Source organism: Odocoileus virginianus, chromosome 20, assembly GCF_023699985.2.
Source record: "Odocoileus virginianus isolate 20LAN1187 ecotype Illinois chromosome 20, Ovbor_1.2, whole genome shotgun sequence".
Classification (NCBI taxonomy): Eukaryota; Metazoa; Chordata; class Mammalia; order Artiodactyla; family Cervidae; genus Odocoileus; species Odocoileus virginianus.
The window spans coordinates 870,502-1,113,073 of NC_069693.1; the positions used below are offsets into that span (position 1 = coordinate 870,502).

The following is a 242,572-nucleotide window of genomic DNA, read 5'->3' on the forward strand; positions in this document are numbered from 1 at the left end:
CTCTTATGGATAAGTGTGGTATCATCTGCATATCTGAGGTTATTGGTATTTCTCCTGGCAATCTTGATTCCAGCTTGTGCTTCTTCCAGCCCGGCATTTCGCATGATGTACTCTGCGTTTAAGTTAAATGAGCAGGATGACAATATACAGCCTTGATGTACTCCTTTGCCTATTTGGAACCAGTCTGTTGTCCTGTGTCCAGTTCTAACTGTAGCTTCTTGACCTGCATACAGACTTCTCAGGAGGCAGGTCAGGTGGCCTGGTATTCCCATCTCCTTCAGAATTTTCCAGTTTGTTGTGATCCACACAGTCAAAGGCTTTGGCATAGTCAATAAAGCAGAAGTAAATGTTTTTCTGGAACTCTCTCGCTTTCTCGATGATCCCACAGATTTTGGCGATTTGATCTGTGATTCCTCTGCCTTTTCTAAATCCAGCTTGAACATTTCATGTACTGTTCATGTACACGGTTCACATACTGCTGAAGCCTGGCTTGGAGAATTTTCGGCACTAATTTACCAGCATGTGAGGTGAGTGTGATTGTGTGGTAGTTTGAGCATTCTTTGGCATTGCCTTTCTTTGGCATTGGAATGAAAACTGACCTTTTCAAATTCTGTGGCCACTGCTCAGTTTTCCATATTTGCTGGCATATTGAGTGTAGCACTTCTACAACATCTTCTTTTAGGATTTGAAATAGCTCAACTGGAATTCCATCACCTCCACTAGCTTTGTTCATAGTGCTGCTTCCTAAGGCCCACTTGACTTCCCATTCCAGGATGTCTGGCTCTAGGTGAGTGATCACACCATTGGGGTTATATGGGTCATGAAGGTCTTTTTTGCACAGTTCTTCTGTGTATTCTTGCCACCTCTTAATATCTTCTACTTCTGTTAGGTCCATACCATTTCTATCCTTTATTGTGCCCATTTTGCCATGAAATGTTCCCTTGGTATCTCTAATTTTCTTAACTCTCTAGTCTTTCCCATTCTATTGTTTTCCTCTATTTTTGCATTGATCACTGAGGAAGGCGTTCTTCCTTCCTTTCTTCCTTCCAGCACAAGCTGGAGTCAAGATTGCTGGGGAAAATACTAGTAACCTCAGATATGCAGATGACACCACCCTTATGGCAGAAAGTGAAGAAAAACTAAAGAGCTTCTTGATGAAAGTGAAAGAGGAGAGTGAAAAAGTTGGCTTAAAGCTCAACGTTCAGAAAACTAAGATCATGGCATCCGGTCCCATCACTTCATGGAGAATAGATGGGGAAACAGTGGAAACAATGAGAGACTTTATTGGGGGGGGGGGAGTTCTAAAATCACTGCAGATGGTGACTGAGCCATGAAATTAAAAGACTCTTGTTCCTTGGAAGAAAAGCTATGACCGAGCTAGACAGCATATTAAAAAAGCAGAGACATTGCTTTGCCAACAAAGGTCCATCTAGTCAAAGCTATGGTTTTCCCAGTAGTCATGTATGGATGTGAGAGTTGGACTATAAAGAAAGCTGAATGCCAAAGAATCGATGCTTTTGAATTGTGGTGTTGGCAAAGACTCTTGAGAGTCCCTTGGACCGCAAGGAGATCCATCCAGTCCGTCCTAAAGGAAATCAGTCCTGAATATTAATTGGAAGGACTGCTGCTGAAGCTGAACCTCCAATACTTTGGGCACCTTATGCGAAGAACGGACTCATTGGAAGAGACCCTGATTCTGGGAAGAATTGAAGGTGGGAGAAGGGGATGACAGAGGATGAGATGGTTGATGGCATGATGCAGTCCTTGGGGTTGCAAAGAGTCAGACACGACTGAGCAACTGAACTGATTGACTCATGGATCCTGCATTGGCAGGCATGTTCTTTACCACTAGCGCCACCTGGGAAGCAGTGGTTTAGAATCCGCCTTGCAGTGCAAGAGCCTTGCTCTGCATCAAGAAGCCACCGCAATGAGAAGCCCACGCACAACAAAGTGTAGCCCCCGCTCACCGCAACTAGAGAAAGCCCGCATGCAGCAATGAAGAACCAACACAGCCAAAACATAAAATAAAATATTTTTTCCTTTAAATCCAGCAGAGGTCCACTGTCCTCTCACGGCCCATAAGTACCTGAAAGCAGAGAGCACGGACTGTGCGAAGCCAGCCACGCCCAAGGCCCAGTGTACCCCACCCCACCATTCCCCAAGTGAAGAGTGCATTTCAGAAGGGCTAAACAAGGCTATAATGGAAGTAGGGGTCACACCCATGTCTGTTTGGCTCCAGAGTTCACATGCATGGCTGAGTTGGCTCCACTGGCTGGGAAGAACAATCCACTGGCTGCTGTTCTAAAAGGGTGGATTTCTGCATATGTATGATTTTATTGGTATGAAATGCCCAGAATAGTAAATCCATAGAGACAAACAGTAGACATGGTTGCCAGGGATTAAGGGGAAGGAGGAATGGGACATGACTTGAATCAGGATGGGGCTTCTTTAAAATGTTCTGGAATTAGATAGTGGTTGCATAACTGTATGATCATATTAACAACGAAATGAATTGTAGACTCTGGGCAAATTGTATGAATGTGTTTAGATTACATTTCAAAAAACCTATTATTAAAAATAAAAACGAGCAAATTTCTGGAAGATTCCTTGGAAAAGTCCCATATCCAATGTGAGTTTTTCATGGCCACTAGAGTGGAAATACCCATGCCCAGTGAGCGGCATGCAGCTCTCAGGTCCCTCCTGGCTCCTCTGCCCCAGCCTCTGCAGAGACTGAGAGGGCAGAGAAAGTCACAGCTTAGGAGGACCACCCCAGCTGCCCTGCCAAGGCGTGCCCCTAGGGTAGACGCTCCCCATCCGAGCCTGCTTTCCCCTTGGGACGGAGGGTCGCAGCACTTCCCAGGTCGGCCAGGAGTTAGGGCTAGGGAGAGCCCATCTGAGTTACGTTCTTCCTTTGTAATCTAATCTACCTGTGTTCGCATTAGTCTGAGCACTAGCTAAGCACCAAGGACAGCAAGGGCGGGGACGTGTCTGTTCAGAGCGCTGAGCCTTGTGCTCAGCAGAAGCGCCACCGGTGCGATAACAAACCGGATCACTGCCTCTTCCCGCGGCCCCGCGGCCGGGTTGTCGAAAGTGCTCTAGAGGTAGTCACGACAGCTTCGCTTCAAGTTCCCGCCCCTGACTAACTGGGCACAGCCGCCTCCCGCAGGCTCTCCCTCTAGACCGCGGCCTGACCGCTGTGCGCGCGCAGCGCTACCGCGCGAGGGGCCGCATGCGGGCAAAATCGCCACAGGGACGGCCGCCGCGGGCGCTCCTCCGACTGTCATTGCGGGAGCGTCTCTGTCCCTCCCCCCGGCGCGGGGAGGGTGTGACGCACGCCCAGTCCCAGGGAACTGCGGCCAAGGTGGGCCAAGTTGCCAGGGCAACTACGGTCACGCCCCCAGCCCGGAATGCGGCCTCTGATTGGTCCGCGTTGCTGACACCCTCTTAGCTTTCCCCGCCTCGAACACCGCTGAGGTTCAGTTCGGTTCAGTCGCTCAGTCGTAGCCTACTCTTTGCGACCCCAAGCAATGCAGCATGCCAGGCTTCCCTGTCCATCACCAACTCCCAGAGATTACTCAAACTCAGGTCCATCGAGTCAGTGATGCCATCCAACCATCTCATCTTCTGTCGTCCCCTTTTCCTACTGCCTTCAGTCTTTCCCAGCATCAGGGTCTTTTCCAATGAGTCCATTCTTCGCATCAGGTGGCTAAAGTATTGGAGGCTCAGCTTCAGCATAAGTCCTTCCAATGAATATTCGGTGTTGATCTCCTTTAGGACGGACTGGTTGGACCTCCTTGCAGTCCAGTGGGCTCTCAAGAGTCTTCTCCAGCACTACAGTTAAAGAGCATGAATTCTTTGGCCCTCAGCTTTCTTTATAGTCCAACTCTCACATCCATACATGACTACTGGAAAAGCCATAGCTTTGACTAGATGGACCTTTGTTGGCAAAACAGTGTCTCTGCTTTTTAATACGCTGTCATGGGTGATCATGGTGGCTCAACTGGTGAAGAATCCGCCTGCAATGAGGGAGACCTGGCTTCCATCCCTGGGTTGTGAAGATCCTCTGGAAAAGGGAACAGCTCCCCACTCCAGTATTCTGGCCTGGAGAATTCCATGGACTATATAGCCCATGGGGTCGAAAAGCTTTGGACACAACTGAGCGACTTTCACTTTCACTAGGTTGGTCATAGCTTTTCTTCCAAGGATCAAGCATCCTTTAATTTCATAGCTGCACTTACCATCTGCAGTGATTTTGAAGCCCAAGAAAATAAAGTCTGTCACTGTTTTCATTGTGTCCCCATCTATTTGCCATGAAGTGATGCGATCGAATGCCATGATCTTCATTTTCTGAATGTTGAGCTTTAAGCCAACTTTTTCATTCTCCTCTTTCACTTTAGTTCTTCTTTGCTTTCTGCCATAAGGGTGGTGTCATCTGCATATCTGAGGTTATTGACATTTCTCCTGGCAATCTTGATTCCAGCTTGTGCTTGTGCTTCATCCAGCCTGGCATTTCTTTTTTTTTTTTTTCAGCCTGGCAATTCTCATGATGTACTCTCCATATAAGTTAAATAAGCAGGGTGACAACATACAGCCTTGAAGTACTCCTTTCCATAGTTTGAAACAGTCTGTTCCATGTCTAACTGTTGATTCTTGACCTACATACAGATTTCTCAGGAGGCAGGTCAGGTGGTCTGGTATTCCCATCTCTTTAAGAATTCTCCACAGTCTGTTGTGATCCACACAGTCAAAGGCTTTCATGTAGTCAATGAAGCAGAAGTAGATGTTTTTCTGGAACTCTCTTCCTTTTTCGATGATCCATCGGATGTTCGCAATTTGATCTCTGGTTCCTCTGCCTTTTCTAAATCCAGTTTGAACATCTGGAAGTTCTCAGTTCATGTACTGTTGAAGCCTGGCTTGGAGAATTTTAAGCATTACTTTGCTAGCATGTGAGATGAGTGCAACTGTGCAGTAGTTTGGGTATTCTTTGGTATTGCCCTTCTTTGGGATTGGAATGAAAACTGACCTTTTCCAGTCCTGTGGCCACTTAGGTTTGTGAGCGGGAAGGATAAAGAGGTTGGGAAATTGGTGTATGGAGGAGAGAGTTGTGGCTGCTGGACCCCAGGAGGAAGGAAGAGGGAGGCTATTCCTGGCCGGGGCCAAGGAGTGGACTTGAAAGGAGTTGTTCTGCAGAAGGCTCTCTGGTCCCTGCTCGAGTCCATGCCCTGTCCTGCCCTCAGCCTGATTTCCCATCTCTAAGCTGGACACTTCTGCTCTCAGCGTCCAGCGAGGGCCCTCCATGGTCCTGTGCCCTCAACCTCAAGATGAGAGGCTAACCCACAGCCGGACATGAGTGTAGTGTGGCCACAGGCCTCCCTGGCCCTCATGAAGAGAGGCCGGCTGGATCCTGGTGGCATGGAGCGTCCCGCGCACCTTGTTTGCAAGAGGAGACCTGGGGAGGGCCTGGGAAAGGTTTGGGGAGTGGAGGGCCCCATGAGCATGCAGGAAGAGGTCGTGTGCCCAAGATGATGGCCCCCTGGACATCAACTGCCCTGCCAAGTCCCTCGTCCCCACCGCACCTCTAGTGTGCCCAAAGTACAGAGCAGGTGCTCAATAAATACTTGTGGAGGAACGACAAATTCTTCCTGCAGGTTTATCATACCCCGTTTTACAGAATATAGAATAAAGTCTGACGGGTTAAGGTCTCCCTGGCACCATGCCAGGCACTGAGACGCCCACCCCCCACCACCAGCCATCACCCTCCACCCTGCGTTCACAGGCATTGGGACCATTAAGAAGAGGAGCAATACTGGGGCAGCTGTGGAGTGTGCACCCAGCGGGGATGGAGTGAGCCCAGGCAGGCCTGGAGAGCACAGCACCAGGTGGCCACAGAGGCTGAGGTGCCCAGCAATCCTGGCCCAGGTGGTGGCTGCAGGCAGTCCCGTTGCTCAGGAGCAGCGGGCAGGCGCACATCGAGGTAGTAATCAGCTAACAGGGCTGCTCAGTGACCCTGAGCTCAGTCATCAGCTGCATTTTACAGGAAGAGAGAACGAGGTTTCAGGCTCCCATCTGGGAGGGTAGAGAAGAAACCACTCCCCACAGTTTGGAGGGGGAAGCAGGTTAGGACACGTGTTACCAAAATGTATGCTTGGGGGGTGTCTGGCTGCTCGCCACTCCAAAGCCAATAAGCTAGCCAGGTTGGAGGAAAGGAAAATTTGCTTTATTTCAGATGCTGGCAACTGGCGGGGAGGGTGGCAGCCGTCTGTCCAAAGGCCAACTCCCCCCTCTGAGAAGCAGGCAGTGAGAGCTTTCACAGACAAAGTTGGGGGGGACTACATGCAGAAACAGCACCGTCATCCCTAACAGTCCGCTTCAAGTTGGTCATCAGTGGTCTGACCAGCATCATCTTGGTTGTTTTAGGTGTAGTTTTTCAGTCCTGGGTGCCCTTGTTCCCAATTCTTTGTGATCAATTCTCAGAATTGTGGCAGCTCAAGTCCTGGGTACAGTTTGGTCATCACGTACCTGGTGACCAACTTCTCCAGCTGGTGTTTTGGTATCTATAAGGCAGCTCACAGGATATGGCTCCAAATGTTATCTATAGCCCATGAGAAAGAATTGGAGGTCCTTGAATACACTTACTGACTACATTATTATTATTTAGTCTCCTTAGACTGTTTTCCTTTGTTTCTCACTTCTCTGATTAAACTTCTTCTTGGACTAGAGTTATCCACAGGCAAAGGACAGGCAGAGAACAAGGTCTGGGAGCAAGGTCCTGCCCCGCTTCACAAGGAGGAGCCAGCCCTGCCAGCTGCCCTCAATCACCAGCTCCCTCCCTCAGGTCCCCCTGACTCAGTGCATTCTCGAAGGTACTATTCCTCCAGGCAGCCTTCCTTGAGCCCCTTCAGGCAGAAAGCATTGTCTCTTCCTCTTCTGTGCACCTGACAGCCAAGGGCTCCTTTCTGAGCACCCCTGCTGCTGGGCCCATCTCTGCCCATTCTATGCCCCACCTCAACTCTTCCCAGCCTGTAGTGGAAGAGGCGAGGGATGAGGAGGTAGATATTTGAGACCCTGTGAAAGCTGAATAATGCCCCCCCCCCCAATACCTAGAAAGTGAATCTGTTACTTAACAGTAAAGATGGACTTTACAGAGGTGATGAAGTTAAGGATATGGAGTTGGAGATGTCCTCGATTATCTGGGTGAGCTCAGTGCAATCCTGGTGTCCTTTGCAGAAAGAGTGCAGCAGGAAAGTGAGGAAGAGAATGAGGAAGATAAGTGCCATGTGCTGTTCTAAGGAACTGAGTCAGTGGTGATTTGTTGTAGCAGCTGGGCAAACCTATACAGACCATCAGTCAGCCCTGCTCCTGCCCAACCAGTCTCCTCCCTGTGGGGCAGACGTAGCGCCCCGGTCCAGGCCCCTGCGGGCATCATTGGCCCAGATGTTGGACAGGAACTAGTCCAGGGAGACACTCCCTCAGACGAAGCAGCAGATCCCGGCAGAAGCAGCTCTGCTGACGCGCCTGGGCGAGGATGCCGGGAGCCGGGTGAACCAAGGTGCCCGCAGCAGTCCCTGCAGGGCCGTCCCTTCCTACAGAGCTATTCGGCACCCGTTGTGTGCCAGGTCCTGAGGACACACATGTGAACAATCAACCAGGTGCCCCCAGCCCCAAAGAAGTGACATTTCTCCCTGGAAAACGCTGGATGCCGCCCTGCCACACAGCGCGCCTGCAAGCGGGGGAGACAGAAGGCCCTTGTCCAGTTTGTGTGGTGAGGAGCTGCCATCTGCCCCACTGTGATAATTCAGGAAGGCTTCCAGGAGGAGGACCTCCTCCCTGCAAGCTGCTGTCCACAGGGAGGGCGGAGGCCCCCTCGCCCTCAGTGCTGACAAGGTGCTGAAGGAGGGCAGAGACTGACGCTGAGCATTCGGCGGGTGGAGATGCGGGTGATGGGGGCTCGTGGTGGGCAGAGGGCCCAGGACCCCCGGGGCAGGCCAGGAATGTGGGGAGCGATCCCCACCGACACAGCCTGACCTGCAGGCAACCTTGGCCGCTCTGAGCCAGACCACGGCTGCCCTCACAAGAGGAGGCTTCTAGAGAACTCCAGAAGCCACCCCCAACAGCAGGAGTGAGGGCCAACTGCAAGCTGCTGTTCCGGGCCCAAGCGGAAGTCCGCCTGGGAGGCCCGGGCCGTCTGTCCCTCCGCAGGCCTGGCCAGGCCCCTTCCCGGCAGGCCCCAGCCCCAGCCCCAGCTGGGTGCGCAAGGCCACCACGCAGGCCTTGCATGGGGACGGCTGGATCCCACCCAGGCCCAGCCTGCAGGCAGTACCCAGTCTGGGAAGGAGCAGGGTGGTTGGTCCCGGCCACTCGCAGACGTGGCCAGGGACCCAGCAAAAGCCCAAAGGATGAGTCAAATCAGAGTGCCAGCCAGGGCTGAAAGTTCTCCTGGGGCAATGATGACTTGGGGGACACTTCTGAGGCTCAGGATCGGGGGGTGCCCCTAGCAGGGCCCCGCGGGATGCTGCCCCAGGGACTGGAGTCCCAGGAGAGATGCGGACCAAGGGCACCCCTGGCTCGTTGATGAGTGCCTCCCCGCGGGGCCTCGACACCCACGGGACTCCTCCAGCGGTGGACCACGGGTTAGGCACTGCAGTCGGGGCTGCTCCTCGAGAGGGTCCCTGCCTCCTGAGGACGCCCGGAATGAGCCGCCGGGCCTCGCTGGAGCAGGGCGCCCTTTCCCCGCACCCGCCGATGTCTCCGGAGGGATCACGGGGAGCCTCAGGACGACCCCCGGGCCCCCGCGCCCCGTGCCTGCGGGGTCCGGTCAGGGCCAGCGTCCGCCCCGCCCCCCGCGCGCTCCGAGGGCCCAACAGATGTCTCTGTGTCCTTCGGGAGCCCCTCGGGCTCCAAAGCCCCGGGTGGGATGGCGTCCGGGTCGGGACCCGAGTCCGGGCTGGGGCTCCAGTCCGGGTCGGGGCTCGCGGGGCGCGGCGTCCTGCCGGGGGTCCGGAGCGCTGGGGCGGTGGGCCGAGGCGGGAACCAGGAGAGGCCGGGAGCCGGGGCAAGGGCCACGAGCTGGGGCCGCGCAGGGTGGGCGGTGGTGGCGCGCGGGATGAGGAAGAAGATGTAGACGCCCGAGACCACGAGCCCCGCGGCCACCAGCACGGCCAGGACGACGGCCGCGTGGAAGAGCCAGGCCGAGCGCGCCAGCGACAGGCGGCGCGACAGCGGGCGGCCGAGGCGCAACGGCGGCGGCGGTGGCGGCGCGCGGGCCTTGCGCAGCCCGGGTCCGGGCGGCGGCGGCCGCAGATAGAGCAGGCCGCGCCGGCGGTCGAAGCGCACGGAGCCCGGGGGCGCCGGCGGGACGCGCGCGGGGCCAGGCAGCAGGCCGAGCTGCGTGGGCAGCGCGGGGAGCCCGCGGCGCGGGGCCAGGCGCGTGGGCGCGCGGCACACCGGGCAGGCCACCGCCGCGCCGCCGCCCGCCGTGGCCAGAGACAGGCGGGCCAGGCACTCGAGGCAGAAGACGTGGCCGCAGTCCAGGCTCTTGGGCAGCTTGAACACGCCGTCGAAAGGCGACACGCAAATGAGGCACTCCACCGGGGAGGCGGGGGCCAGCATGGGGGCCGGGCTGCCGTCGGCCTCCTCTTCGCCGCCCTCTTCCTCGTCCTCTCCCCTATCGGGGCAGTGCGGGGTGCACGCGGAGCCCGGGGTGCTGGGGCCCGAGCCCCGGGGGGCCCGCGGGCGGCGGAGCCAGGGTGGCCGAGGGCAGGGCATCCGGGCCGGCCTGCGGGGAGAGGCAGTCAGCGGCCGTGCTCTGGAGGGACCAACACCGGGAAGGGTTGCCGGAGGAGCAGAGAGCATGGAGGAGGCAGGAGGGTGCGGGGAGTGGGAGGAAGTGGACCCGAAGCCGCCGGCGGGCGAGTGGGGTCTAGGGGCTCTGAGCACTGCGGACTCAGAGCCAGACGTGGGGACCCCCAGGCAGATCTGACTTCAGAAAAGACCCGACGGGCTCCCAGGAGATCTGGGCAGACAGACCTGGGAGGAGACCCCAGACTCAAGGGAGAGGCAGGGGAAGGAGAGGCCCCAAACCTCAGGACGTCGGGCCGGCAGCCCACCAGGCCAGGTTCCCCAAGCACAGACCCCAGCAGCCTCTTCCTACCTGGTGGCGCCTCCACCCTCGGGCTGGCACTTCAGCGCGGTTCTAAACCCATCCCTAGACCTGTGCGCAGGTGGACACTGCGGGCCCCTCCCCGTGGGCGGGGCCGGCGCCCTCCAGGTTCTCACAGGACCTGTCTGACCGCCCCCAGAAGGTCCCGACAGGATGGAGCACACAAGCCTGACCTCAGCGGGGTGTCGGGGGAGGCCGGAAGCACAGGTTGACAAGGCCATGACAGTCCAGGGCCTGGAAGGGGGGCCCCCCCCACCTCCAGCCTTCCGGAGGTCATGAACCTTCCACCCAGAACCACTGTAGGATGAGAGCTATCCAGGGTACCAGTGTGTCCATGGGGGGAGACCTAGGCCGGGGACAGGGTGCCCGAAGCCGCCTTCTGGGGTCCTGGGGGTTGAAGGCGGGCAGACCCCACAGTGCATTGAACTAGGTCAACGCCGTGCAGCCAGCAGACAGGAGGAAGAGACTGTTTAGCCCAGGCCCTGACTCCGGCTGCTTCCTGGCAACTCTCAGGGTGGGCTGGACCTCCCAAGTGCCTGCCCAGTGCCATCTCTGCCAGGGCAACCCCACCCCTCTCATTTCTGATACCGGCCGGGTCGGTCCGGGCAGCCAGGCCTGCAGCCCAGGGTGCCACGGTTTCTGAGTCAGCGATGCTTCCCGAGCTGAGTCCTCCCTGGTGAATCCAGGTCCCCACAGGGCGAAGACACGCCAGGAATGAATGCGGCCAACTCCTCAGACACCAGGCTCAGCCGGCCCCTCACCCCCGGCTCCCACACCAGCCCCAGCCCCAGCCCAGGACAGACAGGAGAAGGGGCTGCCCCACAGGGCAAACAGGTTTATTGCAGCTGCAGCCAGGGATCAGCGGTTAGACTTGGCCACGCGCTCCAGCTCGTCCTTCTTCTTGATGGCGTAGGAGTTGGAGGAGCCCTGCAGGAAGACACTCAGCTCAATGCGGACCCCCTTCCCCTGAGACCCCCGCCTCCCTGTAGCGTCCTCACCCACCTTGGCTGCATTGATGAGCTCATCCGCCAGGCACTCGGCAATAGTCTTGATGTTCCGGAAGGCGGCCTCCCGGGCACCGGTGCACAGCAGCCAAATGGCCTAGGGGCAGGGGGTCAGCTGAGCAGGTGCCCCCACCCCAGGAGGGCCCACAGTTCTCTGGTACCAGGCCCCTAACACACCCTGGCTACCACGCTGCCACCCGCAGGCCTACCAAGCACAGCAGTGGGAGCCCAGAGTGCTGCCCAGAGCAGGCCACTAGGGCTGGGATCAGACTGAGGGCCATGGAAAAGGGTGTCCAAGGCTGAGGCCTGGGCCCCTGATGGCAGCAGATTTAAACCAGCTGAGATGGGGAAAGCAATGTGTGCTCCTGGCCCAAAAGCCTTGACTGAAAACAACCAACCATAAAGGGTATGCTGGGGACAGCGCCACAAATTGGACCGGTGTTGCAACGTGGACGACAGATTGCTGTTAAATTCCTTGCGGGTGACAGTGGGGACAGACTAGACTGTCTAGGAGACACCCACTGAAGTGTTAACAGAAAAATGGTCAGAACACCTGCTATGGGTTCTCACATGATCCAAGAAAATAAAAACAATGTGAAAACATACACCCTGGAACTGGCCCTTCAGCCAAATGATGCCAAGAGAGGGCCAGAGCAAGGATGTGCTCTGTGGGGTGGGAACCCTGGAAGGCTTCCTGGAGGAAATGACACTCAGGTAAAACATGCAGACAGAGGTGAACATCCCCAGTTGCTATCCTCTGCCCCAGGCAGCATTCTGACCCAGCCTGGTGGCTGTTCCTGGGTGGCCACATGTGCCCAAAGGCCCCAAGCCCACCTGATTCACACGGCGCAGTGGGGACACGTCCACAGCCTGCCGCCTCACTGTTCCAGCTCGCCCAATGCGGGTGGAGTCCTCCCGGGGGCCGCTGTTGATGATGGCGTTCACCAGGACCTGCAGGGGGTTCTGGGGGGCGCGGGGGGATGCCCATGAGCCAGACGCCCAGCCCGCGTCCCTCCCCGTCCCTGGAGGACCCCGGCATGCGTATGGTGGGGGTGCTGTTGGCTTCGGGTGCCTGAGGGCACTCTCCCCACTGGCCCCGGGCCCTACCTCGCCAGTGAGCAGGTGGATGATCTCGAAGGCATGCTTGACGATGCGCACGGTCATGAGCTTCTTGCCATTGTTGCGGCCGTGCATCATCATGGAGTTGGTGAGGCGTTCCACGATGGGGCACTGTGCCTTGCGGAAGCGCTTGGCCGCATAGCGGCCCGCGCTGTGGGGCAGGTACTTGGCGTACTTCTCCTTGACAGCAATGTAATCCTGGAGCAGTGGAAGAAGCTCACTCAAGAGCAGGATGGACATCCGAGGGTACCAGGGGGACCCAACACCTGCTTATGGGAGCCCCCACCCACCTGTGGGGCTTTGGATGTGAGCCCCTGCCTGCTACAAAGAATAAAATCTAAGCAAGTGATCCTTGGAAAGAAAGCTATGACAACCTAGACAGAGTATTAAAAATAAGAGACGTCACTTTGCCAACTAAGGTCTGCCTAGTTAAAGCTATGGTTTTTCCAGTAGTCATGTACAGATGTGACAGTTGGACCATAAAGAAAGCTGAGCGCTGAAGAACTGATGCTTTTGAACTGTGGTATTGGAGAAGACTCTTGAGAGAGTCCCTTGGACTGCAAGGAGATCCAACCAATCTATCCTAAAGGAAATCAACCATGAATATTCACTGGAAGGACTGATGCTGAAGCTCCAATACTTTGGCCACCCGATGCAAAGAACAGACTCACCGGAAAAGACCCTCATGCTGGGAAAGACCGAAGGCGGGAGGAGAAGGGGGCGACAGAGGATGAGATGGTTGGATGGCATCACCGACTCAATGGACATGAATCTGAACAAATTCCAGGGGACAGTGAAAAAGAGGGAAGCCTGGCGTGCTGCAGTCCAAAGGTTTGCAAAGAGTCGGACGCGACTGAACTGAGTGATATGAGTTAGCAACTGAACAACAAAGTGACTTTACCAGCTCACTAAAAAGAGTACTTTCTTAACAATGGGAGGAAAGATGTGGAGAACTAAGGAGATGATGGCCCATAACCCCAGTTTTCTTTTAAAAGTGTTCTTCACTCTTCACTGACCCAAACACTGCCGAGTGTTCCCTAAAGGGCTGATGGGGGAACCATCCCAGAGAACCACTGTTTTAAAAGAATCATTCAACAATCTTGCCTATGAATACATACATGTCCCAAGACAATATCTAGTAAACACTATATCGTTGGGGGAGGGGCTGAGTCAGAGGAACTCTATGTACCTAAAAAGGATTACTTCTGACCTGTTTCCACGATGAACCCTACATAAAAGTCACTCTACCACAAACAAGAACATTTACAAACAATGAGTTTCTACAAAACCAAGGATTGACAGGAAAGAATACAGGATTCTGACATAGGCATGATAGACTGGAGTCTCCTCTGGAGAGAACCATTTGCACAAACAGAAGTATACAGATGGGTGTACATGCAGGGACTCCCACTGTGCAAGAAAAAACTGTGAATACCAAACACCCCAGCAAGCATTTGGTTATGTTGCTGGGCCCCATGGTAGAGTCCAGTACACCTTTGATAGTGAGAATTTTGATACCATGCTGACTTCTGCTCCCCCAGCCTCTTGAACACCAGGGAAAAGTGAAAAATTGTTTTTACATTATTAAAGTTTTGTACCAAAAAAAAGCAAGAAGGGGAAAAAAAACACAAAGAGGCAAACACACATGTGACAGACCATCATGTGACCCGCCAAGACTAAAACACTTAGTATCTGGCCGTTTTAAGCTTGCAAACCTCCTCCAACAAACCTATGAAGGAAAACAGCTCTAGAAGACACTCAAAGTGAAAACAAGATTTGAATTCTCTGTTGGGCTCAGTGCCTAGTTATTGTGATTTACATGAAAAGTCAAAGTTGCTCAGTTGTGTCCAACTCTTTGCGACCCCATGAACAACTATACAGTCCATGGAATTCTCCAGGCCAGAATACTGGAGTGGGTAACCTATCCCTTCTCCAGCCGATCTTCCCAGTGCAGAAATCAAACCCGGGTTCCCTGCGTTACACAGAAATAACAAATAGTAATGCTGGTTGGATGGCAACACAACGGACGTTGAGTTTGAGGAAACTCCGAGAAAGAGTGAAGAACAGGGAAGCCTGATGTACTGCAGTTCATGGGGTCACAGTCAGACATAACTTAGCGCCTGAACAATACCAATGCAGTCACAAAACATAAATTTCTTTTTATAAAGGCCCCACAAATGTCCTAATGAGCCCAAGTGTAAAACAGTGTGGGGGCAACACTGCAGTGGAGAACTCCCATTTATCAATTTCAAAACTTATTACAAAGCTATAGTAATCAAGACTGTGATACTGGCACCAAAAAAAGGGGGGGGGGGGGGCACAGAGACCAATGAAATAAGAGTTCAGAATCCAGAAATAAACCCTTACATCTTTGCTGAATTGATATTCAACAACAGTGCCAAGACTATTCAATGGGATAAACAGTCCCTTCAACAAATGGTGCCGGGATACATACATATACCATATAAATGAGATTTAAATAACATTTTATGGCCTAAATTTGTTAAGATGCACAGAACTCCAAAAGACAAAAATCACATGTGCTGAGACAATTGGATTTCCTCACACAAAATAATAATTTGGGGCTCGTACACTTCAAATACCTGTGCACCTGGAGGGACGTGAGTACCTGAGGGTTTTGGTAAACTTGGGGCTCCTGGAACCAACATACCCTCAGACACTGAGGGACAACTGGAAAGTGTTTAGATTTTCAGGCATTTGAATCTTTGTAATTTGACTCTTCTCTCCAGGGCAAAACTTCTGGACTTGATGAATACTGCCCATTTTTATCTAATTCTAAAACATATAATTCAAATTAAATAGTATTGCCTTTGCTATTTCCGATACTTGAGTAAAATAAGAAACACATTTAAAAAACAAAATGTATAAAACTAAAAAATAAATTTTCTGTATATTTCACTACAACACAAAAAACTAAACCACCTGTGGGATGGGATAATTACTGTGGAAGGAACCATCTCCTGAGAAAAACTGTAGCAACCTCTAACAGGATACAAAGAAAAACAGATATGGTGGGTGTGGTGGTCCAGGAATCCCTCCTTTACCTGTGCCACCTTCAACTCTACTTGGCAGGAAGGAAGGCTACAAGTTTCAAGTGACCCCGCCCCCAGCCAGGGAGCACAATCTTACACCCTCCTTACCTGCAGAGAAATGTCATTGATCTGCACGTCGTCGGTGCTCCACTTCCCAAAGAGCTTGATGTCGGGGGTCTCTGCTACTGCAGGCGCAGCTGTTTCCCACTCCGTCATCCTAGGGATAAAAATCGTCAAAGCCCAGGCATATGTATCACTAACTCTGAGGTCAGTTTAGAGCACAATCTGAGAACTGGGAAATTTCTAGCAACCAAAGAACGCTGGGAATATCTGGGTCCACCGTGTTGAATCTTAGAAAAAACACTCTGTCAGAAAGCAACACCTGTCTCTCACCCAGGAACCCTGAGGCCCAGAGCGGACAGGCACCCCCTCAACAGTTGCAGGCCGGCCCAGGGATGGGCAAATGCCCTGAGTCCAAATGCCCTTACGCTGCATCCGCTAGAATTCAACCCCCAACCATGTTCTTCCAGAGTTCTGCGATCCTACAGATCTAAAACTCTCCTTTGGGCTCAGCTCCCTCATCAGTATAGCGTTTAAGAGTTCTGTTTTACAAATACAAAAGTTGAAGTTGGTGTCCGACCCCGAGGAGATCATTAGGGGCTGTTATTTAGGAGGAAGCATCTATTTAAGGAATTTTCTTACGTAAATAAAGTACAGCTGCAAAGACCAAGGTAACCGCGAGCAACGTCCCCAGTACGCCGCGAAGCAAGGCTACAGCGGCGGCGAAGCTGAAGCGAGAAAGCAAGAGAAACTTTCCTCGCGCCTCCGTCAGGTCACCCGCACGAGGAAAGGCCCCGGGCGCGGGACGCACCCACAGCTTCCGGGAGACCCAGGATCGCCCCTCGGACCCCCTACTCCGCGGCAACCTCACCTGAAGGCACGGCCGAGTCGTCTCGATCGTTCCGCGTTGACCACGCGCCGACCAGGCACAGACAGGAAGAGGCCGCGCACCGCGGGCTGAGGCCTTTAACTGAGGCGAGAACTTCCGGGTCAGCGAAGGTGGCGCGTGCGCATACAGATTCGGCCTAGTAACGGGCCAATCCGGAACGAGCATGTAAACGCGCCCTCAGGGCCTGACGGAACACGTATACATTCAGCGCGTGCGTTCTCGCAGAAGTGGGCCCAAAAGGCAGTCTGGCGGAAGTCCAACTTCCAGCACTTGAAAGCTCGTTGGGGAGGCACTTGCACAGGCGCAAAGGTCTCTTTGAGGCCAACGCCGCCATGTCTAATGTGGTCAGAAGTCTGGCGCGCAGTGATCGCTACTCCGACACGCACGTGTCGCAGGCCGGGTGGGCTCAGTGGTGCCGGGACGTCGCGACTGCGCTCCGCTGTGGTCCCGGCCCCGCGTGTGTGGCCGGGCTCCACTCGAGGGTCTGCCTCCCCCACGCTCGCGCGCCCGGGGCTGTTTGGGGCCTGAGCCTCCGAGAGGGGTCCCGTCGCTTCATGCCATGCCGGGATCCCCTTCCCACTGTCTCTCCTTGGTGCCCGCGTTTCCTGCCCCATTTCCACTTGCGGGAGGGGGTCGGGGAGGGGTCCTGGGGGACAGCTCCCTCCCTTTCTGATTCAGCTAGGGCCTGTGCTGCTGAGGTCTCTGGTCGAGTGCAGGGGCCGCACCGTGATGGGTGCCCTGTCCACTCTGCAGCTGCACTCAGTGACCCCGGCGATTGGCGTGGAGAGCACGTAGCAAGAGTCACACCCCCAGCCTAGACCCTGGAGCCGAGCTGGGACGTGGACGCCTCCTCGGCGGGCTTCGCAGGCGCAGCGACCACTAGCTGCACACCCGTGCTGGCTGCAGATGGCAGGAAGCGTCATCTGGGGGAGCTGAGTCCCCTGAGCCTTCTCATCTCCAAGTGCCCATGTCAACCTTCGCGGCTGGGAGCTCGCCTTCTGACTCAGGCGGTCCTTCATTTGTCTCCAACACCCCCACTAGTCCACCGTCATATGCATTGCGGGTGCTCAGCAGCTTTGGTGTTTGTTGACTGACTATAAAGACTTGTTCCTACCCCATCTCAATTCCTAGAGCTTTCCATAAACTCTGGAGTGTCTCAGTCACAGCTCATGTCTTTGTCCAGGGGGGACACAGGCCTAGAAGCTGGTCTGGGCAGGGGATCAGGCGTCAGGTTCTGGGGGGTGGAAGTCTGGGAGCTGCACCCAGAGGCCAAGCTCCCCCACCACCATCCTGTGGCCTTCCCCTGGCCTCTGCCCTGCTCTGTGCAGAGCAGCAGTTGGGCTCTCCACCGTGGTCTGTGGGGATGGGGACGGGCTGAGTAGGCTCTGTCTGTTTCTCCAGGACACAGCTGGGGAAATGCTTCCCAGGGAAAACAGGAAGCGAGTAGTAGGCACTGGGCACCCTCACTCAGCAGGATCCAGAGGGCCCCCCAACCCTGCCTCTTTCTCCTCAAAAGCTGACAAGGGCCCACCCCTCTGAACCTGTTTCCCCTGTCTGTGAAAATGAGAACTAAATCAAACAAGGTGAGTCTGGAGTCTGTGGCCTGGCCGTCAGCGATCACTTGATAATGGACATCTTTATAGACCTGACAAGAGTGACCCACCCTACAGTGGAGAGCAGGTGGGAGGACCTGTGGTAAAGCCCTCTGTGGTGGGGGGTCGGGGGTCACCTTGCTTAGGTGAAGATCACACACTATTTGCCAGGGCTCCCCATGTCCCCAGACACAGGCACAAAGTTCGGAGTCTGATCCTGTAAGCCTCAGGATGCTGGTACTGTGTTCTCCAGGCTGGAGGGGGCCAGGCTCTGCAAACCCACCCCCAACCCCCGCCTCAATTCCTGGTGCAGCATGTTCGCTCTGGGCTAAGGAGCCCTGGCCGTCCTCTGTGCCCTAGTTTTCCAACTGCTCCGTGAGGGTGGAATGTCAGGCTTGTTCTCTGTGTATCCCCAGCTGGAAGTACAGTGTCTGCTCACAGTAACTGCTGGATAAACAATGGATGGAAGGATGGATGCGGTAGTTCTCTGGTGTCTTGCTGCTCCCACTGTGGGCTTCAGACAGACACTGAGTCACTAAGCCTCCCTCCTTCATGAGACACCAATTTCAGACCCATAGTTCTTTTGTCCCCTGTTCAGAACACCTCCTCACCTGGTTCTGTCCCTCTTCCTGGCCACCTCTTTAAAAAAAAAGAAATTATTTTTATTTTTATTTGGCTACCCGGTTTAGTTGCAGCACATAGGATCTAGTTCCTTGACCAGGGATCCAAACCTGGTCCCCTGCCTTGGGAGCACAGAGTCTTAGCCCCTGGACCACCAGGGAAGTCCTGGCCACCTCTTAATTGAGGTCAGCCTTGGGAAACCCCTTTCTAATCCCAGGTAGGCATTAGGAAGCTAGGAATCAGACTATTTGCTCTTCAGAACAACTTGATTAGGTACTCATGGAGGCCCGGAGAGGTGCAGTAACTTACCCAGGGTCACACAGCAAAAGGGGGCCAAGCTGGAATTCTAAGCTGGTTGCCCCAGAACCTGACCTCTCCTACTTCAGCTGGTCTCTCTACTTCTCTGCATCATGTCTCCCCCAGTGCCAGGGAGCTCAGCATGTACAAAGTGCCCAGTAAATGTGTTCAATGAACAAATGAGTCCAGTCAACTCTAGGCCTTTCCACTGGATCTGGCATGATTCAGAGAAGGGCTCTTTCTGCTCGCTAAGCTCCTCCCTTATTAAAGAAAAGGTTCATGAACAAGTAACCATGTAATTACCAAGGAAGGATGGTCTCTTTGATTTCAAACCTGCTCAAACGAACAAATGAATGTGAACAAACAAGCATATTTGTTGTTCCTCTAACTCCTGCAGGACTGTTAGTCTTCCGCCCCCACCCCCACACACACACAACACAGGCATCCATCTCCTTGGCAGACAGCAAGTTGATCTTTCCCACTGCTCTGGCCACCTGCTCTGGCCACTGAGCATCAGTCTGGGCTCACAGGGATGGATGGCTTGTCTGGGCCAGGATGCTTATTATAGGCCTAGAGCGCAAGGCAAGGGAGGTGCCTGGGCCAGCTCACCTGCTAGGTGGGCTAGTCAAAGCCCACTCCCCATCCTCAATTTGCTTAGCTCTAAATCAGGACCACATGTTCATGGTGGCTCTTCGGAACGAGGGCCAGAGGGGGCAACAGGACAGAACGTGCAGATGCCGGAGCAGCTGCAGACCTGTCTCCTCACTTGGCAGCACTTCGGGTGGAGAATAGAGGTGAGGAAGAACTTAGGACAGGGTATTAATAGGGGCTCTCAGAGGCTTGGATTAAGAGTAAGTCCAGAAACACATTTCGAACATCCAAATATCCAGAATTAGTGGGTACAGGATTTCAAATTTTGGAGGCCAGATGTATGAATTCAGAAGTCTCGCAGATACAGATATTAGCGGCTGCGATCTGGAGATGCAAGGCACAAATTCGGAGGGAAAGGGGGACTGGGACTTGAGGAGGGCGAATCCAACGCCTCAGCTGGGTGAGAAACGGGTATGTGGATTTGGGAGGGTGGGACCCAAAGGCAGGAACTGGGGTAGAACCTGGCATCCATACCTGTCTGAACTAGAGGCGGGAACTTAAGTTAGTCCGGAGCGTGGGGTCTAAAGACACAGTTCAAACGTTCGGGGGAACGCTCCGACCCCGCTCTGGCCCGCAAGTGGAACCGACTGACAGCCGGGAGTCACACGGAAAGCCTCGCCCTTCCCTGGGCACGACCAATCACTAGCGTGGAAGTGATTGCCAGCTGGGTGACGCCTTGTGTCTCTAAGGCGATGGCGAATCGCAGGGAGGCTCCAGTTTTTTCCAGAGGCAGGAGTACCTACAGCCGCCTGCAGAGAGGTGCTAGGGCGCAGAAAGTGTGGTGGTCGCCGAAAGTGTGGTGGTCGCCATGGTAACCGGGAGGTCTGGCCAAGCCCAGAGAAGATCGCTGGCTCCTCTTCCGCCGGGTGCTCAGCGGGAGCGCCTGGATGCTGCCCTGGGGTGGGGTGGGGGGCGCGCCCTTCCGCCCCTCGGGATGGGGCTGGGGTGAGAGATCGGGGCAGATCAGCCCTGGGTCGTGGGCCGTGGCTGCGCATCTGGCTGCATGGGTCCAGCCCAGGATGCGTGTCTTTCCTGTGTGGGCCTCAGTTTTCCCATCTGTGAAGTGGGAATGTAACTGGTGATGGAAGTAAAGTCCAATGCTGCAAAGAACAATATTGCATAAGAACCTGGAATATTAGGTCCATGAATCAAGGCAAGTTGGAAGTGGTCAAACGGGAGATGGTAAGAGTGAACATCGACATTTTAGGAATCAGTGAACTAAAATGGACTGGAATCGGTGACTTTAACATAGATGACCAACCATTATATCTACTATTGTGGGCAATAATCCCTTAGAAGAAATGGAGTAGCCATCCTCGTCAACAATAGAGTCTGAAATGCAGTACTTGTGTACAATCTCAAAAAAGACAGAATGACCTCAGTTCATTTCTGAGGCAAACCATTCAATATCGCAGTAATCCAAGTCTGTTCCCCAACCAGTAATGCTGAAGAAGCTGAAGTTGAGCGGTTCTATGAAGACCTACAAAACCTTCTAAAACTAACACCCAAAAAAGATGTCCTTTCCGTGAAAGGGGACTGGAATGCAAAAGTAGGAAGTCAGGAGATATGTGGAGTAACAGGCAAATTTGGCCTTGGAGTACAGAATGAAACAGGGCAAAGGCTAACAGTTTTGCCAAGAGAATGCACTGACATCCTCTTCCAAAAACACAAGAGAAGGCTCTGCACATGGGCATCACCAGACGGTCAATGCTGAAATCAGATTGATTATATTCTTTGCAGCCAAAGATGGAGAAGCTCTACACATTCAGCAAAAACAAGACCGGGAGCTGACTGTGGCTCAGATCATGAACTCCTTATTGCCAAATTCAGACTTAAGCTGAAGAAAGTAGGGAATACCAATAGACCATTCAGGTATGACCTAAATCATATCCCTTACAATTATACAGTGGAAGTGACAAATAGATTCAAGGGATTAGATCTGATAGACAGAGTGCCTGACAAACTATGGATGGAGGTTCATGACATTGTACAGGAGGCAGTGATCAAAACCAACCCCAAGAAAAAGAAATGGAAAAAGGCAAAATGGTTCTCTGAGGAGGACTTACAAGTAGCTGAGAAAAGAAGAGAAGCTAAAGGCAAAGGAGAAAAGCAAAGATATAACCGTTTGAATGCACAGTTCCAAAGAATAGCAAGGAGAGATAAGAACGCCTTCCTCAGTGATCAATGCAAAGAAACAGAGGGAAACAACAGAATGTAAAAGACTAGATATCTCTTCAAGAAAATTAATGATACCAGGGGAAGATTTCATGCAGATAGGCAAAATAAAGGACAGAAATGGTATGGACCTAACAGAAGCAGAAGATATTAAAAGGGGGTGGCAAGAATACACAGAAGAACTATATAAAAAAGATCTTCACGGCCCAGATAATCACGATGGTGTGATCACTCACCTAGAGCCAGACATCCTGGAATGGAAGTCAAGTGGGCCTTAGGAAGCATCACTATGAACAAAGCTAGTGGAGGTGATGGAATTCCAGTTGAGCTATTTCATATCCTAAAAGATGATGCTGTGAAAGTGCTGCACTCAATATGCCAGCAAATTTGGAAAACTCAGCAGTGGCCACAGGCCTAGAAAAGGTCAGTTTTCATTCCAACCCCAAAGAAAGGCAATGCCAAAGAATGTCCAAACTACTGCACAATTTCACGCATCTCATATGCTAGCAAAGTAATGCTCAAAACTCTCCAAGCAAGGCTTCAACAGTATGTGAACCATGAACTTCCAGATGTTCAAGCTGGATTTAGAAAAGGCAGAGGAACCAGAAATCAAATTGCCAACATCTGTTGGATCATCGAAAAAGCAAGAGAGTTTCAGAAAAACATCTACTTCTGCTTTATTGACCATGCCAAAGCCTTTGACTGTGTGGATCTCAATACATTGTGGAAAATTCTTAAACAGATGGGAATACCAGACCACCTGACCTGCCTCTTGAGAAATCTGTATGCAGGTCAGGAAGCAACAGTTAGAACTGAACATGGAACAACAGACTGGTTTCAAATAGGGCTAGGAGTACATCAAGGTTGTATATTGTCACCCTGCTTATTTAACTTATATGTGTGCTTCCTCTGTCACTTAGCTCACTGCAAAACAAATGGGGAATGAAGTTTTCCCTTTTTAACTTTTCTTAAAAGTGAAAATTCTCTTCAAAGATTTCCTTCATTTAGCAAAAATAGATTCTAATGTAGATCTTTCTTCACAGCAAAGTGGCATAAAGCAAACTTTTGAAGAGTAGGGGATACATATGTTGAGGTGATTTGTTACTCAATGGTAGATAACTGCCCAGGTGTTAGGACAAGGGGGCCACTGAAATGTTGTAAAAGCAAAACCGGGATGCCTTCCAATTTCCTAATACCTACTTATTGGAGAAGAGAGGGGAAAGGTATGAGCACAGAGGTACAAAGAGATGGCCCACAGCCCCAGACCCACCCAGAGGCAGCTACAGGGAGTTGAGTGTCAGAAATACTTTCCCTGTGAGCTCTTTTTTGCATCTTTTGTTTCCACTGGGTAACTTCCATGTGGCGTTTCAGGTCCCTCAGGTCTGCGCGGAGCTGAATGGGGAGGGAAAGGCCAGAGGTCCCTGCTCATTCCTGCAGCCTCATCACTCTGACCTGTTTCTGTCATGACACCTCCTCTGCCAACCAGCCTCCATCCTCCCTCTTATATGGAGCAGGGTCACCACATTTAGGGCCCGCCTGGATGATTCAGGACACTCTCCCTATCTCCTGATCGCTTATCAGATCTGCAAAGTCCTCTTTGCCATATGAGGCGGCACACTCACAGGCTCTGGGGATTGGGATGTGGCCCTAGTTGGGATCCGTTATTCTGCTGACCACACGTACACGTTGTACTTTCCACCCTGGTCAGCAGCAGTTTCATCCTGGGGCTGGCACAGCCACCAAATGACAAGCACTGGGGGTGGCTTGTCAAATGGGCAGTCTGGGAGGATGTTCAGGGCAGCTGGTGAAGAGGGTGGGTCTGAGGAAGGCAGAGGTCAGCATGGGGCGAGGCGTCACAGAGGTGAGAGAGGATGCCGGGGGGTGGGTGGGGGAGCCTGGAGAGGCCAGGAGTTGCCTCCTGACCACTTACTTCAGTCCAGTGAACCGGCTGCCTTCAGCTCCTGCTTTTTTTGTTTTGCTAATCCGAGCAACTTGTGGATCTTAGTTCCCCAACCAGGGATTGAACCCATGCCTGCTGCAAAGGAAGTACGGAGTCCTAACCACTGGACTGCCAGGGAAGGCCCTGAAACTCCTTTCTTTATGTCTCTCCCCTTTTTACCACTTTTAAGACTCAAGGAAATCTGGCCAAGTCATCCAGGATCCCTCAGTCACTGAAGTTTGCTTTTCCCCTCTTGGGAACGGCCAGCCTCTCCATTTCTCGGCTCTTCCAAGTCCTGCAACAAGGACTTCTGAGTTGGAGGCTGGCCCCAGAATGGACGCTCCAACCCAGTACCCTGAGCAGGCTGATGCCCCATGAGCTGTCCTGGGACCTCAGGTGAGGGCGAGGTGGAGCCTAGGCCCCCAGCAGACAGAGCTGAGAGGCCCTCTCCCACGTGGGGGGGGGGGGGTGTGGGTGGCAGGACAGCTGCCCCAGGGCACAGGCTGCCAGGGCTGGGAACCGGTATGAGCCTTGGTCCCGGAGCCTGACATTTCCAGGGATCTCTTGCGGGAGCCCCACTCCCTCTTCAGTGTCCTGAGTGACCAGGGGTCTTGCCCCTAAAATCTCCCTGTGGCCCACCAGGGCACTCAAGTACTTTTTGGGTGCTGCCCCCAGCATAAGCCCTGGGAGGCAGGGGGCGGGACAGGAGGTCATCTTAGGTAACCAGCTTCTGTAAAGCAGACCCTGCAGCCAACTCCAGCCAAACAAGTCCCTCACACAGGTGCTCACGTCCACCCTCCACGACTGCCCAACAGCAGCAGGGCCTTTGGGAGGCAGGCCTGAGGCAGCAGGCAATTCACTCCAGGGAGTGGCCCTTTTCCGTGCACCCAGAGCAGGAGGTCCTTTTGCAAGAAGGAGAAGCTCCTTCAGCCGCAATGCACCCACAGGCCTGGGAGGTGCCAATTCTGCAAGCCTGTTGAGCCCTGGGAGACCCAGCAGGGAGAAGCCCCAGGGAGTGCACAAGAGTCTTCAGCTAGTGGTGGGGCCTGCCCACACCGCGGGGGCCCCCACGCACCTTCCCTCCTCTGCAGCCACCCTGGCAAGGCCTTCCTGTTCCCCCAGGGTGGGCACACGGTCAAGCGGCCTTCCGCGAGCCCATCGGCCACCGCTCCAACCTCACTGAGCGTGGTGGACCCACCAACAGCTTCAAGCAAGCCCTGACACTGCCGCTGGGCAGGGAGACAGGCCTCACTAAAGCAGGGCATTCGATGCCTAGACACCCATAAGGATGGAGAAGGGGACGCACAGTGGGAGCGGACCGTCGGGGCCGCTGAGTGCCAGCTGGGGGGCCACATCGGCCGGCATCATCACGTGTGTCGGTGTGGTTGCGGTACAGGAGTCCCAGGAAGGACGGGCACCGACGCGGGCAGCATAGCGGGCGGGGAGGCCTGACCGGCACATCCCGCCCCGCAGAGCGAGCAGGCTCAGCGTCACCAGTGGGGCCCCGGGGGTCGCGGCTCTGGAACGCGGCTGCACATGCTAGAATCTGCCCCGGAGCTCTGACACCCAAATGCTCGAGCCCCGCTCTGAGATTCTGATTTCACCTCTGGCGAGCGTCCCCTCACCCGGACGTTTTAGAGCAGCCTGGGTGTTCCCCACCCGCGACCCTTCCACGCCTTTCCCAGTCCGTATGTCCCAGAAGTCATAGGAGACAAGGACTATTAAGCATCGTCCTGGACAATTACCAGCTTCTCCTGGGTCAGGTGCGCCGGAGTGCCGGGTCTCAGACGCCATCTCCTTGGCGACGACGCAGGCTCCGGGGCCCCCGTTACCACGGCAACCGGAGTCCTGGGGCGAACGGAGAGCCGGGCTCAGCGGGACTACACTTCCCAGCAGCCCCCGGGAGCGGGGCGTCCCAGAAGGCTCAGTGGGTCAAGAATCGCCCTGCAGGGTCGGAGACTAAGGAGACGCGGGTTCGATCCCTGGGTCGGAAAGATCCCCTGGAGGGCATGGCTTCCCGCTTCAGTGTTCTTGCCTGGCAGATCCCATGGACAGAGGAGCCTGCGGGCTGCGGTCCATGGGTCCGCAAAGAGTCAGACACCACTGAAGGGACTGAGCGCGCACCCGCGGGGGCGGGGATCCCGCCAGTCCTCGCAGCCGCGCCTCACTTAACAGCCGCGGCCCGGAGCAGAAGGGTGGAAAGCTCCACGCTGCGAGTTGGCGGGGACCCGGGGACCCGCGCCGGCCACCCCCGGCGAGTAACTGGCATCTCGCGCGTTCCCGCGACCCCAGCCTGAGAGCGGGGCGCCCACGGCCGCCACCCCGTCTCCCACCCCAGAGCCACACGCGGGGTCCCGGCGGGGGCGGACCGGCGCACTTCCGGTCCGCGGGCTCTGGCCCGGTCGGGCACCGCTGTCGGCCGTTCAGTTCCAGGCGGGCCTGTCTGTGTTTCTGGCTCCAGCTCCCGCGTGCCGGTGGTGGAGGCCGAGGCCTGGGCGGCGGCACCACCGGGAGGACGCGCGTGGGAGGGAGTTTGGCCGCGCGCAGGCTGCACTCCCGCCCTGCTGTGCGTCCTTCTCCCTCCCTCCCGCCGGGTGCAGGGACAGACGCTAGGGTCCTCCGGGGCCCTTGGTGGGGGTGCAGTTTGCCTAAGATAAGAGGTGGTGGAGCCGCCCCCGGCTTGCCCTCTGTTGATTTCCAGGAAAATCTTATCAGCCTCAGGGGTCGTGTCCAGGTGCTCAGGACGCTGAGCCTCGCTCATCTCCTTCCCACGGAAGCTGGTATGCGGTTCTGCAGGCCGCGGCACGGGAGACATTGGCCCCCCAGCCTCCCTGCGGGCTCGAAGGTCCTCGAGCCCTAATCTCATTCACCGGCAGCCAGTTAGGCTGGGCCAGCCCGCAGCGTGAAGGTCACGGTCCACGGGAGGTTACTGTCAGACACCTGGAACAACTGCAGTTCCGGGTCAGGGACAGGCTCCCGGCTGCCCTCGCTGAGCGCAGCTCCAGGTCCTGGGTCCGTGGCTGGCAGGTGGGCGTACGGAGAGGTGGCTCGATTGTGCAGGCTCGGAGCAGGGCAGGAGAGGCAGAGACACAGCCACGCTCTGCAGCTTCCATCTGCCGGGTCTGGTGCTGGGAGGCCGGTTTCTGGCCCAGCAGATGCGCAGAGGAGCCACCTGTCGGGGTAGGGTGTCTGGAGGCACCCTCAGCCCTGCCTCCTGTGAGTACACGGCCCCTTCCTGCAAGACGGGGGCTGAGGCTTCCAGGAACCACCCCGTCTCCCCTCTGTCTGGCACTGAGCAGTCATCTGAGGGCATCACTGGGGGTCAGGAAAGGCCGCCTCCCCATGCAACCCACCCATCCTGTCGAGGGTGCTGGGCCGGTCTCTGCACAAGTGGCTACAACTGACTGGGCAACTTAAAACAACAGAACTTGATTCTCTCAGTTCTACAGGCCAGGCATCTGAAATCAAGGTGTTGGCAGGGCCACGGCCTCCAAAGGCTCGGCTCTCCTGTGGGGTTCCCTTCTCTGTGAGGGGCCAGGTTCACACTTGGGTTGCACTTGTACAAACAGAAGGGGTGGCAGGGTCCCCATGTCAGCATTCATGGCTCCCTTGTGCATGGGGACCCCAGATCCTCATCTGCTGGCCCCTGGGCTGGCCCCATTAGTAGAGGGTCCTGGCAGCCACCCCAGCAGCTCTGCAGTTGGTCCCCTGCAGAGTCAGACTGGCTTCTTGGAGGCAGACCAAAGTAATCTGTCAAACCTGCAGAGGCAGAGACTCAAGCAAGCCTGGGGAGGTAGCAGCCGAGGCCTGCCCTGAGACCCCCGCCAGAGAGTAAGGCCCACCCCTGTGAGAGGCAGATGCTGAATGAGGTGGTCAGTGGTGGGAGCCAGCGCCCCTGGGTGTGGAGCCAGGGCTCCGAGGTCAGACAAACCGAGCTCCACGTCCTGCTGGAGTCAGGCCTCTCGGAGTCACAGCTCCTTGTCTGTGGTGACTGAAGTGCCCTGGGCTTAGTCTCCACAGGGCATTGCCCTGCGCCCCAGCACGCTGCCCATTATTCCCGGCAGGTGTCTCCGTCTTCCCACAGAGCGTTTTCTTCTTGAAGCAAGTGGATTAAGAGACATCCTGTTGAAGGGAAGTCTGTGCCCTGGGGAGAATGCTGTCAACCCCACATTAAGCTTCTGATGTAAAAACTGCTTGGTGTGCAGTCAGCTTTACCATGGACAAGAAGCTGATGTTTTATTTTACCTAATGATTTCCAAGACCTTGTTTTTCTTATTATAAAAGTATTGTTTAAACATATATGCACTCACGTTCTGTCAATACAGTATTGTCCCTGTGGCCGGGGCTCAGATGACTTCTGGATGTTGGTGGGTGGGCTGGCCCAGGCCACATCAAGTGGACATCCCAGCACGCCGAAGGCAGGAACACGTTATGCCCTGAGTGCCTTCTGTTTTTGAGATGTAATTCACAGAACATAATTGAACCATTTCAAAGTGTACAGTTGGGTTTTGTTTTCATTGTATTTTTTAGTTCACGTACTTTCTGTGCTGTGCGATAGTCATCACCACTAACTCCAGTGCATTTCCACACCCCAAAATGAAACTCTGCTTATTAAGCTCTTACTCCCCATTGTTCCTCCCCTCAGCCCCTAGCAACCACTAATTCGCTCTTTGGATCTGCTTGTTCTAGATTTTTCACATAAGTGGAATCATACAATATGTGGCCTTTTGGTGTCTGGCTTCTTTCCCTGACCATGATATTTTCTGCGGTCTGACCATGTACCAGTACTTCATTCCTTTTTACTGCTGAGTAATATTCCACCCTATCGGTAGACCACAATTCGTTTAGCCCTTCATCAGTTGATGGACATTTGGGTTGCTTCCACCTTTTGGCAGTTAGGGAAAATTCTGCAGTGAACATTAGTGTACAAGTGTTTGCTTGAACGCCTGTTTTCATTTCTCTCAGGTGGACACGTAGGAGTGGACAAGTGGTGTGCTGTTTGACCACTGGGGGCATGTCCAGGCGGCCATCCACAGTGGCTGGCTGCACTGTTTTCCATTCCCAGCTGCCACGTGAGGGTGCATTCTGTGCTTGCCTCCCCCTGGCCAGCTCTTCCCACCCATCTGTCCTCAGCAGGGCAGACTCTGCGTGGGCCGGGTGCTGGATGCGCCTGAGCACTTAAGCCACAGGGGGTGACACATGACAGGGCCTGCCGGCCGCTGCTCTGCCCATCCTGGTGTATAGGTGACACCTTTTGGAACCTGCAGCTGGTATACTTAACTTGCACAACAGGCTTCAAATTCTAGAGAAGCACCTCCCTTGACCTCTCCCAGGAGTCACGGCCACTGACCCTAGCTCCGTCGGCCTGGGCTGGCGTCCACTGTGGGTCAGGTTGTCCCCACCGGCTGCTGGGATGGTGAGCGGGGGGGCCTCCAGCTGCCTGCCCCCAGCACACCCAGGTCCCCCCAACCCCGTTATCCGGGAGCCGCACGGTTGGTGTCTCAGGTGGATGGATGGCATGGCGGCCGGCCCACCTCCCGCCTGGGACGAGCATCCTCGGACTCTAGCCTGTGAGCTCTGGGAAAGCAGAGCTTCTCTGTCACATCCTCCACGTGGTGACAGGTGACTGTCAGGGCCCCGGGGACAGTTTGGCACGGGGCGTGGCATGCCAGTGTTCACCATCACCCCGATATCCTCACACCTGCTTGGAGAAGGGGCTCCCAGCACCCATCCTTCGGTCTGGGGCTCTAGCTGACTAATTTGTCAGGTGGAGAAACCGAGGGACAGCGTGGCAAGTTGCCACAAGGTGGGGGAGGCACTGGATTTCCAAGGAATTACCTGATCAATGCCACCAGTGGGGGGAGAGGCCTTCAGCTGCCTGAGTTGAAGGCCAGGTCCACACAGGCCCGGAGGGGATGGGAGGTTGTGCAACGGTCACGTGTGTGTGTGTGTGATGAGTGTGTGTGATGTGTGACCTGTGTGAGAACCTCAGGTCCTGCCTGCCTGTATGACCTCCTTGTTTCTCTCGGGAATGCCTCAGACCAGTTACTTGCTGAATGTAGGACCAGATGGGACGCTCTGAACTTGGGGCCTTCAGCTTCGGGATTTGGACAAGCAGCCCCTGACGAGCGGAGCAGTCGCAGCTCCTGTGGCCCCCTGGCCATCTGCGGGCCGCGCCTTCCTCTGCAGTCTCACCTTTAACCATTTCAGCGTGGCTGACTTCCACTCGGAAACCTTTTCCCCAGAGCTCTGACCGCTGCTTCATCTCTGCTGCTGTAGCTGAGATTTTTTTGTTTAGTCGCTAAGTCATGTTGGCTCTCTGGGACCCCATGGACTACAGCCCTCCAGGCTCCTCTGTCGGTGGAATTTCCCACGTGGGAATTCTGGAATGGGTTACCATTCCCTTTTTCAGGGGAGCTTCCTGACTCAGGGATTAAACCCGGCTCCTGTTTGGCAGGCGGGTGTTTTGTGGTTGGGATATCCAAGGGAAAAATAACCCGCCCGCGAGGGCTGCCAGCGGGATCCTGAAAAGCAGCTGTGTCCAGTCCTTCTGACGTTTCCGGGGCCAAAACGTGCATCCTGACTGCAGCTAGTCCCCAGGCAACTGCGTGTGAGAGATTTGCAAAACTGACCGGAAGTCAGCAAACCTATTCAGCACGGTTATTGACTGTTGCTGTGGCTGAGCCTCCAGGGGTCAAGGTTCGCCCTTTGCCCCTGGAGCCCAGCTTTCCGGGAAGGACGCGGGGGTGAGCCCCACCACCCCGGCTGCTCCTTATAACCCGACAGACAGCCCCGAGGCTGCAGGAAGTGGACCATGTTTGCTGGGGCAGCCCTCCTGCTGCTTTGGGGTGAGGCTGGGCCCCGGGGTGGCCAGGGGCGGGGTGGACGGCAGTGAGGCCTAACAGCTGGGTCTCTGCAGGTCTGGCCCTGAGTCCGGTGACTGAGCAGGCGACGTGTGAGTGGGCTTGCCTGGGCGCGGGGGGCGCTGCGGGGTGAGCCCCCAGTTGGGCACCCGGCTCTGACTGCCTCCCCCACGCAGTCTTCGACCCCAGGCCATCCCTGTGGGCTGAGGCCGGCTCACCGCTGGCACCCTGGGCCAACGTGACGCTGACCTGCCAGAGCCCGCTGCCGACCCAGAAGTTCCAGCTCCTCAAGGATGGTGTGGGCCAGGAACCGGTGCACCTGGAGTCCCCTGCCCATGAGCACAGGTTCCCACTGGGACCAGTGACCAGCGCCACCCGGGGCCTGTACCGCTGCAGCTACAAGGGCGACAATGACTGGATCAGCCCGAGCAACCTGGTGGAGGTGACGGGAGCAGGTGAGTGTGGTCCCCGGCCTGGAGGCAGGAGGCGGGCTACTGGGGAGGCTCCTCTGCCCACGCCTCACCCTCCCTGCGCTCTTCCTGCTGCTCTGGAGCAGCCAGTGGCCTCAGGCAGTTCAGGTGCTGTCTCTGAGCCCAGTGTCCCCATCTGTAAAATAAGGGTGACTGGGCTTCCCTGGTGGCTGAGTAGTAAAGAATCCACCTGCCAGTGCAGGAGAGGCCAGTTCAATCCCTGGGTCGGGAAGACCCCCTGGAGGAGGGCATGGCAACCCGTTGCAGTATCCTTGCTTGGGGAATCCCACGGTCAGAGGAGCCTGGCGGGCTACAGTCCGTGGGGTGCCAAACAATTGGACAGACTTAGTGACTGAACAAAAAGAGGGTGGTGTTTTCACTGACCCTAGAAGGCTGTGAGGAATAAATGATTGAATCCCCAGGAAGCTGCGGGCAGGCTGGCCCCATGCCTTCCGCTTGTATTCCTGGCTTACGCCGCCATCGAGACGTCCGTCTCCTGGCTCCCTCACACTGTCAGGAGCGCGGAGGTCCAGCTCGGGCTGAGACCATGTGTCTCCCGGCTCAGGCAGAGCCGCCCGAGCCCCCTGCCCCGCCGTGACCCCTGCCCCATCCGCAGAGCCCCTGCCCCCACCCTCACTCTCAACCAGCCCTGTGTCCTGGATCACACCCGGCCTGAACACCACGCTGCTGTGCTTCACGGGGCTTCGAGGTGTGACCTTCCTGCTGAGGCGGGAAGGTGAGGACCAGTTTCTGGAGGTGGCTGAGGCCCCGGAGGCCACGCAAGCCACCTTCCCAGTCCACCGGGCTGGGAACTACAGCTGCAGCTACCGGACCCACGCAGCAGGCACCCCCTCGGAGCCCAGTGCCATGGTGACCATAGAGGAGCTGGGTGAGTGGGTGGGCCGTCCCAGAGGGCTTCCTGGGGGAGGAGGCTCCTGGAGGACGAGAAGCTACCCTGGACCCTGAGCAGCCCCACCGAGGACGGCTGTGGGAAGCAGCACCCTGCCTGGGGAGCGGTGTCGGAACCGCCACAGGCAGGCTGTTCCCGGGACAGAGGTCTGGAGGCTGGGCCCCGCAGCGGCCGCCCCAGTGACACCCCCCTCCCTGCAGCCCCGCCGCCGGCCCCCACATTGACGGTGGACAGGGAGTCGGCCCGGGTCCTGAGGCCCGGCTCGCCCGCCTCGCTCACCTGCGTGGCACCCCTGAGCGGCGTGGATTTCCAGCTGCGGCGGGGCGCGGAGGAGCAGCTGGTACCCCAGGCCAGCAGCAGTCCGGACCGCGTTTTCTTCAAGCTGAGCGCACTGGCCGCGGGCGACGGCGGCGGCTACACCTGCCGCTACCGGCTGCGCGGCGAGCTGGCAGCCTGGTCCCGAGACAGTGCGCCGGCCGAGCTGGTGCTGAGCGACGGTGAGCCTGCGGGACGAGATCGCGGAGCTGCGAGGGCGGAGAGAGCCGGGACGGAGCCCAGACGCGGCCCTGCCTGTGCCTGGGGCGCGCTCTCCCCCGCGAGCCGAGGGCGAGGAGCGCAGGGCCGGCCCCGGTGGGCCCTGAGGCCGCTGTAGAGGGGGCCGGGGGTGCTGCAGGACCCCTAAGGACTCGGACCAGGGGCGTAAAGCTCAGGAGAGGAAGCGGCCGTCGGGGGCTCTCCTTCCACAAAACGCACCCGCACCCTGTTTTCCTGCGCTCACGGACTAGTGCGGAGAGCGTAGGAGTGTCCGCGTCCTGCGAGGACCGGGCCGGGTCCGACTCGGGGGTGGTCCCCCGCCGGCCTCCTGGGAGGGAGCGGGGCGGATCTTCCCGGGGGAGGATCCGGTTTGGGCTCCAGCCTCCCGCGCTCTTCCCGCAGGGACGCTCCCCGCGCCGGAGCTGTCTGCCGAGCCCGCGACCCTGAACCCCGCGCCGGGCGCTCTGGTGCAGCTGCGGTGCCGGGCACCCCGCGCCGGTGTGCGCTTCGCCCTGCTGCGCAAGGACGCGGACAGGCTCTGGGTGCAGCGCGTCCTGAGCCCCGCGGGCCCCGAGGCCCAATTCGAGCTGCGCGGCGTCTCGGCGGTGGACTCGGGCAACTACAGCTGCGTCTACACGGACACGTCGCCGCCCTTCGCAGGCTCCAAGCCCAGCGCGACCCTGGAGCTGCGCGTGGACGGTGAGCTGCGGGCACGGCGGCCCGGAGCCCCCCTTCTACCCGGGCGCCTGTCCCGGGATCCGACGGGAGGCGCCCAGGGCCTGAGGGGGTAGGGGGAAGGGTAGGCCGCCAGTGCCCCGGGGCGCCCCGCCTAGTGGCCTGTCTGCCACCGCCCTGAGCGCCGGGCAGGTGGGGCGCTTTGGTGGAAATCGTGGAGGGCGGATCTAGTTTTTAGGGTTCAGACTCCTAACCGTTCTGCACCGGCTCGTGCCTTGGTTTCCCTGCGCCACGCGCCTGTCGGTGGTCGTCAGATTAGGATCCCGGCCCTCCTGGAGCCCAGGTGCCCACGCGGAGGGTCGAGGTGTAATTCCCGCCGAGCCCCCCCCCCACCACCACCACCCAGCCCTGGCTCTGTGTGCTCCTCGGATTTCCTCGTCCGGGCCTCTTGGGGGCACAAGTCCCACCTCTGGGCCGCTGCCCCGGCTGTGCCCTCCGCGGGAACCCCTCTCCCCTGGGAGGGTGGCGTTTTCCTCCTCCTCACCTATCCTGGGCGCTGCGTGCCCGTGATGGGGACCCCTGGGGGTCTCAGCTCTCATAGCAGGTCTGGGGGCTCAGTGCCTAGGGTCGGACGGGGGCGAGGGGCCTCACTTGACCTCCCGCCGCTCGCCCAGGACCGCTGCCCAGGCCGCAGCTCCGGGCCCTGTGGACTGGGGCCGTGACTCCGGGCCGCGATGCCGTCCTGCGCTGCGAGGCCCAGGTGCCCGACGTCTCCTTCCTGCTGCTGCGCGCGGGCGAAGAGGAGCCCTCGGCGGTGACCTGGTCCACCCACCGCTCCGCGGACCTGGTGCTGACCTACGTGGGGCCCCAGCACGCCGGCACGTACAGCTGCCGCTACCGCACCGACGGGCCCCGCTCCTTGCTGTCGGAGCTCAGCGACCCGGTGGAGCTCCGGGTGGCAGGTGAATTGAAGACCCAGGAGTAAGGGGTTGCGGTCCAGGCCTTTGCCCCGATGGTACCCTCCTCCAGGGATGCGCTTTCATGCGCCCCTCCAGCTCTGACACTGGCTGGTGGGCCTAGACTACTGGGGGTGGGGTGGGGTGTGTGTGTGTGTGTACGCGCGCACACACCTAGACTGCTGGGGGGGTGTGTGTCGGGGGACTGCAAGGCAGGGCGGGGCGTGGTCACGAGCAACTATAGGGGCGGTGGGGGCGTGTTTCCTCGCGGGCAGCTTACCAGTCCCCGCCCTGACTCACCCGAGAGGACGCAGGGAGCCTCCCTCCCCACCAGCTCTCTTGTCCACTTGGTCCAGGAAGCTGACCCAGTGGCGGACCCGGGTGCTGATGGTATCCTCGGGAAGTCCTTTCTCCAGCCTGCCTCCGGTGCCTTGTGCTGCAGCGGGAAACTGGAGTTTTCCCTGGGGGGCAGGGGGAGTGTTCGCCTCTCCCTGATCCATCCCAGGAACTAATAAATGTGCAGACAGCCCTTAAGACGCGTCTCTGGCCCATGGTGGTCCAGGTGCGGGAGGCGGGAGCCCCCGTGCTGGGATCCTGAGTCCTGAAGGTGGGTGGGCTCTGGGCTGGATCCTGAGGGTGGAGGCCCCTTCTCCTGCCTTCTCCCATGAAGCTTCCTCCTGCTCCCCAGTCCCCTCCGCCCAGCCCCCGCAGGTGTGGGAGGCAGCGGAGGCTCCGGACCTCCTTGAGTGGATTGGGGGGCGGTTCAGAGGCTGCATTTTGCAGTTGTCTTCCCGGCTCAGAGGCCACCAGGTGGCGCTGCGGGGCTATGTCCCGCTCCGGAGGCCTGGCCGCCCACCCCGCAGCCCGAGGCCGCGGGAGGGGAGGAGTCTTCTCTGCTCTTCCCCACGGTTCCCGAACCGGACCCCTCCTGGACCACTGACCCGCCCCAGCCTGGCCCTCCAGGCGCTGACATACAGCAGTTGTGAGTAAGGCTAGCACTGTCAACTCATGCTTGGTAAACTGTTTTTGCAAGAAATTTGCCTACTTCTTGAACGGGGAGGTCTGATTGGCTGGCACAGAGTTGCTCATAGCACTGCTGTAGTCGTCTCACGCCTGCAGAGTCGGCAGTAATGCCAGCTCTTTATGGCTGATGCTTGTGTCCCTTCTCCCTGTCAGTCTAGCTACAGGTTTATCAATTGTATTTATCTTTTATATTTATCTTTATCAAAGAACAGATTACCTTTTGAGAGTGCTCATTTTGGTACTCTTTTCTATTTTGTGAACCTCTACTTGTATCATTTCCTTCCTTCTACTTAATTCTGAATTAATTTCTTCCTTTTCATTTTCTTCAGGTGGAAACTTAGACCATTCACTTTTGGGGGTAAACATTAGTAACAGCTTAATATCAGACTTTAAAAGTTTTATCTTAGCTTAAATCAGGGGAAATTACTTATTTCTGGATAAACAAAGTTTGACCTTTTGCAACTTCATTACATCCAGTTGGTTGATGACATTGGTCAGTTCTTTTGTATCCTTACTGGTTTTGTTTTGTTTTGTTGATTCTAGTGAGAGGGGTGTTGAAGTCTCCAATTATAATTGTGAATTTGTCTATTATTTTCTTTCAGCTCTATCACTTTTTATTTCCTGTTATTTTAAGGCTTTGTTGTTAAATGCATACATTATTTGGAACTGTTAGGTCTTTGGTGAATTGTCTCTTTATGGCTATGCAACTTGTTTAGTCCTAGTAATTTTCCTTGTTCTTAAGTCTTCTTGGTTTGATATTAATGTAGTCATTGCAGCATTTTTTTGATGAAGATTTCATAATATATCTTTCCCTACTCTTTTACTTTAAGCTTACCCATATAATTACATTTATTTTTAAACTATTTACTAGGCTGCACGGGGTCTTAGCTGAGGCCTGAGGGTCTTCATTGCGTCATGCAGGATCTTTCACTGGGACACATGAACTCTCTGGCTGTGGCTCCGAGGCTTCGGAGCACAGGGGCTCAGTAGCTGTGGTGCTCAGCTTCTACGGAGCACGTGGGATCTAGTTCCCTGACCAGGGATTGAATCCGTCCCTGGATTGCAAGGTGGATTCTTAACCACTGGACCACCAGGGAAGTCCCTATATCATCATATTGAAAGTTAAGTTTATTTTCTTTTTAAAAAAAAAATCATTCTGGCAAATTCTTTTAATATGTATGTTTAGATCATTTATATGTAACAACATATAAGCTTACGGTTTGGTATGCCTTTTTCTTTCCTGTTTGTTCCTTTTGTTATCTGTCAGTTTCCCCTTTCCTGCTTTCTTTTGGGTTGTTTCTCAGCTTCCTTTTTAACTCATCTGAGTTTTTGATCATCTCTGTTTCAGTTAAGTTCAGTCGCTCAGTCGTGTCCAACTCTTTGCGACCCCATGGACTGCAACATGCCGGGCTTCCGTGTCCGTCACCAACTCCCAGAGCTTGCTCAAATTCACGTCCATCGAGTCGGTGATGCCATCCAACCCTCTCATCCTCTGTCGTCCCCTTCTCCTGCTTTCAATCTTTCCCAGCATCAGGGTCTTTTCCAATGAGTCAGTTTGCATCAGGTGGCCAAAGTATTGGAGCTTTAGCATTAGTCATTCCAATGAATTCTCTTTGTATAGTCTTTTTTAAAGATTTCTCTTGGGATTACAGGATACATACTTAACTCTTTGCAGTCTACTCAGAATTAATATTTTACCATTTAAATGGGATGTAAGACCTTAATAAAGATTCCTTTCTTCCCCTGACCTCCTTCTTTACATAAACATAAGTAGATATATGTCTCATGACAAAGTGGGTGTTATAGGTGCTATGAGTGCTGAGGTGGGGAGGAGATACAGTTCCTCGGTGAGAGAGAGCGGGAGGGTGGGGCAGAAAGGGGGAGTCAGGTGCCCGCAGTCAGGGCCAGTGCCCAGAGCCTGCATCAGGTGCTGCACAAGGCGGGTCTCATCAGCCCCTCTCCTGACCGAGCCAGTCACTGAGGCTCAGGGAAGGCATTTACCCGGGGCCCAAGGCCTGGTGTTGGGTTCACGTCTCTTCCGTTCCCTGCAGCCTGCTGCGGGCCTGAGGGCAGGGTGACACGTTTCTCTCGCCTCCCAGTCTCCCTTCACGTCCTGTCAGTTCCTCAGCGTCTGAGCCTCGGCCATGCCGTGTCTAGGTACACCTGGGACTCTCCGAGATGCTGACAAGATCTCCGTCTCCCTGGGTCTCAGCCTTCCTGCTCTGAACCTCGCTCGCCAGAGGTCTTTGTTTACTCATAACACAGAAGGCATGAGTTTGAGACAGAGGGAGAAACACAGGGAGAGATGGTGTTGATGACCAGTACACAATACACAACTGTGTGGTGGGGGGTCAGGTTCACATGCCGTAGTCATCAGAAAAACAGAGGGAAGAAGGCTGGTGCCTTGACAGGAACAGAGGAGCAGAGTCTGCCACGTCTGTTACAGACATGGAGCCTGCAAGCGCGACGGGGGCACAGAGCTGAGAGGGAAGGCAGAGAGCTCACGGCCAGCTGCGGCAGTCACGGAGCTGTGGGGCCACGGACAGGGCAGGCTCGGCACACCTTATGGAGGCCGCGGATGCCGGCTTGTCTGGGCACTGGGGCCCTGAAGGAATCGGTGGTTTGTCCTGGAGGGCCCACAGCTGGGGGAGACAGCCACGTAAACGTCTATGAGGACGGCTCAGGGTGGGGCATGGTGACCGCCCGTGGAAAGGCATCAGCCAAGCGTTCAGCAGCCTTCGCTCAGCTCCTCTGGCCCATGTGCTGTGGACACTGAGCGAGACACCGCTCTGCTCCTGAATGCTCAGCGTCCTTGGGGAAGACAGACTCCAAGCTCTGTGAGAAGTAACTATGAGGAACTATGAGGAGGCTCAGGAGGAGTCACCGGGAGGCACTCGGGGAGCAGAGAGCGCGAGTGGGGACACGGGGAAACGTCCTGGAGGAGAGAGAGGAGGGTTCCGGGCGCAGAGGCAAAGGCACATCCGTGGGAGAAAGGACGGCTCCTCCAGGAAGCATGTGTTCTGCAAGGCCGGCGTGTGGGAGGCAGGGCCACAGGAGAGGAGACTGAGGGCCAGGCACCGACAACCGTGACTGGCAGCTGATGGAGTCTCAGGTTCATCTCACTGGACAGTGATCTGAATTCATGTTCACTCCACTGCACACACAGCAAAATGAGTGCTCATAAACACATAGGTAACTGGAGAGACAGTCTGATTCCTAAAGCCACGTATGTCTCGGCAAACTTGTAACCCATTCAGGAAGCTTTGCTGTGGAAGGTGATGCAGTGGAGAGCTTCCCACGACTGCAGAGACACAATCAGATTCGGTTTGTGGAAGGAGCCTGCTGGAGGCCCGTGTGGAGAAGGAAACAACCGTGTGTGTGTATGTGGGGATGTGTATGTAAGTGGCATGTGTGTGTGGTGTGTGTGTTGGTTTGTGTGTGGTGTACATGGTGTGGGGTAAATGTGTATGTATACAGTGTGCGTATGTGCTGTGTGTATGTATGTGGGGTGTGTATGTATGTGGGGTGTGTCTCTAGTTTGTGTGGTGTGTGTATGTGGTATATGTGTAGGTGGATGTGTATGTATGTGGTTTGTGTATGTGGTGTGTGTGTCTGAGTGTGTGCACCTGTGTGATGTGAGTGTGTATGTGGTTTGTGGTTTGTGTGTGGTGTGTGTAGGGGGACTGTGTATGTATGTGGTGTGCGTGTGTGGTAAATGTATGTGGTGTGTGTAATGAAGGCAGAAAGGCGTCAGGAAGGAGACCCCCTGCTGGAATCCCAGGGACAGGGGATGTGGGCCCGCAGAAGGTAATGATGGTGAAGATGGAGTAGAGGAGGTTGTAACTAAAACCAACAGGCTGACGACTGGTGGGCCGTGCACAGAGCGGGCAGGGAGAAATGGATGCTGTGCAGCGACAAGAGTGCCCTCAGGACAGGGCAAATGCCAGAGAGGCTGAGGGATGGAGAGGGCCTCGTGGAAAAGGCAGCTCCCAGGCTGGCCTTGGAGTCAGACTCGGGCAGGCGGAGGGAACGGTGTGTGTGAAGGCACAGGTGGGTGCGGGCAGGCCCCCGATTACACAAGAGAGGGGCGGGCAGGAAGGGCAGCCACGTGGGCGTGTGAAGATGAGCCTCCCGCCCGAGCATCTGGGGGCCCCCGAGTCCTGAGAGCAGCGCGACATGGACTGTCCCGGCTTCAAGAACCAACGCTCCCCCTGGATTCAGCTGTCCTGAGACGGCCCTGAGTGGGGAACGGAGGGCAGCTGGGGTCTTCTGGAAGCTTCGCTGGCTGGCCCGAAGAGCTTCCCTCTGCGTCCCTGAATGAAGCGCTGTCCCCCAGCAGCCCCGGATTCTGCCTGTAAGCACCTTGTCGTTTCGGGGACTCACCAGTCCCCAGTCCAGCTGTCCTGGTTGGTCTGGAATTCGGATTCCTCGCCAGCGCTGCGCCGTGGCGGGACGTGCGCTGTCACTGCAGGACGCTGTCGTGGAGGCGCAGGTGAACCATGAGGACGGAGCTGCAGCTGAAGGCCTTCCCGTAGTCACCGCACCGGTAGGGCTTCTCGCCCGTGTGCACGCGCTTGTGCTCGAGGAGGGAGGAGCTCTGCGTGAAGGCCTTGGGGCACGCCCGGCACTGGTAGGGCTTCTCTCTGGAGTGCACCTGTGCGAGTAGTGACTGGAGGCGCGGCCGCAGGCGCTGCACTCGTAGGGCTTCTCACCGGTATGCACGCGCCGGTGCTGGGTCAGATGTGTGCTCTGGCTAAAGGCCTTGCCGCACGCGTCACGCGTAGGGCCGCTCGCCCGAGTGCGTCCGCCGGTGCTGACTGAGGTGGGAGCTGCGGCGGAAGGTCTTGCCGCACTTGGCGCAGGCATAGGGCTTCTCGCCGGTGTGCACCCTCCGGGCTGGCTCAGGTGGGTGAGCCGGCCGAAGGCCTTGCCGCACTCCGTGCACGCGTGGGGCTTGGCCCCCGTGTGCACCACCCGGTGCTGGGCCAGGTGCGCGCTCCGACCGAAGGCTTTCCCGCACTCGCTGCAGGTGTAGGGTGTCTTGCCGGCGCGGGTCTTCTGGTGGGCCACCGAGGGGCTCCGGAGGGTCTTCCCCCACTCTCCACACATGGGGGGCTTCCTTCCAGAGCACATGCCTGGAGGCTCTGTCCCACAGCCATCCGGTGGATCCCATCTCTCCTCGGAAGGAGTCTTCTCTCAGGAGGTGAGGTCTGGCCGCACGTGGGGGCTGTCCCCCAAGGCACCAGCTTCACAGCTGGGCTGGGCTGGGGGAGCGTCCTTGTGAGGCCCTGAAGTTTTCCTGAAATCCATCTGGTGGGCGGCAGACTGGGCCCACATTTCCCCTGAGAGTCTGGCCTGCCTCTCTGGGCCGCCCTTGGGTTCACCGTCATCACCAAAGGCGGGTCCTGGGGGAGTACCTCCTCCCAGGGTTTCAGTGGCCCTATCCCAGGGCCCGGACTCCTCCGAACCGCTCTGCTTACAGCTGGTGTCTGTGAGCTCAGATCACAGCGCCCAGCCTGCAACAGTTCCAACCACAGTCACTGCTTTTCCATACCAGGCCTCCCCCACTCTGCCGAGCCCTGGCCACACTCTGAAAGGGAAGGTGTGGGCCACTCCTGACATGTGGTCCTGTTTCCAAAGAAAAGTTTCTCACTTGGTGTCTTGGATGACAAAAGGGCACAGGGCTGTTCTCCGACACCATCAACCACCTGCGTCACACAAACAGACGGCGAGTGGGCTTGTGAAAAGGTGCTCATCATCACTAATTACGAGAGAAATGCAAATCAGAAGTGAGATACCACTTCATGCTGCTCAGAATGGCCATCATCAAAAAAGTCTACAAATAATAAATGTTGGAGAGGGTGTGTAGCGGGAATGTAGATTGACTCGGCCACTATGGAGAACAGTACCGCAGTTCCTCAAAACACTAAAAAATAGTGTTGCCATATGACCCAGCAATCCCACTCTTAAGCATATATCCAGACAAAACTCTAATTTGAGAAGGCACCCCTGTGTTCACATTGTATTTACAATAGCCAAGACATGGAAGCTACCTAAATGTCCACTGGCAGATGAATGGATAAAGAAGATATGGTATATATACACAATGGAATATTACTCAGCCATGAAAAGAATGAAATAATGCCATCTGGAGCAACATGGATGGGACTAGAGATTATCATACAAAGTGAAGTAAGTCAGAAAGAGAAAAATAAGTATCACATGGTATCACTTATATGTTGAATCTAAAATATGACATAGGGACTTCCCTGGTGGTCCAGGGGTTAAGACTCCCTGGTCCCACTGCAGGGGGCATGGGTTCAATCCCTGGTCAGGGCACTGAGATCCTGCATGGCACATGTCACAGCCAAAAAGAACCTGACAGAAATGAACTTATTTATGAGACAGAAACAGACTCACAGACATAGAGAAGAGACTTGTGGTGGCCACGGGGGCGGAGGGGTAGGGATGGATTGAGTTCGGGGTTAGCAGATGCCAACTAGTGTATATGGGATGGATAAACAACGAGGTCCTGCTGTACAGCACAGGGAAGTATATTCAAGAGCCTTGAATAAAACATCACGGAAAAGAAAATGAAAAAGAATGTATATGTGTGTATATCTGAATCGTTTTGCTATACAGCAGAAATTAACACAGCATTGTAAACCAATATATTAAAAAACCCTGTGTCGCAGGTTTCTAGTCATCCCTCACTCACTACCTCTCAAACCCTCCATTCTTTAAGGCTCCTGATTTTGTCTCAAATATCAGAAGGAAATCCCCGGGGTGGAACTGATCTGAGAGAGCCAGGCACCTGAGGACAGGCTTCCGGGGCCAGCTCGAGCTCCATCCCACCGCCTGATTCCCTGCCGCTTGGACCTGGATGAGTCTGCAGAGGCTCAGTAAATACCGGTTGGACGAGGGAATCAATCCAGGCTGCAGGAGACTTGCCCTTGAAGCCCAGGCAGACACCTGGGGCTGTGGGTGGTGGGCAATGCCCACCTGGCCTCCCTGAGCCACCTGGGCACCCAAGGCCCGCTCTTCATAATCTGCTGGGAAGGCAGCGCACACCTAAGGGGCAGCTGCAAGCTGGCCTGTGTACGGGGTAGGAGCGTGCCTGAACTGCCCTGCTCTTGACGCGTGCGTATGGCACCCGAGGATGCTTGACTGGGCCTTGTTTACTGAACAGATTCCAGGACGGGGGTGGCTGGAATAAGTGTCGGTTAGGTCCACAGTAGGGTTCTAGCTCTGCCACTGGCCAGCTCCAAGGGTTGGGCAGTCTTGCCCTCATTTGGGCCTCAGTTTCCTCATCTGGAAGACGGGATACAGCTTGCCTCCCAGGGCTGCTGGCTGTCATCAGGCTCTTGTTCCACGCTAGGCTGCAACTACGGTGGGTACCTTCCATTGCCTCGTGTAAGCTTCATTCTGCTCTCAGAAAGAGGCTCTTTGACCACTGTGTTCCAGAAAGGAAACGCACGCCCAGCTGAGGGGAGGTCTTGAGTAACTGGTACAAGACCACATGATTAACTCATAGAGGTTGAGTAACTTTTATAAGATCACATAGCTAGCTAGTGGCCAAGTTGGGATTTCAGCTCTAGAATCTTCTTTCCTCCTCTAAGCCCACTATACGTGCGTGCTAAGTCGCTTCACTCCTGTACAACTGTTTTGCAACCCTATGGACTGTAGCCCATCAGGTTCCTCTGTCCATGGGATTATTCCAGGCAAGAATACTGGAGTGGCTAGCCATGCCATCCTCCTGGGGATCTTCCCAACTCAGGGACAGAACCCGTGTCTCTTACTTTTCCTGCTTTGGCAGGTGAGTTCTTTACCACTGGTGCCACCTGGGAAATCCCTAAGCCCACTGGTGTTCTACTAATTCCCCCAACCCCTCCAGCCTTACCCTTTTTTCCCTCTATTCCAGAAACACTGCACCACCTGCTCTTCCTAGAATGCAACAGTCCATATCGTACCACAGGGTCTCTGCCTCCCACCAGCCCTCTGCCTGGACTGCGGTTCTCTTCTGCTGTTTCAGAGCCATTTTGAGACTCTCCTGACCCTACAGGAGGATGTGGCCTCACACAGCCAGGAGGCAGCAGAGCAGGGGTTGGATGTACCAAGCCTCGAGGATTCTCTGAGTTCAAACTCCATGCTCTCCCTGCCCACGGCCCCTGCCCTGGTTCCTGGCATGCCCACCCCACCAAATGCTACCATCAAGCGGGGCCAGGCCCTTCTGGGACAGAGTTTTCACTCCCTGCCCTGGACTGTCTCAGGACTGGGTCCTCCTGGCGTCCCATGAGACCTCCCTGGGCTGCAACATCTGAGTGGGTCTCTGAGCGGCGGGGTCCCCCCTCTGACCTGGGGCAGGTCTGTCTCACCTAGACCCTGGAGGTCAGCACAGGGAGCACTCCAAAGCAGAGCAGCCGGACACATGGCATTTCTGCCCCCTCCTCCAGCCCAGGGGTCCAGCCCCCTCGTCTGGTAGCAGCCTCATGGTCCCTCTCTGGGGAACTGCGCTTGCTTACATCAGTCCCTGGGGCTTTGGTCAGCCAAACACAAGCACAAACCCCAACCACTTTAGTGAGGCTCAGCTTGGGGATCCCTCACTGTTGTACCTATGTGGTTTCCATATGGATAAGACACAAGCATGAGACTGCTGGACCAACTATGTCTTAGGTAGCTTAAGAAGCTACTTAAGAATGAAGCTAACATAGGAAAACTCAACCGAGAAAGAAAAGTCCTGAGGATATCACCTGAGCTCCTCATACACAGCCATGAAACCTCCCTCCTTGGCTTCTGTCAGTTGGGGCTTGGCTTTTGGTCATTGGCAATCAAAACAGAACTGCTTACCGAAGCATGTGAGGGTTTCGATGAGAGACCCCAAGTCCAGATCTGCACCCTCACATTCCAGCCCAGGCTCCGCCCCCAGTGCGCTGTGAGCACCTGCAGTCGCCCCCTTACCTCTCTTGTCCAGTGCCCGAGTCAGATCCTCCACCAGCACAGCGGCCTCCTCGCCACTCTTGGGGCACTGAGCGCCCACCCAAGATTGGACCTCGGGGGGCAGCACACTCAGGAACTGCTCCAGCACCAGCAGCTCCAGCAGCTCCTTCTTGGAGTGTGCCTCGGGCTGCAGCCACTGGCGGCAGAGCTCCCGGAGCTGGGCCAGCACCTCTCGAGGGCTGGACGCCTCCTTAAAGCAGAAGTGCCGGAAGCGCAGATGTGCAGCCTCGGGGTGGATGGTGTGGCCAAAGCTAGATTCCTGGACCTGGAAGAGGCTGGCCTCCTCCTCTTCCATCTTCACCCGGAGAAAGCCATCCTGTTCCCAGGGCACTGGGCTCAGGCAGCTCTTGGGCATGGCCATTGGGTAGCAGACCTTCAGTGAGACACAGGATGGCTGGAGCCTTGGAACTGGGTCTGCAGGAAGATCAAAATTTGGTCATCCCATGACCTTGGGTGCTGCCTCAACACAGATGATCAAAATATTCAGGACAATGCCCACTGGGTGCTGAGAACTTTTCTAAATGCTTGCAGAGAGTAATTTGTTCAAAACTCACAACAAACTCAGGAGGTGGAAGCTTTCTTTCCATTTTATGGGTATGAAAATAGACAGAAAAGAAAGATCCACCCAAAGTTTCCCAGACAGTGAAAGGGAGGGCAGTTGCTGAGCTGCAAACTCCTGCAGCCTGACCCCTCAGACAGTCTGCTTAAGGCATACGCTCCTTTCATATGTGGAAGGTCTGTCTCCTACCTCACACAACCCCAGTCCCCAGGGAGCCACAGGAGCATTCCCTTACTTTATTTGCTAATTATTTTTCAGCTTCTGAGATTAATACTTAGATAACTGACATTCAGTCTTTCTTTGCTAGTATATGTATTTCAAGCTATAAAGTTCCCTATAAACATAGCTTTAGCTGTACACTCATAAGTTTGGTTTTGCATCTTCATTATCATTTAGTTAAAAATACTTTCTAATTTTTTCTTGTGGTTTCTTCCTGAGCCATGGGCAGCTTAGAACTCTGCTGCTTCATTTCCAAACAATCCAGAGTTTTCTAAGTGTCTTTTTATTACTAATTTCCAGATTAACTCTGGTGTGCTCAGAAAATGTGTTTGGTCAATTTTCATCCTTTGATATGTGCTGAGACTTGGTTTGTGACCAGGTGTGTGGTTAATTGTGGTCAATGCTCCACATACACTTAAAAATAATGCAAAGCCATGTTAGGTAAGTGACAAAAGAGAAAACAGATAAACTGGATTTCATCAAAATTAAAAACCTTTGCTATATGAAAGACATCAAGAAAGTGAAAAGGGGAATTCCCTGGCGGTCCAGGACTCGGTGCCTTCACTGCCCGGGCAGGGGTTCAATCCATGGTCGGGGAACTAAGATCCTACAAGCCATGCAGCAGGGCAAAAAAAAGAAAACGAAAAGGCAACCCCAGAATGGGAGAAAATATCTGCAAATCATATATCTTGATTAGGGACCTGTACCTAGAACAACTCCGTAATAAAAAGATAAATAGTCCAAAATTAAAGAATGGGCAAGTGATTTGACCAGACATTTCTCCAAAGACATACAAGTGGTTAAGAAGCACATGCTGCTGCTGCTGCTTAGTCGCTTCAGTCATGTCCAACTCTGTGTGACCCCCATAGACGGCAGCCCACCAGGCTCCCCCATCCCTGGAATTCTCCAGGCAAGAACACTGGGGTGGGTTGCCATTTCCTTCTCCAATGCATGAAAGTGAAAAGTGAAAGTGAAGTCACTCAGTCATGTCTGACTCTTAGTGACCCCATGGACTACAGCCTACCAGGCTCCTCCATCTATGGGAGTTTCCAGGCAAGAGTACTGGAGTGGGTTGCCAGTTCCTTCTCCAAAAAAAGCACATGAAAAGAAGCTCAACATTATCAGCTACCAGAAAAGTACAAATCAAAACCAAAATGAGATACCATTTTACACCTGCTAGGATCTAATACTCAAAATGACAGATAACAACTGTTGACACTTAAGAAATGACCGTGGGCACAGGGAGAATTAGACATTAATAAAACAGGACCTCAATCCTGACACTTTTCAGTGGCAGCTGGTGATTTCTGGCAAAGCTATGCTTAGCCCTAACTCCACTTGTTCTAAAGTCCCCCTTAGTCCTCCAGGACCCACTTTAGCTGTTGTCTTCTCCAAGAGCCAGGCCAGCACCTGGGAGCAGGCTAAGTAGTCCCCTGTGTGCCCGGGGCTCTGTGCTCTAACCATGCTTCCCCAGAGAGACTGAGCATACTGGAGACACAGTGCCCACAGCAAGTGCACAGGTAACAGGTGCTGAAAATGGAGGGACCAGGAAAGGTGGAATCTGATACAGGGAATCATTGCTGGGCGGGGGAGCGGTTGGTGCGCAGAGCAGGCAGGATTAACAATACATGCAGTGACAATTTCCAACCTCCCTTTTGTATCCCTGAAACCACTTTAGGAAAATCCCTGATGACAGTATGAGATATATCGACACAGATCATGCTTAATCCACCTCCAACTTCCTGACCTCACATACGGTTGAGAGCCTCTGTCCACAACTGCTTAACCAACTTAGGGGAGCAGTTTTTTCACTTCTTGTAATTAGGTTATTAGTACTTATTAGCACCTGGCCTGACAACAGGCCTGGCACACAGCAGACACACAGTAGATGCACAATCTGATGACTCCATAGCCATCTGCTGGATTTAAATCCATTGAAGGTGCTAGGAGATCATCCCAGCTGGGTGACTGCAAGTCACAGAATTTCAGCTGCAGATATGGCCAAGTGCAAACTCTGTCACATGCCTGGTAAATTCCCAAGCAAATCATCCAAGCATAGTCCCCCTAACAAAATCCCAGTCAACCCCATAGTTATATGCATATGCCCTACCTCTGGCAGAGTCCCTCAGTCGTACCCCAAAATATGCCCGGGGACCCAAACATTCCTAGTCAATCACAGTCAAATAAACACACGCCCTCACACCATCATTCCCACAGTTAGTCATAATCAACCTGCTTCAGCCAGTCAGATACACACTCTCAGTCACGCCTAAATTTATACAGTCAGACACACCCTCTCACTCACAGCAGCACACAACCCAAAGACAAATTCTCAAGCAACTTCTTGGTCAGTTGCACACTTGATCGGGTCAGTCAGACATCCTATCAGCTATCCATGTGCTCCTAGTTTGTCAGTCAGAAACACTAGTCAAGACGAGTCAGACACGAACAACTGGTCAATCAGCCTTCATCGCAGTCAGCTGGCCCCGCACTTGACCATTGAGTTCCACACTGCGTCTTTCCGTCCGTCGGTCCACGCGCGGCTCGGGGTCAGCCTCTCGCTCCCCATTCGCGCATGCCGGTCCCCTACATCTCGTTCAGTCCACCGCAGGCGTTCGCGACTTCAGGACCTCCGGTAGTTCCCCTCCAGCCGCAACCAGGGCGGGACCCCAACCCGACCCACCTCACCCGCCAGCGGGCGCACGCTTCCGGGAGGCGACGGGGAGGCACTGCAGTGAGGAGCTCAAGCGTTCGAGCCGGGACCACAGCTCCTGGACTACAATTCCCAGAAGGCGCTACGTCGCCCGCCCCAGCAGCCCGGGGAACGCCGGGAGTTGTAGTCCAACTGGGTTCGTGATCCGAGGGAACAGCGGACGTGACTCTGTGGGGCAGTGGTGGCGGTGTGTGCATGGTCCGGCCCAAGAGTGTGCGGAAGGCGGAAAAGTGCATGGTGTGAGAGGTGTGTGTGAGGAGGTGAGGGGTGGGTGAGAAGATGACCGGTGTGAGGGCCGGGGTGTGGATGCAGGGCGGAGGGTATGTATCTTGTATGTAGTGCCTGTGGTCCTCTGTGACCATGTGGTCACAGTGCCTCTATACTTGGTTCGCTTTCCGTTTTCTTTCCCCTTTGAGATGTTTTAACGTTTTTTGGAGCTGTAATTCACGTCCCTTTGGTTCACCCTTCTACGTACAATTCAGTGGTTTTTAGTTTTTTTTACAAGCCTGTGGAACGATCACCACTTTTATCATCCCCCAAAGAATCCCCATACCTATTAGCAGTCACTCTCTATTCCCGCTGCCCCAGCCCTGGACACCCACTCATCTGCCTCTGTAGATGTGTGTTCTGTATATTTTGTGTAAATGGTCCCTTTGCATTTCCTGACCACTGGTAGGCACACCAGGGACACTGTAATCCAAGGCATCCTTCACTTGACCCAACCAAGACCCACATCACCTATCAAGTGCTGGGCTTTGGCCTGTGGGTGGCACTGGTGGCCTTCACATATCTGGGTCTACTTGGCCTTCCTGTGGTCTTCTGTCCCACCTCTGTTTGCAAAGGCACAGCCCCAATAATCATAACAATAAACCATGTCCGCACTGAGCTCCATTTGCACACCAGGCACTTACTGACCGTGGTCAGTTCATCCAGATTGCCAACTCCGCCCGTGACCTTCTCCCTTTTTGCACCAACAGGAGGCTTTCTCTTTGGCAGCTCCTGCTTCCCACCCTTCAGCCCTGCCCTCTCCACCAAGTCCAACTTCACACCACTGATGTCTCATGGTACTTCCCTTTTTACCTCCCTGCCTCCAAGCTAAACTTGCCTCTCACCAGTAAAAGGAACCCGATTTTCCTGGTTCCTGTTTTACCACTTCTATGAACCGTCATGCCCTTTTTCCTATTTCACACTTGGGTGGAGTTAGCTGTTACCTTCGTCTGGCTCCTGTCTAGAGAGGCTCTATTTGTTTCCTATTGCTACTGTAATCACAGCATGCAGTGGCTCATAACAACAAAATCTATTACATTTCTGGAGGTCAGAAGCCCCAGATGGGTCTCACTGGGCTAAAACCACCATGTTGGCAGGGCTGGTTTCCTCTAGAGGCCATAAGGAAGAAATCCATTTCATTGTCTCCTCCACCTTCCAGAGGCTACCTGCATTTCTTGTTCTGTGTCCCTGTCTTTGCTTCATCACATCTTCTCTGACTCTAGCCTATTTCCTGCATCTCTTCTTCACTTATGCAGACCCATGTGATTACACTGGACTCACCTGTAATCCAGGATACTCTCCCCTTCTATGAATCTGCCTTCAGTGCAGTAGATGCAGGAGACATGGGTTTGATCCTTGAGGCAAGAAGATCCCCTGGAGGAAGAAATGGCAACCTGCTCCAGTGTTCTTGCCAGGAAAATCCCATGGACGGAGGAGCCTGGCGGGCTATATGTCCATGGGGTTGCAAAGAGTCGGACATGGCTCAGCACGTACCCACACACTCATCCCTCTATTCAGCTGATCGTGATGAGCTTTGCATCTCCATGTCCTCGTGTGTGTTGTGCTTAGTCATTTCAGTCGTGTCTGACTCTTTGCAACCTCATGGACTATAGCCCGCTAGGCTCCTCTGTCCATGGGATTCTCCAGGTGAGAGTACTGGAGTGGGTTGCCATTTCCTCCTCCAGGGGATCTTCCCGACCCAGTGATCAAACCAGCGTCTCTTGCATCTCCAGGCGTTTTTTTGTTTTTTTTTTTTACGACTGCCACCTGGGAAGCTCCATGTCTAGTGAGTGGGAAGAAAAGTTGTGTCCACTTAGATATAGACAAACACTTAAGCTCACAGAGACATAGAGACCTACATAAAGACACACAGACACACAAATACACAACTAGCATCCAGGATATATAAAGAACTCTTACAATGGCAACAACAACAAAGCCCCTAAATAACCCAGTTTAAAAGTGGGGAAGGAATCCCCTAGCAGGCCAGTGGTTAGCACTTTGAGTTTCCACTGCTGGGGTGGAGGCAGGGAGCAGGGTTAGAACCCTGGTTGGGAAACTAAGATCTTGCAAGCCACCCAATGCAGCCAAATAAATATAATACAAATGGGTAAAGAAAACATGCAAAATGATGCTCAACACCCTTTGTATTCAGGGAAATGCAAATCAAAGCCACAATGTGATGCCACTTCACATCCACGAGGATGGCTGCCAACAGAAAGAAGTGTTGGTGAGGATGTGGAGAGACAGGAAAACTCATACGTGGCTGGTGGAGATGTAAAATGATGCAGCCCTATGGAAAACAGGTTAGCAGTTCCATAAAAAGTTAAACATAGTTATCTCATGACCCAGAAAACAGGTTAGCAGTTCCACAAAAAGTTAAACATAGTTATCTCATGACCCAGAAATTCCGGGGCTTCACAGGTGGCACAGTGGTACAGTGGTAAAGAACCCACCTGCCAATGCAGGAGATGCAAGAGATGAGTTCAATACCTGATCAATAAGTTCGCCTGGAGTAGCAAATGACAACTTGCCCCAATATTCTTGACTGGAAAATTCCACGGACAGAGAAGCCTGGTGGGCTACAGTCCATGGGGTCACAAAGAGTCAGACATGACTGAGTGACTGAGTACATACACACCACCAATTCCAAGAGAAATGAAAGCACAAAATATTATACAGAAATATTCACAGTAACACTGTTCATGCTTTTTCCGTGTATGATTCAGGAGTCTGGACTCGCTGAAATTATTCCTTAGTTAGGTATCTGAAGTATCCAGGGCTAGTATCCAAAGCACAGAGTGCTTCCTGTTTTTCTCCATCCAGAATTCCCTTCAGGGCACACCACCTGGAAGCAGCTGTACTGACTAGAGCTGATGCTGTGGACAGGAAACCAGAACAAGCTGGGCTGACCGAGGAGCAGGAAGGAGACAGGCTCCCCATGGAATGATGAGACATGAGCCGGGAAAGGCGGGCCACAGCGGGGAGAGCAGGGGCTTCGAGGTTGGCTTGAGGTCAGAACATAGCTTGGTGGCCACAGGGAAGCCCCGAGGAAAGCTGTGCAGGAGTGAAGGGCGCATGCTTATGACGGAAACACGTGTGGCTCTCAGTAGGCATTTCATCAACATCCGGATGGAACAAGGGCCGCCCGTTCCCACACTGCCTTTGCCTCCAGTTTGTCAAATGGCTCAACTGCTTCTTCAGGTGGGACCCAGGCCTCGTGTCATCTCCCAGTTCTCAGGGCGGTTTATATTCCAGCACCACAGGGAATGCATCTGGCTGTCTGCTTAGTTGCTCTGCGGCCTTTGGGATCTTCCCAGATCAGGGATCAAACTCGTGTCTGCTGCACTGACAGGCGGGTTCTTTACCACTGAGCCACCAGGGAATCCCAGAAAATATTTTCATTGAGAAAAGCCATGCACACAAAAAAAGCACATATTGTATGGCCCCATTTACAGGAAAGGTACAGAACAGAAAGTAGATAAACATTTCCCAGGGGCTGCGGGATAAATGAGCAGGGAGTGAGGGCTATGGGGTTCAGGGCATAGACCCACCCGCCCGAGGGCACACCTGCATCCACAGGTGGTGTCACGCAAGCAGGGTCGCACCTGCCAGCACAGCACAGCTGGCTTCCCCGGCCCCTGGCACGCCCAATGCCCCCTTCTCTCTCCCCAGTCCCACAGCCTTGCCACCGAGCCTCCTTGGGCGCCACCGAGTGCACACACAGGCCTCCCGTTTCTCACACTGGCACCGTCGCCCCGCTGGGACCACAGACTCAGGAGGGTTGTTGGGCGCCTCCACTGCCTGGAGTGGACTCACCAAGGGCACTTCCGGCCAGCGCCCGGGGGTCGAGGCACTCCGTCTCCCAACGGGCCTCACGCGTGTGCTGGGTGCTTGGAACTGGGGGTACACAGGGCGAATGGCCTTCTGGGAATGAAGTCCAAGGGGATCACCCAGCAAAGAGCATGGGAACTTGTCAGTCGCTCTGCAGGAAGTTGGAGGACCTGACATACATAGCTTTTTGTGTCCTTTTATTTATTTTTGTCCTCTGAGGCATTTTATTTGTATGTATTACATCCCTAGAAAAGGAATACAAGGATTTTCCCCTCCTGTGTGTTTTCGTCTTGCTTCTTCATGGTCTATGATGCCAGCTGAGGCTGTCAGTACAATGAAACCAATGCACATCAAACCTGGGGCTGATCACTCCACACTTATTTATTCAGCCTGCCGGTGAAGTTCACAACAATTTTGCCAGCCCTGTGATGACCAATGATTTCAAGTTCACCAATGTAATCATGCTTCATTATCACAATTAGAAACCTGATGACGACTTTGGAGCACAGTCTAATTAGCAATGGGCATTTACCTCTTTTCCGCATTGTTGATACTTTTGAGAGTATCAGCCAGGACATTCATGTGCACCATTCTGGCAGCACAGAAAGATGGCAGAAGGGTGGGAAGGGCAAGCGTGTGGCATTGTGTCCTTTTAGCTATGCTGCCTGTATACACTTTTCCTCTTCCTCTTGGCACATATACAAGTATTAATGAAAGGAATGTTCATGTATTGAGGTATGGGGAAGTCATTCTGGCTTTTAATGATTTATCTTGATTTTTATGCTAACTAAAACAGCCCATTTACAGCCTGTTATACACACACTGTCTGCTTTAATCACTAAAGAAAAGAAAAGGTGCACTGACCAGAACTAATGTCCATGTTAAAAATAAAGATTAGGAGAAGGAAATGGCAACCCACTCCAGTATTCTTGCCTGGAAAAGTCTACAGAGGAGCCTGGTGGGCTGTAGTCCATGGGGTTACATGACTGAGCAAGTGTGCATGAGGGTGGAGCGAGATGGGTTGGTATCAATAATCTGGTAGAACTAAAAAAAAAAGATTAAATGCCTTCCTTCTTGGGACACCAATGCTGATCCTCCTTCAACAATAAGGCTCCCTTCCCAGGTGCCAAGGCCATACTGACTCACTGTTCATCTGGTGGTTGTTTGTTTTGAAACCTTGAAGGAATGTATCCTTGAGTTGTGTGATGTTTTTTGTTCTGACAAGACACAAACCCAGAATGAAACCATGCTTCAATGGAACAGTTCCTCAGAGTTATGAGAGATGCTCTCTCCCAGGCTATAGTCCTCAGTTTGGCTCAAATAAAATTTTTTTTCTATTCCTACTGTAGATTGGTTTATTGATTGGAAATGTGTGTGCTACAACTAGCTGGCGGGAAACTTCATGGGGCCTAGGATATCTTACACTCAATTGGTCCTGTTAGCTCAACACACACATGTACAAGCTCAGTCATGTTTGACTCCTTGTGACCTCTTGGGCTGCAGCCTGCCAGGCTCCTCTGTCCATGGGATTATCCCGGCAAGAATACCGCAGTGGGCTGCCATGCCCTCCTCCAGGGGATCTTCCTAATCCAGGGATCAAACCCACATCTCTTCTATATGACACAGGTGGATTCTTTACCACTGTGTCATATATAAGAGATGTGGCCAAGACACACAGTCATGTGGACATTTAAGAAGGGGGAGACAGTGAACAATGAAACAAACTCAAACTTAGTTTAATTTGAAAGAATTATTTTTTTTTACATGTAATATTTTTACATGTTTCAAAATTCCAAAAATATCAAAAGATATAGAGTGAAAATTATTCCTCATGTTCCCCCTCCCTCCAAGAGCAAGTAGTATATCTGGTAACCTTGTACCCTTCAGATTCAGTGTGTTTGTGTATGTGTAAGCAAGGGCTTCCTCTTTACACAAATGGAAACATATCTTACAAACTGTTTTATACCTCTTCATAGACAATGTATCTTGGCGCTCTTTTCCACATAAAGAGTTCATAAAGACAATCCCCATTTCAAGGGCTGTGTAAAAGCCAGCCAGTCCACCAGAAATCACTTAGCCAGTCCATGTGGTGGACACCAAAGTTGATTCTAAATTTTCACTTTCTGAAATCAATACCATAGTAAAAACTACACAAGAACAGTTTGTGGGGGTACAAATACATCTGTAGGATTCATTTCCAGCAAATGTCTTGCTGGGACAAAGAGTTTGCTGTAATTTGGATAGCAACCAACAAAGTGACGTTCACAGAGGCTGTATCAATTCATACTCCCTCAGAAATGTGTATGAATCCCTTTGCCCCCTTTTAGATAAAAGCAAAAGCTTAGGTAAGATGGCGGGTGGAGGTCACACTGCTACAACCCTCCTGAATGTTAATTTAAAAATCCATATTCACAGGAAAATGTTCAAAATATAGTAAGAAGCACATTACAAGACAGCTTTCTAAACAAAAGATAACTACACATATTTTTGCTGTGTATAGGATTTAATGTTCACTCTATGTATATACACATGTATATTTCAAGAAAAAGTTACTAAGTAAATTAACAAAATCTTAAGGTAATGAGCATCCCTGGATGGTGGAAGCATGAGGAATTAAATTCTAAACAAGGCTTCATACTTTTGTGTATTTTACTTTTGTGCATTTTCCAGGTTTTGCTACAAAGGTTTTGCATTACTCTGATAAACTGATAAAACCATATACTTTCTCTAGTTTACAGCAATTTCCCCTGAGGAGTTTCTTATCTGACTTGGTTTCAAAGTATCTGTAAGGAAATTAGTAGGAATATGATGCCTAGAAAAGGTGACCTGAAATGAGAAATGGAAAATTCCAAGAGCTGCACTGCTGGAGAGGGCAGCAAACGCTGATGGTGACAGGCTTGTTCCCAGCTTAACCGACGAGGTGCCTGGCGCCTCAGCCCGCCCGGTGCCCACTCTAAGAACTGTGGAGACACAACCCTTCTGCAGCTGCCACTGTGCGGGCCACGGCGGAGGGGACGGGGCAGGCGCAGGCCTGGCTTCTGAGCTGTCCAGTTACCACGGGGTCTCCCCGAGCCAGAGCATGCTAGGGTGGGAGCATTCCGAGTCTGCACCCCCACACCAACGATGGGGCTGTCACAAGTGGAGGGCACTAGTGGCCAGGTGTCTCCCGGTCATCCTGCGTCAGTGGTGGCAGTGGGAAGGAAATGGAACGAAGATAGCCAAGCTGTTCACGCAGTAAAATCAACAGGATGTCTATTAGTATCTTCTGGTTTGAGGGATGGGATGGCAGGTGGCAACAATCCTCAAGAAAGGGAGCAGAGCAGGAGGCACAGGTTTGGGATGGAGAGTGGCACTTCTCTCTTGGTAGGCGGCTTCCGGAGTCTGCTGGGCATCCAGGGGGAGCTTCTGGCAGCACGCAGCTGCTGTTCCAGCCCGAAGCTCGGAGACCAGAACTGGGAGTGAGCAGCACACAGCCACGGTGTGGACCGGGACATCTCAGGAGTGTATGGAGCCCAAGATGCGCCTCTGGGACAGTGGCCCAAGGGCCCCAGGAATTGAGGAGGGTAGGGCAAGAGGCCCCTTGAGAGGCAGAAGGGATCTGGGAGAGCACAGCGCTCCAGCATGCTGGGGGACCGAGGACTGTGGGGGCCTGGTTGGCAAGCAGGACAACCCAGGCGATGAAGAGCCAGTGGTGCCTGACCCGAAGGGGGAGCGCTGCAGATTCCTCCAGAAAGAGACTGGCGAGAAAGGCGGCAGGCGCTGGCAGCTGCCCACCATTAACCCCTTCAGAGGCTTTTTCTTGGGTACAGTCTCAGCCAGGGAGGTTAGAGAAGCTAAGTGATTTCAGTCTTGGCCAGAGAGACATGGATGTATTAGGTGGAAGCTTCTGGGAGTCTTTTCTTTGAAACCTCACCGGCGATGAGTACTGGCCTGCCTTTCCCCCTCCTCCAGTCCTGATGACGGTGGGTGCATCGCCTAAGGTTGCAGTGGTCTCCCTGCGACCAGGAGGGACAGGCTGGGAGAGAAGACACTGCCTCTGATGGCGCAGAGCCACTGAAGACACAGCCTTCAAGCAAAGCCTGATCTGTTTAAGCCACTGTCAATGGGGTGCTAACTTCAAATTCTGCCTCCAACTCCTAGCTGTGCAACCTTGGGAAGGTTATGTTTGTCCCGGGCCAGATTTTCCTTATACATAAAACAGCGCCAACCTCACAGAGGTGTGAGTCACTGCCTGTCTGAAAACACACCTCTTCTGAGCCACGTAAATAGATTATTTGCTAGGAATGAAATGCAAGATGGTGCAAGCCAAGGCATGACAACAGAGGCGCTGTGATAATGAGAGCTGACGGAGAAGCCCACGAGACAAGCCTAGAGAGTGACGGGGTGGCAGAGACAAACCCAGGGCTTCAAGGCATCCTGTGGAAGCTCTGGAGATGAGCTGCAAGCCTGGCTCTGCTACCGTGGAAACCCTACTGGCTGTGACACCCAACCATCCAAACAGAATTGGACAAAGGAAAGTTCTGACAGGTCCCAACATTCACCCATCACATCTCAGGAGTGAGTTCTGATGGTGCGTCACTCTGACACTGTGCTTAGAATAGCCGCTGTGCCCTTCCAGAATACTTCTTCCATTCAACTCGATGCTCTGACAATCCAATATTCCTTCTGGGGGATATTTTTCTGGAATGATTTCTACAAGCTGACCTGTGCCGTGGCCAATTTTTGTTCCTTCCAATTGTTGATGTTTATGTTTTGTATTTAACTTCGCTAGGATGCAACCTAGCATGCAACCTATCATGCAACCTAGGATGCAACAGTGGGAACAGCAAACAAACAAAAGAGGCAATTGTGCTGTGTAACTGGAGCACACAACACAGCATCCCAGAGGGATGGGCATTTCACTCTTTCATTCTAGGTTAGAAAGCAGGCAGATTAAATCCTTAGTTTTTGCATCCTTTGTGCTGAGATACCAAGGATCACACCTTTGAACACAATGTTCTTCTTTACAACAAGAACAATATAGTCAGAGATCAGAAGGCTTTGATTTCCTCAGGAGTAAAGTTGGAAGAGAGCAAGGTGATGAGCCAGGCAACGTTTCCAATTGTGGATATGAAAATGGTCATATTACAATGTACTGCATCATATATAAATAAGCCATTTTCTCAGATATCTTGCTTTCCCGGACATTGACTGCTGAAAGAAAGGTCTTCTGAGGGTCAGCAGAGACCCCAGCAAGATGCTAAGCTGTGCTTGAGATGGGGCAGATAAACTCTGAGAACAAAACAGAGTCACACCATTCATAAAGGGCCCTCAGCATAGTCCAGTGGGTCTGATGGGCAGGCTTGGGATAGGGACAAAATTTAGGTTATCCTGTTGTTTGTTTCCCCCAACATATAAAAGACTAAAAAAGAAAAAGAGGGGATACCTATAGATTAAAAGAGACCTAAGTCAAGCAAATGCACTGTGTGATTTTTCTTTAGATCATGATTAGAACAAACCAAACAGAAAACAAAACTTGTAAGGAAACCAGGAATATCCACTAGATATTTGATGACACAGTAATTACTGTTATTTCTGCTTAGATGGTAATATAGCTTTACTCAAGATTTAATGAAATTAATAATTTTTCCTGCTCCATCACAGACATTCTTAAGTGAAACCATCCTTCCTGCCCCAGCCCCCCGGCTTTACTGCAATGCCAGGGAAGGAAAAATATGAACAGTGACCTCGGGGCCACTTCCTTGATTCTGAGACTCTGGCAGTGTTACCCAGTGTTGGTTTTGCACTATCAGTGCAAACATCAGTGTAAATATCAACTTAGTGAAAAAGGCAAATGATAGCTCAGATCCTCATGGGCCAACATGATTTCATATATATATATATAAAACAAGATTTCTGGTGCTGATGTAAAAATAATCCTGTGGCAACAGGGGTGCCAGTGAAAATGTATCAACACATGGAATGTCCAAAATAAAATGCTAAAATTACTCAGAAAAATAAAGTGGATTCTCTTCCTTCACACCAACTACGAATGTTGCAAAACAGGGGAAAAGAATTACTAAAAGAAAATGTGTACATGCTCAAGATAGTATTTGTTAAAATCAAATGTACAGGACTGTTAACACAGCCCTGATTAATCAATTTTCAGAGTCAGGAAAGCCGGCTCTTATGCTGGGCGTGGGTTCTCCACCTCAAAGCCAGGTGGCTCTTTGGTGATGAGGTTTTGCAGGATGCTCAGCAGCATCCCCGGCCTCCCCTACAGGATGCCACCGCTCCCCTCTGCCAGTCATGACAACCAAAATGCATCCAGACCTCACCAAGTATCTCCTGGGGAACAAAGTCACTCTGAGTGAGACCCTCCACCACAGGGAACACTGCAATCTAAGGCCATGGTTTCTAACAGGAGCCGTGACACCCCCATGGAAAGCTGTGGAATTTCACAGGGGAATCCTTTGTCACTTGATTTGGGCATGAGTGTGGCTGCCATGCCTGCTCTAATGACTCTAAAGTGCAGAAATGGATCCCAGCAGGCATGGATGTATGTCTGAAACTCCTTTCTATAAGAATACGAACTGAGACTTGGGTTAACTCCACATATAAATTAATTCCTACATGTTTAGGATTTAAACAAAACCTTCCAGAAACGCACCTGCATTTGTTTTGTTCAAACCTTTTCCAAGCCTTAGTCACCACTTTGGGAAACCACATCCACACAGGCCTCTCCTCACGTTTCTGTGGGTACCACCACACCCCATGCACCAGATGGCAAGCAACAGGCAACGCCCCAAGTCTCCAGGCACGATGGTCTCCACCACAGGGAGAGAGAGCAGCAACTCAGCAGACGTTACCTACTGACAGTTTCTTTTGCTTTAATTACCCTTTATAAAACGGGGACACGAATAGGTTTTTCAACATCACACACGTGTGTAGGTTCCGTTACCTCTGAATTCATTTCCGAGTACTGGGCTTGAGACACTGGAGAGCCAGTGACTTCAGGTGTTTGCAAGCACCACTGCCTTAGGAAATCTGAGAGTGTTTCTACCCTCAGCCCCCTTCCAGAAATACAGCTTGTGGACTTACCCCATTTCTGTACCTCTGGTCCAGCAGTCATCCGCTGCGTTCCTTCCCTACGTGGACTCCCTGATGTCGAACAGCATGGAAGCGCCCATGGTGGGCTCTTCCACCCCAATAACGCGCACGGGGTTCTTCTCCTGCATGATCTCATGGAGGTCAAACAGCGCCAGCGCCCTGCCGGAGGGCGGCCCCGCCTTCGTCCCGCCCCCGGGGCTCTCCTCCGGGGGCCCGAGCGGGCGCCGCCCGAGGTGCGGGCCGCGGCTGCGAGCCTGCGGGCGCCGGCAGCCCCGGCCCCGCCCCCGGGGCTGCTCCCGGGTGTGCGTGATCTGGTGGCGGATGAGGTGCGAGCTCTGCGTGAAACCCTTGCCGCACTGGCTGCACCGGAAGGGCCTGTCGCTGCGCGGCGGGCCCTCGCCCGGGCTCGGGGGCTCGGGCCAGGCGGGCGCAGGCGCGAAAAGCAGCCTCTGGCGGCAGTCGTAGGGCCCGTCGCCCGCGTGCTTGCGCTGGTGCTGCGCCAGCGACGAGCTGTGCCGGAAGCCCTTGCCACAGCGGCTGCACTCGTAGGGCCGCTCGGCCGTGTGCGTCCGCAGGTGCAGAAACAGGCAGGTGGTCCGCGAGAAGGCCTTGCCGCACACGCTGCAGGTGAACGGCTTCTCGCCCGTGTGCGTGCGCCGGTGGCGGCCCAGCGACGAGTTCTGGTTGAAGGCGCGGCCGCAGTCCTGGCAGGCGTAGGGCTTCTCGCCCGTGTGGATGCGCCGGTGCACCGTGAGGTGCGTGCTGTGGCAGAAGGACTTGCCGCACTCGGCGCACTTGTAGGGCTTGTGGCCCGTGTGGATGCGCTCGTGCTGCACCAGCGACGAGTTCTGGCTGAAGGCCTTGCCGCACTCCTTGCAGGCGTAGGGCCGCTCGCCCGTGTGGATGCGCCGGTGCACCGTGAGGTGCGCGTTGTGGTTGAAAGACTTCCCGCAGTCTGCGCACTTGTAGGGCTTGTCGGGCGCCGGGCCGCGCACCGGCTCCGCGTCCGGAACAGGACTCGCCGCAGCGGAAGCCTCGCCGCGGTCGTGCCGGTCGCGCGGCTGTGGTCCAGGGGAGCCCGTTTCCTCACGGGCCACGCCAGCGCTCCGCTCCGAGCTCGGAACCCGAGATTCCGGCACACACACACGCTCCACCCTAGAGACCTCCGGGAGCAGACCGAGGCTCTCCCCAAGCCTGAGACTTCCGTCCTGAACCGGGGCTTCCTTGAGTTGCCGCCAATGACCCTGGTCCTGCTCGGGCCCCTTGACCTGGCCCACCGGTTCACACTCTTCCCCCAGCGTGGCAGGACATGGCGCCTCCCCCAGGAAGCCTTCCCACCCCTTCTCCTCAGGAAGGCCCTGCTCCCGGGCTGGCGGTCGACCCTCTGGTCCAGTTTCCTGGCCTGAAAGAAAACCAGAGCTGTGAGGGGCCGATGGTCAAACCCTGGGTCTGTGCCCTGCCTCCCAATTCTGCTCACGTTGACCCCAGTGCTCTGTCTGCAAACAAAGCTTCCTTCACTTATTCTTTCAACAAAATTTTTTCGATCACCCACCATGGGCCAGATGCTGGCCTATATCAGGAGCTGACCAAAGATAACCCCCAAGCTAACCGCGCTAACGGGCGGGACTCTGAAGCTGTCAGGTGTCTCTGTCAGTTGTGGAGGTTCTGCTGGCAGGGAATTTTGCGGGTGACACATAGTCCTCTCGTCAGCTGACTTGAAAAACCTCAGCACAGGGAGATGATGCTGGGTTAGCTGGGTGGGTCAGGAGCAATCCCCTCAAGCTTTAGAAACAGGAGGAGGTAGAAGGAAGAGGCTGGCTGGGCAGGGGGCCTGAGCCAGGGAAGCTGAGCCAGCTGTCAGCTGACAGCCTGCAAGGACACAGGGACTTGTGTCCGATGACCACGTGGAACTGGATTCTGCCAACAACCTGCCTGCATCCAGAGGCACAGCCCTCCTGAGCCTCCCAGTAAGTCTGCCCCCTCCACTCCTGGCCTGATACCTTGCCTCTGGCCTTGTGGGGGCTGCAGCAATAAACCATTTGGGTCTGACAGAACAGGGAGATAATACTTTGCCTTAAACCTCTGTGTCTGTGGTAATTTGCTACAGCAATGACAGAAAACAAATAGAGAGACTGAACATTGTCCACAAAGCCTAAAATACTTATTGTCTGGCCTGAGGTGCTGGGGATAAAACAGTGACTCCGAAGGACAGAAAGCCGTGCTGGGAGGCAGACACAACAAAGCAGAGAAGGAGCAGGCTCGGGGGGACGAGGAGCTGTTTCAAACCCGGGTGTGACAGGTCAGATCCCAAGTGGAGGTGCCCGCTCACCTGTGGGACCCCTTGCGAGGAGCAGCGCCTGGTCCTGGATCCTCCAGAGGCCGATCGCCCCTCAAGCAGGCAAGGCGCTCCCTCCTCCCAGCACAGTGACGTGCCACTCTACCCACTGACCTCACGCTCAGCCCCCGCACACACCTATTCCCGGGAAGGCAGGGCGGCTTCCGGAGGCTGCAGGGGTGGGTTTCCCGGCAGCTCCAGCCTCCAGAGGCACCCGCGGGCCTCGGCCCTTCCCCTCACCTCGAGCCAGCAGCGGAGCGTCGGACAATCCCCCTGACATCTCCCGTCCTCATCCTGCTCCCCTCACAAGAGGGCCGCTGTGAGGTCACAGGCTGGCCCAGCGATCCAATGGATAGGCTCTGGGATTAGGACATGGACATCTTCGGGGTCAGTGGGCCTGCTCACCCGCAGCTCGAACCTCCTGACCTGCTGCAATTCTGGCCACGGCACTCTGTGTTCATGCACTCAGGGCCCACCTCGTCACATCAGAATGTCCACAGCCTGCTCTCAGAGCTGACAGGGAGCAGGTTCTCAAACCTGCCTCAGACGCGAGGCAGTGCTGGAGCACTGGCTGGGGAGAGGGGCTGGAGGGGCTCAGGCTGGCCAGGCAGCCGGCGCATCTCCTCACCTCCAGACCCCAGACGGGGCTCCACACACAGAACCCAGAGCGGGTCTTCTAAAACACCAGTCAGCCCTCACAAAAGCTTGTACAGGAATGTTCACAGTAGCACTATCCAATAGAACCAAGAAGTAGAAACAACCCAATGTGGTCCACCAACCAAATGTGGTCCATCCACACGATGGAATGTGATTCAGCGATGGAAAAGAATGAAGTACTGAAACAAAGTACAGCATGACTGAACCTTGAAAACAAGATGCTCCTTGAAAGAAGCTAGACACACGCAAACTATTACGTACTAAGTTACGAGGATATTTTGTACAGCAGAGGGTATTTACACAATATTTTATAATTTTAAGAGTACAGCTTTTAAAAATTGTGAATCACTATATTGTACACCTGTATTTATATAAGATGTTGTACATCAACTACATGTCAAGAAAAAATAAAAGCTAGACACCAAAGGCCATGTTACAAGATTCCACTTAAATGAAATATCCAGAATATGCAAATTACCAGACAGAAAGTGGATTAGTGACTGCCAGGGGCTGGGTGGGATGAGGTGATGAGCGACTACTGTCATTGAATGAGAAACATGTATGTGGTCTTCATCCCTCGGCCCCGGCACACAGCTCCTAACACCCTTGGAATTTCCTTAGTGAGGGGGTTAGGACTGTCTTTTGTTAATTGTAATAAATTCCGCTCAACCATGAGTTTATGCTGAGAAGCAACTCTTGACGGGCCCTCAACAACTTCAGGATGGGATGCTTCAGCCCCTCTCCCCTGACACCTGCCTGTTCATTTATATCCTTTATACTATCATTTATAAAACACAGTAAATGTAAGCAGTGACTTCCTGAGTTCTGTGAGCTGTTACAGCACACTACTGAACCTAAGCGGGGGGCCATGAGAACCCCTGATTTACAGCCAGTCAGTCCGAAGGATGGGAGGCCGACTTGTGACCCACGTCTGAAGAGAAGCCAGTCTTATAGGACTGAGTTCCTAAGCTGTGGGATCTGCACCAACTCCAGGGAGGCGGGTCAGAATTGTACTGAATTGCTGGGACACCCATCTAGTGTCAGAAGAGGTGGAGAATCGGTTGTTGACATGGAAAAAACCCACACATTTGGCATCAAGAGTGTTCTATGGGTAGAAACAAACCAGAGTACCACTAGTGGATGATTTCTGGGGAGCTGCAATGTTCTGGAACTAGATAGTGGTGATGGATGTACAATCTGTGAACATGCTCAAAACCAGAGAACTGTGCATTTTACGTGGGTCAATTTTATGGCAAGCTTGGGACCGGGCAGCTAGAAGGGAGCTGGCCAGATGGATGAGTTGCCTCAGAGCCTGGGGGAAGGAAGGCTACTGTCTGGGGCTGAAGATGTCAGACAGGCTCCACGCCCAGAGGAGACAGCGTACGTGGCAATCCCGTCACGGGTGGGGGGGCCCCACCATGTGTGGAGGGACCATAGACTCCCTGCAGATGCTGTCAGAGGCTTTCAGAAGGGGAGTGGACTGCGGATAGGGCTGCTTATGTTTCCCGTGGCCAGAGCCCACTTCCTTCAGGGTACCTAGTCAGGGTACCAGCACACCGGCCCAGGGACTGATGACAATTTAACCCTACCCTAAGCCGTGGAGCAGCTGGGGTGTTCCCCTCCTCAATGACAACATCTGGAGCTGGAGAAGGCGGACAAATGGGACTGGCGCCACTCTTCCCAGCTTCCTCAGCCCTAGCATGGAGCATGGACATGGCGTCCAAAGCTGCTGCAGCCGTGCCCAGCCTGGGGAAAGGCCAGGAGAATCAGGACCACCAGCCCCCGCGGTGCGGGAATGCCGAGCCAGCACCAGCAATGGTCTCGCCGGCTCTGCTCTGTGAGAAGCCTGCGCTCCCATGTTGACGCTCTAGGCCAGCTGTCAGGTATTCACGGCTCCCAGGAGAACAGAAGAAGCACGTAGGGAGCAAGTGCACAGACTGTGGACGTGCAAGAATGAAACAGAGAAGGTGAAGGGCAGGTTCACACTCAGAAATTATTCTGTGGGTAGGGCACGCCGCACGCTGCCGGGAAAGGAGGCAGCAGTGGAGTCTGGCCGCTCGAGCAGAGCCGGTGTCTCTGAGCTCAGAGAAAGCGGGGCACAGGTGAGGGGACCCTGGAGCACCCGGAGCACTGCAGGCGGGGGGCGAAGGACAGGGGCCCAAGCCCCTGTGGGGAAAGGGCTGCAGGGCAGCCCAAGGCAGCTGTCCCAGGAGGACCAGCTCTCAAGGCCAGCCTCTAGCTTGGTCGGGGAACTTGGATTTGGGGGCACTGCCCCAAACCAAACTGGGAAGACACACTCACTGTGGCTTAGGGCGAACACCTGCTTTTTCCTGGGAGCCTGGGTCATGGTCTGTGCCAGGTGGAGGATGCCCACATGACCAGCCCCCAGTCAACCCCTGGCACAGAGCCTACAGCAAGCCTGCCTACTAGCCAACGCCTCTCACGAACTGTCACAGCGCACTGCCGGGGGACTGAGGTGGTCCAGGGTGGGATCTGGCCCCCCTGACTGGCCTCTTCCCTTTGCTGACTTTCCTCTGGGGACCCCGACACATCACCCCTTCCAAGCGGCATAGCCGCTGCCATCAAGGCTCCCATTCGGCAGGCTCTCACCTGGACGGCAGCCCTGGGCGAGTCCTCCCTCCACCACCCACAGCTCAGCCCCTTGCTCCAGTTGCGAGATGACGTCTGGTTTGGGAAGCTCAGGCCCTGGAAACAGAGAAAGACAAAGGCAGTGTATGGGTCTGCTCTGGAGAAGACGAGAACCAGTCCAAGCTCCAGACCGAGACTCCTGACCATTAGGGGCCCATGCATCTCATAAGGTTCTGCATCAGGACACACAAGGGCAGAGTCTCCAACCCACGTGTCCCATAGGAGTGAGAATTCAAGCTCTGTGACCTCCAGCCCGAGGTCAAGTCGTCACACAAGAGGCCCGGTGACCCACAACTCATGAAGAGTAAGTCAGCGCAGGAATCTGGTCAGCAGCAGGGGAAGTGGCCTCACCCACAGAGAGCAGGTGCCCGAAGGTCTCCAGCATCACGTCTCGGTACAGGGTCCTCTGGGCCGGGCCCAGCTGCCCCCACTCCTCCTGGGTGAAGTCCACGGCCACGTCCCGGAAAGTCACTGGCTCCTGAAACATCACACACACTCCATCACCCGGACTGTCCCCATCAGTGTCCTCAGGATTAGGAGGAGGGGCGGGGAAGGCCAAGGCAAGCAGGCCAGTGTCCAGGGAGTGCGTCCTGAGCAATGCGAGCCATCTCTCCCGGGCCCTGCTGGGCTCCCGCCTGGGGTGGGCTGTACGGCCAGGATGCGAGAAGGCATCCGGGCAAGAGCAAAGCCAACCAGTCCACAACCAACCCTGGACAGGCGCAGGTGCTGACAGAGACCAGTCTAAACTGTGACTTGCAGACTTGTGGGCTAAAGAAAGTGACTGTTGAGTCTAAGCCACTACATTTTGGGATAGTCTGTTATGCAACAACGGCTAACTGACACACCTCAGAGTCAAAGCAAGGCTTACCCTCCTCCCTGAAAAGAGGGGTGTGTAGTTGGGAGTCGGAAATTCACTGGCCTTCAGGGACTGGGCAGGCTCACAAGTGACTGAAGTGGGTTCATGGAAGAGCCTGTGAGGGTACTTAACCTATGAGGGGTGGCACGGGAAGTGACGGTAACATGCGCCGTCTGAAGGGGCAGCTCGGACTCAGAACCAATCTACTGTGGCGAAATATATGCCCCACGTGGTCAGAATGCCCAGTCTCTGGTGAGAAACTGAAAATTAGGCCACATTTTGAGGGGAAAACTTTTAGTCCCATGTAAAAGAATAAAGTTAAGTCTCCTATCTCATGCCATATATAAAATTTAACTCAAAAAAAAAAAAAAAAAAAAAAGAAAATTTAACTCAAATGGATCAAAGGCATAAATATAAAACTATTAACCTCTTAACATATGGCTAAGTTTTTATAACTGTATTTGACAAAGGATTCTTAGATATAATAGCAAAAGAACAAGCAATAAAGTAAAAAAAATAAGCAAACTGGACTTCATCAAAATTAAAACCTTTTTTGTTTCTAAGGGACATAACAAGAAAGTGAAAAGACACTCGTATGATGGGAGGTGATGACTGCAGATCATCTCTCTCATAAGTGACTTGTATCCCGAAGATACAGAGAACTCGTAAGACTCAATAATGAAGACAATCCAATAAATGAGCAAAGACTCTAAATAGGTATTTCTTCAAGAAGATATAAAAGAAAACATACAAACAGCTAATAAGCACCTGAAAAGATGCTCAAGGTCATTCGCCACCAGGGAAATGCAAGTCAAAATCACATACAAAAGACTTCAATTTTCAGGTGCTATTTCCTTTAAGAAAAACACATTTAGATTTTTAAATATTTAAGAAATTATAGTACAGGTGGCATGTGGTTTGAACAAAAATTATGCAGCAAATCTACAGAACCCTTTGGTTGGGACCAAGGTCTCTGCTCCTGTCCCCTCATCCTCACTGCCCACTCTGACGGTCCTCCAGCCCTGAAAACACGCTCCCTGTGCCTCCAGCCTCCATTACCTGCTCTGCACGCAGCGCCAGTGACACTGCCGGGCCCGCTGCGGTCTGCTCTGTTTAGGCCACAGACCTCTCAGCGGCATCACATGAGTCCCATGTGTCTCCTCCTGGAATCCCAGCAGAAGCCCAGTCCTCGCTGTCTTGGAGCCTCCCCGCTGCTCCACTGCAGACCCCTGCAGCCCTCCTCCTGGTCTCCTGCTCTGCACTGCGGGGCCCGGCTGGATCGGCTCTGTCAGACCTGCTCCTTCCGTACATCCTCCCCCAGCTAAGCAGGCCACCCTGGCATCGGCCAGCACCCAGTCACTGGACCCCACCCTGGGCGTTAGCTAGCTCTCAGTGTCTCTTACTCCCACCCGGTAATGCCTGAATGTATTTTTCAAACCCATGCCATTCCTGCTTAGAGCAGTCAAATAGCTCCTTCCTTTAGATAAAGGATGACCCCCTTTAGCCTGGCTATGGGTAGCTAAAAAATGACCCCCATTCAGGTCCTAGTTCTTGGAACCTGTGAATATTATCATAAATGGCAAAAAGGACTCTGTGGATGTGATTAAGGGTTTTAAAAATAGGGAAATTATCCTGGAATATCCAGGTGGTCCTTAAATTCAATCACAGATGTCCTTCTGAAGGGAAGGTATTGGGAGATTGAACTACAGGAGGCAGACGATAATGTGACCACTAAAGCAAAATGAAGGTGGACAAAGGGCCATGAGCCAAGAAATGCAAGGTCTATGGCTTGAATAGCTGAAAAAGGCAACTCGAGACCAGCAGAGAGCCCTGACAGGAATGGTGCATCTGCCCACACCTGATCGCAGTCCAGGGAAAGTGATTTCAGACTCTTGACCTCCAGAACCCTAAGAATCGACATATTAATATATATTTCAAACCATCACATTTGTAATAATCTGTTATGGCAGCCAAAGGATGCTAACACACTAGACCTCAAAGCCCTCTGCTTCCAGCCCTCGCCTCCTGTGGTGGCTGGCCTCCAAGATGGCCCCCAGGGATCCCCCGCCCTCTCGGAGCTTCCTCCTATACTGAGCAGATCTGACTTATGTAACTGATACGATAATTCAGAGAGTGAATTCTGAGCCCAGGTCACAAGACACTGTGGCTTCCACCAAGCCCTCTCTTGGATCACTCCCTTTGTGGGAAGCTAGGCGTCATGTTGTGGGAATGCCCAGACAGCTCCAGAGAGAGTCCCACATCAGAAGGAACAGCGGCCTCCTGCCAAGTGTGATGAATGAGCCATCCTGTAGGTGATCCGCCAGCCCCAGTCAAGTCTCAGGTGACAGCAGTCCAGGTTGACATCTTGACTATCATGAACCCAGGCCAGAACCACCAGCTAAGTCATTCCAGAATTCCTATCGCCAGAAACTGAGGTAATATTTATTGTTGCTTTAGGCCACTATGTTTTTTCATTATTTGTTACACAGCAACAGATAACAAACACACTCTCTCTTAAGCTTCTCACTGCTGACAGATTCTCTCCTTGACTGAACTTGAGTCTGGTTCACAATCCTCTTCTCAAATAAGCTTTGACCTTTGGGCTTCTGTGTCCATTTCTGCATCATTCAGTTTTATCAAAAATCCGGTCCCATCGGTTTCTTGGGTCCCACTGGTCCCAAGAATCCTACCCTCCATATCTGAGCACTCTCGATATCTTTTCAAAGTCCTCATCTCCCACAATCCTCCAAGTAACATCCCATCATTTGGCCTGCTTCAGCAAGAACACTGTTTTAGGTCAGTTTAGCAAGATATGCAGATGACACCACTCTAATGACAGAAAGTAAAGAGGAGCTAAGGAGTCTCTTGATAAGGGTGAAAGAGGAGAGTGAAAAAGCTGGCTTAAAACTCAACATTCAGAAAACTAAGATCATGGCATCTGGTCCCATCACTTCATGGCAAATAGATGAGGAAACAATGGAACGGTGACAGACTTTATTTTCTTGGGCTCCAAAATCACTGCAGAGGGTGACTGCAACCTTGAAATTTTTAAAAGACGCTTGCTCCCTCAAAGGAAAGCTATGACAAACTTAGACAGCATATTAAAAAGCAGAGACATCACTCTGCCAACAAAGGTACATATAGTCAAGTGAAAGTATTAGTCACTCAGCCATGTCCGATTCTTTATGACCCCATGGACTGTAGCCTGCCAGGCTCCTGTGTCCGGAATTCTCTTGAATTCTCTCAAGAATTCTCCAGGCAAGAATACTGGAGTGGGTTGCCATTTCCTTCTCCAGGGGATCTTCCCCACTTGGGGATGGAACCTGGATCTCCTGCATTGTGAAGAGACTCTTTACCAGTAGTCATGTATGGATGAACAGTTGGACCATAAAGAAGGCTGAGTGCCAAAGAATTGATGCTTTTGAACTGTGGTGCTGGAGAAGACTCTTGAGAGTCCCATGGACTGCAAGGAGACCAAACCAGTCAATCCTAAAGGAAACCAACCCTGAATATTCATTGGAAGAACTGATACTGAAGCTCCCAATACTTTGGCCACCTGATGCAAAGAGCCAACTCATTGGAAAAGACCCTGATGCTGGGAAGGATTGAAGGCAAGAGGAGAAGGGGATGACAGAGGATGAGATGGTTGGATGGCATCACCAACTCAACAGACATGAGTTTGAGCAACCTCTGGGAGATAGTGAAGGACAGGGAAGCCTGGGGTGCTACAGTCCATGGGGTCGCAAACAGTCAAGATAACAACCAAAAATTACCTCTGCCCCCAGTATAAAAATACCCACGTTTGCTTGTATTCACAGTTGAGCCCAGTTCTATACTGAAGTCTCTTTTCCCCTATTGCAACTGTCCCCAAAGAAAACCTGTTTTTACTGCTTTAACTATGGCCCAGCTCTGATACTCTTTGACACTGCTCACTCCCTGCCCCTTCTCCGGATCCACAGCAAAAGCAAACAAAAACGTGGCTGCATCTTTCATACATTTACAACAGTCTCTGAACATGTGCACACCTAGGATTATCAAGAGTCTCACTTTGCACACCAAATCTGAAATAAATGCAAAAGTCGGTAGGCAAGAACAGAAGGAAACAAAGTCTGGAACTTAAGGAATTGTACATTTCTTTTGGTTCCTGCCACGTGGAGTCAGCACTGTATGGAGACACGGGCAGCAGCCACTTTGTCTAGAAGGGCCGGAGCTTTCAAACAGGCGCCTTCCCAGATGCCCTTGGAGACTGCTCTGAACTGAGTCCCCGGCAGCCCGGCAGGGGTCAGACCCTGATAGTCGCTCCGGCCCCAGTAACGCGGTGTGTCCTCACCCAGGAGAGGAGGTGCCAGGGGTTTCGGGGAGCGGGACTATGGGTGGGTGTCGGTTGACTCCGCGTGTTGAAGCATCTCTATTCCAGTTTCTAAGACCCATCCTCACGGTGGACGGCTTTCGGGGCAGAGGGCAGGGTATCGGTGGGGGGCCAGCCTGAGTGCTCGGGAACTAACCCAAGTCCTCTCCCTGAACGCAAAGGCCGGAGGACTCGAGGAGCACACGCACTCAGGGACGGGAAAGCCCGGGTTCGAATCCAGACGCCACCCCTCACCAGCTGGACATGTCAGCGCACCCCAACCTGGTCTTCAGTCTCCCCGTCTGTCCAGGGGATAAGGCCCGACCCTGCCCACCGTGCGCTGTGAGGGCTAATGGGGCAGTACCCTGGCCGAGGCCCGCTGCCATCGTTGTTATTGTTACTATTATTGTTCCGCCGTACCTGGAGCCGTTCTGCCGCCGGCCCCGTAGCCATTGCCAGTGCCGCCGCTTCCTCCTCGGGGTCCATCCTAGGCTGACAGGTAGAGGACTGGTGCCCGAGGCGACCCTGACCACGACAGCAGACCCCGCCACAAGAACAAGACTCACCGCCCGCTGGACAATGGCGGCCGCGCAGGGGAAGCCGCAACTACAGCTCCCAGAAGGCCATGCGGCACGCCGCAGCCCCGGCCAATTAAAGTTTTCGTTCGTCGAGCCTTCAACCAATGGGAGCCCGCTGGCTTCGGGCCAACGGGCGCTTCCTCCTCTCTTGCCCTGCGGCCAATAGGAGCCTCCTTCCTTCGGCCTCCAGGCACTGCAGGCGCTCACCTCGCGGAGCCGCGGGCATTAGCGGGCGGGGTTCCTCTGCCCGTCGTTGCTGTGCTGCTGGTCTTCGTCGTGGGGAAGTCCTTTTCCAAGTCCAGCCGTTACGCAGCCTTCGCCCTCGCAGCCCTGCCTCCAAATGCCAATCTGCGCCCCGCGGCCCCTCTTCCAAATGCCACTCGGCACCTGGATTGCCACAGCCCTTGAAATCCGGGGTCTGCTCGTCCTAGCTGCAAACACAGAGGAGGAGGCCCGGGGCTTTCCTATTTTCTTTCTGGATTGTATACTATCGTTGTGCTTAAAATATTTCTGTGCTTCAGAATAACACGAACGTTTAAACGTTTGTTAGTGGAAACGTTTTGAGGAGCCGTTGCCCAGAGCGGGCACCGCTCGTGATCTGAAAGCTGATCTTGTTCTGTTTCTCGATTGGGGGTGTTTCCCTTGCCATGGGTCATATCCGTGAGTTTGTTAGAGCCTGTTACTAGAAAAGAAGGAAAAAGCAGATGTTCACTGGGATGCAATTAAAATAAGAATATTTACTTGACCATTTACTGTATGCTAGGAACCACGCATAGCAAGCAGAGAACAGAGGTACTTGCCTGCCCTCACAGTGGTGCTGGTGTAGTGGGGAGAGACAGACAAGAAAGCACAAACATGACAAAGGGGTGAACAGCCACGGTCACTGTGGGGATGGGGCAGCCGGCCTCCAAGAAGCCTGAGGTTTCTGCAGTCTCTCCGGCTCCTCTCTTTTCTGCCCTTGAATCTCCACCCGTCCAGTGACCCCTCTGCTCTACGTTAGGCATCCCCCCTGCAACCCCATCTGGGGCCCAACCCCGCCAGTAAGGTCTGTGGTACCAGGAGGGACATGTGGTCAAGCATCTTCATTCACCACAGCAGGTGGCTGTGGAAACGACAAATCAAGCAGCCTCCAAGGAGACCAAATCTGGCCTCCATCGGGAACCCAGCAAAATTTCCTGGCAGTATCCCTTTCTCTACAGTCAAGAACTGATGAGATGGTTAGATAGCATCACCGACTCAAAGGACATGAATTTGAGCAAACACTAGGAGATAGTGGAGGATGGAGGCGACTGGCGTGCTGCAATCTATGGGGTCGCAGAGCATGACTGGGTGACTGAATAGTCACTGACTTTTCTCCTGGTCCTGTTGAATCTTGGATGCATGATGTTTTCCTATTACTTTAACTGTTTCTTTTCTATGACTTGTAGTTTTGTTTTCTCCTTGATTATAAGTGTTAGTCTCTCAGTCGTGTCCAACTCTTTGCCCCATAGACGGCAGCCTGCCAGGCTCCTCTGTCCATGGAATTCTCCAGACAAGTATACTGGAGTGAGCAGCCATTCATTTCCAGGGGATCTTCCTGACCCAGGGATCAAACCCAGGCCTCCTGCATTACAGGCAGATTCTTTACCATCTGAGCCACTAGGGAAGCCCTGATTATAATATAGGGTTGTGTCTATTGAAGTAGCTCTCAAAGTGTGGACTAGAGACAACCTGGGAGATTCCTGAGATCCTTTCTATGAGTCAATGAGTTCCAAACTAAGTTCATAATACTTCCCCCATTCCCATTTCTCACAAATGTATGGAGGGTTTTTTTTTAAGCTTCTGAATGAGCAATATAGGGACTGATTGACGATGTCAAAGCTGGATATTGGTTAACTTGGTGAAAACGATTTTATTCAGTAACTGCTGACAAGAGGCAATAAATGAGCTCCATTTGAATGTGTACAGACGTGATTGGGTTTTTTTAAAAAAAATTTTAATTAATTTATTTGTTTATGGCTGTGCTGAGTCTCCCTTGCCGTGAGGGCTTTTCTCTAGTTGCGGTAGGGGCTGCTCTTCATTGGGTGAGCACATTCAATGCTCTCATTGCCGTAGCTTCTCTTCTTCCAGAGCACAGGCTACAGGCATGAAGGCTTCAGTAGTTGCGGCTTCTGGGCTCTAGACTGCAGGTTCAGTAGTTGTGATGGGGGCTTAGTTACTCCATAGTATAGAGGATCTTCCCAGGCTAGGGACTGAACACGTGTTTCCTTCTTTGGCAGGACGATTCTTTACCACTGAGCTACTAGGGAAGCCTGAGACTGGGCAATTGAAAGGGAGAATGAGGAAATAAAAGGGGGAGTGTGGGGGCTCACGTGAAAAATTACAAAGAGTTGTTCAGTGTAAACGTGATTAGGTCAGCTGCATCTGCTGAGGGACATTCTTGAAGTTAGGATTCCATCCTCTTGGAGACTGGAGACAGGCCCCATCCTTCCTGATGGTTGCATTTCTAAGGAGTGACCTTCAGGTCATTGCGAAAGACATTTCTGAGTTAAAGGAGATACAAATGCATCTCAAAGGGGCAGAGAAAGGTTCAAAACTGCAAGTCCTTTTTCATCAGTGTTCTAAGGTGGCTCAGTGGTAAAGAATCTGCCTGCCAGTGCAGGAGACACAGGTTTGACCCTTGGGTCAGGAAGATGCCCTGGAATAGGAAATGGGAAACCACTCCAGTATTCTTGTCTGGGAAATCCCATGGACAGAGGAGACAGGTGGGCTATGGTCCAAAGGGTCACAGAGTCGGACACGACTGAGCACACAGGCATGCTAAGAAAGGGAAGTTGGGAGACTATTCTCAGGTAATGGCTGGAAAAAAACTGTAAATTCTTTTAGCAGAATTTCTCAAGAAGACATTATAATGAGAGGTTGGGATCTTCCTAGTGACATAGCCTTATGCTGTTAGAAGTCATGGTAGACTGTGGTTGTCTCTTAATACAAGCATTTGGACTGAGTTCTCTCTCCCAGCGCCTCTTGGCACTGCGAGGCTTGTGGGACTTTTTGTTCCCCATTAGAGATCAAACCTGGGTCCTTGGCAGCGAGAGCATGCAATTCTACCACTGGACTGCCAGGGAATTACCTAGACTGAGTTCTTATTTGCTGAGAGTTCTGCAATTCTCAAAGGCATAAGTAGTTATGGAAATTCAGATGCCTTCAGTCAGGCCAAACAGTAAAGAGATTTGCAAAAATAAAAAGCAGTTTCCTACCTTGCTAGCTGGGTGACCTTGAGCAGGTTTTTACCTCTCTGAGCCTCAGATACCTCAACTGTAATGTTAGCTACCTGAGAGGATTGTGATGAGGGTTAAATAAATTAATGATACATGCGAAGTGCTTAACACAAGCCTAGCACAAAGTCAGTGCTTGATATATACTTTCTCCTGGTACAGAGCAGTTGATATATAGTATTCCTGCTATGAGGTATATGTGTGATACGTGAGATGTATGTGTGTAATACGTGATTTGTGGTGGTGACTGGGATCCCCCATGCTGCCAGGGAAAGGCTCCTGCCAAGAGGTGGCCAGACGGAGAATCCTCCAGGGTGGATGGAGGAAGAGGCCACTTTCCAATGGGAATGACTGGATGGGGGGCCGCAGTGTGTGGTGAGCACAAGGTGGTCCCTCCTCGCTGACTCTGAGCCCAGCATTATGCGGAGGGTTTCCACGTGTGCAGGAGACACAGTAACCACCCTTGAGTTATCTACATCTCCCCCACCTCCAGCTAGAGGGCTTTTCCTGCCCGCATATCTCATGTCTGAGAAGAGCGAGGCATGGCTCGGTGATATGAGAGAAGCCTCGTTTCTCCTCCAGAGATGAAGGGGAAATATGATGCAGCATGAGTTCTGCTGATAACTCGACCTGGACAGCATTCAGAATGCTTAGTATTAACACATACATTTGCATTTTATATTCAGGGTGTCTAAGAAGGAGAAAACGCAGCATCATTGGCAACTAGGCTCGGAGCAGCACAAATGGGATTTATGTCTACATGATAGAGTCACTGCTGAAGAACGTCAGGGCTGGGGTCCGATCTGTTTCTGGAAACCAATCTCAAGCGGGAATTGTATGAATCACATGCGACATCCACGTGTGTAGACAGAGCTGCAGTTTATTTATTTTGGTTGCACTGGGTCTTCAATGCTGTTCGCAAGTTTTTCTCTAGTTGAGGCAAGTGAGGCATACTGTCTAGTTGTGGTCCAGGGAGTTCTCACTGCAGTGGTTTCTCTTGTTGAGGAGCATGGCTCTAGGGTGCATGGGCTTAGCTGCCCCGCAGCATGTGGGATCCTCCTGGGTCAGGGATCAAATAGGTGTCTCCTGCATTGCAAGGCGGATTCTTAGCTGGACCACCAGGGAAGCCCCCAGAGCTGCAGTTTAAACAGTTTAATGGAACAGATACTGTAAATATCACTTAACTGTATTCATGTTTAGATAAGAAAGCTTAAGCAAAATGGATTGACACAGCAGGCCTGAGGCTGCAAGCCTGTGTGCAAGCCTGAACTTCCCAGGTAGTGCCAGTGATAAAGAACCCGCTGGCCAAGGCAGGAGATGTAAGAGATGTGGGTTTAATCCCTGGGTTGGGAAGATCCCTTGGAGGAGGGCATGGCAACCCACTCCAGTGTTCTTGCCTGGAGAATCCCATGGACAGAGGAGCCTGGCAGGCTACAGTCCATGGGGTCGCAAAGTCGCACGTGGTTGAGTGACTCAGCACACACGCAGCACTTGTGCAAGCCTGATCTCTGGCTGGCACCTGGGAACTTGGCCTTTAGTGTTGTCTGTACTGCGCCTAGACTGTGGAGACAATGTCGTTCACACTGAGCATCTGCTGGCCTCCTGGGGGTCTGGATCATGGTACCTGCTGGGCAGGTGTCTGTTTGCCTGGTGCCTGCTGTGCTTTGTATGACCCCTCAAGGGAAGCATAGAGAGCAGTTGAGAGCTGCACATGGATTCACCCAGACTTCGCCTGCCTTTTCCCTTATGATCCAACTTCGTGTGCATCCCTGTAACACCACTGCCCTAAATCTCAGCCATGAGTGCAACTATATGCTGACTCTCATGAATTCCTCTAGAAAATCTCCTGATGTGGGAATGGCCTTGTGGACCCACAACAGTTCCACTGCTGGTTTTACCAAAAATATATTCAGCAAAATTTTGATATCTCTGTGTTTAAAAGCAGGAAGAATGGACTTCTGTTAGGAGCCCCTGGGTCATATGTAACATAGGTATGGCGTTTTGTGTTTGTGTTAGTTTCTCTGTCGTGTCTGACTCTTTGCGACCCCATGGATTATAGTCTGCCAGGCTCCTCTGTCCATGGAACTCTCCAGGCAAGAAGATTGAAGTGGGCTGCCATTCCCTTCTTGAGGGGATCCTCCAACCAAAGGATTGAACCTGGGTCTCCTGTGTTTGTGTGCTCAGTCACTAAGTCACATCCAACTCCTTGCAACCCATGGACTGAGGCCCACCAGGCTGACTCTGTCCATGGGATTTCCTAGGCAAGAATACCGGAGTGGGTTGCCATTTCCTCTTATATTTAGGGGATTTTTAAAAAGCCACAAATCTAAGAGAAACCAACGAAAACAAAATAGATATATGGATATACAATTGTGAGATTACTCTTTACAATATATTGATTCCAGGGACCTCTCTGATGGTACAGTGCTCCCAATGCAAAGGCCTGGGTCGAGGAACTATATCCCATATGCTGCAATTAAAATTTTGCATGCTGCACCTTAGAAAAAATAAAGACCCCACATGTCGAAATGAATACCAAATATCTCACCTAATGCAACAAAAATATAGTGCAGCCAAATAACTAGTTAATTTAAAAGACTGGCCCAGCAAGCTGTAATTCTAACACTTCCTTTCATGTGTGTCTTATGCATGTTCCAATTTGGAACCACTGGCCTCTGGGTATGAGAACCATTTGAGAAGACAGGTCTCAGATTCCTATGTCACATGAGCCCGCTTTTTGGCCCCTGAAGAGTGTCTGGTTTGACTTATGAAAGGGTGAAACCCTTCCCAGAACAGGACCTGAAGCACTCATGTGTACACAGCAGCTGCTGTCCTTCCATTCCTCCCCGCCCCCAGCAGGCATCCTTGTGTGATTCCCAGGGGGGCAGGACAGAGGAGCCTGGGGTGCTGCAGTCCATGGGGTTGCAAAGAGTTGCGACTAAATAACAACAATGAGAAAAGGCAAAGAAAAGCTCCCCAGATGGGGTGGGGCTGGTTAACGGCACACTTTGCTTTGGGATGGAAAAGGGAAGAACTAAGTGATGATGAAGGTCCTTGGAATGGCAAAATAAGGAAGCCCTTGTTCTGAAGCACAATAGAGCAGATTCCCTAGTCCCTCAGAATTTTTTTCCCCTTTGTCAGAACATAACTCATTCTCTATTTTTTTTTTTTTTTTTTTTTGCTGGCCCACAGCCAGATACTTAAGAGGAGAAAATCTGGAGTTTCACAGACAGTCCTTCAATGAACCCTACTTTCCTGCTACACTCTGCCAGGGCGGCTGTGACCTCTACTGATGCAGCCCCTCTTTACAAGTTCCTGACTTCAAACTTTCCCACTCCGCACCCCCAGGTGCTGTCACCTCACTCAAACCTGCAATTAAGAGCCTCTCCTACTTGCTTCACCATTATGGATTTACATTTCAGCCTTTTTTATGGAGGGCTTCCCAGGTGGCTCAGTGGTTATAAAAAACAAACAAACAAATCTGCCTGCCAATGTAGCAGCCATGGGTTTGATCCCTAGGTCAGGCCCCTGCAGAAGCAAATGGCAACTCACTCCAGTAGTCTTGCCTGGAAAATCCCATGGACAGAGGAGCTTGATGGGTTACAATCCACAGGGTTGCAAAGAGTCAGACGCAACTAAGCACACACATACTTTTTTTTTAATGTGCTGCTGAACTGACCTTAATCAACCATCTGTGTACAAATTTTTATGTGCTGTAACATTTTGTATACATACTGTTTTTGGTCCTGTTTTCACTTCATTTGACATTTTTCATATTGCTATGGACTCACTTCTGATTAGTCAACCTAACTGAGCAAGAAAGTTAGAGCACAATGGAGTGCCCAAAAAACTGAGTCTACTTTTAACTCCAATAAAAACCATTTTATAAAACTTCCCATCCTTAGTATTCCTTCAATTTGTGTTTTTTATTGCTGGTTTACACTGAACTTGGCTGGCCCCAAATTTCATCTCTAACACCATCTTCCTCATGTAATGGTTTCTTCTTAGGTGGAATGTTTGGAGCTCTGTGTCAAGAATATTTTTCAGTTCACTATCATTTCCAGGAATGTGTTACTGGGACAATGTCTGACTGAGATTGGGTGGTTGTTTGGACTATAAAAGATTATCTGGTGGGTACAGCTCCAGTCTGTGTTTTCTAATTCCTGCTGAGAGCTCTGACAATGTTTTTTATCAGTAGTCATATTCATAGCTTCTCACCTAACTGCAGAAGTAAATATATTTTAGTGTACAAACAAGTCCTTCATGCTGCTTTTGAAAACTGTGGGCTCCTGAGTTTTACTGCTAGAGATTCTGATTTAGTAAGCTGAGGGTAAGCTTGGTAATGTGCAGTTTCAACACATACACTCCAAACAATTCTGATGCCTGCAGTCATTAGACTACAGTGACAGTCATATCTTGTCTAGTAAAGGAAGTCTGGCAGTGAGGGTTTTCATCTTGACTATTCACAGGGTTTCTTCCCTATGAGTCTTCTCATGTTGAATAAAGGATGTATTATAACTGAAAGCTTTCCCACACATATTACATTCATAGGATCTCTCCAGTATGGTTTCTCTGATGCCTAGTAAGTTGACACCGCTGGCTGAAGGCCTTTTCACAATGTTTACATTCAGAGGGTTTTTCCCCAGTGCGTGTTCTCTCGTGTTTTGTAAGGGTTGATCGATCATTGAAGGTCTTCCCACAGTCAATGCACTCATAGGGCTTTTCTCCAGTATGTGTTCTCTGATGTTCAATAAGGTGTGACCTCTGACTAAAGGTTTTAACACACGTTACACTGACAGGGCTTCTCTCCAATGTGCATTCTCTGATGCACAGAGTGGAGCCCTTTGGCTGAGAGCTTTTCCACAGTGACTGCATTCATAAGGTTTCTCTCCAGCACGTGTTTGCTGATGCACAAGCTGAGTTCACTGCCGAAAAGCCTTCCCACTGTCGTTACACTCATATGGTTTCTCTCCAGAATGAACTCTCTAATGTGAAATAAAGCGAGAGCTCCCAGTGAAGCCTCTCTCACATGGATGATATTCAAATGGTTTCTCTCCAGTATGAGTTCTCTGATGCTCAGTAAGGTGAGAGATTCCAGTGTAGGCTTTATCACACTGATTGCATTTATATGGCTTCTCTCCAGTGTGAATTCACAGATGCCTAATAAGTTGAGTGCTTCAAATGAAGGATTTACCACACTATACTCATATTCATAGGGTTATAGTCATAGGATTTCTCTCCATTGTAAGTCCTTTTACATGTGACAAAGTCAGAGCTCTGACTGAAGGACTTTCCACAATGAGTGTACTCCTAAGTTTTAAGGCAGTGTGAATTATTTGATATACAATAAGGTTAGAGTTCCACCTGAAAGATTTTCCACATTTCCACATGACATTTATATGGTTTTTCTCCAGTGTGAGTTCATTGATGCCTAACGAGTTTGGAACTCTGGGTGAAGGATTTCCCACACTGATTACATTTGTTGGGTTTTTCTCCCATGTGAGTTTTCTGGTGTACAACAAGGTCATAGCTCTGGCTGAAAGACCTTCCACATCGAGCACATTCATAGGGCTTTTCTCCAGTGTGTTCTCTGGTGTACAAGCTTAGAGCGACAGCTGAAAGATCTTGCACACGGATTACATTCATATGGCTTCTTTCCAGTCTAAATGATGTCACAGTAAGTAAAAGATGAGGCCATGTGGGAGGCATCACAGTCCTCCTCATATCTGAGGAGTGCCTCTCCAGGATGACTTATTTCAGTCTGTACAAGGAATCCATCACATTCGAACTGACTCTCCAAATGCATGGGCTGTGTTCATTAAGAGACATGCTATGATTAATGTTTCCATAGTTCTTACCATCTTTGCTGTTCTCTGCTGAAAAAATTCTATTAAGAAAACAAAAGGCAGTACCATAGTTGAAACAGTCACTACTGACAGTATAATCATAAGGCTTTTTATTTCCTGTTTCAAAATCTGCAAGTTTATTCAAATAAATAATCTGCCAGAAGGCTCCAGCACTTTGATGATCTTCACAGGGCTTCAGATCAGCCCAGTCTTTCTAATGATTAATGAAAACTGAGTTCTGTTTCAACTTTTTACCCTGTGAGTTCTTGTAGGTAATGTCAGAGGTAGAAGGCTTAAACTCAGATAATTTTCCTAAGCTCAGGCTAACAACTCTCACCTTGAGCAAAACGTCTCTCTGAGGTGAGTACTGTTTGATTCAGAGTCCTACTGGTTCTTCCCCAGCTGGTCCTGCCAAAGGTGCATTTCTCCTAATGACACCAACCTGGGGCCCTCCTCCTGAACGTGGAGTTTCATTTCCACGTGATAAGATGGCCCTTCCACAGCAATATCCTCTTCAGACACTGACTCTTTCTAGTCTTTCAGTCTGAAAGAAATCCAAATGGCCTGAATTACTGGAGAAGCATTAGAAGGGGAGCGTGGGATAAAACAGATCATCAAGTATGAGAGATATATCTCTGGGTCTGTTTCTAATCCATGAACTGTAATTTCATGCAAGATGTGAAATGGAGGGATGGCTCAGTAAATAGGAAATCAGTGTGTGCGTGAGTCCCTTAGTCGTGTCTGACTCTTTGTGACCCCATGGACTGTGGCCCGCCAGGCTCCTCTGTCTATGGATTCTCCAGACAAGAATACTGGAGTGGGTAGCCATTCCCTTCCCCCTGGGATCTTCCCAAGCCAGGGACTGAACGCAGGTCTCCTGCACTGCAAGCAGATTCTTTACAATCTGAGCCACCAGGGATGCCCAGGGATTATCTGGGTGGGCCCCAAATGTTATCACAACTGTCCTTATAAGAGGGAGGCAGAATGAGACTTGATACACACAAAGAAGACAATCTGAACACAGAGCAGAGACTTAAAGGTGCTGGCCTGAAAGATTGAAGTGATGTGGCCACTGACCAAGGAATCCCTCCAGCCACTAGAACCTGGAAGAAAAAAAGGAACAGCTTTTCTAATGAAGCCTCCAGAGGGACAATGGCCTGTGTGCACTGATTTCAGCCCAATGATGCTGATTGTGACTTATAGCCTCCAGAGCTGTGGGAAGATCAATCTGTGTTGTTTTAAGTTACCCAGCTGGTAGTCTGTTAGAGAAGTCAGGAAACAAGATCCTAACATGTGCCTCAACCTTATGACTTACACTCAGTCTATTTCCTGGTGGTGAATATTAAAATGAGACCCCAAATACCAACGATGATTTAATATTCTTAATGGACCATTTCTACCATTGTTTCAGGCTGCCCACGGAGAGAGAAAAAAAAGGGTCTCTTTAACCATGCCAGAATTAATGCCACAGACTCCCCAGAAAATTACCGGGGTCCTTGAAGCAGTGTGCTTGGCCAGTGGACTCCACCAACTGACAACTTCTGAGGTTCCATTTTCTTGGTGCTAAGCCAGGAATAAGAATGCTAAGCTAGCAAGGGTTACTTTGAGGCCAAAGTGAATCCGCTTGTGAGCCTCCTGCGGTGTTTGGTGCATAGGGGACCATGCTGTACATGGTTCTGCTGATGTCACCACCCTCGTCACTGTCACGAGAGGGGTTCCTTCGTCTGTTGAAGATACCGTGCTCAGCTGCTCAGTCAGGCCTGACTCTTTGAGACCCCATGGATTGCAGCCCGTCAGGCTGTTCTGTCCACGGTATTTTCTAGGCAAGAACACTGGAGGGGATCCTCCTCCAGGGGATCTTCCCAACCCAGGGATCAAATTGGAGTTTCCTGCATTGCAGGTAGATTCTTTACTGCTGAGCCATCGGTAGTAGGCCTCTAACAAAGAGTGTGATGGGCTCCCAGCTCAGGACACTCAAGTGAGTCCTCCAAGATTCCCCTTTCACTTATCACTCTGCCCACACAATTGCCCTTTTTAAGTGGGTAGCCACCCACATCCAATAATATTAAGGCCTCTGTCCAGGTTCCCATCCCTTTGTCCCATGCCTGTCAAGGAGACAAGCATCCTCCATCTGGCAAAGTATGACTTCCAGGAGGATGTTTTCCTTGTGCCAAACACAGACCTTCCTTCCCTCTTGGGGAAAGCCCTAATCTCTGCCCAATACTCCCACAACCAACACTGTCCTCCTTCCCAAGACCCTGCTGTGTTCCTTTAGGGTTCTGCCTTGGCATCTCTGATGAGAAGAAATTTTCAAATGAAACAACAGCCTCATGAAGGGGAGTAAAAGAGTATCTGGGGATGAAGGGGAGAAAAGGAATCTTTGCATGGCTAAGCTATGTCTAAGATATGCCTGGCTGTTGAAAAAATGGGCAGAGGAGGCTAAAATTCTACAGCAGCATCTGCATCAGAATCTTGAAATAAGGAACACAAACTGTGTGGGTCAGCCAGAAAGTAATGTCTAGGGTAGAAGAGAAGAAAAGATACTGCTAGTAAACTGAATTCAGAACGATGTCATTTGAGTGCCAAGGGTAAGTAAAAGTAGGTAAGACTTCCAAGTAAGAAACAAGAGAGGCTGCAGACATGACAGTTACAGGGTAAGAAGGAGCAGGAACACATGGGATAAATCAAACACCTCTAGGCTGGCAGAAGGTGCTGTGATGGACATATATGCTGCTTACTGTTAAGTGAAAGCAGCCTCTCAGAAAGGACCGTGTACTGCATGATTTCAACCATAGGACATTCTAGAAAAGTAAACTTATAGAGACAGTAAATTAATCAGTGGTTTCCAGGAGTTAGGGTGGAGGGAGGGACGAACACGTGAAGCACAGAGGATTCTTAGGGCAGTGGAACTACTCTGTACACTACACCAGTAGATATGTAACATCACATATTTGTCCAAACCCACAAAATGTACAACACCAGAGTGCACCTAATGTAAACTACTGACCTCTGATGGAAATAATTAATTGATGTAAGTTCATCAATTGTAACAAATGTACCACTGAATGCAAGATATTAATAATAGGGGAAACTGCATGGGGAGGGTTGGCATAAAGAAACTCTGAACTTTCTGTAAGGATGAAACTGGCTCTAAAAAATAAAGTTTATCAGTTAAAACAAAATCAGTTAAAAAAAATCAGAAGCAGCCCAATTAGTCGGGGAGATGACCATGTTCTAAAATAGACTGGTGGTGATAAATACACAAGCTGCAACTATATTAAGAAACTTTGCAAGCTTTATACAGATGAACTGTATGGTATGAGAATTGTTTTAATATTTCCATATAGCTCTAAGAGGAAAAAAAAATTCCAATTAGGCTGACAAGCAGGGTAGGTGGTGGGCCTATGGGATGAGGGGAGGTGGGAAAGCAGGTCCAGGAATGGTGATTTAGTAGGAATCCTTCTGGAAGGCATGGATTCTTGCCACACCTTGGGATCATTTCAAAGTCATGAAAATGTCCAACATTGGAACATGGACACGGTCCAACATGGAACACGGGTGGGCATCCAAATGGCAGAACAAAGACCAGCAGGAAGGGGAGGCCTGAGGAGCTGCCACCCTGGATGGAAGTTACGATGAGGGGTTGGAGGAAAACAGGAGGCATGAGGATCTGGGAATGAGACACGGTAGCAGAGGAGTCAAGACCAAAGGGAGACGCGGACAGAAGTGAACTCACGTGTGAGACACATGTTGACACCAGCAACGAGTGTGCTCTGTGGGTGGGCTGGGCAGAGACAGTCTGACAAGGATGAGAACGTGGCTACCATGTTGGACATGAGGTGGCAGCAGAGAACACCTGAGCAAACTCCCTGCAAGCGGCCTCTCTGCTCCCTGGACTTGAACTGTTGAGCCACTGGCTTGTTCTCACCTTGGGGAGGTCCCTGCTCCACTCTCCAGTGGTCCTCCCCTTGCTCCAGCTGGGAGATCACATTTAGTTTCAAGAGCAAAAGTCCTGGTCAACGGAGGAAAAACAGAGGGCTTGGTCTTCTGCTGGGAGATAGGTCCAGCTCTCACCCCTGGGGTCAGAGGTGGATGGACTAGGAGGGGCCCCCATCCTCCTGAGTAGACTCCCCACACCCTGAACCACAAGCCACAGACTTGCCCTGGAGGAGGGATAAGCAGCAATACCCAGACCTGCATCTCAAAGGGACTCACTTCCAGCACCTTCTGAGCCAGTCCAGGCACGCCTGAAATGAGCCGCGCCCTGGGTCCCGCGATGGGCAGTGACTGCCTTAACCAGGGAGACCAGGTGACTACAGGTCTCAAGAGCCACCTCACGGTACACCATCCTCTGGGCCAGGTCCAAATGTCCCCACTCCTCCCATGTGAAGGTCACAGTCATGTCCCTGAAGCTCACAGTTGGCTGAAACATCACTGGTGTTACCACGGAGCCCTGCTTTCTTGACGAGGAAGTTGGGGATAGGACAGCACAGGAGAGGGAGAACTCCTCGCTCAGATCAGACTCGGACCCAGGTCCAAGGTGTTTTCATTTTTCTCTGGGTATCTAATCTACTGCTAGTTGCATCGCTGATCTCAATTTTCTGCTTTGGGAACAACGGGGACCCCTCTTGGGACATCTTCACCCCCAGCTCTGTACAATATCAGATTGGAAACCAGGCAAAGAGGATGCTCTAAATCAGGGGTCAGCGCAGCCATGACACAAATCAGGGCTGTGGTGTGTTTCTAGGAAGCTAATGCCATGAGCTCAATTGCTTCCTCGTGAATCCACATGTGAGCCACCTAAGGGTGACTTTGGTGCTTTACGGGCACACTCTCAGCTGCCCTCCTGAGTGGTCTCGGTGAGGGTCAATGGGTCAGAGTGGCTGCTTGTTTCTGGAGGCTCAGCTCTATTCGCCCTCAAGGGTCCACTGAGCAAACACCATGAAGAAGTCTGAAGAGACTTGGCCCAGAGCCCCAGGTTTGGGGAATGCCTAGCTCATTCATGTGGGAGCCCGTGCACTTCACCCCAAGGCACAGGGCAGCATTACAAGAACTCTGATGTGCACTGACCTGAGGAGGTGGGTGTTATTCCTGGATGCATTCTACAGCCACGGAGACTAAGGCAATGAGAGTAAAGGTCTTCAACTCACCTAGGATGGGATCTGCTGAAAATATGCTTCCATTTCCTCCACATACCTGGAGATGCTGTTGTGAAGAAGGCAGAGGTCCTCAGAAAGCAGGGCTGGGGTTGGGGGAACAATTAGGGATTTAGTCTCTACCTCAGTGCCTCCACACTCCCAAGTCCACCCCCATAACCAAAGGCGAGAGCAACCAGTGTCGGCTGAGGACTATCCCCTGGGGAGCGAAGGGCAGGGCTCTGACCACGTGGTCTTCCTGTTCAAGGCTCTGAGGTCAGCCAAGGTGGCTGAGCTCTCTCACTGAAGAGGGCCAGTCTGCCTAGCTCTGGGCCTGGGCTGTCACAGGCTCAAGGTAAATATCTTGAGGCATGTGCTGGGGTGTCTGAACCATGAACCCAAAGACACACAGCAGCACCTCAACACTCAAATAAAGGAGGAGCCAGTTTTTCCTGTCATCTCAAGATACTAAATAGAGACAAATGGAGGTAGTGTCAAAACAATTGATTGTACAATTAAAAAAAAAAATCTCAGTGAATCATCAGCCGGTTTCTAAAAATGGAGGTGGGGGAAGGGGACAAGGAGCATATGAAAATCCCCAGGAGGACAACTAAGGGCACTCTGTGAGGGGGTACCCAACTGCTGGACCTGCTGGGATGCTGCCCAACTAGCCAGAAGTCATACCTATTATCCCCTGCTTCCCTTAATGCTGCCATTGCTTCCCAAACTCTGCTCATCTAGTGTCCTGGCTGTAGTCACGTGACAGTCCCACTGAGACAGCCAGGCAGAAATCCTCCAGATATTATCCCAAACCCTCCCCCATGTCTGACTCTCTCTCACTCTGTACCAAAAGCACAACCATGCTGCGCGCCTGCAGGTGTGCACACACAAACACACACACGTACACCACACCTAAGAAGACCGCTCAAGGCTCTATGTGAAGCTATCTTGTTCTGCCATTCCTGTCCATCCATGGGCAATCTCCTACTACGGGTGTTCATTTTCACCCTCTGGTCCTCTCCTTCCTTGTTGGAGACATCCCAGGGCGAGGGCTGGGAACGCCTTCCCTCCACAGCCAGACTGCCTGCTTTCAAAGTCATACCTCCACCAGTTGCCTCTGGAGGACCCTGAACAGGCCTCCCCAGCCTCTCGGGGCCTCATCTGCAGAAATCTGGGAGAGCAGGCCTGCTTTGTGGTGCTGCTGTGATGATTACAAGAGCTGCATTTACAGAGTTTAAAACTTGTGCTGACACACAGCAGGGGCCCCAGCAGACTTAATTCTACTGGTTACACCGGACATAAAACTTCTTTCCCTCATGCTGGACCGCTTTCTAGAGGCCTCTCTTTCTCCTCTTTCTAGTTCCTTTTATCCCTGCCTGTGAGGGGGTGGGGTTTCAAGTACTGCGCCAGGCCTTATGTCCAGCCCAGACCTCCCTCCCAGGGTCCCTCCCATTGCCATTCTCTCCTCCATATCCAGCCATGCCTCTAAAGACTTGATGAAATAAAAATTGTATTTCATGGCAAGACAAAAACAAGACAAAAAAATTAAACATAAACTTTTTCGTTGCTCATCTGGGCCTCCTCCCTCCCATTTAGTGTGCACGGTGCATCCACATTAACCATATCTGCTTAGGGGACAAACTTCCTTCTTTCTAAGGAGTCACAATGACCCGCTACTTGCTTTGTACTGCAGGGCTGGATTATATCAACTGTCAGTTCCTCATCTGACACATGGCCCTTTGTCTCAAAAAGTATGTAACTGCGCTTTGACCTGTAGGGTGGAAAAATCCTCTGAGCTTTCTGAAAAGCTACTTCCTGAGTTATAATCCTCAGGCTTGAATAAAATGTCCCATTTCCTTCTTAGAGCAATTACTGATTAATTTCTTCGTCCACAGACTGAAAACAGCTGATAGCGTCCAGGGTTCCTTCAAACTTTGCACTGCGGCCTTCATCTTGGCTCCTCACTAGAACCGGAAACTCAAGAGCCCTCCTCACACTTTCTACTGACTCGGCACTGCCCCTCCACTGAGCCATCCACCGCCGGATGCTACTATTTACTGAGGCTCTGAAACCCAAACCCCAGCCCTCGCGCACCCGGCAATTCTCCGGGTGTGGCCCGCTCTCCACACCTCCAGTCATGTTTACCGCTCCAGCCCCTTCTCACACCGATCTTCCCGGCTGGGGCAGCATCACCAAACACAACCAACACGGGCCCCAACACCCAGGTCCGGAGTTTGGCAGTGCCTTTTGCTCTGCCAAGACTGCTCGTAATTCTCTGTCCAGCAGGACAACGTATACTTTCTGTTCAAGCTGAGTACGAAACCCACGTACCAGTGGAAGAACTGTGTCCACGCACTGGGCTCGAGAGGCCTCTGGGGCACAAGGGAGCCTCCGCGCGGGTTCCCGGGCCAGGTTCACCTGCGCCCGCGAGTATTGGCGGCACTTCCGGTAGGTGGCGGAAGTGCGCCCGCTCGGCGCGAGGAACTACAAGTCCCAGAAAGTCGTGCGCCGGTGGTTGTTTTTCTCGCTCTGGTGGCAGTTTCTCCAGTTGCCGCAGCAGACGTTACTTCTCGCGGCGGCGGCATTGTGGCCTTTGGCGTCTGGGCCTGGAAGTTGAGGGAGACCACTTGCTGAGGAGCACGGAAGACGTTTTCGCAGAGCTCGCTAGAGCAGAGGAGTCTGCTACAGCGGGTGTTTGGAAAGGCTCAAAGGCCGGCCAAGGAGAGGGTAGGGCCTGGGGTGTGTTCTGAGTGTGGAGTATGAAAGTTGGAGGCCGGCTAACTAGCAGTGCGTCATCCTGTGTGGTTGCTTAGGGAAGCTTGTTTGGCTTTCTCCAGTTGGTCTTGAGTGGGACAGGGGCAGAAAATAGGGAAGCTGGGAGTTAGTGAGCAAGTCCTGACTTGTTTTGGACCTGTTGCTACAGAGATGGTGGGTCAGAGAGTTTTGTTTCTGTGGTCTGACCATTGTGTGCATATTCAGCCTCACTGCTTTGTGGGACTGAGACCGCAGACCTGCTATCCCGCCCTGGCTCTTCAAGGTGGGAGAGACCACAGAAAACCTTCCAAGGCCGGCCTTCTGGCGGGAACCACTCTGGCTCTTAATGAAAGAGGTTATCTGTGATAAGCTCTTCACTGAATACTTTCAGTATTTAGACATCACTTAAAACTTAATTTATAATTATGCAAAGTATTTTCATGGTTCCAACATGAAAACTACAGACACAAAAGTGTACTAAGAGAAGTCTAGCCTCTTTGGCTGCTCATCCCTACATCCCTGTCCTCTCCCATTGGTAATTATAAGTTTTGGATTATCCTTCCGTTTAAAAAGTATAAGCAATGCATTCTGTAAGTGTATCCCACACTCTTCCTTGGGTAGAAGCTTCACTACTATGCACAGTGTTGGCACACTTCATTGTTTTCCACCTAACCGTTTGGTGGGAGACTGTTCTCAGAGCATCACTGTGTCAGGACTGCAGTTCCTTCCACCAGCCCGCTACTGATGACATACGAGCTCTACTGAGTGTTTCACAGACAGTGCTGCAGTGGATATTCCTGTGCCTACATCATTTTGCATTTTTGCCAGTGTAAATTTGGAATAGATCTCTAGAAGTGGGATATTGGGTCAAAGGTAAGTGTGTTTTTAATTTTGCCTAATTCTTGTCCTTTGGGGTTACACCTGTTTGCATCCCACCAAATCACTGCAGATGGTGACTGCAGCCGTGAAATTAAAAGGCACTTGCTCCTTGGGAGAAAAGTTATGACCAACCTAGACAGCAGATTAAAAAGCAGAGATATTACTTTGCCAACAAACGTCCATCTAGTCAAAGCTTTGGTTTTTCCAGTAGTCATGTATGGATGTGAGAGTTGGACTATAAAGAAAGCTGAGTGCAGAAGAATTGATGCTTTTGAACTGTGGTGTTGGAGAAGACTCTTGAGAGTCCCTTGGACTACAAGGAGATCCAACCAGTCCATCCTAAAGGAAATCAGTTTGGATATTCATTGGAAGGACTGATGCTGAAGCTGAAACTCCAATACTTTGGCCACCTGATTCAAAGAACTGACTCATTGGAAAAGACCCTGATGCCAGGAAAGATTGAAAGCGGGAGGAGAAGGGGGCGACAGAGGATGAGATGGTTGGATGACATCACCGACTCAATGGACATGAGTTTGAGTAAGCTCTGGGAGTTGGTGATGGACAGGGAAGCCCAGCATACTGCAGTCCATGAGGTCGCAGAGTCGGACACAACTGAACAGCTGAACTGAACTGAACAGTGTTTGGTAGGGCCTGTTCCTCACAGTCTCATCAGCTGGTTATGGCATCATAGTTTTTAATCTATACCAATCTGATAGGTAAAAAGTGTTATTTCAAAATAGTTCTAATTTGCATTCCTCTAATAAATGAGAATTTCTCTAGTTATGAGCATTTTTAATATATTTAAGAAGCATTTTTTTGTTTTGTGAACTGTTCATATTGTAGCCATTTTCAGTAGGCTTGTTGATCTTTTACTTTAGCTTTGAAAGTTCCTTACTGATAATAATAACTTTGCAAATTGCAATTTTTGACAGTTTGTAATCTGTTCATGTTAACAGTGTTGTGGGGTTTTTCTTACCCAACAACAATTGGTTTTCTTCCCCAATAAATAGAAACATTTATTTTTACACTATCAAATTTATCAGTATTTTCCTTTACTGCTTTTGGATTTTGATTCATGGGTAGTAAATATTCTCAAGTTTTGGGGAAATTCACCCATGTTTCTCCTAGTGCTTGTATGTCATATTTTACATTTAAATCTTTAATCCACTCAGAATTCATCCTAGTATGAAGTGTGAGGAATGGATTTCATTTTCTCTTTTGCAGGTATACTAAGTATACCTGTATATGGTATACTAAGTAGTTTAGCTAAAGTCTACTTTTTCCTCATTGAGGTGCCCCTTTTATCACTTAACACATGCAATTGAATCTATTTCTTAGTTTTCTTTCTTTCTTTTTTTAAGATTGTATTACTTGATTTTATTTTACACTAGGTGGTGGACACAAAAGCAATCCTCCTTAATAAAACTGACAATTAGCTTCACTCAGGACATTTTTAATAATGCACATTTAAAAAAAGTATTCATCTTACAAATTGTTCTGCAATCCAAAAATACAACAGCTTGGAAAACAATGTTTAGAAAACAAAAGCCAATGTAAAAAGACAGATTAAAACAACTAGAACGGTACAGGTTTTATATGGCTCTGATTTTACAGTTTTCTTACTGCATCATCAATGTCAGAAATCTGTTCCTTCAGCTGGCTCCATTGTTCGGGATTTAAAGATATACCTTTTCTTCCTGGTTTCATTTCACCTTCTGGATCCATCCAATATTCTCTAATATCAATTAAGACTTTCCCTTTAAAGTCCGGAACACTAACATACCTCATTTTCCCAATCTGAAACATGTTACCATCTCTGCTGCTGCTGCTCTGCTTGGAGGATGACAGTGCTCTGGAAGTTTCACCAGTTTTTTGCTTCTTTACTGGTTTTTCTGGAGCAACTTGCTTTTTCCTCTTTAGCTTTTTGTCAACTTCACTGTCAGAATCGCTACCAGAAGAGCTTGAAGAAACAAGTTCCTTTGACTTAGGCATTCCACCAGGGACCGGGCTGCTGCAGCTATTTCTGAATTTTCTTTTCTGTTGAATTGGTCTGTCTACTCACATGCCAGTACCACAACTTTAAGATTATAGATGCTTCATAATATGGTTTACTAGCTAGTAGAGTTGGCACTCCCACATTACCTTTCATCTTCAGGGTGTTTCTGGCTTTTCTCTCTTGTTTATTATTTAGCCCTTATAAACTGACAGGTGTTGAAAGAGGAGCTAGTAATAATAGTAATAAGAATAGTAATAGCTTAAGAGTTTGCTGACTACCAGCCTGGTAAAGCACACGTGTATTGATTCAGTACTCCTCTTAGCAACCCTATATTAACTTCCACTTGGAACAGATAGGAAAACCGAGGCACAAAGAGGTTAAGTAATTAACTTGAGTGGCAAAGCTGATAAGAAGCAAAGCCCAAGATTTTGAACCCAGGTCATCTTGCTGCAGAGCTTCCCCCCCTCCCCGCCCCCAAATATATGCCAGTTCTAGATCAGACTGACTTGGAAACCCGAGATTCCCTCCACTCCTGGTTTGGTCTTGGCCATGTCTCCTCTCCTCTGGAAGATCAATTTTCTTGTTGCCAGGGGAGCCCTCAAAGTTGGGGTGTAAAAGCTGAGTGTTGGCAGGAACCACTCTGCCTCACATGGATGAGTGGAGCTTGTAGGCAGAAACCCAGCACCCCACCCAGGAACAGATGGAACACTGCTGAACAGCTCTCCTACCAACCGGACCTTGCAGGCTTGGGTGTGCTCGTAATTCCAGGAACAATCATTGCTCTGTTGGGCAGCGCCTCATGCAACTCCAGGGGGTGCCCCTCCCATGCAGAACACTGCTCTCATCTCTTTCCCATTTTGTCAGGTTTTAGCTTTTCTTTCTCTTGGTGTCATGAAAGGAACTCCTGCCTTTGGCTGTTCCCACTGAAAAGGCAGCAGGGATATTCTCTGCCACTTGATAACCTGCTTTATCAGAGGATCACCTCTCAGAGGTAAGGAGACTTGTCAGCCACCTATTGCTGCATCTTGTGTGAGTAAATGTTAATTAACCTCTAAGTACAATCTCTAATTCTGTCTCATCACCAATGTGGCCCTTACACTTCTGTTAAGATGTGGGGCTGCCTGTGAGAATGCCCATGCTGAGACCTAGCCCTGTATTCCTGGAAACAGCAGCAGTGAAAGAAGCCTCTACTCTTGTGCTCCTGGAAATAACTTCTTTGCTAGGTGTCCTATTTAAACAGTTTGAAAGTGGGCACCTCATGCCAACTTAACACCTAAGATGCACCTTGGAGTAGTGCCAAGTGAACCTGGCAGAGGGCTTCTTGTTCCTGAGGGCTTGATTTCAGCAAACAGTAGGATCCAATAGGGAAGGAGCTTTTGGACCCACTGCAGAGGTGGGGACAAATGCCATTCTCTTTAAGAAGTTACCTTGCTGGTGTCAGAAGCATGGTCGAGCAAACGCTCCCGTCTCTGAGAGCTCTGGTTAATGTCTAGTACAGATGCACACTGCACGTTCGGGAGGGAGAGGAGGTGCGAACAATTTTCGGTTTAACTTTTTCTTGCTCCTCCCTAAAACACAGATTTTCTTTCATTAAGTGAAAACAGCGAACACTGACCACCAGGAAAACCATAGCCAGCTCGTGGAATGGATCCCAAGCTTGTTTCATGTCAGACACTCAGGTGAGATACACTCAGGAGATGGGCAAGGGTTGAAGCTGTTCCCTCCTGAGACAGGCTGGGACCTGAACCCTGGGATCCTTTGCTGCAGTGCCTGCACCTGGACAAGTGGTCTCCTCCAGCAACAAAAAACTAAGAAGCTAAAAGGGACTAAAACTAGCTGTGTGCCTACACAGTTGGGGCACAGTATCAATGATGAGGTACAAAAAGACCAAAAACTGAGCAGAAGCAGGGTATTGGCATGCACCCTGTACAGAGCACCACCCAGGGGGTGGGCAGACCACCTAAGTGACCCCTCCAGCCCGACTCCTGGATACACCCCTGCTCTCGCCACAGCTGTCTCCTCCGCAGGAAGCCAGCAAAGGAAGCTGTTAATTGTTTTCCCTCGCCTGAGCTGCAGCACAAATCCCAATAAAGCCTTGCCTGAATTTCTTGTCTGGTCTCTTATCTGGAACTTTCACTTCTGTGATGAGATTCTTCAATGGATTTCAAGTCCCCTCCAGAGGAACTACTGGGTACTCTTAATGGTAAATCCCTGGAACCTAAGAATGATAGGTGTGGCTGTCACACACTTTTTACTTCCCAGAAGCCAGGTACACTTAGCCTCTCAGTTCTTTATCCTGCTTCTTCCTGATATCCTCAGACAAAGAAGGAGATAGTCCACACGATTCTGTTTTTGTTCTGATTTTTCAAAATTTGTTAAGTATCATAGGAGCATTTAAATATTTTTAAATGGGACCAATAAACTATTTACCCATTCCACTTTTATTCTCGTCCATGTGCAAACTTTTTTTTAAACATTATGACAGATAGCTTACGAGACGGACGAGGACGCGACAGAATCCTGCTTATCTATGAAAGGCAGTTAACACATCAGCTGGACCTATTTCCTGAATACAGGGTGACACTTCTGTTATTTAAAGATGTAAAAAATGCTGCGGGCTTGAGAAAAAAGGCCATGGAAGGTGACATTGATGGTTCATTAATAAACCCTACAGTGATTGTTGATCCATTTCAGACAACTGTGGTCGCAAACAAAGCAGTTCACCTCTACAAACTGGGGAAAATGAAGACAAGAACTCTATCTACTGAAGTTATTTTCAATCTTCCCCCAAATAACAATATTTCAGAGGCCTTGAAAAAATTTGGTATCTCAGCAAATGATACTTGAGTTTTGATTGCTTATATTGAAGAGGGTAAAAAAATCAAGAATACCTAATATCTCAGGTAGAAGGTCATCAGGTTCCTCTGAAAAATCTCCCTGAAATAACAAATATTACAGAAGGAAAAAAGGTATATAAACTATCTTCACAAGAAGAAAGTATTGGAACATTATTGGATGGCATAATTTGTAGAATGTCAACAAAAGATGTTTTGTGAAATGACAGAAATATTAAAAAATGTTCAGCTTTTATAAAAAAAAACATGACAGCATGATCATGTACATAATGTATTTTTCACTTCATATAATTACAGAATCTGCATAAACATTAGAAACTACAGAATCCACATAAAACAGATTAGATATCCCCAAATGGTAAAATATCTAAGTAAAAAAGAACATTGATACTATAAGTAAAAAACACTGATACTACATTTTCATCAACTGTTTGAATCTTTAATCATCTGAGGAAACATTTCCCCACATCAGTGCCTATTTTATTGTCCTTGTTCCTTCTCAAATCTAGGCCTCAGTGCTATTAAGAACACTGTCTAGTTGATCACCTTTAGTAGGATTGTCTTTTAAGGAGTCCTACAAAAGCAGAGGTGCAGAGATTGACCATATGTCATTACACTAAAAACTGTTAATAGTTTTCTTCAAGGATGAGTTCTCTGATATGCAACAAGGGAAGAGCACCACGTGAAAGCATTTCTTCACTGACTGTATGCATAAAGTTTTTTTCACTATGAATTCTTTGGTGTTCCATAAGTCAGATGGTCTGCTGAAGGCTTTTTCACATTACATTCATGTGGTTTTTCCACCCATATATGAATTTTCTGATTCACAATAAGATAAAAATCTCCATCTAAAGATTTCCCACATTGGTTACATTTACAGAGATTCTCTCCAATATGGATTCTTTGATGTCCAATAAGGTGAGAGTTCCATTGGAAATACTTTTCCCATGACATTTATGAAGTTTTTCTCCAATGTGAGTTCTCTGAAGTGACATTTCAAAGTGAGAACTCCAACTGAAGCATTTCCCAACTGATTACACTTTCACATTGAAGAGAAAGGCTTCTCTTCAGTGTGAGTTCTTTGATGTGAAATTATATCAGAGCTCTGAAGGAAAGATTTCTTATATTAACTGTACTCATTAAGACTTCTCTCCAGGCTGATTCATGTCAATGTATGACAAAAACCACTACAATATTGTGAAGTAATTAGCCTCCAACTAATAATAAATAAATAAATAAATAAAAAGAAGGAACAGAAAAGGTATAGAAAAAAAAGACTTCTCTCCATTATTTGATAGACATTAAAATAAAGGAAATAAAGGAAATGACTGAAAGACTTCCCACATTGATTGCAACAGAACAGTTTTTCTTCAGTATGAGTTTTCTGATGCCTAATTAGTTGAGAACTCCAGCAGAAAGCCTCCCACATTCATGGCATTCATGGAGCCTCTCTGTAGTACAAATTATGTAATGTCAACAGGTGGGAGCACCAGGTGAAAGACTTCCCACCATCGATCACATTATGCAGTTTTTCTTAGGTATGAGTTCTTTAATATGCAACCAGATGAGACCTCCACTTAATAGATTTACCACACTAATCTTGTCATACTCTCCAATGAGTTAAGTCCTATCATTCTAATTCTAGACATAAACACATACCTCCAATTTTTAAAGTGTCCCTTGAGGGATTGTTTCAAACTTGACACTAACCTCCAGTAGGTATTGACATACACAAATATCATGAACAATGCTGCAAGTGGCAATTGTGAATGAAGAGCTAGGAAAAGAAGGAAGACCATATAATTTGGTGGATGAAGATCCTGAGGAATTGGTCATCCATTAGCTCATTCCCTACTCTGAAAAAGCTCCACTCTCATACGGCAAAGTCCTTATTTGACCTTTATTAGAGCCCTGAGAAATTGCTTTAATCCTTTATGTTTCAGCTTTACCTTTTCCTATTTTCCATTGGCCATATTTTTCCAATTACAATCTAAGCCCCTAGGGGCTGGAAGATGATTCTCACGTGGCCTTTGAATTCTTTTCTGTAGGCATTCAAGGCCTGCTTGTTGAGCAAATAATTGGCTCTGCTGCTAACAGTTTCTGTCCCCACAAATAGTTAGAAGACTGCCAACCTGGAAGATTGTGCACACCAAGAAGATACTGAAGCCACATGGGAGCCCTCTTGGTTGTCCAGATGGTTGGCATTCATTAAATTCCAGCTCCAAAAGAACAGCTGTAATGGTGATTGTTTCTATGTTCTGTGATCTGTGGATATGAGGCAGAAGCCAGATCTTAGCTTGTGACTGCCTTCAGCTGACACAATGTAATAAATCCTGCATCACTTTATCCTATGTTAAGTGTGAACTCTTACATTCACACCAGAGATGAGGTGTCTCGGGCCTTCTGAAGCAGTCAACTTATGACATGAAGTTACCCACAGCCTGAAATCTTTCCTAACTAAACCTTTATTACTTTCATGTTTCCTTTAGCGACAGAGTGGTGAGTACAGAGGCTCCTGCCATGAGACTAAGGCACTGCTGGCCCTCCTGGTGGCATCATCCACCATTCCCTTGGTTGATCATCCTCTAGTTCACCATCCAGGCTGCTCATATAATCGTGACAGATGTTCATTCATCTGAAAGAGGTTAGTGCAACACCCGCCCTCCTACCTGCTGATCATGCTCCCAGAGCATTTCCTTCACCTGCCTCCCCACACACTCCCCTTAAGCACTCCGGGACCATCCCGGGACAAATTCCCGCGTCCACCCAGGGCCCATCCTTTTGTTTCAACATTGCTTCTTTTAACTAAGTCATTAGTGAAAAGATGGTTAATTAAATAGGTGGAAAAAAACACACAGAGACCCTACTACAGAAATATAAAGTTTATTTATCTATGTTCTCTTTCAACCCTTGTCCATATGCATAAATACTTTACCACAAATATCAGTGCAGACTTCTTGGTATCTTTTTTTTAAACTTACATTATAAGCACTTTCAGGTTTCACTAATATCACTTTTAACAACCAATGAACAAACAAATTAGAACAGCAAATCAACTGAGCAAACACCTAGGAGCGAGTGATGTATTCATTAGCATTAACTCCCCACTGCTTTTATTAAGTGCAGGGCGGTGTCCCTGGTCGTCCTTTGGTCTTGAGAATTTCATCACCAGAGACTTTTTATTCATATCCGAATCCCAACCAGGTTTCCTCAGGTGACACTACTGCAAAGGTGACGCCACCTCAAATGGCTTGAGGGCTAGGAGGCAGGCTATTACTTCTTGCATTTCACCCTGCTGTGAGTTTTCTGGTGCCCTATCAGGTGCGAGCTCTGCGTGAAGGCCTTGCCGCACTTGCTACAAGTGTAGGGGCGCTCGCCGGTGTGAGTCCTCTGATGCCGGATGAGATGGGAGCTCTGGCGGAAGGCTTTGCCGCAGTCCGGGCACGGGTAGGGCTTGGCCCCGGTGTGGGTCCGCAGGTGCTGGGAGATGGCCGAGCGGTCGTTGAAAGTCCTCCCGCACTCGTGACACGCGAAGGGTCTCTCCCCGGTGTGAACCCTCTGGTGCTGCCGGAGGGAGGAGCTCTGCACGAACGCCTTCCCGCAGTCCCGACACACATAGGGCTTCTCTCCCGTGTGGATCTTCTTGTGCACCGAAAAGTACCTGGGATTCCGGAACGTCTTCCCGCATTCGCTGCACCGGCACACCTGGCTCCCTTTGTGAATTCGCGTGAAGGTGATCTGCGGGGCGTTCCGGGCACAAGGCCTCCTGCCCCCGTCGCCGCCGCTCTTCACAACCTTCCCAGCGCCGCCGCGCTTTGGAGGAAGCTTTACGCATGCGCCGCGTGTCCCCTTCTTAAGCCGGGGGTCGCGCTTGCGCAAGCGCTTTCTAGGAACAGCCCTCTGAAGGGAAACGCGGCCGCGGTCGGGGCCTGTGCTTGCCTGGGGTTGGGAGCTGTCCCCGGACGGCTGCGGGGGTAGGGTTTTTTCCGAAGTGAGTGTCACCGGTTTCAGCGCTGTGTCCCAAACCCCCGGGGCCCCGGCCTGCAGAGCCTCTCCGGAGGTGGAGGGCCGGGCGTCGTCCGCCGAGGACCACTCCTCCTCCTTCAGGGGGCAGGCGGGCCCCTCCTCAGGAGGGCCGGGCTGTGGTGGTAACTGCTTGCTGTCCAGGGTCGTCTCCCACCCTGAAAGAAACCCAGACTTGTGGAGCGCGTGGAGAGAAAATGCTGAAACGGGTTGACAGTAGGACATAATCAGATATCCAGAAGCTCCCTCCCGCCCCAAGTGCAGCCACGCAGGCTGGGGAGGGAGACCGAAGCACTGAAGCAGCAGAGCTCAGCAGCAGGCTGAGCGTCTGGGTTCTCTCATTCTCCTGGGGTCTGGACAGCAAATCAGTCCTTCACTGGACCCGAAGCTGCCTCTGTTCACACCTTGCCTGCCCCTCTAGGTCTACAGCGTCAGCTAAAGGCCTGGAGGCTGCAAGGGACCCTTGAGGGCACATGTAGGCCTTGCGCTGGGCACAGAGGAGGTATAAGTCTGGACTTAGAGCCTCTGGGACATCCCAGTCCTGGGACTGTGGCGGGGCCTTACCCACAGACACCAGGTGTCCAAAGGTCTCCAGCATCACGTCATGGTACTCAGTCCGCTGCGTCGGGTCCAGCAGCCCCCACTCCTCCGTGCTGAAGTCCACGGCCACGTCCAGGAAGGTCACCGGATCCTGCAACGTCACACATGTGTCTCAGCAGGAAGGTCAGAGTCCTTGGTAGGTACAGAAGAGAGACTTGGGAGGGACATTCCAACAGAGCTCACTGTGCTGGTGTCCCCCAGCTTTGGAGGTTTACTGGGAAACACTGCCTGGGGCCCTAAGAGGTCCAATGAGTGTGTTCTGACAAAACCAGAGTCTGGGGCCCAGGCTGGAGTTCCTTCACAAGGAATACAAGTGCCACAAACTGCTTTCTCTTTCCCCAAGACCTCCCACAGGGAACTACCCCTCGGGTTGCCTCGAGGTGGGGCGGCAGACCAGCTGCAGTATGATCAGTCCTTTCAAGATGCCGACCAGGACTCTGGGAGTAAGAGGTCATCCACTGCCCTATGTGTGGGAAGCACTCTGCCCACAAGGGGCAGAACCTGCTTGAGAAGCAAGAGGCTGGAGCACCTGAATACAGCCATGCCTGAAGCCTGCCTCAGACCACTCATTACACGAGACCACTTCTGTGCTCAAGCCAGGTGTCAGCCCTGACCAAGGCCATACAAACACCATCACTGGCCACTTTCTGAGTCTCAACAGTCAGTAAGACAGGACCAGTCCTGTTTTGTCTACACCCTGGCTCTGGTTATTTTGAAGCAAATACCAGGCTTTGTTTTAGTCACAAACACCCAAGTCTGTGTTTCTAGAAAATGAAGGCTCTTTTAACTCAGATCCAGCTGTCATCTGCATGCCAGGGCTCAAGGCTCCCTGCCTCTCACTTGGCCCTTCTTCCTCTTCTGTCCAGATTTTCTGACTCCGGGTCACTGTGCCCCATCATGGTCTCCAGTGACATTATGGACACTGGATGGCAGGCCTGCCGGGGAAGTCAGGACCAGAGAAGCAAAGTGTGACACTCCCCACTCACCTCAGGCAGTGCCTTTGCGGGCCAGGTGGCCATGTCATTCTCCTGCTGAGCCGCGGGAAGGAGAGTGCCGGGGGGGCCCTGGGTGGGCAGCGCTGGGAAGAGACATCAGGAGAGGGTTAGCAGGGCAAGGGCAGCCCACCTCTGGCTCTGGGATGCCTGGGGCCGGCACACACCCACAGCTCATCCCATCAGTGCCCCCTCTGACCTGTGCCTGAACCCCACGTATGTGACCACAGCACCGGCGTCCCTCCTGCTGGCCCCTCTCCCTGCCTCTCCAAGGACTGTTCTGGAGCCAGGCCTCCACTGAGGCAGCCGTGTCACCGCCACACCACCTCAGCAGCTGGTTTCACACCTTCTCCTCAAACACAGAGACCCACTGCTGGCCTCTGAGTCCTCTCTCCCTCCCCTCCTCCCTCCCTTCCTCCACCCTCCCCATGGAGGGTGGGACTTCCTCTGGCTGCCAGGACCAGACTCATTCCCTCAAACACATCTTGATGCAAATTTTACCAAGTTTCTTCCACCTTAGAAAACAGCTCTGCCCAACTTTGTGATGCTTTGATGTGACTGTCCCCATGTGTCCCCACACGGTCCTTGGGCTTCTATAATGATGTGCTCCCCTCCCCCCACCGCCCCCGCCACTATCAAGGGGACACACAATATGACCCAGGCTGTCGCTTCCTCCTGGCCAAAATGACTGGATCAGGGACAAACCCCGGCCCCCCACCTAGCCGATGAGAGCCAACGAGGCAACTGCTGGAACATATAGGAAAGAGAAATCCCATGCTGGGAGCCCCTACATGAAAACAGTGTGCATTTGAGTGAAGCTACCAGAGGTATGATATAGCAGAGGACAAGCCCTGAAGACATTTGGAACCGCTGGGTCTAGCCATGCCTGAACCTCAATCACTCTGGACATTTTCAATAAATTGTATTTCTCCCTTGGACCACTCTGTGCAAGGGTTCATAGTGGCCAGAGCCAAGAAGTTCAACAGATATGCTGACCAAAAATACAGGGTTCCTTGGAAAGCCTATTCCATCATCTTCTGTAATACTAATTGGTTTCGTTCACCCCCCGTGGTGTGACATGGACTCACTGACTTTCATCTCATGAGCTTGACAACCGTCTTCCTGGCACCTATATTAGTTCCCTGGTGTAACAAGCTGCCATGACAGTGGCTCAAAATAACACGAATTTGCTGTGTTACAGCTATGGAGATCAGAAGTTTGACACAAACTCAAGGGGCTAAAATCAAAGTGCTCCCAGGGTTGTATTTCTTCTGGAGGCTTAGGGAGAATGTATTCCTTGCTCCTTCCAGTTCCCGGAGACTCACTGCTCATGACACTTCCCTTATAGCACCGCTGCTTCAGCTGTCACATCTCCTACTCTGACTGTGACCCTCCTGCCTGTCTTCATAAGGATCCTCGCAATGACCTTGGGTCCTTCCAAATAATCCAGGTTAACCTGTCCATCTCTAGATCCTTAACTTTATCACACATGTGAAGTCCCTCGTCCCTTTCGCCATGTGAGGTTCAAGGGGTTCCAATGTGGGTACCTTTGGGACCCTCAGCCTGCTGACCACAGCACCCCAGACTCGGTGCACATGAAGAGACCACTCCGGCGGCTGCCAGCCCCGCTCTCTGCCCATATCTGCTTCTCCAGGAAGCTCTGTTCTCTGGATGCCACTCTCCAGGCTCAGATTCCCTCCCTCCTCCTCAAGCATCAGAGTCAATCAGTCAATCATTCATTCACTCAAGAAGCATCTTTCGAGTACCCATCATGGACATAGAAAGTGGAGGTGAGCAAACAGGTGTCCGTGTGCTCCAGAGAACTCAGCCTAATGAAGATCAAGTCTCATCAAGACTGGATCCCCAATACATCCCAAACATGTACCATCTCCCTGGCCCACCACTACTGTCACCCACTCTACCCCATTGCTGTCAGATGCATGTTCATGTGTCTGACTCCCATCTTTCTTGCTAGGTTGGAGGCTTGTTGAGCTCACGAGTCCATGAGTCCTGTCTGTCTCAGTCTTCATCTTATCCACAGCCCCCAATGAGTGTGTGGTGTTAGAAGCCACGCCAGAAATACATATACATACACTTCTGTGACTGAGATGGATGCAGCAGGGATCCCAGAAGGATAAAAATGAAGCACATTATATGCTGGCTTCCATCAGAAATGTGTGGAGGGCTCATTAAAGAACACAGTGCCAGGGTGGGAGGGAGGTTCTAGAGGGAGGGGACACATGTATATTTATGGCTGATTTACATTGTTGTACAGCAGAAACTAACATAACACTGTAAAGCAATTATCTTCCAATTAAAAAAAAGGGACGCAGTGCCAGGCCCAGCCAAAAGTTTCAGCAGCTTTGAGGTGGGGCCTGAGACCTTCCATTTCCACAAACAGGTCTAGGGATGAGCCTGTTCTCAAAGTCTTTTGACCTAGTGGTAGTGACAGCTATGTCAGCAAGGAAACATCTAAAGCAGGGGTCCCCAGTCCCTGGGTCACACACAGGTACCAGCCCAAGGCCTGTTAGGAACCAGGCCACACAGCAGGAGGTGAGTGGTGGGTAAGAGAGCAAAGCTCCATCGTTGATCCCCATGGTTTCCATTATAGCCCGAACTACACCGTCCATGCCTGTCTGTGGAAAAACTGTCTTTTACAACATTCCTTGGTGCCAAAAAGGTTGGGGACTGATGATCTAAAACTCTGATTCCCCAAATGGGGTCGGGGAAGGGGAGGAAGCAGATGCCCTTGGCCTGGATGGAGTGGGCACCACCCTTCTGCCACCCGTCAGGAAGCCTGGCTTCCTTCGCTCCCACCCTCAAGACGCCCTCCCAGGAGCAGCCATCTTCCCACCCTTCCATGGAACTCACTTTCCTCCTCAGAGATCCAGGTCACGTCCTCTACCAGGGCCACTGCCTGCCGGCAGTCCACTGGGTGCTGCGACTCCACCCACAGCCGCAGCTTCTCGGGCAGCGCGCCCAGGAACTGCTCCAGCACCAGCAGCTCCAGCATCTGCTCCTTGGAGTGCGCCTCGGGCAGCAACCACTGGTGGCAGAGCTCCCGGAGCCGGGCCAGCGCCTCGCGGGGACCAGCCACCTCCTCAAAGTGGAACCCCCGGAACCTCTGCCGAGCCGTCTCAGGGTCAGCCGTAGCCTTATCCAGAGGCTGAGGGGGCTCCCTGAGAACCTCTGGGCTCAGGCCCTCATCTTCAGCATACAGGGCCCGGATCTGGGCATTCCGGGGAACAGCCATCTCCTGGTTCAGGGTGAGGACTTCAACCACCTCGATCTTCATCAGGCGATTCCCAGTAGGAAAAGGATCCAACTGAGGTTCCAACTGAGCCTCAGGATACTCTGCAAGTTGAAAACAGAGCAAGACAGATGGGCAAAAAAACGCATGAAAAGTTTTGCAACGTTGTTAGCCACCAGGAAAATACAAATCAAAAACCACTGTGAAATACCACTTCCCAGTCTCTAGAATGGCTATTATCAAGGATGGGTGGTAACAGCTGTTGGTGAGGTTGTGGAAAACCTAGAACTCTTGCACACTGGTAGCAGGAATACAGAATGCTACACTACTTAGCAAAACAGTCTGGTAGCTTCTCAACAAGTTACACATAGCTTTATATAATGATACACGAGTTTCAATCCAAAAGAATTAAAAACACATGTCAACACAAAAACCTGTAAAAGAATGTTCACAGCAGCATTATTCATAATTGCCAAAAAAGGAAAACAACTTAAATGTCCGTAAAATGATAAATGAATAAACAAAATAAGATCTATCCATACATACATTTGTCTTTGGTAATAACAAGGAATGAAGTTTTGATACATACCACAGCATGAATGAACCTTGACAACCTTATGCTAAGTGAAAGAAACCAGACACAAAAGGTCACATATGTATCATTCTATTTATATGAAATGTCCAAAATTACCAAATATAGAGAGACAGAGAGTAGATGAGTGGTTTCCAGGAGATGGGAGAGTTGAGGGGATTGGGGGGTGACAACTTCTTTAGGATATAGAAATTGTTTTGAAATGAGATCATACTGATGGTTGTACAACCTTGTGAATATAATAAAAACCACTGAACTGTTACTTTCAAAGGGTGAACTTCATGATATATAAATTATATCTCAACAGAGAATAACAAAAACAACAAAAACCCCAAGAGACAACAAGAATCGTGTTGCTATATATGCCTGCAGCCATGAAGTGAATTGAACCGGATCCCACCTCCATGGGGGCCAAGAATGAAAATATCTGGGAAAGGCAGGGATGCTGGGTCTTCGCATAGAGTCCAGAGAGCATTTGCTAAATGGAACTCCGGGATGGCCCTGAAATGCTAAGGAACGTGCACAAAATAACAGGAAACAAGGAAGTTCTCTACAACTCCAAGAAGAAATGCTAATTCTGAATGACTTAAAGATTTAAAAAATAAATTTAAAAAGGTAAATAAACAAATTATGATTTACTTTCAATTAGACTTGTTTTATAAAGACAGAAATGGCATGGCTGATATCAAGAACAAACCTGCACTTTCATCCTTGCTATTGTAAGTATAAGTGGTTAACCACAGCTCTACTTGGAGAGGAATTTATAGCATGAACTCAAAACCTAACAATGGATGCCTGACTAATCTACTTTTATCAGGAAGCCATCCATAGATGAAGACATGACTTCTGTGATACCCAGAGAATGAACACACAGACAAAGGCCAGCCAAAATGAAAGTGAAAGTGAAGTCACTCAGTCGTGTTCTATTCTTTGGGACCCCATGGACTGTAGCCTGCCAGGCTCCTCAATCCACAGATTTTCCAGGCAAGAATACTGGAGTGGGTTGTCATTTCCTTCTCCAGGGGATCTTCCAGACCCAGTAATCAAAACTTGGTCTCTACCAAAAGCCACCAGGCTCAGTGGTAAAGAGTCCAAGTCCACCTGCCAATGCAGGAGGCATGGGTTCCATCCCTGATCTGGGAAGATCCCACAGGCTGTGGAGCAACTAAGCCTCTGTGTCACAAATAGTTAGACTGTGCTCTAGAGCTGAGGAGCCACAACTACTGAGCCCACGTCCTAGAGCCCCAGCTCTGCAATGAGAAGCCCAAGCACTGCAACAGAGAGTAGACCCCACTCTCCGCCCCTAGAGAAAGGCCAGCGCAGCAACAGCAAAATAAAAGTAAATATATTAAAGTAAAAAAAAAGCTGGCTGAGGGGCCCAGTGGACAAAGCATTTACCTCAATCGGACTCATCAGCGCAGCCGTCCCAGCCGAGTCAGTAGGCAGAGGGGCCTCCGCAGGGAGGCTCCTGTTCCAACCGGGAGACATTCTGGCCGAATGGAGCCCACGCTGAGCCTCTGATCTGCCTCAGAACAGCTGTACCAGCGCCTATCCCACTTGCTATTCCTCAGCACAGCCCATGGTTCCCAAGATCCCCACCAGGGAACTGATCTGAGTACACAAAGAGTTCACAATGGACGCCTAGGAACTTTACCATACTAATCTACTTATGAGCAGGGAGCCAGCCAGAGATGAAGACATGACTTCTGTGATACCCAGAGAATGAATACACAGATAAAGGAAAGCCAGGATAAGACAACAGAACTCCGAACTACAACTTCTGGCAATAAGCCCAGCTCTCAGGACTTGGTTGATAACTTCCAGTTTTTCTTTCTGACCCCCAAGCCAAAAATCTCCAAATAGAATCTTCTCTTTTTTCACCATGATCTCCCCCTTCCAATTTGCTTTACTCTCAGCTCAGTTAGTAAAGAATCTGCCAGCAATGCAGGAGACCCCGGTTCCATTCCTGGGTCAGGAATATCCCCTGAAGAAGGGATAGGCTACCCACTCCAGTATTCTTGGGCTTCCCTTGTGGCTCAGCTGGTAAAGAATCCACCTGCAATGTAGGAGACCTGGGTTTGATCCCTGGGTTGGGAAGATTCCCCTGGACAAGGGAAAGGCTACCCACTCCAGTATTCTGGCCTTGAGATTTCCATGGACTGTGCAGTCCATGGGGTCGCAAAGAGTCAGACATGACTGAGCGACTTTCACTTCTCTTCACTTCAAACACAAAGGACAGTGGTTGACCTCCCCTGCTAGATTCGACTCTTGAGTAATAGCCTCTGCATGTCCTCTTTTGACTGGGCTTTATTTCCACAACACTCACTTCCTGAGCAATGTGGTAAATGATGGAGTAAAACTGGAACACACAGGTAGTATTGAAACACAGGTCAAGAAAGTTGTGAAAGATCCCCGTGTAAGCATTATAAAATTAGTACATTGATTTTAGGGAACACTGGACACTGACAACACTGGAATGTTCCTGTCATATTCCTGTAAAAAGCAGAACAGGAAATTACTGTTGAAAACGAGTCCCCCCAAAAACAACTTCCCTGCCGAGTTTACGCTTAACCTCTCATCCAAAACTGTATCCCCTTTCTTGTACCCTCTGACTTCAATTCCGCGTTAACTGAACATCAATCAGTGTCAGACGACCAAAACTGCTGTGATGGATAGCATCGTACTTTAATACAAACTGAAGCTGTCTGTCCAGGGCAAGATGAGCTAACAGATCCTGGAACCACGGATCACCTGGCCAGAGAAGTCTTGATAAGTCATCTCCAACTGTACGACGCTATGGAGCCTACGAGGCTCCTCTGTCCATGCGGATTCTCCAGGCAAGAATACTGGAGTGGGTTGCCAAAAAACAGGATTAAGAAATGTAAAAAAAAAAAAAAAACGATTATTAACCCCAGCCTCTCCAATCTGTCCCTTTAAAACACTCCCAGGATTTGTCTCCACGTAATAAACCTTTACTTTGCTGCAAACTCCTCCGGTTGGAGTTTGGCTTTCTAAGCCAAGCGCACACGAAGTCAGTTACATTACTGTGGGTAACTGCAACTGCTTAAAAAAAAAAAAAAAAAAAAAAATCTGGGGTTCCCTGGTGGCCTAGTGGTTAAGATGTGGAACTTTCACTGTGAAGCCCAGGTTCGACCCCTGGTCAGGGAACCATCCCGCATTCTGCATGCTGCTTGGCCAAAAAAAAAAAAAAAAATCTGAAAGCAACTAGGAGTAGCGGCTGCTTGTTCGCCGTCTCCGTGCTTTCCCTCGCCGTCTGTGGCCACCCAAGCACCTGCCGCGCGTGTCGCCGCGCACTTAGGTGCGGCGGCTGCGGAGCTGATTTTGGCAGAGCCCATGGCCGCACCAGACGACTGTGTACGAAGTGCGCCCGGCCCCTCCTCCTAACAGTGAAGAGTTTAGACGCCTACTCTCCCTTCACAGCCGCTCCGCCTCCCCTCCAAGTTCTAGGAGCTTACGGTCGCGACTTCCGGCCTGGACGGAAGTACGTCATGCTCCCGCCGCACTACAACTCCCAGGAGCCTCCAAGTCGTGGGACTTCCGGCGCCGCCATATTGAGGCTTTTGGCAGGATTGCGGCGCACTCGCTTCTCACCTCCTCCTCTCGCGTTCCCTCTCCCGGCCTTTCTGGATCAGTGCTGCGGAGCCTCCGTACACACCTTCCCGAGCTGCAAGTCTGTCTTGTTGGGCGACGCTGGGTGTCGGGAGCGCGGCCACTTTCCTCGAGAGTAACGAGCACCTGGATTCCCGACCTATTTTACTCCCCCGCCCCCACATTCTTTCCCTGTCTCCTTAGGACTTTTTTTGTCTTCCTTTCTCCGAATTTTCTGATTACACACCTCGACTAGGCAGCGGCCTCCACGGACCTCACAGGTTTTGCCCGTTGCTGGCGCGTGATCCGACGAGTGAGTCAGCTCGGGGTCAGAAGTCGCCCAGTGCCAGCTGGGGCCGCCCATCCAGACTGGCCTTGGGCGCTCCAGGATTGAAAAACAGCTCCTAGGCCACGCTGTCACTTAACAGCCGCTGCCCGGTCACTCCTTTCCTACTTTTAAAGTGACTTCTTCCTTGATGAAAATCATGACAGACATTTGACCTTCCATTTCCAAACCCTTCCCCCAACTTTCTCTCAAATAAGGCTTTGAGTTAGTTTCATGTGGATGCTTGCCTGCCTCAGTTCATACCTGCGTTATCTTGAGCATTTCTTTAGTTCCCTTCCTGTTACTCAGGATTTCTGGAGGCTTATTCCCTCCTGGATGGACATGAGTTTGAGTAAGCTCTGGGAGTTGGTGATGGACAGGGAAGCCTGGCGTGCTGTAGTCCATGGGGTCGCAAAGAGTCGGACCCGACTGAACGACTGAACTGATTCCCGCCTCCCCGCCCAGTCATTCTTGACTTGAAAGTACAGTTTTTTCTTTCAATTACAGCTCTTAAGGCTTGGAATTTCTCTCTGAGCATAACAAGGTGGGGCTCCCTAGGGGCTCCGTGCTGGGCCACAAGCACCATTTTGAGTAATAATCATGCATGACACTTAAAAACCTTAATTCTCCACATTGCTCAATAGCTTTTTAATTTATGAAGTTTCCGTTTTTTATTCCTTGGTTAATCAGAGGGATTTTTATTTAGTGCTTTCTCCCTTATAAAAAAGTTGGGTTCTTTCTATTCTACTTCATTCCCTCTAACTGCGCCCCTTCTTTAATCTGGAGCATATGTTTACTTCCTCCCCATCGCTGGGAGCGCCAGCTATCCTCCTTTGTTGCCGAGTCAGTGTCCGCCCTCTCCCTGCTGGAGCAGCTCTTCAGGGGGACACTGGTTGTGCAGTTACCATAAACACCTGCTGGATGCTGTGCAGTACCTGAAATGGCCGTGGTAAGTGGCACTCCAGGCACCTCAGTCCTCTCTCATTTCAGGACCAACTGCCCAGTCCCTCTACAGGTAACCCTCAATGCTGTTTCGGCCCCACTTGACAGAAAATGAAAGCTCTGTGTACTAGCTAGCAAGACTGAACCTGGATCCACACCTCACTCGAGCAGGGCTGACTGACCTACCCATTTGCCTTGGGAGCTGCATAAAAGGATCCCTCAGCCACAAATCCCAAGTGCTGGCTTTCAACCCACCAGCTGAAAAACCCCCAGGGGGTGGGGGTAGGATTGGGGGAATTTAGTTCCCCCATCTGCAATTCCCTATCTAGCTAGGGGGCTATTTTACAAATTCACTCAGCCTTTGGGCAAGGGGCTTAATCCTTCTGGGCCTCAGTTTCCCCACCCTAAGTGATTAGGGACCTTAAGGCAGGTACTGCAAAGTCGTAAAGGCTGATGGGAGCTGTTGTTTTCTTCTCTCATGCTCTCTCCGCTACCTTCAGGTAAGCTCGCTCTCTCTCAGTGCCCAGTTTTCTAGTGAAAGCTTTGCTACCAGACCACAAAAATAATAGTAACTAATTACAATGTCCTTCTACCAGCTTGTTGGGGAGCGCAGGGGCAGCTCCCCTCATCCCTGTTGCACCCTCCCTTTGTTTAGGATGCCCTCAGCTCACCCTGTCTCCTCCTTTGTCCATTTCTTACTTCTCAGCTCTGGACATCTTGCTTCATCACCTTCTAAACATGTCTACCCTCACTGGCCTGCTGAGGCTGCTAACTGGGTCTCACGCATTGGAAACTCCTAAGCCAAGCCCAGAGGAGGATGTGCCAAAGCTGTTGATGATCATCTTTACACAGTCGGCCTTCAAATCAGTAACAGCAGCTACCATTTCATGAAGCCCTCCAAGGACCTGCCTGGGCTTTTACAGCACCACAGCCCCATTAAGCAAGTGACCAACTTTTACACAGATCCATGCTGGGAGAGGCTGAGACTCTGCAGAAGGGAGCACCTGGGAACCAAACCCTGTTCTTTTATGCCTTTTATACCAAAGAGGGCTTCACATAGCTACAGTCTTTTCCTCAAATGTGCCCAAGAGTGTCTCATCCAGAAGTCACTGCACTTGCTACCTGCCTGCCAGGTGATGTCTTTCCTAACATCTGTGCCTCTCCTTCCCCATCCAGCTCTCAGGTCAGATGTCATCTCGGAGTTATCTTCCCACCCAGTTCTAAACTAGTATTGCCCACCCGTGCTTCCCTACTCCTGTATCTTCCCCATATGTATACTCTATTTTTTCTTCATACCATTGATTACCACCTTTAAGTATCTGGCTCATTAATTTCTCTCTCCACCCTCTCTAGAACAGCACTGCTCAGGGGAACGTTCTTTGGTGAAGGAATATTCCAGATCTGCACTGTCCAACATAGTAGTCGTTAGCTGCAGGTGACCAGTGAACATTTGAAAGACCAGCACAACTAAGGAACTGAACTGGTAAGTTTGTTTTAGTAGGTTTACATTTACTCAGCAACACAGGCTAGTAGCTTCTCTGTAATGAGTGTAAGCCCAGTGAGACAGGGGCCTTTCCACCCTGTTTATCATGGTGACCCTTCCCTGTACCAGCACTTTGCATTTTGGCAAGTGATCAAGCAGTATTTGTTGACACATCACAGCTTCTAAGTGCTTTGGTGAACAGTGCACCAAGACATTTGGGCCTTTCAGCCTTATGCTTGCCCATATTTCAAATTTCAGGAAATCTCAGTGGCACTGAAATTGTGTCCCATCTGTAAGTTATGGGAAGATAGCTGCTGCTGCAAAGTTCCCATCTTTTACTTGGGAGCCTAAGCAGGTCATGGGGTAACAGGACCTTGGTTTAAACCCCCACCTGCTTCTTCCCAGATAAGCCAGGTCAGGGACTTGGTTCATGCTCCCCCAGCATGAATGGGTCTGTGGAGTTTCTCTGGGGCTGCTGGCTGGAATAATTATAGGACTTAAGAACGGGACTTCATGCACTTCTAGCCTTTTAACCCCTCAAAAGAAGTCAGTGTTTTTACATACTTAAGTCTTACATGGCCCTCTAACATAACCTTCTCCAAACAGAGCCTGCTCATTCCTTGCCAATTTATTCTTAGGTTCCATTTCAAAAAAATATCAGTAACAAAACCTTTCCTCTATGTTAAAGTGGTTTTCCTGCTTTAAGCCACAGGTATTAAGTTTCTGTATTTTATACTCTGTTGCAGCTGCTCAACTCTTGTAACTATTTCAGAGGAGAAGTTTTTTTTTTAAAACACATTATCTAAAAATAGATAAAAACAGGTGCTCATTATTACAAGCTACAGATATTTTCTCCTTTTCAGTATTTTTCTTATTTTGTGCTTTAGTGAGAACAATGCTATGTATAGGCTGCAGAAAGAACCTGTTAACAAATCACCTAGTGTTCTGTCATTGAGTAGCTCATGTTCTATGGAATCCTGTCTTTTAATAGGAAGCTAGACAATATTCACTGCCTGGGTTAATACAGAGATGCAACTAATTATCTACTTTGTTCTAAGGAAAAGTTGGTTTTAACATTTCTCTTGGGCCACCTTTACACTTTTCCAGAAATCCTTCCATCTTATTGTTTGTTCACTCCTGTACTTAACAAATAGCTACTGAGCCCCATGCTGTGTCAGGAGCTGGTGACACAGCAGGAAGGTGGCAGTCTTCCATTTTATGCACATAGTTACTGGCAGGACCTCTCAAAGTGGAAGGGCACCCTCTCACCCAATTTCCTTCTCTGGAGACAATCACATCCTATAGTTCTGTTTTCCCAGTGGTAACAATTGCTATATTAATACCTGGTATATGTTTGCCTGTATATTTTTAAGGGAAAAAAAAGACATTGGTATCCTGTATGTCTGTACATCTTTATATACATTAAGGCGGGCTTCCCCTGGTGGCTTAGATGGTGAATCTGCCTGCAATGCAGGAGACCCAGGTTTGATCCCTGGGTTGGCAAGATCCCCTGTTGAAAGGAATGGCTACCCACTCCAGTATTCTTGGCTGGAGAATTCCATGGACAGAGGAGCCTGGCAGGCTACAGTCCATGGGTTGCAGAGTCGGACAGGACTGAGTGACTAACACTTTCACTTCACATGTTCACCTTAAGGTATCTATATTAAAAGGTATATACTTTTAAGAAACACAAATATCTCTTGGTGATTGTTTCATATCAGTACATAAAGCTGGCTTATTCTTCATTTTTTGGCCATACCAGATGGCAAGGGGATCTTAGTTCCCCAACCAGGGACTGAACCCACATGCCTTGCAGTGGAAGAGCTGAGTCTTAACCACTGGACCACCAGGGAAGTCCCGAGCGGGCTTATTCTTTTGACATTTGTTTAAAACACTACAATGGGAACATGTATTGCTGAATATTTGCATCGTTTCTTTTCTCTGTATAGGTTTTTAACTTGCTATTTATTTACTCTTATCTATCCAGAAAATGGGCTCTTTTTTTCTTCTTTATTTCTGACTTACTGTTTTTATCTTATTTTTCCTCAGAACTCTTAGAAGTTTTTTTTCTCCTCAAAAAAAGTTTGAGTCCAATGCTTAGTTCATTTACTTTCCTTCTTTTTCAGTTAATAGTTAAAGCACTTCAGGTCTTGAAATTACTCCAGAGACTGTACCTGGACACTAGAGAAGGTGGTCCTCAGATAACTGGATTAAGGTTACATGGGTCCTAGAGAGCAAATGGATGGTAACAGAACATGAAGTATTCTTGAATAAACACTGCACAGTATGTGACCACACCCTGATAGGCTGGATTCCTGCCAAAACATGTTTGATAGCCATTCAAGGTTATAGACTTTTGACCTTATCCCCAGGAATGTGACCATTTCAAAGTTCTTTGTAGCACTATTTAAAAATTTCTTATATCATCCCTTACCTACACTCCCCTGGGAGCCTGGCCTAGTCTTCAGACTCTCCTCTTTGAAGATTTCCTCATCTCTTGTAATTTTTCCAACTGTTTATTCACTCAACAGTTTTCTGAGCTGTAACGTCAGTCATTTCCTAGCAACTGGGGACATGCAAAGGAAACTGAAATAAGGATGCCTGGCTCACTCGTGCTACTTAACATTTGTTCTAGATGTTCAGATAGATAATAGAACCCAAATTGGAGAAACAGAACCTGTTTTACTATATATTCATACAGTTGACCCTTCACATCTGTCTATACTTCACAATTTCATTGTATTTTTTTAAAGTAACATGAAGTGCTTCACGAGTGGCCTGTTATTCTTGTACAGGGGCCATGCTAATCCTCTCTGTTCCAATTTTAGTATGCATGCTGCTGAAGCAAGCGCTGTACTGCACCATTTTATATAAGGGACTTGAGCATGTACAGATTTTGGTATCTGTAGGGTCCTAAAACAATCCCCCATGGATATCAAAAGATGGCTGTCCTGATGTGATCAAGGTTTTAGAATTTGTCTTTCTTATGACAATCTGGTGTAAAAACAGAATGAGACATTTCATTTCTATTATTCAGTGTGGGTCTCTTCAGTCTGTTTTTCTGTTGTTCTGTCAAACAAGGGGAAAGCTAAGATGAATGATCTGCCTGCACAGATTACATTGAGAATCTGCTCTCATATGAGTCCTCTGATGTTGAACACAATGAGGACTCCTACTGAAGGGCTTCTTGTCAATGGGTTCTGTGACTCCTCATGCCTTACATTGATTACATTCTCAGACACTCTCCAATATCTACTTCTATAATATTGAAAATAGAGCTGTTTATGAAACCTCTCCACAGCAACCATTTCCCCGTGATTTCAGAGTTCTCAGATATAGTGATTTGATTTAAGAACTTTTCCAAACAGAATACAACTGGAATTTTTTGTCCAGTATGAATTCTCTCAAATTAGGCTATAAGCATTTCCTGCTGTGTTTCCTGGGATTTCTTCTGTTTGAGTTCTCATGTTGAAAAACACATGATGAAAAGGACTTCCTCTATTTGAGGTTTTTCCATGTGAGTCTCCTTTGTGAACTGAGCTAAAACCAAGTTTCCTTACACTAAACATATTTATTTACTCTTGTTCCTGAAAGAATTATCCTTTGTATAAAACAAATGATTTCCTACATCCTCCACATGTTGGTTTTATAGCCCATGTGAGTCCTCTCAAGCTACACAAAAAATCTTGAAAAGAATTTCCTTCTATTCCTCCCAACAATACAATCTTCTTATACTAGCCTTTTTTCCCTACTAATGTCTATACTAATTTGAGTTACCACATTCATATTTGCAGGGCTCTTCTGCTTAAATTCTTGACAAATCAAAAAAAAAATTTAACTGTCCTGCAGGCTTTCCTACAATTATGACCTTCAGAATAGTGTCTTTATTCCATTGCATTGTCCCTAATGTTTGAATCTATATAGATTATGTCTCAAGATATTCCACCCAAGCCACACATATGGTAGGTAATACTTTCTTGAAAGAACATTGAGTGAGAAGGCTTAAGATGTGAGTGCGATCAAATATTTCTCCACACTCCTTATCTTCACAGCATCTTTTCAAATTAGTGCCTTTTTGAAGATTAATTCCATGTCTTAAGTGTTTACCCAGGTTCCTTTCTACTTCAGCCACTGCCTGTGCTGCCATTTTTGCTGTCATGGAGAGCTAAGACACATGCAAACTGGGCTGCATTAGTGAGACCTAGCTTTCATTCAGTTCCAGTTCTCTTCCTTGAGGAGAGGCACAGCTACAGTAGTGCTGGGAGAAGGGGACCACTGAAGGAGATGGTTCTCTTAACAGTAAGCAGGCCATTCCGAATACCTGACTCCCATGTTTTTATGCACTGCCTGGACCTCAGACAGGGGCATGCCACTGGCTTCACAGACCTTTACTTGGGTGTTTCTAAGTCACCTCCTATTCATACTTCATTAATAGAACCAGTCAGGACATGGTACAGTTGCAAAAACATGTGCATTTAGGTGGAAGCTATTAGGTAGTTCTTTGTACGATTCATCCGTTTGCTTAAAATTGTTTCAACATTAAAAAAAAAAGTCAGAGAACCTGTTTCCACCCTTCAGAAGTCTTGGCCTTTACTAGACTTCCATGTCACTGACCGATGCCAAAAACTCCATAGTAGTAATACCTGTTTTCAGTTCAGTCACTCAGTTGTGTCCAACTCTTTGTGACCCCATGGACTGCAGCACGCCAAACTTCCCTGTCCATCACCAATTCCTGGAGCTCACTCAAACTCATGTCCATTGAGCCGGTGATGCCATCCAACCATCTCATCTCTGTTACTGTATTTTAAAAATGAGATACTGATATATTTAAAAAGTGTGTATGAAAAATGCAAATAAATACATACATTACAAAGAAGAGTCACAAGAAATCCCTTCAAGTCTTCACCTGTGAGCAGTTCTTTGCAGCTTCCTTTCCTGTGCCCTCCTGATCAGTTACTCAGCTGGCCCCATTGGATCCACCTTGCATGATGAGCCACCTTCTCCCAGCCCTGTTGCTACTCTCTTGGGGCAGATGTTAACTGCCTCTTCCCCATGTGCTACTACTGCAGCTCCCTGCCTGCTTGCATCTGGGTCCTTCTGTCCTCAGAGTGAGCTGTAAGAAGCACAGCACACACCTACTCAAGAAAGGTCAAACCTCCCTGACAGTGGAGGCCCCAAACTTAACTTGCCTATCAGTACTCCTCAGTTACTTCCTTCCAGAAGTTACTTTCCACTCCCAGAATGTGCCACCCTTGCTCCATTCTCAGGGTAACCCCAAGTGGCGTTTCTGCACCTGGAAACTAAGCTCTTTGCCTTGATTCTTGCCCGTCTGCCGACTTTCTGTTCTTCAGGCATTGGCTTAAAATCTTGGCCCTGCAGTGTCCCCTGACCCCACCTCTAGACTAATTTCCTGTTGCTCCCTGCTTTACACCATGTTCTTTTTCTTCGTCCATACCACTAGTTAACTGGTGTTTACTTGGTTACATCCGTGTAGCATGTTGGTAGAAGGTGTTCATCTGTTAGATGGAGGAGTCTACAATCACAGGGATTACATTAGGTCTTTTGCTTACTACCAAGTACATACTTCTCTTTTTTATATTGCATAGGACACAAGGGGCCTTCCACAAATATTTCTGAGGTCAAGGGGAGATGGTGGAGGAAGAACATCACATAAAGGATTCTTTGTGATGCAGCATAAACATGTTAGGCACCTATCACCCCAGGCCTAGCTTGTAACACAGGATTTCTTGTTCTAGGACACCACCCCTGAATCTCCCATCCCTTGGGAAGCCAGCTTTTCTGACATGTGCAGACCCTTAAGTGCCCAATGTCCACCCCACCCCCACCCCATGGCAGCTAGATTCAGGAAACTGCTAGATCATCCAGAGATGCATGGCTGGAAGGTCATCACCAAAGATGCAGGCCAGGTACAGATTTCACAGCTGGACACTGAAAGTTCCAGGTAGTTCCAAAGCCACTTGCATTAAAGCACAGAGAACAGAGGGGAACAGAAGAAGTTCTCCTTACAAAGCCAACACACTGATAGAGAAATGTCCAAAAATAACAAACACAAAGAAAACCACCCACCTCCCCAATGTAATTTATGAACGTTGAAGCAGAAATCCTAAAAAAGTTAATAGACATCAGGACATTACAACAGGGGCACATCTATAATTATGTCACTGTTAATTTTTCAAATGAGAAAATCTCCATGATCCCTTTGGAGGGGGAAAATTGAGACTATTTACTAATTTTCATTTACTAGAAAGGGTGAGATGACTGTTCCTTTATCCAGATAAAAAGTGATATGAATCAAAGCAGAATCCAGAAACTTTCCCTTTTAAGTCAGAGACCAGATACTTAAAATCGTCACATTCTCAGCCCAGTGTTTCGGAAGCAGTAGCTGTGAGGAATGTAATTACCTCCTCACCTACCTTGAATGCAAAAGAAGTAAAATAATACTTGCCAGTAATATGACTCTGTACTGAGAAAATTAATGATAACCTAACAAAACTGTTAAGAATTTAGCAGCAGGATAGGTTCATCTGCAGCAACTACGCAGGACTGTAAGGAAGGAGTAACCTGAGCAGATAAGACAGCAACTGGAGGGAATGCCCAACTGCACGAGGAAAGCCTAACCAGCGCGGTGAGGGGAGTGGATCCCTCCTTGTACACCTATGTCAGAACTCGACTGAGACCAGCTCTGATCAAATTTCTGAATGCAGTTAAATGTAATATACATTCTAACAGCATGTTCTCAGTGAATCCTGACAAGCTGATGGTAGGTATTCATCTGGTTGAGAACAGATAATAGGTTTTTTTAATTTAAAAAAAATGAGGGCCTACCATTTATCCAAGGTTATAAAGCTACAGTAATATGGTGTTTACTAAGATACTGACAAAGATCAAGGGACCATAAGGGGCCAGGAAGGCCTGCATGCAACAAATAGTGACTATGAGAGAGATGATAAAGATGGTGGTCCAATAATCAGAAAATGGCACTGAAAAAACTTGTGCACCACATCAATTACACCAGGAACCTAGTACATGAAACAGCTAAACAGAACCCAAAAATACCATAATAAAGTATTTGTACAATCTGCCCATGTATGGCATGAAACCTAGATTAGGAATAAAGACAGATCTGAAAGAAAAAAAATCTGAAATCATAAAACTAATTTATGGAGACTAAATAAAGGTAGGAGATACGTATTGGACTGTTATCTGCAGTGTTAGTATCCATAATATATAGTAGTCCTCCCCACCACCACACACAAAAGACAAACCAACAGAGGAAAAAAAAAGGAAAACAGAAAAACTCACAAAAGCGAAAGTACAAATAATCTGAAACCAAACTGAATATATCTTTTCCTTTCAGATCTGTAAACCTTAAAAACAGGACCAGTATCAGTCACCAGTATCTTACAAAGAGGAAAACGAAGTCTCGTGTTTTTGAGCAGCTATATGTATTTTAAAGGAACTTAAGACAGCAACTTGTTGCTACCAAATTTTTTCACTTATATCTTGGTTGATTCTACATTCTATTTCTAGAAATGCTATCTACACAAAAAACCCAACTCGACTGTGCAAAAAATTGTATGCAAGGATGTTCTGCAGCCACTTGAATGTCCATCAAGAGAAAAAAGTCAAATGTGGTCTATACTGCATTTGTGAAAATGAATGATGCAAACCTGTCTCCACTGAGTATGGTTATACCCCCCAAAACATAAACTTACATAAATGTAAACATTGAAACAAATCTGGCCAGAGCCACACAGCAGTTACCAGAGATTACAAAAGGGAAGGGCAATAGACCATGAGTGAAGCAGGGTGAGGACGCCCCTACTGCCAACCTGGCACCGGCAAGAGGTTCCCATTCAGCCAAGCAGTGCCCCCGACTGAAGCCAAGGAAAATGCAGAGCTTGATTCAGCATGTTTGCAGCTGCTCCTCACAACACCCCACTAGGGGTTTCCCCATCCACCTCCTTTGCTGAAACACTAGTTCCTGACTAACCGGGACTCCCACACCAGGACTCCCATGTGCCTGGTTCTCACCTGAAAAGGTGTCTTGAGGAATTCCTCTCTCCACCGACCAGAGCTCTTCCTCTTCCTCTAACTGAGATACCACATCTGGCTTGGAAAGCTGATGTTCTGCCCAAGGGAAAAGAGACAGTGCTTGGGGGTCTGTGTTCGGGAGAAAGTACTTTCCTGCTGTAGCAATTCTGTCCCTGTGTTCTCCCCGGTAGAGACGGCTTCTGGTCTAGGGCAGTGTTGCTAACTCCACCCATCCCCTTTGCCAGCTGCTTCCTTTTCTGGATTCTCTTGACTGTAATGGAGGCAGGGGGACTTGGTTTTGGTCAGTAAAACACTAAGGGAAGTTTGTCAGCTGGGGGCTTATGGCAAGTGTGACAGCTATAGAAAGAACTAATCAGGGCTGCCCCTGCGTTCCTTTCTGCCTTAAACTTGGATGGACATAATGCTTGGCATCAGTCAGGCACATGCTAACCTAAGAATGAAAACTTCACACTAACCATGCAGAGATGGAAGGGAGCAAGGCCTTTGATGATACACCTGAGCTGGTGACACACCACGTTCTGGAATTCTTGTTACAAAAATAGTAAGCATACATCAGCAGTTGGAAACATCCCCGATAGGCCTACCTCCCTGGTACTGAACACCTCTGAGGGGTGGACTAGGTAAAGTTTCAAAAGTTATATGTAAAGTTGCCCTTTCCCTCAGGCTCCAGGGCCTTGACCCTTGAACTTGGATCCCTGCAGACTGAGCCAAAGCAGACACACACTTCAAAGGCACATATTGGGGCTGCAAAGCAGAAATCTTTATTGACACAGAGGCCATCCTTACCCACTGAGACCAGGTTCCTGTAGTTCTCCAGCATCACCTCCCTGTACAGGGACTTCTGTTCGAGGTCCAGCTTTCCCCACTCATCTGGGGTAAAACCCAAGGCCACATCTTCAAAGGTCACTGGTTCCTAAAACCCACAGGTGCCTGTTCAGCCAGGGCCTGTTGTCACCCATGCTGACAGGAGGAGGAGGGTGACTGAGCACATGTAGGTACAATTAACAATGTGACGCAAGCATTCCAGATGTCTCATCACGAGTTCCTGAATTTGTCTGAAACAGCAAACCCAAGCTTGATCCTATCAGGTCACAGCAAGTAGGACAACCCATGTGGTCAGAAAACATTGCTCATTCTCTGAAAACCTTTCCATTTCTTACTAACCTGAGGATTCCAACAGTGGTATCAGGTATATCCTTTCTCTTACGGAATTCCGTGAGCTAAACCAGCATACTTCAGCCTTTAGCCTCCATCCACTGGCTATTCTGCTGCTACTTCCTTCACCTATAAGGGATTCACCCCCATCTCTCTCTTCACCCAGTGACTAAGCTTTAACTCCAAAGTACTACTGAAACCTAAGTGAAGCCTGATTCCTGCTTACACCTGCCAATGGCTTTCCCCGCTCCGTTTAAAAGATAAGTTAGAATCCCCCGCGGTTTGTCCTCTATTCTATTCCCTTGAAAAGCTAAGCAACTTGCTATCCCTCCGCCCACTAGGGTCTCTCCTCCTCCTGCAGTCCCCCTCCCCTTACCTAGATGCTAGGGGGCCTGGGGGCATCTCAGGGAACGCGTGTGCCTGCGTCACCCCTCCATCCCCGCTCCCAAATCCAGCGGTAGACTCTGAAACTTTATCAAGAAACCTCTACTCACACGGAACCAATCCGTCGGAAGCCCGGAGGCCATAACTTCCTCTTCCTCAACGAGTCCCGTGGGAGTAGGCAGAGTCCTAAGAAGGTCGAATTTGGGAGGTGGAAGGGGCGTGAGGGTTAGACCAAGGCCCCCGCCCCCTCGACCCAATCAACAGGAAATGACAGGTCTAACACCAACCTCGGAAAATGCTTTAAAAAGTCGTCTCCACCTGTTCTCGAACACACAAAGGGGCGATTTCCCAGCCTCCTCACCCAGACGGAGTCGGCCCCCTACCCAGCCCGCAAGCGCCCGGATGGGGTCGGCCCGTCTCGCGCCCCTATGGGCCCCGAGTCCCCGACTCTTGCTGCCCTAAAGGCCCTACGGCGGACGGACGGCAGACAAGGCTGGCTGTGGGCTCCTGCGATTGGCGGGGTAGCGGCCGCAACTGGGCGCTTCCCGCGGAGCGGCCCTGGAACACAGCCCCCGACGGGCGCAGGTTTCGCGCCACACTCACCCTGCGCGCGCGCCGCACAATGGCGCCTGTCAGCCCCCGGGTAAGTGAGTCAGTGCGTCCATTTGGACTACAACTCCCAGAGATCCCCGCGGCGCGGCGCACTTCACGTTGCGGGCGGCGGACATCTTGGCGGCCAACTCGGGGCGGTAGGCGAAGCCCCGGTCGCGGAAAGAGCGCCCTTGGCGATCCTGCTGGTCAGGAGGAAGCCTTCGAGGGGCAAGTCGGGCCGCTGGTGGGTTCCAGCACCTGCATGGGCGGCGAGGCAGGCTGAGAGGGAGCCTCGCCAAGCCTCGAGGGCTGCAACGCGTGGGACGAATCGGAAATGGAGAAAGGGAAGGCGTGGGAGGGGCAGGGCCGGAAGTTCTGAGGGGCGGAGCGCTTCTCACTTCTAACGCAGGGAGAGGAGGGGCGGGCCGGAAGTGCTTTGAGGCAGCGGTAAAGTTGGTCCCTTTTAGGCTCAGCAGTCAAGAATTGGCCAGCAGTGCAAAAGACACAGAAGATGGGGGTTCGATTCCTGGTCGGCAAAATCGCCTGGAGCGGGAAATGGCAGCTCACTCCAGTATTCTTGCCTGAAGAATTCCATGGACAGAGGAGTCTGATAGACTTCAGGCCAAAGGTTCCGATACAGCTGAGCACAAGCCCTGCCAAGTTCCGGGGAAGAGGGTACTAAGTGTGTATTCACATCTAAGAGAGGGGAAAAAGGGGTTGGGGTGGTTGGACGTGTTCTGAAGGCGGGACTGAAATCCTCCCGAGGTCCTGGGAGGAAAAGAGGTAAGGGCCTGCCGTGAACTGTGCGTGTTTGAAAGTGTTAGTCACTCGTCGTGTCCAGCTCTTTGCGACCCCATGGACGGTAGCCCGCCAGGCTCCTCTGTCCATGGGATTTCCCAGGGAAGAAGACCGGAGTGGGTTGCCATTCCCTTCTCCAGAGAATCATCCCGACCCAGAGATGGAATCCGGGTAGATTCTTTATGGTTTGAGCCACTAGGGAAATGTGCAGAGCGTGAGGCTAAATGTCCTCCAGGCCCAGGGAGGGGAATGGGGTCAGGACTAACTATCCACCCAAGTTGTGAGGAGAAGGGGCCAGTGCACTCTCGGGCAAGTGGACCCGAGGCAGGGGAGTGGAGGGAGGGTTGTCCACGGGTAAATCAGAGTTGGACCGAAGCGGTGAAAGTAGATTTTGTTCAATAAACTGTTGCAACGTGGGAATGGAGACTCCAGTGTAGAACAGAGCTCAGTTCTGAATACAACTAGAGTAAGTGGGGATTTATGGCCTAGGAGTAAGGGGAGAGGTACCAGTGGATAGAAAATTAGGAGAAGGAGACATCCTGTCCGGGGGATTCTAGCTGGACAAAGCTAATAGACTGTTTTAAGGAAGGCAGGCCAGGGTGATGATGTATCACCTGGGAGAGAGAGTAGGGGTGAGGAATTTGATCAGATATCAAGAGTAGGGGAGTCTTCATAAACTGACTAAGGATTCTTGCTCAAATGGGATTCTATGAGGCAGTACACATATGGGCCTTACTGGGGAGAAGGTTCAGAGTAACTTTGCTAACGTTTGGCTAAGCAGAAAATCAGGGAGTTGGTGTGGTGTGGGCTAAACAGGAAGGATCCTCTGTCCTAGGTCCTCATCTGTGAGCCAGGTGCCCATGTCTAAGAAATGGAAGAAGCCTTTCCCTGCCCAGGACCTGGTGTGTGCCCCTCTTCCTTGAGCCCAGTCCACTCTCATCTTTCTTTGGAGCTCAGGACAAAATAGTCTGATGTCTTCCTCAAAGTCCAGTATCTGGTGTCCTTCCATCTTCCTGAGGTTCCAGGGCCCAGACTCTGATGTCTTCTCTCCTCCTTGGTGCTTGGGACTCTTCTACTGAGACCCAGGGCCCACTGCATTCTCTCTCCACTTCCTAGCAGGTTTCAGCAGCCTTATGCCACTTTTTGAGTCATCCTGTCCACTGCATGCTATGCTTGTTCCAGCAGTTATACATTTCTGTGGCCACTATGGGAATATCCACATGAGGGCTGCACATTGTTCATCTTATTTGTTGCAGTTAAGACCGTGGGTCTGTTGACTTGGGCATATTAGTATTGGCTCACTAACCATGCATTTCCTTGAATTTTTCTTGGCTGTTATAGCTAAAACAACTTCCCCATTCATTAAATAATTCAAGCCTCTTTTTCCTATTTTCACTTAAAAAAACGGTGTTCTGTAGCCATGGGTAGTGGGACAAGGCAATTAATCAGCCATATTTTCTTCTGGTTATGAGTAGGGATCCTTCTAGTGTTTACTGTCAATGTGATAGAGGCTTTAACATCTTAAGGAAACAGGGCTTCTTGGAGGTTCTTTCAGTTGGAGTTAGGGTTAGGGTTAGGGTTCCTCACTGGGAAACTACTTGGACTCAAACTCATTTTCTTTAAGAAATGCCCCCAGAAAGGACAAGTGCCAAAAAATTCTTTTCCTTTCTTGTAAATTTGGACTTCAAAGCCATCAACAGCATGCAGTAACAATCATATAACTTTCCTCCTGTGTGTGGTGGTGGCTGCAGGGGTTTCAACTTGTTCAGCAAGTTGGCACTTTTTTTTTTTTTACTTGAAGTGTGTGGCTTTTTTCAAGCACTTTTTTTTTTTCCCATCCAGAGAGGACTCCTGTAACCCACTATGAAGACTCGGGGGGGATACTGCGTGTGTAACTTGACGAATCCACCATGTGCCCTTGGTCCCGTGTGTTATCACGTCGTATCCCTGGAGTCTGCAGTGTCTGTCTGTGTCCTCTGTAGCCCCTTGGCAGTGCCTCTGAGGCCACAGCTGAGGTAGCTTGGCCCATCTTGCTGCCCACGGTGAGTGTCTGCTCCTTGTAGTGTGTCCAGCTCCTGAGAAAGGACTCTTGAGTCAGGTAAGCAAGGGTCAGCCTGAGCCTATACAACCTGGTTACCTGGGATGACTTCTAGGAGTCCCTATGGGGCTTCCCAGGTGGCGCTAGTGGCAAAGAATCCACTTGCCAGTGCAGGAGATGTGGGTGCGATCCCTGGGTTGGGAAGATGCCCTGGCACAGGAAATGGCAACTCATTCTTGCCTGGGAAATTCCCTGGACAGATGAGCCTGGTGCGCTAGTCCATGGGGTTGCAATGGGTTGGACACGGCTGGACACAGTAGCAGGGCTCCCTAAATTGGTTCAGCATGACTAAATGAGATTGGAGAGCAGAAGTTGGTTGGGAACGAGAAACAGTTATTGTGCAAGATGGGTTTTTTTTTTTTGGCCACAAGTTACAGAATCTGCCACCATACATTATGTCACATCACATGCAGCCCAGAGGTGAGAGCTTCCTGGGTGGTTGCAGGCACTTTTCATCTGCTCATTGCTCCTTAGTCTTGGTTTTTCCCCAGGTTCCTGTCCTCATGGTCTCAAGGTGGTTGTTTTCATGCATTGCTTGAAGCCATACAACATTTGGCTGAAGATACTGGCACCAGGGAGTGTTTGTTTCCTTTGACACTGTAACAAATTGCCATAAATTTTGTGGCTTGAAACAGCAAAAATGTATCATTCCACAGCTGTGAAGATCAGAAGGGAAAATATACCTTTCCGGGCAAAATAAACATGCTGGCAGTGCTGCCTTCTTTACAGTCTCTAGGGGAGAACCAGCTTCTTGGCCTTTTACAGCTTCTAGAGACTTCCTGCCAGTGGTGTAGCATCTACAAGTCTCTCTCTGACTCTGACCTCGGCTTCATCATCACATTGCCTCCACTGACTCTGATTCTCCTGCTTCTTTTCTTTCTTTCTTTTGAAGATAATTGGAGGGGTCTTTCTTTTTTTATTTTGCTGCACTGGGTCTTAGTTGCCACATGTGGGATCTTCCTTCCATCATTCAGGATCTTTCACTGCAGCATACAGATTCTCAACTGTGGCGTGCAGGCACAGGAGCATGCGGCTTCAGGAGCTGTGATTTGTGGGCTTCTTTGCTCCGAGGCATGTGGGATCTTAGTTCCCCAACCAAGAATCAAACCTGCGTTCGCTGCATCGACAGGCAGATTCTTAACTTGTAGACCACCAGGGAAGTCCCCCTCCTGCTGCTGCTTAAACACGGACAACTGCAATTACACTGGCCCCAAGGTAATCCCATCTCAAGGCCATAAACCTTCATTGTGCCTGCAAACCGCTCTTTGCCCTGTAATGTAACAGTCACTGGCTCCAGCTGTTAGGATGCAAGGAGCTTTGAGGAGCTATTACCTGCTGACCACAAGGAAGGAATTCATTCTCTTCTCGAGCCCTCTTTCCATAGACTTTCTCAGGCTCCGCTGGCTAGGGCTGACACATGTATCCATGTCCTACTTCTGACAAAAGCTGGAAAAGGGTGGCTCACGTGTTGGCCTCTGGAACTGACCTCTCCTCGGCGGCTGGCACCAAAGTCAGCTTGGAGGAAGCTCATCTGCCCCAGAAGCCTTTCCTCGAGTTGGGTTGTAGGGCCGCATGCCGCCAGAGAGCAGCTGGTGCTGGAAAATGCCAGACTTGCTAGTAGCAGAGATCTGGACCACATCTTGTCCATTGTAAATAATGCTGCAGTGAACATAGGGGTGCATGTGTCTTTTCAAATTAGTGTTTTTACTTCCAGGAATAGACTTGCTGGATCATATGGTATTTTGATTTATTTTATTTTTTGTACATGCCAAGTGGCTTATGGGATATTAGTTTCCCAGCCAGGGATTGAACCCGGGCCATGGCAGTGAAAGCACTGAATCCTAACCAGTGGACCACCAGGAAATTCCCTGATTTAATTTTCTGAGGCACCTCCATACTGTTTTCCACAGTGCCTGCACTGATTTATGTTCCCAGCCATGGTGGATGAGTGTTCCCTTTTCTCCGTCTTTGCCAACACTTATTTTGTTGTCTTTCTGATAACACTCATTCTGACAAGTGTGAGATGACACCTTGTGGCTCTGATTTGCACTTCCCTGATGATTCATGATGCTGAATGTCTTTTCAGGTGCCTGTTGACCATCTGTTTGTCTTTGGATAAATGTCTTCAAATCCTCTGCCCTTTTTAGTTTGCTCTTCCCTTTTTAAAGTTTTATTTATTTACTTGTTTGTCTTCTCTGGAGCACAGGGCTTCTCTCTCATGTGGCCTGAGGGCTGCAGAGCATGGGTGTGTGTGTTCAGTCCTGCTGGGACCCGGGCTGTGCCCCTGGAAGCATGGAGACGCAGACAGCTCTGTGATTCCTCTCTTAGACTTAGTGGTAGAATGCCATCTGTGAAATATTCATGAGTCAGTGTAAAACTCTGACTTGTCTGATGTAACAGGACTCTGCAGGAAAGAAATGGATGCCATGTTTTTCAGCTCTCTTTGATTAGTATATAATTTTACATATATTAATCCCTATGATACTAAAAGATCAATGATCTCCACATGACAGTTCAATTTGATGGTTCTCTGGATTTTATATGATGTAAAAAGTAGAGTGTTGTCACTGATAATATTTACATTTTATTATCTATAGCATCTTTTCTATGAGACTTTGTCCTTGAGGCCTAGACCCTCAGTTCAGTTCAGTTCAGTCGCTCAGTCGTGTTCGACTCTTTGCGACCCCATGAATCGCAGCACGCCAGGCCTCCCTGTCCATCACCAACTCCCGGAGTTTACTCAAACTCATGCCCATCTAGTCGAGGCCTAAGTCCCATTAAATGATGTTTCTATGGCAAATCAAGGGCATATATGGAGCATAACTGCTCATACTTCATCATCTGTGACAATGGGGAGCTACAAGTGCACAGTCATATTCCATTCAGGACTCCCCTGGCTCAGTGGTAAAGAATCCGCCTGACAATGCAGGAGACTCGGGTTTGATCCCTGGATCAGGAAGATCCCCTGGAGGAGAAAATGGCAACCTGCTCCAGTATTCTTGCCTGGAGAATCAAATGGACAGAGGAGCCTGGCTACAATCCATGGGGTCACAAAGAGTAGAGCAAGACTTAGTGATTAAACAACAACAACAGCAGCCTATTTGTGGGTCAAAAATAACTGGTGGATTCTGCCTCCTTTTTGGTTTCTTTATGATGTCACATCGAATTAAATTCCAACCAACAGCTTTTCCATATTGATTATGTTAAGTGAGTTTCTCTAATCTCTCTGAGTTTCTCTGTGGTGTCAAACACTGTGAAAACCATAATGGGAAGACGGCCAGCCTTGCTTGCATTCTCACTGTTCTCCAGTATGAGTCCTCTTGTGTTGGGTAAAGTGAGAACACCTCCCAAAGGCTTTTCTACATTGTGAACTCGTGTAGGTTTTCCCAGTATGAGTCCTCTGAAGTGTTATCATAGTGTTGAGCTATGTTTAAAGCCTTTCCCACAATGCGTGTATCTATAGGCTTCTCTCCAGTATGTGTGCTGTGATGTTGAGTAAAGGAGAAAGCATGAAACTTTTTCTTTGATGAGTATGTTGTAGGGTTTCTTTCCAGATCCTAGTAGCATAAAGCAGTCACTCCTTGAAAATAATTTCTTGAATTCATTGGAAATATGAAATGTTTCATAACTATAACTTCTCTCATACACAGTAACGGATAGTTTGTGCCTGTATATTTATAGGATTTTTCTCCTGTATAAGTTCTAAAATGTACTGAAAGGCCGTCTTTCTCCTACACACACATATTTGTAAGATGTGTCTCCTGAGAGAATTTGTTCATGGTTGTAAGGGCTGAGCTCTATGCATATGTCTGTAGCCTGGATATATTTGTATGATCCCTCTTGAGTATGACTTCTCTGATGTCATTGAATAGAGGAAGAAGGGAGGACAATCCTAATTAACTTTTCCCCCAAATGTATTATTCTTGCTCCCTTTGTCTTGAAACAGTGTTTCTCACGGGCTGTGTGTTCCACCTCTGTCTCCTGGTTCTTCTGCAGCTGCTTTAAGTGAGTCTCGTGCCTAGTCTCTGCCAAATGTGGAGGGATGTAGTTCATTCTTTATGAATCTTTCTGTTTTCAGGACAGCACATGATTCTAGGAGAAATGCTCTGCTTTCTGGTTAACTCTTTGCTTTTGAATCCGATTTCCTGACCTGGAAAAAAAATTTAAGTGCTCAGTTATGTCTGACTCTTTGCGACCCCATGGACTGTAGCCCACGAGGCTCCTCTGTCTATGGGACTTCCCAGGCAAGAATACTGGAGTGGGTTGCCACTTCCTCCTCCAGGGGATCTTCCCGACCCAGGGATTGAACCCACGTCTCTTGTGTGTCTCCTGCATTGGCAGGTGGATTCTTTACCACTGCACCACCCATATACAAATATGGACATTTATGTATAAAGAAAGCTGAGTGCCAAAGAATTGATGCTTTTGAACTGTAGTGTTGAAGAAGACCCTTGAGAATCCCTTTGACTGCAAGGAGATCAAACCAGTCTATCCTAAAGGAAATCAGATCAAACAGTCTATCCTAAAGGATGCTGAAGCTGAAACTCCAATACTTTGGCCACCTGATGTGAAGAACTGACTCATTGGAAAAGACCTTAATGCGGGGAAAGACTGAAGGCAGGAGGAGAAGGGGACGACAGAGGATGAGATGGTTGGATGGCATTACCAACTCGGTGGACGTGAGTTTGAGTAAGCTCTGGGAGTTGGTGATGAACAGGGAAGCTTGGCGTGCTGCAGTCCATGGGGTCTCAAAGAGTCGGACATGACTGAGTGATTGAACCGAACTGAACTGATGTATTTCACTCACACACACATATACACATACATATATGTCACATATATATGCCTCCCTCCCACCTACACAGGGAGGCTTTGCAAGTCACTAGCAACACGTCAGGATGTGTAATCCTTCAGGAAAGGCAGTGGAAATTTGGGACCAACAATTCAACTGACTAGTTTTCAGCCAATGAATATTCATTAAGTACCTAGTATGTGCCAGGTAGAATAAAGACTTAGAAGAAGGAAGGAGCTGAGCATGTATCTGGTGGACACACACTCCAGGCAAGGGGGAACAGCATGTGCAAAGGCCCTGAGGTGGAAGCGTATTGTGCACGTGAGCTCCAGGGAGAGGACTGGTATGGCTGGAGCTGAGGCAGACAGAAAGGTGTGGGTGATAAGCTCAGAAAGGCAGCTGAGCTGACCTGGCCACCTCTCAGGCTTCAGTATGGACTTTCCTCCCTGAGGGAGCTGGCAGCCTTTGAAACTTTTGAGCAGAAGAGGCAGGTGGCAAGAGAACTCTCTGGCTGCTATGGGGAAATTGAGTTGGGGACAAGGACAGAAGCAGGAAGGCTGATGACAGGATCACTGTAAGAGATGCTATCAAGCAGGCAGAGATGGCTGCATTCTGGGTAGGGGTCAGCATGATGCTGGCAGGACATGCTGTCCAGTCACAGATAGGATATGAATTAGGGGAATCCAGACACCTGGCCTGCACCAGGCAAAGAGTGGAAATGCTAGGAACCCAGACAGGCAGCACTGTGAGAGGAGCTAGAGTTGAGGGCAGCACTGGTGTTTGGTTTGGCACCAAATTTATGGTTACCAAAGGGGGAAGAGAGGGAGGCAGGGATGAATTAGGAATATGGGATTAGTAGATACAAGCTGCAATGTATAAAATAGATAAGCAACAAGGACCTACTGTATAGCACAGGGAACTATAGTCAGTATCTTGCAATAACCTATTGGAAGGAATCTGAAAAAAATAACTGAATCATTTTGCTGTTCACCTGAAACTAAGGGCGTCCCAGATGGAGCCAGCGGTAAAGAACCCACCTGCCAATGCAGGAGACCCGGAAGCCTAGCCAGTGGGCACTCTTCATCCCCCTTCTGATGTCTGCATCAGAAGCTTTCTCTGTCCTTCATGGTAATAAAACTTCTGCCACACGAAGTTCTGAGGGTCTGAAGCCTGGTTCCTGGTCCCGAAGCTAAATCTTTATCTTCGGATATCACGAATCCAACATCATTCTCTGTAAACTATCATCTTGACCCCTGAGTCACTAAGATGCCCTGGAGGAGGGCATGGTGACCCACTCCAGTATTCTTGCCCAGAAAATCCCATGGACAGAGGAGCTTGGCAGGCTACAGACCATGGGGTCGCAGAGAGTGGGACACAAATGAAGAGACTCAGCAGGTACGCACACCTGAAACTAAGGCAATATTGTAAATAAACTATTTCAATTAAAAAAAAAAAAACCTACAATCACCAATATGAAAGCAAAAAGGTATAAATATTGGGCGAGATTCTTTGAGACTGTTTCCTTAACCTGGACTTGGGCTGTGTAGGGATTGAGCCTGGTATCCTAGGCCTCCCAGACATGTCCTGGCTGGGCTTACTCTGAGGGTCACCCCCCCCCCCCCCCATTCATGCTGGAAGTATGGCCATTTGTTATTTTTTGTTTATACACGAATGATTTCTTTTTGGATTGTTTTATACACACAAAACTAATACCTTTTCAAAGCATACTTTCTAACTGCTTGTTATATTATTTTTATATACTGCTTTCTCCACAACACATGTATTCATTCGCATTCCTAATCCGTCAAAAAATCCTTAACTAATTGTCACATCAAGTCCAAAAATGTGTAGCTTCTGTTTAGATTTCTAAGTAAATAACTGTACTGCTAATTGATACTGAGTTGCCCTTATATGAATTTGAACATATTTTTCTTAAAAACAACAAACAAGGAATGGCATAGAATTATTTCGGCAAACTATGCAGTACACAAAAATAAGGCTGCACAATAATGATGTCGTCGGATGAAAGCCGTAGGCGAAAATAAATATCGGCGAACCCACACTGATCGCCATAAATAACTGAATTAGTAGATGCGGCGAAAGGACATCTCTGCCCCAACGCACTTCTCTGAAGCCCCGGGCTGGAGGCGAAGGCTGGGCGCAGGGCGGGCAGCGGGAGCCCGGAGCCCTGCGGCCGACCCCAGCCCAGGGAGCGGGGACCGGACACCGGCGCGGGCCCGCCCTGGCGCAAGGGAGAAGCGAAAGGCGCGGGTGTCTACGTCGCGCGGGGCGGGAGGGGGCCGCGGAGCTTCGGGACGCGCACTTCCGGTCCCGCCGAGCGCACGCGCACTCGCGGGATCATGGCCGCCGCCGTGGCCTGTGTTGCCGACCTACCGAGGGTGAGTCCGCCGCGCCGCTCGCTCTTCAGTGCCGCGGATTCCCCTCGAGGGCGGGGTGTGTGTGGCGGGGGCGGTGTCCGCTGGGCTCCAGTGGCTCAAGAGCGCCGCGTCGGCCGGGCGGCAGTGAGGACGCCCCCGTGTGTGTAGACGCCCCTCTCCTGCGGTGAGGACGCCCCCTCCTTCTGCAAGTGAGGATGCCCCTCGGCGGGTGTGGACGCTCCCCTGCGAGTCTGGAAGCTCCTCTGCGGGTGTGGACGCCCCCTCTCCTGGTGAGAACGCCCCAGCCATTTCCAGCTGACGGCCCGGCTGTTCCGCGCTCGTGAGGAGCCAGCCGGCCCTTCGCCAGGGACCGTTTTGCCCCTGCCTGCTAGGTGTCCGAGCCCGGCTGCTGGGCGAACCCCAGGTCTAACGCCTTTCTCCTGCCAGATGTCGGGCGAGCCGGTGTGGGCATGGGTAGGTGGGTGTCGGGCCAAGATGGCCCCGTTGCGCCCACGGACTGTGCGGTTTCCCATTGCCCGGCGGACCAGCAGGTGTCAGATCACCTGTATTTTCACCACCTAAGAGCTGCAAAATCAGGTCTTGCCGGGTTCTCAGTGAAAACCGCGTTTTCCCACCTGTTAGTGCCCTTCACTTTCCTCTTCCTTGACTTTTTGGTAATATTTGGCTGCTCTGGGTCTTAGTTGTGGCATGTGGAATCTAGTTCCCTGACCAGGGCTCACACCTGGGCCCCCTGCTTTGGGAGAGTGAAGTCTTAGCCACTGGACAACCAGGGAAGTCCTCTTTCTTAGTTTGGTGGTTCCTTTCCTTAGCTCTTCTTCACCCAGTGGGTTAGGTTGAGTTTTTCTACGTAGAGTGAAGTTGAGTTACTCGTGCATCCTTGTACTAACCCATTAGCATCTGCTCTGCTTGCTCTATGCCCTATATTTGTTCCCTTCGTCCACCCTCTTAGCCATCCAGTAATCTTTTCGTGTTGTTGCTCAGTTGCTCAGTCATGTCTTTCGACCCCATGGACTACAGGGCGCCAGGCTTCCCTCTCCTTTACTGTCTCCCAGAGTTTGCTCAAAAATCTTTTGGGGATACATTCAAAATAAATGACAGATGATTATTATTATTACATAACCCCTCAAACACCTCACTGTGCTTAACATCAATTAGAGTTCAGTATTGCTCTTTACTTTTTTGAGGGAAAACTGACTTACAGTGAAAGGCACCACTGGATGTGTTGTGACAAATGTAATTCAAACTTTTTTCCAAATTACCATTACTCCAAAAGATCCTTTCAGTTCGGTTCAGTCAGTCGTGTCTGACTCTTTGCGACCCCATGAACTGCAGCACACCAGGCTTCCCTATCCATCACCAACTCCAGGAACTTGCTCAAACTGATGTCCATCGAGTCAGTAGTGCCATCCAGCCACCTCAGCCTCTGTTGTCCCCTTCTCCTCCTGTCCTCAGTCTTTCCCAGCATCAGGGTCTTTTCCAATGAATCATTCCTTTGCATCAGATGGACAAAGTATTGGAACTTCAGCTTCAGCATCAGTCCTTCCGATGAATACTCAGTACTGATTTCCTTTAGGATGGACTGGTTGGATCTCCTTATAGTCCAAGGGACTCTCAAGAGTCTTCTTCCAAAACCACAGTTAAAAAGCATCAGTTCTTCAGTGCTCAGCTTTCTTTATAGTCCAGCTCTCATATCCATACATGACTACTGGAAAAACCATAGCTTTGACTAGATGGACCTTTGTCAGCAAAGTAATGTCTCTGCTTTTTAATATGCTGTCTAGGTTGGTCATAGCTCTTCTTTTCAAGGAGCAAGCATCTGTTAATTTCATGGCTGCACTCACTGTCCACAGTGATTTTGGAGCCCAAGAAAATGAAGTCTGTCACTGTTTTCCTTTGTTTCCCCATCTGTTTTCCACAAAGTGATGGGACCAGATGCCGTGATCTTAGTATTTTGAATGTTGAGTTTTAAGCCGGCTGTTTACCTCTCCTCTTTCACTTTCATCAAGTGGTTCTTCAGTTCTTCACTTTCTGCCGTAAGAGTGGTGTCATTTGCATATCTGAGGTTTTTGATATTTTCTCCTGGCAGTCTTGATTCCAGCTTGTGCTTCATCCACATGATGTACTCTGCATATAAGTTAAATAAACAGGGTGACAATATACAGCCTTGACATACTCCTTTATCTTTTGTCAATTAAAAAAAAAAGTTTGTTAAAGACTTGGGCTTGTAAAAAAATATGTTTGAACACTAAGCTTTTTTTGTTTTTTTTCCCACCCACAGCCAGTAACTTTTCTCCCTTCTACTGCTTGCTTCTCTTCCTCCTACCCAACTTTTTATTTTGAAAGTATCACACTTATAGAAGTGTTGCGGGAATAGTTCAATGAACACTTGTAAAACCATCTAGATTATCAAGTTATTAACAGTTTGCCTCATTAGCTTACCTTTCTCTTCTCCCTGCCTCAAACACACATACTGTGCTGTGCTGTGCTTAGTCACTCAGTCATGTCTGACTCTTGGCAACCCCATGGACTGTAGCCCGCCAGGCTCCTCTGTCCATGGCGATTCTCCAGGCAAGAATATTGGAGTGGGCTGCCACGCCCTCCTCCAGGGGATCTTCCTGGAGGAGGAACCAGGTTCCATCCTAGAGATGGAACCCAGGTCTGCCACATTGCAGGTGGATTCTTTACCGTCTGAGCCACCAGGGAAGCCCCAAACACATAAAGACACACTCTTTTTTTTTGTATTTTACAGACAACCCAAGAAGATAAAAGGTCTATTACTCACAGGATGAGACTTATCTTGTGAGAGCAGGGCAGGCTTCCTAAAGTGATCCAAAAAAATCAAGAGAGACCAGGAAAAAGCTAGCTAAGCTTTATTTATTTATTTATTACTGAGACACTTGTGGGATCAATTAGGGATTGAACTCCAGGTCCTCGGCATTGAAAGTGCAGACTCCTACTCACTGGACCATCATTGAAGTCTTTCTTTGGGCTTTTATAGTGATTAGAGAATGGAATTGGGATGCTGGTGGCCTTTCATTGATTGGGGCTTGGATGGTATGAACTTCCTGCCAACTTCAAGGAGAAAGCATTTTGGTTCTCTCTCTGTTCTTTTTTAGGCTTTCTTGTTCATTTGTCTAGTTTGCAGAAGGAGAAGGGGCAGTAGATGGTGGTAAGGATGGGAATTGAAAACTGCCAGCAGTTAGTCATCAAAAATGAAGTCAGACTGTTAATCACAATTGGTAATCAGATGGGTAACTTTATTAGGACAGGGCCATCACTTCATGGGAAATAGATGGGGAAATAGTGGAAACAGTGGCTGACTTTATTTTTTTGGGCTCCAAAATCACTGCAGATGGTGATTGCAGCCATGAACTTAAAAGCTTACTCCTTGAAAGGAAAGTTATGACCAACGTAGATAGCATATTAAAAAGCAGAGACATTACTTTGCCAACAAAGGTCCATCTGGTCAAGGCTACGGTTTTTCCACTGGTCATGTATGGATGTGAGAGTTGGACTGTGAAGAAAGCTGAGTGCCAAAGAATTGATGCTTTTGAACTGTGGTGTTGGAGAAGACTCTTGAGAGTCCCTTGGACTGCAAGGGGATCCAACCAGTCCATCCTAAAGGAGATCAGTCCTGGGTGTTCATAGGAAGGACTGATGCTGAAGCTGAAAGTCCAATACATTGGCCACCTCATGTGAAGAGTTGACTCATTGGAAAAGACCCTGATGCTGGGAGGGATCGGTGGCAGGAGGAGAAGGGGATGACAGAGGATGGCTGGATGGCATCACCAACTCAATGGACATGAGTTTGAGTAAACTCCGGGAGTTGGTGATGCATAGGGAGGCCTGGCGTGCTCTGATTCATGGGGTCGCAAAGAGTCGGACACGACTGAGCGACTGAACTGAACTGAACTGAACATTAATGGCAAACAGTTTATTTTTGTTAAACAATCTATCATTTGAACAAGTAAACATTGTCATGTTTGGTCCACAGAGATGTCAAGAGCCATGCAGATGGGATCAGACAGCTGAAGTCTGGTAACCGCTGATGTGAAACACCCAGTCGTCGGGGTTAAATGAATTCCTCTGCAGGGTCATAGAGACTGGGGGAAAAGCCCTTTAGAGGTGAGTACCTGGGAATGGAATTCTCCACAAGCTTTAAATCTCAAGGTACCAGAAACATGCCAAGTGGAGTCTGGACCAGTAATTCTGACTCCCAACAGTATCAGTACCTGCTTTTTTTTTTTTCCTTTAATAGTTGTATTAAAGTATAATTCACATACTATATAATACATTCTCTTAAGATATACAATTTACTGCTTTTTAGTAAATTCATTAAATTGTGCGTCCATTACCAATATCAGTTTTAGAATATTTTCATCATCCTCTGAAAGGAAATGTGCATTAGCACTAGCTCTCACTTCCCATTTGCTCCATTCCTCTCAGGCCTAGGCAATTACTACCCTACTTTCCTCCTCAGAATTTGCCTATTCTAGACATTTCACACTGATGGTCATATAACGTGTAATCTGTTGTTTTGGCTTCTTTCACTTAACAGTGTTTTGTAGATTCATCCACGTGGTAACATGTGTTAGTACTTGGTTCATTTTTATAGATGAATAATATTCCATTGTATGAATATATTAAATTTTTTATCCATCCATCAGATGATAGCCATCTAAGTTGCTTTCATAGAGTAATGCTTCTGTGAACATTCACATACAAGTTTTGTAGGGTTTTTTTTTGTGGATATATGTCTTCATTTCTCTTAGATAACCTAGGAGTGGAACTAATTGTAGCCATCCTCGGGGGTGTGAAATGGTATCTCGATGTAGTTTTGATTTATAATTCCCTGATAGTTAGTGATATTAAGCTTCTTTTCATTGTGCTTATTGGCTGTTTGTGTATCTTCTTTGTAACACTATTTGGATCCTTTGCCCATTCATGAAATGGGTTATTGATCTTTTTATTATTGAATTGTAAGAGTAGTTTATTTATTCTGGATACCAGTGCCTTATCAGGTATATGATTTTCAAACATTTTGTCCAGTCTCATGGATTGTGTTTTTAACTTTCTTAGTAACATTCTTTGAAGCACAGTGTTAATTTTAATTAGTCCATTTTATCTCCTGTGTCACTTGTGCTTTTGGTGTTATATTTAGGTTTCTGAAGATTTATGCCTGTGTTTTTCTTTTAAGAGTTTTATAGTTTTAGCTTGTATATTTACACTTATGATGCATTTTGACTTAATTTTTCTGTAATGTTCACTCTTTAAGATTGATAGTTGCAATGTGCCTTTTACCATCCTGAAAAGAATTTTATGGATAATATTAAATATCCATATAATTTTAAAAAAGTGAATGTAAAGAATCAATAAAAGGCATTTGTATTTAAAAATGTATTTCTGTATTTAAATGCTTGGCACAGGTACCTAAAGACATAGGAAGAAGTCTGGTGCTGGAAATTATAGGTTTGGATTAAGAGAAATAGGACAGTTAGAACTCATTGTCCTCAGTGAAATTTGATGAGGTGAGGTGTGACTGGATCCTGCTGGAACATGAGTGTTGTGGGTGGATCCAGACCAGGTGTATTAAATAGGAATGGAAGAACGTACCTTGGTGGAAGCAGGTTCTAAGCACTTAACTATCCCAGGCTGCCTGGATGATCTGGGGTGACAGCTGTGGGATCCATCACCCCCTCCGCTGTAATCTGCAGCAACATCAGGATGATTTATTTCAGAAAACAGTTCTCCAGACAGAGCTGAAGTCTCAGCATGTGCTGGGGCACCATTCAGTGTAAAAAGCCTTAAAGACCACCTTCTTTGGTGCCCATGGGGAAGAGAAGGCTAGGGGAAATTAGTCATGCTGGGGCTCCAGAGAAGTGCTGTGAATATCTGAGGTCAGGTCAGAGGAAGAGTGTGTGTGTGTGTGTGTGTGTGTGTGTGTGTATGTAGGAAACAGAGAACTCCCCAAATTTGTAAACAGCATGAAGATGAATTTTTTACCACATAATTTTTGTATCATCGTACTGCCAAAAATAGCAATACACAGATATGTATGAGTGTAATAATAGGAGATTTTAAAAACAACCTTAATTAATGAAATTCAGTTCAATTCCTTCATTAATTACCCTAATTTAATACTGTTGCCCTGAAGTCTGTCTTAATGTCCTCCTGTATACTTGAGATCATTTGTTCTGTTTGCAGTAACCACCAGGGCACGTCCCACCGTCTCAGGGATTGAACACAGGCCCATGGCAGTTAAAGTCCTAACCACTGAACTGCCAGGGAACTCCCAGTTATTGTCTGTTTTTTTAATATTGGCCACACTAGTAGGTGTAAAGTGGCATCTCACTGTGGTTTTTATTAGCATTTCCCTAATGACTAGTGATGTTGAGCATCTTTTCATGTGCTACTGGCCATCTGTTGGTCTTCTTTGGAGAAATATCCATTCAGATCCTTTGCCTATTTAAAAAATTTGGGTTGTCCTGTTACTACTGGGCTATCAGAATTTTTTTAATACCTTCTACAAGTCCTTTATCAGATTCATGCATTGTAAATATTTCCTCTGATTTGGTAGCTTGTCTTTTTACTTGCTTAGTGATACATAAATCTCATTTCAATAAAGGAAGTATTTATTATAGATGAAATGGGCATTGCTTTTGCTCCTCAAGGCCTGTTGCCTTCCACACTTCCAAAACAGTCATGATCACAGCTTTGGTAGGCATGTTGCCAGGGCATTTTAATATTTTTACTTTGAGAATATTTTATGTGTCAGAATTTTCACTAAGTGGTATTATCTTATATATGATGACTTATATATCTGACTTACCTCATTTCTTTTAAGTTCACACACTCATCCTCCCCTTACACACATGTAGGGAGGTGCGCTCCATCTCTCGTTTCCACAGGACAGCTGTAGGACGCTCAGGCTCCGGTCTAATCAGAAGACCTATTTGGAAACATGCAGCCTTATAATACTTTATCAGTTTATTGACATAAGGTAAAGGGGTCTACTGCTTCAATATGAGAGCATTTTGATCATGAGTCTGGGTGAGATTTGTTCAGATTACTTTCTGAATTTATTGAGATGGGGTATAGGGGGTGTCTTCTATGTTGATCTGAAAATATGGGGAATTGTATCAGTTCAGTTCAGTTGCTCAGTCGTGTCCAACTCTTTGCAAGCCCATGAACCGCAGCACGCCAGGCCTCCCTGTCCATCACCAACTCCCGGAGTTTACTCAGACTCATGTCCATTGAGTTGGTGATGCCATCTAACCATCTCATCCTCTGTCGTCCCCTTCTCCTCCTGCCTTCAATCTTTCCCAACATCAGGGTCTTTTCAAATGAGTCAGCTCTTCGCATGAGGTGACCAAAATATTGGAGTTTCAGCTTCAACATCAGTCCTTCCAATGAACACCCAGGACTGATTTCCTTTAGGATGGACTGATTGGATCTCCTTGCAGTCCAAGGGACTCTCAAGAGTCTTCTCCAACACCACAGTTCAAAAGCATCAATTCTACGCTCAGCTTTCTTTATAATCCAACTCTCACATCCATACATGACTACGGGAAAAACCATAACCTTGATTAGACAGACCTTTGTTGACAATGTAATGTCTCTGCTTTTTAATACGCTGTCTAGGTTGGTCATAACTTTCCTTCCAAGAAGTAAGCATCTTTTAATTTCATGGCTGCAGTCATTTCACCATCAGCAGTGATTTTGGAGCCCCCAAAAATAAAGTTAGCCACCGTTTGCACTGTTTCCTGATCTAATTGCCATGAAGTGATGGGACTGGATGCCATGATCTTAGTTTTCTGAATTATGAGCTTTAAGCCAACTTTTTCACTCTCCTCTTGTGTGTAGGGGGTGTCTTCTATGTTGATCTGAAAATGTGGGGAATTGTATCAGTAGATATTCTAATGTTTCATAGTCCTTGCTTTCCTGGGATAAATCCAGTGTTGCCATTTTGATAACTTTCTTCTAACTTTTGGTAACTTTGTAATTAAATTCTTCTTTTATGCTGAATATCACCTTGTATGCCTTCTTATTTTTTAGTGATTATTCTTGTCAAAAATGATTTCATTAGTTGTTTCATGTAACAAACTTTCAGTTTTCTTCATCTTCTTGGATGTTTCCTTGTTTTTGGCTTCTGTAATTTTTGCTTTTACCTTTATTATCACCTTCCTACCACCTCCTGTTGGTTTTCTGTGTAGCTTCTTAAATTTGAACAATGATCTCACTAATTTTCAGCCTTCACTTTAAAACACAAGCTTTAGGGAATTCTTTGACGGTCTGGTGGTTAGGACTTTGCACTTTCATTGCTGGGGGCACAAGTGCAATCCCTGGTTGGGGAACTAAGATCCTTCAAGCAGTGCACACAACAAACAAGCAGACAAAAAACCCACCTCAGCCCTCTCCCCAGATGCCCAAGCATTAAAGACCAACATTTTCTGCCGAGGAAGGAACTACTTTAGCTGCATCTTCCTTTGCCACGTGTTTTGAGCTGTGCCATCATCATCAGTTGTTCTGTTCTCTGTTTTCTAAGCCAGTGCTTGCTAATTTTCATCAGGATTTCTATTTGATCTGTGAATTACTGAGAAACAAGTTTTCACTTTTCCAAATAAAGAGGGTTTTAAAAAACTTAATTATTTTTTTGTGTATTTGGTGCTCATTCTGTTACTGTATTTTTTCCCCCTTTAACTTTAAACTTTTTATTTTGTACTGGGGTATAGCTGATTAACAATGTTGTGGTATAATAATTTCAGGTGAACAGCAAAGGGACTCAGTTGTACATATATATGTATCCAGTCTACCCCAAGCCCTGCTCCCGCCCAGGCTGCCACATTTTCTATTTCTGGTTTTTAACTTGACCACATCCGTAGTCAAAAGACTGTGGTCTGGCCTTTGTTGAACCTATTCTTTGGCCTGGTTTATGGCCAGTGTACCACATGTTCCATTTGTGCTTGGGAAGCCTTTGGCTCTGATTGTTGGCAGTGGTCCTTCATGCAGCTGTGTGGCCAGGCTGACTAATTACATTCTCATGCATGTCTGTATTCAGTCTTTCTGTACTTCCATTTCTGAAGGAGGCCTGTTCAACCCACCCAGTGTGGTTAGATTTGCTGACCTTGCTGTGTGTTTGCAGGCAAAATGTTAACATAGGCTGTTACAGAGCCCTGTTGTCATCTTTGAAGTCTGTTGTTGGTTAGCAAAGAACCAACAGTCTCTGTTTGGAGAGGAGTGTCAGTTTGAAACTTTGGTTTTGTCTTCTGCCTCCTTTTGCTTTTGGTGTCTGTTACAAACACATTTTTTTAATGCAGTCTGACACAGTGTCTTTATCTTACCCATCAAAGCCATTTACATTTATTGTTGTTGGTGGTGTCCTATTTTATACTTTCTATTCTAATGTGTCCTTTCTGAACTTTTACCCTTACCACGTTCTGGATCAATCTGGGTTTTTTGTTTGCTTGTTTGTTTTTTCCTCCTCTAACAGAATTTTTCCACTGTAACATTATTGACTTTTGGGTCTGGTCACTCTGTTGTGAAGGGCTGTCTTGTGTTTTCAAGGGTGTTTAGCAGCATCCCTAGTTTACAGTAGCATCTGCTCCCCAGTCATGTCAACCAAAACTGTCCCCAGATGGTGCCTGGTGTCTTTTGGGGGTTGAGAACCACTGCTCTGTGGACTTGGAAGTTTTCAGGGAGGTTGATGACAGATCTCGGAATGTCAGAACTTTCAGGAAAGTCGGCCTATTCTGTGTCCAGTCCATAAATGCAGAGCTCTGACCACAAAGGTGGGTTGAGGACTGCCTCTTCAGTGCTGAAGTAAGACCATTGTCGGGTGTTGCTCTGGAATATGTGCTGACCGCTGGTGGGGGGGGGGGGGTGGGTCACGGGGACAGGCACAGAGTGGCTGAGATGGTGCTCCCGTGTGAGTGGTGACACGGCCCCTGGTCTCCCATGTCAGACTAGTCCTCTTAGTGATTGTCACCCCCAGCACCATTCCTCCTGTCTGGTCTCTGGGAAGAGGAAAATGCCACATGGGTCTTCTTGAACTTGCTCTTGGCTCCGTCCTTGACTTTCAGTGTCTCTCCACCATGTTCATATCTGAATTTCAAAAAGAAAACAAGTAAAAAAACACAGCCAAGAAAACAGGTGAAAAGACACAACCACACACCTGGCCTGTCACCTTTTTTCATTCCTCTTCTAGACTCAGCTTCGTGTACTTAAGTCTGTCTTTTGCACTCTTTACTTTCCAGCCTGGGACACAAGATTGAAAATGACAGCTCGGAATGTGCCTGAGGAAGGACTGTCCTGTGACGTGGAGATGGAGGCATTCGCGAGAGAGACTCCTTGTCTCTCCACTCTAGGGGCCAGCTGGGACTCTGAGAACCCAGAGGGACGTTCGAGGCGATCACCCTTAACTCAGGAGGAGCCAGGGGCCCGAGAGGCAGCTCCTGAACATCCTGGGTTTGCGAAGCATTTGAGCGTGAGCGCAGATCTTCCACAACGTCAGAGAGTTCCTGCAACAAACGGTTTCCGTGTATGTGGCTCAGATGTTAAAAGTCTGGATTGTGACCCAGCTTCACACGATGGTCAGAAAAGCCACGCAGCTAAGAGAACGGGTGACAGGGACTCCTTCGGGAAAGCCTTCAGCCATTCCATGGAAGTGACTCAGTTTGGAAGAACTCAGACCCGAGAAAAGCCCTGTAGATACCCTGACAGTGTTAAGTCTTTCAACCACTTTACGCTTCTTGGCCAGCAGAAAATCATGACACGAGGGAAGAAACTGTATGAAGGCGAGGACTTTGGGGACCTTTTTACCCTGAGTCCATCTCTTAATGAAAGCAGGAGGAGCAACCCTGGAGAGAAATTGTATAAATGTACTGAATGTGGCAAGTGCTTCAAGCGGAACTCTTCTCTCGTCCTACATCACCGAACTCACACTGGGGAGAAACCTTACACCTGTAATGAGTGTGGAAAGTCCTTCAGCAAGAACTACAACCTAATTGTGCACCAAAGAATCCATACAGGAGAAAAGCCCTATAAGTGCAGTAAATGCGGGAAAGCCTTCAGTGACGGGTCAGCTCTGACACAACACCAGAGGATTCACACCGGAGAGAAACCTTATGAGTGTCCAGAATGTGGGAAAACCTTCAATCGAAATTCGTCCCTGATCCTCCATCAGAGGACTCACACGGGGGAGAAGCCATACCGATGTAACGAGTGTGGGAAGCCTTTTACGGACATCTCCCACCTCACCGTGCACCTCAGGATCCACACTGGCGAGAAGCCCTATGAATGTAGCAAATGTGGAAAGGCCTTCCGAGACGGCTCGTACCTCACCCAGCACGAGAGGACTCACACTGGAGAGAAGCCCTTTGAGTGCACAGAGTGCGGGAAGTCCTTCAACCGCAATTCCCATCTCATCGTGCATCAAAAGATCCACTCCGGGGAGAAGCCGTTCGAGTGCAAAGAGTGCGGGAAGACTTTCATCGAGAGCGCGTACCTCATCCGGCACCAGAGGATTCACACTGGCGAGAAGCCCTACGGCTGCGACCAGTGCCAGAAGCTGTTCAGGAACATCGCTGGCCTCATCCGGCATCAGAGGACTCACACTGGCGAGAAGCCCTACGAGTGCAATCAGTGCGGCCGGGCTTTCAGGGACAGCTCCTGTCTGACCAAGCACAGGAGGATCCACACCAGGGAGACGCCATACCAGTGCCCAGAGTGCGGCAAGTCCTTCAGGCAGAACTCTCACCTGGCGGTGCACCAGAGACTCCACAGCAGGGAGGGCCCCGGCCACTGTCCCCAGTGTGGGAAGACGTTCCGGAGGGGCTCCGCCCTCGTCCGACACCAGAGCTCACACCCCGGCGAGCAGCCCGTGGGCATTTAGTGAACATGGCCATGCTGTCTCCCGACTGGCTCTCAGACACCTTCGTGTAGGAGGAGGGTCTCCAGGGGTGGCTCCTCCCTGTCAGGAGGGAGCCCTGCAGTGAATCGACAGATGCGAGACGTTCCTGAGCCACACTCTTCAGTCTTTAGGTTTGGGAACTCCTGAAGAGGATACAGGGTGGTCATAGACGTGGTGAAGGCGTCATGGATGACTCCACCTGTGCCACATGCGTACCACGGGCATGACAGTGCACACACTGGAGTAAAGCCTGTGTTCCCCTGGAGGAGCCACCTGCCTGGACGTTGGAATCCTGAAACCGCAAGGCTCCTCTCTGATCAGGGTGAGGAGTCCTTGACAGGGAGTGTTTGCCTCACAGTCAGTAAGCAGGCTCCTACTAGAGTCCAGTGAGTGAGACTTTTGGCTGGAGCCCTTATATGCTTATCTGTATCAGCAAAAGCCTACATGCTACTGTACCCTGCAATGATCGCAGAGTTACAGCAGATCGCTGTTTGAATGAATTCCCACGTTACTGCCTTGCCAGGTGCCATGGACTCATTTCAGCAGGGGCAGCTGGGTGAGGAAGTTGCTTGTGAATGAACAATGATGTTTCTTCTAAGAGGAGACTGAGTAGATTCCTCCAAGAGGGAAGGGGCTGCTACTCAGAAATGCGAGGCATTGCTTTAGTTGTTGAGCCAAGCAAACAGAAGACACTGAGTTGTCATGTTTATGTTGTCACCCTTCACTGTTCATTTGGGACACCTAGGATTTGTTTTGTGCAGCCATGCCGAATCATAACGATAAAAGATTTTGTTGTTTATTCAAAATACTTATAATATGGCCAGCAACTGAAAGCTTAAAGTAGATTTGTGTTGCTGCAGCCCTGTAAAGGCATGCACACATATGGATGTAGGTTGGAAGTTGAGCACAGAGAAATAAACATGTCGTTTTCCTAAGAGACTGTTGACTGCATGGTTTTGCCTCCATCACAAATCATATGTTGTTGTTTTAGTAATTTGTTGAGAAGTGAAAAGGTGGGGTTTCTTTGGACTTTTTTCAGACCAGAAGTGCCTGGGTCAGGGTCTCAGGATGGATGGGGGAAATGGAGGAGGGGTATCCAGAAGGGACCGCCCCCCACCCCCACCCCATGGGTGGGAGCATCCAGGCAGAAGCTGCTCTGGGTTTAACATCCACAGTTCAGGGCACGAGGATTTCTCTCTCCAGAACCTGGATGATGAGAGGGTGTTCCCGTGGACAATGGGAGGAGTAGGCCACAGAGAGGTCTAGGAGGACCTGGGGCCTCCCTCCTAGGCTGAGCAGCACTGACTGACCTGCTGCCACTGGTTGGGGTGGCCTCAGCCCTGGGTGGCTCCCCTCGGAATTGTGACCAGCTCCTAGGAACAGTCAGGGGAAAGGCCACTGAGGTAATTAAGGCCGTGAGATGATAAATCTGCATTATATTAAGCTGCTAGGTTTGTGGTAGAAGAGCTGACCCATTTGAAAAGACCCTGATGCTGGGAAAGATTGAAGGCAGGAGGAGAAGGGGATGACAGAGGACAAAGTGGTTGAATGGCATCACTGACTCAATAGACATGAGTTTGAGCAAGCTCTGGGAGATGGTGAAGGACAGGGAGGCCTGGCATGCTGCAGTCCATGGGGTCGCAAAGAGTCGGACATGACTTGGCGACTGAACAACAACAAAGCCGTGAGATCCAGTGTCCTCAGCTTTGCCTTCCCTTCTCCCAGCCTCTCCAGCTCCAGACCCTGTTTTTCTGGAACGGAGGACGTCATGGAGGGATCAGAGAGGCCGAGTGGAAGCCAGAGGGCACTCTCTCCCGGCTGCTCCCAGGCCCATCCACCCTGGCTTGTCAGCGTCTCCCCCGGCCACCCCCCCATCATCAGTGCACCCCCAGCCGCCCCAGGGAGGCCAGAGGAGGAGCAGGGTGGGCACCCAGGCCGTTGCCTCCCTGGGAAACAGGGATGAGCCTGGTCCTGAGCTGAAGTTGGAGGTGGGGGAATTTGAGCTCCCCGAGATCGGGAGGGGCTCTGACATGAGCCCCTGACTGCACGCTGCCCCCCGACCCACTGTGGCAATTGCAGCCTCCTCCCTGCCTCTCTGGCCGTGCCCTGTGTGCTCTTGGTCCCCCCTCACCCTTCCTGCTGCGTCTGCTCTCCTTGGGTTCCCGCTCCCACCAGCCAGGACTCCCGACCCCACCTCCTGTGTGGCTTTTGTCGATGTCTGCCCTGTCGTGGCCTTGTCACCCCGAGCGCAGGCCTGGAGCCCGTGTGCGGTGGAAGGACAGAGGAGCCTCCGGGGACTGAAGTCCTGGTCCTCAGCGCAGGGTGATGGGTGCTGTCTGGGGGCTGCTTCAGGCATCCGTCCTGGCATCTACAAGGGAGAGGCCGGGGTGCCGTGCAGCACCCTGTGTGCCTAGGACGGGCCTGGCCCCGAGAACGTCGGCAGTTCTGCAGCCGCGGAGCCCTGGGCCAGGCCAGGAAACAGGGCCCCTGGGCAGAACTAGGACGGTGCTCCCCAAGCATCTCTCTGTGGGCCTGATGCGGAGGGGCTGGCCTCTCTGGATCAAGAGCCTCAGGTGTGGCTGCACTTTTTCAGAAGCTGAAGTTTCCAGAGGTGCCTGCGTACAGGAGAGGGTGGCAAGGGGGACCAGCAGGACCCCGCTGGAGAAAGCACGAAGATCCTTAGACACCACCGCTGCGGGCGAGACCTGCCTCCACGGCCTCCCTGCTCAGCCTCCCCCAGTGCTGCTGGTCTCAGGAATCCTGACCCCACGGGGGCCTTCATTTGGGACCCCATCCTGTTTTAAAGACGTGCTAAATGTTTTTGACCTTGAACACATTTCCCAAGATCCTTGGTAGAGATCTCCACTTTGACCTCACTCATCCGCCCACCACCTGTCCTTCCCAAACGCTGGCTGCTGCAGTGATCTCCTGCCATGTACTAAAACCACCGGAAAACATAGGCATTTAAGAACAGCAGTGTTAGGCACTACCATTCTGTGGACTGACTGAGTCAGCCGGGCAGCCCTTCTGCTGGGCCATGTCACCTGGAGGCTTGAGTCAGGCTGGCGTGTCCCGGGTGGCCTCACTCAACCCCTGGCAGTTGGCGTTGGCCCTAGGCACAGAGCTCAGCTGAAGCGCTCAGCCTGGGCTCTTGTTCATGTTGCTTCACTTAGGCTGCCTCACGGTGGGGCAGGCAGCTGGGTTCAGGAGGGAGCACTCCAGGAGGGTAGGCACTGTGACATGGCAACCCGGTCTAGTGTTCTTGCCTGGATGATCGCATGGGCAGAGGAGTCTGTTGGGCTACAGTCCACAGGATCACAAAGAGTTGGATACAACTGAGTGACTAACACAGCAAGTACTGTTGTGCGGGTGCTTATCAAGCCTTTGCATCATGTGTGCTAATGTCCGGTAGACTATATAGGTCAAGTGGCCAAGCCAGTGGGGGGTGGGCTCGGGAGTAGCAGGGGGCGTACCCAAGGGCATAAATCCCAGGGGACGTGCATCGTTGGGGCCGCCAGCGTAACATTAGTTACAACACGGGTGCGTTGGCCCTTCCTAGTGACAGTCCCGGCTCAGACAGTCCATTGCCAGCGTCAGCTCGCAGTCCGGGCAGACTGGCCCGACTCTCACGGCAGTAGGAGCCCTTCCACTTGAGCTTTTGGGCCAGCACTGGGTCATGTGGCCACTTTAGCGATAAGGTGGGCGGGGAGTGAGGGTCTTTCTTTCAGGCAGCCACGAGCTCAGGCACTCAGAGACAGGAAAGCAGATGGGACCCCCCTGGCCTGCACCACAGCCCTCAGCAACTGTGATCCTGCCCGAGTCCTCAGCTCCCTCAGTTCATCGATGATGGCATGCCCTTGCCCACTCCTCCCTGCTTGTCCAGACCCTTCATCCTCGCCCAAAACTGCTCCCGTAGCTGTCTCCTTCTCTGAGCTCCGTGAGTCAGGACCACTCACGCTGTGGCCTTGTTTCAGGTGGCAGGAAAGCAAAGAGAGCCTGTGAGATGCTCACGAGGGAAATTCTCATTTGCTTCTTGGGGGCACTGCCACGTGGGAGGAAAGCCAGCTGCAGAAGGTTCTGGACCCTCAGGAGGGGGACCAGGACTTCTCACCGTAGCCCGCAGAATGTCAGTCATCCACGAGCCAGCCAGGGGAGTGGCACAGCTGGGGAGAGCCCGAACATCTGTCACCCCAGGCACCCTGCAGCAAGGCCAGGGAAGAAAGAGGCCTCACGCAGAGGGTGTGGGTGGGCAGGGCCCCAGGGTGTCTCCAGCAGGAGCAGCTGCCGGCAATGCCACATGAAGAAGGCGCCTGCTGTGGCCGGGCAGGACCGGGCACTTCTAGTCACCTGCTGCCCTGCAGTACATGAATCTGGCTGGGGGTCGGGGGTCCCAAGGGAAGCCAGGGGCCTGCAGGCCCTGTGGGGAGACCTGTGGGGGTACCCACCATTTCACGGATCATCTCAGGAGCCACATCAGGAAGCTCCAGGTGGGCAGGGCTGCTGGAAACTTCCACTTCAGCTTGGCCCTGGCCGGGCACCAGGAGACCATGAGAGGAAAGAGTCTGTGCATCTGAGAGGGCACTGGGCCTCACCTGGCTGCACGTGGAGCCCAGACCGGGAGAGGCTCAGTGGGTCCCGGAACACGTGGAAGGTGACATTTACCCCGTTCACTCTGAGGCAGAGATGAGCCACTTTGCTATACGTGCCAGCACAGGACAGCTGCCTGCCTGAATGTTCCGAATCACACATCAGGTTCCTTTGAAACCCTTGAGTGGTTTCCTGTGGTGTCTGTGTGGGTGTAGGTCTGTCAGTGAGCTGACGCTGGCAATGGACTGTCTGAGCCGGGACTGTCACTAGGAAGGGCCAACGCACCCGTGTTGTAACTAATGTTATGCTGGAGGCCCCAACGATGCACGTCTCCTGGGATTTATGCCCTTGGGTACGCCCCCTGCTACTCCCGAGCCCACCCCCCACTGGCTTGGCCACTTGACCTATATGGTCTACCGGACATTAGCACACATGATGCAAAGGCTTGATAAGCACCCGCACAACAGTACTTGCTGTGTTAGTCACTCATTGTATCCGACTCTTTGTGATCCTGTGGACTGTAGCCCAGCAGGCTCCTCTGCCTACGCGATCATCCAGGCAAGAACACTGGACCGGGTTGCCATGTCACAGTGCCTACCCTCCTGGAGTGCTCCCTCCTGAACCCAGCTGCCTGCCCCACTGTGAGGTAGCCTAAGTGAAGCAACATGAACAAGAGCCCAGGCTGAGCGCTTTTCTAAATGAGCTAATGTGGCTAAAGCAGGTAGAACCCCAGAAGGGCTGTGAGGAAGCCCTGGTCTTGCAAACACAACTAAAGAGGGCTTACCCTTGAGCACAAGCCATCAAGAATGAAAGAAGACTCTGCTTTCTTCTAGGCCCACTTTAGCACCACCCACACATTGGAACATTGGTCTCTGTGCGAAGTGTATAATTGCCTTAAAGTGTGTAATCTGCCAGCTCTTGCTCCAAGTCAGCCTTGTCTCTGTTCCTCTTGGTAGAACTTCCGAAGGCTGTTGTTCAAGCAGAAATCTTGCCAGCTGTTTTGGCCTTTTCATAAACAGGTGATGTCACGTTCACGTCTGAATCCTCAGTAGTATACTATTTTCCAGTTTAACTCACATGTCTTTATAGGTATGGAGTGGCTTATGAAGGTCACAAAAACACTCAGAGCCTAGTAATGGTTTTCAAACCATGTGTTTCAGCCCATTAGTGAGTTGTGAAATCAAAGGTGACCACTGGCATTACAAAGTAATGACATAGAATAAAATAAGTCAAAATTCGTAATAAAGGCAAATACTGTTTTATGAAACTTTTCAGCCACATATCTAGATATGAAAACTGGATGCAATGTAAAATGTGTATTTTACTTGGCAGGGAGTGGGGAGGATAGTGATCAAAAACAGTGAAAACTCAAGTAAAGGTTGATGAGCTCTGTCTGAACTTAACTCCTTGGGCTGTGTAAGGTGATCTTTTGATTTCTGCATTCAGTCTCAGATTCTAGCATTGTTCATTTTCTTTTGCCTGTGCATAAACTTAACTGCTTTCTATAGTTACTGTTGCCTATTTCTGTCAGTTTTGGGGCACGAAGTCTGTTGTTGTTCAGTTGCTGTCATGTCTGACTCTCCAACCCCATGGACAGCGGCATGCCAAGGCCTCCCTGTCCGTCACTATCTCCCAGAGTTTGCTCAAACTCATGTCCATTGAGTCGGTGATGTCATCCAACCATCTCTTCCTCTGTCCCCCCCCCTTTCCACCTGCCTTCAATCTTTCCCAGCATCAGGGTCTTTTTCAATGAGTCAGCTCTTCACATCAGGTGGCCAAAGTATTAGAGATTCAGCTTCAATATCAACCTTCCAATGAATATTCAGGGTTGATTTCCTTTGGGATTGACTGGTTTGATCTTTCTGTCCAAGGGACTCTCAGGAGTCTTCTCCAGCAATACATTTCTGTTGTAATCATGCCCAAATCACAGGGGCTTAACATAATCAAGGATTTATTTCCTCATTCACATCCCTGTCTTGTAGTTGCTGCTGCTTGAGTGTTAGTGGGTTCACACGGAGTGTCAGAGGGTTTGTTTAGTCCTTAAGTCGTGTCTGACTCTGCAAACCCATGGACTGCCGCCCACCAGGCTCCTCTGTCTATGGGATTTCCCAGGCAAGAATACTGGAGTGGGTTGCCATTTCCTTCTCCAGGGGTTCCTCCCAACTGAGGGATTGAACCTGTGTTTCCTGCACTGGCAGGCAGATTCTTTACCACTGAGCCACCAGGGAAACCTGTTGTGTCAGAGGGTGCCTATGTTCAAAGGGACAGGGGGATCCTTTTGTAGTTCATGAGTATGATGATTGGGTGTTCACGCTACTGCGTGATATGTGCCTCCCTCCAAACCTTGTTACAACATCGGCACATTACCTTTCTGACATTAAAAAAAAAAAAAAAAGGGACAGGGGAAGGTAAAATCACATAAAAGGCAACCAGGCAAGATGGGAAATTCCAATGTGAAGGAAATGCTTACTACCCTCTGTTATGGACTGAGTCATGTGCTGCCATGCCCTTCCTCCCCAATTCATCTGTTGAAGCCCTAACCCATAATTTAGAGATAGGGCCTTTAGGGTGATAATTAAGGTTAAATGAGGTCACACAGGTGGGGCCCTACTCCCATAAGACTGGTGGCCTCTTAAGAAGTGGAAGAAAGAGCAGAGATTACTCTCTCTTGCCGAGTGTGCACAGAGGAAGTTACAGAAAAAGGTCTCACCAGAAACCAACCCTGACAGCACCTTGACCTTGGAGTTTCAGTCTCTGTAACTCCGTAACTCCATAAGTTGGACTTCCAGCCTCCAACAGTAAATTTCTGTTGTTTAAGCCAGCTAACCTGTTTGTTATGGCAGTCCAAGCAGACTAATACATGCCCCCCCATCATTGCCTGGGTTGATGAGCTTTGTAAATCAGTGTGAACCAGTGCAAATACTTGGAATACAAACAGCCCAATTTCTTAAGACTTACTTTGACATTTGTGTTTCTTGAAATGTAAAGACATGATGATTTTTCCTAAAGAGTTAGTGAGGAGTGACTTCCCTGGTGGTCCAGTGATTAAGACTCTGAGATTCCAATGCAAAGGGCATGGGTCTGATCCCCAGGTGGGGAACAAAAATCCCACATGCTGTGTGGCAGGGCCAGAAATAATTTTTTTTTTTTTAAAGAATTAGTTGGTGAGGGGTGGGGCAGGGGAAGGAGAAGGATGTATACATTGAGGCTGAAATCCTTCCTGGACCTTTGTGGGATACTAAAAGCAAGTGACTAGGATGTTCATTTACATGGAGTTAAATACCCAATTACAGAGGAACTATGACTTAAATTTTGGTAGAGTTATTCAAAGGAATAATAAGCATAATGATAATTAAGAAGACTGTGTGGCAACACGGAAAAACTTATTTCTAAGCATTGCTTAGTAAGTAAATTATAAATATTTATTTTGTTTTAACTATAAGACAGTGAATGTGGTCAAATCATAGCAAAAAAGTGTAAAACTTAAAATAGTTTTGTTAGAGTCATGGAATTTTAGTTATATTTGTTTTTGCTTTTAAAATTTTCTTGAAAATTATTTACTGGGTTTATATAAAATTCACTTTCCACCATTTTGAAAAAATTTCTCCCAATTACAGAAAACTTTAAAAAAAAGGGTGGGGAGAGAAAAAATATTTTCTCATGTTCCCAGCACATAGGAACTATTACTTTTGACTTTTCAGTGTACAGATGACTCATTCTTCTGTATACAAGATTTGGTATGTATGTCTTCAATGCATATATAAAATCTATGAGCATCATCACTATAAATGTCTTTCTTAAGTATCTTGAGTCAGGGATCAGTCCAGATTCATTGGAGTCGAAGCTCACACAGATGAGGAGTGCCTCTTTGGGAGGAAAAATGAAAAATTGCCAAGATAAAATTAGGTGTTACCCCATGCACTGTAGCCTGCCAGGCTCCTCCCTTCATGGGATTTCTCAGGCAAGGATGCTGGAGTGGGTTGCCATTTCCTTCTCCAGGACAGCTTCCTGACCCAGGGATCAAAACAGCACCTCCTGCTTGGTAGGTGGATTCTTTAACACTGAGTCATCTGGGAAGCCTCAAGATGGTGACTTAACAAAGATAAATTGTGAAACAGCAACATTTGAATTTCTAATGCCTTTGAGTCTGGTAGAAAATTTTATAGCAAGAACAAAGCAGTAAAAACCATCTCAGAATCTGCAAGACTCTGTGGAAGGGGCTCTACCTTTCAAGTCTTCCTATACAAATCTTTTCAGTTCCATTGCGTATAAAAATTAACTTATTGCCACATAATGCATACAACTACTTTAAAATGGTTATAGTACATGGATAATTATCATATGGCATTCACATTTGTGAGGCTGGTGGCCATGTACCTTGTTCAAACAATTACACACAAATCAGAAAATTTTGTGCTGAGATATTTGAATATTCATGATTCCATAAAAATGCCACTCTCATGTCTGGAACATTCTGCCATATTGGTTTTAGCAAATATGAAAGTCAACTTGCACTTTTCATAAGCACCTACCCACAAGAATGTCATGTGCAATAATGACAAATTCTGACTGCATCTGATTCTTTTATATGAAAGGCATTTGTTGAGTTTCTCACCACTTTGAAAATGTCTGGTTTAGAATATGGTGACTTCTCAGAAGCCACCTCATGTCCACTACATTTTTTCCATTTCTCCCTTTTGTAGGTTCTATAGTAAAGCATTGGTGGGCACTCATGGCTAAAGGTCCTCAACAGTGATTAACTTCACACTTCCCTACTGTCTGGATGACTGGCTGTCTGGGATAGATGACCCAGAGCTTGCTATTCCCACAGTCATTTCCATAAATGTCAACTCTGTGTGGGAGTCTTAGGGGTGTGTTGAGCACAAAGGCTTGTTTACAGTGTATTGTTTATCAGGAGTATGACTGGGTCAAATGTAGTAAGCGATGTGCTGTGGCTTAAGGCTTTGCTGGGTCCCAGCACACATGGAGTGGGTCTACCCAGTATGAGTTCTCTGGTGCTTGGTAAGGGAGGAGCTGTGTGTGAAGGCCTTCCCACAGTCCCTGCACTCATATGGCTTCTCTCCTGTGTGGATCCTCCGGTGCTGAGTGAGGTGGGTGCTCTGCCTAAAGGACTTTCCGCAATCCTGGCACTCGTAGGGCTTTTCCCCAGTGTGTGTCCTCTCGTGCTGGCTGAGCGATGAGCTGTGGCTGAAGGATTTTCCACATTCATTGCACCCATAGGGTTTTTCCTTGGTGTGAATCCTCTGGTGTTCTATGAGGAGGGAGCTCTGGCTGAAGGCTCTGCCACACTGATTACACTCATAGGGCTTCTCTCCTGTGTGGATCCGCTGGTGTTGAATGAGTGGAGCAAGCTGGCTGAAGGCTCTGCCACACTCATTACACTCATAGGGCTTCTCCCCAGTATGGATCCGCTGGTGTTTGGTCAAGGATGAGCTGTGGCTGAAGGCCTTGCCGCAGTCACTACACTTGTAGGGCTTCTCCCCCGTGTGGATTCTCTGATGCTGAGTGAGGTGTGTGCTCTGCCGGAAGGCCTTCCCACACTGCCTGCATGCATAGGGTTTCTCGCCTGTGTGTGTCCGCTCGTGCTGGCTAAGCGATGAGCTGTGACTGAAGGTTTTCCCACACTCATTGCACCCATAGGGCTTCTCTCCTGTGTGGATCCTCCGATGCTCAGTCAGGAGTGTGCTCTGGCTGAAAGCCTTCCCGCACTCACTGCACTCATACGGCCGCTCGCCTGTGTGTATCCTCTGATGCTGAATCAGTGGTGTGATCTGGGTGAAGGCTTTTCCACATGCCTGGCACTCATAGGGCTTCTCCCCAGTGTGGATCCGCTGGTGTTTAGTCAGGGATGAACTGTGGCTGAAGGCCTTGCCACACTCTCCACACTGGTATGGCTTCTCCCCAGTGTGGATTCGCAGGTGCTGGGTGAGATGGATGCTCTGTCGGAAGGCCTTCCCACACTGACTGCACGTGTAGGGCTTCTCACCTGTGTGCGTCCGCTCATGTTGGCTGAAGGAGGATCTAAAGCTGAAGGATTTCCCACACTCGCTGCACTCATAGGGTTTCTCACCCGTGTGAGTTCTCTGGTGCTGGATCAATGGGGCAATTTGGTTGAAGGTCCTCCCACACTGAGTACACTTGTAAGGTTTCTCACCAGTGTGGATTCGCTGGTGTTTGGTAAGCGCTGAGCTGTTTCGAAAGCCTTTTCCACATTCATGACATTCATAAGGCCTCTCTCCTGTGTGTGTTCGGTGGTGTTCAATGAGTGCTGAGCTGTGACTAAAGGTCTTTCCACATTCCTGACATCCATAGGGCTTCTCTTTTGCACAGGTTTTCTGTTGAGCATTTGAGTCTGAATTCTCCCTCTGTCCATGTGCTCCCCACATTGGGGCATCTTGCCTTTCAGGAGTCATTGGTTGAGTTGGGAGATCTGGCCTCAGACTCAAGTTTTCCCCACACCCATTCCCCTGCTGCTGCTCCTGTGTCGGTGTCTTCACAGGTGTGCAGGCTGCCTGCACCACACAGCTATCTGACTTCTCAGGGCCCTGTTCCCTGTTGCCTGCAGCATCTTCATCCTTAAAGTGCCACAGACTTTCCTGCAGAAACCCTTCTACCAGGGCACTGTTGGCTATTTCTTCAGTTACACCTTGCTTTTCAGTTGATAGCTTGCTTTGGGGTCTGGTTTCCAAATCTGAAAGAAGCAGAGAAATGGAAATGTCCCCTAATCCTGGTTCTGAAGGAAGTCTGTGTGTGTGGGGGGGGTGGTGAGTAGACAGAAGAATAAAACTTATAGTTTTGAAAGGTCCAAGGCACAGTGGCTTTGTCCACTAAAAAGTACATTTTTACAAATCAGGGAAGGAAGCACAGAGAATAATCACGGGTGGGGCACTGGTATAGGAGGTGTGGATGGGGTGTTCAGGGAAGCACAGAGAATGAGGGCAGGAGAGGATGCTGAGGAGAAAGCACGCATCCAGGGAAACTGTCAACAGATATCCTGGACCTGGAGTACCCCCGGCTCAGAGCAGAGCTCAATGGATGTGCTGAAGGAAGAAACAAATGCATTTCCTCCTCCTCCCTCCTGGCCCAGGGATCTGACTCTCTCTGTACGGCCATGGCCTCGGTGCCTGACATCCCCACCCTGACACTACACTTGCTTAAAAGTGTGACGTGGGCACCTTTCCCATTTGTTACACTCCAGTGAAAAGTTACATAGAAAAGGTCAAGCAAGATGTGGTTGGCAGAACAGAGACTCCCAAACATATCCACGTCCTCATCTCTGGAGGCTTTGAATTTGAAGTTACCCTTCTCACAGCAGAACAGGTGCTTGGTGAATGTTCCCTGAGAGACGGAGTAGTCAATTTGCTCTGAAGAACCAGGGGTGGGTATGGAGAGAGAAGCTGGGGGGTGAACAGGCTCCCCCCAGACTGCAGGGCTTTCATCTCACCTGGGCACACACCTTGGGGGCCTCCCTCGTCCGCTGCCCACAGCTCTGCCTCCTGCTCCAGCAGGGAGATGACATCCGGCTTTGGGAGCCAGTGTCCTGCTCAGGGGGAGACCCATGGAGTGAACAGCTGTGTCCTAGGAGCCTCCCTAACCCTCTGCCCACACCTTCAGTCTTCCAGGACCACGTGTCTGGGGTTCTGGGAGGACATGGTTGCTGTAAGAGCTTCTGCCCTCCCTTAGAGGCCCCTTCCCCCAACTCAGTCCTGACCCCATCCCTGGCCCCAGGGTGCCTATCAGAGCTCTGCTTCTTCCTTTGCCTTATGGCAACAATGACCAGTGTAGAGGGGACCTGGCTGCCAAACCAAGACAATCTAGGACCTTCTATGGGTGCCTGGGACACAGACTCTGCCTCTCCTGTTGGTCTCAAGCCTGGGAGAGGCACACTGTTAGCTGTCTCATCACCTTCAGAGGGGCCCATCTGTGAATGGAGGAAGAAAGAGGTATGGGGGGAGGAGGGGGTTCCCACCAGCACCAAAGGCAGATCCAGGTGTGCCCTGGAGTTCTTTGGTCATGGGACCAATATGTCCCTTTTACCCCAGGACTTTCTGCTTCTGGCATTGTTCACACGGATCCGTAGTTTGCAACCAAAACACTATAACTGATGTTACCTACACTAAAACAGTCGGGTCCCTGAAGCCCAAGTCACAGCCCAGGTATCCCCATTTAAGGCCTAGATGTACTCCCACTTTTATCCCAGGAAAATGAGAACGTGTGCTGGGGGCAGATCAGGGCACGAGGATGGCCTCACCCACAGAGACCAGGAGTCTGAAGGTCTCCAGCATCACATCTCGGTACAGGGTCCTCTGGGCCGGCTCCAGATGCCCCCACTCCTCCTGGGTGAAGTCCACGACCACGTCCTCAAAAGTCACTTGCTCCTGAAACATCACACACATGCATCCTCAGAGCCCCCAGCGTGGCCGTCAGGAGGAAGCAGCTGGTGAATGGGGCCCTTGGCCACGTAGGTGAGAGGGTCAGGGGATTTGGGTCAGGTTTCCTTTGGGGGGCCAGGAGCCCTGTTGGAGGAGAGACTCTTGAGATGAAAAAATGAGGGGTAACAGTGAAGAAGATGGTCGTCCTGACATGCTGGGGTCACAGGAAGTGTGCTTGCGTGGGTGTCCCTCAGGGAGAAGGCAGGGAAGGAGCACCTAGAAAACTGTCAGGCTGTTTCTCTGCCTCACCCTTTGGCCAAAATCATATCTGAGAGGTCCGTGATGTATACATAACAAAACAAAGCCCTCTTTAAGAGATAAGAGGGTCCATGCTGCCACAAGCCCATTTTCCAGAGACTGGGAGAACATAAGTATCTTGCCCAAAGGTATAAAGTTAGTAAGCAGCAAGTCCAAGGGTTGAATCTGAGAGATTTTATTAAGAATCTGTTTACCGTGTAAATTAAATTCAAGTACATGAAGATCCATGCATTAGTGGAACGTCAGTGTGGTAGTGGGAGCATTTCAAAGCCATGGGGCACACTGGGGCAACTGGCCCTTTGGGGGAAAAACAGTAGATCTCTACCTCACACCGTAAATAAATTTGAGAAATCTTAAAGAGATGAATATAAAAAAGGAAAAAGTTGGAAAAGTATAGACCATTAATTTAATAAATGGGTGGCACAGAAAGTTTTCACAAATAAAACATTAAAAGTCAGAAAGAAGAAAAATGAGTTTGGTAGGAAAAACTGTGTCTCTACCATCCCAGGATTACATAGCAAGGAGGAATTAGGATGGCAGATGGAATTAAGGTTGTTAGTCTGCTGACCTTAAAATAAGGAGGTTATCCTGGAATGTCCTCGTGAGCCCATTGTAATCACAAGGGTCTTTCAATGAGGAAGAGGTAGAAGAGTCAGCCTCACAGTAATGGTATGTGAGGAAGACTCAAATGGCGGAAGCTGTCTTAGAAGATGGAAGGGGGCCAAGAGCCAAGGAACGTAGGAGGCATCTAGAAGCTGGAAAAGGGAAGGCAGTGGATTCTCTCCTAGAGCTGCCAGAAGCAACACAGCCCTGCGGACGCCTTGATTTCAGCCTAAAAAGATGCATTTCAGACTTCTGGTCTCCAGAAGTATAAAACAATAATTTGTGTGGTTTTAAGCCACTCAGTTTGTTGGGATTTGTTACAGAATCAACAGGAAAATGATACATTCATCAATCAAAATTCATGATTTCTAGATGACAAAGTCTTTACAAGCTACAACGACCGTAACAGCAGAATGAATATTTGCAACATAAATGGAAGGAAAAGGATTACTGGCCAGCACATGCGAAGAACTGATAAATCAGTAAGTAAAAGGCAAACAACAGGACAGAGAGCCTGGCCCTTCTGAGAAGAGGGAGGCTGAGTACCCAGGCATGGATTACTTGCACAACTGGCAGGTTTTTAAAAATACATATAGTAGTTATGCTGGCAATTCCACCTCCCCATCCCCCCAAGAACCTCACTCCCTTGCTGCACTGTCTATGCATGACAGACAACTGGTAATAGCCTAGACGCCTGTCATATGGGAGCAGCCAGTTAGTTTCTCGAAAACCTGCAGCCAAGTGAACTTAGGAAGTCTGGGTCCATCGATTGCCTGTTGGCCATGGGGCTAAGCCAATTCCCTGAAAGACAAGTGAGAGAAAAACAGGCTCTGGGGGTCAGAATGGGAGTTCTGGGCCTTGGGGTTAGGCAGGGAACTTGCACCCTCCTATCTGGTTCCTCCTTGGACAAACTGAGATGGACCCCTGAGATGTCACAGCAGAATCGACTGAGGGAGCCCCAGGGGCTGGGAACCCCACGCCTCAGCTGCACCATCCACTGGTGTCCATATGTGCAGGCACCAGGCTGCACACTCACAAAATCTACTCAGTGCATAAACAATGCCTGAATACAAAGAGGAACTGTGGAGAGAAAGAGCAATGGAGAGTGGCTAGAAAAATGAAATGGTGGGGATGTCCAGGGGCAGGACCCCCGAGGACTGTTTCCTAGTCTTCAATTTTAAATATTGGGGTAATAGAAGTACCATATGATCCAGGAATCCTGCTCCTGGGTATATATCTGAAGAAAAAACAAAACAAAACAGTAATTCTGAAAGACACACGCACCCCAGTGTTCACAGCAGCACTATTTACAATTGCCAAGATGTGCAAGTAACCTAAGTGTCCATCAACAGATGAACCAGTAAAGACCTGGCACACACATGCACACCTACATACACTCCCTGGAATGCTACTCAACCGTAAAAAAGGAAATTTTGCCATTTGCCACAACATGGATGGACCTGAACGGTATCATGTTTAGTGAAATAAGTCAGAGAAAGATAAATACTGAACATTCTCTCTTATATATGGAATCAAAAAATAAACAAGTGAACAAACAAAAACAGACTCACAAAGAGAGAATAAGGCCAGTTTCTTCCATGATCAGGTGGGGAATTTAAGCTTTTTTTTCCAAGGCACCTGAGGTTTGGGCACTCACATCCTCCACAAAGAGATTTTCATATCACTGAAGCAAGTATTATGGATGGCCAGAGTGGAGGGCAGAGTTAAGAACTTGGCCATGTGGAGGGGGTGGTCAGGGACACAAGGCCACCCACTTCCTGGACCCTGGTCTCCCAGGCAGAATCCACCTCTGCTAGAGATTCTCCCACCAGAACAGCCAGTGGGGGGGGGCAAGGGCGGGGTGGTGATGTGAAGACTGGTGGTGGATCCACGTGGTGGAGATTCCAACCCCAGACTCAGGCGTCTTTGCACTGCACTCTGCCCCTCTGGCCTCATCTGCAAGTTGCTGGAAGCTCCCTGAGAAGGCTATTGGGAGGAATGAGGGAAGTCACAGGAATCGTGCTCAGGACTCGGCACATAGTGGTTGCTTTACCTGCAGACCCAGCTTCAAACTATGCTGAGGGCAGGGCGGGGTGGTTTTCTTTTCTCTCACCAACTCTCCCTGCTTGTTCCATACTTTCCAGACTCATTAGATCTTGCTGTTATCTGAAGAGTCCTACTGAGCACAGGTCTGGACACTGCAGGGGCCGTGGAGACAAGACACACACACACACACACACACACACACACACACACACACTGCCTCCTGCTGCTGTGTGCTAGCTGCTGGGTTGGGGAGAGAGCAAAAATGCAAACCCCAGAAAGGCTCAGTGCTCTGGGGAAAGTGGGAGGGATGCTGCTGCAGCAGCGGCAGAGGGACCTGGAGGAAGAGGCACAAAGGAGCAGGACATATGTGGGGCTCTGGGGCCTCAGGGTCGGAGTTCAGGTCCAGCTCGACCAGTCCCAGCTGTGTCACTTGCCCCTGCACCTTGGTCCCTCCTCATCCAACCTCATGGGACTGATATGGAGGTTGAACCTGGTGAAACGTGTCCAGCACTGACCAGGGTTCAGAACACTCAGTCTTCACCCATTCTCCGTATGCCTACTGTGTGCCAGTCCTTTGCACATGGTAAAAATGACCAGAACTGCTTCCCAAGGCCTCAGGCCCCTGCAGCTGGCCTAGGAGACCTGGCTCTCCGTCTTCCTGCCACACATGTGCCTGGTCTAAGTGCCCGGTGCGGTCCCACCCCCAGGCCTCTGCTCCTGCTATCCCCTCCGCCTGCAGCATTCTGCCTGTGGGCTCGACCCCACCCTCTCCCTTCCTGCAGATCTCTGCCTGGGGGTCACGGCCTCAGGGAGGCCTCCTGGGCCCCAAGCCCACCCTCTTTGGGGCCTCGTTTCCCTGCCCAACACATGGCACATTTACATTCCCCATGTGCTCTGTGAGCCGTGGGGCGGAGATTTCTTGTCTGTTTCCACACCTGCAGCACCTGTAACAGTGCCTGCTTGCGGGTAGTGCTCAGTACATGTTGGCCAAGTGACTGGAGGTAGTGTGAGCTGGGAGAATGGACCCTGAGCCCTGTGTCGAGAAAGCTCCAGGTCAGTGGGGTGGATAAGCGATGTCTGCTAGGGTGGCACAGGGCAGGGGTTGGGGGGTGGGACCCAGCTGATCTTCTCAGAGTGGCAAGGTGAGATGTGGAGGGACACGGAGCTGAGGAAAGCACAGGCCGGGCCAGGGACAGAGTGATGGCAGAGGCCCCGAGGGCAGAATGAGCCTGGTGGGGACCACGGGTGGCACCTGAAGGCCGGGTGGGAGGGGCACCGTACTCACCGGGTCCCCGGCAGTGAGGAGCCCAGCAGTCATTCCCTCCTCCTCGGGCCTCTTGCAGGAATAGTCAGCTCCTCTGTAGGCAGTTCTGGGGGGAAAGGGGATATGAGAGACTGGGCAAGTGACAAGTGACGAATGACTCCCGGCCCTGGAAGGCCTGTGTGCATGTAGTAGGAACTCCGTGCCCAGGTGGGATGCAATAGGATTGCCTCTCCAGCGTGGCATTTCTTGAACTCCTGCTGTGCACCTGATGCTATTCCAGGCACTGTTGAAAGATGACCTCCCTTTCCCTTACTCATTCCAGACAGGGAAACGGATGGCCAAAGGGGCAAGGGGTGCAGCCCAGGTCGCACAGATGATTCCCAGGGTGATGACTCTGTTACTGTGCAGAAGGCAGAAAACCAGGCAGTACTGGGGTCTCTGGCACTCTTTGGTGTGCCTGTTTCTACAAAAGGTTTTTCTCTTATAAAATGAGGATGGTGACCCAGGACGGAGCTTACGAAAACTAAAATGTGAAAAGGAGACGTTCCCTGGTGGGCTAGTGGTTAGGATTCTGGACTTTCACTGCTGTGGCCTGGAGTTTAATCCCTGGTTGGGGAACTGAGATTCCATGAGCCATGCATTGCGGCTAAATAAATAATGACCCTGCCTATTGGCACCTGATTCTGCCCCAGCCACTCTGACCAGTTGTCTTCATTGTAGTTCCCTGGATGGGAGTTATAATATTCAGTGATGTTTTATGGGCTTATCATCCTCTCCCTGACTCTCCTGTGGCATCCAGGGCGGAGACAATGTTGGGGATATAGGACAGGGCCTGGCACCCAGAACATGTAAACACTTGCTTGTTTAAGTAATGAAGGAACCTGGATGGTGCCTGGCATGCAGCTGATGCTCAATAAGATTTTAATTTGTCTGTTTCCTGGGTCCCAAGTGGATAAGATCAAAATCTGTTGCTTTGGGTCTCCTTTACCTTTATTCTTTACAGACAGAAGCCCCTCAAGAAAGTGAGGTTCCACAGCTGACATGGTGGTGGGACCTCCTTCCCCACCTCCAAACCTCGGAGGTCTCGCCCAGTCCAGGGAGGAATGCAGGTTAGGCTGGCTCCAGGCTCTGAGGAGTCAGGCCAGCTAATCTCTAGGACTATGCTCCTGAAGCCAAAGACCTCAATCCCTTCCCTCAAAGCCGTGACCCAACCCCCGCCCCAACTCCTCCCCTCGGGCACTGAGACACCCCTCCCGAATTGGGCCCCGCCCACTCGGCCCCGCCCACACCGCCCACAGCGACCCAAACTAGGCCGAAGCAGGAAAAGGGATGTGACACGGGCGCGCGCGGCTATGTACACACCCTGGCCGGAGTCCCAGGGAAGACCCTGGACCCACGCTCCGCCCGGCCTCCCCTACCCCGGCCAACCCAAGCCTCACTTACCGCTGGACTGTAAGACAAAGACTGAGGCCGCCACGGAGCGCACTGCGCCTGCGTACCGACGCTGAACTACACCTCCCAGAGGGCGGCGCGCGCCTCCGATCGTCTTCCCGCTTGCCACGCCCCCTCCTGGGTGGCTGCGGTTGAGGGGCTCTGAATCCTGGCTCCGCCTTGTTTTCCACCCTGGGACCCTCTGGTTCCGCACTCCTTGGAGGAATGCCAGGAGGAAGGCCACGCCCGCTGCTGGCCGAGATTGCGCCTAGCTGGGCGGGCGCCGAACTACAACTCCCAGAGTGCGGTGCGCCCACCTCCGGTCGTCTCTCAGCTCGTCCCACCCCGCCTGGGGCTGAGGCTGAGAAGTTCGAGCCCCTCTGACGCCTCACTCCTGGGACTGGAGCGTGAGGCTGCGATCGCGTTGGTCTGGGAGTGCGCCTGCGCGGAGGGCGCCGAACTGCGTCTCCCAGAGGGCCACTCGCCGCTTCCCTGGGCGTCTATTCCCGCCCGTCGGGTTCTTCTGATACCCGAATTCGAGTCCTGACACCTCTGTGTCCCCATCATAAATATTCCGTGCCGCCGCCGCAGTGAGGAGCCTTTGATTGTAGCCCGGCGCTCAGTAGGTGCCAGTATTTAGTACACGGTTCTAAGAAACATGGATATTTGAAAACTGCTTTACACACTGCTTCGTAACTGTCAGAACTGCGTTTCAATAGCATCATAGTATTCACCCAGGTGGCGCTAGTAGTAAAGAACGTGTTTGACACCGCAGAAGGTGTAAGAGACGCGGGTTCCATCCCTGTGTCAGGAAGATCCCTTGGAGCAGGACATGGCAACCCACTGCAGTATTCTTGTCAGGAGAACCCCTTGGACAGAGAAACCTGGGGGGCTTCAGTCCAGGGAGCCGCAAAGAATGGGACAGGACTGAAGCGATTTAGCACCTGCACATGGTACGCAAAGCTTCCCTAGTGGCTCAGTGGTAAAGAATCCGCCTGCAATGCAAGAGACGCGGGTTTGATCCCTGGGTGGGAAAGACCCCTTGGAGTAGGAAACTGCAACCCACTCCAGTATTCTTGCCTGGAAAATTCCACTAACGGAGGAGCCTGTCAGGCTAAAGTCCGTGGGGTTGCAGAGTCAGATGCCACTGAGCATGAATACATTAAAAGTTGGCGTCCCCTCACATGACTGAATTCGCCATTTGGTGAACACTGGCCAAGGCCAACCAGGTGGCATGCCCAGGGTACAGCAGCCAAGCGTACAAGGTGAGACCGTTCACCATTCCCCCACTTGAGCTGGACTTATTTTCAGTAATGCATGTGAACATCCAGTGGAGCAAGGATCTAACCAAGGCTGAGCCACCACACCTGCCTTTGCCCTTTTAAGAGGGGATTGATGGATTCAGATGAGTTGGGGCTTGCATGATGGAGCTGAAGCTGAGAAAAAGTTTCAAGCCAAGGGCATCTTTTCTTTGACTGAAACAGCTATTTATTTGGAAAAACTCTGATGCTGAAAACAGCAAACAGTAAGAATTCTTATGTTAGGGGGAAAAACAGCTGGTGACATCTTTTTTTTTTTTTTTTTTTCACAAATAACAGGTGAAAAGATTTGGCTGGTTCGCACATGAGTGAAAGACTTCAAATCTTTTAACAGTGGTTGTTATGAGATGTGTCTGATGGCTCAAAATCGGAATGCTCTCATGATGCAAGCTCTAGTTTTTCTTTTCAGGTGTCATTTAGAGACTATAAAGGATCATATTTGTGATTGTCATACTGAAAGCTACTCTTCTGTCTGCTGAAGTAAGAAAGCTTTAAAGTGTTCATAAAATGTCTATTACCACTTCCCTCACCTGCAAATCCAAATGAAAAGACTGTTTTTCCTTTTTCTTTCACGAAATGTACCGTTTTCCTCCCCAGTTTCCCTTTACCAGATCAAAAGGCATGAAAACTTCCCATGTGGCACTAGTGGTAAAGAACCCATCTGCCAATGCAGGAGATGAGACGTGGTTTCAGTCCCTGGGTTGGGAAGATACCCTGCAGGAGAAAATAGCAACCCACTCCAGTATTCTTGCCTGGAAAATCCCATAGACAAAGGAGTCTGGCAAGCTACAGTCTATGGGGTCACAGAGTCAGTCACGACTGAAGCAACTTAGCATAAACTCTCTCATGATGACATCTTTGCTTAAAAAAATTGTTTTTGGCTGTGCTGGGTCTTCATTAATGTGATTTTCCTCTAGTTGAAGTGCATGGGCTTCCTATCGGGGTGGCTTCTCTTCTGTAGCATGGGCTCTAGGGTGTTGCTTTAATGAGTATTTTTCAATGAACTTAAGTGGCCATCAAAAGTACACAGGATAAACAAATTATGGTATAGTCATTCAATGGGAAACTATACAGCAGAGAAAATAAATGAAATTGAGTCTCACATATCAAAAAGGATAAATTTTGGGACTCTCCTGAAGGTCTAGTGGTTAGGAATCCACACTTCCACTGCAGGGGTCTGGATTCAGTCCCTGGTTGAGGCACTAAGATTCCGACAGGTAACATGGCAAAACAAATAACAATAACAAAAAGCCCTACACAAAGGTGAAAGGATAAGTCTTGTAATGATAAATTTATGGAGCAAAAAATGCAAGTTGCAGATGAAATTATATGCTTTTATATGAATGCAAAACATGCTTTGTATTATTTTGAAACAGACACATTATAAAGTTTCAGGAAACACATGGCATGATTCACATCTCATTCAGGACAGTGGCTGCCCCCAGAGGAAGGGGGGGTTGCTATTTCAGAGGGGAATGTTGTTCAGTAGCTATGTCGTGTCTGACTCTTTGTAACCCCATGGACTGCAGCATGCCAGGCTTCCTTGTCCTTCACTATCTCCTGGAGTTTGCTCAAGTTGGTGATTGTATCCAACCATCTCATCCTCTATCTCCCCCTTCTCTTTCTACCCTCAATCTCTCCCAGAATCAGGGTCTTTTCCAATGAAGAGAGGGGAACAAAGGGGTTTAGGCCTGCAGGTTGATGATGTTCTTTTTCATTTTTTCATTCAGCTTAGGAGTCTTTTCACAGGTTTCATTGAATCTCTTACAAATTTTTATGTCTTACATATTTTTCATAAAAGAAAAAGGAGCAGACATCTAACATTGAATTCCAGGCACATGAGAAACTGGATGCTGAATGTTGAACTGGTGGCAAAGCAGACCTGTGAAAGGGGAGCCTCTACATGGTCACCAGTTGTAGAGAAACATCTTGACTTTCATCTGGCGGGGGGGAGGTGGGGAGTGGTGGGGAGGTACTCAGAATCCCAAGTGTTGACCTTTGTGACTCTTAGAATGTTAGCTGGAGAAAATGAGTTAATCCTAGGATTTGAGAGCATGAGGTATTAGATTGGTGCAAATGTAATTGCAGTTTCAGACCATGAATTTTAAATCATTATACTAGGCTCAAAAATATCTTTATTAATCCAAATAGGAACCACTACAATCAAGATTTTGCCAGTGAGAAATAAGTTTGCTTATTCCTATAGTATAAAAATCCGTGCTTTAGGATTCAGTGCACTCTTGGAAAGCATTTTCTGCATCCTGCTCATTGTGGAAGTGGTTTTTCTGCAAAAAGTTCTCAAGATGCTTGAAGAAGTGGTAGCTGATTAGCCAGAGGTCAGGTGAATATGGCTGATGAGGCAAAACTCTGTAGCCCAATTCGTTCAATTTTTGAAGCACTGGTTGTCTGATGTTTGGTCAGGCATTGTCATGGACAACTGAACCTTTTCTGTTGACTAATGCCGGCTACAGGTATTGCAGTTTTTGGTGTGTTTCATACATTTGCTGAGCATACTTCTCCGATGTAATGATTTCACCAGGATTCAGAAAGCTGTAGTGGATCAGGCCAACAGTAGACCACCAAACAGTGACCATGACCCTTTTTTGGTGCAAGTTTGCCTTTGGGAAGTGCTTTGGGGCTTCTTTTCAGTCCAACCATTGAGCTGGTCGTTGCTGGTTATTGTATAAAATCCACTTTTCATTGCATGTCACAATCCAATCGAGAAATGGTTCACTGTTGCACAGAATAAGAGGACATTACAAAACAACAATTTTTTTTTGGTCAGCTCATGAGGCATCCACTGATTGATCTTTTTCACCTTTCCCATTTACTCCAAATGCCAAACAACCATAGAATGGTTGATGTTGAGTTCTTTGGCAACTTCTCATGTAGTTGTAAAGAATCAGCTTCAATGATGCTCTCATTTGGTTATTGTCAACTTCTGATGGCCAGCCACTACACTCTTCATCTTCAAGGGTCTTGTCTCCTTTCCAAAACTTCTTGAACCACCACTGTATGTTCATTAGCAGTTCCTGGGCCAGATGCATTGTTGATGTTGCAAGTTGTCTCCACTGTTTTATGATCCATTTTGAACTCAAATAAGAAAATTTCTGGAATTTGCTTTTTGTCTAACATCATTTCCACTGTTTTTGTTGTTGTTGTTCAGTCGCTGGGTTGTGTCAAACATTTTGCGACATCATGGACTACAGCATGCCAGGCTTCCCTGTCTTTCACTATCTCCTGGAGTTTGGTCAAACTTACATTCATTGAGTTGGTGATGCCATCCAACCATCTCATCCTCTGTTACCCCCTTCTCTTCCTGCCCTCAATCTTTCTCAGTCTAAAATAAATATAAAATCAACAGCAAGTAATGTCATTACCAAAAAAAAAATAAAATGAGAAATGTGCATTAAAATGATATATAACATAACCACATTTATTTAGAATGTATTCCAATATCAATATCTGAGCAAACTCCAGAAAAAGTGAAGGACAGGGGAGCCAGGCGTGCCACAGTCCATGGGGTTGCAAAGAGTCAGACTCGACTTAGCAACTGAACAACAACAAAAACAGTATCAGACGGCAAATTAAAACAAGCAAAAACTGCAATTGCTTTTGCAGAAAACTAATAACTTCTAGTCTAGCTGACTTGTACTAGTTATTTTACTGTTGGTGACCTACAACCCAGCTCATAAAATGCCCTACTTTTTCCAAATAAAGTGTCCTTGACTCACCCTACCTTAACCTTTCGTTCTCATCTGGCTATGACAAAATGGAACCGGCTGGAGCCCTTCACTTGCCATGGGGTGATCACATTTTGGACATCTCTCAGAGGGAGCATGTCCACAGACAGCATACATTCTACTACCGCTCTGGTCTTTTCCGATTCAGAAACCTCAGTAACTGCTCAGACACAGCCCAGACTTCTGTAATAGAGGCATCCAAAATGGCTGTTTGGCCCAGTCTTGGCCACCCCATCACTCAGAGAACAGGGTACCATCCAGCAAGCTCTGGTAACTGAAGTAGCCGAGGGCCTGGACAAAAAGGAAGCAGCTTCATCACACACCTGTAACACGTTCTCCACTCACCCCTGGTAAACAGTTCTGCATTGAGAGGCCTTCTCCACGCCTTGTTCTCCATATTAGGGGCTGGACTGCAGTCCATGATGCACAAACTTGAACCCCCTGCCTGTTAGCGCTACCCTAAAAATACTAACCGGTCCACAATCTGACCACTGATCCCCACCCACCTTGATTACTGCATTGGTTCAAAAGTCATCAAGGTCCTTCCCTCACCCTCTTGAGCCTATTCTCACAAAAGCCAGAGTGAGTGATCCTTTGATGCGGACAGGGATACCTATGGCTGCTCTGCTCAGACCCATGCCCTGGCTCACAGCAGAGCCATTCTGATGCCCCCAGGCTCTCTCCAACCCGCCACTCACTCTGACCATCTTACTGTTGTTACAACTAAACAATAGAAACGTGGGTGGACAAATTAACAGGTGAGGGGAATGAGGAGTAAAGAGTAGGGGCCAGGAGGGCCAGAATCCTCTGGGCAAGGGTCCCTCCCAAATCCTTTCCTGGGAAGGAGGCGTCGGTTCAGCAGCCTCAAATTCGATTCGCAACAAGGGGTAAGGCTTCATATGTGAGGCGAAGCTCAAAATTGGGTTCCTCGTCCGAAAACGGTACATAAAAGCCTTCCTTACAACCCTTTAACTACTGAATGAAAAGGAAAGCACTTCAACAGACTTCAGTAAAGTTCCTACAAAGTGCGGCTACCGTGAGCTGCCATTTTAGGGACAGGCAAACTGAGGCTCGCCGGGCGGCGACTTACCAAGCCCACCCCCTAGCCGGCGCGGTCCGCGTCTAGGACAGTATCGCCCACCTCGCCAAGGCCTCGGACACTGCTGTCCCTGTAAGTCCATAAGAGGCGGAACTAGCGACAAGTGCCGCTTGGGGAATTTGCCAAGGAGGAGCTTCCGGTATACCGGAAGCGGGTCCCTAGAACTACCACTCCCAGTAGCCCGCGCGACGTGTCCCCGTCGACACCGGGGGAGAGGCCGCCATTGTCCGCGGCTGAGGTGAAGCGGTCGCCCGGGCGGTGGGATTATTACTGTTGCCGCTGCCGCTGGCCCGGAGGGTAGGGAGAACGGGCGGGGAGAGGTGGCGCCTACACCTGCGGCTGGCTCGCCGCCAGGGCAGGTCCCTTGGCCCGCCTCTGGCTTCGCGGAGGCGCTGGATCGGCTGGGCGGGCCCGGATGAGCCCGGCGCATCGGGCCTTTGTCCCCGGGGCGGGAACCCCAAGCTCAAGGCCGAGCCGGGCCGAATGTGAGCGCAACAAAAGCCGAACGCCCTCGGCGAAGCGAGCGCGAGCTTGTCTAGCTGCCCGCGGAGAGCAGGGGTCACCGGCCAGCAGGGGTGGGAGGCCGGCGGCTGCGAACCAGGTGAGGTCCGCCGTTCCCAGGACGGGCTGTGAGCATCGCACCCGCGGCGGGAGTACGGAGGAAGTCTGGGATGAGAGGCCAGAAGGCAGGTGACGAGGACGCCTCCAAGGCTGTCCCTAGGAGTCCACCTTGTCTTTCCCGACGGGCGTTTCTCGTGAGAACCCGTTCTCATCTGTCACAGAGGAAAGTCAAAAGTGACCTGGAACAACCCGGGGCTCCTTTAAAGGTGCAGTGACCGGATGACTTTGTCAAGTTGCAGACAAGCGTGCAGAATATTTAGTGTGCCAACTTGGAGTTTGGGCGCAGATCCCGGTGCTCCCGGTGCCCATAGGGCGTTCCAGTGCTTTATACACGCTCCCAGGAATCCGCAGAGCTCTGCCAGTTGGCGTTGGTGTCCTCCGAGAGGTCGTCGGAACTTGCATAAAGTTCTAGAATTTAGGGTTGGTCTGGCCTCCAAATTTGGTTTTCTGTTGGTCCCTGCACCAAGAGACAGATTTTTTTTTTTCCTACATTAGATTTACATAACTTAAAATTAACTGTTTTAGCGTACAAGTCCGTGGTTTTCTTGTGCGTTCACAGCGTTTTGCAGTTATCACCACTATATAATTCCAGAACACTTTCATCATCTCTCAACCCGCCCCCCCCCCCAAAAAAACCACCCTGAACCATTAAGCTGCCACTCGCCCGTTCTTCCCTCCCCTCAGCTCTAGACAACTACTTACATATGAAGGTTGTAGGTAGATTTTACAACGATTTTTGTTAAATCATTAGAAAAGCTACCTCGTCGTTATCAGTACCCGTCTCATGAAAACGGTTGACAAATTTCTCCCTCCTCATCCTGGACCATGCCCTTTTCCTACTTTTGTTACTAGGTGGGTTTTGCAGTTGGTTTTCAATAATCACCCAAGTCCACTGCTCCTGGGCAAGCTTCTGGTGGATTAATCCTGCGAGATGGCTGCCATCAACCCGTGGGGTTCATGGGGTGAGTTCAAATCCTGTTTCTTCTGGGCCTCCCTGGTGGTGACCCACTGTAGCTAGGGGTCAGAGCTGTAGAGGGAGTAAGGGTTTTGGGGATTGGAGGCGGTTTCTTTATCTTGGTACAGAATTAGAACTAAGTGAGCTTGTTTTGTTTTTTAATTGGTTGCTGTATAAAAGGTAATGTAATTTTCATGTATTTTATAGTTCTCTCCTGAGAAGCCTCATTAGTTCTAAGAGATTTTTCTGGTAATTTGTGAAATTTCTTGGAAGACAGTCATATACAACCAAAGTTTCTCTACCATCCCCATGTTTTTTACCTGTATTATTTTCACTGTATAGCGTTTGTTTATAATTTAAGAACATCATTAAATGGTGTCAGTAGTGTGTTTTATTTTTAAGTGAAGTTTCATGTATCTGTCATTAAAGACATCAAAAGACTAGTAATGTTTCCTAAAAGTTAAATGATGTTCAATTTTATCAGATACTTCTCCAGCCACTTAAGGGGTTCTGTTCTTAATTGTTCAGTAGCTGTATCATATCAATAAATTTCCTGAAAGTGACCCAGTTGTGCATTTTTGCTGTAAATCTAGCTTATGTTGTTTTTTTCCCCCACATGTCCTTGGGCTCTATTTATGGAATTTTGTTGTGCACATTAGTGAGACAGGTCTCCTTTTCCATCTTGTTGCCTTTAGTCACTAGGATCAGTGTCACAGTCCTTTCCTTTCCTTGTCCTAACCTGACCCTCTGGTGTAGGTTTCCTTATGGACCAATCCTGGGGGATGACGACTGTTGACCCATGGGCCTCCTGGGGTGAGTCAAGACCCTGTTTCCTCATCAGACACATTGGTTACCATATTGTGGTCTCTCCCATCAGTAACCTACCATTGCTGGAAATCAGAGCTGGTGGGGAGCGAGGAGGGGGACTGGTCCACATCTGTCTCTTGGCAGAGCTGGAACAGGGAAGAATCTGAACACATTACTGGGGGATCTTGTGATGAAATCCTCAGAACAGGATGCATGAGAATGCATGTGTGGCCATTTAGGGCTCAGACCCAGAAAGGCTGTGAACAGGTACTTTCTCTACGACAGTGCCTCAGGACAACAGGGATGGGTCATGTGTTTAGATTTATTGTTTAACTTCTCTGGATCCCACTGCCTTCATTGTAATGTGAGGAAGTGGATCTTTTTCCTTGCCCAAAAGGGAGGGACAGGGTCTGGAAGTAGTACTCAGGTGGGCCACTTCGGCAGGGAGAGCTGCCTCTGTGACTTCATTTTCCTCCCCCAGCTCTGTGCCCTCAGGACCCTACCTGGCAAGTGGAGGAGACCGCCGAGGAGAGAAGGAGGGTCCCAGGGCTCCCAACAGCCCAGACCCAGGTGAGATGGGGCTTCTGCTTTTATCTGATGGCTTACCCTCTTCCTAAGGTGTTGAGGGTGTCCCTGACCATCCCAGTTGATACGGCTCCTCAGTTTACCACAGCCAGGGTTTGAATAGAGAAGGAATCAGCCAGAAGTTTATTGATTTCTGAGCATAGATAGGGAGAATTCAGTTTTCCATGACTTGGAACCTCACTGTCAACCAGTCTATTCAGAGTCCTTGAGCCCCAGTGTGCTGTGGGCTGTTTGGTAGATAAGGGTCAGTCCCTTTTGGCAAGCAGTCCCCTCCCCTTTTTCCCTCCCATATATTGAGTGCCTGACTCATATTGGGCCTGTTTGCTGAGCCCTGTGCTTAGAGAGGGGAACAAGGTCAGTTGTGAGCCCCCGTCCTTAGGAGCTCCCAGGCCCCTTTCCAGGGTGGTTTAGTCAGCTCCTGAGGCCTTAGCATTCGCCTGGTGCTGTACATGTGATTCAGGACACAGGCCTGAGGTGCCTGGAAAGGCCCTGAGCCCTGCAGGAGCTGAGCCCAACGGATGCCTTGGAGGTGGGACAGAATCTGCATGGAGGCCATGTGCCGCAGCTGGGGTCCTTTTGCTGTGGAGAGGGAGGCTGCCTGGGAGATAGGATGCTCCTGAGCCAAGAGGTGAAAGGGACACATCAGCCAGATGGGCATAGCCTGGTGAGAGGAATCTGCCTTCTCTAGCACCATGGGGACACACTGCATGACCAGCATCTGGTTGAAGGCTGACTGTAATTTGATTTTAGGCCAAGAAAGCCAGGAAAAACCCTGCTGCATCCTGAATGCCTGCCACAGAGTTGGGGCTCCATCCTGGTTGCAGTAAGGAGCCACAGGAGTGTTGGGAGCGAGAAGCACCAGGGTCTAAAATGTAGCTGGAAGAATGCTCCTGGCAGGGGAGCGAAAAGAAGGGGATTGGAAGGCAGGCTGGCGAATCAGGCTTCAGTCTGATCGGCACCTGGAAGCAAGATCTGATACATATAAGGGAGTTGAAGCAGGAGGACTTTGTGATTGTTTGGGCAGAAGATTGGCTCCCTAGAGAAACAGAGGAGCAGAGTTAATGATGTTGGAGAGGTGTCATCCCCTTCCTCCCCTCTTGCCAAGCCTCCTTACTGGAGGCAGCCACTTAAGAATTTTTTTATAACTGTTTTATGAAAATATTATTCACATACCATAAAGTTCAACCTTTTAAAGTACATAGTTCAGTGGACTTTTTAGTATATTCACAGAACTGCAGCCATCACCAATATCTAGAATTTTCATCACTCCAAAAAGAAACCTTATACACATTAGTATAAGGTTACTTCCTGTTTCCCCAACTCCCAGCTCCTGGTAACCACTAATTTGCTTCTCTCTGTGTTTGCCCATCATGGACATTTCATATAAAGGGAACCAAATAATATATGGCCTTTTGTGTTTGCTTCTGTCACTTAGCATGTTTTGACAGGTTATTGATGTGATATCATTTATCAGTTTTTTTCTTCCTTACGACACAGAAATAGCCATTTTTAACTTACTGTTTCAGTTTTTTAGGAGTGTGTTAGTCGCTCAGTTGTGTCCAACTCTTTGCAACCCCATGGACTGTAGCCTGCCAGGTCCTCTGTCCCTGGAATTCTCCATGAAATAATACTGGAGTGGTTAGCCATTCCCTTCTCCAGGGGATTTTCCCAATCCAGGGATCAAACCCAGGTCTCTGGCATTGCAGAGACAAATTCTTTACTGTCTCAGCCATGAGAGAAGGGTTCCTTCTAAATGAGAGATTTTTATCCTAATTCATTGAATTTAGGTGTATCCTAATGATTTTCTGCTATGAAAGACAAAAATTGTTCCATTACTATATTTAGGTTTTTAATTTCTAAGTTAACAATAATGAGTCAAGCAAATGGGAGATAACTGTGATTTAAAAATGTTAATAGTATCTTTGCCTAACTTTGTGTCTCCCACCAAGTTAAAAAAATCAACAAAACCTCCCACAGTTTAAAAGCTGACTGGTGAAGCTTGTCATAAGTGTGCTGTCCCCACATGGCAGCGCTGCTGTCTCTGGGAGTCAAGGCCTGAATCATGTGATGCAGGGTGGTGGTTGTCTGGCATCAAAAGTTGAGTGAGTGGTGTTTGCTGCTGTTACAGTGTGCAGTCATTTTTAGATTCTGTAACATAGTCAGTAGTGAACCTAGACTAGGTTGAAAGATGGGCCCTGATCAGTTGCTTGGGAATAGAATTTAGCTGCAGTGAAATGCTATGAAGTTCTAATAACCATTGTGCTGCACTTAGCTGGCAATATTTGTGAGGGTTTATGAGAATTATTAGAGTTAATACCAAGAAAATAAAATGGAGAATTCAAATAACACCACCCTCCAGTGTCTGAAGAGTCTGAAGAGTGTCTGAAGAGTATGAGCACATACTCCTGGCCCTCTCTCCACACTCACTTTGGATCTTTCCCTTTGGGAAACTCAAGTCTTGAATATGTGAGTTTTGTATTAAGTAAGGTTTTCAGAAACACAGACAAGAGCCCCTTATGCCTTTGTTGTTCCCTCCAAATTAAATACTTATTGAAATAAAGCATTCACTTGGTGAAAACATCAAATGGCTGTCATCCCTTGTTATCGGTATAGTCTGATTTTAGAAACATGTTGATTAGTGAAGTTTCAGCTAGTGGGAGTCCATTATTTTGATGAATAGGGAAAATAATAATATTCCAACCCATTAAAAATCCCAGCCAGCCACTCCAAATGTGGAAACTCTTAAACCCCTCCTTAACAATCCGCCAACGTTTTCTGCACAATAAATGTTCATATAAGACATCAGTTAATGGAATACTCTGCCCCCATTCTTGATTGTCTCAAGGATGAACACACTCAAGTTACATTTTCCTTCTCTGCAAAGAGCTTGCCCTAAAATAGTAATAAATCATGAAGTTCTGAAGATGCCAAAGAGTCCAACATCTGAATTTTGCTAGGTTCCATGAAGGGGCCAGTGGTCAGAGAATTCAGGTAATGCAGGAGCAGTCAGATGAGATACTGTCAGGCAAACAGCTGAGACCCAGCTCATCACCCCCTGCGTCCTCCCATGGTTTATGTGTGGCTGGTGTATCAGATTTCATAAACTGCCTTAGAATGTCTAGATAAATGCTTATATGTGTATGCAAAGCCATCTGTCCAAAAATATTTACCAAAATTTGGGTGAAATATCTTTGCAATTCATCATGGCAGATAATAATTTGGAAGATGGGAATTCAGGTAAGGCTTACGTGAGAATTGGAAGGGCTCACTCTTACCTAGAGGTGGGCCCTTCTCTGCCCTGCCGCCTTGCTCCTGAGCATTAGGTAACAGTGACACTCCTCTCCCAGCTCCACCTCTTCGCTCCACAGCTGGTGAGACTAGGTGCCTGTCTCCTGCCATCTCTTCCTTCTGTTTCATCACCAGCCTCAGTTTTGGGGCCTGATGTTGGGGCATGTTCTGCTGGGGGTCTTTTTTTCTTTCTATTTGGTAGATCATGGATCCTTCAATTTTGATGACATCTCTCAACTCTGGAAATATGTTTTATTTAGATTTTTATTTTGAAAAATTCTATAACTATAGAAAAATATAAAAAGTGATAAGCTAGACAGGGTGCCTCCCATCATTCCAAATGAGCAGTTGTTAATGTTTTGCTGTATTTGCTTTGCTTTCTTTTTTAGTCCCCAATTACATTCTTCTCCTACCCTTCCTGAGAACAGCCACTTAAAATAATTGTACAGCAAGTCCATTTTCGTACTATATAGATAGTATGATACATGTAGATAATAAACTGTAGATATAAGGTAATAAATAATCTTACAGTTTTTAACAGTGCTTTATACATGCTTTCTTTACACCTTTTAAGGTCAATTTTGAGGTCCCACCATGTGATAGTAAAGATAGGTACATTTCTTTTTGCCCTATCAAAGACATGCGCTCTATATTCATCTTTTCTGTGGATAGGCTTATAAGTCCTCCCTCCCTCTACCATTTTTCCTATTTCAAACAAAGCTGTGTGGACATTACAATTTTACTTGTGTGCACATGTAAGTTTATCTTGGCATACTCCTGGAAGCAGAATTTTGCTAAGTTTTCGGGTATATGTGTTGTCAGTATGACCAGTGCTGCCATGTGGCTCTGAAAGAGCAAAGCCCCTTCTCAGTCTCCCCACTCTGGGGGAAGGTGTCTATTTCCATATTTGCTGCCACTTGACAGTATTAATATTGGGTGTTTTAATTTTTGCTTACCTGGAGACCAAGAAAATGTATTACTTTAATTTGCATGTCCTTGATTGCTTGTGGGGTTGAATATCTTTGCATGTAGTTATTGGTCATCTGTATTGCCTTCTCTCAGTCTCATTCCCATCTCTAGATTTCTGTAGACTCTGTTGATACATAAGCATTTCATGCTTTCTGGATCCTGAATCTTTGCTGTATACGGATTATCTTCTCCCAGTCTGTAGCTTGTCTTAACTTTCAGTTCAGTTCAGTCACTCAGTCATGTCCAACTCCTTGCGACCCCATGAACCGCAGCACGCCAGGCCTCCCTGTCAATTACTAACTCCCTGAGTTTACCTAAACTCATGTCCATTGAGTCAGTGATGCCATCTAACCATCTCATCCTCTGTCATCCCCTTCTCCTGCCTTCAATCTTTCCCAGCATCAGGGTCTTTTCAGATGAGTCAGCTCTTCACATCAGGTGGCCAATGTATTGGAGTTTCAGCTTCAACATCAGTCCTTCCAATGAACACCCAGGACTGATCTCCTTTAGGATGGACTGGTTGGATCTCCTTGCAGTCCAAGGGACTCTCAAGAGTCTTCTCCAACACCACAGTTCAAAAGAATCAATCCTTCGGTGCTCAGCTTTGTTTATAGTCCAACTCTCACATCCATACATGACTACTGGAAAAACCATAGCCTTGACCAGATGGACCTTTGTTGGCAAAGTAATGTCTCTGCTTTTTAATATGCTGTCTAGGTTGGTCATAACTTTCCTTCCAAGGAGTAAGCGTCTTTTAGTTTCATGGCTGTAGTCACCATCTACAGTGATTTTGGAGCCCCAAAAAATAAAATCAAAGTCAGCTGCTGTTTCCACTGTTTCCCCATCTATTTGCCATGAAGTGATGGGACTGGATGCCATGATCTTAAGTTTTCTGAATGTTGAGCTTTAAGCCAACTTTTTCCCTCTCCTCTTTAACTTTATGGTGTCTTTTGTCAGGGAAATGTTTTTCGGTATATATTTGTCAAATGTATCTGTTTTTGCTTATGGCTAGCATTTTATGTAAAGAAGTCCTTTATTTTAAAACAAAATCCGTTCCTGTCCTTTTCCTTTATATTGTTTTTCTGAGGTTATTTATATGACCTCCTGACCTGATTGCTGTGTTTTCTGTCTCTTCGTTTTCTGTGGGTTCTTGTACTCCAAGCCTCTTGTATCATCCTGTCCTGTTTTATACTGAAACTTTCCAGTCTGGGGATTATAATTTCAGACCATTGAAAGTTCTGTGTGACTGCAGCCTGGATTCTCTGTCCCCTTGGCTGCTAAGTTCAGTCTCCACCTGTGCAGGTGTTTCTCCTGTGTTCAGGGGCCCTCCTATCTGTCTGTGTTTACCAGAGAACTTTGTGGCTCTCTGCAGCTGAGCAGCTTTGGTTTCTGACCTCACTCCCTCCTTGTCTCTTTTTCTGTCTCTCCTGACAAGTCTCATTCTAAACTGCATGGGCCTGGGTGGGCCATGATCACCAGATCAGTTCTGCTTGCAGTTTCCTGGGTATACAGCTGACTGTCAGGTCATCCACAGACCCCTCCTCTCTCCCTGTTTTGGGCTGAAGGGGGTCTCAGCTTCAAGGCGGTCACTCACCTGGGCAACCTGAGAACCTCTTACACACTTTCCCATCAGGTAGAGTGGCTGGCAGGGAGGAGGGGAAAGTGGCAAAGGTGTCCTGAGTACAAGCCTTTAAGCCTGATTTTCACTCCTGACTTCAGTGGCATTTAAACCCAGAGCCCAGAGCCTCTCCTGGGGTGCTCCTTCCACTGCAGCCCCTTCTCAAGTGCAGGGTGGGGGTCTCTGGTGTTTCATTGTTCAGCCACACTTTCCTCTGCTCCCCATCTTACAGGAATGTGTGGACCACCACGTGCTGATGGCTTCTTTTCTTTAGCTGACTGGCTTTTCTTTAAAACTAGGTGGTTTGGGGGACTCTGGCTAGGTGGTCCAGTGGCTGAGACTGTGCTCCCAATGCCGGGGTCCCAGGTTCAATCCCTGGTCAGGGAACTAGATCCCACATGCCACAACTGAGACCTGGCACAGTCAAATAAAAACAAATATTAAAAAAAAGCCAGGTGATTTTTAAACCTGTTAGTTCCCTGTCGTGCTATAACAGGTTACCACAAACAGCGACTTAGAGCACCGTGAATCTGCTCTCTTGTTCTGGAGCTCTGAGTCTGGAACGGGCCTACAGGGCTCTCACCTTCCTGGGGGCTCGGCCACAAACAGCGACTTAGAGCACCGTGAATCTGCTCTCTTGTTCTGGAGCTCTCAGTCTGGAACGGGCCTACATCGGGGGAGAGTTGGCTTCCTTGCTTTCACTCAGTTCTGGAGGCGCCTGCATTTCTTGGCTCGGGGGCCTTACCTCCAGCGTGCATCACTCTGAACTCTGCTTCCATTGTCTCGTCTTCTCTGGTGCGGACGCCTCCTTCACTTGTAAGCACCATTGTGATTACATTGAGCCCACCTGGATAATCCAAGATAATCTCCCCATCTCAGCATCCTTAATGTAATCTCATTGCTGTAACTGTGACATCTTTTGTCATGTTGAGGGAGCCGTCATTAGGATGTGGACGTCTTTGGCAGGACCATCATTCAGCTGACCACAGATATCCACGTTCATCAACCTTAGCAAACAAATGTCAGCTTTCAGCTTTCTGCCTTTGTGTCTATTTGGATACCTTAAAAAAAAAAAAAAACCTAGATCCTATGATAGGCCGTAATGGAAAAGAGTGTTTTTTTTAAATGTATATATATGTATAACCTGGAGAGGGAAATGGCAACCCACTCCAGTACTCTTGCCTGGAAAGTCCCATGTATGGAGGCGCCTGGTAGGCTGCAGTCTATGGGGTTGCTACAAGTCGGACACGACTGAGCAGCTTCACTTTATATGTATAACTGAATCAATTTGCTATACAACAGTTATAAACAACATTGGAAATCAACTATATGTCAATAAGTTTCTTTAAAAGTTTATTTTTATTGACGTATAGTTGATTTCCAATGGGGTATCAGGATGGGGAATACATGTAAATCCATGGCTGATTCATGTCAATGTATGGCAAAAACTACTACAATATTGTAATTAGCCGCCAACTAATAAAAATAAATGGAAAAAATAAATAAAAAATAAATAAAACAACAACGAAAAACTTTTTTTTTAAAAGTCAAATATTAGGAGAAAAAAGTATTTTATAGCAAAGCTCAGATATTACATTGTTTCATCATCCATGTATGTATCTGAGACATACACACCTTTTAGGAAGTGAACACAATACCTTTATCACACCCAACAAAATTAACAGTAATTCTTTAGCATTACTTAGTACCAAGCCTGCATTTAGTTTTCCCCACTTGTCCCCAAGATATCTTTTGCTGTTGGTTTACTCAGATCAGGATCCAAGCGAGAATGGCACATTGCTTGTATTTCATATGCTGATGAAACCAGGTCGCCTCTCTTGTTGGTTTGCCTAATTTTGCCCTTGTGATGTCCTTGGATGAATTCCTTCATCCTGCTGTCTCCTGTAGACGGGTAATTGAGCTAGAGGCTAGAGCAGTTACAGGCTTTGTATTTTGGGCAAGAGTCCTTGATAGGTGGTGCTGAGTCCCTCCTGTGCTGCATGAGTTGGCACAAGTTGTCTGTTGTCCCATTTCCAGATGATGTGATTGATTAGTGGGTGCAGGTATAGTCAGTCTGATCCCTCCGTCATAAATTTCCCTGTCTGCTTTGCACCTGTAGTTTAGCAGTCATTGCTGATCATTGCCAGAGTGCCAGGGTCCACTGTTTTATTAGGAGTTGTGGATTCTTTCTAGTGATTTTTTTTGTTCTGTCTCTGTTAAAGGTGGTTGTTCCTTTTTAAGTATTTGTGTGGGGATCTGTTGGGCTCTTTGGAGGAGTGGGAGGTAAACTTGTGGCTTATTCCACCTGCTTGACTGCTGCCAGGGTGTGGGCTTGGATATTGTTAACTGTTGAACTTTGAAGCCATGTAAGTAGGTGCCACCTTACAGGGAGATAGCATCCTAAGAGCACCCTGGGCAGGAAGCATGGCCTCCTGCCTGGGGTTTTGCCAAAAGCTTTCACTTTCGTATCAGGTTTAAAGGATTTGTTAACAAAATAAGCCACTCGCTATATACAAATAAATAATACAAATATTTGTCAGAGAATTATCTACCTTCCTTTCAATATATTAACATTAAAAGAGAAATAGAGCAGAGGATACATCACCAAATTGTGTTTTGACCAACATCCAGACTTAAACATTGCTGGGAAGTCCCAAGGCATAGCACATCTGGAGTCCCAACTGGGAAAGGGTCCCAGGCCGCGCATCCACTCTGTGGGTGAGACTTCAGAGATTGCAGTTTAGGTTCCTGCTCAGTTCCAGGATGGCGGCAAACTAATATCATCATCAGTCTGTGACCAAACTGCAAGCCTGGTTTCATGTTAATGCTGTTTGTTGTGTCTTGTAAAACTTGGGATGTTGCTGGGACTTGGGGTTTGGTTGGGGCTTGGTTGGGGCTTGGTTGGCCCGGCCCCCTTCAGGGGCTCAAGGACCTCAAGATTCCTCCCTCATCTTATCTAAGGTGCTGCAGGTCTTGGACTCAGCACACAGTTACTCCCAGTCTGGGCACTGTCCACACAGGTTAGAAGCAAGGCCAGAGGCCTGTTCTGCTTTGTCTCTGAAGCCTAAACAAGACTTTTTTTTTTAAATTTCCCTAACACCCCTGAGTGTATCACTCTGGAAGTACAGTGAGTTTATGCTTTGTGCACACTTAGGTTTTATGCACTTCTCTACCTGAATGTCACATTTAAGTAAAAATGTTTACGTTACCCAAGAATGTAGAGGCAGCTACCATTAAGAAAACTGAGGCCTGGGCAAGTCTTCAAGAGGAAAACCCATTGTCATTGAGGAGTCTGAGTTTTGGGAGGGTTTCACCATAGGAGGTTGTAGTCAGCCATTGAAAATGTTTTTTGGAGTAAGAGAATCACGGGAGCAGAAGCAATTCTGTGTTTCAAGCCAGTTGTGTGAAGGGGGTGAGGGGAGCAGTTCAGACCAGCAGAGAAATCTACTCTGAAGACCCAGCATGAGAGCTGGCCCTCATCAGAGATGACAGGCTTGGTTTATGAGCCATGACCCACAGGGACGGAAGAAAGGCGGCCGTATGTGGTTGGAAGAGAAGTGTTTAACAGGCTTTGTAGAGGTTCACCAGATGCTATGAGGGGAAGCGCACTGCATACGTGTCCGTTCAGTGGGTGTTTATCCTGAGGGAATTCTGTGCAGACCTGGAGGAGAGGACCATTGTGGATAGACAGGCCAAGAGAGAGGCCTCAAAAGGAGCAGGGGCTGTGGGGTTTGTAGCATACCTCCGACAACACACAGCTCACTCCCCACTGCCCTCATGAGGGAAGATATGCCCCTGCCCCAGCCTGGAAGTGCCCAGATACCTGAAACTCACTTTGATGGCTTCAAAGGGCTGTACAGGATGCATTTGTTGCAAGAATCAGACGTCCTTTAATTTTTCTAGTGGGTATTCCTGGTTCTTAAAAACGTCAATATGAACTTTTTAGAACTCAGAGTGCTTTGATAGCAACTGTAAGTGGTTCTCCTTGGCTTGGACAGTTCTGCTCAGTCCTGGCCCACCCCACCTCCAGTCCTTGGGAGGCTGTCCTCAGAAATAATCTGGGAGTGGAAACTTCTCTCTGTGCCCAGGAAGGCAGCCTCTGAATGTTTAGAGAACCCTTGCAGGTCCTGGATCCACTTGTAGAGCAGATGTCAGCCCCAGGTTCTCTGCTCTGTGGATCAGGGTTCATGTTCTGCGTCCATCTTGGTCCTGGTCCTGGTCTTGGTCTCATTAAGTGTCTGCACCTCTGGAGAAGCAGGAAGAACTGCCCAGATACTACCCAGTGTTACTAGAACTGAGCAAGACTTGGGAGAGAGCTGCTCATTTTTATTGTGGTTACTGTGAGCCCAGGTATCCACTTTCCTAACAGTACATCCCAAATGCAGGGCCCTGGCTGGCTCCCAGTGAGACCTTACCCACATCAGTCAGAATATTGAATACATTCAGGGCAATTCCTCTATGTCCTGTTTCCTCTCCAATGCTGTCAGCCCTACTCCCTCCCCAGAAAACACTAGATGGAGGAGGGAGCAGGGAGAGGTGTCTCCCGGTTGAAGAGGAACATGTCTGGTCTTTTAGGAACCAGTGACCTTCAATGATGTGGCTGTGGACTTCACACAAGAGGAGTGGGGGCAGCTGGACCTTGTTCAGAGGACCCTGTACCGTGATGTAATGCTGGAGACCTATGGGCACCTGCTGTCTGTAGGTAAGCTGGTGGCTGACCGAATGAATACCAAATGAATAATGAAGCTGTCCTTGCAATACCCTCTGCTACTCCCTGTTTACCATCTTATATGAGCCTCAGGAGGGCCAAGGTGATCATGAGCCCTGAAGTTCAAGGATGGAGTCCCTACTGATCATAAAGTATGAATTGAAGACACTCATGAAAAGAGTAGGGGAAGGAGGGTTACATGACTATACAAGTCTGTGTTTTTCTTCATGTAGGGAATCAGATCACCAAGCCTGAGGTCATCTCCCTGTTGGAGCAAGGAGAAGAGCCATGGTCAATGGAACCAGCCTATCCTCTTCAAGGCACTTGTCCAGGTGAGAGCAGGCCCCAGGTGGGAGACAGGAACCTTCCTCCAAGCCCTACTTTTTGAGAAAAGGGCTGAGGCCATGAGGAGTTCACTTCCTCAGATAGCATCACAGTTCCTTCCAAGGAGCTTCATCCCTTGTACTATTTTCAGAACAAAGATTCCCACCTTCTTAACAAGGTAGCAATTTTTGTATGCTGCAGTTTCCCTCCTTACCTCTCATGTGCTGTCCCTTTTGTCTAAAAAGACTTCTCATTCATTTACCTGCTTTTTAATTTTTATTGCAAAACTTGTATCCTGTAGTCACAGACTCTTCTTTACAAAAAAAAAAAAAAAAAAACCAGCAAAAGTGATTGTTTAATACAGATAATGTATTTACATGATTTAAAAACTCAAAGCTATATAAAATGGGTAAGTGAAAGAAAGTTTCATTTATACTTACTCACACTGTTGGTATCCTCCAGAGAGACACACAGAAACACACACAGGTAACCCCTTTCCTTTTACTATAAATTTTGGGGTTATTTTATTAGTGGTTGTCCTAGGAATTATAATTAATGTCTTACTTTGCAGCAGTTTAGTTTGTATTTTATGTAATTGTCTTTTAAATCAGATAGGAAACAAAAATGCATTTATACAGTCTTGTATTTACCTATATAGTTACCTTCACTGGTGGTCTGTATTTTGAGTTATTGTCTTTTCATTTCAGTCTGAAGAACTCCTTTTAGCATTTCTCACAGGGCAGCTTTACTAGCAAACTCTTACCTTTTGTTTTCTCAGGGAAGGTCTTGATTTTTCTATTTTTGAATGATAGTTTTGCCAGGTATAGAATTCGTGGTTGCCACATTTCTTTTTTCTGTCCTCCCTGGTTTCTAATAAGAAATAAGCTGTTAATCTTGTTGAGGATCCCTTGTGTGTGATGACTTACTTCTCTCTCGTTGCTTTCTGGATTCTTTCTTTGACTTTTGAAAATTTAACTATAGTGTGTATGCACATGGCCTTCTAGATTCCCAGGAATATGTTAGAACTTTTCAAAGCTCCTGTACATATCTCACTCTTCAGCTTTTCCTTTTATTTTTTGGTTTGTATATTGTTTGCCCCAACCATTTTCCATCATCTTAGACAGTAATTTAAAATAAAAAAAAGGCTTCTTAAAACTTTGCCTGGAAATGTTTGACAGATCCCTACATTCTGGAAACTTTTAGCACTGTGCAAGTTCCCACAAGCCTTTCAAGTGGGATCTTTCTTGGAACCACCAAACAGCTCAGATAATGACTATTCTTTGGGAGTGAGGCTTTGAAAAAGCTCTAGCTTTGTTCTGTTTCCTCCAGCACCAGAAATATGGGATGTTATTTTCCAAGGCTACTGCTGAGTTGAGGAGTCAGAGATGGGATTAGGGTAAGTTAAAATGCTACAAATCTGTTACTATCAAAATTAACTATTCTCCTTGAATAAACTCTCTCTGGGTCACTGCACAGCTTTGGTTAAGCATATAGGCACACATAGTTACTTTTCACCTTTCCAAAGGTAAAATACAGTACACATTGTTCTGTATTTTGTTATTTTTAATTTAACAATATACTGTGCTCTCTCTTGAGTCCTAAAGGTGGACATCTTCCTGTCTACTCTAACAAAGTGGGCTTTTGTGGAGTCTTTCCTGTTGCCCCCATCTGGATCTGAAACCCTGTACCAAGGAGTCATAATTTCCAGTAGCTTTTATGTGCTGACCTTTCTGAGTAATCATCCTGAGCCCTGCGGTTCCACCAGCTTCAGCCTTACACTTCTGCCTTCTTTCAGATCATCTCAGCTGTCTCCTTGATACTGATAGAACCAGGAATCTCAGCTTTCCCTTCTGGCTGGTATCCCCATCTTCCTGATGTGTATTCCTTGTGCCAGCCTTCTGTGAGTCCCCAGAGCTGGAAATGGGGAAGTCATCCTGACTCCCTGCTCTTTCCTCTCTAAGAAGTAATCTCTCTTCTCATCCAGCTCAAATTGCTGAGTAAATTTTTATTTGTTATGAGCCTCTCAAGTGGTATTTCTAGATTTACATCCCTGAAGTCTTCCATTATGAGGTCTCTGCCAATAAACCTACAATGACTTGCATTACCTTTTAAATAACTGACTTGATTTCAAGACCTTCCAATTTTCTCTGTTTTCTTTTTCTCTCATTATTTCCTGCCTAATTCCTGGAGTTTACTCAGCTGGCATCCTTAAGGATGTGTGATGCCTTTGCTCATCAGCTTGCCTCTGCTCGTGCTATTCTGGCAGTCTGTACTTGAGCCATGCTCGAAGGCTGAGCTCATGTCGTTTCTTGTGGGTGAAACCTTGCTGGATGGCTTCTGTCATGCTGATCTCCTTTGGCCTCTCACCTGCTTAGCATCTACAGCCCCACAATCACAGTGTTTCAATTGTCCTTTCATCACAGAGATAATAACTTACAGGTGGAAGATACGCTCAGGCCACAAGTACTGATTGTAAAGCTGGTCAGAAATTCGTCAGTCACTTGATCAGCTACCATTTTAGAAAGTTTTTTACTGGGAAAATTCAAAAGCTATTTGAAGATCATTCCCAGACTTCTGGGACTTCCCTGGTGGCTCAGCAGGTAAAGAACCTGCCTGCTAATGCAGGAGATGCGAGTTTGATCCCTGGGTCAGGAAGATCCCCTGGAGGTGGAAATGTAACCCACTCCAGTATACTTGCCTGGGAAATCCCATGGACAGAGGAACCTGGTAGACTACAGTCCATGGGGTCACAAAGAGTTGGACACAACTGAGCACAAAGCAGGACTCCCTAACTTCTAGGAGCTAAGCTTAAAATTAATAATAAATGCCAGTTCTTCAGCAGAGTAGAATCTCTCTCTGTTGTAATGGACTTGGGTAGTAAAAGGGGAAAATAGTATATAGTGAAGAAAGCAGGAAAAACCTGAAGAAAACCAGGGTCTAGGTCCTTATTGGGTCCCTGTAGCTTTTAGACACTGTGGTATGCTGAATAATGATACCCTCCTCCCCCCACAAAATGTCCACATCCGAAGCTGCATATGGTGCTTTATGTGGCAAAAGTGGCTTTTCAGATGTGAGTTAAACTAGGAATCTTTGAGATGCAGAGATTATCTTGGATTGTCTGGATGGGCCCATTGTAATCATGAGTTCCTTATAAGAGTGAGCGTCAGAGACACCAATATGATTGACAGAAGCAGAGATGGGAATAATATACTTTGAAGATAGAAAGAGGAGCTACAAGTCAAAGAATACAAGCAGCTTTTAAAGCTGGGAAAAGCGGGGATATGGATTCTCCCCTAGAGCTTCTGAAGGGAAGCTACTTTGATTTTAGCCCAGTGAAAACCATTGATAACCTCTGACTTTCAGACTGTGAGATGGATGATTTGTTATAGCAGCAATTGGAAACTAGTAAAGACCTTTCCGTTGTTGGAGGACTAATACCTCAGCCGTGATGATAGGTGGCTTCCACATATTGAATTTGTCAGGCATTTTGTTGGTTTTACAATCTCATTTAATCTTCAGAAAACTCACCTAAGGGGAGTGGCAGAGCCAGTAATTAAATACAGATTATCAGACTATAACTCCTGTATCTTTTTCTTCGCAGTATGCTGTCTTTCAAGTCTGTCTCTTCTGCCATCACTCTACAAATTATTCTGCAGTGTTACAAGAACTTTAGGAGTATCCTTAAACTCTGTGATTTTTGCCCTTTGGGCAGATGATTTTGTGTTACTGAGTGAACTCTGTGGAATAGGAAATAAGGCTTGAAGGCTTGTTGGTGATACTTTCGCTTAACACCCCTCATTTTTTTGGTAGGTGTCCAAATAGGAGAGCAGTAGGACATTATAACACATAAATGAATTGACACGCTTTAATAATTAAAATATTAGTTGCTGAGGGGCTGGTTGTTCGTCTGTCTTTTGCTAAACCAGTTGTCATTTTTTCACGTTAGTAGTATTAAATGTGTCAGGATCCTCCAGACAGCCCCTCCAAGTTCAGTGGTTCACTGAAGTACACACTGAACTCAGAAGGCGTTACACTCAGTGTAATGGATTGTTACAGTGAAAGGATGCAGAGCAGCATCAGCAGAGAGTAAGGTGTGTGGAGCTAAGTCCAGAGGAAACCAAGTGCAGGCTTTCAGTAGCTCCTTACTCTAGTCCTCCTTTACATGGGGAAATGTTCCTAAATGGGTTTTATTCATATTCATTACACATTTTGTATTCTGGTTAACTACTTATGTTCACTCTTTACTATTTTCCTCTTTCCTGTTATGATCTTTCTCTGGGTTACCAGTCTATTTGGAAACAAGTTCACACTTGCCTTTTCAATAACATGGGCAATAAATCTTACCTTGTCCACCCTACTCTTAGAATTTGTTTTCTCTATACTCTCATGGACTTTTTCTATTTATTTCAGAATGGATGAAAAATCTTGAAAGCAAAGCATTGATCCCAACACAGAGCATACTTGAGGAGGAACAGTCCCATAGCATGAAGTTGGAGAGATACATATGGGATGATCCTTGGTTCTCCAGGTTAGAAGTTTTGGGATGTAAAGACCAATTAGAAATGTATCACGTAAACCAGAGTACGGCTATGAGGCAGATGGTCTTCATGCAAAAGCAGATACTATCTCAAAGAGGCTCTGAGTTTTGTGAACTTGGAGCAGGGTGTAGCCAGAGCTTAAGCATTGTTCCATCTCAGAAAGTTTCTCAAATAGAACATTTCTATAAGCCTGATGTAAATGCTGAAAGTTGGAGATGTAACTCAGCCATAATGTATACTGATAAGATTACCTGTGAAAATAATGAGTATGACCAAGCCTTCTACCAGTCCATGCAGCCTGTTCACCCTGCAAGTGTACAAACTGGAGATAATCTTTTAAAATGTACTGATGCTGTTAAATCTTTCAATCACATACTGCATTTTGGTGATCATATGGGAATGCATACAGGAGAAAAACTCTATGAGTATAAGGAATGCCATCAAATCTTTAACCAGAGCCCATCATTTAGTGAACATCCAGGAATTCATAATGGAGGAAACCAGTATGATTACAAAGAATATGAAAACATTTTTTATTTTTCATCCTTTATGGAACATCAAAAAATTGGTACTGTAGAGAAAGCATATAAATACAACGAATGGGAGAAAGTCTTTGGGTATGACTCCTTCCTTACACAACATACAAGCACTTACACTACAGAGAAACCTTATGAATATAATGAATGTGGAACATCTTTCATCTGGAGTTCTTACCTTATCCAACATAAGAAAACTCATACTGGAGAGAAACCCTATGAATGTGATAAATGTGGAAAGGTTTTTAGGAATCGTTCAGCCCTTACTAAACATGAACGGACTCACACTGGAATAAAACCTTATGAATGTAATAAATGTGGAAAAGCCTTCAGCTGGAATTCTCATCTTATTGTACATAAGAGAATTCATACAGGAGAGAAACCTTATGTATGTAATGAATGTGGGAAGTCTTTCAACTGGAATTCCCATCTTATTGGGCATCAGAGAACTCATACTGGAGAGAAACCTTTTGAATGTACTGAATGTGGGAAATCTTTCAGCTGGAGCTCCCATCTTATTGCCCATATGAGAATGCATACTGGAGAGAAGCCCTTTAAATGTGATGAATGTGAAAAAGCATTTAGGGATTACTCAGCCCTTAGTAAACATGAAAGAACTCACTCTGGAGCAAAACCATATAAATGTACTGAATGTGGAAAATCCTTCAGCTGGAGCTCCCACCTTATTGCCCATCAGAGAACTCACACGGGAGAGAAACCCTATAACTGTCAGGAATGTGGCAAAGCATTCAGAGAACGTTCAGCCCTCACTAAACATGAAATAATTCATTCTGGGATTAAGCCCTATGAATGCAATAAATGTGGAAAATCCTGTAGCCAAATGGCTCACCTCGTTAGACATCAAAGAACTCACACTGGAGAAAAGCCCTATGAATGCAATAAATGTGGAAAATCCTTCAGCCAGAGCTGTCACCTTGTTGCTCATCGGAGAATCCACACTGGTGAGAAACCCTACAAATGCAACCAATGTGAAAGATCCTTTAACTGTAGCTCTCATCTTATTGCTCACCGGAGAACTCATACTGGAGAGAAACCATATAGATGTAATGAGTGTGGAAAAGCATTTAATGAGAGTTCTTCCCTTATTGTACATCTGAGAAACCATACTGGAGAAAAACCCTACAAATGTAATCATTGTGAAAAAGCTTTTTGTAAGAATTCATCTCTTATTATTCATCAAAGAATGCATAGTGGAGAGAAACGCTTTATATGCAACAACTGCGGAAAAGCCTTTAGTGGTCACTCAACCCTCCTCCAACACCAGAGAATTCATAGTGAAGAGAAACTCTGTGAATTGAATTGATGAGGTTTTTATTTTATTGTACACTTGATAACACACTGAAAAAACCCTATAAGTATAATCAAGTGGGGAAATTTTAATAAGAGTTTAGTAAGACTTCTCCCCCTATTAATCAGTAGAAATTACCTTTGTAGAAGAAACCTGTGAATGAAAAGAATAAGTAAAAGCCTTCCACAGTTATGTAGCCCTTGTTTAAAATCAAATAAGTACAGTGAAGAGAACTCCAGACTCCCCTCATGGTTCACCAGGAATCCTACTTGAGCAACATGAACATAGGGAATGAAACGTCTTTTAGTAAGAGATCTCTACTGTTTGTGGCTCAGAGTGCATTGTTATGGGAAAAACTTTATCCTAGAAAAGTATTTTCAACTGGAAATACACTCTTTTGCATCAAGCTGGAGTATTGAATGGAAGCTTTACAATAATATTTGTGCATCATTATGGAAACACAGATTGTGCTATTGTAAGAGGAGGGTCTGGGTGCCCTTTAAGAATAGAATATGGAATACTAAACCTGAATTTAAGAAAAAAAATAGTATTGAATGGGATATTTACTTTAATCAGGATTAGCCTTAGAGTAGTAAATGAGATTACTAATGATGGAAAGGTTATCGCGCAGAAGTATGAGACTGATGTTCTTGGAACAAAAGGTGATACTTAATAACCCAGTGTGTCAGTGTCCATGGTTTACTCATTACTGCAGTTGGACAATTAGTTTGTAATCTGTTTTAGGCCATCACGTAAGTTATAATTATGGACACTGAGTCAGAACGCATAACATAAAGGAATAAAAAGGACATAGAACTGTATGTATATATCCACTAGAACATCTGAGAAGTGTATTTGCATAAGGACTGGAAATACTCATGGGTAAATTAACCTAATTAAGATTTTAAGTTTTACAAACACATATAGCACTTACCATGTACTAGACTTTTTTAAAAAATGCTTTTCAGATATTAACTTATTCAATCCCCTTAATTCTATAAGATAGGAACTATTATTATCTCAATTTTACAAGTGGGGAAACTGAGGCAGAGATCATAAGAAACCTACCTAAGGACACACAACTAGTTAGGAGTGGAGAGATTGACGCCAGAGTTCACGTTTATAACCACTGTGTTACACTGCCTCTGCGGTGATTTTTTTTTCCCCTTAATGTGTTTTTAAAAATTTTCTTCACTGTTTTTATAGTAGATATTTGATAATAAAAATCAAATTCCTAAACAATGAGAAATAAAGTTACCCGGCTCTTTGCCTGTGGAATTTCTGGTAATATGAGAGCAAAGCTCCCTTTGAAGTATGAAGTCTGGATTGGACAGTGAGAATCACTGCATTGTCTGGGCTCTGGTTTCCCAAGAATTTCACCACCTCCATCCCTGAAGATCATAGTCAGCCAGGGGCTGGAGGACTCGCTGGAGGTTTGGGCAAGTCAGAGGGATGCCCCTTGATGGGCTTAGAGTTACCCTTCACGAGGCGGGGGACAAGAAACACCTCTGCACAGGAGAGCCCTGCTTCTCAAGGTCTCCCTGGGATGCAGTGTTTCCTTATCTTCTCTAGATGAAAAGATTGCTTGATAGTAGGGAGGACTCAGAAGGGAAGAGATATCATCAGTCATCTCATAAAGTGAGGAAGTTTCTCTTGAGTGCTCAGAGTGGAAAGGCGGGGTAAGATGAATAGGAGGACTTGGGTGGTGTTTCTTTGGTTCACAAATATTTCCTCTGTTTCCCTAAAGTTGGGCTATAATTTGGGACCAACAATCCTTCCTGGATAGGTTTCAAGGTTATTGGTTAGAAATCCAGGGTACAGAAGGTTCATCTACTTCTCTAGGGGTCCATGACGCTCCAGGGGGTGAGAAGCAGTCGCCTGCTGGTATTGTGGAATGCTGTGTTCACTATCTGATACCTGTAGCTGGTGCTTATATAGGTGTGTAACATCTGATCCCTACCTTAATGTATAGTTAACCCAATAAATGTTGCAGGGGTAAATTAATTGGATTTCTCATGTGATTTGTGCAAAGATCGTTGAAGAGTCTAGGGTTATCAACATTATCTCTGTAAGAGAAAGCAATCTAACGTATCAAGAGTCGTACTGCCAATATATGGGAATTGTATTCTAATACCCAAAGAAATACACTTTGAGTGAACCCAGATTCTCTTGATTTAGTGACTCCAGAGGGTTTTGGAAGTCATATACAATATTCCACAAGCATCCTGGTAAGTTCTTCTGTAACTATATTACCAAGCTTAGTATTTTTAAAAAAGTATTTCTCTTTAAAAATTTTTATTTGTTCATTTGGCTGTGGCAGGTCTTAGTCGCAGCATGCAGGATCTTGTTTAGTTGTGACATGTGAGAGCTAGTTCCCTGACAGGGATCGAAGCCAGGCCTCCTGCATTGAGAGCATGGAGTCTTAGCCACTGGACCACTGGACCACTTTAGGAAGTCCCCAAAAAATATTTCTAAAAGGGCCTCCTGGACTTCTAAAGTGTCCTTCTAAAAGGATCCCAGTCTTGTGTTTCCTCCTAGGAGGATTCCCTATCTCCCTACCACCTATTATACAGCTTGTGTGTCCAGGACTCCAAGGTCCCCTCTTACCTCCCTTATTCTCACCTATACATGGCTCAGTTCATTTCCCTTTTGATAGCCCTACTTCACTCTGCCCCAACTCTGAAACCTTCTAGGCCCGGTTGGAAGTCTCCATTCATCCATCATCTGCTGAAACATGAGTCTCCTCTTTGTGCAGCACCTCTTAAGATCCTTGCAGGGAGTGGCTGCTTTCTCTCCTACTTTTCTTCACTTGTTGCTTCTAGATTGTTCTCCCTCCCTTTTCTCTAAAACAGTTCTGACTCTTGGAACATCAGACTGTCATATCACTCCTGCTTCTTTGTTGCAGTCATCTTATGAATGATGACTGCAAAGATTTCTACTCTTGCAGTACTGCGTCTAAAACCACCCCCATCATACTCCTAGTCCCATTATCCCTGTAGACCTTCCTGTGTCCTGACCTCACAGTTTTTCAACCTCTCTGCTAGTGGTTTCATTCCATTACCAGTAACTAGGACCTGCCCACCATCTGTTTCAAGTATCTTTTTCTAAGCTAGTTGGCTGTTTAGTACCCAGATTCCAACAATCCCTTGCCTGAAGCTTCCCTCCGGGTTGCTCCCAGCAGATGACTTTGCTTCTTGTTTCCTGAGTGTATAGGAGCCACCAGCAGGGGCTTCCATCGTAGGTCTCCACCACCTCTACCCACTTTTGGTAACATCCGTGCCTTCCCACTGTTTTGACTGGGTTGGTGCCAGAGCCTGTTCCATGTCCACTGCCTTAGGACATTGTTCCTGCATTTCCCTTATCTCTTGTATCATCATGTTTTCTATATATACTGGGTTATCCCCATCGATGTGCAAACATACTTTAAAAAAGGAAAAGAAAACCCTCTAGCTCCTGTATCATTCTCTGCTTTGTTACAGAAAGCAGAATTTCTCAAAGGTGGTCTCTTCTTGCTGTCTTCATTTCCCTTCCATTCTTCTGCTCAGCCATTCAGTCGTGTCTGTCTCTTTGTGAATGCATGGACTGTTGCCCACCAGGCTCCTCTGTCCATGGAATTTCCCAGGCAAGAATACTAGAGTGGGTTGCCATTTCCTCTTCCAGGGGATCTTCCCGACCCAGGGATTGAACTGACATCTCCTGGGTCACCTGCATTGGCAGGCAGATTCTTTACCACTGAGGCCCTGGGAAAGCCGTTGTTTCTTGAACCCACTCCAAAACCTACCTTGCTGCCAGATGTCTTCCACATTGCTAAATCCAGTGGTCAGTTCTGTTTTCTTCCTTGACTTTAGCAGCAGCGTCTCAAATTCTCAGGTGATGGGTCATTTCCTTCCTGAAATACGTTCACCTGGCTTTCAGGGCTCAACCCCTGCCCCTCTGGCCTGCATTTCAGGTCCCCTTTGCTGTTTCCTCCCCACTTTCCGTCTGCTCACGCTACCTTGACCTCATCCAGTCTTGAGGCTCTATAAATACCACAGGTATGCTGATCTCCCTTTATGTCTACAGTTTGGTGAGTTTTGAAAAAAATGTCCATATCCTTGTAACCACCACTACAGTAAAACTATAGAGAATTTTTTCCCTTCTCCAAAAAAGTTCCCCATGTCTCTTCACAGTTAATGCCCACCACAACCCTAAGACCTGAGCAGTCACATGTCTGTTTTGTGAATACACATTAGAATTGTCTTTTAGAGTTTTATAAAGATAGAATTGTACAATGTTCTATTCGTATCCTACATTTTGTATCCAGATACTTTTGCTCAGCATGATTTGAAGGCTCCTCCACGTTGTACTGTGTGTCAGTACCTTACTTTGCGTTACATGGATGAGCCACAGGCAGTCATCCTGTTCACCTGTAGATGGATATTACCTTGAGCCCAGCTCTGGGCTAGTGTAAATACAGCTGCTATGGATGTTCTTTTTCAGTGCTTTTTGTGTGTGCAGGCTTTCATTTATCTTGGGTAAAAACCTAGCAGTGGAATAGCTGAGTTGTATAGTAAGTATATGTTTAACTTCTGAAGCTACTTCTATGGGCCTTTTCATCTGATGTCTTTATTCTGTTTTACATTCTGGGAAAATTGTCTCTTCTTTTTTTAAGATTTCATCTATATATTTAAAAATTTTCTCTTTTTAAGACTCCTATTATTAATACTTAGATGTTAGCATGTCTGTGTCTGTTGTCAGTATGTCTTACCTTTGCTTTCATGTTCTCTAATTCCTTTTTCTTTCTTTCCTCTGGACATTTCCTGTTTCCTATGCCAGTTTGCTAATTTGTTTCTCAGCTGTCTATTTGCTACTTATTTCCTCTAATGTATCTTCATGTCAACAACTGTTTTACATATCTAATATTTCTTCTTGGTTCTCTTTTATATGTTATTAGTTTCATTCTCTATTGCTAATGTCATGCCTTATCTCTCTAAATGTATGTGACTGCTTTAAAATTTTGGTCCATCTGTTCTAATATATGTGCCTCTGATAGAATCCGTAATCCAGTGTGCTGTTTTTCTTTTGGAAATAAGTTTGCTTAGAAAATTGCTTATTTCCTTGGCCCGTGAGCACATTTATTTCTCTTGTTTTCATTAGCTACTTGTTTTTATGCATACATGGGATGGGATCAGATCCTGGTCCCTATGAACCCCAGTGAGTTCAGGGTTGGGAGGATGGATCCTAGGATGGGGAGGTGAAGGCACCAGAAAGCTAGTCAGTGACTTCTTACCTCCCAAGGTAACTCTGAATCAGTGACTTCTCACCTCCCAAGGTAACTGAGTCAGTGACTCCTTACCTCCCAAGGTAACTGAGTCAGTGGCTTCTTACCTCCCAAGGTAACTGAATCAGTGACTTCTCACCTCCCAAGGTAACTGAGTCAGTAGCTTCTTACCTCCTAAGGTAACTCTGAATCAGTGACTTCTCACCTCCCAAGGTAACTGAGTCAGTGACTCCTTACCTCCCAAGGTAACTCTGAAGTGTGATCCACCAGCCCAGGGCTTTGTAGAGTCAGGGTGGAAAAACCTGTGCCTGGTGTCATGGAGTCTCTGCCTGTTTCTCAGCTACTCCCAAGCACAGGTTACTGCCCAGCCTTGACTCCACCCCTCAGCGACCTGGACCAGGGGCCGTTCATGGCCGTGTTGATGCTGGACCATCCAACCAGCACGCCTTCCTCACTTCCCACTTCACCGCCCTCTCTTCAGTTGCTTCATTGCATGCGTCACTACTTGGCATCAGCTCGTACATTTTCTCCTTTCTTACTGTCTGCTCTGTCCCCTAATGCCACACACCAGGCTCTGTGTTCCATGGAGTGGGGACCTCATTGGTCCCGGTCTGCCATGTCTGTGGTGCCCAGCATGGCACTGTGGCTCCAGAAGTGCTTGGGACACCAGCAGGTTGTCGGTTGTGCTTCTCGACCTCCTCATCTGGATCTCCTGACTGCGGAGATGTGGGGGGACTTGAGGGGGTGCGGCACAGGGAGAAGGGCTCTGCAGTCTCAGCAGATGGTCATGAAGCCCTGTATGTGGGAGGACTGGTCAGAAGGCCATATGGTCAGAAGACTATATGATGGGGTCTGGGGGTGGATATCAAGGAGACAGTTACAGGAATTGGTCAGAATCAGCATTATCCTTTTAAATGTGTGGGAACTGAATGACACTTTGAAGACAATGGCCATTATCAAAATGTGTAATTTCTTAATTTGAAGAATAAGTGTTTAAATGCTAAAAAAAAAAAAAAGCAATTAACTCAGAAGCAACACGGCAGCCTTGTGGACAGAGGAGAGAAGGGCCCGGGAATGTGGGTAGTGCTGGGCGCTCCCAGCAACTCAGTCTTCAGTCAGGAGAGCCAGAGCTCACGACAGCCTCCCCTGCAGAAGCTCTTCTTTCTGCCTGGACAGTGCCCTCCGTTGTGACCTCACAAAGACGAAACCCCTCGGCAGGTGGAGAAAGTGTGGCGCTTACGGGCAGCACCCTTCTCAAGGTGGGTCCTCACGGTGGGAGGAACCGGTGAAGGGTCTGAAGAAGTACTTGTGCCCCAAAGAGGGAGTGTCCTGGTGAAGAAATGGGGGCCCTGATGAGGTTTTCCAGCCAGAAACCACTAAGTTCGGTCTTGTTCCCCAAACTTCTTATCCTGAAAGTTACTTGGGGGTATCTTAAAAATGCAGGCCCCTCCCCCTGGCCCCTGAAATGCATTTTCAGCCAGGGCTCTGGAGGTTCCTATCATCCTGGGAGCAGACGTCTAGTGGGACCTGACACGGTTTATACCCCACAAGGGAGGAAGCAGCTTGGCTTGAGGTCACTGTGGGTCCACTTTGGGCAGGACCCAAGCAAAGTGCTGGGGATTCGTAACTTGGCCCCATGCAGGGACTACAGCGTGGGGGAGGATGGTGGCCTAGGCTTCATGGGCCTAGGGGGGCCACCTGAAGGGCTGAAGGATACAGGTGGGGTGGAACCTGGAGATGCGGGGTGACGGTGTGGAGTTTTACCTCCACGCTCCTGGAAAACGCAATGAATTCTGTCCAACCTTTCGTGTTCCAGGAAGCCTGGACTAGGAGCCTGGTGTCCACAGACCCAGGGGGAAGGACGGGGCAAGGCAGCAGTGAGCACAGGGAGATGGATATTCCAGGTCAGCTCCAGAGACAGCAGTGTCCCCAGGGACCTCGACAGTCCTAAGTCCAGTCTAAACAGTGCCCACAGGCAGGCCAGTAGGAAGCTCCAAAGAGATGGGTTTGATCGGAGGCAGTTGTGAGACTGTGGGATTTGGAGAGCACGGGAGCTGCATCCTTATCAGGCTCGTCCCAGGGGCACAGCAGGATGGGGGAAGACAGGTTGGCTGTTGAAAGGACAAAGCAAGGCCCTCTTGATTGTCCAGGCGGGAGGAAGTCTTGTGGGGGGTGGGGCGGGCCCAGTCTTGTCACCTCCGACATTTAGGAGGGGCAGCTGCCCTCTGGGCTGCAGCACAAGTGGAGTTGGCTCCTGGTGCTCGGGGCTGTATAAGCATCAAGAGGTGTCCGGCCTGTTAACTACCACTGGTAGGAGGGATGAAAGCCTATTTTGTGTATCATGTGAACTACCGGCTGGGCAGAGGACAAATCCAGAAGACAGCCTTCTACACCATCTCATTGTTCAGTCCCCTTGCTACATGCTGAGATGATTCAATTAATCTCTCCCTTAAAGAAATTTTTGGAGACAGCCACTTGGGTCTAGGCTTCTGGATGGTACCCCAGAGGTTGGAGGTGTACCAAACTGCTTTTTTTCAAAGATTACACACTCACATTTTACATCCAGAACTAACTAACTCTCAGTGCCCACCCTGTTTTTGAGCTTTGTGTGGATTACATTATTGAGCCATCACTGTAACCCTGTGAAGTGGGTATTCTTTCCTCCTCCTATTTTACTGATGAGGAAACTGAAGCTCAGAGGGGTTAAGTAACTTGATGAAGCTCAAACATCCAGGAAGCCAGAGGTAAGCATTAGAATGGGCCTACAGAGCCCTGCTGTCTCCTCCGTCTGCTTCTTGTGAGGCGTCACATTGAATTATAATTGATTCCCTTCTGTCTCCTCAAGAGTCTGGGCACTGAGGCTCTTACTCACTCCCAGCACACCCTCTCATTCTGTTAGTCTCCCCGTTGGCTGACTTCGTTCCATCAAAGAATTCCATGTCCCGAGGTGAGCTGACCTCACACTGGTGGCTCCCAGTCGGAACTGAGACATTCTGTAGGGGGAAAAGCTACTTGGTTTCTCAGAAATCCAGGGCAGATGGTAGACACAGCTAAATACTTCCTTTCACCCACGCGGTAACAAACTAGCAGTTTTGGAATGATGGACAAAGTTCAACGTTCTTTTGCTGTTTTATTTTTGTTTTTAATGGAGTACCCACTTCATCTGTGTGTGCCTTATGCAGGTGAGTTAAAACCAGTCAGACAAACAACATGCTGAATGGGTTGCTTCAACCATTGCTTTCACTCTTTTCAGGGGAAGTAAACAGGGGTGATTACACCTCACTGCTGTAGGTTTTCTTTTCCAGATTATTTTCCCTTAGAAAGACAGCCAAATGTCACCAAACAACCCATACAGTTCGGTAAGCAATTTCACTTGGTCCATGGAGCTATCCCAAGACCCAAAGGTGAGTCGTTGTTACTACTCGGTCAGTGAAATGGGAACTGTACTCTGTGGTGGTCCTAGCTGCTATTCAATGTGTCTTTTCTTCTTTGTTAGTAGCGTGATCCATAAAATAATAAGATTAGATAGACGTTGCTTGGAAACTAGATCCTGTGTTCTCTCTGTGTGAGCTGGCTGATGGCAGGGCTGTCACTGCCTCCCGGCACCACCTCTCTGAGCTGATGACAGCACTGCGCCCTTCAACTCCGCGCCAAGTTTCTCTAGGTCCTCTGCTTGGGAGGAGGGTTCCCAGCTTGCGTGACTGCAGAAGCAGACCACACCCATATGCACTGTGTTGCTAACTGTCCATGTTCATCAGAAGAAACACTGGCTGCGAGCAGAGCACCACTCTTCTGCAGACTAAGCCCCATGCATCTGCTCGGCACTGGAGTAAACTTGCTGAGAAATTTACCATCTCAGCAATTAATATTAGGAAATTACGTGTCATGCCCTGTCGTCTAATACCAAATTATATTGTAATTTTCCTAAATGTATCCTAAACCTCTCTCTTCTCTCTGATCACCCTCAATGGCCATCTAGCTCCGAGTACCACGCCCATGCAGCCCCCAGCGAGCACTGGTAAGTCGGGATCTGGGAGTGCATGTGGGATCCATGAATATCTGCAAAGCTCTTGTGTCGTATGGCTCCTCCAGGAGGGCATCCCATGATGCTCATAACTAACCTGTACAGCTCCCCCTACTCAGTGCAAATTAGAAAAAGGCACGCCTTGCCCACCATGGCTGGGTTAGTAGCCATGCTGCTAGGGACAGATTAGAAAATAGCACAGATGTCAAAGTGTCAGGAAATATAGAAAAAAAAATCATGGTTAATACATCTGTCCATCCCAAAGACATTCTTAAAGCTTAGCTATGGGCTTCCCAGGTGGCTCAGTGTAAAGAACCTGTAAGCGATGCACGTTTGATCCCTGGGCTGGGGAGATCCTCTGAGGGCATGGCAACCCACTCCAGTATTCTTGGCTAGAGAATCCCATGGACAGAGGAGCCTGGCTGGCTGCAGTCCATGGGGTCACAAAGAGTTGGACACGACTGAGTGACTGAGCACACACACACAAAGCTCAGCTGTAGTATTTCGTTTCCCCATTCACTTCACCACCACCAAAGTCCAGAAAAGGAAGCTGGGTCAAGTGTTGGAAGGCCCACATTCTAGTCTATCTTGACACTAACTATCAACACTAACTTCTTGTGAGGTGGCCCTAGAGGTTCGCTGAGTCCTGTGCTATCCCTGAGCTTTTAGTCCCAAGTGTAATTTATGATACAGAGATAGAAGACAAAATTGTTTGTCTAGTTGGATCACTGGAAGACTCCAATTTGCTCTTGTAACTCAGCTTTCGGTTACATGGAAAGGTGCCTACCTCATAAAAAGGAAAATACACCTTGAAAATACATTCTAATTCCAGTTTTGAGCTATGTTGAAAGTGGGCAAAATATCTCAAACTGTACCGGCAAAGGAGTAGGGAAAGTTAATCTCCTGTCTTGTGTGTAAGCCAGGAACAAGTGCAGTTTCTTCAGAGGGCAATTTGGGAGTTCTTATAAGAAGAATGCATTCACTTTTTGACCCAGTTTTTAAATACACCCAGGATTTGTTTTAATCAGGTATGATAAGACCCACAGACTCAGAAATGATCATTGTGAAGGAGGAAGGTTATACACACAGAATCCTAGAAACAGCAGGCAGGGCACACCATGCCAAGCCATGTGGGGAAGGACCAGCCTTGTCAGGAGGCAGGGGGTAGAAAGAGGGGAGCATGACCCAGAGCTTCTGTTGACTGTCTGAGGAAAGGAATGGGTGAGGCAGGGTAGGTATATGGAGTAAGCTTAGTGTTACATTTGTTGTTATTGTTGCCGTTCAGTTGCTAAGTCGTGTCTGACTCTCTGTGATTCCATGGACTGCAGCACACCAGGCTTCCCTGTCCTTCACTATCTCCCAGAGTTCGCTCAAACTCATGTCCATTGAGTCAGTGATGCCATCCAGTCATCTCATACTCTGTCACCCCCTTCTCCTCCTGCCTTCAATCTTTCCTAGCATCAGGGTCTTCTCCAGTGAGTCAGCTCTTTCCATCAGGTGACCAGAGTATTGGAACTTCAGCTTCAGCATCAGTCCTTCCAATGAATATTCAGGGTTGATTTCCTTTAGGATTGACTAGTGTTGCATAGTTTGAATAATTTTGGTGGGCTCTGGGGTACAGGAGTGGCTATAAAAAAGTAGTCAGTGTACCCAGCCATTCTGTTTCTAGGAAATTTTATTTAAAGTATGCTGGTCTATTTTCCTAGTCCAGTTATCCTTCCCCTTTGCTTGGTGACTTTCTCCTCTGTTTTTCTCATTCACAAACACCCCTACCATATCTACCCCAGCCTTGATCTTACAGAATGACCTTGTTCCCACCATCACTGACAAAACACAAGCACTTGAGCGAGCATCTGCATCTCCCTAACTAGCAGTTGAATAACACTTTCTCATCTTTCCTCCCGGCCAGGTCAAGGCTGACCCTTCACCTTTGCACCAACTTCCATCCCCTTGGGACACTGGTTGATTCTTTCTCCCTTTCCAGTAGCATCACAATTTAAAGTGTTGTCCCTGTGCTCATGAGATCATGATGTAAATTTTTCTGTATTAAAATGCAAAACCTGTCTCCCGATCCCTCAGCCCCTTCTGGGAGATGCCTTCATTTCTCTTCCTGCCATGACAGCAAAATTCTTCAGAAAATTTTCAAAACTTTTCCTCTCTGTAATCCCTTTCCTTCTGTTCTCTCATGAACTTCTGTCAGTCATGCACATGGGTAATATCACTTTTGACTAGGTCTCCAATGACCTTCCCATTGCCAAGTCCAATAACCAGTTTTCAGTAGTCACGGCCTTAGAAACCATCTTTAACCCTTATCCTCCACATCAGTATTTCATTATGAAAACCTAAAAATGTACAGGAAAATCGAGAGAATCATTAAATGAACATCTGCATATTCATTGGAAGGACTGATGTTGAAGCTGAAACTCCAATACTTTGGCCACTTGATGTGAAGAACTGACTCATTTAAAAAGACCCTGATGCTGGGAAAGATTGAGGGCAGGAGGAGAAGGGGACGACAGAGGATGAGATGGTTGGATGGCATCACCGACTCAATGGGCATGAGTTTGAGTAAGCTCCGGGAGTTGGTGATGGACAGGGAATCCTGGCGTGCTGCGGTCCATGGGCTTGCAAAGAGTCGGACATGACTGAGCATGTGAACTGAACTGAACTGAAAGCTTAAGCATTTAATCTTTGAGCATTTTCATAGTCCAGGTTCTTTTCTTCATGTCAAGCTGACTTCACATTGAGGTGCCAGTCTCAAAGAGTTTCTCAGCTCAGTTGTTGAGCCAGAGAAGGGAAAGAAAGTGAGGGAGCGCTCCGTGTGAGACAAGGAGGAGGCACCTCAGTTTGTCAGATTTTACAAATGGTTGAGTAATGTACTTAGTCAATTGTGCATTTGTTCAGTTTGTACCTATAGGAGCTCTGTTTGTTTATTTTCATTTCAGATGATGAGAAGAGTGAGCCTGCAAGGACCACCCTTGGTTTTATAGGATATTCAGTGGGCCTAAACACCAACCCCTGGAATGCAGGTTTGTGGGATTAGATCTCAGATTGCCCTGTAATATCATGTTTTATTTAAAAAGAGCACTGTATAACCTAAGACCATCAGGCAACACTTGAGTTGTAAAACTAAGGCCACTCTCCTTTCAGCTATATCAGTGGCAGTTTATGCCATACATCAGGGACCATAAGAGACCGGCTTTGGCCAAAGACAGGAGACAGATGAAAAAAGGAGTCAGGGTTTAGGTGGGAATTCAAATTATACTTGCTCACACAGGCTGTGCAATCCAGCTTGCATGGTTTTCTTGTAAATTAAGAATTTTATTTGTAATGTTATTTCTGATTTTCTCTCCCATTCCCCTAAAACAGTATGATTAACAAATATATTAACTGATTCATGTGTGTGCTAAGTCACTTCAGTCGTGTCTAATTCTGTGTGACCCTGTGTACTGTAGCCTTCCAGGCTTCTCTGTCCATGAGATTCTCCAGGCAACAATATTGGAGTGGGTTGTCATGCCCTTCTCCAGGGTATCTTCCCGATCCAAGGATTGAACCCAAATTTCTTTATGTCTCCTACATTACCAGGTGAGTGCTTTACCACTAGCACCACCTACGAAAGTCTCTCAGTCGTGTCTGACTCTGCAACCCATGGACTATGCAGTTCATGGAATTCTCCAGGCCAGAATACTGGAGTGGGTAGCCTTTCCCTTCTCCAGGGGATCTTCCCAACCCAGGAATTGAACCAGGGTCTCCTGTATTGCAGGTGGATTTTTTACCACCTGAGCTATCAGGGAAGCCCTAATAACTGATAGTCACAGCTAAAATGAGATTTTATGAAAATTTCTTTTCCTTCTATTTTTAGCATGGATTCCTCATAGACCTGCTCTTGTTAAAGTAATTACAATTGCATGTATAGCCCTCACTATTGCCCTGATATTTGGGACCATTATTTCCTACGTGATATAGTAAGTCTATGCTAAATAATCTTTACTGTCCTTTAGTAAGACATAAAGTAACTAGATTATTTCATGGTAGTAATGTTAATAATGGTGATGATGTTGGTAATTCTTATAATCACTGAATAATTACAGTCATTATAAATTTTCAGTGTTTTTCAGAATATGGCCTATATTCATGGTGGATCATAACATAAATGAAAAATATAAAAAGAAACATGGCAAAAAATTAAAAAAAAATAAAAAGTATGAATAAATTAAAAAGAAATAGGACAGAATAAATACAATTTAGTAGAATAGAAATGCTGTTTTTCAACTTTTCAGACTTAGACTGTGAAGTAAAAGTTATCTCTTACTGTGGCTCATGATCAAAAATGTTCTGAGATGCTGGCATCCTCTCACAATGTGATTTTCTAGAGTGAAAGTGATGCTTTGGAAAGAAATCTTAATAGTGCAAAGCAGAAAAGTAACCACTGTCTCTTTCACTAGAAACTTATCATTGTGGTTGGGGTGATAGTAGCATTAGGGAAGACACTTCATCTTGTTCACACAAATAAAGCTTGTGGCGAAGCTCAGTTTATGTGATCATTTTGAAATTAGTATCAGACAAAAGCGAGCCACACTGTCACATCATGTGACTGTGATCAGGAGCAGCACGTTGATTCCTATTCTAGGATTTACTTCCAGGATTCCATTATATCCCATCAGAAACATCTTGGGGAAGAACTAAATTCTTTGTTATGATTAAGTGTGCACATGGGAAATACATTGCCATCTATGGAATATCTTTTAAGGTAACCATTTTAGGACTAGCTTGAAGTATATCAAATGAAGGTAAAATTAAAGGTGAAATTGAAGAGACTTTGCTAATAAGTGAGTGTCACCAGCATGTTTGGTTCTGGATTTTCTAATCTGATGATCTCCTTTGACTCAATTTATGGAACTTCAATTTCAGTTTATTTCATTAGTATGAACAGAGATGTTAACAGATATGAAGATTCCTAAAATAACTCACTAAAACATTTCATCCTGAACTCTTAGTGAGCAATGTTAAGTTACTGAGCTAATGTCAACATTTATAGCTTTTAAGTTTGTGTTACCCATAGTGACATTTTAAAACCCGAGGCAAAAGGAAAAATATGTGCCCCAGAGCATGTTTTTATGTAATTTTTAGCCATTAATTTTTTCCAGAAGTAAATTTTGGATATATATCAATGAGAGACTTCCCTGGTGGTCCAGGGGTTAAGACTTTGTGCTCCCAATGCAGGGGACCCGAGTTCGATCCCTAGTCAGGGAACTAGATCCCACAAGCCACAACTAAGAGTTCACATGCCACATCTAAACATCCTACATGCCACAACGAAGATCCAGTGCAGCCAAATAAAATAAATAAATAAATATAAAAAATGAAAATATATTCAATTCAGTTCAGTCGCTCAGTTGTGTCCGACTCTTTGCGACCCCATGAACCACAGCACGCCAGGCCTCCCTGTCCATCACCAACTCCCAGAGTCCACCCAAACCCATGTCCATCAAGTCAGTGATGCCATCCAACCATCTCATCCTCTATCGTCTCCTTCTCCTCCTGCCCTGAATCTTTCCCAGCATCAGGGTCTTTTCCAATGAGTCAGCTCTTCACATCAGGTGGCCAAAGTATTGGAGTTTAAGCTTCAGCATCAGTCCTTCCAATGAACACCCAGGACTGATCTCCTTTAGGATGGACTGGTTGGATCCCCTTGCAGTCCAAGGGACTTTCAAGAGTCTTCTCCAACACCACAGTTCAAAAGCATCAATTCTTTGGCACTTAGCTTTCTTTATAGTCCAACTCTCACATCCATATATTGGGAAAACCATAGCCTTGGCTAGACGGACCTTTGTTGGCAAAGTAATGTCTCTGCTTTTTAATATGCTGTCTAGGTTGGTCATAACTTTCCTTCCAAGGAGTAAGCATCTTTTAATTTCATGGCTGCAATCACCATCTGCAGTTATTTTGGAGCCCAGAAAAATAAAGTCAGCCACTGTTTCCACTGTTTCCCCATCTATTTGCCGTGAAGTGACGGGACCGGATGCCATGATCTTAGTTTTCTGAATGTTGAGCTTTAAGCCAACTTTTTCACTCCTCTTTCACTTTCATCAAGAGGCTTTTTAGTTCCTCTTCACTTTCTGCCATAAGGGTGGTGTAAATCTGCATATCTGAGGTTATTGATATTTCTCCCGGCAATCTTGATTCCAGCTTGTGCTTCCTCCAGCCCAGCGTTTCTCATGATGTACTCTGCATATAAGTTAAATAAGCAGAGTGACAACATACAGCCTTGACTTACTCCTTTTCCTATTTGGAACCAGTCTGTTGTTCCATGTCCAGTTCTAACTGTTGCTTCCTGACCTGCATATAGGTTTCTCAAGAGGCAGGTCAGGTGGTCTGGTATTCCCATCTCTTTCAGAATTTTCCACAGTTTATTGTGATCCACACAGTCATATTAGTGAGTTTTATTTCATTTAAACCAGGAAAGTAAAAGTATAATAAATTTTGTTTCTGATATAAAGTATTTAAACTTAAGATAATGCCGTGAGTTTTGATATAGGACTTTTCAATTTTTAAAATATATTCTCAACTACTTTAATGTTTTAGAAAAGAAGAACCATAAAATAATACATAAAAGCGTGTATATAGAGACTCAGTATTTTCCCTTTTGACTCAGGCTGTCATGCAGTTCATCACAGTGCTGATGGATCCTGCTTTTTAAATTTTGATATTTGGTTTATTTTGTATTTTTCCAGTTTTTTTTCCTTTCTTTACCCACACTGCATTGCTTGTGGGATCTTAGTTCCCCAACCAGGGATTTAACCTGGGCCCTTGGTGGTGGAAATACCGAGTCCCAATCACTGGACGGCCAGGGAATTCACTCATTTCAGTTTTTAAAAATATTTATCATCATTACTGAGTTTTTTGGCACCCCCTTAAATTTTGCACATGAAGTGAGTACCTCATTCTCCTCACCCAAATCCTGTTCCTGTCCCAGTTTTCTGATTATCTGCAGCAGTTTTTACAGTCAAATCAGTTCTTCTGCTGCACAGCATGATTCTGGAATGTTACCCCTACACCCCTTCCTCCATCTCAGCTCCTTAGAACACAATTAAGCTAACCCTAAAATGATTTATTATTACATGTAGTGTTAGTTGCTCAGTTGTGTCCAACTTTGCAACCCCATGGACTGTAGCCTGCAGGGCTCCTCTGTCCATGGAATTCTCCAGGCAAGAATACTGGAGTGTGTTAGGGTTAGGGTTAGGTAAGATTCCCTTCTCTAGGGGATCTTCCTGACCCATGGATCTAACCCAGGTCTCCTACATTACAGGCAGATTCTTTGCCATCTGAGCCACCTGGGAAGCCCATTATTACATAAGTCAAACATAATTAAGAAGGTACCTATGTTAGAAAAAATTAAACACTGTATTATCCATTTCCACTTCACACAGAAATATCTAGTCAATGAGCCACTTCCAAGTTTGGATCTAGGTGAGGTGAACAAGGTACTCACTTCAGGTGCAAAATTTAAGGCAGTGCCAAAAACTTGGTAGTCAAGATAAATAATAATACAGAATTTTTTTAATCTAAATTAATGCATTCACAGCCCCATGATGAACATTTTAAATACAGGATCAGTAACAGTGCCAGGCCAAAAAATATTGGAGACTGAGCAAAAGGAAAAACCAACAGTACCTACGCTATCTTTATATAAAATGTTGACATTTTGTTCAAAGTCTATTTCTGCCTCCCTCTCCATGTACTAGTACCACCAGATACTAGTGACTGCTTTTTAGTCAGAAAATCACAGGACTAAGGATTAAGACTTGATGATTTAGTGTGAAAATTATGCTTTCGAATTTCTCTGTTTGGGGAATTCTTTTGGTGGTCCAGTGGTTAAGACTCTGTGCGCCATTGCACAGGGCAGAGTTTGATCCCTGGTCAGGAACTAAGATTCTGCAAGCCATAGGGCACAGCCTTCCCCTGAAATTATGCACTTTGTTCTTCAGTCGACTGGTAGAGGCTGAGGAAAAACAACAGCTTGCATCACTTTATAAAAATATCAAGATCCCATCGTTAGGAGATGAAGAGGAATTCTTTGAGGATGAGAGCCAGGACGAGTCCACGTACCTGCTTCCAGAGAATGAGAAGGAACTGGAAAATTTCATTCATTCAGGTAAGTGGTCAACCAGTTTATCTTGTCAGATCCAAAATTGCAGGAAAGCTGAGCTGACAATGATGGTTTGATTTTCTCAAAAGCAAAGCTAAGTGGGAGGTAAGAAAGATGAACATTTCTAGCCACACCTGCGAGAGTAAACCATCCTCAATTGCACAGAGGGGCAAACAGCTGTGTGGTTGCTTGGTTCCTTTTGCAAGGCAATTCCAAGGATTGAAAAGAGAGTTCAGGAGACAAAACCTTTCCTGGACTAAACATTTCCCTTACGCATACTTATTAATGTTGTGTTATTCTCGAGTTTTGAATGACAGGCAGATGCCTTCCTACACTGTCTGCCTCAGCCTGATGTGGAAATGGGATCCAAGCCCACAAAACAGGTTACTATCCCCGGGTCAGAGACCCCTGCTGATAGTCGCCCACCACCCCTGCCAATTCTTGTGAGGAGATAACAACATATATGCTTGTGTGGGGGGCATGCTAAGTTGCTTAAGTTTTAAAAACAAGTATAGTTGATTTACAATATTATACATTTTTAAAACTGGGAATTTACAAAGCTTGAGTACAGAAAGTGGGGAAATAATTTCAAAGTGCAATTTTCCTTATCAGGCAAATAGCATTCAGTATAGCCTGAAAATTCGGTTGTTCCTTCCTTTATTTCTCCATATCTTTCCTCACTTCTTTTGTCTCCATTTATAATTCCTCATTTATTAGTATCTCAGCAACATGATGTCTACATTTTAGTTATTAGATCGAAAAGAAGAAAACATTTTGAAAAGAAGAGATTGAATGCAGCACAAAACTTAGTAAAGGAAGTGAAAGTAAAGGATCCTGTGCACACTGCCGAAGTGGGGAGTCTGTGAAAGCAAATAACCGAGATGCAGGACGCACTGGCCAGTGCGCAGGAACAACTGCGGGGGGACTCATGGCTGAGAACGTGGGCCTGACTTTCTTCTGGAGAACCTTGTACAGGAGCACCCTGAATGATGCTAGCACAACTAGACGTGAAAGCAGAAAATAAGTTCACATGATGTGGCAGTTCTTGCTTCCTAGCTCTCATATTTTTATGAATAAATATAACTTAATTGGAAGAGAAATCTGACTTTGTAAGTGTGAAAGAGAAATTGTCAGGATTTTCTTTTCTCATTCCTAACCAGTAATTTCTTTGGGCAAGTCTTCCAGACCATGCCAGGGAACCACTTTCATAAAATAAAGCTTCCCCAGCGACATTATCTGTCAGTTCAGTAGCTTGCTTCCATTTTACTACGAGGAGAGTGAGAATGTCAAAATGAATATGACACTAGATTAAGATACACTAACCTTTGTTTTTAAGGATCTGGGACCTGGTGAGGGAAATAAACCTGCAGGCAAAGAGCTGAAAACATTGCCAGATGTATTGTAAGCTAGGAGTCACTGAGAGCTGTGGGAAACATGAAAAGAGGCAAGATTTAATCTGAACAGGGCTGTTGATCTGAAAAACAGTCTGATGGTTCCTCCAGAAGTTAAATATAGAGTCACTCCATGACCCAGCAACTCCTAGGTATATATCTGAAAGAACTGAAAATATATGTAGCTGCACACAAGAGAAAGCTGTACACAAACATTCATAGCAGCATTATTCATAAGAGCAAAAAGGTAGAAACACCACTTCTGTCCATCAACTGATAAACGGGTGAACAAAATGTGGTCTCCCTGTACAGTGGGCTGTTGTTAAGCTGGACAAAAGGAGTACCCACACATGCTCCAACACAGATGATCCTTGAAAACATTATGCATAAGTAAAAGAGATTAGACACAAAAGGCCACACATCATATGATCCTGTTTATATGAAATACCCAGACTAGGCAAATCCATAGAGGGTGAAAGTAGATAAGTGGTTTTAGGTGCTGGGGTGGGGAGAAAACGGAAAAATGGTTTGTGGGTATGAGTATTCTTTTGAGGGCAATGAAAATTTTTACCAAAAAAATTTAGTGTAACTGGACAAGGCTGGCACCAAACCCAAGTTCAGCTGCTCACTGCTGCAAAGGCCAATACTCAAGACACAAGTGTTATATTTGATTTACAATATTATACTAATTTCTACTGTACAGCAAAGTGACTCAGATATATGGATTTAAGTTGGGCCACTGCAATGAAAGCACTGAGTCCTAAACACTGGACCACCAGGGAAATCCCTGGACTACTTTTTATCAGGTATCAAGGATATGAGAAGAGCATAAATCGTCTCAGGCAGACATGTCTTAGCAAAAACCAGGGTGGCAGGCAGAATTCTGGGACGGCCCCTGAAAATCCTGCTCCCTGGTGTACACAGCTGTGTGTACACACCTGCCATTGAGTGTGGGTCTTCGAATATGACAGATGTCAGTCTTGTGATTAGGCAAAGGTGATGGGATTGTCACTCTTAATTGTTACATTAAACCATCTCTCCCAAGTCTTTATGGACTTTACTATTTAGCCCACCACTCCTCTGTTTATGGAATTCTCCAGGCTGGAGTGGGTGGCCATTTCTTTCTCCAGGGGATCTTCCCTGGAGATCTTTCCTGATCCAGGGATTGAACCGCATCTCTTACGTCTCCTGCACTGGCAGGCAGGTTCTTTACCACTAGGGCTATCTGGGAAGCCACAACCTATGCAGGGAAAGACTTTTGCTAATCAACCCTTTCTCAGATTTTTTCTGGACATGCATCTTCCCTGTTGTGTAGGTGAGTATTTTCCCCCAATTCTGCTATAAACAGGATGCTGCATTAAATGTCTTAATTTCCCTAAAGTCTCACTCCCCCACACCTGATTTTTCTCAGGGCATTAAACATTCTATTGAATTCCTCTGCCCTAGTCTTTTTATCCCCAGACATGGCAGGACTGCCATCTCCCTGCTGCTCTCCCAAGCTTTGGAGTCTACCAGGGGGCTTACTGGCCTCCATCCTGACTTTCAGACTATCGCCACCGTTGTCAGTGGCACTGAGGTAAGTGATGCAGAAACCAGACTGTTGGTCAGCCTTCGGACAAACCAGAATATTGCAGTTAAGTGCCTTGCTTTTCCTTCCTTTCCCGAAGTAGAATTGAGAATAGGCAGCTTCCACCTCACTCTGCTGTGCCTGGGAGGAGGGCATGGAGCCGTTGAAAATGCCCTCAAATTTATCTTTTTTTCCATTAGATTTTTGGACTCATGGCATATGGCATCTTAGTTCCCTTACAGAGATCAAACCTGTGTCCCCTGCACTGGAAGCGCAAAGTCTTAGCGCTGGACTTCTGGGACATTCCCCAAATTTATCATTTTGATTTGTGGAATTTTTTTGGTTAGGGTGCTTGCTTAGTTTCTGCAGATCCTTCACTGATTTTTACAGTATTTGAAAAACTATTTTGACCAGCATGATGTTGTTTATCTAGAGTTTTTAGGGGGAACAAGGACCTATAATTTCCTACTCTGCCATTTACTGATGTCCCTCTGATTCAAGTTTGACTTTTTTTTTTAGAACTCTTTTCCTTTTTAATATTTAGTTTTATTTATTTATTTTGCTGCTCTAGGTCTTAGTTGCAGCATGTGGGATCTTCGATCTTTTTTGTGGCATGCAGACCATATTTAAATGTTTACATTTCTCACTGCTATCTGGTGTCACTCTACCCATAAATCCAGGATCAAAGTATACACATGCCTTTAAATGTTCTTCATAATCTGTCCTGTTAAATTTTTTAATAATATAGGCCTTTTATTTTTATTTTTTTATTATTTTTTTTCCATTTATTTTTATTAGTTGGAGGCTAATTACTTGACATCATTGCAGTGGTTTTTGTCATACATTGAAATGAATTAGCCATGGATTTACATGTATTCCCCATCCCGGTCCCCCCTCCCACCTCCCTCTCCACCCGATCCCTCTGGGTCTTCCCAGTGCACCAGGCCCGAGCACTTGTCTCATACACCCAACCTGGGCTGGTGATCTGTTTCACCCTAGATAATATACATGTTTCGATGCTGTTCTCTTGGAACATCCCACCCTCGCCTTCTCCCAGAGTCCACAAGTCTGTTCTATACATCTGAGTCTCTTTTTCTGTTTTGCATATAGGGTTATCGTTACCATCTTTCTAAAGTCCATATATATGTGTTAGTATACTGTAATGGTCTTTATCTTTCTGGCTTACTTCGCTCTGTATAATGGGCTCCAGTTTCATCCATCTCATTAGAACTGATTCAAATGAATTCTTTTTAATGGCTGAGTAATATTCCATGGTGTATATGTACCACAGCTTCCTCATCCATTCGTCTGCTGATGGGCATCTAGGTTGCTTCCATGTAATATAGGCCTTTTAAAAAATTTATTTTTTACTGGGCTGGGTCTTCATTACTGCACACAGGCTTCCTGTAATTGGACTGAGCAGGGGCTATTCTCCGTTGCAGTGTGTGGGCTTCTCCTTGCCGTGGCCTCTTGTGGAGCATGGGTTCTAGGTGTGTGGGCTTCTCCTTGCCGTGGCCTCTTGTGGAGCATGGGTTCTAGGTGTGTGGGCTTCTCCTTGCCGTGGCCTCTTGTGGAGCATGGGTTCTAGGTGTGTGGGCTTCTCCTTGCCGTGGCCTCTTGTGGAGCATGGGTTCTAGGTGTGTGGGCTTCTCCTTGCCGTGGCCTCTTGTGGAGCATGGGTTCTAGGTGTGTGGGCTTCTCCTTGCTGTGGGCCTCTTGTGGAGCATGGGTTCTAGGTGTGTGGGCTTCTCCTTGCTGTGGCCTCTGGTGGAGCATGGGTTCTAGGTGTGTGGGCTTCTCCTTGCTGTGGCCTCTTGTGGAGCATGGGTTCTAGGTGTGTGGGCTTCTCAGTAGTGGTGGCACAGAGGCCCAGGTGCTTCTCAGCAAGTGAAATCTTCCCTGAACAGGTATCAAACCTGTGTTCCCTGCATTGGCAAGTGAATCCTTAACTACTGTACCACCAGGGAAGTCCTGTTCTGTTAATGTTTGTGACTTAAATTTTGTGTCTCTATACCAATGTCACAGTGTTTGTTTTTGTTGACTTAAAAAAAATGCACAACGTGAAAGTGGTGCATCAAGTTTTATTTGGGGCAAAATGAGGACTATAACCTGGGATACAGCATTTCAGATAGTGCTAAGAAACTGCTCCAAAGAGGCAGAGGAGAAGGTCAGTATATATGTAATTTTGGTGAAGGGGGAGTACATGCCATCAAGCACATTTTTTGCAAAAGGTTTCTGCTAGTCTCATCAAGGTTAGCACTAGTCACAAGGAGCAGTCATCACAGTGAAGGGTTTTAGTGCTTTTCTAGATATGAGGAGATACAAGAATGGGGTTCATAAAATTGGCTCCTGAAAACATCTATCTGAATACCTATTCTGCTAATTTTCCCCGAGCAGAGTGCCTCATTTCTGCTCTGCACCTTGAACTCCTTTCGGGGAGATGTTGAAAGTCAGCAGCTGCAGAGCACATGAGTTAATCCTCATAGAGGTAGATAAGTAAGCAAGTAAGTAGTCGCTCAGTCGTGTCTGACTCTCTGCAACCCCATGGACTGTAGCCTACCAGGCTCCTCTGTCCATGGGGTTTTTCAGGCAAGAGTACTGGAGTGGGTTGCCATTTCTTTCTCCAGGGGATCTTCCCGACCCAGGGATCGAACCCGGGTCTCCAGCATTGCAGACGATGCTCTACCGTCTGAGCCACCAACTGCCAATTTGTAATTGGCATTTTTTACTCTAGATTTATGTCTCAATTTCTTTCAGAGCAATTACTCTAAATTTACGTAAATTACTTTTGTCAATTTATGATCATTGTCATACAATTGTTAAAGATAATTTCTTGAATTTCAAAAGATGGTTGAATTTTTATAATTTTGACGCTTGAATTGCACATGATATTTATGAGTTTTCTCTACTAGTAGACACACTTTTTGTGATTCTATGGAGGACAGGTGCATTATATCTGTAGCTTCTGTGAGAATCTGAATCTGTTTAGCCTCTGAGGGCATGCTGAGCTTCCTGGAGTCCAAACTAATAAATGGGTCGCCAAACACCTTAGAGTTTTCAGTTGCAGACAGGACACTCCAGTAATCTGAGTACAGCCTCTTTAAGAAGAGCGAAGTCCTGCCTCTGCCTGGAGACCCAGAGGCACCATTTCCCAAAGGAGCTTTGCCTCCTTTACTGGAGCATGGTTTAGTTCAGTTCAGTCACTCAGTTGTGTCTCACCCTTTGTGACCCCATGAACTACAGCATGCCAGGCCTCCCTGTCCTTCACCAGCTCCTGGAGTTTACTCAAACTCATGTTCATTGAGTCGGTGATGTCATCCACTCATCTCATCCTCTGTCGTCCCCTTCTCCTGCCTTCAATCTTTCCCAGCATCAGAGTCTTTTCAAATGAGTCAGTACTTGGAATCAGGTGGCCAAAGTATTGGAGTTTCAGCTTCAACATCAGTCCTTCCAATGAACACCCAGGCCTGATCTCCTTTAGGATGAATTGGTTGGTTCTCCTTGCAATCCAAGGGACTCTCAAGAGTCTTCTCCAACACCACAGTTCAAAAGCATCAATTCTTCGGCGCTCCGTTTTCTTTATGGTCCAACTCTCACATCCATACATGACTACTGGAAAAACCATAGCCTTGACCAGACGGACCTTTGTTGACAAAGTAATGTCTCTACTTTTTAATATGCTGCCTAGGTTGGTCATAACTTTCCTTCCAACGAGCAAGCGTTTTAGGACCAATTCACAGGGGCAGGACTTCTGGTTTCCCTCTAGTGGCTGAGGTTATAACTGCCTTAGGCCTGTTTGGGCACCGGTGCCTAAGGCTTTGGACAGATGTGAGGGACCCAGAAGGTCTGTGAAGAGGCGTTGTCCCCACTGCACAGAGGCGGGTCTGAGGCTCTGACGTGGTCCAGGGTCCCCCTCGCCAGGCCCAGGATGGGGATTGCTGCACCGAGTTCCCCCGCTGCTCCGCCCTTCACGAACTCCGATGGCAGCCGCGCCACGGGACCATCTCGGGTAAATGCACGTCCCGCGGAGCCGCGCCGCCCTCGCCCCACCAGACACTGAAGTCCAGAGCCCGGGGCGCCTGCTCGGTGCCTGCAGCCCGGTCCCGGTTGTCGTAGGTGTGATGCCGAAGGCGCAGCCTCTGCAGAGGTGCGGGATGGGACCTTGGAGCTCGAGCTTTCCGTGAAGCAGAGAAGACTGTCTGTACTGCTTTGCCCGGCGAAGGGAGACACAGTGGTCACGGGCCCTGAAACACAGTGCGTCCCAACCCCCGGGGCTGTCAGTGAGGACTTACTGGGTTCAAGGGAGGAGTTAGGACCAGGGCGTGTGTGCCCGGCCCTGTTCTTCAATCTGGCCTCATTGGCCTCCTGGCAATCTTGATTCCAGCTTGTGCTTAATACTCCTTTTAGAATACTACCACCAGCTACACCCCCCTTAAGGTCATCAACTTCACAGCCAGGTTTGTTGACATCAAAGGATCTAATACAATAAGTCTGGGTTCTGAAGTAAAGTCTCTTGGGGGTACTGGAATTGTCTTTACTAGGTACTCACAGACAACTTCAGTACTGTATTTTAGCTGAGCAGAAATTGGGATAATAGAAGCGCCTTCTGCTACTGTACCTTGAACAAATGCAAGGATCTGTTCATACTGTTCTTTAGCCTGGCTTTCTTTTACCAAATCAATTTTATTTTGTAGAATCAAAATATGCTTCAGTTTCATGATTTCTATAGCAGCCAAGTGTTCAGATGTCTGAGGCTGAGGACAAGACTTGTTACCAGCTATCAACAGAAGAGTGGCATCCATCACTGCAGCACTGTTCAGCATAGTAGCCCTCAGAATATCTGGCCAGGACAGTCAACAAAGGAAACATGCCTGACTAATTTGAAGTTCCCTTTGGTCCCTGGAATGTCTGTAGGAAACTCATCAGGTGTCCTGCTTCCACAGGATCTATAACATTCTGGCCGAGGACAACTTGGGTCATCAAGTTTATAAATCTTAGCATAGCCAAGTTTGATTGTAATATTTCTTTCCAGTTCATTTTTTGAAATGGACAGTGTGGACTCCAGAAATAGCTTTTACAACTGTAGATTTCCCATGAGCTACGTGACCAATTGTACCTATATTAATTGTGGCTTGTCTGCTGATAACTTCATGTGAAAGTGGCGTCAACTTGGAAACATCCAAAGTAGCAAGATCTTGCCGAGAAAGGTGCGGCTGCCCTAGTCACAACAGCCTCGCCACCTGCCATCTTGCCTGGAGAGCTAGTCCCTTAAATCTATTTTTTATTTCCACTGTATAGTCATAAGGAATTTGATTCAGGTCATACCTGAATGGTCTAGTGGTTTTCCCTACTTTCTTCGGTTTAAGTCTGAATTTGGCAATAAGGAGTTCATGATCTGAGCCACAGACAGCTCCCGGTCTTGTTTTTGCTGACTGTATAGGACTTCTCCATCTTTGGCTGCAAAGAATATAATCAATCTGATTTCGGTGTCGATCATCTGGTGATGTCCACGTGTAGAGTCTTCTCTTGTGTTGTTGGAAGAGGGTGTTGACTATGACCAGTGCGTTCTCTTGGCAAAACTCTATGAGCCTTTGCCCTGCTTCATTCCATACTCCAAGGCCAAATTTGCCTGTTACTCCAGGTGTTTCTTGACTTCCTATTTTTGCATTCCAGTCCCCTAATAATGAAAAGGACATCTTTTTGGGGTGTTAGTTCTAAAAGGTCTTGTAGGTCTTCATAGAACCGTTCAACTTCAGCTTCTTCAGCGTTACTGGTTGGGGCATAGGCTTGGATTACCATGATATTGAATGGTTTGCCTTGGAAACGAACAGAGAGCATTCTGTTGTTTTTGAGATTGCATCCAAGTACTGCATTTCGGACTCTTTTGTTGACCATGATGGCTACTCCATTTCTTCTAAGGGATTCCTGCCCACAGTAGTAGATATAATGGTCATCTGAGTTAAATTCACCCATTCCAGTCCATTTTAGTTCGCTGATTCCTAGAATGTCGACATTCACTCTTGCCATCTCCTGTTTGACCACTTCCAATTTACCTTGATTCATGGACCTAACATTCCAGGTTCCTATGCAATATTGTGCTTTACAACATCGAACCTTGCTTATATCACCAGTCACATCCACAACTGGGTATTGTTTTTGCTTTGGCTCCATCCCTTCATTTTTTCTGGAGTTATTTCTCCACTGATCTTCATTAGCATATTGGGCACCTAGCGACCTGGGGAGTTCCTCTTTCAGTATCCTATCAATTTGCCTTTTCCTCCTGTTCATGGGGTTCTCAAGGCAAGAATTCTGAAGTGGTTTGCCATTCCCTTCTCCAGTGGACCACATTCTGTCAGACCTCTCCACCATGACCTGACGTCTTGGGTGGCCCCACACGGCATGGCTTAGTTTCACTGAGTTAGACAAGGCTGTGGTTCTTTGATCAGACTGGCTAGTTTTCTGTGATTGGGGTTTCTGTCTGTTTGCCCTCTGATGCCCTTTTGCAACGCCTACCGTCTTACTTGGGTTTCTCTTACCTTGAACGTGGGTATCTCTTCATGGCTGCTGCAGCAAAGCACCCCCTCTGCTCCTTACCTTGGACGAGGGGTATCTTCTCACGGTTGCCGCTCCTAACCTTGAATGTGGAGTAGCTCCTCTCACCCTCCTGTGCCCACACAGCAGCCGCTCCTTGGAGGTGGCGTTGCTCCTCTTGGCTGCTGCCCCTGACCTCGGATGTGTGGTAGCTCCTCTTGGCCGCCACCCCTGACCTCAGACGTGGGGAATCCATCCGAGTGATGATCTGGTCCCATCACTTCATGGCAAATAGATGGGGAAACAGTGGAAACAGTGTCAGGCTTTATTTTTTGGGGCTCCAAAATCACTGCAGATGGTGATTGCAGCCATGAAATTAAAAGACAGTTACTCCTTGGAAGGAAAGTTATGACCAACCTAGACAGCATATTAAAAAGCAGAGACATTACTTTGCCAACAGAGGTCCGTCTAGTCAAGGCTATGGTTTTTCCAGTGGTCATGTATGGATGTGAGAGTGGGACCATAAAGAAAGCTGAGCGCCGAAAAATTGATCCTTTTGAACTGTGGTGTTGGAGAAGACTCTTGAGAGTCCCTTGGACTGCAAGGAGATCCAACCAGTCCATCCTAAAGGAGATCAGTCCTAGGTGTTCATTGGAAGGACTGATGCTAAAGCTGAAACTTCAATACTTTGGCCACCTCATGCGAAGAGTTGACTCATTGGAAAAGACCCTGATGCTGAGAGGGATTGAGGGCAGGCAGGAGGAGAAGGGGACGACAGAGGCTGAGATGACTGAATGGCATCACCGACTCGATGGACATGGGTTTGGGTAGACTCTGGGAGTTGGTGGACAGGGAGGCCTGGCATGCTGCGGTTCATGGGGTCGCAAAGAGTCGGACACGACTGAGCAGCTGAACTGAACTGAACGGAAAACACTTTACGTCAGTCTGTATAATCCAGATTAACAAAATCTGAGAGCTGCAAGAAAATAGTGTGCCAATTTCTGTACAATCTACAAAACTCCCACTGCTGATCAGGGACCAGGCGCCACCAGGGAGACTGCTCAGGGCAGCGCAGGGTTGGTACAGTGTTCTGCAAATGGCACAAAAGGCCCCTTGGGAAACCAGGCTCGGTTCTGTTCAAAGCGCCTCCGAGAACTCTCCCTCCGCAGTCCCGCACGTGGGGCCCAGGTCAGTGGCCCACAGTGCCTGCCATTTTCCTCCGCAAACTGGGGCCTTGGCGGGCATCTGTGCCTCTCCTGCCACCAGGCCGGGTCTGACCACCACCTTCCTCTCCCTCTCTGGCTCCCCTGTTCCTAAAGCCCGCAGCCTGCATGCACCTGGGAGGGCCAGGATGGACACATGTTCCGTCAGGGTCTCCCTCCCGATTCCAAACAAGCCCTCCACCCCCGGCACCCACCCCCACCAAACTGGGCCGGAAATAGTGCGTATTCTAGACCACACAAGTGTGTGTGTGCAGGTATGAATGACTGTTTTGTCCCAAGAGTTAAAGTCATGCAGTCATGCTATTCTGTCTGAATAACTTATAGGGCGGCTTCAGGCTGGGAGGAGCTGTGGGCTCTGCAGTGCAGGCAGCCGCCTGGGTCGGTAAGATTCACAGGACAGAGCCCGGCAGCCATGAGGCAGGACGTCCTCCTGGAGATTCGGGAGAGGGCGTTACGAGGGAGCTGGCCCTGGGGGAGAGGGGACCCCACGGCCACCTCCACCCAGCTCTCCTGGAGGGCCCTGGCCACCGCTGTACAGCACATTGCTGTGGGAACCACACCTGGATGATGACGCCAGTCAGCAAAGCCTGGCAGAGGAGGGGCAGGTACCAAAGGCAAGAGAGGTGATCCGAGGTCGAAGCAAAGCTGGATTGGGGGAAGCTGGGGCAAGGGGGACAGTCAGGCTCCAGAGAGCGGGGCGGGGCCGGGTGGGAGGCTGCAGCTGGGCCACACCCTCAGCACACAGTGAGCTCAGCGCCCTTGGGGGCGGAGCAGCGGACCGGCGGTGGGGGGGGGGGGGGGGTGGGGGCTGACAGCTGCGCTGCCGCTGCTGCCGGCCGGGGTCTGCTGAGCAGGGCCTCACCCCAGCGGCTCTCACACACTTAGTTTTTTAACAGTCGTTGATCACCAGCCACTCTGTTGCGGTTGCATTTTCTTGGGCCTAAACTCACTATTCTACATAACACATCCATGTCAGCAAACGCCCAGGTCTCCTAAGAGTTGTCTCCAGAGGAAGATGTAGACCCTTTCTGTCTCACAGTGGCGGTGTATTTAACCTCCTGAGTCCACCTCTGATCTGTGATCTTTAGAGGCTCAATTCTGCTAAGCAGACCGTTCTCAACCTATCCCCAAGTCTTTAGTCCTCAGAACAATCCCACTGATTGTTCCTGGGTATGTCCCACACACACTTTTCTACAGGTTACCCTGTCTCACCTGAGTCAACATGCACTTCACCAGCATTTCTTTCTTTCAGGTTGTTGGTGTGTAGTGAGGATAAGGAAGCATCTGAGCAGAGCATTTCTGCCGATGTAATGCCACAGGACAGGACCCTCAAAGCAGGTCTGTTTCCCCAGAAGGCACACTTATGCGAGGTGTGTGGGCCCATGCTGAGAGAGAGTTTGCACTTGGTTGAACACCAGGAAACACAGCACAGGCAGAAACTGCACATGTATAGGGCATGTGGAAATCGATTTCATCTCACCGCAAACCTTTTATCAGCAGCACAAGCAGCATGTTGGAGAGAAACACTGCAGAAACAACATCAACAGAGCCTTGTTTTTGAAGAGCTGCAATTCCAAGTGTCAGGGAACTCTTTTACCTCTCAGGAGGTCGGGAAGGACTTCCTGGGCAGCTCAGGACATCTTCAGCAGCAGGCCCCTCACACCAGGGAGAAGCCAAACAGCAGAGCAGAGTGTGCGGTGGCCTTCCACTGTAAAAAATCCCGGACTCGAGCGCGTGAAAGCGTGGAGTCCCAAACACAGACTTGTTCAGCACCAGGGAGTCCTCGCGAGGGAGAAGTCTTACATGTGCAGTAAAAAAACCTCTATCTTCAGGGAGTGTTTGAGAGTTCACACTAGAGAAAAGCCTTATGTGTGTAGGGAGTGTGGAAAATCCTTTAGACAAAGCTCTGGCATCTTTCAACCCCAGGAAGTTCACACTGGAGTAAGACCTCGTGAGTGTGATGAATGTAGAAAATTGTTTAGCAATCATTATGCATCAAAAAGTTCCTACTGGTTAAAAGCCATATGATTGCAGTGAATGTGGGAAATTCTTTAGCTATAAGTCTGACCTCATTACTCACCAGAGAATTCTTACTAGAACAAGGCCTTACGAATGCACGGAATGTGGGAAGTCTTTTAGCCAGAGCTCTCACGTCATTAAACGGCAAAGAGTTCACATTGAAGAAAGGCCTTATGAGTGCAGTGAATGGGAAATTCTTTATTTCCTTCAGCCACCTGTTCCAACACCACAGAGTTCACACTTGTTTAAGGTCTCATGTGATGAATGTGGAAAATAGTTTACCAACTCATCCAACCTCATTAAACACCAGAGAGTTCACACTGGAAAAAGGCTATTTGAGTGTAGTCAATATGGAAAATCCTTCAGCTGCCTCATTTCACACTGTAGAATTCACATGGGGCAAAGCCTTATGATTGTGGGCAATGTGGGAAATCATTTAGCTATAGCTTGACACTCTTTCAGCACTGGAGAATTCACACTAGAGAAAGGCCTTATGAGTGCAGTGACTGCAGGAAGTCTGTTAGCCACAGCTCTAGTTTCATTAGACACCAAAGAAGTCACACTGGAGAAAGGACTTATGAGTGTAGTGAGTGTCAGATCCTTCAGTGACAGTTCTAACCTCATTAAGCATCGAAGAGGTCACACTGGAGAAAGGCCTTATGGATGTAGTGAATGTGGGAAGTCTTTTAGCTAGAGCTCTAACCTCATTAATCACCGGAAAGTTCACGTTAGAGAAAGACCTTAGAGGTTAGCGAATGGAAGTCCTTTACCTTTAACCCTAGTCTGCTAAAGTACCAGAATGTACAAGGAATAAAGACAATTATATAATATTGATCAGTTTGTTATAGACTGAATTGTGTCTCTGAAAATTTGTGACTTCAAGCACTAATACCCAATGGAAATTTTTAGGTGTCACCTATAAGGAGATGGATGATTAAGGACAAATTAGGTCATAAGGATGGCCTCTTAGTGTGACTTGTGTCCTTAATAAGAAGACCATACACCAGAAGGTGCTCACTTGCTCTCTGTAGTTTTGAACAGAGGAAAGGCCATTTAATAACACAGCAATCCTGACGGCACCTTGGCCTTAGACTTCCAACCTCTAGAAATATGAGAACGTACATCCCTTGAAGCCACATAGTCAGGGATTTTGTTGTGGCAACCTGAGAAGAGAGAAAGATGCAGAGAAGGTACCGCATTATATTCTGTCAACTCCGTAATGCTACAGTAGACATGGATAATTTCAAGAACATATATATAATAGTAAAGTGTAGTAAATTAGAAAGTTACCAATTTTAAGAGTTGTTTGAAAAAAAAACCAGCTTTACTGAAGTACAATCAGTTGTCATTCACAATAGTCATTTTCTGTAATTCACTGAGTTAATCGATGCACAACTGATGTTTCTAGGAGAAAGAATTAATTTCCTGAGAGCCTCTGGTCACAGAATTATCCACCAGTCAGTAAATAACATTGTTTTCCTGTTTTTTTTTTAATAAGCAACTCATTTACTGTATACTGTTGATTTGTTAACATTGAAATCATGGCCAACAACACTGGTTCATGACTGAACAATGCTAAACCTATTATGTATTTTCTTTAAGGCACATTCTTTGTGCTTAGGAACATTAGGTGGCATGTAGGCACCAGATTTGGAGGCTTGTTTGGACCACAAAATCACCAAGAAAAAGCATAAACGGGGTACCAAAGACATCATGGGAAGAATGCTTATTTCCAGTATGAGAGCTGAAATGAGAAGGCAGAGCATTGCTGGGTGACTCAGATTTTTGTGTGTCTGTACATCTGTGAGAGGCCTCCCCTGTGGCTGAGTGATAAGAATTTGCTGGCGATGGCAAGAGACATGGGTTCAATCTTGGATCAGGAAGATCCCCTGGAGAAGGAAATGGCAACCGAGTCCAGTATTGTTGCCTGGGAAATCCCATGGACAGAGGTGCCTGGTGGGCTACAGTTGATGGAGTCACAAAGAGTCAGACACAGCTGAGCAACTAAACAATGAAATATCTGTGAACGAATGTAAAAATGTAAGTATTGATTTGGGGGGTTTCCACAGTTTTGGCAAGTAGGCAAGTTTACAAATACTGAATCTGTGAAAAGATGAGGATTAACTAATTGTGTTACCATAAATTATGCATATTTAAAGACATACTCAGGCTGAAACTTGGAATTCACCATTTTGAGGACTCACCAAGATTTTGTGAGGATTTTGCCAGAGTCTCGGGTATTTCATTTGGCCGAGTTCATGTGATCAGGGGCAAATTCAGTCCTTTGTGGAAGTCACCAGACCTGGGGTGGGTTGTCAGTGTCGCTGGGCTTTGGGGACGGTTGGATGAATGGAGGAAGGTTGTAATTTCTGAGGGCACAGCGAGTATAGGAAAGCAGGACTCTGGGTATCTGAGGTCACACTCGGCTCTCTGTGACTGAGCACACAGAGTGATTCGAGGCTGCCTCACTAAGGGAACCATGGGAAGTCTGTGCTCGTCCTGGCTCCTGTGAGACTTGTTAGTGGTGTTCTGGCTGCTGTCTGCCAAGTTGTAAGTTTTCAAATGAAGGCTGATAGAAATGGTGCCCTGACATCTGCTGAAACAAGGATGCCCTCCAGTGGCTGTAGTGCATTCTCTTCTCACAGGTAATATCTCCTAACCTTACAACCCTTTTCATCAAAGGGAACAGGCGCAGCTCCTGCTTGTCTGTTTGTAGTGAGTTTTGGCTCCCTACAAACATGCAGAGTCATTTAAACAAGCCAGTCACGTCCTCCGGGAAGCGGGGCATCCAACCCTGTTGATCCCACAAAGACTGCATCCCACACCCCGTGATCGGTCACCCTCCAGAGGGCAGCCTGCTGGTGGCCTTGTGTGCAGTCTCCCACATGTTAACATGGGGTCAGTAGTGGCTGGTGGTTGCATCCGGCCACTGCCAGGGGTCACGTGTCTGGTCACGTGCTGAGGGAATTGCACTGTCACCAGTGGGGTTGCGAGCAAGCGACCGAAACACCAGTGCCGGGAGGGCAGTGAGACGTCAGTGGGCGGGGGGATGGGTCGTGGTGGCCCTGGGTGCGGGGCCTGGCGCACCTCTGCTGATCTGCCTTGAGGGCTACCTGGCTGTGGCCATACCGCTGTGCTGTCCTATGGAAGTGGCACTTCCTCCTCTCTCCACCCAGAGCTTAGATGCTTCCTGCTGCTGAGGGCTTCATGCAGCGAGGAGACCGGGGCACCGGACCTGGTTTTCCTCTGCGTTGAGGAGCATGGGAAGAGGATGGGGTCGATGTTGGGGGCGGGGTGGAGAGTGGATCGTGGCTGTGTGGGAGTGTGGCTTTTGTGGTTTCGTCTGTCACCATCAGAGCAGGATGGCATGAGCTTTGAAGATGTGGCCATATATTTTTCCCGGAGGAGTGTGGTCTCCTTGAGAGGCTCAGGGATGCCGGTCCTGTGATGTGACGCTGGAGAACTTGGCACTCCCGCCTCCCTGGGTGAGAACTTCGGGTCCGCTGTGTCTCCCCCTTCCCCAGTGGCAACACGTTGCTCACGTCAGCCACGAGGGAAGGCACAGGGCCTCCGCTTCATTTACTGCTCCCAGGTCTGTGTGCGTCTCCTATTCCCTGTTTGGCCTAAGAGCTGGCAGAAGTGGGTGCGGCATGGAGGCCCTGGCACTCTGGTCAGCATGCGCCTGCGCTTTGGTCCGGGTGCTTCCCTCTCTTTGAGTACAGCAGGTAGGACTACTGGGACATCCTTCCAGGTTAAATCAGAGGCCAGAGTCAGGCCTAAAAGCTTTCAGCAGACTTACTAGGTTCCTTAGAAGATCAGCTTAATCTACGTGTTGGGCTCTGTTGGTTAGAGAGAAGGGCACATATGCTCTGATCGTCCTTTGCCATTTGTCACCTTCCCTGATCCCAGACGAGAGGAAGCTCCCCTACTAGGGAGGGACTGGCTTGCCCTCCTTGGGTAATGGAGGGTATGAAAGTTTCCAGGGAAGTAGGATTTGAGGTCACTCGGAGGGGTCCGGAGGAATAGGTGGCTCTGGAAAGGCTGCTGGCTCCTGAGGAGCAGGGGAGGCCGGTTTCCCCATTGAGGGTTGGGGGAGGTTAGAAGGGGATCACCTTAGATGTCAGGAGTGTTTTCTGATTCCCCAGGGCTCTAATTACAAAAGCCACGTAGGGAGAAAAAAAAAAAAGCCACATAGGGTGGGACTTGGGGAAAGGAGCTTGAAGACTTGAACACAGGGAACCTCGGTGCATTTTCGCCTCTTGTGATGGTAAAGACCCAATTGCAAGGTGATATTGTAATTTAGAGACCCATTTTCAGGCCATTTCCTCTCCACCCTCCCAGCTTCCATAAAGGACAGGCACTGTTACAATAAACTTTAAGTGTTTCCTTTCTTAGCCCAACTATTTTTAAGAACTTCCAGTTCTTAAGGATACACTCCAGAGGTGTTTCTTCTGGCTTAGAAGGGGACCCTCCCATATTGAACGACCTGCAACTGGACTTTCGTAGAAATGGAATCCAGCGTCTGGGAAACATTTACCAGGAGGCTTTAACCTGAAGGGGTCAGAGCATTGTCTGAATTCCCTTTGAGCCTAATGGGTTTTTAAATTTTATTTATTTATTTATTTGTGGTTGCGCTTGGTCTTTGTTGCTGTGCGAGGGTTTTTCTGTAGTTGCAGAGAGTGAAGGCTTCTCCTTAGCTGTGGTGTGCAGGCTTCTCGTTGTAGCGCCTCTCTTTTTGGGGAGCACACTGGGGTACGTGGGCTTCGGTAGTTGTGGCATGCGGCCCCTGTAGTTGAGGCACATGGGCTTAGTTGCTCCGCAGCATGTGGAATCTTCCCGGACCAGGGATCGAACCTGTGTTTCCTGCATTGGCTGGTGGATTCTTAACCACCGGAACACCTGGGAAGTACCCCCAGTGGGATTTTGAGCATCCTCTACTCTCCCGTTGCCTAACCAGATGTCTCAGGTTGACCCAGGCCTTTCACACGGGTCCCCAGTGGGTGGGGACAGGGACATTTGCACACTGTCGGGGCATTGCCAGGACTCTCCCTGAGGGGAATCTGTTGTGCAAAAAGCGTAGAGCCAACAGCAAGTTTCCCTACCCTGAGGTGTATTCCTTGCGATTGAGCATCTATAAAGATTATAACATGGGCAGCGGCCAGTCCAGGAGACTGGAGTGAAAGGCACTCAATTGATGCAGAGAGGAACCCCTGGAGAAAGTAGAGTTAGGCACTCTGAAAGGCAGCATGGGGTTCAGGACCTGAAGGCCAGGAAATGAAGAAGTTCTTTAGATTTCTTGGACACTGTGTGAGGTGAGAGACTAGACAGCAGGAGACGCCCTGAATCCTTTCCCCTGTTTGGCGGCTGTGATAAATTGGGGAGAGCCTCATGATTCCTTCTGACACAAGCAACTGCAAGTTTGGACAGTGATTCCCATGCAGTGTAACCCTCCCAATGAACCTAATTAGTTTAGGGTCTCTCTTTGAGATGCTCCAGGGCCCTTTGAAGCACCCCAAAGTCAGCTGGAGTTCAGAAGAACTTTAAATAGAATCTGGTATTTGGGAAGTCTGTCCAGTGTTTTTTAAAAAGTTTTAAAACACCCGGTCAGAGAGAATCATACCCAAAAGATTGAAACCAGGGCCTGGAACAGGTGTGGGTACACATCCACATTGTGAGCACCGTGAATCGGTACAACACGAGGTGACGGGAGCCACCCACATGTTCGTCGATGGATGAGTGGATGGACCACGTGTGTCTACACACCAAGGAGTGCCAGTTAGCCTCACAAGTGAGGAAATGCTGGTGCTCGCCGTAGCATACACAATCCTCAAAGGCATGCTCAGTGAAATAGCCCCGTCACAAGAGGACAAACATGGCAAGTCTCCACGTACAGGAGGCATCCAGAGAGGTGCAGTTCACAGGCACAAAGTAGACAGAGTATAGCATTTCACCAGTGAAAATGGAAAAGATTTGGACATGGATGCTGAGGATGTTTACACAGCAATGTGCATGTGGTTGATGCCATAGGACTGTGCACATAAAATGGTTCAGATGGGAAGTGCAATGTCTGTTTAGTCACAATGAACGAAGCACTGATCCCTGTTACCTTAAGAAAGGGCCACCCAGCTCTCGCTCATCTGGTGCACTTTCAGTCCATCAGTATTGTGACAAGGAGGGCAAGTATCTGTTTATGGTGCCAGAGAAAGAAACACAGCTCAGAATGGGAAAGACATTTCTCTAGAATCGGGGCAACTGGTGGAAGTGGACATGGGCCTGTGGATTGGATTATAATGTAGAAACCAAAATAAAGTCCTCCCTTGGAGGTCACATGCCACTTCCCTGGCAGAGGGTTTCTACTTTGTGTAAAACAGGGCTGAATTCTATGTGAGATGGCAAATGGGAGCCCATTCTACTGCTGTGGACAATTTTCTAGAGTTCGGAAGTTACCTACGTTTCTTTTCAAAACAACCATGTCAACGAAGAGCCGGAAATTAGAGAAGACATCAAAACTTGTTTCAAAGGCCAAGCCCCACCCAGGCCGCTCCCCCAAAGTGATACGCAGTTTACCACTGTAGAATGGTGTAGGTTCGAAGGGCATGGTGTGTCTTGATGTTCTGGATGACCTGGCTGTTCTAGAAACAGTGGTGTTCTAATTGTAGTTTTCAACGTGCAACTACCAAAAAACACCAGTAGTATGTGAAGCTGCATGACACGAAAATCAGTACACAAATATCAGTTGTGTTCCTACACACTAATTAGCATCAGAGAGAAAGAAAACCATCTCACAGTAAGGTCAAGAGGACTTAAGGCCTGGGAATAAATGTAACCCAAGAAGTAAATGACTTGCCCGGAGAGGACGGAGGGCCTCTCCTGCTGGCTCGGGGAGGTCAGCTCGCATCCGATGGCCGTGCCGTGCCATGTGTGCCTCACTGCTCACTTTGGGCTGGTCGGTGCTGATGCAGACTCTGGCTTTTGTGAATTGCCTAAGTGGGGTGGGGGAAGGGGTGATCAGGGGCTGGTGGTGGCGGAGCTGAGGAGAGCTGGAGAACCACCCTCCTCGTGACCAGGCGGCCCCCTGCACCACCACTGCCCGCCACGTGGTCGGTCCTTACTGAGCGAGGCTCCCCTTCTGGGGCCTGGCGTTTTGGAGGGGGAGGGTGGACGCCACGTGACTAGCCCCACTTGGGGGTCAAGTAATGAGTTTTCCTGGGAAACTACCCTCCGTTACTGGGAGGGGAGATGTTCTGAGACCCTTGAGGAAAGGAGGGGTCACGAGCAAGCTGGAGGAGCCCCCTCAAACACACCGTTCCTCCCTACTGCACAACCTAACCCGTCCTAGCCTTGCGCACAGCGTGTGCTGAGTCCGGTGAACCTCCTAGAAGGTCGCCGAGAATGAGGATGGCCCAGTGGGCCCACACTTCCTTCCATGTCTGGCAGGTGGAAGAACCACCTCTTGCCATTCTGGAAGCACATCTCGGGTTTTGGGGACTGAGCCCCTGTCCCCCAATTCTGCTCAACAACCACCAGAACAACCTGCTACCCTGTTGCCTGCACACACGCCCCCCCCCGCCCCAATACTCAGCAAAGAATTCAGAGGTGTCTACAGCACCGTCTGCTGGCAGGTCTCCATCTGCGGATGCCTCCCCCGGCCCCGAGAGTCAGCATCGCCCCACCTTTCCTCACCTTTCTCTCCCAGGGGGTCCCTCCCAGAAGGTCCTGAGGAAACCTAGCCACCCTCTGCGTGGACAAAGCCCTGCATTTTCCCGAAGCCAAAGCACTGGCCGGCCCTGAGGAGACCTAATGCCTGTCAACTGCCCCCTGGGCCAAGCCTGTGACCAGAACACACAGGTCTGCCCTGGGAAGAGAGGCGGCTTGTCGCCCTCTGCGGGCCAACTGGGAGAATGCAGGCCGCGCCCGCTCCCGCTGCAGAGCAGGCCGAGGTCTCTCCTGTCCATCCTGCTCAAGGCACAACACTCTGGAAATAAACCGGTTCAGGCCACTATCCCAGGACTTATGCAACCCTAACTACAGAGCAATTAGGAACCACAAAAGAAATGCAGGAACAGACTTTACCACTCAAACCAAAAGACACTCCAAGTTGTCTAAAGGCAAATTTAAAATATACAACTTTAAAAATTATAGAAGAAAATCGACTGTGGCTTTTTTCATGTAGATCACAAGCTTTTATTTCTAACATATCACATGAAAATCCACAGAAAAGGGGAAAAAATAACAAGTTTTCTAAAATTGAAAATTGTACTGGTGAAATAACTTATCCAGAAAGTCAGAAGCCAGGCCAGAAATGAAGAAAAATACTTGCAAAATACATATGTGATAAAGAACTTGTACTTGCATAATATAAAGTGCTATGAATCAAGCAGCTACGTTAAAAAACGGGTACCAGGGCAGCTTATTTAACTAATATGCAGGGTACATCATGTAAAATGCTGGGCTGGATGAAATTCAAGCTGGAATCAAGATTGCCAGAAGAAAATAACCTCATAAGCAGATGACACCACCCTATGGCAGAAAGCAAAGAGGAAGTAAAGAGCCTCTTGATGAAGGTAAAAGAGGAGAGTGAAAATGCTGGCTTAAAACTCAGCATTCAGAAAGTTAAGATCATGTCATCTGGTCCCATCACTTCATGGCAAATAGACAGGGAAACATTGACACTTTGTTTTCTTGAGCTCCAAAATCACCACGGATGGTGACTGCAGACATGACTTAAAAGATGCTTTGCTCCTTGGAAGAAAAGCTATGACTAACCTAGACAACCTATTAAAAAGCAGAGACATCTGCTGACAAAGGTCGGTATAGTCAAAGCTGTGGCTTTTCCAGCAGTCATGTATGGATGTGAGAGTTGGGCCACAAGGAAGGCTGAATTGGTGCTTTCAAACTGCGGTGCTGGTTTAGAAAAACAAAAAACAAAAAAACTGTGGTGCTGAAGAAGACTCTTGAGAGTCCCTTGGACTGCAAGGAGATCCAACCAGTCCATCCTAAAGGAAATCAGTCCTGAATATTCATTGGAAGGACTGATGCTGAAGCTCCAATATTTTGGCCACCTGATGCGAGGAGCTGACTCATTTGAAAGGACCCTGATGCTGGGAAAGATTGAAGGCAGGAGGAGAAGGGGACGACAGAGGATGAGATGGTTGGATGGCATCACCGACTCAATGGAGATGAGTTTGAGCAAGCTCCGGGAGTTGGTGAGGGACAGAGAGGCCTGGCGTGCTGCAGTCCAGGGGGTCGCAGAGTTGGACACGACTGAGCGACTGAACAGCAGCCAGTGCCACCGCCATCGCCTCCTCTGGGCCGCCTTGCTCTGGATGTGCCCAGGCGGCTTCGGGAGCCCAGTGTCTCCTGGCTCTCACCTCACCCCAGCGCTGCCCAGGGCTGTTCATCAGAAACTGTGCTGGTCGCAAAGAGAAGATGCTCCTTCCCCACAGCCCCAGGGCAAGGGGCACTTTTAAACAGGCCCTTCCAAGATGTGAAGCCACCTGGGCAGGTGCCTTCCAGAACCCGAGACTCGCCTGGGCAGCCCATGGGGCTTATCTGGCCTCCCACACCAGGCCTCCACATCTCCCCTCCTCTCTCTCACTCCTGTGCTCCTCTCCAAGGGAGAGGTCTTTTCTTTTCTTAAGATTCATTCATTTATTTTACTTTCTGGCTGTGGTAGGTCTTTATCACTGCACACAAGCCTCCTCTCTGGCTGTCGGGAGTGGGGGCTCCTCTTCGCTGAGGTCAGTGGGCTTCCCATCACGGCGCCTTCTCCTGCCTGGAGTACAGGCTCCAGACGGGCTGATTTCAGCAGTTGCAGCGCGTGGGTCCCAGAGCACAGGCTCAGCAGCTGGGTGCAGCCTCACTCTCTCCAAGGCATGTGGGATCGTCCTGGACCAGCGATCACCAGAGATCAAACCGGTGTCCCTTGCTTTACAAGGCGGATTAATAACCACTGGACCACCAGGGACGCCCAGCAGGTCTTCTTGAAATTGTCTTTCACTTGTAGGCCAGTTAAAATACTTAGAAGACAGAGCAGAGCTGCAGCCCCACATCCATCCTGACCCTCAGGACATGGCTGGTCCTTGGACCTGGGACAGCAGGGCCCATTTTCTGTAACTGAGCCCCTGGTGGGCGAGGATTGGCTGACCCGAGCAGCGTGACCCGGCTGGGCAGCCCTCCCCGGGAGTCCCTGCTTGAGGCCCTGCTTCCAGGCAGGAGGGCGCCTGCAGCGGTACCAGACGCCCCCTTCTCTGCTGTCAGAGGCTGTGGGGCTGGGCTGGCGAGGGGGACTGAGAGGCTGTGGCGTGTCAGGGGGTCCGGCCTGCGTGGGGCTCTGCTGGGCCTTCTGCAGGAGATGCTAGGCTGCCGCTTGAAAAGGAAGAGCCTGTGTCGCTGGTACCTGCTGCTGGAAGTCTTCCCAGGCAGAGGTGAGGAAGCAAAAACACAGGCAGTGGGAGCAGAACAGAGGAGCAACTTGGGTAGGAAGACGGAAAGCTTCCAGAAAAGCCCCGCGGTCAGCACCATCCCGCCTGGCCTGCAGCCCGCGGTCAGCACCATCCCGCCTGGCCTGCAGCCCGCGGTCAGCACCATCCCGCCTGGCCTGCACCCTGCGGTCAGCACCATCCCGCCTGGCCTGCAGCCCGCGGTCAGCACCATCCCGCCTGGCCTGCAGCCCACAGTTATCATCATCCCGCCTGGCCTGCAGCCCGCGGTCAGCACCATCCCGCCTGGCCTGCAGCCCGCGGTCAGCACCATCCCGCCTGGCCTGCACCCCGCGGTCAGCACCATCCCGCCTGGCCTGCAGCCCGCGGTCAGCACCATCCCGCCTGGCCTGCACCCTGCGGTCAGCACCATCCCGCCTGGCCTGCAGCCCGCGGTCAGCACCATCCCGCCTGGCCTGCACCCTGCGGTCAGCACCATCCCGCCTGGCCTGCAGCCCGCGGTCAGCACCATCCCGCCTGGCCTGCAGCCCACAGTTATCATCATCCCGCCTGGCCTGCAGCCCGCGGTCAGCACCATCCCGCCTGGCCTGCAGCCCGCGGTCAGCACCATCCCGCCTGGCCTGCAGCCCACAGTTATCATCATCCCGCCTGGCCTGCAGCCCGTGGTCAGCACCATCCCGCCTGGCCTGTACCCCATGGTTATCATCATCCCGCCTGGCCTGCAGCCCGCGGTCAGCACCATCCCGCCTGGCCTGCAGCCCGCGGTCAGCACCATCCCGCCTAGCCTGCAGCCCGGGTCGGCAAGTGTGTTGTCGCTGGGGTGGCTCCAGGCCCCTCCCTCCAGCCTGTGGGGTCTTTGCTCCCGTTCAGGAGTCTTGGCTGGGAAGGCTGGAGGAGGCTCAGGAACAACCAGCCTGGGGGTCAGCCAGCGTTTATTTAGAGAGGCCTCCGTGGGGTCCCCCAGCTTCCCACTGTGGACCTTCGGTGGGAGTTGGGTGATGGGGTGAGTGGGAGGGTGACAGGGCTGCTGGCTGCGTGTCAGTCCTCACCCTTGGCCACTTCCAGAATTGTCCATCTGTGTAGCAGGCGTCCTGATTGAGTTTCACCTGTGTAACTGGTGGGTTGTTAATTAGCAATGTGACCGTTGCCATTAAATGTCCTCCATCAGGACTGAGATCTTACACCACATGTACTGGTGTAAGAACCTGGGGAGGCGTGTGTGCATCCAGTAACCCTAGGCACAGGCTTCAGACTTGACCCCTCAACATTCTGGAGTCCAGCCACTTCTTTAGCATTTCTGAGGGTACAGTGCTGATTTTAAGGGTTCTGTAATCCACCCTTCATCTGCTTTAATGAGACCCACATTTCTAGGATCCTACAGAGAAGGGTCTGTGTGGCTTCTCTGACAAATGATCATAAGCTGGGTGGACTAAAACAACTGCAGTTCATCCTCCCCCAGTCTGGAGACCAGACACCTGAGACCAACGTGGCGCAGGGCTGAGGTCCCTCCAGAGGCTCCAGGATAAGGTCCTTCCTTTCCCAGCTTCTGGGGCTCCAGGGGTCCCTGGGCTTGTGGCCCCCTCCCTCCCATCTGTGCCTCCGTCTTCACATGGCTTCTCCTCTGTGTCTTTCCTCATTTGTCTCATAAGGAGCCGGTCAATTGGATTGAGGGCCACCTTAACCAGAGATGACCTCACCTTGAGATCCTTAACCACATCTACAGAGATGTTTTCCCCAGATACGGCCCTGTTGACATGTTCTGGGGGGACTCAGCTTTTGGGGCCACAATTCAGCCCATTATTTGTGTATAAAATAACCCTCATTTTAGGAGATCACCGCAGTCCCGTATAGGCCAGCACAGACAGCAGCCAGGTGGGTGGGCATCTGGGGAGAATGAGGACCCCGGAATCACCTGGAAAGATCAAGACCTGGCTTCATCGAAAGGTGAGCTCTCCCACCGCAGGGCTCGTGAAAACAGCCACCCCATCCTGTCCATGGAAAGGGGCCCGGTGTTGAGTCCAGCAGGACTTACCTTGCAAAGCTGGCTCTCCTGGGTGGCACCATCAAAACCATCGGGTAGCCTCTGGCTGATGATTATGAGACCTCATGTGTCTGCCCCTTCCCATCCCCCAGAGGAGCCTGGCTCCCGATCTGCCCCGTATGGGGCTTCTGTCTGGTTACATGTGCACAGGTTTTGGCGTTGTTAGCTACTGCACCCCGGAAGGAATCCTGTAAACTAAAGCCCACTGTCTATGAAAGGTCCATTCGCCTTTAGTCTACAGGTTCTGTTCAGGAGGTCTGTTTTGAGTCCAAATCTTTTATCAGACACAAGTTTTGCAAATATTTTTCTCCCAGTTTGTGGCTTATCTTTTGATTTCCTGAATAAGGTCTTTCAGAATAGACATCTTAATTTTTAAAGTCCACAATATTTTTTGTGGACTGACTTTTTGTGTGCTAAACCCAAGATCATGTAGATTTTCTGTGTTTATGCCAATAAATTAATTGTTCCTTGACAATTTGGAGAAGTTTTGGGATCCTTGGCTCTGTTTCAGTTTGAATTTCCACACTTTAATGGACCTAGTAGAACAGCCCTCAGGGGTGCGGGGTCCCCACCACGCTGTGAGGGCAGCTCGGCCTGCACTTGTTTAGCAGCTGGCAGGGAATGCAGAGCTCCCCTCCCTGACCTGCTGGGGCGTTGCACCTTCTGCCCACGCACCTGGCTCTCTCGGGCAGTGGACAGAAGCCTGGTCTCCTTCGTACCTGCTGGGGCTTTGGCTTCTGGAACACTTGTGGCTGAGTCCATGCTGAAAGCCTGGGACCTTTGGGACAACATGGAGTCAAGTCCACGCTAATGGGAGTCTGATCTCCTCAGGACCCGCTGGGACTTCAGCTTTGGGACATTGTGGGGTTCAGTTCATGGTGACAGGAGCCTGGCCCTTCAGGACGCGCTGGGGCTTCAGCTTTGGGACATTGTGAGGTTCAGTTCAGGCTGACAGAACTCTGGTTTCCTCAGGACTCATTGGGGGATTCAGCTTTGGGGCATTGTAGGGTTCACTTCAGGCTGATGGGAGTCTGGTCTCCTCAGGACCTGCTGGGGGTTCAGCTTTGGGACATTGTGGGGTTCAGTTCAGGCTGATGGGAGTCTGGTCTCCTCAGGACTTGCAGAGAGGAGATGCCATTGAAAGAGAAGGTGAGGAAGTTGGGTAGAGAGTTTCTGTGTGTGGCTGATGCTGAGTGTGTCTGTCTTCAGAGGACTCAGGACTGGAAAAGTTTGATGTGGGAAGGTGTGGGGTTTAGTCAGTTTTTGTCCATGGTATGGGATGGAGTCCGGTGTTGTGTGTGGTGTCCGTTTTCCCCAGCATGGTTTATTGAGAGGACTGGCCGTTCCCCGGTGTATTTACTTAGGCCCTTTCTTGTGAACTGACTGACCATGGGCCTGTAGGTTTATTTCCGGGCTCTCATCTCTGCCTGTTTCTGTGTCGATTCCGCACGTCTTGTGGTGCCATTAGCTGCTTCACGTGGGCTGCAGTCAAGGAGGCAGAGGCCACCGGCCTCTTCTCGTTTCTCGGGGTCACTTTGGCTCTTCTGGGTCCTTTGTGGCTCCATGCAAATGTTAAGATTGTTTCTGTGGAAAATGTCACTGAAATGCTGGTAGTGATTGCATGTGTATGTGGCTTTGGGTAGAATAGATATTTTAACAATATTTTCACTCATGAGCATGGGATATCTTGCCATTTTTTTGTGTCTGTTCAGTTTCTTTATCAATGTCTTAGCATTTTCAGTGTGCAGCCCTTTTAAGTCCCTGGTTAAATTTATACCTAGTTTTTTGGCGGATACAATTGTAAATGGAAGTGGGTTTTTTTAGTTTCTCTTTCTGATACTTCATTATTAGTGTAGAGAATCACAAATGATCCTGCAGTTTTATTGAACTCATTTTTTAGTTCTGGCATTTTTTGGTGGTATTATGTGGAAAGCTAGAATTCAGAAATCCCACGGTTTCAGCTACATCAGGGTCATCCACAGCACCCAGGACATGGCTACTAATATACTCTTCCCACAGTGCCTTTTTATTACTGTTTGGGCTTCTGCAAGGGCAATTAGCATCACCACTTTGGGTGAATTTGAATTGGGTAAGTCAGTCTTGGCCTCTGTTAGCAGTGTTTGATGTCATCTCTGATTTTCTGGCATGTGACTTACATGGTTGTATTGAAAAGTAATTTATTTTCTAGTCAGTTTCAAATATTTAAATTTTAAATAACAGTACAAAGTTTGCTACATTCATACCAGCTACTACAGTGTCTTTTACCCAAAACAGGGCCTCTCTCCCAGCACATAACTCCAAAATGAGGGATAATTATGCTTTCCACGTTGCAATCCTATCCACAAGACCACTTCAACTTTCGCCAGGTGCCCCAACTTTGTGCAAAGGTCTTTCTCCATTGTAATGCAATTTTCTTTTTCTGGAACCATCCCTGGGGCTTTCCCTCATGTTAAAAGTCTTCATGGATTTAAAGTATATAAGATGAATATGATCTGGGTGGCTTTTTCTGTATGGCTTTCTTCACTAAGGATAATTTCAGTGTTTTCCCTTGTAACACATATCAGTAGCATTTCATTGTGATTAAGACATATAACATTTATCATTTGAATTATATTAAGCATACATTTCTATACCATTAATTACATTCACATTGTTGTAAAAATACTGTTGCCATTCATCTGCAGAATCTTCATTTTCCTGAAATGAAACTGTAACCATTACACAAACACTCACCACCCTCAACCCCGGGCAACCTCGTTCTACTTTGTCTTTGAATTTGGCTCATCTGGACGTCTCATACTAGTGGAAGGATAACTTTGTCCTTATCTGGACGTCTCATACTAGTGGAAGGATAACCTTTGTCCTTATCTGGATGTCTCATACTAGTGGAAGGATAACTTTGTCCTTTTGTGTCTGGTTTGTTTCAGTTAGGATATTGACTTCAGGTTTATCCACAATGTAGCCTGTGTGAGAATTACTTTAAAGGTTGAATTGTATTCCATTTTGTATGTACTACATTATGTTTATCCATTCATCTGCTGAAGGACACTTGTTTTGATTCCACCTTTTGGCTGCTGTGAATATGGGGTACAAATACCTGTTCTAGTCCTTGCTTTTAAATATCTGTGGGTATAACCTGGAGTGGAATTGAGGGATTCTCCCATCCAAGTACTAACCAGGCCAGACCCTGCTTAGCTTAAGGGGTCAGTCGAGATCAGGCGTGATCAGGGAGGCATGGCCGTGGGCAAATCCAGGAGTTCTATGTTAATTTTATGTTTTAGTGTTTGAGGACCCCACCTACTGATTTCTACAGATACTGCTCCATTTTATTATTTTCCTTTATATGGTAAAATAGCATGTCTTATGGATCTACCCTATTTTCCTTATCCAATAACCCAATGATGGACATTTTAGTTATTTTTTCAGAGGGTCTTTGAGAACAGTGCTGCTGTGAATATTGGTATACAACTTTTATTTCAACACTTATTTAAAATTCTTTGGGTATGTTTGTAAGAGTGGACTTTTTGAAACTGATGATAACTGCATTTTTATATTTTTGATAAGATGCCAAAATTTTGCATAAGTAGATTGTGCCATATCACATTTCAACAACTAACATTTAAAAGTTCCAATTTCTATACATTGTTGCCAAAAATTATCTTCATTTATTTTTAATATAACAATTTTAAAATATGTGAAGGTTGTGGTTTTAAGTTCCATACCTATGGAGACTTGTTATAGTCAGGTCTGAGAGACGAGCAGAATTGGGTCAGAATGAGGACCAGAGCTGGGAATCAGTGACGAACAGAGCCGAACCTCAGTGAGGAGCAGGGCGAGGCCATACAGATGAGTGGAGCAGGGCCTCAGGGAGGCCTCTCCTCTCTCTGGGGAGCAGAGACTTGCCTCAGAGAAGCAGAGTCAGGCCTCAAGGAGGAGAGCGGAACCTCAGTGAGAAGCAAGCCTGCCCTCTGTGAGGTCCAGAGCCTCAGTGCTGAGTGAGGTGGGTCCCAGTGAGGAGCGGATAGGAGCCTCAGTGGGGAGCAGAGTGGGTGTTCAGTGCCTAGAGGAGCCAGGCCTCAGAGAAGTAAATTCAGGCTTCAGGGAGGAGAACAGAACCTCAGTGAGAAGTGTGCCAGGCTCTGTGTGGACCCAAACCTGGCCTCCTGGGGACCGGAGCCAAACCTCAGTGAGGAGCGGAGCTGGGCTTCACTGAGGACCATAGCCAGGCCCCAATGCAGGGCAGAGAGGAGCCGGGTCTCACTGAGGACTGGAGCCTGGCCTGTGTGTGGAGTGTAGCCGGGCCTCAGTGCAGAATGGAGCCTTGCCTCAGAGAAGCAAAGTCTGGCATCAAGGAGGACCAGAGCTGGGCCTCAGAGAAGCAAAGTTAGGTCTCAGGGAGGATCAGAGCTGAACTGCAGTGAGAAGCAAGCCTGGCCTCTGTGAGGACGGGAGCCGGGCCTCAGGGAAGACTGGCGCCAGGTCTCAGTGAGGAGCAGAGCTGGGCCTTGTTGAGGAGCGGAGCTGGTGTTAGGGCTCACAAGGGGCTCATAGCTATAGTTAAAATATGGCCCATTGTGGTGACCTGACAAACAAGGGATGAAGTCATGGTGGCCACATTGCCCTGTGGGCATCCTGTTTTTTCCTTAAGGCGATATCCTGTTTTTCCCTGCTGTGCCAGTTTCTCAAGACTACATGACCATGAGACCATGAGACCCCTTCGACTACATGACCACCCAACTGTGAGACCCCCTCAACTACGTGACCACAAGACCCCAGCTGCAGGCTAAAGACAAACTGAGGCCCCCTCCCTCCCAGGCACAATTTCCCATCGATACGGTATAAGAAGTGTTGGCTGTAAAAAGAGAGCACTGGTTTCTCTCTCAAGCCAGTCACTTTCTTTCTTCCTATAATAAATATTTCTCTGCCTGACTGCCCGGCTCACTCTCTTTTTCTCCGTGCTTGCCTTACAGTCAGAACACAGAGTAGCAAAGTCAGGCCTCAGAAGGAGAATGCAACCTCGTTGAGAAGCAAGCCGGATCTCACTGAGGTTGTAGCCATGCCCCAGTGCAGAGCGGAGCCTGGCCTCAGTGAGGTCCGGAGCTGGGCCTCAGGGTAGTCAAGTCAGTCCGCAGGGAGGGAGAGAACGGAACCTCAGTGAGAAGCGAGCTGGGCTCGGTGAGAACCCAGCCAGGCCTCAGTGCGGGTGGAGCCAGTCCTCAGTCAGAGAGAAGCTGGGCCTCACTGAGGAACAGAGCTGGACCTCAGAGAGGACTGGAGCCCAGTCTCTACGTGGAGTGTAGCCTGGCCTCAGTGCAGAACGGAGTCTTGCCTCAGAGAAGCAAATTCTGTCCTCAAGGGGGACCAGAGCTGGGCCTCAGTGAAGAGTGGAGGTGAACCTTCACTCTCAGTGAAGGAAAGTCAGGCTTCAGTGAGGAGGGTAGCCGAACCACAGTGAGGCCCAGAGCAGGACTCAGTGCTGGAGCTGAACCTCAGTGAGGAGTGGAGCCAAACCTCAGTGGGGTGCAGAGCAGGGACTCAGGACTGGAGCCAGGCCCAGTGCGGAGCAGAGCCGGGCCTTCCTGAGGAGCAGACCCGGCCCCAAGTGAGGAGGTGAGCCTGGCCTCAGAGTAGCAAAGTCAGGCCTCATGGAGGTGAACCAAAGCTCAGTGAGAAGCAGAGCCGAATCTCTGTGAGGACCAGAGCCAGGGCTCACTAAGGACCGGAGGCACACCTGAGCGTGGACTGGAGCCATGCTTCACTGAGGACAGCACTGTGGCCTCACCGAGAACGAGAGCCAGGCCCCAGTGCAGGGCGGAGCTGTGCAGCAGCGCTGAGCGGAGCCAGGCCTCAGTGCGGGAGGAGGTGGGTCTCACTGAGGACCGGAGCTGAACCTCACGGGGGCGCAGAGCCTGGCCTCAGTGGGGACCCTACCCAGGCCCCAAAGCACAGCGCAGCCGACCCAGTGCAGAGCGTGGCCGGGTCTCACTGAGGACTGGAGCAGAAGCTCAGTGATGACCGGACCCGGGACCCAGTGAGGACGGGAGACGGGCCTCAGTGGGGACCAGAGCTGGTCCTCATTGTGGATTGGAGTTGGTTTTCAGTGGAGAGCGAGCCAGGCCTCAGAGAAGCAAAGTCATGCCTCGAGGAGGAGCAGAGCTGAACCACAGTGAGAAGAGAGCCTGGCCTCTATGAGGACCTTAACCAGGCCTCAGTGCGGAGCAGAGCTGGTCCTCGCTCACTGAGGAGGGAGCCGGATCTGTGAAGAGTTGAGCCTGGCCTCAGTGGCGCCCAGAGCCTCTTGTGGACAGAAGCCATGTCTCAGAGTAGACAAGTCAGTCCTCAAGGAGGAGGAGAACAGAACCTCAGTGAGAAGCAAGCCGGGTCTGGAGCCATACCTCAGTGAGGAGCGGAGTCGCGTCTCAGAGGACCGGAGAGAGACCTCACTGAGGACTGCAGCCAAGGCCGAGCGGAGCAGAGCTGGTCCACAATGCAGAGCATAGCCAGGCTTCACTGGAGAGGAGGGCTGGGCCTCACTGGGTCAAAGTCGGGCCTCACCTACGAGCAGAGCCAGGCCTCAGTGAGGAGGGGAGCCTAAGCTCAGTGAGGAGGGGAGCTGGTCCTCATTCACTGAGGAGGCAGCTGGACCTCACTGAGCAGCGGAGCCAGGCCTCAGTGTGGAGAGGAGCCTGGTCTCACTGAGGACCAGAGCCTAATGTCCGTGAGGAATGGAGCCTGGCCTTGGTGGGGAGCAGAGCCTGGACTCAGTGAGGATGGGAGCCGTGTCCCAGTGGAGAGCAGAGCTGGGTCTCGCTCACTGAGAAGGGAGCTGGACCGCAGTGCAGAGTGGAGCCAGGCCCACTGAGGACTGGATTTGGTTCTCAGTGCAGACCAGAGCCAGGCCTCAGAGCAGGTTCATACCTCAGGGAGGAGCAGAGCTGAGCCACGCTGAGAAGTGATCCTGGCCCCTGTGTGGACCTGAGCCAGGCCCCAGTGCTTAGCTTAGCCAGTCCTCACTCGCTGAAGAGAGAGCTGGGCCTCGGTAGGACCGCAGACTGCCCTCAGTGAGGACTGCAACCTGGCCTCAGGAGAGTCAACCTCAGTGGGGAGTGGAGCCATGTCCCAGTGTGGAGCAGAGCCGGGTCTCACTGAGGAGGGTAGCTGGACCTCAGTGAGGTGGGGAGTCTAGCCTCACTGAGGACAGTAGCTGGTCCCCAGTGTGAGGCAAAGCCGGGTCTCAGTGAGGAGCGGAGCCTGGCCTCAGTGAGGAGCAGAACCGGGCCTCAGTGAGGAGCAGAACCGGCCCTTACTGAGGAGCAGAGCCAGCTCTCAGTGCTGAGGTCCGGAGCTAGGCCTCTGTGTGGACCAGAGCCGGGACTTATGAGTACCGGAACTGGGACTCAGAGTGGCAAAGTCAGGCCTCGGAGAGGTGGAGAATGGAACATCAGTGAGAAGTGAGCTGGACCTCACTGATTATCAGATCTGGACCCCAGTGTGGTGCGGAGCCAGGCCACAGTGCGGGGCCCCACTGGAGACTGGAGTTAGGCCCTAGTGGGGAGCAGAGCTGTGTCTTAGTGTGAAGCAGACCCAGGCCTCAGTGAGCTCTGGAGCCAGGCCTCAGAATAGTAAAGTCAAGCCTCATGGAGGAGGAGAAGGGAACTTCAGTGAGAAGCGAGCCGGACTCTGTGAGGAGCAGAGCCGAGCCTCACTGGGGACAGAGCCTCAAGTTTTTCTCCCAGGGGCCCCTCCCAGCAGGTCCTGAGGAAATCTAGTCACTAGTCACCGTCCACATGGATACAGCCCCGCATATTCCCAAAACTAAGACTGACCTGCCCTGAGGAGACCTAATGCCTGTCAGCTGCGCCCTGGGCCAAGCCTGTGGCCTGAACACACAGGTCATGCCCTGGGAAGAGAAGGGGCTTGTCGCCCTCTGCAGGTCAACTGAGAGAATGCAGGCCGCACCCGCTCCCACTGCAAGCAGGCCGAGGTCTCTCCTGCCAGTCCTGCTCAAAGCCCAACACTATGGAAATTCAAATGGGTCAGAGCCAGCATCCCAGCACTTCTACAACCCTAACTTCAGGACAATGAGCAAACACGTGGCCTAAAACCTATCTAGGAACACACTTCAGGGCTCACACCAAAAGGCATCCAGATTGTAACCAGGTGATTTTAAAATCTACATCACCAAAGAAAAAACTGGACAGGATGCCCCAGAAGAAGATCGACAGAGCCACGGGTCAGGTAGATCATGAGTTCTGGTTGGGAACATACACATAATTTATTAGACACACAAAAGCTCCTGCATGGTGAAACCTCCTTCCAAAGACCAAGAGCTAAGCCACAAAGTGGGGAAAAAATGTATTCCCCATCACACCAGATGAGGAATTTTTACTCACATTAGGCTAAGAACCAGAAAGCAAACAACTACATTCAAAATGAGTACTGATCTGAAGAGAGCCCTCTCCTCAAAAGATAAAAAGGCAATGAGAAAGTGGACAGGAATATGATCCACATGGTATTAGCCAAGGGAATGGCAAATTACATAAAGAAGACAGCATTACACACCACTTAGAAGTGCCTCCCTCCTCGGGAAAGTTCAATTCGGATTACTGGAGCATGAGAGGTAGCAGGAACTCTACTTTCTCGAGGCTGGGACACCTGTAAAGTGTCCTCAAGTCAACCACAGGCAGACTTTTCAAAGCCAAACAAGTCTCACCCCTGCAGATCAGCCATCAGGCCAACAAACATTCACACAGTTGTATTCCCAATCAGTGTCCAAAGAAAAACAAGAGGGCTCTTTTGCATGGACGCTCTGCTCCTGCTCTGAACCTTAAGAAATCGAGGAGGTCCTCAGTGCATGTGCATCAGCCAGGGGGATGTGATGAGAATACATACACTGAAGTAAGGCAGAAAACCACACCCCACAATATGAAACTACAACACAGTCCGCTCCTGTAAAGCAAATGGAAAAAAAAGCCACATTTGAAGGCTGACACCTTGAAATTTCAAGTGTGCATCCCACACCCACAAGAATAAAACACCATGATATTGGCATTAAGATGTACCTTTTAAAGATGATTGGAATTGAAAGGATATTCCAGCAATATACTCACGGGTCGAAAAAGAGGCATAAAGACACTCGAGGAAGCAACAGACATGTGGTCCAATTCCTTTAACAGCAAGCTGGAGAGACCTACTCTGTTAAAGTACCATCACTCTAAGATGTGATGGTAGTGAAACATCACACCCCCCCCCCCCAAAAAAAAACCCCAAAACACACCTCCTTACACACCGCACACAAAGCTAACTCAAAGTCAGAATTTTCTCCTCTAGCTTTCCTGTGCTGGTTGTGGGCATTTGGACTTCCTTCTGCCGGCAGGCCCCAGCCAGCAGCATCCCCCCACAGTTTCCTCAAGTTTTCCTCCCAGGGAGGCGCCTCCCAGCAGGTCCTGAGGAAACTTAGCTGCCTTCCCAGAGGACAGAATCCTGCGTTTTCCCGAAGCCAAAGCACTGGCCTGCCCTGAGGAGACCTCCTGCCTGTCAGCTGTGCCCTGGACCAAGCCTGTGGCCAGAACACACTGGTCACACCCTGGGAAGAGAGGCGGCTTGTCGCCCTCTGCCGGCCACCTGGGAGAACGCAGGCCGCACCCGCTCCCACGGCAGAGCAGGCCAAGGTGTCTCTGGCCAGTTCTGCTCAAGGCACACTCTGGAAATTTAAGAGAGTCAAGGCCACTATCCCAGGACTTCTGCAACCCTAACTACAGGGAAATGATTGAAAATGTGCCCCCAAACCAATGTAGGCATTCACTTCAGGGCTCATATCCAAAGGCACTCCTGATTGGCTCCAGGCAGTTTTCCAAACCACAGAAGTATATAAAAAATTAGATCACCTGTGGGAACCATGTTTTACTGCTTTCTCAGAAATATCTCCTGGAATTTAATCTTACTCATTCCCTCTTCCTTGCTTGCTCTCCCCTACCCTTAACTTAGACGTTCTGGCTGACACATCAGCATTAGTTAGATGCTGTTCTGCACGCAGAACCCCCTTATCTTCAAAGACCGTTCTTTACAACTCTCATGTGACTACTTCTTGACCTCCAGGAGGAAGCCTTCTTAATCCCAGAGTTCTGGTCTCTGTCTTGCTGCTCTTAGTTAAAAATGACAAGATAGGTTACCAATAAATATGTACTCAGCGTTTTCTCGAGAAGTTGCTTCCCTGCAAGCTCTCCCTGCACTGGTACAATCCTTTGTGCTTGTGAGAATTATTCAATGTGAAAGCACCACAATCACTCAGAGGAACATCCACACAGCCCTGGGTCCAGTCAGGTATACCACTGAGCTCTGATTAGAAACATACATCACCAAAAGCCCTCCCAGAGGGGAAACGAAACAACATGCAATTTAGTAAACAGAAGAAAACAATAAAAGTAAAAATCCTGCAGGGTAAGAAATCTTAGCTCCTGAATTCCAGGAGCTAAGCAGGAGCTAAGCCAGAGGTGGGAGGAAAAAGTATTCCCACCACACATCTGATGAGGAATTTTGACTCACCTGAGACTGAGGACCAGAAAGCAAACATCTACATTCAAAATGGGTACCGGGCTTCCCTGGTGACTCGGTGGTAAAGAATCCACCCGCCAACATAGACATGGGTTCAATTTCTGGACCGGGGAGATCCCACATGCCTTTGAGGAACTAAACTCCTGTGCCAAAATGAGACCAAAAAAAAATAATGAGGCATTTAGAGCGCCCAGAAAGCAACACAGACAGACATATGTGGTTCCTTTACTTCTGACCAAGCTCCATGGACCTACGGCAGTCAAAGAACTGTCACCCTAAGAAAAAACCTGGAAAACAGAATATCACAACTGTGAAAACCAAAACCAAAACAGGGCTCCTTCCACGCCACGCACAGGACTAACTCCAAGTCAGAATTTTCCTCCCCCAGCTCTTCCTCTGCTGGGTCCTCCAGGAAGGACCTCCCTTCTCCTGCAGGCAGCCCCCAGCAGGCAGCATCCCCCAACTGTTTCCTCATCTTTTTTCTCCTGGGGGGCCCCTCCCAGCAGGACCTGAGGAAACCCAGCCACCCTCCAAGTGGACAGAGCCTTGCATTCTCCCAGAGCCAGAGCACTGGCCTGTCCTGAGGAGAACTAATGTCTGACAGCTGTGCCCCAGGCAAAGGCTGAGGCCAGAACTCTCAGGTCCAGCGCCATTGGGTGGGTGGGGTGGGGGAGGCGGGCTTGTCGCCCTCTGCCGGCCAACTGGGAGAATGCAGGCTGTGGCCACATGTCAGCCGTGCAGGCGGACATCTCTCCCGTCAGTCCTGCTGGGAATTCAAACGGGTCGAGGCCACTATCCTAGGACTTCTGCAACCCTAACTACAGGGCAATGAGCAAACATGTCCCCCAAAACCAACCTAGGCACACACTTCAAGGCCCACACCAAAAGGCACTCCAGATTTCCCCAAGGTAACTTTGAAATCTACAGCAGTATGGAAAAAAATCCGAGATGATCAACTAGAGGAACAGCCACGCGGCCATGAGCCTGGTCAGGCAGATCATGAGCTCTGATTGGCAACACACATCACCAACTGCCTTCACACGTGGGAAACAAAACTTAATAGCACACACTTTATTAAACACACACACACACACATCCTGCAAGGCAAAAAAACCTATTTTCCAATCCTATGAGCTAAGCTGGACAGAAGGGCCTAGGGGGCTACAGTTCATGGGGCTGCAGAGTCCAGCACGACTGAGCAATGAGCACAAAAGCCACAAAGTGGGAGGAAAAAGTACTCCCCACCACACACTACATGAGGAATTTTTACTGACATTGTACTAAGAACCACAAGGCAAATCTACATTCGAAATGAGTGCAGGGCTTCCACTGTGGCTCAGTTGTGGAGAATAGACCTGCCAATGCAGGAGACAGGGGTTTGATCCCCGGTGCAGGGAGATCGCACATGCCAAGGAACAACCAAGCCCGAGCGCCACACTACTGAACCTGTGCTCTAGAGCCTGGGAGCCACAAATACTGAACCCATGTGCCGAAATGACTTAAGCCCACTTGCCCTAGAGCCCAGTTCTGTGACAACAGAAATCAGCGCATTGAGAGCTGTGCAGGGCAGCTAGAGTACGGGCCCCACTTGCTGCAGTTATCGGAAGCCACCTGGCAATGAAGACTCAGCACAGCCAAAAGTAAAATCTAGTCATAAAAATAAAGCTCCTTTTTTATTTAAAAAATGAGGAATTTTTACTCACATTAGACTAAGAACCACAAAGGACACAGCTACATTCAAAATGAGTACCAATCTGAAGAGGCCCCTGGCCTCCAAAGATAAACAGGTAACAAGTAAGTGGACAGAAAAATGATCCACATGGTATCACCCAAGGGAAAGGGAAATGAACAGCATCACACACCTCTTACAACTGCCTCCCTCCTCCAAAAAGGGTAGTTCCAATTATGAGGCAACAGCGAGCAACTCTCCTTTCTTGCTGCTGGAACAACCGTAACAGCCCTTCAAGACACCTTTTGGCACCATTATACAAAACCAAACAAATCGAACCCTGCAGACCAGCCATCAGGTCACCAGGCATTCACACTGTTGCTTTCCCAATCTGTATCCTAAGAAAACAAGAGTGCTCTTTTGCACCAAGGCTCTACCCATACTTTCTAAACCTTGAAAAGTTCAGGAGGTCTTCAGTCCTTGTGTGCATCAGACAAGGGGAGCAGTGAACGGTATATCCCAATGAATAGGGATCAGACGATGACACCCCACAGTATGGAACTCCAACACACCCACCTCTCTAAAGCAATTGTAAAAAAGTCACATTTGAAGGCTCTTGCAATTTCAAATGTGCATCCCACATTCACAGTAAATAAAACACCGTGATACTGGCATGAGGATGTACCTTCCTGGAGATAACTGGAATATAAAGGGCATCCCAGAATTATGCCCATGGGTTAAAAAACAGGTGTGGAGACAGCCCAGGAAGCATCAGACACATATGTAGTCTATTTCTTTAATACCAATCTGCCAGGGACCTGCTTAGATAAAACACCATCACCCTAAGATGAAACCCCAAAAGCTGAACATCACAACCCTAAAAAAAAAAAGGCTCCTTTCACACCGCACACAAGACTAACTCAAAGTCAGACTTTTCTCCCCCAGCTTTCCTGTGCTAGGGATGGGCATTCAAACCTCCTCCCTTTCTCCTGCCTGCAGCCCCGAGAAGGCAGCATTCCCCCTTACCCCCCAGTTTCCTCAAGTTTTCCTCCCGGGGTGGACCCTGCACCAAAGCACTGGCCGGTCCTGAGGAGACCTAATGCCTGTCATCTGTGTCCTGGACCCAGCCTGTGGGCAGAACACCAAGTCCCGCCCTGGGAAGAGAGGCGGCTTGTCGCCCTCTGCGGGCCAGCTGGGAGAATGCAGGCCACACCCGCTCCCACTGCAGAGCCAGCTGAGGTTTCTCCTGCCAGTCCTGTTCAATACACCAGCCTCTGGAAATTTCAACATGTTGAGGCCAACATCCCAGGACTTCCCTGGTGGTCAGTGGTAGAGAATCCACCTGTCAATGCAGCTGACATAGGTTCAACACCTGAGTCAGGAAGATCCCCTTGAGAAGGAAATGGCAACCCACTCCAGTATTCTTGCTTGGGAAATCCCATGCACTTAAGGAGCCTGGTGGGCTACAGTCCATGGGGTCGCAGTGAAGACACAACTTAGTGACTAAACAACAATAATGACTGGAACCCTAAATATAGGGCAATGAGCAAACGTGTCCGGAAACCAACCTAAACACAGTTCAGGACTCACACCAAAAGGCACTTCATCTTGGCCACAGCCAACTTTAAAATGTGTCCAACTACATAAAAAATGAGAGGATCCCACAGAGAAACAGTGACATGGCCATGGGTCTTTTCGGATAGATTACAAGCTCTGATTTGCAACACATGTCACAAGAAGGCCTCACACATGAGAAGAAAAATCAATTAAATGCAGTTTATTTTTTATAAAAATCAAAATCCTCTTGGGTGAAA

At 48.9% G+C, this 242,572-nt stretch overlaps 10 protein-coding genes, 3 long non-coding RNA genes, 1 other non-coding gene and 4 pseudogenes across 28 annotated transcripts; 9 read left to right on the forward strand and 9 right to left on the reverse strand.

The window, feature by feature from the left end:
- Positions 1 to 6,195: 6,195 nt before the first annotated feature.
- Positions 6,196 to 10,901, reverse strand: RNF225 (ring finger protein 225). The gene has a single exon (XM_070451644.1). The coding sequence runs from the start codon at positions 9,850 to 9,852 to the stop codon at positions 8,770 to 8,772; it is 1,083 nt and encodes a 360-aa protein (XP_070307745.1). The 5' UTR covers positions 9,853 to 10,901; the 3' UTR covers positions 6,196 to 8,769.
- A 78-nt stretch (positions 10,902 to 10,979) lies between these two features.
- Positions 10,980 to 16,376, reverse strand: RPS5 (ribosomal protein S5). Its single transcript, XM_020899966.2, has 6 exons — positions 16,267 to 16,376; positions 15,444 to 15,552; positions 12,271 to 12,480; positions 11,998 to 12,126; positions 11,162 to 11,260; positions 10,980 to 11,086 (listed from the first exon to the last, which is right to left on the reverse strand). Exons 2-6 carry the CDS (start codon positions 15,549 to 15,551, stop codon positions 11,018 to 11,020), a joined length of 615 nt encoding a protein of 204 aa, XP_020755625.1. The 5' UTR covers position 15,552; positions 16,267 to 16,376; the 3' UTR covers positions 10,980 to 11,017.
- A 30-nt stretch (positions 16,377 to 16,406) lies between these two features.
- On the forward strand, positions 16,407 to 17,443 carry LOC110141270 (uncharacterized). Its single transcript, XR_002315019.2, has 2 exons — positions 16,407 to 16,766; positions 17,038 to 17,443. It is a non-coding gene; the product is annotated as an uncharacterized lncRNA (long non-coding RNA).
- A 12,783-nt stretch (positions 17,444 to 30,226) lies between these two features.
- Positions 30,227 to 36,737, forward strand: A1BG (alpha-1-B glycoprotein). Of its 2 annotated transcripts, none has more exons than XM_070451620.1 (8): positions 30,227 to 30,407; positions 30,479 to 30,514; positions 30,599 to 30,877; positions 31,509 to 31,781; positions 32,003 to 32,299; positions 32,739 to 33,035; positions 33,686 to 33,973; positions 36,339 to 36,737. In XM_070451620.1, exons 1-8 carry the CDS (start codon positions 30,374 to 30,376, stop codon positions 36,458 to 36,460), a joined length of 1,626 nt encoding a protein of 541 aa, XP_070307721.1. In that variant the 5' UTR covers positions 30,227 to 30,373; the 3' UTR covers positions 36,461 to 36,737. The 2 variants fall into 2 exon arrangements, with proteins under 2 accessions (XP_070307721.1, XP_020755743.2); XM_020900084.2 differs by lacking the exon at positions 36,339 to 36,737 and adding an exon at positions 34,324 to 34,501 and having other exon boundaries at positions 30,238 to 30,407.
- On the reverse strand, positions 35,373 to 51,229 carry ZSCAN22 (zinc finger and SCAN domain containing 22). The gene is given in 6 exon segments (XM_070451648.1): positions 35,373 to 39,649; positions 39,652 to 39,767; positions 39,769 to 39,886; positions 39,889 to 40,506; positions 43,949 to 44,401; positions 49,027 to 51,229. Coding segments are annotated over 5 exon segments (1,449 nt in total). The 5' UTR covers positions 44,349 to 44,401; positions 49,027 to 51,229; the 3' UTR covers positions 35,373 to 39,452.
- A 709-nt stretch (positions 51,230 to 51,938) lies between these two features.
- ZNF8 (zinc finger protein 8) lies at positions 51,939 to 86,766 on the reverse strand. Of its 5 annotated transcripts, XM_020899821.2 has the most exons (8): positions 86,658 to 86,766; positions 84,342 to 84,433; positions 83,120 to 83,203; positions 69,934 to 70,773; positions 64,661 to 64,787; positions 64,271 to 64,366; positions 58,660 to 60,070; positions 51,939 to 56,850 (listed from the first exon to the last, which is right to left on the reverse strand). In XM_020899821.2, the coding sequence occupies exons 4-7, from the start codon at positions 69,997 to 69,999 to the stop codon at positions 58,707 to 58,709; spliced, it is 1,653 nt and encodes a 550-aa protein (XP_020755480.2). In that variant the 5' UTR covers positions 70,000 to 70,773; positions 83,120 to 83,203; positions 84,342 to 84,433; positions 86,658 to 86,766; the 3' UTR covers positions 51,939 to 56,850; positions 58,660 to 58,706. The 5 variants fall into 5 exon arrangements, with proteins under 5 accessions (XP_020755480.2, XP_070307717.1, XP_070307716.1 ...); XM_070451616.1 differs by having other exon boundaries at positions 51,939 to 60,070; positions 84,388 to 84,433; XM_070451615.1 differs by having other exon boundaries at positions 51,939 to 60,070.
- A 2,630-nt stretch (positions 86,767 to 89,396) lies between these two features.
- Positions 89,397 to 89,976, reverse strand: LOC110141231 (activated RNA polymerase II transcriptional coactivator p15 pseudogene; annotated as a pseudogene).
- Positions 89,977 to 90,018: 42 nt separating this feature from the next.
- On the forward strand, positions 90,019 to 95,142 carry LOC110141192 (EKC/KEOPS complex subunit TPRKB pseudogene; annotated as a pseudogene).
- A 535-nt stretch (positions 95,143 to 95,677) lies between these two features.
- Positions 95,678 to 119,138, reverse strand: ZNF274 (zinc finger protein 274). 4 transcript variants are annotated; one of them, XM_020899794.2, is made up of 8 exons: positions 118,845 to 119,138; positions 118,352 to 118,427; positions 117,489 to 117,615; positions 116,682 to 116,777; positions 101,297 to 101,779; positions 98,420 to 98,511; positions 97,398 to 97,524; positions 95,678 to 96,991 (listed from the first exon to the last, which is right to left on the reverse strand). In XM_020899794.2, exons 2-8 carry the CDS (start codon positions 118,382 to 118,384, stop codon positions 96,084 to 96,086), a joined length of 1,866 nt encoding a protein of 621 aa, XP_020755453.2. In that variant the 5' UTR covers positions 118,385 to 118,427; positions 118,845 to 119,138; the 3' UTR covers positions 95,678 to 96,083. The 4 variants fall into 4 exon arrangements, with proteins under 4 accessions (XP_020755453.2, XP_020755458.2, XP_070307701.1 ...); XM_020899799.2 differs by lacking the exon at positions 118,845 to 119,138 and adding an exon at positions 118,529 to 118,838; XM_070451600.1 differs by lacking the exons at positions 116,682 to 116,777; positions 117,489 to 117,615; positions 118,352 to 118,427; positions 118,845 to 119,138 and adding an exon at positions 105,880 to 105,967.
- On the forward strand, positions 107,060 to 116,316 carry LOC110141263 (uncharacterized). Of its 4 annotated transcripts, none has more exons than XR_011482324.1 (4): positions 107,060 to 107,150; positions 107,850 to 108,626; positions 110,753 to 115,407; positions 116,005 to 116,316. It is a non-coding gene; the product is annotated as an uncharacterized lncRNA (long non-coding RNA). The 4 variants fall into 4 exon arrangements; XR_002315018.2 differs by having other exon boundaries at positions 115,148 to 115,407; XR_002315017.2 differs by lacking the exon at positions 110,753 to 115,407.
- LOC139030081 (U6 spliceosomal RNA) lies at positions 111,378 to 111,474 on the reverse strand (annotated as a pseudogene).
- A 400-nt stretch (positions 119,139 to 119,538) lies between the features above and the next one.
- Positions 119,539 to 141,762, forward strand: ZNF329 (zinc finger protein 329). 3 transcript variants are annotated; one of them, XM_070451621.1, is made up of 3 exons: positions 119,539 to 119,615; positions 132,914 to 133,044; positions 139,173 to 141,762. In XM_070451621.1, the coding sequence occupies exon 3, from the start codon at positions 139,193 to 139,195 to the stop codon at positions 140,807 to 140,809; it is 1,617 nt and encodes a 538-aa protein (XP_070307722.1). In that variant the 5' UTR covers positions 119,539 to 119,615; positions 132,914 to 133,044; positions 139,173 to 139,192; the 3' UTR covers positions 140,810 to 141,762. The 3 variants fall into 3 exon arrangements, with proteins under 3 accessions (XP_070307722.1, XP_020755537.2, XP_020755544.2); XM_020899878.2 differs by lacking the exon at positions 119,539 to 119,615 and adding an exon at positions 128,817 to 128,919; XM_020899885.2 differs by lacking the exon at positions 119,539 to 119,615 and adding an exon at positions 128,857 to 129,188.
- Positions 141,763 to 146,831: 5,069 nt separating this feature from the next.
- Positions 146,832 to 159,547, reverse strand: ZNF135 (zinc finger protein 135). 2 transcript variants are annotated; one of them, XM_020899757.2, is made up of 5 exons: positions 159,482 to 159,547; positions 158,060 to 158,144; positions 153,687 to 153,813; positions 152,880 to 152,975; positions 146,832 to 152,126 (listed from the first exon to the last, which is right to left on the reverse strand). In XM_020899757.2, exons 2-5 carry the CDS (start codon positions 158,090 to 158,092, stop codon positions 150,409 to 150,411), a joined length of 1,974 nt encoding a protein of 657 aa, XP_020755416.1. In that variant the 5' UTR covers positions 158,093 to 158,144; positions 159,482 to 159,547; the 3' UTR covers positions 146,832 to 150,408. The 2 variants fall into 2 exon arrangements, with proteins under 2 accessions (XP_020755416.1, XP_020755442.1); XM_020899783.2 differs by lacking the exon at positions 152,880 to 152,975.
- LOC139030114 (small nucleolar RNA U13) lies at positions 147,687 to 147,791 on the forward strand. The gene has a single exon (XR_011482427.1). It is a non-coding gene; the product is annotated as a small nucleolar RNA U13 (small nucleolar RNA).
- A 790-nt stretch (positions 159,548 to 160,337) lies between the features above and the next one.
- On the forward strand, positions 160,338 to 161,419 carry LOC139029987 (uncharacterized). The gene is made up of 2 exons (XR_011482330.1): positions 160,338 to 160,422; positions 161,068 to 161,419. It is a non-coding gene; the product is annotated as an uncharacterized lncRNA (long non-coding RNA).
- A 4,433-nt stretch (positions 161,420 to 165,852) lies between these two features.
- Positions 165,853 to 185,744, forward strand: LOC110140892 (zinc finger protein 606). Its single transcript, XM_020899557.2, is given in 8 exon segments — positions 165,853 to 166,231; positions 167,104 to 167,213; positions 167,963 to 168,019; positions 168,495 to 168,583; positions 179,049 to 179,175; positions 179,415 to 179,513; positions 183,916 to 185,687; positions 185,690 to 185,744. Coding segments are annotated over 7 exon segments (2,217 nt in total). The 5' UTR covers positions 165,853 to 166,231; positions 167,104 to 167,182; the 3' UTR covers positions 185,732 to 185,744.
- A 6,747-nt stretch (positions 185,745 to 192,491) lies between these two features.
- C20H19orf18 (chromosome 20 C19orf18 homolog) lies at positions 192,492 to 204,556 on the forward strand. The gene is made up of 7 exons (XM_070451645.1): positions 192,492 to 194,330; positions 194,454 to 194,552; positions 195,128 to 195,166; positions 198,118 to 198,201; positions 198,628 to 198,757; positions 203,161 to 203,327; positions 204,069 to 204,556. Exons 1-7 carry the CDS (start codon positions 194,246 to 194,248, stop codon positions 204,185 to 204,187), a joined length of 723 nt encoding a protein of 240 aa, XP_070307746.1. The 5' UTR covers positions 192,492 to 194,245; the 3' UTR covers positions 204,188 to 204,556.
- Positions 204,557 to 210,089: 5,533 nt separating this feature from the next.
- On the reverse strand, positions 210,090 to 211,526 carry LOC110141140 (eukaryotic translation initiation factor 2 subunit 3 pseudogene; annotated as a pseudogene).
- Positions 211,527 to 242,572: the final 31,046 nt, after the last annotated feature.

Coding starts and splice junctions, on each gene's coding strand:
- RNF225 (XM_070451644.1), bottom strand. CDS start 9,852: ATGCTCTCTGCTCCTCCGGCAACCCTTCCCGGTGTTGGTCCCTCCAGA.
- RPS5 (XM_020899966.2), bottom strand. CDS start 15,551: ATGACGGAGTGGGAAACAGCTGCGCCTGCAGTAGCAGAGACCCCCGAC. Junction 12,127..12,270: donor TCCACCTGCTCACTGGCGAG/GTAGGGCCCGGG, acceptor CGCGCCCCCCAG/AACCCCCTGCAGGTCCTGGT. Junction 11,087..11,161: donor AGCTCATCAATGCAGCCAAG/GTGGGTGAGGAC, acceptor GTCTTCCTGCAG/GGCTCCTCCAACTCCTACGC.
- A1BG (XM_070451620.1), top strand. CDS start 30,374: ATGTTTGCTGGGGCAGCCCTCCTGCTGCTTTGGG. Junction 30,515..30,598: donor GGTGACTGAGCAGGCGACGT/GTGAGTGGGCTT, acceptor TCCCCCACGCAG/TCTTCGACCCCAGGCCATCC. Junction 32,300..32,738: donor CGAGCTGGTGCTGAGCGACG/GTGAGCCTGCGG, acceptor CTCTTCCCGCAG/GGACGCTCCCCGCGCCGGAG.
- ZNF8 (XM_070451616.1), bottom strand. CDS start 69,999: ATGGACCCCGAGGAGGAAGCGGCGGCACTGGCAATGGCTACGGGGCCG. Junction 64,788..69,933: donor CGGCGGCAGAACGGCTCCAG/GTACGGCGGAAC, acceptor GTGATGTTTCAG/GAGCCAGTGACTTTCCGGGA. Junction 60,071..64,270: donor CGCCCAGGGCTGCCGTCCAG/GTGAGAGCCTGC, acceptor GTTTTCTTTCAG/GCCAGGAAACTGGACCAGAG.
- ZNF274 (XM_020899794.2), bottom strand. CDS start 118,384: ATGGCCTCCGGGCTTCCGACGGATTGGTTCCGT. Junction 116,778..117,488: donor CAGGAACCTGGTCTCAGTGG/GTAAGGATGGCC, acceptor TCCCTTGGGCAG/AACATCAGCTTTCCAAGCCA. Junction 96,992..97,397: donor TGGACACCTGGTGTCTGTGG/GTAAGGCCCCGC, acceptor GGTTTCTTTCAG/GGTGGGAGACGACCCTGGAC.
- ZNF329 (XM_070451621.1), top strand. CDS start 139,193: ATGACAGCTCGGAATGTGCCTGAGGAAGGACTGTCCTGTGACGTGGAG.
- ZNF135 (XM_020899757.2), bottom strand. CDS start 158,092: ATGACTGCTGGGCTCCTCACTGCCGGGGACCCG. Junction 153,814..158,059: donor TCCTCACTGCCGGGGACCCG/GTGAGTACGGTG, acceptor GTGATGTTTCAG/GAGCAAGTGACTTTTGAGGA. Junction 152,127..152,879: donor CCCCCAAGGTGTGTGCCCAG/GTGAGATGAAAG, acceptor TGCTTCTTTCAG/ATTTGGAAACCAGACCCCAA.
- C20H19orf18 (XM_070451645.1), top strand. CDS start 194,246: ATGATGGACAAAGTTCAACGTTCTTTTGCTGTTTTATTTTTGTTTTTA. Junction 195,167..198,117: donor GCAGCCCCCAGCGAGCACTG/GTAAGTCGGGAT, acceptor TTTTCATTTCAG/ATGATGAGAAGAGTGAGCCT. Junction 198,202..198,627: donor CACCAACCCCTGGAATGCAG/GTTTGTGGGATT, acceptor TGTGTACTGTAG/CCTTCCAGGCTTCTCTGTCC.